The sequence below is a fragment of the Nycticebus coucang genome, chromosome 3, assembly GCF_027406575.1.
Source record: "Nycticebus coucang isolate mNycCou1 chromosome 3, mNycCou1.pri, whole genome shotgun sequence".
NCBI classification, from domain to species: Eukaryota; Metazoa; Chordata; class Mammalia; order Primates; family Lorisidae; genus Nycticebus; species Nycticebus coucang.
Window position 1 is genome coordinate 64,347,949 of NC_069782.1, and position 278,821 is coordinate 64,626,769.

A 278,821-nucleotide genomic window follows, 5' to 3' on the forward strand; every position below is an offset into this window, starting at 1 on the left:
ACCACCTGTATTCCCAGCTTCCTGGTGGCTGAACCAGGAGGATTGCTTGAGCCCAGGAGTTTAAGGTTGCTGTGAGCTATGATGAAGCTACTGCACTCTATCCAAGGTGAGGCCACAGAGCTAGACTGTATCTCAAAAACAAAACAGAACAGGCTAGGAACAGTGACTCATGCCTGTAATCCTAGCACTCTGGGAGGCCTAGGTGGGTGGATCACTTGAGCTCAGGAGTTCAATACCAGCCTGAGCAAGAGAGACCCCATCTCTACTAAAAATAGAAAAATGGAGGCAAAAGGATCATTTAAGCCCAAGAACTTGAGGTTGCTGTGACCTATAATGTCACTCTAGTCAGCACTCTAGTCAGGTTGCCAGAGTGAGACTCTGTCTCCAAAAACAAAAACAAACAAAACAAAACAAAAATGACCAGGCATGGTGACTCTCTTCCCTATAATCTTAGCACTCTGGGGGGCTGAGGCGGGAGGATTGCTTGAGCTCAGGAATTCAAGACCAGCCTGAGCAAAAGTGAGACCCCCATCTCTACTAAAAATGGAAAAACTAGAATGGGTACCATGCCTCACACTAGTAATCCTAGCACTCTGGGAAGCCAAGATGGATAGATCATCTGAGCTTAGGAATTCAAAACCAGCCTGAGCAAAGTGAATCCCTGTCTCTACCAAAAATTGAATAACTAGCCAGGCATTGTGGCAAGCACCTATAGTCCCAGCTACTCAGGAGTTTGAGGCAAGAGGATTGCTTGAGTCAAAGAGTTTGAGGTTGCAGTGAGCTATGAGGCCCAAGCACTCAACTCCAGGGTGACTGAGTCTCTGTCTCAAAAAAAAAAGAAAAACTAGTCAATCATAATGGTAAGCTACTCAGGGCAACAGAGTGAGACTCTACCTCCAAAAAACAAAACAAAACAAACAAAAAAAAAAAAAACAACTCAACTTAGATCATGTCCCTGCCCAGCTCCAAACTCTCTCATGGCTCCCTATGCGAGTAAGCACTCGAGTATTCAGCTTGGCCAGAAGGCCCTGCACATCTGTCTCTTTTCCTTACTTACACTTACCTTGGTGCTCTCCCCCACTCCCATTCTGCTCTAGCCTCACAGGGCTGGTCCCTGTTCAGTATGCATTTGACCTTTAAACTTGCCAGGAACTCTTTTCCCCACTCCCCAGCCAGTCACCTCCTCAGAGAGGTCTTCCCTGATCTGTCCTCTTCCCTAATCTCTCTTTTTTTTTTTGCACAGGAAGTGAGTGTATTTATTGGAGGGTAACAGTCGAATAGGAATATACATTGTATGTTCGTCAAGGAGTAATTCCTTCCTCCTTCCCAATCTCAAATGGTATTTGGCATTGTCTGAAATCAGATTATTTGTTCATTCATCTGGCCTATCATATGTCTTCTGTCTCTCCCTCTGCCCAGATATGTAAAAGTTAAGGGCTCAGAATCTAGAGCCAGGCTCACTCACTTTATGGTCTAGGACTCTGGGCTACTACTAATGCCCCCTCTGAGACTTAATGGCCTCATCTGTAAAATGGAAATAATAACCACACCCACTCCCAGGGCTGTTGCTGAGGGTGAAAGGAGTGGTTTAGAAGAGGCAGGGCATACAGTGAGAGCTCAATAAATGTTAGTGCAGATACTAGTTGTCTACCACTCTATCCCTGAAAGGAATTAGGAGGACATCCAGGTCAGGCTGCATTACCACCACCCTGAACCTGGCACCACCTTGAGCACTGCACCCCATGCCTACTCCCACCCAGCCCCCCCCCACAGGAAAATCCAGGCCTCTTTCCAGGTGCAGGGCACCCCTGGCCTCTGCACCCCTGCTGTAGCCTGCAGCAGCCTGCCCATCTGAGGCATGCCTGGACTGGCACACCTGCCCAGCTGGTTCTGCTGCTAGGGCCCTTGCCCACAGGGGCCACCCCACCCAGTGCCCATTCTCGCTGAGCCAGGTCTGTGCCTCCAAGAGAACAAAATGTCTCTGTGGTCCCCTCAGACCCCGATCCACTCAGAGTCAGAGGACTACTGCAGGGCTTCCCATTCCCACCCTCCCCACACCCTTCCCCACAGTCCTGAGACTTAAATATGGTCATAGGGAACTTGCCCACACTGGAGGCCAGAGCAGTCAGGATTTGGGGGGGTCTCAGACTGGAGGTCAGAGGGCCACCTCGAGTTTATACATACACACAAAGTTTGTTTGTCCAGGTCAGTTTTCTCCTTCCAACAGTTGTCTGAACTAGACAGAGACACATTACTCCAGACAGTAAATTTTTTTCTCATGGGAGTACAGGATAACAATTCTGAAAATAGTTCATGCTAGGGTTGAACAAATAAATACGCATGTTATAGATATTGACAGCCAAGGTTCATGCTGTTGGAGAAATAAATTACAAATAAGGCATGTAAGGGGATTATCAGTAAGCACTCATGTTTATCTTAACAGATAAGAAAATCAATATAGATATGAGTATATGCATGAGTTAGCACACACACACTTACCCTGTCTTCTGAGGGTACATAAGCAATAACACCCTCACAGTGATGAATGCCCTGAGCAACTAGATCTTGATTTCTTTCTCTTTTTCTTTTTTTTTTTTTTTTGAGACAGAGTCTCACTTTGTAGCCCTCAGTAGAGTGCCAAGGCGTCACAGCTCACAGCAACCTCCAACTCATGGGCTTAGGCGATTCTTTGCCTCAGCCTCTTGAGTAGCTGGGACTACAGGTGCCCGCCACAATACCTAGCTATGTTTTTGTTGTAGTTGTCATTATTGTTTGGCATGCCTGGGCTGGGTTCGAACCCACCATCCCTGGTGTATGTGGCCTACAGCCTAGCCTCTGAGCCTAGATCTTGCTATCTAACTACCATTTTCCAATATGAAGAACCAGGTCCCCTTGGAGAAATGACTGATTCCAAGGCTAGGGCATGTACAAAGAACTGGAGGCTGGAAAGAATGTGTGAATTGAAGAAACTTAAGTCAGTTCAATTGGCCTTTAACTTGGCTTAGGATAAGGGGTGGGGACAAGTTCCATACCTGAAAGGCCTTGAAAAAAAAAGAGGCTTGGTGCCTATAGCACAGTGGTTACAGTGCTGGCCACATGCACCAAGGCTGGCAAGTTCGAACCCGGCCTGGGCCAGCTAACCAATAATGACAACTGCAACAAAAAAATAGCCAGGTGTTGTGGAGGGCGCCTGTAGTTCCAGCTACTTGGAAGGCTGAGGCAGGAGAATCGCTTAAGCCCAAGAGTTTGAAGTTGCTGTGAGCTGTGATGCTACGGAACTCTACTGAGGGCAATATAGTGAGACTCTGTCTCAAAAAAAAGAAAAGAAAGGCCTTGAATGCCAGGCCTCTGGGGTCTACCCACCTCTTCAATGTGTGACCATGAACTTAACCTCATTCTCCTGATCTCATTCTCCCTACCTGCAAATGAAGATGTGAAAGTTCTTTTCTTTCTCACAGTGATTTTGTGGGTAGGACTGCAATCATTGGTATAAAAAGTGCAGCATGTTGCCTGGCCCAAAGTTAACCACTCGATAAATGTCAAACATTACTAATTTTTTAACAGCTTTATTGAGCTGTAATTCACATACCATAAAATTCACACATTCAAAGCTGAATTATAGCTTTCACATGAAGCCTATATAACCCAACTATAGCGCAAGACTATGAGGAAAGGGCCAAGGAAGGGGAGGGGAGGGGGGAGGTTAAGGTGGAGGGAGGGTAATGGGTGGGGCCACATCTACGGGTGCATCTTAGAATGGGTACAGGCAAAACTTACTAAAGGCAGAATACAAATGTCTACATACAATAACTAAGAAAATGCCATAAGGCTACGTTGAACAGTTTGATTAGAATATTTCAGATTGTATATGAAACCAGCACATTGTATCCCTTGATTGCACTGATGTACACAGCTATGATTTAACAATAGAAAAAAAAATCCACACATTCAAAGTACACAATTCTGTGGGTTTTAGTGTATTCACAGAATTGTACAACCATCACCACAATCTAATTTTAGAACATTTTAATCAGCCCCATATCATATCCCATACTAATTAGCAATCAGTCTTATTCTCCCTACTCCCAGCCCCTGGAACCACTAATTTGCTTTCTGTTTCTATGGATTTGCCAAGTGATCCTCTTGCCTCAGTTTTTCTATTTTTAGTAGAGACAGGTTCTTGCTTTTGCTCAGCCTGGTCTCAAACTCCTGAGCTCAAGAAATACCCCCCCTCCCCCCCAACCCGCCCCCGACCTCCCAGAGTGCTAGGATTACAGGCTTAAAAATAAATAAATAAATAAAACTCTTAGCCTCAAGCAATCCTCCTATTTCTGCCTCTCAAAGCTCTGGGATTACACCTCACTCATCCTTCTTTCATGTTTTGAAATGTCTTTACTTGCTCCTTACAGTTGATCAATAGTTTAGCTGGAAATAGTGCTCTGGGTTGAAAATTCCTTTCTGGCAGAATTTTGAACTCCACGGACCCTATTTTCTCTTTGCTTCCAGTGTCTTTGAGCATGCTATTTGTTCTGACAGGAATACATTGACTTCCTTTTTTTTTTCTGGCTAATCCCCACTCATCCCTTAAATTCCATTTCTAGTGTAGACCACTATCCATTGAATGAAAAACAATCCTTTGCTGTTAGATATTCCTTGACTAATTTTTGCCATTGCAATAGTAATAGAGATGACATATATCACTCTGTATATTAGTTGCTTTTGAGCACAAGCATTAAAAAACCCATACATGGGCTCAGCGCTTGTGCACAGTGGTTAGGGCGCCAGCCAAATACACCCAGGCTAGCAGCCTAGTGTGAACCCAGCCTGGGCCTGCTAAACAACAATGACAACTGCAACAAAAAAATAGCCAGGAGTGTGGTGGGCGACTCTAGTCCCAGCTACTTGGGAGCTGAGGCAAGAGACAACCTTGTCTTTAACAACCTCACTTAAACCCAAGAGTTTGAGGTTGTTGTGAGTTATGATGGTATGATACACTACTGAGGGTGACATAGTGAGACTCTGTCTTAAAAACAACAACAAAAAATAAATAAATTTTTAATTAAATTAAAAACCCATATATGTTTCTGCAGTCTCCCTCTTCTTCCTCTGTGGCAACTAAGATATCGAGTTCCAGATAGTGCAGCCACGTGATGGTAGAAACCTCATTAGCCTGGGCTCCTGCATGACCGTGTGGAACTGAGCTCCTGCCAGTGCATGTAGGATGAGTAACATGAGGGAGAAATAATCTTTTTTTTTTTTTAATATTTATTTATTTAGAGACAGAGTCTCATTTTGTCACAGTGCCATAGCATCACAGTTCACAGCAACCTCCAACTCCTGGGCTTAGGCAACTCTCTTGCCTCAGCCTCCCGAGTAGCTGGGACTACAGGTGCCCACCACAACACCGGCTATTTTTTTTGCCAGGTTTGAACCTGCCACCCTTGGTACCCACTGAGCCACAGGCGCCACCCAAGAAATAATCTTTGGTTGTGTTAAACCACTGAGCTTTGAACTTGTTTATTCCTGCAGCAAACCTTGACCTATTCTGATGAATACAGAAACTAACTCAAATGTGGCTTCTGCAGGGAAGTCTTCCTGGATCACAGCTCCCTAAACTAGATTATATCCTCCTATTGTAAGCTTTTATTTTCCTACATGATCATTATTATAATTCTTACTGTGTACATATTTGTGTAATAAGTTCATTACCTATCTTCTCCAATCCACTCCAAAAACCCCCAAGAGGAGGCAACAGTATCTGTATTTGGCATCAAGCATAGTATCTAGTACGTACATAATATACATACTCAGGATACATTGTTTGATTGAAAGAAGAGTTTTGTATCTTTTTGTCAAAAAGGCAACAATAAGCAGAGCTCATTTCTAGAGCTTTCTTTCCAACAAACCAGGCTGTAACGGATGTGTGAGAAACAAGACAGGATGGAACAAGGAAGCAGAGGAAGTTTGACAAGAAAAGTGATCTATCATGAGAAAGCGCCTATCAGTGTATTTACTTATGTGTTCATCAAGACTGTAATTTATTCTACCAACTGCTTGGCCTGGGTGGGATTGATTTCCAGAGCGTGATTTATTTCACTAAGGGGCATGGGAGCTGGGTGGAGACACACGGAAATATTTTTGGAATTCTTGAGAGGGCAATGAAAAAATTTATGTGCAGACACCATAATACAGTCACCAGGAGAAAATCCCAACACTGAATTTTGTAACGTCTCATATGTTGATCTGGGTGATCTTATTTTTCACACACTGTCCAAAACAGTAGCCACTGGCCACATGTGGTTTTTGATCACTTTAAACATGTTTAGTCGGGTGGTGCCTGTGGCTCAAGGAGTAGGGCACCAGTCCCATATATCGGAGGTGGCAGGTTCAAACCTAGACCCGGCCAAAAAACAAAAATAAATAAATAAATAAATAAACATGTCTAGTCCAAATTAATATGCGTGTGAGCTGGGCGAAGTGGTATGAGCCTGCAGATCAGCCGTTAGGGAGGGCAGTGGAAGCCAGAGGTATCATGTGAGCCCAGGAATTCATGTCCAAGTACAATTTTGGCTTGGTGCCCTAATGTCCTCACTTATTTGGTTTTTCCAACTTTACTGAGGCATATGTGGTATACAAAAAGCTGTACTTACTAGAAGTTCCAGTTTATGTATGTCTTTGATAATTCTTAGTAAAGTCAGCCTTTTTCATGCTATTGGTTCTAGAAGATTTGTAGGGTTATCTGGTGTTATTTTTGCAGTGTCTTGATGGCTAATGACATTGAGAATGCTTTCTGGTGCTTACTTGGCATCTATTTACCTTCTGTGGTGAACGGTCTGTTTAAATCCTTTATTTATTTACTTATTTTGAGACAAAATCTCACTCTGTCATCCTGGGTAGAGTGCTGTGTTGTCATAGCTCACAGCAACCTCAAACTCCTGGGCTCAAGTGATCCCCCAGCCTCAGCCTCACAGAGAAGCTGGGACTACAGGTGCCTGCCACAACAACCGGCTAGTTTTTCTATTTAGAGTAGAGACAGGGTCTTGCTCTTCCTGAGGCTGGTCTTGAACTCCTGAGCTCAAGCGAATCACCTGCCTTGACCTCCTGAAGTGTTAGGATTACAGGTGTGAGCCACCGCATCTGGCTTGTTCAAATCTTTGGTCCATTATTATTATTATTACTATTATTTTAGATAGAATCTCACTATGTCGCCCTCGGTAGAGTATTGTGGCATCAGCAACCTCCAACTCTTGGGCTTAAGTGATTCTCTTGCCTCAGCCTCCCAAGTAGCTGGGACTACAGGCACCCGCCACAATGGGTTGCAGTTGTCATTGCCTATTAGCTGCCCTGGGCCAGGTTTGAACCAGCCAACCTTGGCTGGTGCCGAGCCATTGTCCGTGGGTTTTTTTTGTAGAGACAGAGTCTCACTTTATGGCCCTTGGTAGAGTGCCGTGGCCTCACACAGCTCACAGCAACCTCCAACTCCTGGGCTTAAGCTATTCTCTTGCCTCAGCCTCCTGAGTAGCTGGGACTACAGGCGCCCGCCACAACGCCGGGCTAGTTTTTTTTGGTTGCAGTTTGGCCGGGGCCGGTTTGAACCCGCCACCCTCGTTATATGGGGCCGGCGCCTTACTGACTGAGCCACAGGCGCCGCCCCATTGTCCGTGTTTTTTATCAGGTGCTTGTCTGAGTCTCTCTCTCTTTCTCTCTCTTTTTTTTGAGACAGAGTGTGGTTACCATAGCTCAAGGCAACCTCAAACTCCTGGGTTCAAGTGATCCTCTTGCCTCAGTTTCTCAAGTACCTGGGACTATAGGTGTGCAATACCTGGCTAGAAAAATTATTCTATTTTTTTCTAGAAATGTAGTCTTGCTCTTTCTGAGGCTGGTCGCCAACTCCTGAGCTCAAGCAATCATCCAACCTCAGCCTTACAGAATGGTAGGATTATAGGCACTACACCCAGCCCAGTTTTCTGAGTTCTGTTTTATTTTGTATTTATTTATTCACTTTGAGACAGTCTCAAGCTGTCACCCTTGATAAAGTGCGTGGCATCATAGCTCACAGCAACTTCCAACTCTTGCGCTTAAGCGATTCTCTTGCCTCAACCTTCCAAGTGGCTGGGACTACAGGCTCCCACCACAACTTCTGGCTATTTTTTTGTTGCAGTTGTCATTGTTGTTTTAGCTAGCCTGGGCTGGGTTGGAAACCGCCAGCCTTGGTGTATATGGCTGGCGCCCCACCCACTGAGCTATGGATGCTGCCCAGTTTTCTGAGTTTTTAATGCATGGGGAAACATGCTAGAGAGGTGAGGTCACTTTTCCAAGCCACCTGGCCACAAAGTCAGCCTGGGTGGCCACAACTATGATATTGCTTTGAGGATATACGGATAATTAGTGTAGAGACTATTAGTTGGTGGAGAGTGGAGTTGCCAGGCTGGCCTCTTGAGGGCCAAGGGCACAGGATGAAAAGCAGTATGGTTAATTGCAAGATCAATTTGGGACCCATCAAGCCTGGGGAGTCTGGGGATGTGCCAGGGAGAAACACAGGTGGTGGGTAGAACATGGGTTGGGGATGGAGTCCAAGGTAAAGCACTGACGTTGCAACTGTACTAATGGGGAAAGATAGAAGGTGAGGGATCCAGACCCATCCCTGGAGGGAGGAATCAGCTGTGGCCACTGTGTGGGTCAGACACCAGATCTAACTTAAGGGGGTCACTTGAGGCCTCCACAGCCCAGCTGTCCCTGGCCCCATCTCACTGTTCCATGAGCCCTGAAACTAGCCTCTAAGTCCCCAGATTTTGTCCTCTTATGCTCTGCCCCTTTGTGTCTTTTGCTTTGGCACCTTTTCTTCTTTTATGTGACCACAGAGGAACTTCTGACCCAATATGCCTTCTTCCCCCTTGAGATGTCCTAAGGATCCTCCTGTGCCTCTTCCTCCCCACATTCTAAAATTCTCTGTCCATTCCATAAGTTGGTTGTCACAACTGCTGTGGGGGTGAGCACTTACTGCGTGCCAGCCTACATGCTGAGTACTGGGGACACAGCAGTGATATCCATAGACAAATATACCCCTGACCTGTGTGTCCAACCCATGAGGTGATGAAAACACAGGTAATAAAGATATGTGTACATAGGATGGCACCTGTAGCTCAAACGGCTAAGGCGCCAGCCACATACACCAGAGCTGGCGGGTTTGAATTCAGCCCGGGCCTGCCAAACAATGACAACTACAACCAAAAACTAGCCAGGCATTGTGGTGGGTGCTTATAGTCCCAGCTACTTGGGAGGCTGAGGCAAGAGAATCACTTAAGCCCAGGAGTTGGAGGTTGCTGTGAGCTGTGACGCCATAGCACTCTAACCAGGGAGATAGCTTGAGCCTCTGTCTCAAAAAGAAAAAAAGAGAGATATGTGTACATATTAAAAAATATATATATACATATATATTTGTTTGTTTGTTTGGATTCAGGTGATCCTCCTGCCTCAGCCTACTGAGTATGAGTACAAGATTAGCAGGGACTATAGGAGCCCTCCACAACACCTGGATACTTTTTCTATATTTAATAGAGCCAGGGTCTCACTCTTGCTCAGGCTGCTCTCAATCTCCTGAGCCCAAGCAACCCTCCTGCCTTCACCTACCTAAGTGCTAGGATTATAGGCATGAGTCATGTTGCCTGGCCTCATATAAATTTTGTATATCAGATTATCTTTTTTTTTTTTTTTTGCAGAGACAGAGTTTTACTCCATGGCCCTAGGTAGAGGGCCATGGCATCACACAGCTCACAGCAACCTCCAACTCCTGGGCCTAAGCGATTCTCTTGCCTCAGCCTCCCAAGTAGCTGGGACTACAGGCGCCGGCCACAACACCCGGCTATTTTTTTTGTTGCAGTTCGGCCGGGGCAGGGTCTGATCCCGCCACCCTCTGTATATGGGGCCAGTGCCCCACTGACTGAGCCACAGGTGCGGCCAGATTATCTTTTTTTTTTTTTTAATTTTTTTGTAGAGACAGAATCTCACTTTATCACCCTCTGTAGTGTGCCATGGCATCACAGCTCACAGCAACCTCCAACTCCTGGGTTTAGGCGATTCTCTTGCCTCAGCCGCCCGAGTAGCTGGGACTACAGGCACCTGCCACAATGCCCGGCTATTTTTTTGTTGCAATTTGGCCAGAGCTGGGTTTGGACCCACCATCCTCCGTATATGGGGTCGGCACCCTACTCACTGAGCCACAGGCCCCACCACATACACCAAGGCTGACGGGTTCAAAACTGGCCCAGGCCAACTAAACAACATTGGCAACTGCAACAAAATAGCCAGGCGTGGCTCAAGCAGTTAAGGCGCCAGCCACATACACCTGAGCTGGCAGGTTCGAATCCAGCCTGGGTCCCCCAAACAACAATGATGGCTGCAACCAAAAAAAAAAAAAAAAAAAATAGCCGGGCGTTGTGGCAGGCGCCTGTAATCCCAGCTACTTGGGAGGTGGAGGCAGAAGAATTGCTTGAGCCCAGGAGTTGGCGGTTGCTGTGAGCTGATATGCCACGGCACTCTACCCAGGGTGACAGCTTGAGGCTCTGTCTCAAAAAAATAAAAATAAAAAGATATTATTAAAAGTATGAAGAGACCTTTCTTTTTGAAACTGCTTTCGTTTGTGCTTGTGTATTTACTGTGTAGCCCAAGACAACTCATAGTCTTCCAATGCAGAACAGGGAAAAGGAAGATTGGACAGCCCTGCCCTAACTGTTCTTCAAATGCCATTCTAAGGACTTTATACAGAAGAAGTCAGCTCATCCTCCTACATCTTTATAAGTTAGACACATTAATTTTTTTCTTTTTTTTAGGCAGAGTCTCACTTGGTTGCCCCTGATAAAGAGACGTGGGGTCACAGCTGATAGCAACCTCAAACTCTTGGGCCTAAGCGATTCTTTTGCCTCAGCTTCCTAAGTAGCTGGGACTACAGGCACCCTCCACAACGCCCAGCTAGTTTTAGAGACGAGGTCTCGCTCTGGCTCAGGCTGGTCTCGAACTCGCGAGCTCAGGCAATCCACCCTGCTCTGCCTCCCAGAGTGCTACTAGGATTACTGGCGTGAGTCACCGCGTCCTGCCACTAATTATTTTTTTTTTCTGTAGTCCCGGCTACTCAAGGATCTGAGGCAGGAGAACTGCTTAGGCCAGGAGTTTCAGGCTGCAGTAAACTATAATGACAACCGCTGCACTTCAGCCTAAGCAACAAAGCTAAACTCTATTTCTTTTTTTTTTGTTTGTTTGTTTTGGATTCTTTCTCTGGGTATAGGTGATATGAAATGTCATCTAAGAGCGGCTCTTGTGGCTCAAAGGGGTAGGGCGCTAGCCCCATGTTCCGGAGATGGTGGGTTCAAACCCAGCCCTGGCCAAAATCTGCAAAAAAACCCAAAACAATTGAAATGTCATCTATATCATTGGGTGTATTGGAGCTCTGTTTTACACAAGAGATAATTGAGGCGTATTTTGCCCCTGGTGGAGGTCACACTCAGCTAATTAGGCCCCAAGACAAGGCGGATTATTGGTCGGCAACTCTTGGAGGGACGTGGGCAGGTAGGTACACATTCAACCTGAGCACACGCCAGGCAGGCAGTCCGTCCCAGGACCTTGGAGGGGGCGTTTCCGGGACGTTGCTTCTCGGCTGTGGCGCTTGCGATTCGGATCTGCATGCTTTCTCAACGCTCCTGGCGGTGAGATAAGGAGGGCGTGGGGACCCGCGAGGAGGCGGAGGGAGTAGAGATTCCACGCAGCGACCGGGGATCTGGGCACTGGACTTCTGGGAGCGGGGCATGGGCGGGGCGTCCGTCAAGGCCACGCCCCCTGCTTCACTGTGGGGCCTGGGCCGCTAAGATGGCGGCAGCCTCTTCGCCTGCGGCTGCAGCCTGCGCAGGGCGCAGGACACCGGGGCCGGGGTCCGAGTAGCGCCTTCTTAGAGCCCTTAGTGTCCCAGTCGCGGGGCGCCTTGGGCCGCGGCGGTCGCAGCCCCCGGGGTCCTCGTTGTGCCCCCCCGGCGCGCCCATGAACTCGGTGTCGCCCGCCGCCGCGCAGTACGGGAGCGGGAGCCCCGAGGACTCACGCCGGCCCGAGGCCCGCAGGCCGCGGGGCCCCCGGGTTCCGGATCCCAACGGCCTCGGACCCTCCGGAGACAGTGTCCCGGCTCTTGGCTCGTCTGGGGCCTCTCCCGGTGAGCCGGACGAAGTGGACAAGTTCAAGGCCAAGTTCCTGACTGCCTGGAACAATGTGAAGTACGGTGAGAAGGGGGCTTAGAAGTCACTGGGAGGAAAAGGGTTTAAGGGGAATCAGACCCTGTAACTGCTGGTTTTTTCACCATGTTCCCTTCCTGTGAGTCACCAGTGGGTCCCCCGCCCTACCCGACCCAGAGTGGACCTGTGGCAGGTTGAACAGGGTGTGTTTTCAAGCCCCGCCCATCTCCCCGGTAACCTTGGGCAAGATCCTTTGCTTTCCAGACACCTCCATTTTTTTTTGTTTGTTTGTTTTGCAGTTTCTGGCTGGGGCTGGGTTTGAACCACTACCTCCGGCATATGGGACCAGTGCCCTACTCCTTTGAGCCATAGGCGCCGCCCAGACCCCTCCATTTTTTACTCTCTCTGTAATATGGGTACAATAATTAGAATGGCCTTAATTCATCTTGAATGCATGGTAGACACTCGGTATCTGTCCAGAGACCCCACCTCCCTAGTTAGAGGGATATCGCACAGATGCCCCAGGGCTACCCTTAAGATAGGAAGCAGGATCATGCCCTTTCACAGAAGCAAGTGCTTCATCCCCTGGGTACGTCTCCTCAGGTTGGACAGTTAAAAGCCGGACCAGCTTTAGCAAGATCTCCAGCATTCACCTCTGTGGCCGCCGCTACCGTTTCCAGGGCGAGGGTGAGCTGGTGGTGGTGGTGGTGGGGGGGGTTTGGGGAGTGTCCCTGTTGACAGCTGATAGGCCGCTTTTGTAGGTGACATCCAGCGTTTCCAGCGGGACTTTGTGTCTCGCCTATGGTTCACATATCGCAGAGACTTCCCACCCCTACCTGGGGGCTGCCTGACCTCAGACTGTGGCTGGGGGTGCATGTTACGCAGTGGTCAGATGATGCTGGCTCAGGGCCTGTTACTGCATTTCCTGCCCAGAGGTGAGTGATACTGGGGAGTAGAAGGGGTGCATTAGGAGCACAGGGCTGACCAGGTGTCAGCAGTTTGAATTGTTTGTAAACAGGCAGGGATGGAGGCTCATGCCTGTAATCCTAGCACTCTGGGAGGCCTAGGCAGGTGGATTGCTTGAGTTTAGGAGTTCAAGACCAGCTTGAGCAAGAGTGAGACCCCATCTCTAAGAATAGCCGGGCTTTGTGGAGGGCATGTCTTAGCCACTTGGAAGGCTGAGGGAAGAAGATTTCTCAAGCCCAAGAGTGAGCTCAAGAGGCATTCTACCAGGGGCAAGAAAGTGAGATTCTGTCTCAAAAAAAAAACAAAAAAAAATTTTTTTAAACAAAGTTCAAAGTCATGTTGGAATTGTGTGTTGAGTAATTGGGGTAGGGGAGTGAGAGTTTATAAAATAAGAGTTTCAGGAATGTGCAAATTATAGTTAATCTTGGGGTTCTAGAACATTAGAATTGTGTACAATGGAGACATAAATGAGAACTGTGCCCCACACACATACTAGCACTGTTTGACTTTGTACTTCATCCCTACCAGACTGGACATGGGCTGAGGGCAGAGGCCTGGGTCCCCCTGAGCTGTCAGGGTCGGCCTCTCCCAGCCAATACCATGGGCCTGCCCACTGGATGCCACCACGGTGGGCCCAGGGCACTCCTGAACTGGAGCAGGAACACCAGCACCGGCAGATTGTGTCCTGGTTTGCTGACCACCCCCAGGCTCCCTTCAGCCTACACCGGCTTGTGGAGCTTGGGCAGAGCTCAGGCAAGAAGGCTGGTGACTGGTATGGGCCATCAGTAGTGGCACACATCCTCAGGTGAGGGCTGCTACAGGGAACATGGGAGCTGCCAGGTACTCCCAGGAACTCAGGCTTTCCTCTCATCCCCAGGAAAGCTGTGGAGAGCTGCTCTGAGGTCACCCACTTGGTGGTATATGTTTCTCAGGACTGCACAGGTAAGGGTCTGGGAACCATGAGGGTCTCACTCTGAGCCAATCACTGCCTCAGAAATACTTCTAACATGAATGAAAGTCTGGTCTTTGCCTCATAGAGTGGTTGTGTTGATTAAATGAATCAATAATACAAGTTAAAGCCTACAGCAGCACTTGCCACATAGTAGGTGTTCACTAAATATTAGCTATTATTATTATTCCCAACTACCCATAAGTTCCCATTTGTAAAGGGTCTTTGTTGTTTGTTTTTGTTTTTGAGGCAGAGTTTCACTCTGTCACCCTGGGTAGAGTGCTGTGGACTCTTGGGCTTGAGCAATCCTCTTGCCTCACCTCCCTGAGTAGTTGGGACTACAGGTACCCACCACAACGCCCAGCTAGTTTTCCTATTTTTAGTAGTGATGGGGTCTTGCTCTCGCTCAGGCTCATCTCTAGAAAGGGTCTTAATCAATGGGAATTTCCATGGATTACTGTCAGGAAATCTATAACACCTCTGAATTTTTTTTTTTTTTTTTTTGTAGAAACAGAGTCTCACTTTATGGCCCTCGGTAGAGTGCCGTGGCCTCACACAGCTCCACAGCAACCTCCAACTTCTGGGCTTAAGCGAGTCTCTTGCCTCAGCCTCCCGAGTAGCTGGGACTACAGGCGCCCACCACAATGCCCGGCTATTTTTTTTTGGTTGCAGTTTGGCCGGGGCCGGGTTTGAACCCGTCACCCTTGGTATATGGGGCCGGCGCCTTACCGACTGAGCCACAGGTGCCACTCACACCTCTGAATTTTTACACAAAATTGTAGATATTTGGGGACGAAGTTCAATATTCAGAGAATTGTGTCTCCAGAAATGGTTGAGGCCACTTCTCTGGGAGCAGGAAATGGGCTCAGCTGAAGGGCGCAGTGCTCAGTGCTCACATTTCCATAGTGGTAAACCAAGGCTCCAAGTCCCTGAGGGTCATCCTGGCCTGGCAGTGGGGAGGAGCTGTGGAGAAGGGTCTCCACTGTTCCTGTCTCTTGCTCTTGGTCTAAATCTAAGGTTGTTCTCCCTGTAAAATGGGGATGTCTACACCTGCCCAGAGGTTCTAGGATCATCTAGGGGAATTTGAGGAACAGTGGAAAGACCTTCTTTGATGACAATGACAGTGGTCAATGCCAAGATGTTGCAAGTGCAAGATTGGGCTTCTGGGGTATACAGGATCACACTCTGGGGCTTGAAGGGTAGGCAGGTAGGTGACCTGATGCCACCCTGTCGTTCCAGTGTACAAGGCAGATGTGGCCCGCTTGGTGGCCAGGCCAGATCCCACAGCTGAGTGGAAGTCTGTAGTCATCCTGGTGCCTGTGCGACTGGGTGGTGAGACTCTCAATCCTGTGTACGTGCCCTGTGTGAAGGTAGGTTCAGCCACATTCAATGGCATGTCTACTTGGGAGCCCTCCAGACATTCTCTTTTTTCTCTTTTGAGACAGAGTCTCCTTCTGTTGCCCAGGCTAGAGTGCTGTGGCATAAGCCTAGCTCACAGCAACCTCAACTCCTGGGTTTAAGCCATCCTCCTGCCTCAGCCTCCCACATAGCTGGGGCTACATGTGCCTGCCACAACCCCTGGGTAATTTTTCTATTTTTTTTTTTTTTTTTTTGTAGAGACAGAGTCTCACTTATGGCCCTGGGTAGAGTGCTGTGGCATCACACAGCTCACAGCAACCTCCAACTCCTGGGCTTAAGTGATTCTCTTGCCTCAGTCTCCCGAGTAGCTGGAACTACAGGCGCCTGCCACAACGCCCAGCTATTTTTTTGGTTGCAATTCAGTCGTGGCCGGGTTTGAACCCGCCACCCTCGGTATATGGGGCCGGCGCCTTACCAACTGAGCCACAGGTGCCGCCCAGTTTTTCTATTTTTAATGGAGATGGTGTCTTGCTCTTTCTCAGGCTGGTCCTGAACTCTTCAGCTCAAGCAGTCTACCCACCTCAGTCTTCTAGAGTGCTAGGAGTACAGGTGTAAGTCAGCACCCGGCCAGCCCTTCAGACTTTTAAAACTTGGCTTAGAGCTGTGTTTATGTGTCCTTCCTCCCTTCACCATTTTATTCAATAGTTAGGGAATGGCTCCTCTGTGCCACTTCCTGTCCCAGTTTCTGGGGAGTCAGAGGTGAAATGTACCCACTAGAAGCAGACATTCTAATGGGAGAATGCTAGGCAGTGCATCTGTAACCAAATTGGCATTACAGCTTGAATGGTAAAGGGAAAAATCTTATACAATGAAAGGCAGATGGGGGTGGCAGCAGAGCTTAGGAAAGCCCCACTTGGGCCAAGATGCAAATGAAGAGCCAGAGCAAAGTACACCAGGCAAACAGCAGCGAGACAGAGCCCCGAGACGCCCAAGTTCTCTCATGGTCCACAAGGTTGTGTGGCATTTGTCCTCCTACCCCCTTTACTTCATCTCCTCACTCATTCTGCTTTAGCTAAGTGGACCTCCTGACTATTTTGAGAACACTCTGCCTTAGGGCCTTTGCACTGGCCATTCCCACTACTTTCACCAGAGACACAGTGGCTCTTTTAGGTTCTTTTAAAAAACTAAGAGTAGGGTGGCACCCGTAGCTCAGCTACTGGGGTGCTGACCACATACACCTGGCCCAGGCCAGCTATAACAATGACAATTGCGACAACAACAACAAATAGCCACGTGTTGTGGCAGGTGCCTGTAGTCCTAGCTACTTGAGAGGCTGAGGCAAGAGAATCACTTAAGGGCAGTGGCAATGGCCCATTGAGTAGGGTGCCGGTCCCATATACCGAGGGTGGTAGGTCCGAACCTGGCCCCAGCCAAACTGCAACAAAAAATAGCTGGGCATTGTGGCAGGTGCCTGTAGTCCCAGCCACTTGGGAGGCTGAGGCAAGAGAATCGCCTAAGCCCAAGACCTGGAGGTTGCTGTGAGCTGTGACACTACGGCACTCTACTGAGGGCAACAAAATGAGACCGTCCCTAAAAAAAAGAGAGAATCACTTAAGCCCAAGAGTTTGTGGTTGCTGTGAGCTATGACGCTACAGCGCTCTACAGAGGGTGACAGCTTGAGACTCTGTCTCAAAAAAAAAAAAAACCTAAGAATAATCAAAAGAAATCTTTCAGGTTATTTTTTATTTTTATTTTTTTGCAGTTTTTGGCCAGGGCTGGGTTTGAACCCACCACCTCTGGCATATGGGGCCGGCACCCTACTCCTTTGAGCCACAGGCACCACCCTCAGGTCATCTCTTAACAGAGTCCTCTTCTGACACCCCTATTTGAAATTGCAAAGTCCCTTCCTTCCTTTATTCTTTTCCATAATGTCATCTCTCCCAAGCTAGAATGTTAGTTTCATCTAAGCCCAGGAACTGGAGTATGAGCTGTGATGCCACAGCAGTACTCTACCGAGGGTGACAGAATAAGACTATGTCTCTAAAAAAAAACGAAACAAAAAACACAGGGTTGGGCCAGGCGGTGGCTCATGCCTCTAATCCTAGCACTCTGGGAAGCTGAGGCCAGTGGATTGCCTGAAGTCACGTGTTCAAGACCATCCTGAGCAAGAGTGAGACCCTGTCTCTAAAAATAGCCAGGCATTATGTCGGGCACCTATAGTTCCAGCTACTTGGATGTCACAGCACTCTACCAGGGGTAGCAAAATGAGACTGTCTCAAAAAAAAAAAAAGAAAACACAGGGTTAATAACAGCCACTATTGGCTTGGCACCCATAGCTTAGTGAGTAGGGCACTAGTCACATACACCAAAGCTGGTGGGTTTGAGCCTGGCCTGGGCCTACTAAACAATAATGACAACTGCAACCAAAAAAATAGCCGGGCGTTGTGGCAGGCACCTGTAGTCCCACCTACTTGGGAGGCTAAGGCAAGAGACTCACTTAAGCCCAAGAGTTTGAGGTTGCTCTGAACTGTGATGCTATGGCACTCTACTGAGGTGACATAGTGAGACTCTTATCTATAAATAAATAACAGCCACTATTTACTTAGTACTTTTTTTTTTTCTGGAGACAGATCCTCAAGCTGTCACCCTGGGTAGAGTGCCCTGGCATCACAGCTCACAGCAACCTCCAACTCTTAGTCTCAAGCAATTCTCTTGCCTCCGCCTCCAAAGTAGCTGGGACTATAGGCACCCACCACAACGCCCGGCTATTTTTTGGTTGCAGCCGTCATTGTTGTTTGGTGGCCTGGGCTGGATTCAAACCTGCCAGCTCAGGTGTATGTGGCTGGCACCTTAGCCGTTTAAGCCACAGGCACCGAGCCTACTTAGCACTTTTTATATGCAATGTTGTGATAGTCATGGCAAACAGAATTCATGCCCATTTTATTCCAGGAAAAAAACCTGAAGCTCTAACAGAGCTTTGTTGAAGCTGGAAATCTAATTCTAGGCTATTGACTCCAAAGTCTGCTCTGAACCATCATACGTGGATTATACTATCCCTCAAATATATCTTTTCAAATCCTAGTTTGCCAAAACTATGTCACCCTCAGAAAAGTGCTGTGGTGTCACTGCTCACAGCAACCTCAGACTCTTGGGCTTAAGCAACTCTCTTGCCCCAGCCTCCCAAGTAGCTGGGACTACAGGTACTGGCCACAACACCCAGATATGTTTTTGTTGTAGTAATCATTGTTGTTTGGCAGGCCTGGGCTGGGTTTGAATCCACCAGCCCCAGTGTATGTGACTGGCACCCTAGCTGCTGAGCTACAAGTGCCAAGCCATAACTACTTCAACTATTTGTAAGAAATTACTGCTCACTGCGGTGCCCATAGCTCAGTGGGTAGGGCGCCAGCTACATTCACTGAGGCTGGCAGGTTCAAACCCAGCCCAGGCCAGCTTAAAAAACACTGACGACTGTAACAACAATAACAACAAAATAAGCAGGTGTTTGATGGGTGCCTGTAGTCCCAGCTACTTGGGAGGCTAAGGCAAGAGAATCGCTTAAGCCCAAGAGTTTGAGGTTGTTGTGAGCTTTGATGCCACAGCACTCTACCCAGGGTGACAGCTTGAGACTCTGTCTCGAAAAAAAAGAAATTACTGCTCACATATGGGTATTTTCTTTTCTTTTTTCTTTTTTGAGGCAGAGTCTCACTTTGTCATCCTCTGTAGAGTGCTATTGTGTCATAGCTCACAGCAACCTCATACTCTTGGGCTCAAGCGATTCTTTTGCCTCAGCCTCCTGATTAGCTGGGATTACAGGCACCTGCCACAACACCCAGCTATTTTTTGTTTGTTTAGCAGGCCCAGGCCAGGTTCAAACCCACCAGCCCTGGAGCATGTGGCCGGTGCCCTAACCACTGAGCCATGGGTGCCGAGCCACATGTGAGTGTTTATCTTGATCACTGCTGCCCCACTGGATCTGGGTTCCCACATAGTAGGTGTTTGCTATGCATTTGTTGAGTGGCTCCTGAGAGCACCTGCCTCAGATTCCACGCACTCTATCCCTTTCAGGAGCTCCTGCGTTCGGAACTATGTCTGGGCATCATGGGTGGGAAACCGAGGCACTCACTGTACTTCATTGGCTACCAAGGTAGGCAGAGTGTCTCAAACTCCTCCCCACCTCCCCATCTCCTCCTCTTTCCCCACCCCTACTCATATCTATCTCCACCCTCAGATGACTTCCTGCTGTACTTGGACCCCCACTACTGCCAGCCCACTGTGGACATCAGCCAGGCTGACTTCCCTCTGGAGGTGAGCTGGGATACCAGGGAGGGGGACAGCTGGGGACATGAGAAAGGGGCCAGAGCCTTTGAGCCACCTTTGTCTGCCCCAGTCCTTCCACTGCACCATACCCCGCAAGATGGCCTTCACCAAGATGGACCCGAGCTGTACTGTGGGCTTCTATGCTGGAGGCAGGAAGGAGTTTGAGACACTCTGCTCAGAGTTGACCAGGGTGAGCAAGAGGAATGGAGGGTTGGGGGACAAAGGCAAGATTTGGGGCAAGAGAAACATGGGCCTAAAGTTCATCAGACCTGGGATGCTGCTTCCAGGCTAAGTATCAATATTCACCTCTCAGAACATGAGTGAATGCCAAGGCCAACTACTAGGTCAATATTATCCTACATGCAGGCTACAAAAGCCCAGCTCTGATTAGACTCCAAAAGGGAGTAGGGTACCTTGGGGACAGTTGCATCCAGCGGCTCAAATTTTGGGCCCCGTTTCTGTCTTGGCTTTGCTCTCTGACCAAAGCTTTACCCTTGTGGTGGCAGGAGATGGCCTCCAGCACTTCCAGGCATCCACCTTTCTAGTTCATTGTAAAGGAAACTACATTTTTATAGTAATCGCAGCAAAACTCCTAGAGCTGTCATTCATTGGCTGGGTTGGCCCACGTGCTCACCACTGAGTCAATCACAGTGGCCAGGGGATAGAAGGTGCTAATTGGCTGACCTACCCTGGAGTAGTAAATGTGCATGGGGCTGAGCATTGCCCTCCCTCCCACCAGGTCCTCGGCTCCTCCTCGGCCATGGAACGTTATCCCATGTTCACCCTGGCTGAAGGCCATGCTCAAGACCATAGCCTGGATGACCTCTGCTCTCAGTTCTCCCAGCCAGCGCTGCGGATCCCTCGCTCTGGGTGGCTCCTCAAGGCTAAACGCCCAAGCTCAGAAGACTTTGTGTTTTTATAAAAGGAAGAAATGGAGGAAAAGATTCATTACTATTTATTTTTTTATTTATGTCATGCCAGGTGTGGGAGCTTGAACTCTGGCAGTGATGGGATTTCCTGTTCTCAGCCCCAAACAGGCCCATCTGCAACCAGTCTAGGAGACCAGGGATCATTCAGCCAAGGACAGAGCCCGTACACCTGCCTCCCACCAGCCAGGCCCTCCTGGCAAGGCATTAAGGGAGGGGGTAGACCCTCAGGCACTGACTGAAGTACTGTAGTTTGCACTGGACTGCTTGGGCCCCTTTCTGGTCCTGAAGTCCCTGTCCTAGGGGAACTATGACCACCGGGGATGCGAATAAAGCTGTTTGACTTGAATGTGGCTATGGCTTGGCTCAGCATTCTGAGGGAATATGGGGTCTAGGAGGTGTTTCAAGGTGAAGTTTTCAAGCCATGTAGGTAAGTTTGTCAAGTGGACCTGTTCCCTTGTCTGTAGGATGGGCAGAGTGGTCTGCCCATATGGTAGTTGTGAGGGTGCATGTGGCAGATAGATAGTATTGGTCAGAAAGAAGGGGATACATTCATCCAGGGGTCTTTGCCTATTCCCTGTTGTTTAGGAGCCACTCTTGGGCCTCTACTGCTTCCTCCGCTGCCGGCCCAGCTGTCGAAAGTGCAGTCGTTTGGGGTTGAGCCCAAATGCCTGCAGTCTCTGGCAGCTGAACTCATGCCCACCAAGTGTCACTGTAGAGCCCAGCAGCCTTGCCCTCTTGCCCCTCTTCTGTTTCTTGGGGGCTGGCTCCTGGGTGAGTGACACAGGGGCGTCCTCTTCCTGTGCTGGGGGGCTCTTGGGCTGGGGCTGCTTCCCATATGACACATCAGGCACTGGTAGCTGCTCCTGAGGGACAGCTTTGTTTCTCTGTGGCTTCCTTGTGGCTTCTGTGGGTATCTCTGTCCTAGGGGGGAGAAAAGTCAGGGCTCAGCCCAGGCCCATTTCTAAGCAAAAGTGGTGAGGTGGCAACAGACATTAAGAGGCCTGCGTGGGTTTCAAACTGAGTCTAATGCTAAAGCCAGGGTTTTTCTTTCTTTCTTTTTTTTTTTTGTAGAGACAGTCTCACTTTATCGCCCTCTGTAGAGTGCCATGGAGTCACACAACTCACAGCAACCTCCAACTCCTGGGCTTGGGTGATACTTTTGCCTCAGCCTCCCAAGTAGCTGGGACTATAGGTGCCCACCACAATGCCCGGCTAGGGTTCTTCTTTTTTCTTTTCTTTGGAAGACAGGTCTTGGGGTCTCACTCTGCTGCTCAGGCTGGAGGGCAGTGGCACAAGCATAGCTCACTGCAGCCTCGAACTCCTGGGCTCAAATAATGCAGCCTCCCACGTAGCTGGGAATACAGGCATGCACCACCATAGCCTACTCATTTCCTTATTTTTTTGTAGAGATAGTGTCTCAATATGTTTCCTAGGCTGGTCTCAAACTTCTGGGCTCAAGCAATACTCTTGCCTTGGCCTCCCAAAGTGCTGGGATTGCAGGCGTGAGCCACCACACCTGCCCAAAGCCAAGATTTTTTCTACTGAACTCAAAGGCTGGATTGTGATACTGATAATTCTAGTATTTGTGTTTGAGCCTACACTAAGCTATTTACATAAATTAATTCAATTTAGCTTTAAATAAACTTAATAAGCTATCACCCTTGCCTTATAGAGTGGGAAATAACAATCATAATCATGATAACAGCTAATGCCTATAGGGTATTTACTGTACCTTAATCACTTTATAGGCGTTAACTCAATCCCCAACAACCTGATGAGATAGAACCATCTTTAACTTTATCTTACAGATGAAAAATAGACCCAGAGGGGGGCAGCGACTTGCCCAAGGTCACACAGCTATGGCCCAGCCAGGATTTAAACCCATGTCTCAGAGGAAACTCCATTCCCAAAGTCAACTAACAAGGGCCTGCCAGAGCAAATTTGGCTCTGGCAGGCTCCTGGCCCACCTTCACCCCCCACCCCCACCCTGGTCAGTGCTGCTTACTCTGAACAGAGAGACTTGAAGATCTGCTGCTTTTTCCAGGAGTTCTGAGCCTTCCGTCTGTAAGTTCTCTTGTCCTGCAGCTCCTCCTGCTCTGACCTGTAGGCACCCAAGAGACACACCTGTTACTGGCTGCTCTGGGAGGTGGCTGTGCTTGCCTACCCCTCCTCCCAGGGCACCTGACCCAGCCCTGTCACCTGTACATGCAGGTCTTCTTCAGAGAGCACCACCGGTTCAGCTCTTTGTCATTGGCAGCAAGGATCTGTGTGGGAAAGGATGGTAATTCCCTGGCAGCCCTGCCACTGAGCCTTTGTCACCTCATTGGTCAAAACAGGATGGATGCCAGCACCACCCAGCAGAGCTCACCAGATGAAGAAACTAAGACTCCAGAAGGGATCCTTATCCTAGGTCACATGGCCAAGAAGCCAGTGGACTTCAGATTATGCTTAAAGACCCAAGACCCTGGGCGGCGCCTGTGGCTCAGTGAGTAGGGCGCTGGCCCCATATGCCGAGGGTGGCGGGTTCAAACCCAGCCCCGGCCAAACTGCAACAAAAAAATAGCCGGGCGTTGTGGCGGGCGCCTGTAGTCCCAGCTGCTCGGGAGGCTGAGGCAAGAGAATCGCGTAAGCCCAAGAGTTAGAGGTTGCTGTGAGCCGTGTGATGCCACGGCACTCTACCGAGGGCGGTACAGTGAGACTCTGTCTCTACAAAAAAAAAAAATTAAAAAAAAAAAAAAAAAAAAAAAGACCCAAGACCCTTGACTCCTCACTTGTACACTGCTGTTCCCCAAAGCCTCAGAACAGAGCAGGAATCTGCCAAGCACCAGGTTGACTAATCTCCAGATAAAGCTCATGTTGCCAACCTATAGGCCTCAATTTCCTCATTTATGAGGTGGGCATCCCCACAGAACCTACTGGAAAGTTGTTAGGACTGAGTGAATGAGGATGGTGTTAGTTCAATAAATGTTACTGGATGTTATTGTTACTGACCATTAAAACAGTCAAGCTGTCATTGCTGAGGGACAGTGGGTGCTCATGACTGAATAGGCACCATGCAAAGAGGCATGCATGTTTGATTTTGCTTCTGCTCTACAGCCATGAGGTAGGAGTTGTTCTTTAAGAGATGGAGTTTCACTATTGCCATGCTGGAGTGCAGTAGCACGATTATAGCTCACTGCAGCCTCAAAATCCTGGGCTCAAAAATCCCCCTGCCTTAGCCTCTAGACTCAAGCAGGGGTCCTCAAACTGCGGCCCATGGGCCACATGAGGCGGTGTGATTGTATTTGTTCCTGTTTTGTTTTTTTACTTCAAAATAAGATATGTGCAGTGTGCATAGGAATTTGTTCATAGTTTTTCTTTTTAAACTATAATCCAGCCCTCCAACAGTCTGAGGGACAGTGAATTGGCCCCCTGTTTAAAAAGTTTGAGGATCCCTGCTACCTGGCACTACAGGTGTGCCACAATGCTCAGGTAATTTTTTAAATTTTCTGTAGAGAAGGGGGTCTCGTTATGTTGTCCAGGCTGGTCCTGAACTCCTGATCTGAAGCAATTCTCCTGCCTTAACCTACTGTTAGGATTATAGGCATGAGCCACTGCACTCCGCCCTCTTACTACCATTTTCTGAAGTTTGTTTTTTTGAGGCAGAGTGTCACTATGATGCCCTCAGTAGAATGCCGTGGCATCACAGCTCACAGCAACCTCAAATTCTTGGGCTTAAGTAATTCTCTTGCCTCAGTCTCCGGAGTAGCTGGGACTACAGATGCCTGCCACAACGCCTGCCTATTTTTTGGTTATAGTTGTCATTGTTGTTTGGCTGGATTGAAACTCACCAGCTCTAGTTTATGTGGCTGGCACCCTAGCCACTGAGCTGCAGACGCTGAGCCTGTTTTTGTTTTTGTTTTTCTACCCTATGCCCTGAGCAGAGTGCAATGATGTCGTAGCTCACTGCAACCTCAGACTCTGGCTATGGGCATCCTGCTGCCTCAGCCTCCAAAGCAGCTGGGATTACAGGTGCTTGCCATGGAGCCTGGCTGGGTTTTTCCATTTTTTTCATGAGTCAGGGTCTCACTCTTGCTCAGATAAGCCTTGAACTCCTGAGCTCAAGCAATCCTCCTGCCTCAGCCTCCCACAGTACTGGGAGTCTGGCTTTTTTTTTTTAATTGAGACAGTCTTACTTTGTTGCCCTCTGTAGAGTGCTGTACCATCACAGCTCACAATGACCTCAAACTCTTGGGCTCGAGTGATTTGCTTGCCCCAGCCTCCCTAGTAACTGGGACTACAGGCCCCTGCCACAATGCCCGGCGATTTTTTGTTTGTTTAGCAGGCCCAGGCCAAGTTCAAACCCACCAGTCCCAGAGCATGTGGCTGACACCCTAACCTCTGAGCTATGGGCACCTAGCCTATTACTACCATTTTTGAGATAATAAAACAGGTTGTCATTTTATGGCATCTCTGAGAAGGCAAACAGCTCTCTGCCTCCTCTTATATATAAGGCACCCCTAGTGTCCTCTGCCACCCAGGGCCCCACCTCTTCAGTGCTGAGCCCAAAGTCACAGGGCACCACGTTGCGGTACTTGAAGCGACAGGGCAGGTCATCGATGATGTCCTCGTAGTCCAGCCGGTAATAGTCATTCAGGTACTCCTCAAACGTCTTGTCCCCTGCATAGGACAGAACCAGGCTGCCAGGGCATGCCAGGTCCTGCAAAGACCCCAGCTCACCTGCAGCCCACCCACACAGGCCTCACCAGGGTCGAACATAGGCTTTTCCTGCCCCACTACCGCAGCGAAGGGGGACTTGCGCTTCTTCTTGCCCATCAAGGGCGCCTCATGCTTCTGCTGGCTGAGGTCGTAGTCAGCGTCCATCTGCCAGGATGCACAGGACAGATCCAGCAGCCTTTGGGACCTTCTGTGGTACCCTGGGATCCCTCCCAACCCATGGCACCTACATTGAAGTCGGGGTCCTCACAGTGAGGCTCCTGCTGACTCCATGTTCCATCTTGCTCTGGTCCATCCCATGTGTCCCAGTTCCAGTCATCTGGTTCCAGAGAGGAGAGAGAGCTGGGGTCTGGGCAAGACCTCAGGCAGCCCCAGCCCCCACCTGCAGCCTGGTGCCTGGCAGACCTCACCTTCAATCCCTTCCTCCTCCTCAAATTGTGGCTTCTCCTCCTCTGCAGTGCCATAGTACTCATCACCAAAGCATTTCTGCAGAGTAAAAGCTGGGAGCTCAGCACCTGTGATGCCAACGACTCCCCTCCTTTTTTTTTTTTTTTTGAGACAGAGTCTCACTTTGTCACCCTTGGTAGAGTACCATGTCATCATAGCTCACAGCAACCTCAAACTCTTGGGCTCAAGCGATTCTCTTGCCTCAGCCTCCCAAGTAGCTGGAAGCGCAGGCACCTGCCACAATGCCCAGCTATTTTTAGAGACAAGGTCTTGCTCTTGTTCAGGCAATCCACCAGCCTTAGCCTCCCAGAGTGCCAGGATTACAGGTGTGAGCCACCATGACCAGCCCCGCCCACCATTTTTTTTTTAAGGGACAGTGTCTCACACTGTCACTAGTTAGAATGCAGTGGTGTCATCATACTCATTGCAGCCTCAAACTCCTGGCCTCAAGTGATCCTCTTGCCTCAGCCTACCAAATAGCGAAGGCACCACCACCACATCTGGCTAAATTTTAAATTCTTTGCATAAGATGGGTCTTGTTATGTTGCCCAGGCTGATCTTGAAATCCTGGCCTCAAGTGATCTTCCGACCCTGGCTTCCCAAAGCCTGAGCCTCAACTAAACTTTCAAGTGGAAATCAGATAGATCCTATCTTTCCTGGCCACAGTCCTGAGATAGAGCCTAGAGTTAGGTTCACTATATAGACAAAGAGGCTCAGAGAAGCCAAGTTACTTCTCTGAGGCCACACAGTCAGGAAACAATCCCCGATTCCAGAACCATATTTCTGAGGACTTGGTGTTGAGGCTACGCGAGGCCAAGAGGATGCACCTGCATGAGCTGGTCGTGCTGAGCAGGGTCAAAGTCATCCTCAAGGTCTCCCTCCTCAAAGCCCAGTGTTGAGTTGCCTGTGACCTTGCGCAGTTTCTCCAACTTGGCTAGAATCTCCTTCCTCTTCAGGTTCTTCAGTTGTTTGAGCTCCTCTTGCTTCTTTGCTTTCTCCTGTGAGTGGTAGGGCCAGGATGCAGGAAGTGTGGGCTTTCATGGCAGGCTGGGGGACCTGTCCTGGCTGGCCACCCCACACTCACCCTCCTCTTCCGCTCCTGAGTCTCTTCCCTCTTCTCCTTCCTGCGTTCATCCTTGCGCCGAACAGAGGATGTGATGCTACGTGGGTAGGTCTTGACCTGAGGGCAGCAAAGGAGCCCAGGAAGGCAGCATGAGATAACATGGGGCTCTCCACTAGGCCTGGATCCCAGGGCCTGAGTACTCCCCAGCCCTGGCCACACACCGAGGCTGAGTCAGGCTCTTGGAAGCGGAAGTTGTACTTGTGCTCAAAGTCTTCCTGCTTTTTCAGAAACAGCTCCCCTTCATCAGAGGAATCATCCACAGATAGCTGGACTGGGGGTCCAGTGACTCTGGGGACAAGATAGGGTAAAGCTAGGTGGGGCACCCCACTCCTGCATGCCTAGGCACAGCTGTGTGAACTCATATAATGGCCTGAAGAACGCTGCAAGGTACATACTGCCATTCTCCTCATGTACAGATAGGGAAACTGAGGCATGAAGTCTAACAGCAGGGCAAGGATTTGAAGTGGTCCTATCTGGCTCCACAGGTTACAGTCTGCAATCTGTGGCTCTCTGTGGTCACAGAAGACTAACTTTGCAACCATCTGTGCAACAACAACAAAAAACCCCACAATGTCTTTTGCCTCCTGGCTGGCATTGGCTGAGCATGTGTCAGGAAGGGGGCACCAGGCCCAGGCCCTGGGGAGACTGAGCTCACCCTTTCTCCTCCTTCTCTTCCTCTTCTTTTTCATTCTCATCTCCCTCCTCCTCATAGCGTTTGTTGAGGATATAATCCCTCAGGAATTGCTCCCCTTCCTCCAGCTCTGGGTCATTCCAATATTCCTTAAGATGGGTCTGGAGGATTAAGGAAGTGACAGGAGCCAGGTCATAGATTGGGAGACAGGGAAGAAGGGTGAGCATGGGCACCAAGTGGACATGACAGCAAGCCTCTGAAGCGGATAACATTATCCTCATTTTAGAGATGTGGAAACTGAGGTACAGAGATGGGCATACCCCATCTTCAGAGCATGTGCTCTTGGCTACCTGCTCAAAGGTCGCTTTTTGGAAAAAGCCTGGACAGAACAGGCAGCTCAGTTCATCAGTGATGATGTAGGAGAACTCACCAGTTCCTTCAAGGATTTAGGGTTCTGAATCCCTTTCTGTCCCTTCAGCCACTTGATATAGTCGGCCTCTTCCTGGGCCTAAGGAAAGGCCAGTGCTGAAGGTTTGAGGGACTCCCAGGCTCCCCCCAACCATCTGCCCCATCAGTCTGGCTAGGCCCCAGCACCTACCTTCTCTTCACTATTTTTAGCATGTTTCTGAAGCAACACAGAGCTACCTTCCCCAGCACTATCCTCATCCTCACTGTCCTCCACAAATGCCCGGAAGCTGTCCACAAGAGAAAACAAGACTCAGGACAGGTAAGCTGGGCTCTGCCCTCTACCCTAAGATTAACACAGTTTATTAAGCCCTGAGTGCTCCTCTTGACAAGCTCAGAGCAATGCTATGATGTTACTAAGCCCATTTAACAGATGAGGAAACTGAGTCATGTATATAGCAAGTGACAGCTCAATCTGAATCCAGGCCCATCCCATGGGCCATTCACCACAGCCCAGCCTTACCTTTCCTTGAGCTGTTTCTGTTCTTCCACGTAACTTTGTGATGAGGTTTCCTGCAGAAAAGAGAATGATGTGGGCCTCAGGCCAATATGGGACCCCTCATCTTACTACCCAGCTTCTACTCCACCTACCTGCAATCTCTGATCAGAAGCTTCCCCATCTGAATTGTCCTCATCAATGTATTTGCTGTGCAGGGAAGGAAGAAATCTTTAGAATATACTTTCCATGGCCCACCTATTTCCATAGGGTTAGGGGATTGTGGGTTCACTGAGGCTCCTACTCTCAAGGATTCCCTCAGCGGGGCACAGGAGCTCACTTCTATAATTCCAGCACTCTGGGAGGCTGAAGCAGGAGGATTGCTTGAGTCCAAGAGTTTGAGACCAGCCTAGGCAATAGACCTTGTTTCTATAAAAATATTTTAAAATTAGTGGTGATACCCCCATAGTCCCAGCTGCTTGGGAGACTGAGGTAGGAGGATCACCTAAGACCAGGAATTTGAGGTTACAGTGAGCTACTCCAGCCTGGGTAGTGCAGGAGTACAGAATAAATAAATAAGGGTTCCTTCAAATTCTGTTAGGTCACTGACTTTTTTCCACCTCTGACTCTAAACTCTTGTCCTGGGCTGGGGACCAGAGGATGGGTGTGTGGACTCTCTCCTTACCCTTCTTTCTCCAGAATAACCTTCCTCTTGTAGTCCTTCAAGTACATGGGCCGAACTTTCTTCTGTTTCTCTGAGGCTTCTGGCTCTTCCTGGCTCTCTGAAGATGACGCTGTAAGGCCACCAGGAGACACTTGCCATTATGCACAAGCCCCCTCGCTGCCTAGGCAAAGAAACTCATAGGGTAGGGCCTGGTTCAAACCCCAAATCCACCAATTCCTAGGTACTAAGAGGTATCACACTTTGCCACCACCTGGTGGATTTGGGATCATTCAGGAAGCAATTCTGGCTCTTAACAGTGCCAAGGACCCTATACTTTTCTTTCTTTTTTTTTTTTTTTTTTGAGACAGAGTTTCACTTTGTTGCCCTGGGAAGAGTGCCATGGCATCATGTAGCTCACAGCAAACTCAAACTCTTGGACTCAAGCAATTCCCTTGCCTCAGGCTCCCAAGTAGCTGGGACTAAAAGCAACTGCCATAATAGCTGGCTATTTTCTTTTTCACTTTTAGTAGAGATGGGGTCTCACTCTTGCTCAGGGTGGTCTCCAACTCCTAAGCTCAAGCAAATCCACCCACCTTGGCCACCTACACTGCTTTGTTTTTCTTTCTTTCTTTTTCCTTTTTTTTTTTTTTTTTTAGAGACAGAGTCTCACTTTATCCTTTATTGCCCTGGGTAGAGTGCCATGGCGTTACAGCTCACAGCAACCTCCAGCTCTTGGGTTTAAGCGATTCTCTTGCCTCAGCATCCTCCATAGCTGGGACCACAGGCACCCATCACAAGGCCCAGCTCTTTTTTTGTTGCAGTTTGGCTGGGGCCGGCTTAGAACCTGCCACCCTCAGTATATGGGGCCGACACCCTACCCACTGAGCCACAGGCGCTGCCCCTAATTTTTTTTCTTTTTTGAGACAGGGTCTTGCTCTGTCACCCAAGCCAGAGCGCAGTGGCACAATCACAGATCACTGCAGCCTCCAACTCCTGGGCTTAAGAGATCCTCTCATCTCAGCTTCTCAACATGCTAGGACTAAAGGAAGAACCCAACCACACAGTTCTTATTAACCCTGTTGCCAGGCAGCGCCTGTGGCTTCGTAAGTAGGGTGCTGGATCTATATACCTGCCAAACTGCAACAAAAAAATAGCCAGACATCGTGGGGGGCACCTATAGTCTCAGCTACTCCAGAGGATGAGGCAAGAGAATCGCCTAAACCCAAGAGCTGGAGGTTGCTGTGAGCTGTGATGCCACAGCACTCTACCGAGGGTGACAAAGTGAGACTCTGTTTCTAAAAAAAAAAAAAACAAACCCTGTTGCCTACCCCATCCCACAGTTTTTGTATTTTTTTTTTTTTTTTGAGACAGAGCCTCAAGCTGTTGCCCTGGGTAGAGTGCCGTGGCATCACAGGTCACAGGAACCTCCAACTCCTGGGCTCAAGCGATTGCCCGCCACAACGCCCAGCTATTTTTTTTTTTTTGGTTGGAGCCGTCATTATTCTTTTTTTTTTTTTTTTTTGAGACAGAGCCTCAAGCTGTCGCCCTGGTTAGAGTGCCATGGCATCATAGCTCACGGCAACCTCAAACTCCTCGGCTCAAGCGAGTCTCCTGTCTCCGCCTCCCAAGTAGCTGGGACTATAGGCGCCTGCCACAAGGCCTGGCTATGTTTTTTTTGTAGAGACAGAGTCTCACTTTATAGCCCTTGGTAGAGTGCCATGGCATCACACAGCTCACAGCAACCTCCAACTCCTGGGCTTAAGCGATTCTCTTGCCTCAGCCACCGGAGTAGCTGGGACTACAGGCGCCCGCCACAACGCCCAGCTATTTTTTGGTTGCAGTTCAGCCTGGGCTAGGTTTGAACCTGCCACCCTCGGTATATGGGACCGGCGCCTTACCGACTGAGCTACAGGCACAGCCCACGCCTGGCTATTTTTTGGTTGTAGCCATCATTGTTGTTTGGCGGCCCGGGCTGGATTCGAACCCGCCAGCTCAGGTGTATGTGGCTGGCGCCTTAGCCGCTTGAGCCACAGGCGCCGAGCCTGGAGCCGTCATTGTTGTTTGGCGGGCCCAGGCTGGATTCGAACCCACCAGCACAGGTATATGTGGCTGGCACCTTAACCACTTAAGCCACAGGCGCTGAGCCATCCCACGGTTCTTATTAACCCAACCTAAGACCCTCTGCTAAGCCCCTGTGTTGTTCCTTCAATAGTCATGCCAATGATAAGGCACTGAGGAAGGTGAGGCTCAGGCAGAAGTAGCCCCAGACCAGACCTGGTCTCTGATAAAAGGTGGCATCTTCCTGATAAATACGGGGGTCCTTCTTCTTCAACAAGGAGAGTGTCCTGTAAAAGTCATGCTCCTCCTGGGGGTCAAATTCCTAGAGCAGGAAAAGGGGTGGGGACAGATTTCAGAAGCAAGGCAGTAAGAGCCCTGGTGGGCACTGGTGACTCAGGCAGGTGGGCTGAGAGGGTGCAGTAATCAGGAATCCCTCTGCAGAAAGGCAGGTAGGAGGATGGTCTGCCCGTTTGTGGGTAGGTAGAGGCGGGCCACAGGTATGGGCAGAGGAAAGAAGGGGGCAAGAGAGTGCACTTCCCTGAGAAGACAAGGGACTGTCATGGGCAGGTGGGCGGGACTGCACAGTAGGGCTGGGCAGAACCTAAGGGCCGACGTGGGCAAAAGTTAGGCACCTCTCGTGGCTCAAGGAGCAATATAATGAAACATGGTTAGATTTTTAGGAGTGAAGTGGGGAAGAACCGAGACTCCTGGGGTACTGAGGTGTCTTCCAATACATCAGGGTGGGCGGGTGAATCCGTGGCAGGGGAGGGAACAGAGTGTTTAGGACATCCCTAAGGAGGCAGAGGGTGATGTCAGTCCCCAAGAGATGGGGGCGGGGCTTGGACTCTGCCAAGGAAGGCGCCGGATCCCGGTTAGCCGCTCCTTGTACGTCGGGGTCGGGGTTTGTGAGGCTTGGACACCTCGGTACATTCAAGAAGGGCACGGGGTCTGGAAAGCGCACCACACGGTCGTCACTGGAGTCAGACTCAGAGCTGGAGTCTCCACCGCTGTCCCGGTCCCCGTAGCGATCCTTCACTGTAGGGCACAGACCGGACCCCCCCACCCCAGCCGATTAGCCTGGTGGACCAGATCAATCCCCACTTCCTGAGGGCCCTGCACATGTCGACGCCCTTGGGCATGCTCCCCGCACTCACACTGCTGCAGTTCCTCGCGCTCGCGGTAGCGGCTGTACCGCGCGGCGAACGCCGAGTTCACCCGCAGCGGCGACGCAGCCCTCGGCTCCCGCATGGCGACTCTGCAGCCCACTGCGCAAGCGTTTGGAGACCGCCCCTGCAAGGGGCGCGACTACTCTCGGTCCCGCCCCGGCGAACTATACAGGAGGCGGAGCCAGCAATAACTTGGTCCTCGACTCTTCCCGGATAAGGCAGGCCTTGCCCCAGTATTGTCCTTGCCCACGCGCCACCGCCCGCCGGCCCCACCTCCGGAGCTCCGGGCACCCCGCTGACATGTGGGGGCCCTTTCTTCACTGGCGGTTTCCTGCCTCCTTTCCGTTCCGACGGCGTAAACCGCTGCCCCACCCAGCTCACTCACCCCCGCGCCCTAGGAATAGCCACTCTCTCCTCCCCTCCTCCACAGCAACTACGATCCGCAACCCCTCATTCCACCCCCGTGCTCATTCCCACCAACATCCTAGATGTGTGACTTCCCATCCCAGACTCAAAAATCGACAGCCACCGTACTATGATCAGGCACAAGTCTTAATTTAATGAGTACAAACATTAAATTATCCCATGCAAAAATTTTTCCATAAAGCATAATAAATAGAATCTATTTCCTTGAAAACACTGTACAAGAGACTGGAGAAAAAGCTTCCAACATAATATGAATGAACTTATGCTACTCTCCTATGGATCTGGACCCACTCCCCACTCCCCCCACAATGCCCCAAGCAGTGTGTATACTTTGGGTCTCCCAGAACACAGCTGGCCCAGGTCACCAGGTTCTCAGAGCCCTGGAGGCAATGACCTTATCTGGGGCTAGAGCTTTAAAAGTTCTGCCCTAGGGTCTTGTCTGCAGCCTGTGGCAAAGAGGAAACTGAACCGTTTGGGTGGCTGTTGCCTGCAGGAGCCCTTCTCTGTCCAACACACCAAAAGGGGTGAGAAAAACAAATGAGAAACTTCCTCCAAACACAGGCACCCCAGAAATCAACACCAATAAAGCCAGAAACTGGTGCTCCTCCCCACTTCCACAGGAGGAGCAGAAGAGAAAGTGTTTCTTCCCTCCCCTTCTGATTTTTTAACCCAGCAGAGTTCTCTTGCTGGAAAGAGCAGCCCCCATCACAGAGGGGCCACCATGTGCCCCTGCAGGATGTCCATGAGGTCCTGAGCCCCCCTCTGCCGTGCCAGCTCAAGGGGGGTAAGCCCCCTGGCATCCCTATGATGAAGATCAGATTCAGCAGCCAGAAAGCTGACCACAACGGTATGACCCTCTTGCACTGCCAGATGGATGGGGAGTGCCCCGGTGCCATCAGGCAGGTTGACATCAGCACCATGCTCCACTAGGACCTTCAGCGTATCCAAGAATCCAGTACGGGCTGCATCATGAACTGGACTGGTACCAGACACGTCCTGGATGTTGGGGCTGGCACCTTGTTTCAGCAGCTCCAAGGCAACAGTGGTGCTGCCAAACATCATGACCTGTGTGAGAGAAAGAAGGTCGAGAAGACCGAGGTGTCAACAAAAAAAGGGCTCACTGGTCAGCAAAGAGGGAGGGGTCTTCCAGGAAGAGAGGACACTGGAAAAGGGGTCCTTGAAGAGACTGGAGAAGCCCCAGGGAAAAGAAACTCATAATGAGCTGTTTGAGATCCCAGAGAACAAGTTCTCCTGAGAATAGGGACCTAAGAAACTGGTCACTCTCTTAAGAATAAGAGGGGACCCCAACCCAGAGAACAGTACCCATGAATATTTTGAAGGAAGGCAAGTCTCTCATATGAAACCCTCTCCAGGAAATAGACCCCCATACACTGAGAACTACCCACAAAGAACTTGGTAGTTTTCTCAAGGGAAAGGATATGCCCAGGGAATTTGAAAGCCCCTTCTGCAGGGAATAGCCAATGTTTCCTTGCAGTACCTGAGTCACTCTCATGAGGTTCACATGTAAAATGCCCCCCAGGGAATAGGGAACTCATTGAACTGTGACAATATTCTTCCACTAGAGACCCCACAACATACTAAAAATCTGCACAACCCTCAGGAGGGAAGAGCCCCCCAAGTAACCAGAAATCACTCTGAGAACCTCATAGAAAATGGAGACCCCCAGGGAGACATGAACTCCACCTTCCAGAGATTGGATCTTCCCGGCTCAGTTCCCATGGAAACGGGATCCAAAGAAGCTAACTAAATTCAACCCTTTAAATAAGAAGCTCCCCAAGGAAAGTGAATGCCCAGAACGCAGAGAACAAGGAATCCTCCAGAAAGGATGAAAAGTTCCCTCCTCCTCCCTCAACCTCACCTCGCCCACCACCCACCTATAAAAGGAGACCTTGGGAAACATCAACTGACAGAATGAGGACTTGCCCCTAGAGGGTCCCCACCGGAGACAGGGAAGGTCTGGGGTCTCCACACGCGCCCCGTTCACCCGCCCACTCTTGTCCCGGGCCAGCCGGGTGTCACCTGTAGTGCCGTCTTGCCGAAGCGGTTCAGGACGTCTGGGTGCACCAGCTCGCGGTACAAAAGGCGGCGCACCTCCTGCACATCGCCCCGGGCCGCCGCCCCACTCAGCCGGTCGCCGGCGCAGAGCTCCTCCACAAGCATGTTGACACTGGCGGTCTGCGAAGCCCCCCGCCCCACCCCGGCCGGGTCAGCACGGAGGAGCCAGCCAGCGCGGGCCCAGACAGCCCTTTCGGGGCTCAGCCGCGGTGTGTCCAGCGCACGCTACACTCCGGGCCGGGCTAGTGAGTCCGGAGTTCCAACGCGACCCCCGCCCTCGCAGCCGACTCCTCCCCTTGTCAGGCGGCCCCGCCGGGGGCCAAGAGCCCAGCCCAACCCTCATCCGCCCGCTGGGCCCTGCCCGGCGCCCGCCCCTTGGGGGCCGGGTCTCTCCCCAACTCACCCTCCCTCCTCGGCGGGCGGAGTCTGCTCTGAGCTTGCGTCGCAAGGGCTGCAGAGTCAGACGCCAGTGGGCGGAGCCAGCGCGCCCTCTGCGGCTTCCCAGAACGCCTAGGATTTGTTTTCTTACAAACTCGCTACAGAGTAACAGAGCTGCTTTGCCCCGCGCCCGACCTTGCGGCGCCCCGCCCGCACAACCTGCGCAACCAATGAGCGCGCGTCGCTGGGGAGGTTGGCAAGCCGGCATTTGATGTGCAGCTCCTGATTGGCCAGGACGCGGCGACCGGTGGACCGTCAACTATGGCGGGGTTTTTGGTTTTCAAACGCGCCGGGAGGGCGGGAAAGAGGGCCGGTTTAACTGACTCGAGGAAGAAAGGTCAGGAGCGGGGTAGCGTGGGCTGTTCTGAGACTTTGGCGCCTCCTAGAGGGAAGGGAGCGAGACCTGGGCCGCCCAGGCCCGGGTTCCACCATTAAGACGCGCGATGAACATTGATTAGCTCTTACTATACACCGGGTAAAGTGTTTTATTCATTCACTCACCGTGCACGGGGATAGTATGGGGACTAGGGAGTGCACATTGAAGCCACTAAATTATTCTATTTTTATCTATTTTTTTTTGAGACAAAGTCTCACTTTGTCGTCCTTAATAAAGTGGCGTGGCGTCATAGCTCACAGCAACCTCAAACTCCTGGGCTTAAGAGATTCTCTTGCCTCAGCCTTCCGACTAGCTGGCACTTCAGGTGCCTGCCACAACGTCCAGCTATTTTTAGAGACGAGGTCTCGCTCTTGCTCAGGCTGGTCTCCACCTCCTGAGCTCAGGCTATCCACGCACCTGGGCCTCCCAGAGTGCTAGGATTACAGGCGTGAGCCACAGCACCCGGGCCCCACTGAATAATTTTAGATAGAACTAAGCACCATGAAGAAACGTAAAGGGGGAACTGGATGGATAAGGAAGGAATCATCCTTCCTGACTCAGACTGAAACAGCCCTTGTGAGGAGGAAGGTTGACCCTGCAGCTGCCACGTGGGCGAGATGGAGGGGAGAGGCCGGCCTCAGAGATCTATGTTCAAAGATTTCCTGAGCACCTCATGGAGGTGTTCAACTGAAAAGCAGGCCAGGCAGCCCTTGCTGCTGGACACCTGCAGTCGAGGGCAGGAGAAAATAAATCTTTTCAGAGTGGCAAACACTACTGAGCTGATAAAACATGATAACTTAACTTAGTCTCTTGTGAAAGGAAAGCTACTGAAATAGGTCAGAGAAGGCCTCTCCGGGGAGGTGACATTGACTGGGGACCTAAAGAGGAGGGACAGAGCCTTGCAGATATCTGGGGCAAAGCAAGCCAGGTGGAAGCTACCGCATATGCAAAGTCCCTGAGGAGGGCGGGTCCTGTGGCTCAACGGAGTAGGGCACCGTCCCCATGTGCTGGAGGTGGTGGGTTTAAACCCAGCCCTGGCCAAAAACTGCAACGTCCCTGAGGTGACATTGTACATGAAAGGGGAAGGTGAAAGAAGGGGTGGCCACTGTGCAGATAGGCCCAGATTTGGCTTTAACAAAATGGGAAGCCCTGAAATGTTCTGAGGTGCCTTCTGCTATGGAGGGAGTAGGGGACCGGGGTGGCAGCAGCTGCCCTGGCCCACCTAAGCAATAACTTGGGCTGAGGACTGGACATGTGTTCCCCATTCCCAACCAGCACTGCAGGGCCCAGTCCCCAGCCAAAAAGCATATACATAGCAGCTAGATTCATCTTTTTAATAACATCCTAAAACTCAGAGGAGTGGGTTTTAATTCAGCAGCTATAAAGGAGGGAGGGACCCCCAACAACCATTAAGGCGGGTCATTGCAAGAAGGCACTCATGAGGGGGACTTCAAGCCCCTCTTTGATTTCTTCACATGAAATTGAGAGGGAGGAAAGCCCCAAGAGTAAGGAAGGCGGAGAGACCATCCCTCCCAGGCTGTGGAAAAAGGAAGAGGCAAGAAGGGGGACAAGTACTGGGAGCGAGAAACTGCTAAGTCAGGGACCTGCCAGACTTAACAGACACCAGACTCAAGACACATACACACCCCATCTTCTCTCCCTCTGTACAATCTGCTGCAGGGCCTTAGTAGAGAGAGAAGCCCCACATTTAAGCTCCAATCGCTTCTCACTTCTAGCTGGTGCGAAGTTGATAATCTGCAAGGAAACAATGATGGGGCAGGATCTCAGAAGGCAGGGGAGGGACAGACTGCTTCAAAAATCCATCCCCTGCCACAATACTCTTGACTGACCTTGGAAGAAAACAGGTACTGAAACCACAGCAACAAGCGGGTTTCCAGGCTGCAGATGGCAGGCAGTGCTGTGTTCAGCTCTTGTCTAAACCTCCCAACCACCCTAGAGTTGGCAACTACCCTCATTATATAAATATATATATATATATACACACACACACGTATTACATATATATATATATTTTTAGAGACAGAGTCTCACTTTGTCGCCGTTGGTAGAGTGCTGTAGTGTCACAGCTCACAGCAACCTCCAGCTCTCGGGCTTAGGTGATTCTCTTGCCTCAGCCTCCCAAGTAGCTGTGACTATAGGCGCCTGCCACAAAGTCTGGCTATTTTTTTGTTGCAGTTTGGCTGGGGCCGGGATCAAACTCACCACCCTTGGTATATGGGGCCAGCGCCCTACTCACTGAGTCACAGGCACCACCCATTTTTTTTTTTTTTGTAGAGACAGTCTCACTTTATGGCCCTCAGTAGAGTGCCGTGGCCTCACACAGCTCACAGCAACCTCCAACTCCTAGGCTTAAGCGATTCTCTTGCCTCAGCCTCCTGAGTAGCTGGGACTACAGGTGCCCACCACAACGCCCAGCTATTTTTTGGTTGCAGTTTGGCCGGGGCCGGGTTTGAACCTGTCACCCTCGGTATATGGGGCCAGCGCCCTACCGACTGAGCCACAGGCGCCGCCCTTTTTTTTTTTTTTGAGACAGAGTCTCACTCTGTTGCCCTGAGTAGAGTGCCAGGCTGTCATAGCTTACAGCAACCTCCAATTCCTGGGCTCAAGCCATACTCTTGTATCACCCTCCTGAGTAGCTGGGACAACAGGTTCTCACTAAGGGCACCTGGTGGGTTCAAACCCAGCCCTGGCCTGCTAAATAACAATGACAACTGCAACAAAAAAAAAAAACAGTGGGGCGGGCTCCTGTAGTCCCAGCTACTTGGGAGGATGAGGCAAGAGAATGGCTTAAGCCTAAGAGTTTGAGGTTGCTGTGAGCTGTGATGTCACAGCACTCTACTGAGTGTGACATTGTGAGACACTATCTCAAAAAAATAAAATAGGGTGGTGCCATATACCGCGTTGTGGCGGGTGCCTGCAGTCCCAGCTACTTGGGAGGTGGAGGCAAGAGAATTGCCTAAGCCCAGGAGTTGGAGGTTGCTGTGAGCTGTGACGCCACTGCATTCTACCAAGGGCAATAAAGTAAGACCCTGTCTCTACAAAAAAAATTTTAAAAATTTTTATTTATTTATTTATTTTGAGACAGAGTCTCACTCAGTCACCCTGGGTAGAGAGCTGTGGTGTCATAGCTCACAGCAACCTTAAACTGTTGGGCTCAAGAGATCCTCTTGCCTCAGGCTCTCAAGTAGCTGGAACTACAGGCATGTGCCACCATTCCTGCCTAGTTTTTCTATTTTTAGAAACAGGGTCTCACTGTTGCTCAGACTGGTCTTGAACTCCTGAAGTGAAGCAATCCACCTGCCTTGGCTTCCCAGAATACAGGGATTATAGGCATGAGCCACCACACCTGAGCTATGCCCCCATTTTAAAGATGTACAAACCAAGGCTCAGGATGACATGACAAGGAGGAACAAACATGGGCTAGGGCTATTGAATTTCTGAGCCAGAATGTGGTCAAAGCCCCAAGTGTCCACCTCCTTCTGTCTCCTGACCTTGTCATCCCAGGGAGGTGGGCTACCTTACCTCCACTCTGGGTGATGTAACGAACCCAGGGCAGAGCCTGGTAACCACTTTTCTCAATGATCTTCATGTATCGAACCTGGAAAGGGATAAGATGAGGTGGTCTAGGCTTGTGGGAGTGAGGTGGCCAGGGACAAAGAGGTAGCTTAGGCCAAGGTAATATATATAGCACAACTTGGAAGAATATGACAGCACATGCTGGGAGTAATGAGGTGACATGGCATGAATGGGGGAGGGGAGATGGTCAAGGACAGTGGGGAAGAAGGTGGCATGGTGTAAGAGAAGCAACCTGATATGGTTTGAGGAGGGACAAGGTAGCACAGACCAAAGGAAAGGTGAATAGCTTACAGATGGGAGATGAAGAAAAAGTGAACAATGTACTGGGGGACAAGATAGCACAGACCAGGGAGGAGACCTGCTGCAAGCAAAAGAAGCAACATTGAAGGGAGACTTGCAAGTGGTGGTGACATAGGAAATGGAGGTGAGCCAAAGGATAAGAGAGAGGAGCCTGTGGAGGTCAAGGATACTTTGCCCATTTCCCTCACCTGGATCCCAGAGACAGTGAAGTAGGGGATCTCGAATTTAACTCCAATGGGAGGCCGGCCCTCCACCTCCTCCTTCTCCACGCTGGGGAGCCCAAAGTGGGCTCGCATCAGGTATTCCTTGCCCCCCTGAGGGCACATGGGGCATCAGACACACCACAGGGCCTCCTACCCGGCCCAGACCACCTTCACAGCAGACCCCACAGCCAGCTCTCCTCTCACCCCATTTCATAGACAAGAAAGTAAAGGCTCTTGGCTAAGTTTCTCAGCAGAAGCTTCTGACTGCAAAACCCAATCAGTGGTAGAGTGGGGGGCTTCTAATTTTCACCTCCTGTTTCTCAAGCTCTAAGTATCACTACCCACAACCCTACCAGATGACAAGGACAAACCAAATCCTCCTGGGTCCCAAGGATATGGATAAAATGACTTTGCCTATTTCACAGATGGTCAAATTGACCATCTCAGCTCAGAAAGGCAAGGAAACCCAGCGCTGGTTTTCTTAAGGCCTTGATGAGGGAGCACTTAAACTCACTTCCCCTTATGGAGTCTCACTTTCTACATCTGTGAAACAGACCAGTCTGATCCCACCTATATCACTCACAAAGAAAAACCATGTACACATGTGTGTGGGTCCTTGATTTATTCTCCACCTCCACATAGCTTGGGCATCTCCACACTGTTCCAGCCCCAACTCCCAGGTTGCCCACCTGTCTCCAGTGCTCACCGGGAAGGATTTAATACTCCAAATAACGATATTCTTCTCCGGCACGTACTTGGCATTGCCCACGCTAGTCTTAAAGCGTGGGGAGTCAGCATCACTGGGTACCGGAACAGAGATCTCCACACTGTTGGCCACTGACTGCTTCTTAAACTGCCCCTTAGCCTGTCAGGGGAGAGAACAAAGGACAGGAAGAATTCACTTACACTGGCTGGCATAGTGGTTCACATCTATAATCCCAGCACTTTGGGAGACCAAGTCAAGAGGAATGTGTGAGCCCAGGAACTTGAGATTGTGGTGAGCTATGATGATGCCACCAGGCCAACAGAGTGAGACCCTGATAAATAACAAAACAAAACAACAATAAATAAATTAATAAGAGCAACCAGAGAAAGCCTCCCTGAAAAGGTGTCAAAACTGAAAGAGGTGAAGGATAGAGCCATGTAGATATCTGGGTGTATGGGGGCAGGGTGATCCAGGCAGAGGGTGATCCAGAGGTAGCAAACTGAGAGGAGGCTGGTGTGGCTGAGAGCAAGGGAGAAAGTAAGAGGAAACGAGGACAGAGAGGTGAATAGACAGACCACACAGGGACTTCTGGTCCTCAAGAAGGACTTTGGCTTTTATCTCAAGAGAGGTGGGAGCCAAAGAGGGTTCCAAGTATAGGGTCATGACCTGATTCCAGTACTTATTGCCACCTGGGAACCAAACTGTGTAGGACAAGAGGGGGAGACAAGGAACCAGAAATCAGGAGACCAAAGGTGGAGCTAAACCATGGCAGAGGGAGTCACAAGAGGGTGGATAAGGGATTTTTTTTTTTAAGTGTTTGGACTGCAGTGATATTGTCATAGCTCTCTGTACCCTCAAACTCCTGGGCTCAAGCAATCCCATTACCTACCTCAGCCTCCCCAGTAGCTGGGACTATAGGCGTGACCACCACACCTGACCAAACTCATGCATTGTCAATAAGTGTCCCTCCTGGGGGTGGTGCCTGTGGCTCAGTGGGTAGGGTAGGGCACTGGCCCCATATATCAGGGATGGCAAGTTCAAACCCAGTCCTGGCCAAACTGCAACCAAAAAATAGCCGGGCGTTTTGGCGGCGCCTGTAGTCCCAGCTGCTCGGGAGGCTGAGGCAAGAGAATTGCCTAAGCCCAGGAATTGGAGGTTGCTGTGAGCTGTGTGATGTCACAGCACTCTACCAAGGGTGATAAAATAAGACTCTGTCTCTACAAAAAAGAAAAAAAAGTGTCCCTTCTTCTGGGCCCACCTTGACCATGATTTCCACACGGCTGTGAGAGAACTTTTCAATGATAGACTCAATCCAGATCAGTGGTTTAACCTGCAGACAGAGGAAGGCGAGCTCGTGGAGACTCTGGCCCCCAGCCTGTGCCACCTGATGGAGCTTGACGCTACCTCACCTGCGTGCTGAGGCGGTAAGACATGAGTTCAAAGTCACCATCAGGAGGGATAAAGGAGATGGTGCGGTCGTTGTCAAAGCGCGAGAGCCGCACACACTGGTGGAATTTGACATCTTCCAGCTCCACAGACTTGTTCTTGCTGCCTGAAACTCAAAAGTGAGAGTGCAGAGTGACACTGCAACCTTCCCTGCCTACGCTTACCATTACCCCTATTTTACAGATGAGGAAACTGAGGCCTAGAGAAGATGAACAATAGCAGGGCAGAGATGGATGTAAACCCAGGGAGCTTAGCTCTTGCTATCAGCTCTATTACGGCAGTGATTTATCTTTTTCTTCACTGCTGTGTCCTCAGAGCCTAAATCTGCGCCTGGCATAAAGCAAGTGCTTGCTTAATCATGAACCAGCATTTGTGCAGTGAACAAGAAGCTGCAGCACCAGCCTTGACCAGCAGAGGACGTGCGAGCACTTAGTTCAAAATGGGCAACTCTCTGGGTCTTCAGAGGGGGCAGGATGTCTGGATCCCCTGAGGGCTCCAAGGCGAAGGGGTCCCCCCAGATTGCTTACGGCCAGTGAGCTCAAAGAGCACACGGTCATTGAGGCCAAGTCGCAGCTCTGGCATTCCGGATAGAAAGACCTTGAGCTTGATGGTGCCCACGATCTCGCTTAGCAGGACGCTGCCATTGGCATTGACCTGTAGGGTACATATGATAGGTCACCATGTACAAAGCCCCCTCTCCAGCTCCCAGGCATGGCAGGGATGGGGCAGAGATGTGGGGGCTCACCAGCAGGTTGACAGACTCTATGACATCAATAAAGACCTCATTCTTCTTGTACTTAATGCCCTCAGAGCGCCAAGACACAGCATTTGTGACAGTTGGTGGCACCCGTGACTTGCCTGTCTCCAGCTTATTTCCCTGCTGTGTGATGTACCTGGCAGGAGGGTAGCAGGGGACAAGTGGCTGGACCCATGAAGGACACCTCCTTGGCCCTCCTTAAGTTGCTTCCACCCCCACTCAGCCTGTGATTGCCCCGTGGTTAACTCACTCCTGCAAGATCTTGCTGTCGGTGGTCTGGGGAAAGCCGAAGTCCATGAGCTCATCCAACAGCTCATAGACAATGACAAAGTTATCTCTGATGCTCTCTTCCTCCAGTTCCTTGAAGTATTCACAGAATACCTTGTTGGGGTGGAAGGGGGAGACAGATACTCACACAAGTGTGGTTGGTATGATGATAACCACGGGCTGGGTATCCACTCATTCAGCCAGCCCATCCAACAAGTAATTATTACATACGTACTGTATGCTTATGCTGAAACATTATTAGTGAACAAAGCAGACAGGGTCCCTTCCCTCATTATATAGTCTAAAGGAGGGAATGGGTAATGGGTAATGGGACCAATCTAATCCAATATGTTGGGTGCAGTAACAAACACAAACTGCAGCAAGAGCGTGAAGACGGAGAGGTCTGGGGAAATTTCTGGAAGGGGAAATTTAAAGAAATTTTAATTATTTGGGGGGGAGGCATGGATCCCTGTGTATCTGGTGATGTTTACAAACCCACCTCTGACTAAGGTCTGAAAGTGCATAAAATAAAACAGGATGGCAAAGGAACCTCGTTATATCAAAACACATCAAGTTCCTGGGTGTCCTGAATTCTCTCCACTGGCATCTGGCAGTCTGCAGACCCCAGATTATGAGCCCCTAGGAATGAGTATGGGCTCATTCCTCAACAGAGCAACTATTGCTCATTCATTACTTTTCCCCCAGCTAACCTCACAGCAAGTTCCTTGTCATTCAAGCCTCAGCTCAAATGTTCCCTCTTGGATGCAGCCCTTCCCCTCCAGGGAGAATAGTATACAAGTCAATGGTTATCACAATGTTCTCTTTGATCTTCTTAATGCCCTTTAATTCTGCAGTACATTGTCTCATTCCCTCCATTACATCAGTGAACCAAGAGGGCCAGGATTTTGCCAGTCACATGTCCACAGCCATGTACCCTGCTCTTGTCTGGCAGAGAGGTGGTGAATCAATAAATATTTCTTTCTTTTTTTTTTTGACATAGAATCTCACTCTGTCACCCTGGGTAGAATGCTATGGTGTCATAGCTCACAGCAACCTCAAACTCTTGCGCTCAAGGAGTCCTCTTGCCTCAGCTGTCAGAGTAGCTGGGACTATAGGCACCCGCCACAACACCCGGCTAGTTTTTCTGATTTTAGTAGAGATGGGGGTCTCACTCTTACTCAGGCTGGTCTTAAGTGCCTAAGCCTAACTCCTAAACTAGGTGATCCACTCACCTCAGCCTCCCAGCGTGCTAGGATTACAGGCATGAGCCACTGCACCCAGCCAAATATTTCTTTTTTTTTTTGAGACAGAGCCTCAAGCTGTCACCCTGGGTAGAGTGCCATGGCATCACAGCTCACATCAACCTCCAACTCCTGGGCTCAAGCGATTCTCTTGCCTCAGCCTCCCGAGTAGCTGGGACTACAGGTGCCCACCATAACGCCCAGCTATTTTTTTGTTGCAGTTTGGCCAGGGCCAGGTTCAAACCTGCCACCCTCAGTATACGGGGCCGGCGCCCTACCCACTGAGCCACAGGCACCGTCCAGTTTTTCTATTTTTAGTAGAGATGGGTTCTCACTTTTGCTCAGGCTGGTCTTGAACTCATGAACTTAAGCAATCCACCTGCCTCGACCTCCCAGAGTCCTAGGATTACAGGTGTGAGCCACTGCACACCGCAAATATTTCTTGATTGTTACAAACTATTTACTGATGGGCACTTGGCCCCAGTTAAAGGCAGAGAGAGAAGTAACATACTCAAGATCATACAATGAGGAAGTAGAAGAGCTGGCATTAAATCACTAGCCCTCTGGCTCAACTGAGCCATATCTTTCTCAGAGACCTCATTGGTCTCTGCCATGTAGGGAGAGATCATGTTCTAAGCAGCTAATGAGATACAGAGTGATGGGGTTTAGATGGGGGAAGGGCAGGGACCCAGGGAAGGAAACAAGGAGGTCAGGTGAGTCTTCCTGACAAAGATGGGTCCTGAAAGAGGTGGGCGAAATAGGTGGACAGACATACCAGCCGGCCAATGGCAGTGGCCAGTACCTACCTCCACAGCCTTGTAGAGGAAGGAGTACACCATGGAGGCATTGGCATTCTTCAGTGTGGTGGCCACCACTGGAGGGTGTGAGGTTAAGGAAAAGGTGCAATTTTCGGGGATTTAAGTGGGGTACAGACCCTGAAGCTCCACCCTGTCCCCTGCCACTACCCCCTTCTCTACCTGTCTCCCCAGTCTAAGTCATCACAGATGTGCTGTGCAACTCCTATCCTCAGCCCACCCTCTCTGGGCCTGAGCTGCCATCATTCTGTATCTCCAGAGTCCCTGCCTGGGGTGGATACAGTAGAGGTTGCTGTGTTTGATCCACAGGAAGTGAACTTTGCCACGACTCAGCAGAGGGGCTAGGGCACCTTCCTCTTCCCGCTGCACAAGCAGAGGCATAAAGTGTTCGATTTCACTCATTGCCACATCGCCCTTGTAGTTGCGGCTGATCAAGGCCTGAGTTTGAGTAGAGAAAACCTTGTCACCAACAGCATCCAGAAACCTACCATACTGGGGCATCAGAGTGCCCAGTTCTGAACACTTCTTCCTAGCTGAGGGGCCTGACGAAGGCTTTGTCACTCTGTACATCAGTGTCCTCCTCTGTAAAATGGACAAGTTACAACAATGTGGTTAGACCCTCCCTGAGTGTCTGGCTGTGTTCTACTTAAAATTGGATCTTTTCTAAATTATTAGTTCTCACCACAATCCTGTGAGGTAAGCGTTATCACATCCATTTACAGACAGGAAAGTTGAGGCTATAAACCACATCCATAGTAAACAAGAAAACCAAGAATTCAACCATGACACGTTGGCTCCAGAATTCCTGCTCTTGCCTCAGGCTTCATAGGCACCAAACTGGTGTTGGGATAATTATTATTTTCTTTTTTTTTTTTTTGTTTTTGGTGGGGGCTAGGTTTGAACCTGCCACCTCCGGCATATGGGACTGGTGCCCTACTCCTTGAGCCACAGGCGCCGCCCTATTATTTTCTTTTTTTGAGACAAAGTCTCAAGCCGTGGCCCTGGATAGTGCCATAGCGTCATCATAGCTCCTAGCCACCTCTGACTCTTGGGCTCAAGTGACCCTCTTGACTCAGTTTTTCTATCTTTTTTTTTTTTTTTTTGTAGAGACAGGGTCTCACTCTTGCTCAGGCTGACTCAACTCGTGACTCAAACAATCCACTCGCCTCAGCCTCCCAAAGTGCTAGGATTATAGGCGTGAGCCATCATGCTTGGCCTGTAGTTGGGATAATTAAAAAAAAGAAAAAGAAAAAGAAATATATATGGCTTGGCGCCTGTGGCTCAAGCTGCTAAAATGCCAGCCACGAACACATGAGCTGGCAGGTTCAAATCCAGCCTGGGCCTGCCAAACAACAATGACTGCTGCAACCAAAAAATAGCTGGGTGGGGCAGCACCTGTGACTCAAAGGAGTAGGGCATCTTCCCCATATGCCAGAGGTGGTGGGTTCAAACCCAGCCCTGGCCAAAAACTGCAAAAAAAAAGAAAGAAATTAAACTGCAGATTTTTAGGGGCGGTGCCTGTGGCTCAAAGGGGTAGGGCGCCAGCCCCATATGCTGGAGGTGGCAGGTTCAAACCCAGCCCTGGCCATAAACAACAACAACAAAAATATATATATATATAGCCGGACATTGTGGTGGGTGCCTGTAGTCCCAGCTACTTGGGAGGTGGAGGCAGGAGACTCGCTTGGGCCCAGGAGTTGGAGGTTGCTGTGAGCTATGATGCCACAGCACTCTACCCAGGGTGACAGCTTGAGGCTCTGTCTCAAAAAAAAAAAAAAAGAAAAGAAAAGAAAAAGATATATATATATATATGTATATATATATGTAATTTTTGAGACAAGAGTCTTGGTCTGTTGCCCAGGTGTGAGTAGCTGTGGCATCAGCCTACCTCACAGCAACCTCAAACTCCTGGGTTCAAAGGATCGTCCTGCCTCAGCCTCCAATTATTTGGGACTATAGGCACCTGCCAAACGCCCAGCCAATTTTTTTATTATTTTTTTTTTTTGTAGAGACAGAGTTTCACTTTATTGCCCTCAGTAGAATGCTGTGGCGTCACACAGCTCACAGCAACCTCCAACTCCTGGGCTTAGGCGATTCTTCCGCCTCAGCCTCCCGAGTAGCTGGGACTACAGGCGCCCGCCACAACGCCCGGCTATTTTTTTGTTGTAGTTTGGCTGGGGCTAGGTTTGAACCCACCACCCTCGGCATATGGGGTCGGTGCCCTACTCACTGAGCCACAGGCGCCGCCCTTTACATTTATTTTTTTCAAGTAGTTTTTAGATGGGATCTTGCTATGTTGCCCTGGTGTCTCAAACTCCTGGCTTTAAGTGATCCTCCTAACTCATCTCCCAAAGTGCTGGGATTATAGGCATGCCATTGCAGCCAGACCCATAAATTTCTTATGGCTCATATATCTCTGCCTGCAGGCAGTTATAGTCAGTAACAATAGTACCCACTTCATAAGCTTGTTTAGTTCACTGTTTGAATAGGGAGGGCACAGAGCATGTCTTCAAATATTTTACCTCTTACCATTATTGTCAGCAGGAATATTATTTTCACCACTAATTATCATTGCTATTAAATGACAAGATGAATGAAGGAGGCTTGAGGAAGGCAGCGCCAGAGAGGAGTTAGGGCCTCCTGGCCCAGTTGCCTTCCTGGGATATTAAAGCTTTAGAAGCTGACTAAGAGCCTGTAGCTCAGTGGTTAGGGCCCTGGCCACATACACCGGGGCTGGCGGATTCGAACCTGGCCCAGGCCTGCTAAACAACAATGACAACAACAACAAAAAAAAATAGTTGGGCATTGTGGCGGGCGCCTGTAGTCCCAGCTACTTGGGAGACTGAGGTAAGCCCAAGAGTTTGAGGTTGCTGTGAGCTGTAATGCCACAATACTCTACTGAAGGCGACATAGTGAAACTCTGGCTCAAAAAAAGAAAAAAATACTGTGACTCTTACCGTGAATGAAATAATTTCAATTTACTACTGAATTCCTAATGTTTGCAGCGGGGCTATTGTGCTGAGTGGTTTACACGCATTGAGTTGTATTAATTCTTTTGAGTGGAGATCTCTCTGTTACTCCCATTTTTACAAAAGGGAAAACTGAGGCTCAGAGAGGTGAACTCCCCGCCCCAGGCACACGCTAGTAGACAAAGGAGTCGGGATGAGATTCAGGACCCCCAAGGATTGCAGGGATGGGGGAGAAAGGGGTGTTCCCACGCCGCTTTCTGGGGCCTCCCTGGCCTGAGCGGAGGGGCCACCCCTGAAGTCCCCGGAGCGCTACCTCACCTGTTAGGCCCCTAACCCCTCACGCCCAGTCTCACCTTGCCCTTGACGTCTAGAATGAAGACGGCCGAAGCGGACATGGTGACAGCCGGCGGATTTAGGAGGTGGGGAGGGAGTGCCGGGAGGAGACTGCAGCACCGCTTCCTTCTTCCTGCGGAAGCGCCCGCGCCCAGGTGAGTGCCCAGGTGTGTGCGTCTTAAAGGGGAGGCTGACAGGTGAGTAGCGATGTCGGCGGACGCCAAGACCCTTGCCAGTGCGTTGGGAGGATAGCAACCTCAGATGAGACCGCAGACCTGCCTAACTCTCAGGAGAGCTGAGACCCCCAAACCAATTGCCTATGTATTTATTCCTTCATTCATCTATTCACTCGTTCACGCATTTATCTATCAAGTCATTCATTCATCCATCTATCTCTCAATTCCTCCATCCATTCATTCAGACATCGTCATTTCATCCATCAGTCTATCCACATTCATCTTATTTCTCCTCTTTTTCCCACACTCACTTCAGTCCCAATAGGAGGGGACTTTCTCCTGTTTATGTTGCCAGTGCTCAATAATGAGTGCTCAATATTGACATAATTCATTAATTCATTCATTCGTGCAACAAATTGTACTAATTAATTTATTCTTTCAGGCTAGGCACGGTGGCTCACGCCTATAATAGCACTCTGGGAGGCCGAGATGAGTGGATTCCCTGAGCTCACAGGTTCTAGACCATTCTGAGCAAGAACAAGACCTCATCTTTAAAAATAGCTGGGCGTTGTAGGGGGCTCCTTGTAGTCCCAGATACTTGAAAGGCTGAGGCAGGAGAATTGCTTGAGCCCAAGAGTTTGAGGTTGCTGTGAGCTATGACGCTACAGTACTCTACTGAGGCCTACAAAGTGAGACTCTGTCTCAAACAAAAAAGAAAATTATCCTTTCACTTAAATATATATATATACATATTTTTTTTTTTTGTAGAGACAGAGTCTCACTGTACCGCCCTCAGGTAGAGTGCTATGACGTCACACGGCTCACAGCAACCTCCAGCTCTTGGGCTTAGGCGATTCTCTTGCCTCAGCCTCCCAAGCAGTTGGGACTACAGGCGCCCTCCACAACGCCCGGCTATTTTTTTGTTGCAGTTTGGCGGGGACTGGGTTTGAACCCACCACCCTCGGCATATGGGGTCCACGCCCTGCTCACTGAGCCATAGGCACCGCCTGCACTTAAATATTCTTTAACTAAGTGTCAAGGACTGTGGATAGCACCCCAAGCAAGACACATGTAGTTACTTTGATTACTATTCTTTTTTCTTTTCTTTCCCCCCACCACCCCCCAAGACTGAGTCTCACTTTGTTGCCCTCAGTAGAGTGCCATAGTGGCGCAGCTCACAGCAACCTCCAACTCTTGGGCTCAAGTGATTCTCTTGCCTCAGTTTCCCAAGTAGCTGGGACTACTGGTGCCCACCACAACACCTGGCTATGTTTTTGCTTTTTAACAGGACCAGGCTGGGTTCAAACCCACCATCCCTGACTCTGCCTTTATTACTATTCTTAAAGTTACTCTTATTCATTCCTTTTTTTTTTTTTTTTTTTGAGACAGAGTCTCAAGCTCTCTACCCACTCCCTGGGTAGAGTGCTGTGGCATCACAGCTAACAGCAACCTCAAACTCTTGGGCTTACGCGATTCTCTTGCCTCAGTCTCCCCAGAGGCTGGGACTACAGCCACCTGCCACAATGCCTGGGAGTTTTTTTTATTATTATTATTGTTGTTGTATTTGTCATTGTTGTTTTAGCTGGCCTGGGTCAGGTTAGAACCTGCCAGGCTTGGTGTATGTGGCCAACACCCTACCCACTGACCTACCACGGCACTGCCCTACTCTTATTTATTCTTTCCAAAAAATATTCATTATGGCTCAGTACCTATAGTTCAGCAGCTGGGGCGCCAGCCACATACACCAGAGCTGGAGGGTCCTGGCCTGCCAAACAATAACTACAACCAAAAACTAGCTGGGCATTGTTGCCAAACAACAATGACAACTTCAACCAAAAAATAGCCGGGCATTGTGGTGGGCGCCTGTAGTCCCAGCTACTTGGGAGGCTGAGGCAGAATTGCTTAAGCCCAAGAGTTGGAGGTTGCTGTGAATTGTAATGCCACAGCACTCTACCCAGGGTGACACAGTGAGCTCTGGCTCAAAAAAATAAAAAAATTCATTAATCCCCTATTATGTGACACCTAAATGTTGGTAGAATTTTGAAAAGAAAAATGGTCATCATCATTGTTATTATAACTAATGACACCTACTATGTGCTAAATCAGACAAATAGATGCTGCTTCATTATGGTTATAATAATTTATTCATTCAGAGAGTGAATATTTGCTGAATGTCTCCTCTGTGGCTATATGAGTGGTGAAGTAAAGATTTCACCTCTGTCTCCCAGACTAGAGTGCAATGGAGTCATCATACCTCACTGCAGCCTCCAATTCCTGGGCTCAAAAAATCCTGCTGCCTCAGCCTCCTGAGTAGCTGGGACTATAGACCCAAGCCACCCCATGCCCAACATCACTGCTACACTTGTTCTACCTTGTCAGAGGCTGAAAAACACAATATAAAACCCAAAACGCAGGTGGCACCTATGGCTCAAGTGGCTAAGGCACCAGGCACACACACTAGAGCTGGCGGGTTCAAATCTGGCCCAGGCCTGCCAAACAATGACAACTACAACCAAAAAATAGCTGGGTGTTGTGTGGGATGCCTATAGCCCCAGCTACTTGGGAGGCTGAGGCAATCGCTTGAGCCCAGGAGTTTGAGGTTGCTGTGAGCTGTGACGCCATGGCACTCTACCCAGGGCTATAGATTGAGGCTCTGTCTCAAAAAAAAAAAAAAAATATCCAAACGCCAGCCTGACCTTGTCTCTATGAAAAATAGAAAAATTAGCTGGGTGTAGTGGCACATGCCTGTAGTCTTTACTACCTGGGAGGCTGAAGCCAAAGAATAATTTGGGCCAAGAGTTTGAGGGTGAAGTGGGCTGTGATGATACCACTGTCCTCCAGCATGGGTGACAGAACAAGACTCTACTATAAACAAAAAACAAAACCCAAATGAAGATGATCCCCCATGGGGGGTCAAGGGTTGGGAACTCTGACAGCAGTGATGGAAAGAGAGGCCTCTAATGGGACACAGTAGGGACAGACTACAAAGCTGGTCCTCCCATTGTTTCGTTGTGCGGTTTTGTTTGTTTTATTTTGTTTTAGAGACAGAGCCTCACTTTGTCACCCTGGGTAGAGTGCTGTGGCATCACAGCTCACAGCAACCTCCAGCTCTTGGGCATAGGCCATTCTCTTGCCTTAGCCTCCCAAGTAGCTGGGACTACAGGCGTCCACCACAATGCCCAGCTATTTGTTTTTTGTTTTTTGTTTTTTTGTTTTTGAGACAGAGTCTCAAGCTGTCACCCTGGGTAATGTACTGTGGTGGAACAGTTCACTCTTGGGCTTAAGCAATTCTCTTGCCTCATCCTTCCAAGTAGCTGAGACTACAGGTGTCTGCCACAAAGCCCAGCTATTTTTATATTGTAGTTGTCATTGTTGTTTGGAGGGCATGGGTTGGATTCGAACCTGCCAGCTCTAGTGTATGTGGCTGGCGCCCTAGCTGCTTGAGCTACAGGGACAGATCCTGTTTGTTAGTTTTGAGACAAAGGAGTCTCACTTTGTTGCCCTCGGTAGAGTGACCATGACATCATAGTTCATAGGAACCTCAAACTCTTGGGCTCAAGAGATTCTCTCGCCTCAGGCTCCTAAGTAGCTGGGACTACCGATGCCCACCACAAAGCCTGCTATTTTTAGAGACGAGGTCTCACTCTTGCTGAATCTGTGAGCTCAGGTGATCTACCCATCTCTGCCTCCCAGGTTGTTAGGATTATAGGTGTCAGCTACCAAGCCAAACCTTATTTTGTTGTTTAAACACATCACGACTGGCTCCGTGCCTGTAGCTCAGCGGCTAGGGCAGCAGCCACATACACCAGAGCTGGTGGGTTCGAACCCAGCCCAGGCCTGCCAAACAACAATTACAACTACAACCAAACAATAGCTGGGTGTTATGGTGGGTGCCTGTAGTCCCAACTACTTGGGAGGCTGAAGAAAGAGAGTCACTTAACCCAGGAGTTTGAGGTTGCTGTGAGTTGTGACATCACGGCACTCTACCAAGGGTAACATAGTGAGACTCTTTCTCAAAATAATAATAATAATAAAGAAAAATAGAAAAACTAGCCAGGTGTCTTAGCAAGAGCATGTAGTCCCAGCTAACCCGGAGGCTGAGGCAAGAGGCACTCTCAAGCCCAGGAATTTGAGATTGCAGGGAGCTATGATGATGCCATGGCCCTCTACTTGGAACAACAGAGCTAGACTGTCTCAAAATAAATAAGTAAATAAAAAATTAGGCTCAGCGCCCGTTGCTCAGTGGTTAGAGCGATAACCACATACACCGGGCATGGCGCGTTTGAAACTGGCCTGGGCCTACCAAACAACAATGACAACAACAACAACAACCAAAAAAAAAAGCAGGGTGTTGGGGTGGGCACCTGTAGTCCCAGCTACTTGGGAGGCTGAGGCAAGAGAATCCCTTAACCCCAAGAGTTTGAGGTTGTTGTGAGCTGTGACGACATGGCAGTCTACCAAGGGCGACATAGTGAGATTCAGTCTCAAAAAAAAAAAAAAAAAATTCGCAAGGTGTAGTGGTGTGCATCTGTAGTCCCAGCAACTCAGGAGGCCAAGGCATGAGGATCTCTCCAGCCCAGGAATTTGAGAGCCTGTGGAACACAGTGAGACACTGTCTCTTTAAAAAAATGTAAATGAAGGGCGGTGCCTGTGGCTCAAGGAGTAGGGTGCAGGCTCCATATACCAGAGATGGTGAGTTCAAACCCGGCCCTGGCCAAAAACTGCAAAAAAAAAAAAAAAAAAAAAAAAAATGTAAATGAGTTACTGTACACAACATAGTGTTGGAACAGAGCCTGGATCCTTGATGTAGCTGACACTTAATCTTGTTGATAAAGACGATGACCCTGATGATAATGCTGATACGGCAATTGACAATACAGGTGCCAGATTTGGCTCCTGACTCTGCCAGATTCTGGCTGGGATGTGTGATCTAGTGAACACATCTCGTGTGCCTCAGTTTCTGTAAAACAAGTATAAAAGAGGTGTGACCCCTTTTGAGGTTGCCTGAAACAATGGCTGGCTGAGTGTCTGTGCTCCACATACACTGCATGTACGCCAGCTCCTGTGGACCTAGGATTCGACCCCATGATTTTCTGTGGTCTTATCTGCAAGGCAGTTTGGGGGAGTATGAAGAGGGAAACTCCAACTTGGCCTGGTTCCAACCTACTACTGTAGGGCCTCCAGGGGGCGACACTCATCCTGTCGGCACCTCATATTTCTTGCCAACCCAGTCCTAGACCTCTAACAGCCAATGGGTGGAGACTTCTGGAGGAAGGTGAGAGGACCTAGTTCATCAGAACCACCCACTCACCTCTCCACTTGGACAGAAGGAAAGCAGCAGTGCATATTTATTAGAACTTATCATGTGACACAGTGTTCCTTCGTGTTGTATTAAAGGAAGAAATAGAAGCACAGAGAGGTGAAGACATTTGCTTAAGACCACATAGCAAGGAGGCAGTCGAGCCAGAATTCAAATCTGAGTCAGTATTCTAGAACCTTGTTCCAGCAAGCTGCTTCTAATTGCTTTGTGGTAGAGAGACAATAATTACTATTAGTAACAGTGGTTCAAGCTTATGTCGTGCTTACTGTAGGGAGGCATAGCACCAAATGTCTCCCATGCATGAATTGCAAGGCAAGATGCCTATAATCTCAGCACTTTAGGAGGCCAAAGTGGGAGAATCACCTGAGCCTAGGACTACAAGACCAGCCTGGGCAACATAGTGACAACCCATCTCTACAAAAAATAAGAAAAATTAGCCAGATGTGATAGAGAGCATGCCTGTAGCTACTCGGGAGGTTCAGGGAGGAGGATCAATTAAACCCAGGAGTCTGAGGTATCAGTGAGCTGTGATTGTTGCACTGTGTCCCAGCCTGGGTAAAAGAACAAGACATTGTCTCTCTCTCTTTTTTTTTTTTTGAGATAAAGTCTCACTTTGTTGCCCTTGGTAGAGTGCTGTGGCATCATAGCTCACAGCAACTTCAAATTCCTGGGCTCAAGTGATTCTCTTGCCTCAGCCTCCCAAGTAGCTGGGACTATAGGTGCCTGCCATGACGCCCAGCTATTTTTAGAGTCAGGGTCTCACTCTTGCTCTGGCTGGTCTTTTTTTGTTGTTGTTGCAGTTTGGCTGAGGCTGGGTTTGAACCCGCCACCCTCGGCATATGGGGCCGGTGCCCTACTCACTGAGCCACAGGCGCTGCCCCAGACTCTGGCTGGTCTTAAACCCATGCGCTCAGGCAATCCACTCACCTCAGCCTCCCAGAGTGCTAGGATTACAGACACGAGCCACTGAGCTCTTGGCGGCACCTGTGGCTCAGCGGGTATGGCACCAACCCTGGCCAAACTGCAACAAAAAAATAGCCGGGCAGTTGTAGTCCCAGCTACTTGGGAGGCTGAGGGAAGACAATTGCCTAAGCCCAGGAGTTGGAGGTTGCTGTGAGCTGTGACACCAGGGCGATAAAGTTAGACTCTGTCTCTAAAAAAACAAAAACAAAAACATGAAACATGGACAGCGCCTATGGCTTAGTGGGTAGGGTGCCAGCCCCATATACCAAGGGCAGTGGGTTCAAACCCTGGCCCAGCCACCTGAAACAGCAGTGGCAACTGCAACAAAAATAGCTGGGCATTGTGGCGGGCACCTGTAGTCCCAGCTACTCTGGAGGCTGAGGCCAGAGAATTGCTTAAGCCCCAGAGTTGGAGGTTGCTGTGAGCTGTGACACCACTACGTTCTACCAAGGGAGACAGAGTGAGACTCCGTTTCAAAATAAATAAATAAATAAATAAACAAAACAGCCTCGGCTCCTGTAGCTCAGTGAGCAAGGCGCCAGCCATGTAAATGGAAGGCCTGGGCCTGCTAAATAACAATGACAACTGCAACCAAAAAGTAGCCAGATGTTGTGGTGGGTGCCTGTAGTCCCAGTTACTTGGGAGGCTGAGGCAAGAGAATCGCTTAAGCCCAGGAGTTTGAGGTTTCTGTGAGGTGTGATGCCACAGAACTCTACCCAGGGTGACATGAGACTCTGTCTCAAAAAAAAAAAAAAAAAAAGAGAGAGAGAGACAATACTTTGACTAAGGAAGGCTATTGTCTTCATTTCCCATGTAGGGAAACTGAGACTTGGAGAGGGTAGGTGACTTGCACAAATGTATCCAACTAGAATTGGCAAAACTGGGGTTCAAGCCCTGCAAAGGCACCTCTTTACCAGAGGAGGGGGAAGGTCCTCTATGCTCCTGCCAGCCCCCCTGTTCAGAAGATGACCCAAGGGAACACAGACATTACCAGGCATTGCTGAACCTCACAAGAACTCCTCTATTACAGTCCCTGAGATGTTTTTCAGGCAGAAAATAGAACCCAAAAGCCTGGGCCCGGTGCCCTGGAATCTGAAACTCAAGGCCTGTTTGGCTGAAAAATTCATGAGCCCAAAGCTTCAGTAGAGTTAGAGAACAGAGTGCTCTGTGTGTCCCAGCTCTGCCCAGCCTACACCGCCTCAACTGCAACCTCCCTGTTCCCAGAGGCGGTGGTAGCCTTGTCCCAGTTCCTTCTAGCAGGCTCCCCCAGCGTCCCTCTGGGACCCAGCTTTTAGGCCCCCATTATCTATCTATCTATTTACCTACCTATTTGTTTTTGTTAGAGACAAGTCTCACTCTGTGGCCGAGGCTGGAGTCCAGAACCATGACCAAATCTTACTGCAACCTCAAACCCCTGCCCTCAAGTGATCCTCCTACCTCATCCTCCCCAAGTGCAGGAATTATAGGCATGAGCCACTCTGCTAGACCTATACTTGCTATTTTTACTCACCAATATAACTTGGATATCTAGGTGGGCCACCTTGGAAGGTGTATGACTGAGGGGCTACAGTGTATGTGTCAGCTGTGAAGTCAGACTTCATAGGTTCAAGTCCTTGTATGGCCCATAGTCAGTGTGTGACTGTGGTTAAATGATTTAACCCCTCTGTATTACTTTTTCCAACTGGAAAATTATTATAAAAATTCAATATAAAGTACTTAATACTCCCTTCCTTCTCCTTTCTTCCTGCTGGCCGCGTGAGTACTCATGCTTTCATTGCACACCTTGTCTCCATGCCTCAGAAAATTGAGGAAATCAGGGCGGCACCTGTAGCTCAGTGGGTATGGCGCTGGCCCCATATACAGAGGGTGATGGGTTCAAACCCAGCCCTGGCCAGACTGCAACAAAAAAATAGCCTGGGATGGGGAGGTGCCTGTGGCTCAAAGGAGTAGGGTGCGGGCCCCATATACTGGAGGTGGCAGGTTCAAACCCATCCCCGACCAAAAACTGCAAAAAAAAAAAAAAAAAAATAGCCGGTGAAAACGTGAAACTTACTAAATGTAGAATATAAATGTCTTAACACAATAACTAATAAAATGCCATGAAGGCTATGTTAACCAGTTTGATGAAAATATTTCAAATTGTATATAAAACCAACACATTGTACGCCATGACTGCATTAATGAACACAGCTATGATTTAATAAAAAGAAAAAATATATATATATATATAAATAGCCGGGCGTTGGGCGGGTGCCTATAGTACCAGTGACTCAGGAGGCTGAGGCAAGAGAATCGCCTAAGTCCAGGAGATAGAGGTTGCTGTGAGCAGTGTGATGCCATGGCACTCTACCCAGGGCGATAAAAAAGGAAAAGAAAAGAAAAGAAAAAAAATTTGAGGAAATCAAGGACTTCCTGCTAACAGCCTGGTGAAAGGATCCCAAGCCTGTCAAGATCAAAAAAAATAAGAATAAGGCCAGGCACAGTGGCTCACACCTGTCTGTAATCCTAGTACTCTGAGAGGCCAAGGAGGGTGGATTGCCTGAGCTCAGGAGTTCCAGACTAGCCTGAGCAAGATCAAGACCCTATCTCTAAATATAGCTGGGCATTGTGGCACGTGCCTGTAGTCCCAGCTACTCAGGAGGCTGAGGCGAGAGAGTCGCTTGAGCCCAAGAGTTTGAGGTTGCTGTGAGCTATGAGGCCACACTACTCTACCAAGGGTGACTGCCGGGAGCCAAAACATATCACAAAAATGCCCCTTGCTATCTTGATTTTACGAGCAAACTATTCTCAGGAATTCAACTGTAAACAGCAACGGTACTTTCCCCTTGCATATCTCCTCAAAAATGCACCCCCCGCCTTAGGGTCCTTCTCCTAGTAATTTTCCAAAAACTAGCCCCCTCCCCGCCCTGTTAGGAATAGTCCTTAGTTACTTCCTCGTTTGTGTGCTTATAAGCCCAGCTGAAAAATAAACTCGACGGAGCTTGATCAGACTCTTGACTTGCTCTCATTCTTTCGTGTCTCTTGTCCCCTCATTCGACTGACCCCTTTGTTTCCCAGGTCCCCGTTGAATTCCCCGCGGGCCAGGGCAGGTGACAAAGTGAAATTCTGTCTCAAAAAAAAAAAAAAAAAAAGGTTCAGTGCAACAGATACCTTTATACCTTTGTCATTACAAAGAGGAGGCAGAGAAACTGAAGCAAACTCTGCCCCCTGGTTCAGCAGTGAAGGAGCTGAAATGAACCAGACATACTGATTTGAATTGTATTAAATGACATACTGATTTGAATTGTATTAATTTTTTTTTTTTGTAGAGACAGTCTCACTGTACCGCCCTCGGGTAGAGTGCCGTGGTGTCACACGGCTCACAGCAACCTCTAACTCTTGGGCTTGAGCAACCCTCTTGCCTCAGCCTCCTGAGTAGCTGGAACTATAGGCACCTGCCACAATATCTGAATAATTTTTCAGCCCGTTATGGACATTTACAGTTTTTTGGCCATGATGAATAAACTTACTATAAAGTTGTTCTGCACATTCATATAAGAGTCTGTGCTGGGGCTGTGCCTGTGGCTCAAAGGAGTAGGGTGCCAGCCCCATATGCTGGAGGTGGCAGGTTCAAACCCAGCCCCGGCCAAAAACTGCAAAAAAAAAAAAAAAAAAAGAGTCTGTACAAATTTTCCTTTTCTTTGTTTATGCCTTTCTTGGGTAAATATCTAGGAATGGAATGTCTTTGTTAACTTTATGAGAGACTGTATGACTTTTCCCCCAAATGGTTTTGCTATTTTACATTCCCAGACACAGTATAGGAGAGTCACACTTACTCCAGATCCTGACCAATGCTTGGTATGGCCAGTCTTTTTAATTTTAGGTATTTGAGTGTGGTCTCTCAAATAATGGTTTCTCATTGAAGGTTTTGTTTGTTTGTTTGTTTCTTTTGTTTTGAGACAGAGTTTCACCTTGTAGCCCTCCATAGAGTGCCTTGAAGTCATAGCTCACAGCAACCTCAAACAGTTGGGCTCAAGCTATCTTGACTCAGCCTCCCAAGAAGCTGGGACTTATAGGCACCTGCCACAAGGCCCAGTTCTTTTTAGAGATGGGTCTCGCTCTTGTTCAAACTGGTCTCCAATTTTTGAGCTCAGGCAATCTACCTGCCTCACTTCCCAGAGTGCTAGGATTACAGGCATGAGTCACCGTGCCTGGCCCTGTTTTGTTTTGTTTTCTTTCTTTATTTATTTTTTTGTTTTGTTTTGTTTTCTTTTAGAGACAGAGTCTCACTTTGTTGCCCTGGGTGGAGTGCTGTGGAGTAGCAGCTCATAGCAACCTCCAGCTCATGGGCTTAGGTGATTCTCTTGCCTCAGCCTCCCGAGTAGTGGGGACTATAGGCGCCCACCACAATGCCCAGGTATTTTTTGTTACAGTTTGGCAGGGGCCAGACTTGAACCCGCCACCCTCGGTATGTGGGGCTGGCGCCCTACTCACTGAGCCACAGGCACTGTCCTGTTTTGTTTTGTTTGAGATGGAATCTCACTCTGTTGCCCAGGCTAAAGAGCCATGGTGCCAGCCTACCTAACACTAACCTCAGTCTCCTGGGTTTAAGCCATCTTCCTTCCTCAGGCTTCCAAGTAGCTGGGACTACTGACGCTTGCCAAAACACCTACCCAATTTTTCTATTTTAGTAGAGATGGGGTCTTTCTCTTGCTCAGGCTGTTAGCGAACTCCTAAGCTCAAGCAATCTGCAGGCCTCTGTCTTCCAGAGTGCTAGGATTACAGGTGTGAAGGCACCACACCCAGACTCTCACTGAAGTTTTTTATTTTTGTTTTTGTTTTCAAATCGAGTCTTACTTTATTGCCCCCGGCAGAGTGCCATGGCGTCACAGATCACAACAACCTCAAATTTTTGGGCTTAACATTTATTAACATTTATTCAGTCAAGATTCTCTTGACTCAGCCTCCCAAGTAGCTTGGACTACAGGCGCCCACCACAACTCCCAGCAATTTTTACAAATGAATCTTGCTCTGACTCAGTTTGATCTCCAACTTGTGAGTTTAGGCGATCCATCCACCTCGGCCTCCTGGAGTGCTAGGATTACAGGCATGAGCCATGGCGCCTAGCCTCTCATCGAAGTTTTAATTTGCATTTCCCTGCTGAGTTCATACTTTTTATCTACTGCACTGTATTCCCTCCTGTGACTATTATAATTAGTTGTATCCACTCCCCTGTTGAAGGATACGTATATTTTTGCCCATTTTCCACAATAATTCTCCAGGCTGCAGGCAATACACCTTGTTGCATACATACCATGCACACAAATCTTTGATGACTTCTCCAGGGTCAATGCCAGAAATAATTGCACAGGGTGAACATAGTTTAAATTTACTCTTTCTGGGCGGCGCCTGTGGCTCAGTCGGTAAGGCGCCGGCCCCATATACCGAGGGTGGCGGGTTCAAACCCAGCCCCGGCCAAACTGCAACCAAAAAATAGCCGGGCGTTGTGGCGGGCGCTTGTAGTCCCAGCTACTCGGGAGGCTGAGGCAAGAGAATCGCTTAAGCCCAGGAGTTGGAGGTTGCTGTGAGCTGTGTGAGGCCACGGCACTCTACCGAGGGCCATAAAGTGAGACTCTGTCTCTACAAAAAAAAAAATAAAATAAAAAAGATTTACTCTTTCTGCCAGAAAATGTTCTGTCTGAAATCATTTGCTCAAGCCATTTGATGTTACGAAACTCTTAAAATTCTTGCTAATCTGGTGAATGGAAAATGGCATCTTCTTGTCTATTCTGTGGCACACGATCGGCCCTCAGCGTCTATTTGATGAATAAATGAAGGGACGAATGAATGAAGGAATGACAAACCGCCCCCTCCTTGACAGCTGCGCACACCAAGAAGGCCAATGCTGGAAACAAAGGTTGGGATCCCACTCCTCCCTGGCTAGGACACGCCCCCGGTCCGCTCGGGCTCCCATTGGTGGCGGTGCGCGGAGGCGGGCCCGGAGTGCAGGGCGGGGCCGCGGCCCGGGGCGGGGCGCTGCAGCCCGCAGAGCCGCCCGCCCGCCCGGGCTGGGGTCGCGCTGGCTCGGACTCCCCTTCCTGCCCCCAGCGGCCATGGAGGACGAGAGGAAGGACGGAGCCTACGGTAGGAGTCACCTCCAGCCTGGGGCGCCTCTGCTGAGTCGTGGGGGAGGGGGATTTGAGGCAGATCTTGAGCGAGGGGGGACATCTGATACTTTACACACCCGCGCTGCCATCGGAGGTCCCCTCTGTCCTCCGGCCTCTGCATTCTACGCGGTTCAAATCCAAATCCTCCTGCTCCAGCCAGATCACTCCACGTCTCCTCTCGAGAGCCCCAGCTCCCAGTATGGCTGATGGGCCAGGGAGCACAGCGCATGCTCTGCCTGGGGAGGTCCCGTTATCTGGGCGGCTCAGATGGCGGGCGGGGGAAGGGAGGCGCGGCGACAGGCTCTCAGAAAAGGGACAGGACTCCGACCTCCCCAAAGCCCCCTCCTCTTCCAATCCCCTTTATCCACTTCTTCCTGCCCACATCTCTCCCAGAAGTAGCCATTTCCTGCTTTGGGCCCAATGGGGAAACTGAGGCAAGCCTTGACAGACCGAATATCTGAGTGGGAGCCCACCAGTTCTGGCCGGCATTCTGGAAAAGGTGGAAACAAGGGCGTCTCTGGTGAGGGGACAGTTTGGAAGCTGGAAACAATTGAAAAACTTTCCCCACCCTGTGCTAGGGGTGCTGGCCACCCATTTCGTTGCCCACCCCCTGAAACTGGGACCCCTATTCAGCCAACCTCTGAGAGCAGCACCCTTAGCTACTTGACCTAGGGTACAGGGCCAAGATACGGCCCTCTCCTCCTCTGCGCCCTACGGGTGGCTCTGCCTGGGGTTCTCACCGTGGGGGGAAGGTTTGGTCCTTTCTCTTCTTTATTTTGGGTTACCAGGACCCAACTTGGTCCACATGGCATTGCCCTGGGGCTAAGGGGACTTGTCACTCCCCCCTTGTGTGACAGGACTTCCTGGAAACTGTGAGACCCAAGAACCTTGGGGAGAGGGCCGGAAACTGCTCAAAAATAATCAAGAAAAACAAGTATAGCCAGGCGTTGTGGCAGGCGCCTGTAGTCCCAGCTACTTGGGAGGCTGAGGCAAGAGAATCTCTTAAGCCCAGGAGTTGGAGGTTGCTGTGAGCTGTATGATGCCATGGCACTCTACCAAGGGCCATAAAGTGAGACTCTGTCTCTACAAAAAAAAAAAAAAAGAAAAAAGAAAAACAAGTAGGTAGAGCTGTGCCTGCCTCCCATCAAGGACTGTGGGCTCAGAAGACTGCAGGGAGAGATAGATTAGACAGTCTGGGACCTGCCCAGCCCAGTCAAGAAGGAGACACTGAGACCTTGCCACCTCCTTGCCACCTCTCTTCCTGCTTCAAACTACCACCCAGACCTTTTTTTTTTTTCTTTTTGAGACAGAGCCTCAAGCTGTCGCCCTGGGTAGAATGCCATGGCATCACAGCTCACAGCAACCTCCAACTTCTGGGCTCAAGCGATTCTCTTGCCTCTGCCTCCCAAGTAGCCAGGACTACAGGCGCCCGCCACAACACCTGGCTATCTTTCGGTTACAGCCATCATTGTTGTTTGGCGGCCTGAGCTGGATTTGAACCTGCCAGCTCAGGTGTATGTGGCTGGCACCTTAGCTGCTTGAGCCACAGGCTACCACCCAGACCTGTAGAGGGGCCTTCTTGGTCTTAGTTTTCACTCATGCCCCAGACCCTGGGGCTGCCTGTACTGTGTGTCCCTTGGATTTGTCTGGCTGTCTCTGTCCTGAAAATCTCAGCCTGGGGTCCTGGCCAGGCCCTGCTGGCTGTGGGATCTTTCTTCTCCCTGAGATCCAGCTGGCTTGAGGGTTGGAAGCAGAGTGGACAATATTATTAACCCAGCCTTGAATCTGCCATAGGAAGGGACTGAGCCATGGATGGGACTAAGCAAATCCTCCCAGGCCCAGCCAGGTCCACACACAAGACTGGGGACCTCCACCTGACAGATCTTGTGCATTCAGTCAACAAGTATTAATTGAACAATAAGTATTAATTGAATACTAAACAGGCAGAGATTGAGATACTGTGAACACAGCAGCAAGCAAAGGAGAAAAAAATCTAGAACTGCAGGGAGGGGCCAAAGAAATATATATGTAATTTCAGGTTATTTTAAGTTGTGAAGCAAAAATGAAGACACTGTATGTCTGTGTGTGGAAGAAACATCAGGGATTATTTTAGCTTACTAAAGGCTGGAGGTTGAGCCAGCTGTGGGAAGATTTGGGGGAAGTGTATTCCTTATAACAAGAACAGCAAACAAACCACATAATTGCTTAATTTGCTTTTGCTATGAAGGCAGAGGAAATGAAGTGGCTTGACTGCTCTTATTAGGGCAGTAATAAGTAATTCATTCTTACTAAAACAAAAATCCTAGGGACTTTGGGCTTCCCAGGAAATTCCTGCCGGATTAGAGGAGCTTCTCTAATCTGGAATTGTGTTCAAGAGTGTCTCATATGTGCTTTCCTCCTTCCCTGATGGCTTCCTGTCAGTTATTCTGAATTCAAGAGGTGACATCAAAGGGACCCAGGCTCAAATCCTAACTCTGACACTTAAGAGCTGTGTGGCCTTGAGTGAGTCAGTGACTTCTCTAAAACTATTTATCCTGTCTGTAGGGCTGGGTGAAGCATGATAACTGGTAAGAAGTATTTTGCATGGTCCCTGGCAAGCTCTATATGCTTAGGGACCTCTGAGGCTGGTGATACTAGGGACACAAATTTCCCATGTGCTGAAGGAGAAACAGTCCTCTCAGTCAAGACATAGATTGAACTGGACCAGACGACAGGAAGCTCCCTCTCCATCAGAGACCATATCTAAAGGAAACCAGCATCTCCAAAGGAAATGGGGAAATCGCTCTGGCGGATGTCAGCAATGGGCACTGCCATTCTTCCCACAACCCCTTGAGAATAGTGTACAAAAGGATTCCAGAATCTAAAACCATAGACTCTGACCAGGAAGGGAAAAAGGTAGTGGTGTTGGTTTAAAAAGCAAGTTCCTTGGCTGCATGCACTAGAATTGATTTCAACTTGCAGTGGAACCCTGGAATCTGATTTAAAAAAAAAAAAGCCAGACACAGTGGCTCACACCTGTAAGTAATCCTAGCACTCTGGGAGGCCTATGGGAGGCTGAAGTGTATGGCATGCTTGAGCTTTAGGTGTTCCAGATGAGCCTAACCAAGTGTGAGACTCTGTCTCTAAAACTAGCTGGGCATTGCAGCAGGTACCTGTAGTCCCATCTGCTTGGGAGCCTAAGGCAAAAGGATAGCTTGAGCCCAGGAGTTTGAGGTTGCTGTGAGCTGATGCCAATGCATTCTACCAAGGGTGACAAAACGAGCCTCTGTTTCAAAAAAAAAAGGAAAAGAAAAGTTGGAAAAAGATACTTGTTTGTTAACATTTGTTAATTGCATCTGTTTTCTTCTTTTTCTCACTTTGTCGCCCTCGGTAGTATGCTGTGGCATCACAGCTTATAGCAAAGCAACCTCAAACTCTTAGGCTTGAGCAATTCTATTGCTTCAGCCTACCAAGTAGCTGGACTACAGGCGCCCACCACAATGCCCAGCTGTTTTTATTTATTTATTTATTGTTGTTGCAGTTTTTGGCCAGGGCTGGGCTCAAACCGTCACCCTTGGCATATGGGGCTGGTGCCCTACTCCTTGAGCCACAGGTACCGCCCAGCCCGGCTGTTTTTAAAGATGAGGTCTCGCTCTGGTTCAGGCTGGTCTCAAACCTGTGAGCTCAAGCAATCCACCCACCTTGGCCTCCCAGGCTGCTAGGGTACAGGTGTCAGCCACCACACCCTGCTCTGCAACTTTTTTTTTTTTTTTGCAGTTTTTGACTGAGGCTGGGTTTGAACCTGCCACCTCCAGCATATGGGATCAGCGCCCTACCCCTTTGAGCCACAGGCGCTGCCCCAACTTTTTTTTTTTTTTAAGAGACAGAGTCTTAGTTTGTCGCCCTCAGTAGAGTGCTATGGCTTCACAGCTCACAGCAACTTCCAGCTCTTGAGCTTAGGTGATTCTCTTGCCTCAGCCTCCTGAGTAGCTGGATCTACAGGCACCCATCACAACACCCAGCTATTTTTAGAAATGGGATCTTGCTCTTGCTAGGTTGGTCTCGAACCTGTGAGCTCCCACAGTCCACCCACCTTGGCCTCCCAGAGTGCTAGGATTACCACCATGCAGGCCTATATAAATTTTTTTTGGGGGGGGGGATGAGCAAGAAATTTTAAAAAAAGGTCCATGCATAATTTTTGCTATATCTGACACCTCAGATAAACAAAACAGGCCTCAAATAATCCACATGGCCCACAGGCCCCGGCTGGACACCCGCGACAGTAGTAGATTTTCAGATGGCCCAGCACCACCTGCCCCTTTCTTTCCCCCATCATGACACTTTACTGAGATCTGGGGATTTCTCCTCAGACCACGGGGTCTTTGCTAAGGGGAGGGCAGCCTTGTCTTTCACAGATGAGCCTGAGCTACAGGCCAGTACACTCTCCACAGACTGATCTGAGCACTAGGAGGACCCAGTTCTCTCTATAAATTTTTAATTGAAGTGTAATTTACATACCAAAACACTGCACAGATTTTAGGAACACAGGTAGATGAGTTTTATCAGAACCACGAGACCTCTAACTTCCCAAAAGGTATGGACCCAAAATTCTCAAACTACATCCTAAAGGTGACATGTGGCTTGGTTTTGTTTTTTTCTTTTTCTGAGACAGAATCTCACTATGTTGCCCCCAGTAGAGTACCATGGTTTCACAGCTCACAACAACCTCAAACTCTTGGGCTTAAGCGATTTGTTTGCCTCAGCCTCCCAAGTAGCTAGGACTATAGGTACCTGCTACAACGCTGGGCTATATTTTTTATAGCAGTTCTCATTGTTGCTTAGCTGGCCCGGGCTGTGTTCAAACCGCCAGCCTGTGTGTATGTGACTGGTGCCATAACCACTGTGCTACAGGTGCCAAGTTGGTTTTGGTTTTTTCTTTCTTAAATTTCTTATTGTGGTAAAAAACACTGACACAAAATTTACCATCTTAACTATTTTTATTCTATTTTTTTGTTTTGTTTTGTTATTTATTTTATTTTATTTATTTTTAAGGCTAGTCAAGCGAAGCAGTGGGAGTGAAGAAGGAACAAAGGAGGGCGGCGCCTGTGGCTCAAGGAGTAGGGCTCCGGTCCCATATGCTGGAGGTGGTGGGTTCAAACCCAGCCCCAGCCAAAAAAAAAAAAAAGAAGGAACAAAGGAATCTGTAACTGGTTGTGATCAATTAGTTGTAAACACCACTGTACTGGGACCAGACTTATTATCTTTTTTTGGTAGAGACAAGGTCTTGTTCTGTCACCCAGGCTGGAATGCAGTGGGATCATCATAGCTCACCACAGCCTTGAACTCCTAGCCTGAAACAATCCTCTCACCTCAGCTTCCCGAGTAAATGGGACAACTGACTCACACGATCATACCAGGCTGATTTTTAATGTTTTTTAAAGATAGAGCCTTACGTTGTCCAAGCTGATCATGAACTGCTGGGCTCAAGAGCTCCTCCAGGCTTGGCACTGTAGTTCAGTGGTTAGGGCACCGGCCACATAGACCAGGGCTGGTGGGTTTGAACCCGGCCTGGGCCAGCTAAACAACAGTGACAACTACAACAAAAAAAAACCTGGGCGTTGTGGCGAGTGCCTGTAGTCCCAGCTACTCGGGAGGCTGAGGCAAGAGAATCGCTTAAGCCCAGGAGTTGGAGGTTGCTGTGAGCTGTGTGATGCCATGGCACTCTACCGAGGGTGATAAAGTGAGACTCTGTCTCTACAAAAAAAAAAAAGAAAGCTGGGCAGAATGTTTCAGGCACAGGGTGTGTGCAAGGTACCTGAGGTATGAACGTGTATGGTATGATTGAGCAGCAAGGAGTTTCCTGTGACTGCAGAAGGTGAGGCCAGAGTAGGAGTGAATAGAGTGTGCAGGGTCTTGTGTGCCAGGGAGAGGACTTGGGCTTTTGTTCTGAGAGAGATGGGAGCCATAGAGATTTCTGAGCAGAGGAGGAGTGTGGCCTGTCTCAGGTGTTCACATGCTTCTACAGGATCCAGTGACAGAAGCCAAAAGATAGGAGAGAGGCAAATAGTAGTAGTCTAGGGGCATGAATCACCTAATGTTAAAGTGCTTAATACATGAACACATCTATATGTGCCCATGGCTTGGCTGAGCATGGTGGGACACACCATTAGTCTCAGAGGTAGGAGGATCACTGGAGCCCAGGATTTTAAGGCTGCAGGGAGCTACGATTAGGCCACTGCCCTCCAGCCTGGGTAACAGACCAAGACCCTGTCTCTATTTTAAAAAATAATAATAAAAACAAACAAACAAGGTGCCCATGGGATTCCAGCTCTCAGGTAAGTCCCAGCTCCATCCTATCTATCTCTGTACCATGTGCTACCTTTCATAACCCTGAGCTTCAGTTTTTCTGTCTCTAAAATGGAATCAATTTAATAGCATCAGGTGCCTCTTAGGGCTACTGTGAGAATTCAGTGAAGTGATGTGGGTGCAGCACTTACCTGAGAGCTAAGTACATGCTGAATGCTCAGTCATTGAGGGTTATTCACATAACATAGAGTTGGGTAACAGGGTTCTAATGCAAGCTCCCATTGGCTGTGTGACCTTGGGCAAGTCATGAACCACCCTGTTGCTAAACCGTCTACACTCAGGGCCTCATTGTGAGGATTACATGCAGAAGTAAATGTGTGATTTGGTGTCTAGCATAGTCTTCATATACAGTAGATGCTCTATCTTGTGCTCTTCTAGGCTTCCCCACCCAGAGGCTGTTTGTTCTCAAGCCCTTTGTTGAAAAGACTTGTCTCGGCAGCTGGAATACCCATTTATGAGGCACATACTTCTGGAAAGGTGGAGAGCAGCCAGGTTGCCTGCCTGGGTGAAGCCTCAGGCTGCTGCAGCCCTTGGGGACTTGGCCAGGATCTGGATGCTCTGGGGGCTGGGTGGCATTTGCAGTGTGACTGAGCAGCCTGTAGCAGTTCCTTATCTCCCACACCCAGTGCAGCGGGGTGGGGCAGCTGTCATGGCCAGCAAAACCAGGACCCAAGGGCTACCTCTTCCACCCCCTAGGCCCCTAATTGGACCTCATTTAACAGCCCAATTTCCACACCATTGCTGCATTTCTTTGCTCTGCTCATCCCAGCATCTACCAAAGAAAGGCCTTCATTTGCTTTGAAGCTCTGTCCCTCCCCAGCCATGTGGGCTGAGCAAACAGTCTCAGTTTGCTACTCTGCCAAAGGGGCTCACATTAATGGTTAGCATGTGTTGAAGCTGGGTACCCCAGACCCTTGTAAGTGTTGCTAAGTACTTTTTGCACATCAAGTCGTAGGAAACACCTACAAAGGAAGTGCAAGTATTTGTTTCATTCTCCAGATAGGAAGATAGCAGCGGAGAGGGAAAAGCTTTGTTCAACTATACCCAAGACGGACATAAGCCCCTCCATGATCTGACTCCCCCACTTCCACGCTGTGAATCCACTGGAACAATTACATTTCCAGTGTAATTTTCCAGTGCCTCAATTTCCCCAATATTTATGGGGAGTAAATTACATAACTTTTCATTCCTCCTCCACTCTGTCATCGCACCCTGAAAGCAACCCTTCCCAATATGAAAGTGAGCATTTATGTGTGCCAATAAAACTTTACTTATGGACCCTGACATTTCTCTCTTACAGCATTTTTTTTTTTTTTTTTTGCGGTTTTTGGCCAGGGCTGGGTTTGAACCTCTGACATATGGGGCAGTTGCCCTACTCCTTTGAGCCACAGGTGCCGCCCTTTTTTTTTCTTTTTGAGACAGTCTCACTATGTCACAGCAACCTCAAACCTCAAACAGCAACCTCAAACCCTTGGGCTTAAGCAATTCTCTTGCCTCAGCCTCCGTACCTCAGAGGACTACAGGTGCCCACCACAACGCCTGGCTATTGGGCAGCGCCTGTGGCTCAAAGGGGTAGAGCGCCAGTCCCTGTATGCTGAAGGTGGCGGGTTCAAACCTAGCCCTGGCCAAAAAAAAATGCACAACGCCTGACTGTTTTTTTGTTGCAGATGTCATTGTTGTTTAGCCGGCCTGGGCTGGGTTTAAACCCACTAGTCTTGGTACATGTGGCCAGTGGTGCCATACCTGCTGTGCTACGGTCACCGGAGTCTACCTTACAGCATTTTTTTTTTTTTTTTTTTTTTGCAGTTTTATTTTTGGCTGGGGCCAGGTTTGAACCCTCCACCTCTGGTATATGGGGCTGGTATATGGGGCCAGCGCCCTACTCCTTTGATCCACAGGTGCCACCCTCTTACGACATTTTTTTTTTTTTTTTTTTGTAGAGACAGAGTCTCACTGTACCGCCCTCTGGTAGAGTGCCATGACATCACAAGGCTCACAGCAACCTCCAACTCTTGGGCTTACGCGACTCTCTTGCCTCAGAATCCAGAGCAGCCGGGATTACAAGTGCCCGCCACAACGCCCGGCTATTTTGTTGTTGCAGTTTGGCCGGGGCTGGGTTTGAACCCGCCACCCTCGGCATATGGGGCCAGTGCCCTACTCATTGAGCCACAGGCGCCGCCCCTCTTACAGCATTTTTAACATCACAAAATTGGATGTTAAAGCGCCGCCCCTCTTACAGCATTTTAACATCACAAAGTTGGATTCTTTGGATATTTTTCAACCACTTAAAATGTAAACACCGATCTTAGCTCTGAGCCATGTGACAACAGGTGGTTGGGCTGGATGTGACCAGAAGGGTGGTTTGTCAACCCCTGGCCAGGATGGTTAAGATGCTATGGTAAACAAACTAATGCCTCCACCTGCCACAATGTCCTAAAACCTGGAAATATGGCAGGTTAGCTTATGTGGCAAAAATGGGACTTTTCAGATGTGATTATGTTTTTTTTTTTTTTTGTAGAGACAGAGTCTCACTTTATGGCCCTCGTAGAGTGCCGTGGCCTCACACAGCTCACAGCAACCTCCAACTCCTGGGCTTAAGCAATTCTCTTGCCTCAGCCTCCCGAGAAGCTGGGACTACAGGCGCCCGCCACAACGCCCGGCTATTTTTTGGTTGCAGTTTGGCCGGGGCCGGGTTTGAACCCGCCACCCTCGGTATATGGGGCCGGCGCCTTACCGACTGAGCCACAGGCGCCGCCCCAGATGTGATTATGTTAAGGATTTTGAGTTGGGAGATTATTCTGGATTATCCACAGATAAGCATTCCTACAAATGGAAGAGGAAGGGAAAGGAGTCAGTGAGGACATGAAACAATAGGAGTAGGGATGGGCTTGATGTGATTGTTGGCATTAAAGATGCATTTCTCTTTTTTTTTAAGGCAGAGTCTCACTTTATCGCCCTGGTAGAGTACTGTAGAGTCATAGCTCTCAGCAACTTCCAACTCCTGGGCTTAGGTGATTCTCTTGCCTCAGCCTCCCCAGTAGCTGGGACTACAGCCGCTCGCCAAAACGCCTGGCTATTTTTTTTTGTTGCAGTTTGGCTGGGGCTGGGTTCGAACCTGCTACCCTTGGTATATGGGGCTGGTGCCCTACCCACTGAGCCACAGGCACTGCCCTAAAGATGCATTTCTTTTTTTTTTTTTTTTTTTTGTAGAGACAGAGTCTCACTTTATGGCCCTCGGTAGAGTGCTGTGGCCTCCCACAGCTCACAGCAACCTCCAACTCCTGGGCTTAAGCGATTCTCTTGCCTCAGCCTCCCGAGCAGCTGGGACTACAGGCACCCGCCACAGCGCCCGGCTATTTTTTGGTTGGAGTTTGGCCGGGGCCGGGTTTGAACCCGCCACCCTCGGTATATGGGGCCGGCGCCTTACTGACTGAGCCACAGGCGCCGCCCTAAAGATGCATTTCTAATTCTATGTCACTTAGGGATAACTAAAGTTCACATGACAAAGCCATGGCTCAATGTCCCACTCATGACACCAAACCCTCAGACTCAGCAATCTTTTCTTGAGACAACTGAGGTTTCCCCCATGTGTCCTCCCCTCCCCAAGCCCAGCCATATCATGCTCTGGCTTGAACACCATCAGTGGCTCCTACTTAGCTATAAGCCAAGGAATGCAGGTGGCCTCTAGAAACTACAACAGGCAAGGGAACACATTCTCCCCCTGGAACCTCCAGAAGAAACAGCCCTACCAACAACTCAACTGTAGGCTAGTGAGATGCATTTTGGACTTCTGACCTCCAGAAATGTAAGAAAATACATTTTTGATGTTTTAAGCTACCAAGTCATCGATAGTCTGTTATAGCAGCCATAGAAAACAAAAATCACTTGACCCTTGAACAATATGAGTGTTAATGGTGCTAATACCCCATGCAGTTCAAAATCCACATATGACTTTTTTTTTTTTTTTTTAATTTTGAGACAGAATCTCACTCTATTGCCTGGGCTAGAGTGCTATGGCTTCAGCCTAGCTCATGGCAACCTCAGACTCCTGGGCTCAAGCCATTCTCCTGCCTCAGCCTTACAAGTAGCTGGGACTATAGAAGCGGGCCACCACAGCAGGCTAATTTTTTTCTCTTTCTTTCTTTTTTTTTTTGTAGAGACAGAGTCTCGCTGTACCGCCCTTGGGTAGAGTGCCGTGGCGTCACACGGCTCACAGCAACCTCTAACTCTTGGGCTTACATGATTCTCCTGCCTCAGCCTCCCGAGCAGCTGGGACTACAGGCGCCCGCCACAACGCCCGGCTATTTTTTCTCTTTCTTTCTTTCATTTTTGAAACAGTTTGCCTCTGTCACCCTGGGTAGAGTGCTATGGCATCATACCTCACAGCAACCTAAAACTCCTGGGCTCAAGCCATCCTACCTTCTTGGCCTCCCAAGTAGCTGGGACTACTGGTGCCTGCCACAGTGCCCTGCTAGTTTTTCCAGTTTTAGTAGGGATAGGGTCTCCCTCTTGCTGGAGCAGGTCTCCAACTCTTGATCTCAAGTGATCCTCCTATTTTGGCCTCCCAGAGTGCTAGGAGGCCAGGAGTGAAGCACCAGGCCCAGAACCATGTATAACTTTTGACTCCCCTAAAACTTAACTGCTAATAATCTACTGTTGACCATAATTACCAATGACTAAAAGTTTATTTACACATAATTTGTATGTTATTTGTATTATTATATATACTGCATTTTTACGATAAGGTAAAATAGAGAAAAAAGAATGTTTTAAGAAAATTAAGGAGGTGGCACCTGTGGCTCAGTGAGTAGGGCGCCGGCCCCATATACCGAGGGTGGCGGGTTCAAACCCAGCCCCGGCTGAACTGCAACCAAAAAATAGCCACGTGTTGTGGTGGGCGCCTGTAGTCCCAGCTGCTCGGGAGGCTGAGGCAGGAGAATCGCGGAAGCCCAAGAGCTGGAGGTTGCTGTGAGTGCTGTGACATCATGGCACTCTACCGAGGGTGGTTAAGTGAGACTCTGTCTCTACAAAAAAGAAAAAAAGAAAATTAAGGGCCGCACCTGTGGCTCAAAGGAGTAGGGTGCCAACCCCATATACTGGAGGTGGCGGATTCAAACCTGGCCCTGGACAAAAACTGCAAAAAAAAAGAAAATTAAAAAGAAAATAAAATCATAAGGGGCCAGGTGTGGTGGTTCAAGAAAAAGAAAAAAGAACATCAGAGGAAAAAGAAAATACATTTATTACTCATTAAGTGAATGTGGATCATCAGAAAGGTCTTCATGGAGCAGGCTGAGAAGAGGAGGAAAGGAGGGGTTGCTCTTGCTGTCTCAGGGGTAGCAGATATAGAAGAAAATCTTTGTGTAAGTGAACACTAACTTAAGATCTGGCTCTGCGGCGGGCGGCGTCTGTGGCTCAAGGAGTAGGGCGCCGGTCCCATATGCCAGAGGTGGCAGGTTCAAACCACAGTCTTTCTCTCCATGGACACATTATCTCTCTATAGGCCTCAGGGCTACATCTGTGGAATGGGGCTGATGATGGGATCAATCTCACAAAGCTGCTGTAAGGATGAGATGAGGTGAGCTAGCTAACATTTAGAAGAGTCCCCAGGGATGGGCACGTGACTCACACCTATAATCCTAGCACTCTGGGTGGGCAAGGCCAGTAGGAATTCATGACCAATATCAGTAAGAACAAGACCCTGGCGGCGCCTGTGGCTCAAGGAGTAGGGCGCTGGTCCCATATGCTGGAGGTGGTGGGTTCAAACCCAGCCCCGGCCAAAAAAAAAAAAAAAAAGAACAAGACCCTGTCACTAGTAAAAATAGAAAAAAAAAATGATCTGGGTGTAATGGCAGGAGTCTGTAGTCCCAGCTACTCGGGAGGCTAAGTTAGGAGAATCACTTGAGCCCAGGAGTTTGAGGTTGCTGTAAGCTAGGCTGATGCCATGACACTCTAGCCTGGACAACAAAAACTCTGCCCCCCCACCAAAAAAAGAAGAGTGCCCAGGTTGGGTATAGTACTCATGCCTAGTAGGAGGTCAAAGTGGGAGGAACACATAAGGTCAGGAGTTCAAGACTAGTCTGGGAAAAATAGTGAGACCCCATATCTACAAAAAATATTTAAAGGGGTGGTGCCTGTGGCTCAGTGGGTAAGGCACCAGCACCATATACTTGGGGGGGCGAGTTCGAACCCGGCCCTGGCCAAACTGCAATAAAAAAATAGCCAGGCGTTGTGATGGGTGCCTGTAGTTCCAACTACTCGGGAGGCTGAAGCAAGAGAATTGCCTAGGCACAGGAGTTGGAGGTTGCTATGAGCTGTGACTACCATACTCTACCAAGGGCAATAAAATGAGACTGTCTCTAAAAAAAAACCAAAAAACCAGCCAGGGCCTGCTAAAAAAAAAAAAAATATATATATATATATATTTAATGTATATTATATATATATTTAAAATTGGTGGCTCCTGTGGCTCCAAAGGTGGCAGGTTCAAACTGGCCCTGGCTAAACTGCAACAAAAGATAACCAGGCATTGTGGTGGGTGCCTGTAGTCCCAGCTACTTCGGAGGCTGAGGCAAAAGAATCGCTTAAGCCCAAGAGTTGGAGATTGCTGTGAGCTGTGATGTCATAGCGAGAGCAATAAAGTGAGACTGTCTCTAAAAAAAAATTTTTTTTTAATTAGCTGGGCAAGGCTGGGGCATGGTGCCTCATGCCTGTAATCCTAGCACTGTGGGAGGCTGAGGCGGGTGGATTACCTGAGCTCACAGGTTCAAGACCAGGCTGAGCCAGAGCAAGACCTCGTGTCTAAAAATAGGCTCAGTGCCTCTAGCTCAGCGGCTAGGGCACATACACCAGGGCTGGTGGGTTTGAAACCAGCCAGGGCCTGCTAAAAACAATGATGACAACAATAACAAAAAATGGCAGGGCATTGTGGCAGGCACTTGTAGTCCCAGGTACTGGGAGGCTGAGGCAAGAGAATTGCTTAAGCCTAAAAAGTTTGAGGTCGCTGTGAACTGTGATGCCACGGTACTCTTCGGAGGGCAACTTAGTGAGACTCTATCTCCCCCCAAAAAATATAGGCGGGTGTTGTGGTGGGCGTGCCTGTAGTCCCACCTACTTGGGAGGCTGACACAGAGTATCACTTGAGTCCAAGAGTTTGAGGTTGCTGTGAGCTATGACGCCACAGCACTCTATCAAGGGGGACAAAGTGAGATTCTATCTCAAATAAATAAATAGAAATAAAATTAGCTGGGCCTGGGCGGCGCCTGTGGCTCAAAGAAGTAGGGTGCCGGCCCCATATGCCAGAGGTGGAGGGTTCAAATCCAGCCCCGGCCAAAAACTGAAAAAAAAACAAAACATTTAGCTGAGGGTGGCACCTGTGGCTCATTGAGTAGGGCGCGGGCCCCATATACCGAGAGTGGTGGGTTCAAACCCAGCCCTGCCCAAACTGCAACCAAAAAATAGCTGGGCACTGTGGCAGGTGCCTGTAGTCCCAGCTACTCACAAGACTGAGGCAAGAGAATCGCCTAAACCCAGGAGTTGGAGGTTGCCGTAAGCTGTGATGCCACGGCACTCTACCAAGGGTGGTAAAGTGAGACTCTGTCTCTAAAAAAAGAAAAAACAAATTTAGCTGGGCCTGGCAGTGTGTGCCTGTAATCCCAGGTACTCGGGAGGCTGAGACAAGAGGAAGATCACTTGAGCCCAAGGATTCAAGTTGGCCTTGAGCTATGATGACACCACTGCATTCTAGCCTGAGCAACAGAGCAAGACCCTGTCTTTAAGAATAAAACAAATAGAAAAAACCAAAACAGGGCGGCGCCTGTGGCTCAGTGAGTAGGGCGCCGGCCCCATATGCCGAGGGTGGCGGGTTCAGGCCCAGCCCCGGCCAAACTGCAACAAAAAATAGCCGGGCGTTGTGGCGGGCGCCTGTAGTCCCAGCTGCTTGGGAGGCTGAGGCAAGAGAATCTCGTAAGCCCAAGAGTTAGAGGTTGCTGTGAGCCGTGTGACGCCACGGCACTCTACCCGAGGGCGGTACAGTGAGACTCTGTCTCTACAAAAAAAAAAAAAAAAAAGAAAAAACCAAAACAAAACAAGAAGGAAGTGTGTGGCCAGTACATGGCAAATGGTCAGTAACTTGGGGGCATTGGCACTATTTTCATTGTTACCTTGCAGCGACTTTAGAAAGATTCAGCAGGTTCCCCTTCTGTAGGGCTTAGATCTGTCTCAATTATCAGAAACCATTAGTATTTACTGTTCCTCTCCCTTCATCCCATTCAGCAAATGTTAATGAGAGCTAATGGAACCCATCAGATGATAATACCAAAGTTCTCTCTTTCCTGAGAGCCCACAAGGCCAGGCCTTGAGCCAAGACTATGCCCTGTGCCCCTCTCTGCAGTTTTGTTTTCTTTTGTTTTGTTTGAGATAGAGTCCCTCATTTTGTCACCCTTTGTAGAGTGCTGTGGTGTCATAGTTCACAGCAACCTCAGACTCCTGGGCTTAAGCAATTCTCTTGCCTGAGGCCCCCAAGTAGCTGGGACTACAGGTGCCCACCACAATGCCCAGCTATTTTTAGAGACAAGGTCTTGCTCTTGCTCAAACTGGTCTCGAACCTGTGAGCTCAGGCAATCCACCCACCTCAGCCTCCCAAGTCCTGGGATTATAGGCGTGAGCCACCATGCCCAGCCTCCTCACTGCAGTTTTAATTTCATGTCACACAGGGGCAAATCAAGTTCATAAACCAAGGTCATGGGTCAGCTGTCCCACTCAACACCAAACCCTCAGACTCGGCAATCTTTTCCTGTGACAGCTGAGACTTCCCCATATACCCTCTGCTCCCTAACCTGGCCCTATCATGCTCCTGCCCAAACACTGTCAGTGGCTCCTACTTACCCAACAAACCTGTTTTGGAGATGGTGATCCATCTTGGGCAACTTTAAAACTGCTTCGCATCTCTGAGTCTTGGTTTCCTTTACTATAAAATGGGTTGATGACATGGCCTTGAGTACTGTAGACAGGGTCTGAAAGGTGGCAAGTTTTCTTCAGCACTGGCTACTTTTTTTTTTTTTTTTGTGGTTTTTTGCCGGGGCTGGGTTTGAACCCGCCACCTCCAGCATATGGGACCAGCGCCCTACTCCTTGAGCCACAGGTGCGGCCCTGGCTACTTTTTTTTATTTTTTTTTTTATTTTTGAGACAGAGTTTCACTTTGTGCAATTTATTTATTTATTTATTTATTTTGCTTAGCAGGCCCGGGCAGGGTTCGAATCCACCACCGCCAATGCACAGGGCCAGCACTCTAACCACTCAGCTATGGGCACCCAGCCTTAGACTTTCACTTTGTTGCCCCCAGTGGAGTGCTCTCGCATCATAGCTCACAGCAACCTCTAACTCTTGGGCTCAAGTTATTCTCCAGCCTCAGCCTTCCAAGTAATTGGGACTATAGGCACCCGCCACACGCCTGGCTATTTTTAGAAATGGGGGTCTCGCTTTAGCTAAGGCTGGTCTGGAACTCGTGAGTTCAGGCAATCCACCCACCTCGGCCTCCTAAAGTGCTGGAATTATAGGCGTGAGCCACCTTGTGCTGGCCTACCACTGGCTATTTGTATGTGGCTACTCCCAGGCTGGCTGTCATGCCAGCTGATATCAGAAACTTTCAGTATCCTTTTTTTTTTTTTTTTTTTTTTTTTGTGGTTTTTGGCCGGGGCTGGGTTTGAACCCACCACCTCCAGCATATGGGACCGGCGCCCTACCCGCTGAGCCACAGGCGCCGCCCCGGAGGTAATATTTCAATAGAGGCCTGAAGGAGGTGCAGCCAGGTGGGTATCTGAAAGAAGAACTTTCAAAGAAGAACAATTAAGGCAAAGGCCCTGAGGTGGGACTCTGCATAATGAGTTTGCAATGTAGCCAGGAGGCTAGTGAAGCTGGAACAGAGTAAGACAAGGGGAGAGAGGGAGGAGGTGGGGGCTAGAAGGTGAGAGGGCAGATCATGCAGGGCCTTGTGGGCCATGCTGAAGAGTTGAACTTTTTCTTTCAAGTAACATGGGAGCCATGGAGGGCTCTGGACAGAGGAAAGACATACTGTCATAAGTGTGCTCAGGTACCTCTGGCCACTGTTAAATGTTTCCTGCACTATGTCCAGACATATGACAAGACTGTATGAAAAGAATGTGGGCTGGCTCCGCACCTGTGGCTCAAGCAGCTAAGGCGCCAGCCACATACACCTGAGCTGGCGGGTTCGAATCCAGCCTGGGCCCACCAAACAACAATAATGGCTGCAACCAAAAAAAAAAAAAAAAATAGCCAGACGATGTGGCGGGCGTCTGTAGTCCCAGCTACTTGGGAGGCAGAGGCAGGAGAATCACTTGAGCCCAGGAGTTGGACGTTGCTGTGAGCTGTGATGCCACCGCACTCTACCCAGGGCGACAGCTTGAGGCTCTGTCTCAAAAAAAAAAAAAAAGAAAGAAAAGAATTGGGGCTGAGGAAAGGTTGGATTCTGGATAGATCCAAAGGCAGATGGGAAGAAGCAAGTCATCCCTGGTTCCTGACCCAAGCATCTGGAAAAACAGAGCTGCCATTATTGAGTCATGGGGACATTCAGGACCTTGGATGTAGCCATACTGAGTATGAGGTTCACGTGGGACAGGGGTCAGGAGAGGAAGCAAGTGTCACACAGGTGTATGCAGCTCAGGGGCAAGGCCCTCATGAGCATGGTCAGAGTAGAGCTGGTTGTTAAAGTCCCAAGTCTGCACAAGTGTCCCCAGAAGACCCCTGTAGCCAGGAAAAGAAGAGGCTCACGGCCTATGCCCAGACTCACTCTCTCTATCCACTGTTTGGATTGGGTGGGGTGGAACCAGCCAGCCTTTGGGCTGGCAGAAACTGCAAGAACCACAGGCTTACTTGGGAGTCCTAGTCACCCAAGGGCATGGCTTGGAGCTTCAGGCCTTGCCTATTTGCTGAAGTCTGTGGCCCAGGTGGGGCCTTCTCAGCGGAAGGCCATTCTGGGGGAAAGGGCATTTCTCTTTTTTTTAAAAAATTGAGACAGAGTCTCACTTTATCGCCCCGGGTAGAGTGCTGTGGTGTCACAGTTCACAGCAACCTCAAACTCTTAGGCTCAGATGACTCTCTTGCCTCAGCCTCCCTATTAGCTGGGACTACAGGTGCCCGCCAGAAAACCCAGATATTTTTGTTTTGTTTTGTTTTGTTTTAACAGGCGTGGGCTGGGTTTGAAGCCACTAGCCAGTCCCAGTGCTTATGGCCGGTGACCTAACCACTGAGCTATGGGCACCCAGCCAAGGGGAAGGGCGTTTCTCTAGGGACAAGCTGAGTTAGTGAGCAGAATCCTGCCTGTGGGATGCAGGACTCTGAGGCAGCAGGTACGATTATTAAATTCCAACTATATATGATGACACTGACTATATAACCCCATGCTGGCTGTATATCTGCCATGCCTCCAACTGTATAATGCCATGTTAGCCATATAGTTGGCATTGTATAGTATGCAGCTGGCCTCCAAGTTGGGAGTTGCAGGCTTAGTTTGCAAGCAAGTATACCGTCAGCATGTGGGTGAATGGTTAGTGTTGGAGTATAAAGCCAGTCGTATGTACCATGTGTTTATATACTCCTGTGGTATACTTCCACAATGGATGCACACCACATGTGAGTGATATACTCTCACCTCTACTTAACACACCCATGCACATTAAACACCAGCCATACCTCCCTGTTGACTGCGCCTCCACATTGACTATATGCCCCACACCTACTGTGTCCCCCCACGTGTACTGAATACCCAGGCACTGACCTCACAGTACATTCATGGCTGACTGAAACCTGCAGTGCCAGCTGTATACACCCTCATATCCTGTGTTGGGTGTTTAAGGCCAGTTTTGTTTTTATACATTAGCCCCACTTTATAGTTGAGGAAACAGAGGCTCAGGGAAGTTAAGTATTGGGAAGTGTTTTTTGGGTTAGAGGGGACAGAAGGAACGTTGGAACACAGGGCCACTCAGTAGGATGTGGGCTCTTCACTGTACCTGGGTCCCAACCCCATATCTGCACCAGTATGGGTTAAATAAATACTTGTTCTACTAAACAATGATTTCGGGATTAGCAAAATTGTGAGAGTGTATAGGAACAGCAGCTCTGGTGTCCTGGGGCCACAAAGGTAGTAGACTGGCAGTTCCAGGCACAAGAGTTGCCAGCCTTATTTTTTTAAAGTTTTCAAGAGGTTGAAGATGTGGATATTTTGGTGGACTCTAGCACTATTGAACTGTTGACAATTATTATTATTTTAAATGCAATAGAGTGCCAGGGACCATGCCTCATGGCTATAATCCCAGCACTCTGGGAGACCCAGGCTGGTGGATCATTTAAGGCCAGGAGTTGCAGACCAGCCTGAGCAGGAGTGAGACCCTGTCTCTACTAAAAATAGAAAAGCTAGCCTGCGCTTTTGTGGCTCAGTGAGTAGGGCGCCCGCCACACGTGCCGAGAGTGGTGGGTTCAGGCCCCACCCCGGGCAAACTGCAAAAAAAAAAAAAGTAGAACTAGCTGGGTTTTGTGGCAGATGCCTGTAGTCCGAGCTACTGAGGAGGCTTGATGCAAGAGAATCACTTGAGTCCAGCAGGAGTTTGAGGTTGCTGTGAGCTAGAGGCGAACAGGGCACTCAACCCAGGGTGACAGAGTTAGACAGTGTCAAAAAAAGGAAGGGAGGGAGGGAGGAAAAGGAAGAAAAGCAAGCAACAGACCAAAATAAAACTCCACAGCATGGTTTTGGTAGTTTTCAGCCCAAATACCCCATAGCTTCGTCTTCTGCTGTTTCTTTACCCTCCCAGTGCCTCAGGTTCCCCACCCGAGGAATGGGGCTATAGAGGCGCCCTTTCATGGTTGGGAGGTGTTCCAGGCGGTGTCCCTGCGCGGGGTGGATAGCCCAGGTCACAGGGAGAAGCCGCTGGTGGGTTCCTCGGGTCGGGGCGGGGCGGGCTAAATCCGGGTGGCCAGTGAGTGGCAGGAGCAGCTGCCGCCGGGCCGGGCGCCCTCCGCAGTCCCTTAGTGGAGCTCCCCAGCTCGGGCCGGTCTGACCGGTTTGGGCCGCCCCGCCTAGCTCTGGGCTGGGAGGAGCCGCCGCCAGCCCGGCGGTCCGTGTATCCCTCGGGGTCTCCGTGAATCTAAACCTCGGAACCAGACCCGGGACGCAGAGGGCGCCCGCGGGGATGGGGGCCGAGCGGCAGCATTACTACGGGAAGCACGGTAAGTAGCCACGGCCCGGGGCTGGCCACTCAGAAGGGATGGCGCGAGGATCTGGGGCGTGGGAAACTGGGGCAAGGGAGCAGAGCGGAATCGCAGATCTCACCCCTGGACCCCCACTGTCACCTTCCGGCACCCTCACCCCAAAAGTCTCCCCCGGAACGGCCTGTCAGGCGCCCCTCTTATCCGAAGGATCTGCCCCTTTCCCCACTGAGCGGCGCTCCTGCGGGACCCCTCTGCCGCGTATCCCCACGTCCCACATCAGACCTTCCCCCTGATCCCACCTGATCCCTGTTGGCCGCCATTCCAGCCACTTTCCCAGTGGTGGCCGCCAGGTGATGAATTTGTTCACAATTAATGACTCCAGTACTGGCCTTCACCTACTGAGGGCTTGAGTGTGGTCATTTGGGGCTAGGTGTCACAGAAAGTCTGCAGGGTATCTGAATTTTATTCTTGCCATGGCAAGAAACCCCTAGGGGCTTCAGAGAAAGAGGGGAGAGGGTCTTCCTGCCCTGTCTTGTTTCAGCTCATCTGCCCAGGTTAATCTTACTGACTTTCAGGAACGCCACAGAAGTATGACCCCACCTTCAAAGGACCCATTTACAACAGGTAAGAGCTCTGCTTTTTTTTTTGTGTGGAGGGGCGTCTTCCCTGATAATACTGCCCCAACCCCTGTTTGTTCTCACACACACCCTCTTGTGTCCAATAGACAGACTAGTGATAAATATTTGCAAGTTGACAGTGAAAAAAAAACTGTAGGCCAGTCGCGGTGGCTGTCACCTGTAATCCTAGCACTCTGGGAGCCCTTGGTGGGCTGATCACCTGAATTCAGATGTTCCACCAGCCTGAGCAAAAGCAAGACCCCTATAATAGCTGGGGGTGGGGGTGGGGCTAAGGCGCCTGTGGCTCAGTGGGTAGGGTGCCAGCCCCATATACCAAGAGTGGTGGGTTAAAACCCCGGCCCTGGCCAAACTGCAACAACAACAACAAAAGTAGCCGGGCATTGTGGGGGGCGCCTGTAGTCCCAGCTACTCTGGAAGCTGAGGCAAGAGAATTGCCTAAGCCCAGGAGTTGGAGGGTTGCTGTGAGTTGTGATGCCACAGCACTCTACTGAGAGCGATAAAGTTACTCTCTAAAAACAAAACAAAACAAAACAAAATATATATATATAGATGGGGGTTGTAGCCGGTACCTGTAGTCATAGCTACTTGGGAGGCTGATACAAGAGGATCACTTGAACCCAAGTTTGAGGTTGCTGTGAGCTAAGACACTACAGCATTCTACTGAGGGCGACAAAGTGAGACTGTCTCCAAAAAAATAATTAATTTCCTTAATATACCAAGAGTTCTTACAAATGAATTTTTTTTTTTTTTTTGGCAGTTTGTGGCCAGGACTGGGTTTGAACCCGTCACCTCTGGCATATGGGGCCGGCGCCCTACTCCTTTGAGCCACAGGTGCCACCCACAAATGAATTTTTTTAAATGGGCAGAAGACTGGAACAGAACTTTATAGAACAAGAAATTCTGTGAATAATGAACTTATGAAAAGATGTTTAACCTTAATAAAAAGTAAAGGAATATAATTGAAAACAAGAACCAACAAGGCCGGTGGATTGCCTGAGCTCACTGGTTCAAGACCAGCTTGAGCAAGAGTGAGACCCTGTCTCTAAAAATAGCCAGGTGTTAGGTGGCTCCTGTGGCTCACTGGGTAGGGCGCCCGCCCCAAATACCAAGGGTGGTGGGTTCAAACCCAGCCTCAGCCAAACTGTGGGGGGGCGCCTGTAGTCCCAGCTACTTGGGAGGCTGAGGCAAGAAAATCGCCTGGGGGTGTCTGTAGCTCAAAGGAGTAGGGCGCTGGCCCCATATGCAGGAGGTGGTGGGTTCAAACCCAGCCCCTGCCAAAAAAGGCAAAAAAAAAAAAAAAAGAGTCAAGAAAATCGCCTAAGCCCAAGGAGTTGGAAGTTGCTGTGAGCTGTGACGCCATGGTACTCTACTGAGGGTTAATAAGTGAGACTCTGTCTCAAAAAGAAAAAAAATAAATAAATAAATGGGGCGGCGCCTGTGGCTCAGTCCATAAGGCGCCGGCCCCATATACCAAGGGTGGCGGGTTCAAACCTGGCCCCGGCCAAACTGCAACCAAAAAATAGCCGGGCGTTGTGGCGGGCGCCTGTAGTCCCAGCTACTCAGGAGGCTGAAGCAAGAGAATCGCTTAAGCCCAGGAGTTGGAGGTTGCTGTGAGCTGTGTGAGGCCACGGCACTCCCATAAAGTGAGACTCCGTCTCTACAAAAAATAAATAAATAAATAAATAATAAAAATAGCCAGGTGTGTCAATTGCCTATAGTCCCAGCTACCTGGGAGGCTGAGGCAAGAGGATTACTTGAGCCCAAGAGTTTGAGGTTGCTGTGAATTATGATACCTTGGCACTCTACCAAGAGTGACAAACTGAGACTCTGTCTTAAAAAAAAAAAAAAAAGAAAAGAAAAGACATCGCTTCTCGGCCTTTTGGCTAAGATCAAGTGTAAAAAAAAAAAAAGAAAACAAAACAAAAACCAGGGCGGCGCCTGTGGCTCAGTGAGTAGGGCGCCGGCCAAGGGTGGCGGGTTCAAACCCAGCCCCAGCCAAACTGCAACAAAAAAATAGCCGGGCGTTGTGGTGGGCGCCTGTAGTCCCAGCTGCTCGGGAGGCTGAGGCAAGAGAATCGCGTAAGCCCAAGAGTTAGAGGTTGCTGTGAGCCGTGTGACACCATGGCACTCTACCCGAGGGCGGTACAGTGAGACTCTGTCTCTACAAAAAAAAAAAGAAAGAAAACAAAAACCAAATAAAATTTCCCCATGGCAGCTTCTCAAAGATTTTAAAAGATATTCTGCTCTGAAACAAATCTTTTTTGGGAGGGAATTTGGAAATGTGAAATATATTTTATGTGCATCTATTTGTTCCAAGAAAAATGTTCTTGTTTGTTCAAAACATTTTAATTCTAGGGAAAATTTTTCCCAATAAACCTTGTACACATGGACAAAGATGTATGACATTGCAGCCTTTGTTTCCCCTGAGATAGAGTCTCACTCTGTTGCCTAGCCTAGAATGCTGTGGCATCAGCCTACCTCACAGCATCCTCAAACTCCTGTGTTCAAACAGGGATGACAGGTGAGCACAACAACACCAGCTAATTTTTCTTTCTTTCTTTTCTTCTTCTTCTTCTTCTTCTTCTTTTTTTTTTAATTAAGATGGGGTCTCCCTCTTGCTCAGGCTGGTCTCAAACTCCTGAGCTCAAGTACCCTTCCATCTTGGCCTCCCAGAGTGCTAGCATTACAGATGATAGTTATTGCACCTGGCCAATTGATGCCATTTTTTTTTTTTTTGTAGAGACAGAGTCTCACTTTACTGCCCTTGGTAGAGTGTCGTGGCGTCACACAGCTCACAGCAACCCCCAGCTCTTGGGCTTACGTGATTCTCTTGCCTCAGCCTCCAGAGCAGCTGGGACTATAGGCGCCCACCACAATGCCCAGCTATTTTTTTTGTTGTTGCAGTTTGGCCGGGGCTGGGTTTGAACCTGCCACCCTCTGTATATGGGGCCGGCGCCCTACTCACTGAGCCAAGGAGCCGCCCCTCATGCCATTTTTTCAAATTGACAAAAGATTGCCAGGAACAGTGGCCCACCTCTGTAATCCCTGGCACCTTGGGAGGCCGAGGTAGGAGGATTGTTTGAGGCCAGGAGTTTGAGACCAGCCTGGTCAAGATAGAGAGACCCTGTCACCACAAAAATAAATAAATAATAAATTTAAATGGTAAAAACTAACAATCTGAATGTCCATACATGGGACACACGAGCTCTAAAGAGGTTCAAGAACCCTCCTAAATAGCAATGTGGATCCTTCTCAAGATACTAAGTCAGCAAGAAACAGAACAATAGGTGTATCATAACACTTGAGTTAACTGGAAAAAAAAATTTTTTTTTTTGAAACAGAGAGTCTCAAGCTGTTACCCTGGGTGGTTAGAGTGCATCCTGGCTCACACCAACCTCCAAATATTGGGCTCAAGTGATCCTCTTGCCTCAGTTTTTCTTTTCTTTCTTTCTTTTTTTTTTTTTTTTTTTTTTTTTGTAGAAACAGAGTCTCACTTTATGGCCCTCGGTAGAGTGCCGTGGCCTCACACAGCTCACAGCAACCTCCAACTCCTGGGCTTAAGCGATTCTCTTGCCTCAGCCTCCCGAGTAGCTGGGACTACAGGCACCCGCCACAACGCCCGGCTATTTTTTGGTTGCAGTTTGGCCGGGGCCGGGTTTGAACCCGCCACCCTCGGTATATGGGGCCGGCGCCTTACCGACTGAGCCACAGGCGCCGCCCTCTTTCTTTTTTTTTTTTTGTAGAGACAGAGTCTCACTTTATCACCCTCCATAGAGTGCTGTGGCATCACACAGCTCACAGCAACCTCCAATTCTTGGGCTTAGGCGATTCTCTTGCCTCAGCCTCCCTAGTAGCTGGGACTACAGGCACCTGCCACAATGCCCGGCTAGTTTGTATTACAGTTTGGCCAGGGTGGGGTTTGAACCCACCACCCTCAGCATATGGGGCTGGTGCCTTATCCACTGAGCCACAGGCGCCGCCCCAGTTTTTGTATTTTTAGTAGAGATGGTGGTCTCGATTTTTGCTCAGGCTGGTCTCAAACTCGTGAGCTCAAGCAATCCACCCACCTTGGCCTCCCAGAGTGCTTGGATTATAGGCATGAGCCATTGCACCCTATCTAAAGAAAAATTTTTTTAATGATTTTTAGAGACAGAGTCTCACTTTGTCATCCTTGGTAGAGTGCTGTGGCGTCTTAGCTCACAGCAATCTCAAACTCTTGGTTTCAAATGATCCTCTTGCCTCAGCCTCCCAAGTAGCTATGACTACAGGCACCCACCACAACGCCCGGCTATTTTTTAGAGACTGGGTCTTGCTCTGGCTCAGGCTGGTTTCGAACCTCTGAGCTCAGGTAATCCACCTGCCTCAGCCTCCCAAGTGCTGGGATTACAGGCACGAGCCACTGCTCTTGGCAAAAGAAAAAATTTTTGAAAACATTTGTACGTGGGCAGCGCCTGTGGCTCAGTGAGTAGGGCGCCAACCCCATATACCGAGGGTGGTGGGTTCAAACCCGGCCCCGGCCAAACTGCAACAAAAAAATAGCTGGGCATTGTGGTGGGCGCCTGTAGTCCCAGTTACTCCGGAGGCTGAGGCAAGAGAATCATCTAAGCCCAAGAGCTGGAGGTTATTGTGAGCTGTGACGCCATGGCACTCTACCGAGGGTGACAAAGTGAGACTCTGTCTCTAAAAAAAAAAAAAAAAGAAAAAGAAAAGAAAACACTTGTACCTAATAAATAACTCACAAAAAAATTAATAGGCCAGGGCGGCGCCTGTGGCTCAGTGAGTAGGGCGCCGGCCCCATATGACGAGGGTGGCGGGTTCAGACCCAGCCCCGGCCAAACTGCAACAGAAAAATAGCCGGGCATTGTGGCGTGCGCCGTAGTCCCAGCTGCTCGGAGGCTGAGGCAAGAGAATCGTGTAAGCCCAAGAGTTAGAGGTTGCTGTGAGCCGTGTGACACCACGGCACTCTACCCGAGGGCGGTACAGTGAGACTCTGTCTCTACAAAAAAAAAAAAAAAAAAAAATTAATAGGCCAGGTGTGGTGGCTCACACCTGTAATCCTAGCACTCTGGGAAATCAAGGTGGTGGATTGTCTGAGCTCACGGGTTCAAAACCAGCGAGAGCCAGAGCCAGACCCCGTCTCTACTAAAAATACAAAAAAGCTGAGCGGCGCCTGTGGCTCAGTGGGTAGGGCACCGGCCCCATATACCAAGGGTGGCGTGTTCAAACCCGGCCCCAGCCAAACTGCAACAAGAAAAAATAGCCGGGCGTTGTGGCGGGCACCTGTAGTCCCAGCTACTCGGGAGGCTGAGGCAAGAGAATCGCCTAAGCCCAGGAGCTGGAGGTTGCTGTGAGCTGTGTGATGCCACGGCACTCTACTGAGGGTGATAAGGTGAGACTCTGTCTCTAAAAAAAAAAAAAACTGAGGCAAGAGGACACTTGAGACCAAGAGTTGGAGGTTGCTATGAGCTATGATGTTGCCATGGCACTGTACCCAGCGTGACAGCTTGAGGCTCTGTCTCCCAAAAAAAAAGAAAAAGAAAAGAAAAGAAAGAAAGAAAAAGGCCAGGCATGGTGGCTCACGCCTGTAGTCCCAGTGCTGTGGGAGGCAGAGACGGGTGGATTGCCTGAGCTCAGAGGTTCAAGACCCATATGAGCAGCAGTGAGCAGTAAGACCCTGTCTCTACTAACAACATCAAAAACAGCCAGCACCGCCAGAGGAAGAAGAAAATCAACAAAAAAGGAGTACTTCAAACAAAGAATGAACAAGCACACTGAAATTAAAAATTTAAAAAAAAAAAAAAAGAAAGAAAGAAAAAGAAGAGGCTCGGGGCTTGTAGCTCTGTGGCTAGGGCGCCAGCCACATACACTGAGGCTGGCAGGTTTGAACCTGACCCAGGCCTGCCAAACAACAATGACAACTACAAAGAAAGAAAGAAAGAAAGAAAGAAAGGAAGGAAGGAAGGAAGGAAAAGGGGAAGGGGAAGGGGAAGGGGAAGGGAAGGGAGGGAAAGGAAGGAAAGGAAAGGAAGGAAGGGAAAGGAAAGGAAGGAAGGAAAAGGAAGGAAAGGAAAGGAAAGGAAGGAAGGAAAAGGAAGGAAAGGAAAGGAAAGGAAGGAAAAGGAAGGAAAGGAAAGGAAGGAAAGGAAAGGAAGGAAAGGAAAGGAAGGAAAGGAAAGGAAAGGAAGGAAAGGAAAGGAAGGAAAGGAAAGGAAAGGAAAGGAAGGAAGGGAAAGGAAGGAAAGGAAAGGAAAGGAAGGAAAGGAAAGGAAAGGAAGGAAAGGAAAGGAAGGAAAGGAAAGGAAAGGAAAGGAAGGAAGGGAAAGGAAGGAAAGGAAAGGAAAGGAAGGAAAGGAAAGGAAAGGAAGGAAAGGAAAGGAAGGAAAGGAAAGGAAAGGAAAGGAAGGAAAGGAAAGGAAGGAAAGGAAAGGAAAGGAAGGAAAGGAAAGGAAGGAAAGGAAAGGAAGGAAAGGAAAGGAAAGGAAGGAAAGGAAAGGAAGGAAGGGAAAGGAAAGGAAAGGAAGGAAGGGAAAGGAAGGAAAGGAAAGGAAAGGAAGGAAAGGAAAGGAAGGAAAGGAAAGGAAGGAAAGGAAAGGAAAGGAAGGAAAGGAAAGGAAGGAAAGGAAAGGAAGGAAAGGAAAGGAAGGGAAAGGAAGGAAGGGAAAGGAAAGGAAAGGAAGGAAAGGAAAGGAAAGGAAAGGAAGGAAAGGAAAGGAAGGAAAGGAAAGGAAGGAAGAAAAGGAAAGAAAGAAAGAAAGAAAGAAACAAAGAATAGCCAGGAGTTGTGGTGGGCGCCTGTAGTCCCAGCTACTTGGGAGACCGAGGCCAGAGAATCACTTAAGCCTGGGAATTTGAGGTTGCTGTGAGCTGTGATGCCATGGCACTCTACCGAGGGCAACATAGTGAGACTGTATCTCAAAAATAAAAAATAAGAAAAGAAAATTAATAGTGGTCATTTATGAGGCCATTTGTGGTGACTCATGCCTGTAATCCTACCACTTTGGGAGGCCAAGGTGGGTGGATTGCTTGAGCTCAGGAGTAGAGTCCAGCCTGAGCAAGAGTAAGACCCTGTCTCAACTAAAAATACAAAAAATAGCCAGGTGTTGTGGCAGGTGTCTGTATTCCCAGCTACTCAGGTGGCTGAGACAGGAGGATTGCTTGGGCCCAAGGATTTGAGGCTCAGTGAGCTATACTGACACCACTGTGCTTTAGCCTGGGGGCACAAAGAAGAACATGGCTCTTTTTTTTTTTTTTTTTGTAGAGACAGAGTCTCACTTTATGGCCCTCTGTAGAGTGCCGTGGCCTCACACAGCTCACAGCAACCTCCAACTCCTGGGCTTAAGCGATTCTCTTGCCTCAGCCTCCCGAGCAGCTGGGACTACAGGCGCCCGCCACAACGCCTGGCTATTTTTTGGTTGCAGTTTGGCCGGGGCTGGGTTTGAACCCTCCAGCCTCAGTATATGGGGCCGGCGCTTTACTGACTGAGTCACAGACGCCGCCCGAACATGGCTCTTAAAAACAAAAACAAAACACAACTCCTCAGGAAAATGAGTCCAAATAATACAAAGATGTGAATATGTTTGGAGGGGGACAATATGGGGTATGATAACTGCAGGAACAAGGCAGTCACCCTGACTCTGCCCCTCTGTTCCCCAGGGGTTGTACGGACGTCATTTGCTGTGTGTTCCTTCTCCTGGCCATTGTGGGCTATGTGGCTGTGGGCATCATAGGTGAGTGGAAGACTGGGTAAGACTTGAAGTTCCAGGGTAGGCGGTGGCAGCCATGGACTTGGTGGCAGGGGTGGGGCTGGTGCTGAGGAGTGTCAGTGCCTTAGCAGCCCTGGATTCCTCCACAGCCTGGACCTATGGAGACCCTCGGAAAGTGATCTATCCCACTGACAGCCGGGGCGAGTTCTGTGGGCAAAAGGGCACGAAAAACACGTGAGTCCAACTCCTTGAGGCCGGGTGGGGCTGGAGAAGGTTCTAGGTTTCCCCATCTCTATCCATCTAAGAGTCTAGCCAAAAATGTACTTCTAAAATTCCCACCACTTGCCAGCCTCTATTCTAGACCTTGGGAACACAGCACAAAAAGAGACATTAAGCATCCTGTCTCTGGCAGCTCACATTTTAAGAGAGACACAGAGAGGAGACAGATCGAATGTCAGGTGGTGATAGACAGAGTTCAATCTGGGTGGTGTCACTACCTGCCTGTGTGACGTAGGGTAAGTGTCTCAACTTCTGAGCCTCATTTTCTTCATCTATAATATGAGGATTGCCTGTCGTGGTAACTCATGCCTATACTCTCAACACTTCAGGAGGCCAAAGTGATCCTTCAGGAGGATCCTTTTGAGTCCAGGAGTTTAAGACCAGCCTAGGAAACATAGGGAGACCCTATCTCAACAAAAGAAATTAAAAATCAAAAAATTAGCTGGGTGGGGTAGTGTATAGCTGTTATCATAGCTACTCAGGGGGCTGAGATGAAAGGATTGCTTGAGCCCAAGAATTATTGGTTAAGGTGAGTGATGATAATGCCACTGGAATCCAGCCTGGATGACAGAGCAAAATACTGTACCAAAAAGAAAAAGAGAGGCTTGGGGCCTGTGGCTCAAGTGGCTAAGGCACCAGCCACATACACCTGATCTGGAGGGTTCGAATCCAGCCCAGGCTGCCAAACAACAGTGACGGCTGCAACCAAAAAATAGCTGGGTGTTGTGGCGGATACCTGTGGTCCCAGCTACTTGGGAGGCAGAGGCAGGAGAATCACTTGAGCCCAGGAGTTGGAAGTTGCTGTGAGCTATGATGAGTGCCAGGGGAGGGTCTGCACGGCACTCTACCAAGGGCGACAGCTTGAGGTTCTGTCTCAAAAAAAAAAGAAAAGAAAAAGAGAGCTGGGTGTTGTGGCGGGCACCTGTAGCCTCAGCTACTTGGAAGACTAAGGCAAGAGAATTGCTTAAACCCAAGAGTTTAAGGTTAAGCGGTCAGCTCTGATGCCACAGCACTCTACCAAGGGTGACAAAGTGAGACTCTGTCTCAAAAAACAAACAAACAAAAACAGCTGAGGGTAATAACAGTCCTACTCTCATGGTGGTTAGATGAGCCAATACATGTAGAGAGCTTAGAATGGGGCCTGGCATGGAGTGGCTGATGCTACAGTTATTGTTATTGTTGTTGTTATTGTTTTCCTGAAGATTTTTATACAGGGTAGTTAAGAAGTCTTTTGACAATTTCCTTTCTTCCTTCTCCAAACCCAGGAACAAACCCTACTTGTTTTATTTCAACATTGTGAAGTGTGCCAGCCCACTGGTCCTGTTGGAATTTCAGTGTCCCACCCCGCAGGTAACTTGTCCTCCCCTTCCCTTTCCCCTTGTGAGTGAGGGCAGGCCTGACCCACCATTCCCTTCCTCTTGCCCTCCCAGATCTGCGTAGAGAAATGTCCCGATCGCTACCTCACCTATCTGAATGCTCGCAACTCCCGGGACTTTGAGTACTATAAGCAGTTCTGTGTTCCTGGCTTCCAGAACAATAAAGTGAGCAATAGACTACCCCGGGAGCCCAGGCCAGGGTTGTGGGTAGGTGTTGACCTGGGGGACTCACCTCTTTCTTGGCAGGGTGTGGCCGAGGTGCTTCGAGATGGTGACTGCCCTGCTGTCCTCACCCCCAGCAAACCCTGTGAGTCAGGGGTCCCATGGTGCTCAGGTGTGGGGAGGGGAGGGTCTGCAGGGGCTCAGCCTGACTGATACCATCCCCTGCTCTATGCAGTGGCCCAGCGATGCTTCCCAGCCATCCATGCCCACAAGGGGGTCCTCATGGTGGGCAACGAGACAACATATGAAGATGGACATGGCTCTCGGAAAAACATCACAGACTTGGTAGAAGGTGCCAAGTAAGGACCTCAGCCTACCACACCAGTGCTGTGGCTTCTGGGTGGGACAGGGCATCCCCTGGAAGGGGGCCTTATTAGGGAGGGAATCTGATCTGGGCCTTGTTCCCTATCCTCCAGGAAAGCTAATGGGGTCCTGGAGGCCCGGCAGCTGGCCATGAGGATATTTGAAGATTACACCGTCTCTTGGTACTGGATTGTCATGTAAGTGGGAGGAAAAGGGGCTCTCCTTTGCTGTCTCCTCTGAAGCTGGTTAGGGGTAGAGTCTGCTCACATCTATTTTGTCCCCCAGAGGACTGGTCATCGCCATGGTGATGAGCCTCCTATTCATCATCCTGCTCCGCTTCCTGGCTGGCATTATGGTTTGGGTGATGATTGTCATGGTGATTCTGGTGCTGGGCTATGGTGAGTCCCCACCTCCTTGTGACCTCCCCTTCCCAGGGATAGCAAACTGCCAGCCCTTCAAGAATTTTTTTTTTTTTTTTTTGGTTTTTGGCCAGGGCTAGGTTTGAACCCGCCACCTCTGGCATATGGGACCGGCACCCTACTCCTTGAGCCACAGGTGCCGCCCAGCCCTTCAAGAATTTTATCCTAAGCAACCAGGTGTAGTGGCTCACACCTGTAATCCTAGCACTCTGGGAGGCCGAGGTGGGTGGATTGCTTGAGCTTATGAGTTCAAGACCAGACTGAGCAAAAGCAAGAACCTGTCTCTACTAAAACTAGAAAAACTGAGGCAAGAGGATCACTTGAGCCCGAGTTGGAGGTTGCTATGAGCTATGATGCCGCGGCACTCTACCCAGGGTGACAGCTTAAGACTCCGCCTCAAAAAAAAAAAAAAAAAAAACAACGAAAACCGAAAAAGCCCACAGAATTTTATCCTAAACCATCAGATATTTCCCATCTTTTACTTGGCATATTTGTGAAGCTGTTCATCTTAGTGTCTATAAGAGTAAATTTGCTCGGAAGCAAATTTAGTGCCCATCAGTGGGGAACGGGCTAAGTCAGGCTCTATGTAACCTTCCCAGTCAGGCTATAATGCCATATTTTGGGAGGCCAAGGCAGGAGGTTCCCTGAGGCCAGGAGCTTAAGACCAGCCTGGGCAAAATAGCAAGACCCCTTGGCTTGACACCTGTAGCTCAGTGAGTAGGGTGCCGGCCACATACCCCAAGGCTGGTGGATTCCAGCCTGGCCTGGGCCTGCTAAACAACGACAATAGCGGCTCGGCGCCTGTGGCTCAAGCTGCTAAGGCGCCAGCCACATTCACCTGAGCTGGTGGTTCGAATCCAACCCAGGCCCGCCAAAACAACAATGAAGGCTGCAACCAAAAAATAGCTGGGCATTGTGGCGGGTGCCTATAGTCCCAACTACTTGGGAGGCAGAGGCAGGAGAATCACTTGAGCCCAGGAATTGGAGGTTGCTGTGAGCTGTGATGCCACAGCACTCTACCCAGGTTGAGAGCTTGAGGCTCTGTCTCAAAAAAAAATAGCCGGGTGTTGTTGTGGCCGCCTGTAGTTCCAGCTACTTGGAAGGCTGAGGCAAGATAATCGCTTAAGCCCAAGAGTTTAAGGTTGCTGTGAGCTGTGACACCACACCATGCTACCCGGGGCAACATAGTGAGACTTTGTCTCAAAAAAACAAAACAAAAAAACAATGACAATAGCAACCAAAAATAGCTGGGTGTTGTGGTGGGCGTCTGTAGTCCCAACTACTTGGGAGGCTAAGGCAAGAGAATCACTTAAGCCTAAGAGTTTGAGGTTGCTGTGAGCTGTGACGCCACGGCACTCTCCCCAGGGCGACAAAGTGAGACTGTCTCAAAAAAAAAAAAAGAATGCCAGGGGTTTAAGTCCTGCCTCTGTGATGATGTCACTGCATTTTATCTAGCCTGGACAACAGAATGAGACTCTGTCTCAAAAAATGAAGGCTACTTGGCACAGTAGTTAAGGATGCATACTCTGGCATCAGAATGCCAGGGGTTTGGCTTGGTGCCTGTAGCTCAGTGAGTAGGGCTCCAGCCACATATATTGAGGCTGGCAGGTTCAAGCCCAGCCCTGGCCTGCTAAAACGACAATGACAACTGCAACCAAAAAATATCTGGGCATTGTGGTGGGTGCCTGTAGTCAAAGCTACTTGGGAGGCTGAGGCAAGAGAATTGCTTAAGCCCGAGAGTTGGAGGTTTCTGTGAGCGGTTATGCCACGGCACACTACCCAGGGTGACAGCTTGAGACTCTGTCTCAAAAAAAAAAAAAAAAAAAGAATGCCAGGGGTTTAAGTCTTGCCTCTGCTAAGTTCTTGCTTTGTGTTCTTTGGCAATGACTAAATCTCACTGAGCCCAATTTCTTCCTTTAAAACATGGGGATAATTATTATTTACCAGTTGATGAGCTTAATGAAAAGAAGAGACAGGCGGCGCCTGTGGCTCAGTCGGTAAGGCGCCGGCCCCATATACCAAGGGTGGCGGGTTCAAACCCCGCCCAGCCGAACTGCAACAACAAAAAAAAATATCTGGGTGTTGTGGCGGGCGCCTGTAGTCCCAGCTACTCGGGAGGCTGAGGCAAGAGAATCGCTTAAGCCCAGGAGTTGGAGGTTGCTGTGAGCTGTGTGAGGCCACGGCACTCTACCGAGGGCCATAAAGTGAGACTCTGTCTCTACAAAAAAAAAAAAAAAAGAAAAGAAGAGGGTGGTGCCTGTGGCTCAGTGGGTGAGGTGCCGGCCCCATATATCAAGGGTGGCGGGTTCGAGCCCAGCCCCGGCCAAACTGCAACAGAAAAATAGCTGGGCATTGTGGCAGGCACCTGTAGTCCCAGCTACTTGGGAGGCTGAGACAAGAGAATTGCCTAAGCCCAGGAGTTGGAGGTTGCTGTGAGCTGTGACGTCACGGCACTCTGCCAAGGGCGACAAAGTGAGACTCTGTCTCTAACAAAAAAAAAAAAAAAAGATAATGTGAAGATAAAATCAGGGTAAGGGCCTATTTAGCTCACACCTGTGGAATTCTGAGGTACAATGCTCAAAAACCAGCGCTTTATATCTTGATTATTCATTTAAACTTTCTAGGAAGGAGAAAAATGCTTGGCAACCCAATCTGAGGACATAGGTAATCAAAATATTCATGTGAATAATTCTTAGGTGGGTGTGCTTCCATTTTAGGTTACTTGATTTTTTTTTTTTTTTTTACTTTACCTGTTTTTTACAGTTTTATTTTGTGAGCTAAGAGGAATGCTGAAAATCCCTAATGCTATTCCACTGCTTGTTGACTCTCAGGCTGCCCCTGTGAATCATTCTAGCAAGGCAGACTTAAGATCCCACATTATCCTGACACCTGCTCATTCATTCAGTCATCAAACATATATGGAGTACCATCTGAGTTCATTGCAATTTTCTCAGCTCTAGGATTATAGCAATAAAAACAAGACAAATTCTTTTTCCTGTGAGCTTATACACATATTCTTAGGGGCATAAGGAAATGAGAAAGCAAGAAATTAAGCAGCAAAACCTCTAGGATGTCAAAACAAGAAAGAGAGATAAGTTGGAGCATGGCAGGGTGTGGTTCTAAGTGGAGCTAAGGAATTCTGGAAGGTTTTGTGAAAAGATAACATTGACGTGAGGAGGCATTCAGCCATGGGGGAGAATGTGCTAGGCAGCAGGTAGCAGGAACCGCAAGTAGAAGGCTCCGTTTTTCTGTTTCTTTTTTGTTGGAGACAGAGTCTTGCTGTGTTGCCCAGGATGGAGTGCAGTGGTGCTATCATATCTCTCTGCAGCTTTGAACTCCTGGGCTCAAGTGATCCTCCCAACTCAGCCTGGTTGAGTAGCTGGAGGCTACTCCACTATGCTCAACTAATTTTTTTTTTTTTTTTGTAGGGACAAAGTCTCACTTTATGGCCCTCGGTAGAGTGCCATGGCCTCACACAGCTCACAGCAACCTCCAACTCCTGGGCTTAAGCGATTCTCTTGCCTCAGCCTCCCGAGTAGCTGGGACTACAGGCACCCGCCACGACGCCCGGCTATTTTTTGGTTGCAGTTTGGCTGGGGCTGGGTTTGAACCCGCTACCCTCGGCATATGGGGCCGGCACCCTATGGACTGAGCCACAGGCGCCGCCCAATTTTTTTTTTTTTTGTAGAGACAGAGTCTTACTTTATGGCCCTCGGTAGAGTGCCATGGCATCACACAGCTCACAGCAACCTCCAACTCCTGGGCTTAAGCGATTCTCTTGCCTCATTCTCCCGAGTAGCTGGGAATACAGGCCCCCGCCACAACGCCCAGCTATTTTTTGGTTGCAGTTCAGCCGGGGCTGGGTTTGAACCCGCCACCCTCGGTATATGGGGCCAGCGCCCTACCGACTGAGCCACAGGCGCCACCCAACTAATTTTTTTTTTTTAATATTTTTTGTAGGCAGGGGGTCTTGCTATGTTGCCTAGGCTGATCTTGAATCCTGGCCTCAAGCGATCCTCTCTCCTTTCCCAAAATGCTGAGATTACAGGCATGAGCTACCACACCCCACATAGTCTCAGTTTTTCCTTCTGTTATGTGCAGGCAGTTGTACTTGTTTTGCAAGGTTAGGGGAGGCATTGGAGGGCTAAGCTTGTGGTTCCCTGTGCAGGAATATTTCACTGCTACATGGAGTATTCCCGACTGCGAGGTGAGGCTGGCTCTGATGTCTCCCTGGTGGACCTTGGCTTTCAGACAGATCTCCGGGTGTACTTGCACTTACGGCAGACATGGATGGCCTTCAGTGAGTCACAGCGCCCCAGTCCTGCCCCACTTTTGGGAGCAGAGAGCACAAGTGGCTCACCCTCTGCCCTTTTCAGTGATCATTCTGAGTATCCTCGAAGTTATTATCATCTTGTTGCTCATCTTTCTTCGGAAGAGAATTCTCATCGCTATTGCACTTATCAAAGAAGCCAGCAGGTAGGGCCAGGAGCCAGGGGCCCAGGGGCGCCAGGCTGGGGACATCCCTTGAGTACTTGAGTCCTGACTCAGGCCTATGTATCTACTCCCTAGGGCTGTGGGATATGTCATGTGCTCCATGCTGTACCCGCTGGTCACCTTCTTCCTGTTGTGCCTCTGCATTGCGTACTGGGCCAGCACTGCCGTGTATCCACTGCCAGACCTCAGTCTCTGACCCCATGGATGGCTAAAGGCCAAATTTGCCCGGAAGTGACCTCCAGACCTCTATCTTGGAGGCAGGGCTCTTTTCCCATTAGTCCTGGGGGTCCCGAATCCCAGACCATGGTCTCCTTAACAATCTTTCAGTTTCCTGTCCACTTCCAATGAAGCAGTCTATAAGATTTTTGATGATGTGTCCTGCCCACTGACTGGGAAAACCTGCAAACCTGAGGTGGGTGTCCCCCAGGTTGGGTGGGCAGGTATTTACCCCAGTAGGCTGTAGATGATTTGAAACCTCTTATCTCTACTTGGAGATCATTCAACATACATTGGCCACCGGCTGTATATCCTGTGCTGAGTGTGGGGGCTACAGTGGGGAAGAGACCCCATCACCCTTGGGGTCCAGCAACTACCCAGAGCTTCCTCTTTCCAACTGGTCTCCCACCGTGGGTGCTAAACCACCCATCCACCCATCTTTGACTTCATTTCCTATCTCCATACCCTTTTCTTAACTTCCATGATGGCTAGCTCTTATTTCCAGAATCCCTTCATTTTTCATAAACCCCTATCCTGACCCTCACCCACAGTTTTTTCACTTAACTCTGATCCTATGATTCCTGTTCTACCCCATGACCTACCAACCCTGGACGTGATGCTCAGAGCCCACTCTGAACTCCTGGTCTCTATATGTTTTTACTTATCTCTATGTCTCTGCTGTCACAGACCTTCCCCTTCGTCAATGAATCCCACCTGTGCCCCAACGCTCGCTGCCAGTTTGCCTTCTACGGGGGTGAATCGGGCTACCACCAGGCACTGCTGGGCCTGCAAATCTTCAACGCCTTCATGTTCTTCTGGCTGGCCAACTTTGTGCTGGCCCTGGGCCAGGTCACACTGGCTGGGGCCTTCGCCTCCTACTACTGGGCCCTGCGCAAGCCGGACGACTTGCCAGCCTTCCCGCTCTTCTCTGCCTTTGGCCGGGCGCTCAGGTGGGCTGGAGTACGGGGTATTCGGGTGGAGTGGTCCTGGCCCAAACACTGACCACTCCTTTGGCCCACAGGTACCACACAGGCTCCCTGGCTTTCGGCGCCCTCATTCTGGCCATTGTGCAGATCATACGAGTGATTCTCGAGTATCTGGATCAGCGCCTAAAAGGTGCATCTTAACCCCATTAGGCATAAACCGCAACTGGTTCTTGGATGGCAGGGTGGGGCTAAGCTAGTGTGGCGTGAGTGGTTTATACTTACATGGGCTGAGGGGCTTTTTTTTTTTTTTTTTCGGTTTTTGGCCGGGGCTAGGTTTGAACCCGCCACCTCTGGCATATGGGACCCGCGCCCTACTCCTTGAGCCACAGGCGCCGCCCCTGAGGGGCTTATGATTGTGGTGATTAGTTGCTGTGATGGAGGAGCATCTGAGAGAGCCCACTAGGTGGAATTCTTACTGATGCAAGTCGGGTCCAAGAGGCCTGCCCCACCATTATTAGTTTCTGCTAGAGACAGACATGCTGGGGTTTGTTTTCACTGAAGAGGACAGGAATAGTATTAGTCTCTTATTGTGGCTCTGGAATTGGTTGCATTTGGGGAGTGGGGTCAAGAAACTGAAAAGGATTGGCTTCTACCTGGGAGGCGGAGCCATAGCAGTCATTTTTGTTCCCCCTCAGGAGTCTGGCTGGAGATTTCTGGGTTATGTGGGTTCCTTGCCTCTCTGAGGGCCTGGACTGTAGGTCCTACCAAACTAAGGCCTCTTCTCTGCATCCCTTCCCTTCTCTTCCAGCTGCGGAGAATAAGTTTGCCAAGTTTCTCATGACCTGTCTCAAATGCTGCTTCTGGTGCCTGGAGAAATTTATTAAATTCCTGAACAGGAATGCCTACATCATGGTGAGTGGGCCTGGGACCCTATGCCAATCTATCAGCTCCTGTGGATGGGAAGTGGCTTCATACCCACCCAGGGGGCCTGATCACTCCCTCCCGCCCCTTTCCAGATTGCCATCTATGGCACCAACTTCTGCACTTCGGCCAGGAATGCCTTCTTCCTGCTCATGAGAAATATTATCAGGTTAGGGAAGACACTGTCCTCCCACCATCTTCCTCTTCCCCTCCTCCCTGATCTAGCATTCACACCTGCCCCTCACTGTCCCCTGCAGAGTAGCCGTCCTGGACAAAGTTACCGACTTCCTCTTCCTGTTGGGCAAACTTCTGATCATGGGTAGTGTGGGTGAGTGCCACCCACCCAGCCTGTTGGGGGCCCTGTGATGAGTGTCATTTTCTTGGGCGGGGGCATTTCCTTTAGCCAGAACCCTCCACCATCTCTATTTCCTCTTTCCAGGGATCCTGGCTTTCTTCTTCTTTACACATCGTATCAGGATTGTGCAGGATACAGCACCACCTCTCAATTATTACTGGGTCCCTATACTGGTATGAACTTCTAGAGACAGGGGTCTGGGGAGAAGGAAGTGTCGGAATTTGCTTGGTCTCCTTTGACTAGACAGATGTGGATGGAGGTCAGAGGTGCAGGATTATTCAGTTGATAAACTTCTTGAAACCTACTGTGTGTGTGTGTGGGTGCTTTTCTCTAGAGGCCTTACAATTTTTAGGGGTAAAGGGACATTCATCAACGATGATATTGATGAATGTGTGATTTCAAACTGGGACAAGGGCTCAGCACCGGTAGCTCAAGTGGCTAGGGCTCCAGCCACATACACCAGAGTTGGTGGGTTCAAATCCAGCCCGGGCCCACCAAACAACAATGACAACTACAACCCAAAAAAAAAAAAAAAAAAGAAAAAGAAAAAATAGCCAGGCATTGAGGCGAGTGCAAGAGAATCACTTAAGCCCAAGCGTTGGAGGTTGCTGTGAGCTGTGATGCGACAGCACTCTACCCAGGGCGACAGCTTGAGACTGTCTCAAAAACAAACAAACAAACAAACAGAGACATGCTGCCGGTGTATTTAAACAGTATGGAGAACTGTTAGAACCTATGTTTGAGGATCTGGGCATATGGAGATCCAGGTGGCATGACCTTGCAAGTGATGCAGAGTTAGATCTGAAGACATAGGGAGTATCAAGGCAGAGGGAACAGTAAGGACACCAGTGACACTGATATGAAGGTTAAGATTAAGGAGGTTAGAGGACTATAGAAGAGTTGGGTTTTCTTTTTTTTTTAATTTTTATTTTTTTTGTAGAGACAGAGTCTCACTTTATGGCCCTCAGTAGAGTGCCGTGGCCTCACACAGCTCACAGCAACCTCCAACTCCTGGGCTTAAGCAATTCTCTTGCCTCAGCCTCCCGAGTAGCTGGGACTACAGGCGCCCGCCACAACGCCTGGCTTTTTGGTTGCAGTTTGGCCGGGGCCGGGTTTGAACCTGTCACCCTCGGTATATGGGGCCGGCGCCCTACCGACTGAGCCACAGGCGCCACCCAAGAGTTGGGTTTTCATCACAAGGATAGACCTTGGAGCCTAGTGGCCTAGATTCTTTTCTTTTAATTTTTTTTAAAAAAATTTTAATTTCAGCTTGCTTGTTTATTCTTCTTCATTTAAAGTACTTTTTTTTTGTTGTTCATTTTCTTCTTCTTTTTTTTTAATGTTCTTCCTCTGGCGATTCTTTTTTTTTTTTTTTTTGTAGAGACAGAGTCTCACTTTACGGCACTCGGTAGAGTGCCATGGCATCACACAGCTCACAGCAACCTCCAACTCCTGGGCTTAAGCGATTCTCTTGCCTCAGGTTTCCGAGTAGCTGGGACTACAGGCGCCCGCCACAACACCCAGCTATTTTTTGGTTGCAGATCAGCCGGGGCTGGGTTTGAACCCGCCACCCTCGGTATATGGGGCCGGCGCCTTACCAACTAAGCCACAGGCGCCGCCCTCCTCTGGCAATTCTTTTTCCCATTGCCTCCCTAGTAGCTGGGATTACAGACGCCCACCACAACGTCTGGCTGTTTTTTTTTGATGTTAGAAGAGATGGGGTCTTACTCTGGCTCACCGCTGCTCATACTGGTCTCAAACCTCTGAGTTCAGGCAATGCATCCACCTCCCACAGCGCTGGGACTACAGGCGTGAGCCACCACACCTGGCCTAGATTCTTATATTAGTTCCTTAGTTCCTCTATTTGCTAATTCTGAGTGACTTTGGGCAAGCTGTTTAATCTAACAGCCAACAAATGTTTATTAAGCAGCTGCCAAGGCCCTAAGAATCTCCATATTGCTAGGGATATAGCAGTAACTTGGACAGATGCAGTCTAGAGGGGATGTGAGCACTGAGTCTATAAAGCCCTGAATATATATGAAGTTGCTACTGAATGAAGACCTTGGGAGAGGTGTGCAGTTCTAGGACACAAAATAGGGTCTAGGTGTCACAGGTGGCTTCCTGGAGGAGGTGGGATCTGAGGACTTGCTATTTGAGCTAACAGCAGATGAGGTGTAAACCAGACTTGAGTCAGGGCAGCACACATGCAAAGGCCCTGAGGTTGAAGAAAGCAGGAGGTGCTGTGTGGATGGTGGGGCCCTACCAGCAGGTATGAGGAGTTAGGATATGGTTATTCCAAAGCAGGCTTCACAGCAGGGAAGGGACATGATCCCAAGAGTGAAAGGGACTTAGTGGGTAGATGCTGGTCTTGGCAGGAATAAGACAAGAACAGATCATTTCCTGTCATCCAGACAGTGATCATCGGCTCCTATATGATTGCCCATGGCTTCTTCAGCGTCTATGGCATGTGCGTGGACACCCTGTTCCTCTGCTTCTGTGAGTGAACCCTCACCCCAACCCTTGCAAGGCCCTGAGTCCCTTCTCCCCACTGGGCATACCATCTCCCCTCACTGGGGCCACGTGGTCACCTGCCCAGTGTCCCCAGCTTCCCTGGGGACTGACTATCCCTTGTCTTGGGGCCCCAGCATGCCTTATTGGCTTCTTCCCTGCACTTGGAGCAGCTCCCTCCTCCCAGGCTGTATCTAGAACACTCTGCCTGTGGGCCCTTGGCTTTGGAGTTTCTAGCTTTGTTGGGGGGAATCTGTGGCTGCCACTAACTCTGGTCTCTCCATCTGTTTCTTTGTTTTGTTTCTTCTCATCTCTTCCTCTCCTCCATGCCTGCTGGCTTCCCTGTTCCTCCCCTGCCTCCTTCTTCCCCTCCCTTCCTGATCACCCCAATTTTCCCCCTGCCGGTTCCTGGGGGGAGCCCAGGTGAGGACCTGGAAAGGAATGACGGTTCTCAGGAGCGACCCTACTTCATGTCGCCTGAGCTAAGAGACATCCTGTTGAAGGGGAGTGCGGAGGAGGGGAAGCGGGAGGAAGTTGAGGAGTGATGGGGGCTGGCTTGGGATTAGGTTTCCTCCCTGTAGACTGGGGGTACATGCAAGGGGGCCTTCTTGCCTGGGAGTGTGGGGCTCATGTGTGTCCCTTGGAGCCCACTGCAGTCTGGCCCTCTCTGGTCCTAGTGTATCTTGCTTCCTAACCCTCTGAGGCTTCTCTGTGGCCCTTGTTCCCCAACCCCACCCCTGGAGGCTTCTGCCCATGGACTCTGCTCATGTCTACCACTCTGGGACCTCTCTCCGCAGTGGAGGATCTGGAGAGGAATGATGGCTCGGCCGAGAGGCCTTACTTCATGTCTTCCACTCTCAAGAAGCTCTTGAACAAGACCAACAAGAAGCCTGCGGAGTCCTAACAGCCCATCTTCTACTTCTCGGGGATCCTCACACCAGGTGCTCTGCAGCTGGGTCAATTCCCCCAGCCCCTGGGATTTACCTGAAGTCCTGTCACTGCCCCTAGGCCCCCTTCTTCATTAATCAGTTTTCTAGGGACCTGGAAAATTGGGGGCATCTCCTCCCTGTGCCAAGGGGCCCCAATAAGACTGCAAAGTGAGTCTCTCTTGCCCTCACTGGCCTGAATGGAGAGAAATCCAGTGGGGTCTCTTGATGTCCAAGAGGCAATGTGGTCTGACCTCTGCAAGCTCCCTTATGCTTCCTGTCCCTCTCTTCATGACAATGGGACAGACTACAGGAAGGACAGCATTTGTGTCTGAGTGAACTCTGGCTCCAAACTCTTCTGTTTGCCACTGCCCGCCCTTGCCAGGACTGAACCCCTTCTCCATGGCTGAACAGTTAACTCAAGGGCCACCAGAAGCATTTCTTTTTTCTTATTATTTTTTTTAACCTGGGCGTGCACTAAATGGTCTATTAGCTTTTTTCCATCTGTCTCAACAGCTGAGATGGGGCCACCAAGGAGTGCCTTCCTTTGACCCCTCCCTGCCAGGCGTGGCTGGGGTGAAATCTTGTGTGCCCAGGTGGGGGTATCTTCTGGTTGGGGATGGGGTCTTGATGGGAGAGGGAGGGAAGGAGACTGTTAGGACCATGGGGAGCACACCTGGGTGGCCAGGCTGGAGGAGACCACTAATAGCTGCTTAATGGAAACCTCCTGGCTGCCTGACTAGGTTGGACTGGATTTCCCCCCTTCCTCCACCAGTTAGGACACAGCTCTCTTTGTAAGAGAGGAAAGAAACTGAATCCACCCAAGGGATGGTTTCAGGGGGAGAGCTGGGAGGCTGGATGCCCTAGGCAAACCAGGCCCCTCTACCCCCATATCTCGCCTTGAGGACCCTTTTGCCAAACTTGTTGAACTCTGGGAACCTGGTTTCCTGGTTCCTCCTTTGCCATATTCCAAATGCCCTTCCCCCACCGACTTCATGTCTCTGCTCATCAGCACTGTCCCAGGATCCTGGAGAGGAAGTATCCCCAGCCTAGGGTCTCCTGTATCCTGTGCCTGCCTTGCCTGCCATCCTGTCTGCACAACCCTGCGTGTAACTGCATTCCAACCATGAATAAAGTGCCTATTGTACAGGTCCATGTCTGGCGTGTTTGTAGCAGGGAGTGAGCAGCAGAGGGGGAACCCCAGCTTCCAGTGCCCTGCTAGTGAGCTGCAGTGGATTCTCCTCAAAGGAAGAAGACAGCAGGGAAACATTCCCTCCACCCACCCCCAACTCATCTGCTGGCTGCAGTCTCCATCTAAATTCCAGCATTCAGGCAGCTCGTTTTTCTCCTGAAGATTTCTGGTGAACAAATACTTCTGATTAGGCTCTGATGCTTGGAATCCAGAAGAATGGTCCACAAGCCCCCAGACCTGCACTCCTCCCAGAGCCTGGGCATCTGAGGCCCTGCCTCTTCAGGGCTGGCCCAAGGCCTGGCAGCTCGCTGCTGCCCCCTGGTGCCAACTGTCTCTAACTGCCTTTCTTCGCCCACCCAACTGCTCTTGGAATTTTTTCTTAAATTAAAGCCACCATTTGGGGCTGGGTGTAGAGGTGGTTGACCCCTGTAAGCACTCTGGGAAGCCAAGGCGGGTTGATTGCCTGAGCTCAGGAGTTCTAGACCAGCCTAAGCAAAAGTGAGATTCCCATCTCTAAAAAAAAAAAAACAAAACAAAACAACCCAGGCGTTATGGTGGGTGCCTGCAGTCCCAGCTACTTGGGATTCTGAGGCAAGAGAATCGCTTCAGCCCAAGAGTTTGGAGTTACTGTGAGCTTATGATGCCACCATACTCAACCCCAGGGCGACTAAGGTTTTGAGACTCTACCTCAAAAATAAATTAATTAAAAGAAAAAAAAAAAAAAGAGGGACGGGCACAGGGGCTCACGCCCGTGATACCCTGTTTCCCCGAAAATAAGACATCCTCCGAAAATAAGACCTACTTATAGGAAAGATAAGATGTCCCCTGAAAATAAGATCTAGCACATCTTTGGGAGCACACCTTAAAATAAGACACTGTCTTATTTTCGGGGAAACAGGGTACTAGCACTCTGGGGGCTGACACAGGTGAAATGCCTGAGCTCACAGGTGTGAGACCTGCCTGAGCCAGAGTGAGACCTCATTTCTAAAAATAGCTGGGTGTTCTGGCAGGTGCCTGTAGTCCCAGCTTCATGGGAGGCTGAGGCAAGAGAATCACTTAAGCCCAGGAGTTTGAGGTTGCTGTGAGTTATGATGCCACTATGCTCTACCAAGGGTGACAAAGTGAGACTCTGTTTAAAAAAAAGGGAGAGGGCCAGTGCACTCTACTGTGGGCAACAGAGTGAGATCCTATGTCAAAAAGTAAAGTCACCATTTCTCGAGTACTTTCTCTTTGTTGTGAAGAATCCCCCACTTCGGCAGGGTGCCCATGCACAGTGGTTACAGTGCCAGCCACATACACCGGAGGCTGGCGGTTCGACTCCGGCCTGGGCCAGCTAAACAACGATATTTGCAACAAAAAATAGCCAGGCGTTGTGGCAGGCGCCTGTAGGCTCAGCTACTTGGGAGGCCGAGGCAAGAGAATCGCTTAAGCCCAAGAGTCTGAGGTTACTGTGAGCTGTGATGCCACAGCATTCAACTTAGAGCAACATAATGAGACTTTGTCTCGAAAAAAAAAAAAAAAACAAGGGGCGGCGCCGGTGGCTCAGTTGGTAAGGTGCCGGCCCCACATACGGAGGGTGGCGGGTTCAAACCCGGCCCCGGCTGAACTGCAACCAAAAATAGCTGGGCATGGTGGCGGGCTCCTGTCGTCCCAGCTACTCGGGAGGCTGAGGCAAGAGAATCGCTTAAGCCCAGGAGTTGGAAGTTGCTGTGAGCTGTGTCATGCCATGGCACTCTACCCGAAGGGCATAAAGTGACACTCTGTCTCTACAAAAAAAAAAAAACACTAAAAAAACAAACAAAACTTTTTTATTTTTTTGTATAGAGGATCTTGCTCTGTTACCCAGGCTACAGTGCAGTAGCACCATCACAGCTCACTGTGCCTCCAGCTCCTACAATCAAGTGATGTGCCTGCCTCTGCCTCATTCTTCCAAAGTGCTGGCATTACAGGCACATGCTACCCACCTGGCTAACTTTTTTTTCATTCTTTTTTAAATTTAAGATTAATATAAAGGTAGAAACAATTCAGTTACATAATTTACACATGACAAATAAAAATCTGAGTTGTAGCTGCATCCTATACCCAGAAAACTTTTCTATTTTTTTTTACAGACAGGGTCTCCCTATATTTCCCAGGCTGGTCTTAAACTCCTGGCTTTTTTTTTTTTTTTTCTAATTGAGACAGAGTCTCAAGCTGTCACCCTGGGTAGAGTGCTATGGAATCACAGCTCACAGCAACCTGAAACTCTTGGGCTTAAGTGATTCTCTTGCCTCAGCCTCCCAAGTAGCTGGGACTATAGGCACTGCCACAATGCCCAGCTATTTTTTTTTTGTTGTTGTTGCAGTTTGGCCGGGGCTGGGTTTGAACCCGCCACCCTCGGTGTATGGGGCAGGCCCCTGCTCACTGAGCCACAGGTGCCGCCAGCTATTTTTTTTTTTTAATTGCAGTTGTCATTGTTGTTTTAGCTGGCCTGGACTGGGTTCAAACCCGCGAGCCTCACTGTATGTGGCCAGCGCCCTACCCACTGAGTATCCACTGGGCACCGCTGATCTCAGGAGTTTGAGACCAGCCGGAGCAAGAGTGAGACTCTGTCTTCACCACTACAAATAGAATACTTAGCTGAATGCGGCGGCCCAGGCCTGTAGTCTCAGCTATTCAGACTCCTTGACCAAGGAGTCTGAGGTTGCTGTGAGCTATCATGCCATGGCACTCTACCTAGGGTGATAGAGTGAGACTCTGTCTAAACAAAAAAAAAGAAGGCCCAGGAGGGGTAGAGCTCCAGAAAAGCTGTTGCAAAGATAAGGAGCAAGAGGCTCGGCAGCACCCAAGGTTAAGATGCCAGCCACATGCACCAAGGCTGGCGGGTTCAAACCTTGCCCGGACCAGCTAAACGATGACAACTGCAACAACAACAAAAATAGCCGGGTGTTGTGGCGGGTGCCTGTAGTCCCAGCTACTTGGGAGGCTGAGGCAAGAGAATCGCTTAAGCTCAAAGAGTTTGAGGTTGCTGTGAGCTATGAAGTCACAGCCCTCTACTGAGGATGACATAGTGAGACTCTGCCTCAAAAAAAAAAAAAAAAAAAGCCTGTTTACTTATGTATCTTCTAGCCTAGATTTAAACTCCTTGAGAAAAGGGGATGTAAGGGAATGTCTTTTTCACCCTTGCAACATGACACAGTCTCAGCCTAATGCCTGACATAGTCACAGTTCATTGTAACTTTAAACTCTTAGGCCCAAGTGATTCTCCTGCCTCAGCCTCCCAAGTAGCTGTGACTACAGCACCAGCCACAATGCCCGCTATTTTTAGAGATGGGGGTCTGGCTTTGGTTCAGGCTGGTCTCGAACCTGTGAGTTCAGGCAATCCACCTGCCTCAGCCTCCCACAGTGCTAGGGTTACAAACGTGAGCCACTGCGCCTGAATGGAGTCCCTTTGATAGAACTGCCAGAACCTTGGGCCCTCTTTTGGACTTGAGAAACAGAAACTAGAAACCACCTTTGTTTTGCCACTTGGCAGCGCTGTTAGCTTAGACAAGTCATTCCGCCACAGTCCATTCCCTTTAGTGTCAAATAGACATTGTTGGTCTCTACCTGGGGGCTTAAAATAAGGTTATGTATATTGAAGCCAGTTAGTCTGTTATCACCATTCACTACCATCATAGTGACTCTGAATAGCGTAAACTTGCTTTAATCAGTTTTGTCCCCATTACATGCTCCCTTCATTTTACACTTTTCTTGAATCTCAAGCTTTACTTCTGTGAGACAGATTTCCGAGGCATAGAAAGTGAAAAAAAGCCAGTTGTAGAAAACACTTATTTATGTGAAAAATAGTAATAAAAATACAATTATATATATATTTTGTTTGTTTGTTTTTTGAGACAGAGTCTCAAGCTGTTGCCCTGGGTAGAGCGCTGTGGCATCATAGTTCACAGCAATCTTCAACTCCCGGCTCAAGCGATCCTTTTGCCTCAGTTTTTCTATTTTTTAGTAGAGACAGGTTCTCAATTTTGCTCAGGCTAGTCTCGAACTTGCCACCTCAAGCAATCCACCCGCTTTGGTATCCCAGAGTAATAAGGATTACAGGTATGAGCCACCTCGCCCAGCCCAATTATACATCTTGATACATAATAAAAAATTTTACCATGTCTGCCAAGTAGAAGGGGAACTAGGTGTCCAAAGGAGATTGACTTTACTCTGGGATATCCTTTTTCGAGTTTGACATTTTATATCATGTGCCATAGCACTCTACCCAGGGCAACAGAATGAGAGTCTGTGTCAAAAAGAAAAAAAAAAAACTTAAATAAAAGATAAAAAAAAATAGCTTTTTTTTCTGGGCTCGGGCCTGGTTCGTGGAGACATGGCTAAACGCACCAAGAAGGTTGGGATCGTGGGTAAATACGGGACCCGCTATGGTGCCTCCCTCCTGAAAATGGTGAAGAAGATAGGTATCAGCCAGCACGCCAAGTACACTTGCTCCTTCTGTGGCAAAACCAAGATGAAGAGACGAACTGTGGGGATCTGGCACTGTGGTTCCTGCATGAAAACAGTAGCTGGTGGTGCCTGGACCTACACCACCACTTCTGCTGTTACAGTAAAGTCTGCGATTAGAAGACTGAAGGAACTGAAAGACCAATAGAAGCTCTAACCTTTTCAGACAACACAAGCTACTAAAAAATGGGTTAATTTATGTAAAAAAATAGAACAGCAGAAGGTGTGCTATATAATCATACTTTCTTTAGAATAGCTATGAATTTGGAGGAATGTGTCCTGCAAATATACATTGTTGGTCTCTGCCTTGGGGAGAGACTGGGAGAGGTGGCTTACGCATGCAATCCTAGCACTCTTGTAACATCAAGGCAGGTGGATTGCTTGAGCTCAGGAAGAGACCAGCTTGAGCAAGAGCCAGACCCCATCTTTACTAAAAATAGAAAAAACTAGCCGGGCTTTGCAGCAGGTGCCTATAGTCCCAGTTACTCTGGAGGCTGAGGCAGGATCACTTGTACAGAGGAATTTCAGGATGCTGCGAGCTAGGTTGATTATAGGGCACTCCAGCCATGGCAACAGTGAGACTCTATTTCAAAATAAAAATAAAAATAAAAAATCAATTATCCCGGCGGCGCCTGTGGCTCAGTCGGTAAGGCGCCGGCCCCATATACGGAGGGTGGCGGGTTTAAACCCGGCCCCGGCCAAACTCCAACCAAAAAATAGCCGGGCGTTAGGGCGGGCGCCTGTAGTCCCAGCTACTCGGGAGGCTGAGGCAAGAGAATTGCTTAAGCCCAGGAGTTGGAGGTTGCTGTGAGCTGTGTGAGGCCATGGCACTCTACCGAGGGCTATAAAGTGAGACTCTGTCTCTACAAAAAAAAAAAAATCAATTATCCCTATTTCCTAGATGAGAAAACGGAGGCTCAGGCAAGTGCCTCACACAGGAGTCAAACCCAGGGCAGACACTGGTTCCTGCATCTTTTTTTTTTTGAGACAAAGTCTCACTATGTCACCCTCTGTAGAGTGCTGTTGCGTCACAGCTCACAGTGACCTCAAACTCTTAGGCTTAAGCGATTCTCTTGCCTCAGCCTCCCACGCAGCTGGGACTACAGGCGCCCGCCCGTTTTTTCTTTCTTTTTTTTGAGACAGAGTCTCAGTCGCCCTAGGGTTGAGTGCCGTAGCACCATAGCTCACTAAAACTTCAAACTCTTGGGCTCAAGCTATTCTCCCCAGTAGCTGGGACTACAAGCATCCGCCACAACGCCCGGCTATGTTTTTTTTTTTCTAAGAGACGGCGTCTCGCTCTTTCTCAGGCTGCTCTTCAACTCCTGAGCTCAGGCTATCCACCCCCCTTGGCCTCCCAGAGTGCTGGGATTACAGGAATGAGCCACCGCGCCAGGCCTAAAGATTCTGCATCCTTTAATTTGCGACTCTGTACGTTTTTGCACAGAAGACCCATTATTTATTTTTTATTTTAGCAGTTTCTGGCCAGGGCTGGGTTTGAACCTGCCACCTCCGGCATATGGGGCCGGCGTCCTACCTCTTTGGGCCACAGGCGCCACCAGAAGACCCATTATTAACCTGTAAGTTTTTAACGACTTCTCTCCATTTTCAACACCTTGCTCCTCTTGCTCCATATTCTTGTAACGCGGGTATCTATCAACCTTCCTGTCAAATACTACGCCTGTTGAGCGCCAACCGGACCCAGGAATTTAGCTTAATCACAGATGGTACAGCAGGGACCTCACGTGTGGCCTGGGAGGATTCGACGACGCTAAGCTCCTAAGAAGTCACCCGGTCGTCGGCGTCCTTACTCACGACCTCCAGGGCTGTCTGTGGCTGAGCGCCGTTAAGTCCCACCCCTGGATTTCCCACGAACTGTTCTGACTCCAGGTGGAGGCCGAACATCCCTGATGATGCTCGGGTCTCTAAGAAACACATGCTAGCCTTAGAGGCGTTTCCGTTAACGTACTCAGTGACTAGCTTAAAGTAGCTGCTGCGCAGGCGTGCAACACCGCATGACGTCGTAAGGGCGGCTCAAAACCCGCCATTGCCGAACCCGAGCAATGACCTTATCACGTGACATAGATCTACCAATACAATCCTGGAAAAGTGAGAGTAGCCCTTGTCACGTGGAGGAGGGTCGGACAGCGCCAGTATCACGCGACAGAGCAAAGCTCTGGAAAGCGGAGGAAAGTGATTGAAGCCACGTGACCGACCCCCAGCAACGCCCACGCTTATGTTCACGTGACAACGGCCCTCCTTATCTCTTTTCGTCTCTCCCTCCCACTCAGGCTGGGCCTGCGTCCTGCCGCAAAGCGACGGCGAGGGGGCGGGACTCCGGTCGGTCACGTGCTCCCGCACCCCCCTGGCGCGCGCCTGCTCGCTCGCCCCCGGCTCCGGCTCCTCCTCCTCTTCTCGCCATTGCTGTTGGACTCAGCAGCCCGGCGCGCACCGCGTGGCTTTTGGGGGTAGACCCCGGCGGGCTGTGGCAGAAGGGTGGCGTCGGCAGCTGTGGTACGGGAAGTGGACGCCGACAAGGTAAGTGTCAATGTGGCGGCTGGGCTCCCTCCTGCCTCTCCCCCTCCCCCCGCCCTCCTTCTCAACTCTGTCCCTACTGAAGAGTCGCGGTGATCATGCTGAAAGGTCCTTACATCCTCCGCTTTCGCCTGGTTCTCTTGCCCCTGCTCCTGGCTCGTTCCTCTCGCGCCGGCCTCGCTCCCGCCCTCAGCCGTTACTCTGCCCCCATTGTGCGAGGAAACAAAATGGCGGCGGTGGCGGCGAAAGCCCGGTGCGCGCGCATCTGCTCCCCCCCTTCGCGGCCCCTCGCCCCGCGGCGGCGCCACGCGCGGGAAGGACGCGCGCACCGAGCCCAGACTTCCACCTCCTCGGGGCAGGGATTTGTCGTGGCTTCCAGGCTACGCGCGCACGTGCCTGGAGCACACACCCCCTGGAGCCCGGAGTATCCCGCCCGGGGTTACCCATTTTTCGTACCCCTCCTCCTTTTTTGTCTCTGTCCCGCCATGGGTTCCTGGAGGGTCCCAGGTTTCCGAGGCGGGAAACGTGGCCTCCTTTTGTCTCCATAGGGTAGGGAGAGTCGGACCTCATCCTTGAAAATCCCTTTCTCACAAGGGTTGCAGAGGAAGCCTTTGTGGGTTCTCCAGATTCCCAAATGTCTGGTCAGGCAGACCTTCCTCAGATCAGTATTCAAACTCGAGAGGGTTTATAGGTTTCCTGTTCTTTAGTTCAGGTGTTTTCAGTGAAATTGAGTGTTTTTCGGATCGCTTAGAATTTGTAGCGTCCCACAAACTGATCTACTGTGATGTTTAGGTGCATCGTAATCTGTGAGATTGCAGCCCGAACGTGGGTGCTGAAAACCTTTTTTACATTTATTTTGTCAAGTAGTTGATTGAGATTCATTCCTGTGTTACTAATGGGTTTTCACTTCAGGGTGAATTATGTGAGGTGTGCGCTGATCTGCATTCTGGCCTCCAGCTCAGCGACCAGATTGCGGGAGAGTAAGTGATCTCAATATTTCAGATTGCAGCAGGATGGATCAGCAAGGAAGCATGAATTTTAGTGACAAGCCTTCATTGTCTGGATTTAAGTATTCAGTCCTTTTGAGTTTGCCATTCTGGTTGTTCAAGGTTCCACTCTTTAAAATGAGTGGTGTAATGGCATATTTGGGGTCTTGGGTAGAACACGAATGCCTTCTGAAGTTAGGATTCAAATTTAGGACTTTTAAGTTCTGTTTTCCTCAGGTGTTTGTGGTTGGGAATCTCCAAGGATTGCTGACAGTACTGCCACTAAGCTTTGAGTGTGATGCTTTGTGTGTGGTCTTGTGGGATGTAGTAGCTATTGCACCCGCTCAGACTGAATGCATTAAGTGTGGGAACCAGGGCTTCATTCACAGCTGGAAAGGAAGGAGGAAAACCCTAGGACGCTGGGAGGTGCTGCTGTCCCTGTCTAGTAGTGTTGGAGTCTTTGCCCCAGAGCTGTCTCTTCCTTACGTGGGTATCTTTTGATCCTACATAGGCAAGAGATCTGTGAATGGAATCTATACAGGCCTGAGTGTTGTCTGGAGTATTTTTTAGTTTTGGTTGCTGGCTGGGGATGACGGTCATACTTATTCCTGCCAGCACTGGGCACTTATGTATCAGAGTCTCCCTATCTAACTGGATCTTGGATAGCTTCTTTCTGTAGCTGACAGGTACTAAATTGTTGGCAATTTTTCTTGCTACCACCCCCCCCTGACCCCCCACCCCCCGAACATGTCTCCTGCCTGTAGGCAAAAATTCCATTAGCTTCTTTTAGTATTAATAGTTTTGGAGGTTCATGTTCCTGAGAGTGAGAAATCTAAAGCTGTTTTTTACTTACCTTCTTCCTGTCAAATACCACACTTACAAAAGAGCAGCTGCTAATTTTGATCACACAAATATGATGCTCCTGATTAAAGACCTACAGCAGTGGTTATCAACCTTCCTGATGCCATGACCCTTTTAATACAATTCTTCAGTTGTGGTGATCCCCAAACATAAAATTATTTTCATTGCTACTTTATAACTGTAATTTTGCTACTGTTAATGAATCGTAATGTGTTTCCTGATGGTCTTAGGTGACCCCTGTGAAAAGGTCATGGGTGGCGACCCACAGATTGAGAACCACTGGCCTATAGGAAGGAACATGTGGAGCTGTTAATGGGGAAGAAGCCTTTTATATGACAGTCTCTTTTGGTAGACAGCAGACAGCATCTCATCTGTCTTTAGCCTTTAGCAAGATGTGGGAGATAGAAGTGTTCTTTTTTTTTTTGGAGATCAAGTTGTGTGCTGTCACGTTACAGCTCACAGCAACCTCAAACTCTTGGGCTTAAGCGATTCTTTTGCCTCAGCCTCCCAAGTAGCTGGGACTACAGGTACCCCCACAACGTTCAGCTATTTGTTATTGTTGTTGTTGCAGTTGTTTGTTTATTTTTTGAGACAGAGTCTCACTTTCACCCTCAACAGAGTGCTGTGGCAACATAGCTCACAGAAACCTTAAATTCTTGGGGTCAAGCAATCCTCTTGCCTCAGCCTACCGAGTAGCTGGGACTACAGGTGCTGCCAGAATGCCCAGCTGTTTTTTCTAGAGATGAGGTCTTGCTCTGGCTCAGGCTGGTCTCGAACCTGTGAGCTCAAGCAGTTCATCCATCTTGGCCTCCCAAGTGCTGGGATTATAGGCGTGAGCCACTTGGCTTGGCCCGTCAATTGTCTTTTAGGCTGGCCCAGACTGGGTTCAAACCCGCCAGCCTCGGTATATGTGGCCAGTGACCTACTCACTGATCTACGAGCGCCGCCTTTTTTCTTTTTCTTTTTTTTTGGAGACAGTCTCAGTTTGTCTCCCCCAGTAGAGTGCTCTTGTGTCATATCTCACAGCAACCGCTAATTCTTGGGCTCAAGCGATTCTCTTCCCTCAACGTCCCAAGTAGCTGAGACTATAGGCACCTGCACAACGACCGGTTATTTTTGTTGGTGTTGGTGTTGGTGTTGCAGTTATCATTTTTTTTCTTTTTTTAGAGACAGAGTCTCACTTTATCGCCCTTTGTAGAGTGCTATGGCGTCACAGCTCACAGCAATCTCAGACTCTTGGGCTTAAGCGATTCTCTTGCCTCAGCCTCCCAAGTGGCTGGGACTACAGGTGCCTGCCACAACACCCGGCTAGTTATGATTGTTTTTTATTTATTTTATTTTATTTCTTTGAAACAGTCTGACTTTCTCACCCTCAGCAGAGTGCTGTACCATCATAGCTCACAGCAACCTCAAATTCTTGGGCTCAAGCGATTCTCTTGCCTCAGCCTCCTGAGTAGCTGGGACTACGGGTGCCCACCACAACGCCTGGCTATTTTCAGAGACAGTGATCTTTATCTTGCTCAGGTTAGTCTCGAACTTGTGAGTTCAGGCGATCCACCCACCTTGGCCTCCCCAGGTGGAGTGCTCTTAACTTTTGTAAAAGGCTTTAGAAAATTTCTTTGGGCTAGGGTGGCTCCACGCCTCTTTCTTTCACCCACCTTCCCAGTTTCTTAATACTTTTCATGGCCCCAGACGGTGATTACTTGGATTCGCCATCCTGCTATATTTTATCAGCAAGTTAATTGACCTTGTGCAATTTTTTTTTAACAATTTTGTCCCCATCTGTAGGGTGCAATGACATCATAGCTCACAGCAACCTTAAACTCTTGGGCTCAAGGAATCCTTTTGCCTCAGCCTCCCAAGTGGCTGGAACTATAGGCGCCAGCCTCAATGCCTAGCTATTTTTAGAGGCAGGGTCTTCCTCTGGCTCAGTCTGGTGTTGAATCTGTGAGCTCAGGCAATCCATCCACCTTGGCTTCCTAGAGTCTGGGGTTACAGGCTTGACCCACCACGTCTGGCCCTCAAACTTGCTTTAATTGAACATTTGTAGTAATTAGGCTTTTCTGGGTTCTGTTTATTGAATATTTCTTTTTTTCTTTTTAGAGACAGTCTCACTTTGTCACCCTCCATAGAGTGCTGTGGTGTCACAGCGCACAGCAACCTCCAGCTCTTGCTTAGGTGATTCTCTTGCTTAGAGCAGCTGGGACTACAGGTGCCTGCCACAATGCCTGACTTTTCTTGTTGCAGTTTGGCCGGGGCCGGGTTTGAACCTACCACCCTCGGTATACGGGGTGCTCTCTGAGCCACAGACGCTACCTTCTTTTTTGTTTTTTTCTTAGTAAGATCCTGGGAGAGGAAGATTTGATTTCTGTTTCTATTGGAATGGTTTGGAATTAGTGGTAGATAGTGGTTTGATGGGACACTATGCACCAGGGGTCCTCAAACTTTTTAAACAGGGGGCCAGTTCACTGTCCCTCAGACCCTTGGAGGGCCGGACTATAGTTTAAAAAAAAAAAAAACTATGAACAAATTCCTATGCACACTGCACATATCTTATTTTGAAGTAAAAAAACAAAAAGGGAACAAATACAATCACACCACCTCATGTGGCCCACGGGTTGTAGTTTGAGGACCCCTGCTATACACAGTCAGTGAAGAGGGGTGAGGTCCTGAAGGAATGAAGTGGACTTTCAGTTCCCTGTTCTAGCATTTGGCAGTTTTCTTTGAAACATGTAGGTGACCTCTAAGCGTTTTATATAGGGGAAGTTGGTGCTGAAAAGACCATAAAAACAGGGTAGCCAGGTGTGTGTGAAGGGAGCCTGCTCCATGTACTAATTTTTATTTATTTATTTTGAGACAGAGATCATTTTGTCATCCTCAGTAGAGTGCAGTGGCATCATATCTTTCCGCAACCTCCAACTCTGGGATTCAAGTGATTATCTTGCGTCAGTGTCCTAGTAGCTGGGACAATAGGTGCCCACCACAACACCTGGCTGTTTTCCCTTTTTTGTTGTTGCAGTTGTCATTGTTGTTTAGCAGGCCCGGGCCAGGTTTGAACTACGAGCCTTGGTGTATGTGGCTTGTGCCGTAACAATGTGCAATGGGCACCGAGCTGATTTTTTTTCCTTAAAAATAGGTTGGGGTCTGGTTTGAACCCATCAGCCCTGGAGCATGTGACTGGCGGCCTAACTACTGAGCTATGGGCACCCAGCCAGTGTACTGATTTTTTTTGTTGTTTTTGAGACAGCCTCAAACTGTTGCCCTGGGTAGAGTGCTATGGTGTCACAGCTCACAGCAATCTCCAACTCCTGGGCTTAAGCAGTTCTCTTGCCTCAGCCTCCCAAGTAGCTGGGACTACAGGTGCCTGCCACAATGCCTGGCTATTTTTTGGTTGTAGTTGTCGTTTGGCAGGCCCAGGCTGGATTCGAATCTGCCAGCTCTGGCGTATGTGACTGGTGCCTTAGCCGCTTGAGCTATAGGTGCCAAGCCCAGTGTACTAATTTTTTTTTTTTTTTTTTTTTTTTTTTGTCGAGACACAGTTCTACCCTATGCCCTGAGCAGAGGGCAGTGGCGTCGTAGCTCACTGCAACCTCAGACTCCGGCTGTGGGCATCCTGCTGCCTCAGCCTCCAAAGCTGCTGGGATTACAGAGGCTTGCCCCAGCACCTGGCTGGGTTTTTCCATTTTTTTCATGAGTTGGGGTCTCACTCTCGCTCAGACAAGCCTCGAACTCCTGAGCTCAAGCAATCCTCCCACCTCAGCCTCCCTCAGTGCTGGGATTACAGGCGTGAGCCACTGCGCCTGCCGACAGTGTACTAATTTTTTCATTTTTTTTTTTTTGAGACAGAGTCTCACATAAACGCTCTCAATAGAGAGCTGTGTTGTCACAGCTCACAGCAACCTCCAACTCCTGGGCTTAGGTGATTGTCTTGCCTCAGCCTCCCAAGTAACTGGGAGTACAGGCACCTGCCACAACGCCCAGCTATTTTTTGTTGCAGTTTGGCAGGGCTGGGTTTGAACCCACTACCTTAGGTATTTGGGGCCGGCGCCCTACCCACTGAACCCCTAATTTTTTAAATTTTAATTTAATTTAATATTTTTGAGATACTCTGACTTTGTTGCCCTTGGTACGTGGCATCATAGCTCACTGCAACCTCAAACTCTTGGGCTCAAGCGATTCTCTTGCTTCAGCCTTCTGAGTAGCTGGGACTACAGGTGCCCACCACAACACCCTGCTGTTTTTAGAGACAAGGTCTGGTTCTTGCTCAGGCTGCCCTTGAACCTGTGAGCTCAAGTAATTTCACCCGCCTAGGCCTTCCAGAGTGCTGCAATTACAGGTGTGAGCCACCACTTTTGGCCCTATTTTTATTTGTTTTTGAGGTAGGGTTGCTTTGTTCCTTAGGTGAGCATGCAGTAATGTCATTCATTATAGCTCATTACACCTTCAAACTTAGGGGCTCAAGTGATTTTCCTCAGCTTTCTGTGTAGCTGGAAGTATAGGCAAGCGCCATCATGCCCAGCTAACTTTTCTATTTTTTTTTTTTTTTTTTGTAGAGACAGAGTCTCACTGTACCGCCCTCGGGTAGAGTGCCGTGGCAGCACACGGCTCACAGCAACCTCTTAACTCTTGGGCTTACGCGATTCTCTTGCCTCAGCCTCCCGAGCAGCTGGGACTACAGGCGCCCGCCACAACGCCCGGCTATTTTTTGGTTGCAGTTTGGCCGGGGCTGGGTTTGAACCCGCCACCCTCGGCATATGGGGCCGGCGCCCTACTCACTGAGCCACAGGAGCCGCCCAACTTTTCTATTTTTTGTAGAGATAGAGACAGGTGTGGGGTGTGTGTCAGGAATCTCACTCTTGCTCAGGCTGTTCTTGAACTCCTGGCCTCAAGCTGTCCTGCCTCAGCCTTTCAGAGTGCTAGGATTATAGTTGTGAGCTACAGTACCCAGCCTGGTTTTTTATGTTTATTTAATTTTGAGAGAGTCAAAAAAAAAAAAAAACTGAGGCAAGAGGATCCCTTGAGCCCAAATTGGACGTTGCTGTGAGCTATGATGTCACCCTGGCACTCTGCCCAGGGCGACAGCTTGAGACTGTGTCTCGAGAAAGGAAAAAAAAAAAACAATTGTGGCTACTAGTGTTTGTTTTGAGACAGTGTCTCCCTGTGTTGCCTTTGGTAGAGTGCCCTGGTGTCACAGCTCACAGCAACCTCAAACTCTTGGGCTCAAGCGATTCTCTTGCCTCAGCCTCCCACCTAGCTGGGACTACAGGTGCCCGCCACAATGCACGGCTATATTTTGTTGCCATTATCAGTTGTTTAGCTGGCTTAGGCCAGGTTCAAACCTGCCAGTGTTGGTGTACGGAAACGATCTTAACTATCTAAGGATCATTTTCTCGTAGACCATGCAAGTCACCAAGCAACATTTAGTCACCATATTGAATGTGTATTCCTTTATTCAAGTGTGTAAATTTGCTGTTATGTTATTTTTATGATCATAGGTGATCTGTGAGAAGTGATTTTACTGGCAATTTATAGAAAAAAAGAAAAATTAGTGGGACCTGGTGGCTGGTGCCTGTAGTCCCAGCTACTTGGGAGGCTGAAGCAAGAGAAACGCAGGAGCCCAAGAGTTTGAGGTTGTTGTAAACTGTGATGCCACGGCATTCTACCGAGGGCGGACACACTGAGACTCTGTCTCAAAAATAAATAAATAAAAATAAATAGTTTTTCTCCAACATGCGAAACAGCTGTTCTTATTTTCATAAGGATGGGGTTCAAGCTCAACGTTAAGGCCTTATTTGGAGATAAATCACAATCTTCAGGCCACTTACATTTATTTATTTATTTATTTTTGAGATAGAGTGTCACTTTATCACCCTCCGTAGAGTGCCATGGTGTCATAGTTCACAGCAACCTCAAACTCTTGGGCTCCTGTGTTTCTCTTGCTTCAGCCGCCCAAGTAGCTGGGACTACAGGCACCAGCCACCAGGTCCCACTAATTTTTCTTTCTTTTTTTTTTTTTTTAATTTGAGACAGTGTGCTGTGGCGTCATTGCTTACAGCAACTTTAGACTCTTGGGCTTAAGCGATTCTCTTGTCTCAGCCTCCCAAGTAGCTGGGACTACAGGCGCCTGCTACAGTGCCCAGTTATTTTCTTGTTGCAGTTGTCATTGTTGTTCAGCAGGCCTGGACTGGGCTGGAACCCAGCCAGCCTCAGTGCACGTGGCTGGTGCCATAACCACTGTATTACGGTCGCCGACCCTAATTTTTCTGCTTTGGAAATGGCGGTCTTACTTTACTCAGGGTGATCTTGAACTCCTGAGCAGAAGGGTTCCTCCTGCCTTGACATCCCAGATGGTAGGACTAAACATGTGAGCCACTGATTGGAAGTAGTTTTAAAGAATGAGATGTTGCAGGTTATGTTTGTTTCTCAATAATACACGTAGATTTTGGCAGGTTAATAATTGCTGTATATTCATAGTTTTTATTTGTTTATTTATTTATTTTGGCACAGAGCCTCAAGCTGTCGCCCTGGGTAGAGTGCTATGGCATCACAGCTCACAGCAACCTCCAACTCCTGGGCTTAAGCGATTCTCTTGCCTCAGCCTCCCGAGTAGCTGGGACTACAGGCGCCCGCCATAACACCGGCTGTATCTTGGTTGCAGCCGTCATTGTTGTATGTTGGGCCTGGGCTGGGTTCCAACCCGCCAGCTCAGGTGTATGTGGCTGGCGCCTTAGCCTCTTGAGCCACAGGCACCGAGCCTATTCAGAGTTTTTATTTTTATTTTTTTTATTTTTTATCATTATTATTATTTTTTATTTTTTATTTTTTTGTAGAGACAGAGTCTCACCTTATCGCCCTCAGTAGAGTGCCATGGCGTCACACAGCTCACAGCAACCTCCAAATCCTTGGGCTTAGGTGATTCTCTTGCCTCAGCCTCCCAAGTTGCTGGGACTACAGGCGCCCACCACAACGCCCCGCTATTTTTTTTGTTGCAGTTTGGCTGGGGCTGGGTTTGAACCCCCCACCCTCGGCATGTGGGGCCGCCGCCCTACCCGCTGAGCCACAGGCGCCGCCCTATTATTATTATTATTATTATTTTTTTTTTGTAGAGACAGTCTCACTTTACCACCCTTGGTAGAGTGCCATGATGTCACAGGACTCACAGCAACCTCCAGCTCTTGGGCTTTCACGATTCTCCTGCCTCAGCCTCCCGAGCAGCTGGGACCACAGGCGCCCGCCACAACACCCGGCTATTTTTTGGTTGCAGTTCAGCCGGGGCTGGGTTTGAACCCGCCACCCTCGATATATGGGGCCGGCGCCCTACTCAACTGAGCCACAGGCACCACCCTATTCAGATTTTTTAAAAACCCTAAATATCAACAACATACAAATAAGCAGCCCAGCCCAATGGTTTAGATCTGCACTTAATAAATATTTGTCATGTGGGTTACCTGTGCAGAATCCTTATTGGAGGAAATAATGGCTGGCTAGTGGGCTGCCTGGTAGGAGCTTCCTGAGAATCACTGCTTTGTAGAGTGGGTGTGCAAACTGTTAGAAGAGGAGAGGAGGTGAATTGAATTACTTGTGAACCTGGCACAGTGCCTGTAGCTCAGCAGATAGGGCACTGGCCACATACACTGGGGCTGCTGGGTTTGAATCTGGCCCCGGCCTGCCAAACAACAGTGACAAGTACAATAAAAAAAATAGCCGTGCGTTGTGGCGTGTACCTGTACTACCGGCTACTTGGAAGGCTGAGGCAAGAGAATTGCTTAAGCCTAAGAATTTGAGGTTTCTGTGAGCTGTGATGCCAGGGCACTCGACCGAGGATGACATAGTGAGACTCTTGTCTCAAAAAAAAAAAAAAAAAAAAAAAATTACTTCTGAAGCTGAGTTTGTTTTTAAAACCCAAAACTTGGCTCAGCGCCTGTAGTTCACGCTGCTAAGGCGCATACACCAGAGCTGGTGGGTTCAAATTCAGCCCGGGTCAAATAAGCCCAAGAGTTGGAGGTTGCTGTGAGCTGTGATGCAATGGCACTCTACCCAGGGCAACAGCTTGAGGCTCTGTCTCAAAAGATAAAAAATAAAATCCAAGGCTTTAACTCTGGAAAACAGTTTAACAGTTTCTTAAAAAACTAAACTGGCACCCATCATATGACTTACCATTTATAATTTGAGCATTTATGTATTGCAGAGAATTAGGGAATTTAGAATTTTTGTGTGACAATTTGTGTATTCACACAAAAACTTACCCACAAATAAATGTCCATAGCAGTTTTATTAGACTCAAGAACTGGAAACAGTCACTGATGTCCTTCAGTGAGGAATGATTAGTTAAATTGTGATACTTTCACCTCACAGATTACTAAATAGCCATAAAAAAGAGCCACCCAGGCGGCGCCTATGGCTCAAGGAATAAGGCGCCAGTCCCATATGCTGGAGGTGGCGGGTTCAAATCCAGCCACAGCCAAAAACTGCAACAACAACAAAAAAAGCCACCTAATGGTGCATTTGAGTCTTGGGTGAAACTTGAGGCAGTTGTGCAGAGTGAAACAAGCCGTCCTGAGTCTGGGCACGCTGGCTCACGCCTGTAATCCTAGCACTTTGGGAGGCCGAGGCGGGTGGATTGCCTGAGCTCACAGGTTCGAGACAAGCCTAAGCCAGAGTGAGAACTCATCTCTAAAAATAGCCAGGTGTTGGTCAGGTGCCTTATAGTCCCAGCTACTTGGGAGGCTGAGGCAAGAGAATTGCTTGAGCCCAAGAATTTGAGGTTTCTGTGAGCTATGACACCATGGCACTATGCTAAGGGGGACAAAGTGAGACTGTTTTAAAACAAACAGATAAAAAACCAAGCCATTTATGGAAGGTTACGTAGTCTGCAGTTCCATTCTAGGAGATTCTGGAAATGACCAAACTACAGCAATGGTAAATGGATGAGTGGCTGCCAGGTATTAGGGATGGGGGGAGGGTAGAAAGTTGACTTGACTCCACACGGGCAACTAGGAATCCTTGTGCCCTGGGAATGTTTTGTGCTTTGTCTGAATCACTGTCAATGTGGTTAGTATATTGTGCTATAGTTTTGCAAAATGTTATTTGTGAGACACTGGGTGTACCAGACGGATCTGTTATTTCTTTCTTTCCTTTTTTTTTTTTTTTTTGAGACAGGGTCTCAAGTTGTCGCCCTGGGTAGAGTGCTGTGGCATCGCAGCTCACAGCAACCTCATACTCTAGGGCTTAGGCGATTCTTTTGCCTCAGCCTCTCAAGTAGCTGGGACCATAGATGCCCAACACAATGCCCGGCCATTTTTTTTTTTTTTTTTTGGTTGTAGTTGTCATTGTTGTTTGGCGGGCTCGGGCTGGATTCGAACCCAGCAGCTCTGGTATATGTGGCTGGTGCCCTAGCTGCTTGACCTACAGACTTGGAGCCAGATCTGTTATTTCTTTTTTTTTTTTTTTGTAGAGACAGAGTCTCACTTTATGGCCCTCGGTAGAGTGCCGTGGCCTCACACAGCTCACAGCAACCTCCAACTCCTGGGCTTAAGCGATTCTCTTGCCTCAGCCTCCCGAGTAGCTGGGACCACAGGCGCCCGCCACAACGCCCGGCTATTTTTTGGTTGCAGTTTGGCCGGGGCTGGGTTTGAACCCGCCACCCTCGGTATATGGGGCCGGCGCCCTACCAACTGAGCCACAGGCGCCGCCCAGATCTGTTATTTCTTACAACTGCTTGTGATGCTGCAGTTGTTTCAAAGTAAAAAAGTTTCCCTTAAGAAGGGTACCCTTAATTACTGTAATAATTCACATGTTACTGTATACATCCTTTGAGAGTTTTTTAATTAAAAAAAAAAAGAAAAGTAATAAACTTTAAATTACACACTAGGTTTTGGGAAGGGTTGCCTCTGCCTCCAACCAGGTGTGGGAACACTTTAGGGTTGCTTCCATCGCCCCCTTGGTACCTGAAGAGCGTGCTGGAAAGGTTTGGTAATTCCCACATGGAGTCATGTTCAACATTTTTTTGTGATACTGTGTCCTCTCACAGGCAGATAAAGTGTTTCTATTGGTTTTCCAAGAACACTATTTTTTTTTTCTTTTTTTTTCTTTTTGTAGAGACAGAGTCTCACTTTATGGCCCTCAGTAGAGTGCTATGGCATCACACAGCTCACAGCAACCTCCAACTCCTGGCCTTAAGAGATTCTCTTGCCTCAGCCTCCCGAGTAGTTGGGACTACAGGCGCCCGCCACAACGCCCGGCTATTTTTTGGTTGCAGTTCATCCGAGGACGGGTTTGAACCCGCCACCCTCGGTATATGGGGCCAGCGCCTTACCGACTGAGCCACAGGCGCCACCCTTTTTTTTTTTTTTTTTTATGTATTTTTTATGAGACAGAGTCTTACTTATTAACCCTCGGTAGAGTGCTGTGGCATCACAGCTCACAGCAACCTCCAAATCCTTGGGCTTAGTCGATTCTCTCTTTTTTTTTTTTCTCTGTACATATACATGTGTTTCTTGGTTTCCACTTTTTTTTTTTTGGTAGAGACAGAGTCTCACTTTATGGCCCTCGGTAGAGTGCCGTGGCCTCACACAGCTCACAGCAACCTCCAACTCCTGGGCTTAAGCGATTCTCTTGCCTCAGCCTCCCGAGTAGCTGGGGGTTTCCACTTTTTGCCTTCACAAAATTAAAAAGGTTTAAAATTTAATAATAAGTGTTTAAGGTAAGGATTAGAAACAAAAAAACCTCGTAAAGAATGCATGAAGATAAATACATTCAGAAAAGAAATCAGACGATTGCTGCAATGAAATATTGAGCAATAATAATAATGCAAAAAAGTGCATTTGACAATAATTCACATTATCAGATAGGAGTATGTCTATCATAGAATGCTTTGACTCTAAGGTTCAGTATGGAGTCATCAGTTAACCTCTTCTTAATTTTTTTTCCAAAATCTCAAACAATAGACAACTAATATTGATAAATAAAAATATAAATTTACCACCCTTAATCTTTATGTCACAATACCCAAGCTGTATGCTCCAACCTAAGGTGAAGAACTTCTAGGGTAGATGACATTTTCTGATTTGCATATGACCCATGAACGCTATAGGTTCAACCCCTTTCCATAACTCAGGCTTAAACATACTGAAGATATACTGAGTGAGTGGTAGGATGGCCAACACAGAAGCCAGGTAACAGAGAGGGTCAAGGTCTCTCTGTAAGAAAATCCCCTTAAATCAAGAAGTCCGGCATGCTGGGCTGGAGTATGACAGAGTTCTGCATAAAGCAGGTGAATGAACCTGAACCCAACCCAGCCCCCGGGGAATATCTCTGTATCCAGCAAGGAAAGGGCCATGTGGTTCAAATCAAACACAAGCCAACCAACCCAGAGTCATTGTGTCGCTGAGGTCCCCAGCCTCTGCGCTGCTGGCCTTCTCACTGGGTAGTGCTGCAGGAAGGGGATGGAAGAAATTTAAGGAACAGAAGAGTAGATGCTCCTTGAGGAATTGGATGTCAACACATGTCAGTGCCACTTGGGGTGCCCAGGCAGACCTTCCACCTGAGACATCTTTCAGAATTTAGTCCCGCCATTGCTAATAGCAGCATCTCTGGGTCCCTTCTCTTCAAGTTCTTCAAATGGCTCGGTTGAGACATATTGGGAACACGTCTATGCGTTGTTTTTGCCGTGTTCAGAGTTCTTAGTCAAGGAGCATGAAAGGTTACACTCGCGACTCGCCTGTCTGTGGAGATCACACTATTGACATAAAGGAGTGAGGCAGGCTGATCACAGGACGACAGGGGCAGGTGGACACTGCAGCCTCAGCCTCCTCTCAGGGGGAGGCCTCTGCTCAGGTCCAAGCCCAGGGTGCTACATTTTCAGGGTCTTTTTTTTGAAAAATCCGGACATCAGAATTTTGTGTAAACTCCCCTGATGTTTTTCCTACAACTTTTTATTTTGGAAAAAAAAATCAAAATATATAGACATGGAAAGAAAAGTACAACGAATACCTGCATGTCCTTAGCTCTGTCCATTCATTGGCGGTTACACTGTCTCTGGGCCTCTTTTCTTTCTCTCAATTGTACACCCACTTTTAGGCTGAGCCATCTCCCTAAATATTTAGCATACATCTTCTAGAACAAAGACATTCGTCTACATAAACCACATTTATGATTTGCACACTCACAAAATTTATCATCATCTCAATACCATGATCTTATATATGGTCTGTGCTCAAATTGCTCATATTGTCCCAATAATATGATAACATTTTAATGATATAAGAATATATAGTTATCTTAGGCGATTCTCTTGCCTCAGCCTCCCGAGTAGCTAGGACTATAGGCGCCCGCCACAACACCCGGCTATTTTTTTGTTGCAGTTTGGCTAGAGCTGGGTTTGAACTCACCACCCTCAGTATATGGGGCCGGAGCCTTAACCCACTGAGCCACAGGCACCGCCCTATTTTTTTTTTTTTTTTTTAAAGATGTAGTTTCACTATGTTGCCAAGGTTGGTCTTCAGCTCCTGAGCTCACTTGGTCCTCCATCCTCAGCCTCTTGGGTGACTACGGGCATACGCTACCTCGCCCAGCTTAATCCGTTTATCTCATTTCCTTTGTAGTTTTACAGTCCTTAACGTTGTTATCCCACACTGTCACCTGTAATTCCTTACTATCTGCATCTTTGAGGCAGGTGATATTTTCATTCTTATTTTTGACCTAGCTTCCAAAAGAGTGCAGGAACAAACCCAGGGTTTTTGTCTCTTGCACTCCCAGATGCTCCTCCAATAAAAGCAGATCTGGCACATTGTGAGTATCCAAAAATATTTTGGGGAACAACCTGCATCAGCCAACTTTTTATTTTGTCTAGGAAAAGAAATCTTTTTAATTAGTGATTATACACCATCTTCATTTTTCTTTTTCTTTTCTTTTTTTTTCTAATGAGACCAAAGAGTCACTGTGTCACTCTTGGTAGAGTGCCGTGGTGTCACAGCTCATAGCAACCTCAAACTCTTGGGCTCAAGTGATTCTCTTGCCTCAGCCTCCCATGTAACTGGGACTACAGGCGCCCACCACAACACCTGGCTATTTTTTTGTTCCAGTTGTCATTGTTGGTTAACTAACCCAGGTCAGGTTCAAAGCCACCAACTTTGGTGTATGTGGCTGGTACCGTAACCACTGTGGCATCCATCCAGAAAGTTGACTTGACTCTACAGAGGCAACTAGGGATTCTTGTGCTCTGGTAGCCATTCATTTCCATTTTTCATAAGATAAAAGGTAGTCTTTTGTTGTTGTTGTTGTTGAGACAGTCTCACTGTGTTGCCCTCAGTAGAGAGCTGTGGTGTCACAGCTCACAGCAACCTAAAACTCTTGGGCTTAAGCGATTCTCTTGCCTCAGCCTCCCAAGTAGCAGGGACTACAGGCACCCGCCAGAAAGCCTGGCTATTTTTTGGTTGTTATTGTCAATTGTTTGGCAGGCCCTGACTGGATTAGAACATGCCAGTTCCAGTGTATGTGGCTGGCGCCCTAGCTGCTGAGCTACCAGCACCAAGCCAGAAAGGTGGTCTTAATACTGAAAATACTATTAGAAGTAGTGTAACTAGGGTGGCACTTGTGGCTCAGTCGGTAAGGCACCGGCCCCATATACCGAGGGTGGCGGGTTCAAACCTGGCCCTGGCCGAGCTGCAACCAAAAAATAGCTGGACGTTGTGGTGGGCGCCTGTAGTCCCAGCTGCTTGGGAGGCTGAGGCAAGAGAATTGCTTAAGCCCAGGAGTTGGAGGTTGCTGTGAGCTGTGTGATGCCATGGCACTCTACCGAGGGCCATAAAGTAAGACTCTGTCTCTACAAAAAAAAAAAAAAAAAGAAGTAGTGTAACTAAAAATAGACTTAGTGACGATTGAAAACATTTAAGACGTTTTTACTTTGGTTTGCTACGTCTCCCTCTTCTCTCTCTTCCCTCCCCCAGTCTTCCTTTCTCTCCCTGCTTTTCTCACTCTTCTCTCTCTCTAATATAATTTATATTCTAAAAATAAAAGTATATTTTTGACATCTCCCTTTGAACCTTTTTATTTTTTTAAATTTCAGCTTGCTTGTTCGTTCTTCTTCGTTTGAAGTACTTTTTTTTGTTGTTCATTTTCTTTTTTTAAATGTTCTTCCTCTGCCGATGCTCTGTCCCGTTGCCTCCCCAATAGCTGGGATTAACAGACGCCCACCATAACATCTGGCTGTTCTTTTTTTTTTTTTTTTTTTTTGTGGTCCCTGGCCGGGGATAGGTTTGAACCCGCCACCTCCGGCACATGGGACTGGCGCCCTACTCCTTGAGCCACAGGCGCCGCCTTTTTTTTTTTTTTTTGTAGAGACAGAGTCTCACTGTACCGCCCTCGGGTAGAGTGCCATGGCGTCACACGGCTCACAGCAACCTCTAACTCTTGGGCTTAAGCAATTCTCTTGCCTCAGCCTCCCGAGTGGCGCCCGCCACAACGCCCGGCTATTTTTTGATTGCAGTTTGACTGGGGCTGGGTTTGAACCCGCCACCCTCGGCATATGGGGCCGGCACCCCTCTCACTGAGCCACAGGCACCGCACCATCTGGCTGTTCTTAATGTTAGTAGAGACGGGGTCGTACTCTGGTTCACTGCTGCTCATACTGGTCTCAAACCATACTGCTCAGGTAATCCACCCGCCTCGGCCTCCCACAGCGTTGGGACTACAGGCGTGAGACACTACGCCCAGCCACCCTTTGGACCTCTTTTTTTTTTTTTTTTTTCTCGTAGAGACAGAGTCTCACATTATGGCCCTCGGTAGAGCGCTGTGGCCTCACACAGCTCACAGCAACCTCCAACTCCTGGGCTTAAGCGATTCTCTTGCCTCAGCCTCCCGAGTAGCTGGGACTACAGGCACCCACCACAACGCCCGGCTATTTTTTGGTTGCCGTTTGGCCGGAGCCGGGTTTGAACCTGCCACCCTCGGTATATGGGGCCGGCGCCATACCGACTCAGCCACAGGCGCCGTCCTGTACCTCTTAAAAAAAATTGTTGCAGACCAACAATGACTAGGAACCATTGTGCTAGACTTTACATTTGGGTTGAATTTTATTTTATCTTATTTCTCTCTCTCTCTTTTTTTTTTTTTTTTTTTTTGTAGAGACAGAGTCTCACTTTATGGCCCTCGGTAGAGTGCCGTGGCATCACACAGCTCACAGCAACCTCCAACTCCTGGGCTTAAGCGATTCTCTTGCCTCAGCCTCCTGAGTAGCTGGGACTACAGGCGCCTGCCACAACGCCCAGCTATTTTTCGGTTGCAGTTCAGCCGGGGCGGGTTTGAACCCGCCACCCTCGGTATATGGGGCCGGTGCCTCACCGACTGAGCCACAGGCGCCGCCCCCTCTTTTTTTTTTTTTTTTTTTTTTTTTTGAGACAGAGTCCCACTATGTTGCCTTCAGTAGAGTAGGGTGATGTTACAGCTTACAGCAATCTCAAACTCTTGGCCTCAAGCTATTGGCCTCAAGCTATTCTCTTTCCTCAGCCTCCTGTGTAGCTGGGACTACAGGCCCAGGCTGGGTTCAAACCCCCCAGCCTGGGTGTATGTGACCCGCTTACAGGTGCCAAGCCTGAGTTGAATTTTAAATTTCTAAAGCGGTACTAATAACCACGTTTTGTTTTATATTACTTTAATTAATTCATCCTTTTTTGGAAAGCTAAGCTGGAAGGTAGTGGCGCTATTATAGCTCTCTGTAAGCTTGAACTCCTGGGCTCACCTGAACCTTCTGCCTCAGCCTTCTGAGTAGCTAGGACTGCAAGTACAAATGACCATGTCCAGCTTTTTCTTATTTTTTGTAGAGATAGTATCTCTACAAAAGTTGGTCTTGCCCAAATTGTTCCCAAACTCCTGGCTTCAGGTGATCTTCCCAGCTTGGCCTCCCAGAATGCTAGGATTACAGTTATGAGTCACTGTACCCAGCTGATAACCAGATCTTAGATTGGCATCACCTAGGTAGGTTGATTTGTTAATTTTTTGTTTTGCTTTGTTTTGTTTTGAGACAGTCTCACTACGTCAGCCTTGGTAGAGTGCTGCGGCGTCACAGCTCACAGCAACCTCAAACTCGTGGGCTTAAGTGATTCTCTTGACTCAGCCTCCCAAGTAGCTGGGATTACAGGCGCCTGCCACAATGTCCGGTTATTTTTTGGTTGTAGTTGTTGTTTGGCAGGCCTGGGCTGGATTGGAACCCGCCAGAGCTGGCTGGTGCCGTAGCCGCTGAGCTACAGGCGCCAAGCCATATTTTGTTTCTTGGGACAGTCTCTCTCTGTCGCCCTGGGTAGAGTGGGGTTGTGTCACAGCTCACAGCAACCTCCAACTCCTGGGCTTAAGCGATTCTCTTGCCTCAGGCCTAGCTAATTTTTGTTTGCATTTTTACAGAGATGGTGTCTGGCTCTTGCTCAGGCTGGTGTCCCAACTCCTTAGGCAAACCACCTGCATTGGCCTCTCTGATTGTTAGGTTTACAGGCGCGAGCCACCAGCACCTGCCTGTGTGCATTGTTTCAATTCACAGCCCAAGATAGGCAGGCCATAGCTCAAAAAACCAGAAGTTGATTAGGATAAACATCCATTTTAGGACCATTCATTCCCCAGGGTCGATGGAAAGGCTGTAAGATTTTGTGAAATAACCTTGGAAGACAAGTGCGACCATACATACCTATTACAGTGTTGCTACTACACCTGTTTTTTCTATAAGCATTTGTTGATCGTGCATGCTAAACTAACTTGGGTATGTTTGTTTTCTAACAGCAAGTCCCATGCACCTCATATTGTAATTAGTAAGAGGTTAGGAAGATGGCCATCACTGCACAAGCATAATGTTTGTGGTTTAAGGTTCTGTAACTGTGCATACTGTGGGTGGGTTGGTTTCAGGAACAAAAGAAAGATACCCGATCCCTGCATGTTAGAACATCCCAGACCACAGACAGGTCAGGTTTAAAATCCTGATACTTTACTTACCACTTGTTCTGGGTCATGTTTCTTCTCAGCGAATCAAGCTTTGCTGCTGTCCAGGTTTGAATCATAATGTGGCTGTGCCTCCTAGAGCAGCATTCTTTGGCATTTCACAGCTTTCATTTAAAGTTAGATTGGTAGGGGCAGTGGAGTGTTGAGGGTGGGTGGGTGCTGTAGGCTTCTCTTCAGCAGTTTTCCTCACAAAAAAGCCTTTCAAAAAGATTTCTGCTCACTCTGAAAGGTCCTGGATCAGTTAATGAGGTGGATTCTCTGAGGTTTGCTTGTATGACAGATCTGGGCTTACATAGAGACCAAATGAGGTCAGTTTTTTAGCCCTGCAAAGGAGTGATACCAGTTTTTTGTTTTTTTTATTTATTTTTTTTTTTGTAGAGACATAGTTTCACTTTATCGCCCTTGGTAGAGTGCTGTGGCGACACACAGCTCACAGCAACCTCCAACTCCTGGGATTAGGCGATTCTCTTGTCTCAGTCTCCCGAGCAGCTGGGACTACAGGTGCCTGCCACAACACCCAGCTAGATAATTCCAGTTTTTAATCATTTGTTTTAGTCCAAATAATTAGCACTCTCACATTTGTTCACATGAACAAGGAGGCATTGCCATTATGGCCTGGTCTAAGGAACAGGGCCAAAGATGAATGGACAACACATAAGTGTGGTGGTCAGAGCCAGGCTGGGCCCATCAATGTCCTCCAGGGGTCCCTTCATGGGCCTGCTTCTCAGGGTAGAGAAAGATAAAGTTAGCATGCCCCTTGTAGCAAAGGGATGCCTGCGTTTCTCATTTATAATTGTGAAAACAGCAGATGGACCACCTTTATGTGAAGACAGGTGTATTGGGGGCATATGCATGTCCTTGAGGCATTTTGGACGTGGTGGGTTTTTTTCTCTGTCACCCTAGAGTTGAGTGCAGTGGCATCGTCATAGCAACCTCAAAACTCTTGGGCTTAAGAGACTCTCAAGCGTCAGCTTCCCAAGCAGCTGAGACTACAGGTACCTGCCACAATGCCCAGTTAATTTTTCTATGTTTAGTAGAGATGGGGGTTGCTCAGGCTGCTCTCAGACTCCAGAGCTAAAGTGATCTGCCCACCTCAGCCTCCCAGAGTGCTAGGATTACAGGTTTGAGCCAGTACACCTGGCCTTGCATATGGTGATTTTTAGAGGTCTTGCTCTGTTTACCCAGGCAGGAATACCGTGGCAAGATCATCGCTCACTGTAACCTCAATTCCTGGGCTCCATGTGTTCCTCCTGCATCAGCTTCTGGCGTAGCTGGGACTACCAGTGTGAGCCACTGTGCATGCCAAGGAGTGATGTTTTGACCCAGTGAAATCTCGTTCCCCTGGGGTTGAAGGATGGTTTTCTACTCTTCAAGCCATCTAATCTGTCAGGTGGTGTTTTTATTAGAACTTCCCAGCACTAGCTGGGGAGGGGAGTGAACTTTAAATCCCTTAACAATTTTATTTATTTATTTTTTTGTAGAGACAGTATCTCACTTTATCGCCTTTGGTAGAGTGCTGTGGCATCACAGCTTACAGCAACCTCCAACTCCTAGACTTAGGTGATTCTCTTGCCTCAGTCTCCCAAGTACCTGGGACTACAGGTGCCCACCACAACGCCCAGCTATTTTTTTGTTGCAGTTTGACTGGAGCCAAGTTTGAACCCTTCCACCCTTGGTGTATGGAACTGGCGCCCTACCCACTGACCCACAGGCGCCACCCAATCCCTTAACAATTTTCAGAGTGGGCTCAGAAAATAAGAAAATCCCTTAACAAAATATGAAAATAGCGGGTGTTGTCTCGGGCTCCTGTAGTCCCAGCTACTGGGAGGCTTGAGGTGAGAGAATCACTTAAGCCCAAGAGTTTGAGATTGCTGTGAGCTGTGACACCATGGCACTGTACTGAGGGGGACACAGTGAGACACTCAAAAAAACAAAACAATTTCAGAGTATAAAGCTGGGATATTGGGTGGCGCCTATGGCTCAGTGAGTAGGGCACTGGCCCCGTATACTGAGGGTGGCGGGTTCGAACCTGGCCTCAGTCAAATTGCAACAAAAAATAGCTGGGTGTTGTTTGTTTTGTTTCTTTTTTTTTGTTAAATCATAGCTGTGTACATTAGTGCAATCAACGGGTACAATGTGCTGGTTTCGTATGCAATCTGAAATATTCTCATTAAACTGTTCAACGTAGCCTTCATGGTGTTTTCTTAGTTATTGTATGTAGACATTTGTATTCTGCCTTTAGTAAGTTTTGCTGTACCCATTCTAAGATGCACGGTAGGTGTGGCCCCACCCATTACCCTCCCTCCACCCGAACCCCCCTACCTTCCCCTTCCTTGGCCCTTTCCTCATAGTCTTGTGCTATAGTTGGGTTATAGCCTTCATGCGAAAGCTATAATTTAGCTTCATAGTAGGACTGAGTACATTGGATACTTTTTCTTCCATTCCTGAGATACTTTGCTAAGCAGAATATATTCCAGCTCCATCCATGTAAACATGAAAGAGGTAAAGTCTCCATCTTTCTTTAAGGCTGCATTATATTCCATGGTGTACATGTACCACAATTTGCTAGTCCGTTTGTGGGTCGATGGGCTCTTGGGCATCTTCCATGACTTACCAATTATGAATTGGGCTGCAATGAACATTCTGGTACAGATGTCTTTGTTATATTGTAATTTTTGGTCTCCAGGGTATAAACCTAGTAAAGGAATTATAGGATCAAACGACAGGTCTGTTTTTAGGTCTCTAAGTATTCTCCAAACATCCTTCCAGAAAGAACGTGTTAGTGTGCATTCCCGTCAGCAGTGTAGAAGATGGCTTTTTTGTTTTTTAGGTATCTATGGACTCATTAATTTGTATTAATTAATTATTATTATTATTATTTTTTGCAGTTTTTGGCTGGGGCTGGGCTTGAACCCACCACCTCCGGCATATGGGGCCAGTGCCCTACTCCTTTGAGCCACAGGCACTGCCCAATTTGTATTATTTTAGTGTGTTGCAGCACTTTAAGTTGTTTTTTTGGCATCTTATGAAAATGTTCAAACATTCAAAAAAAGGTACACAAATGTACATTGAACAGCTATCTGTAGCCCCAGCCTAAGAGTGTGTCACTGACATTCGACTATACTGTGTTTCACATACTGTCCACCTCTGTTCTGTTCCATTCTTCATCCCTTTAGTTTGACATCAATCATAAAAATAAGTAGCAGAGGCTCGGTGCCAGTAGCACAGTGATTATGGCGCCAGCCACATGCACGGAGGGTAGAGGCTGGAACCCCGTCCAGGCCTGCTAAAATAATGACAACTGCAACAAAAAATAGCCAGACATTGTAGAGTGTACCTGTGGTCCCTGCTACTTGGGAGGCTGAGGGAAGAGACTCGCTTAAGCCTAAGAGTTTGAGATGGCTATGAGCTGTGATTTCATGGCACTCTGTGAGGGCAACGTAGCAAAACTCTGTCTTAAAAAAAAAAGTGTGGGGCGGCTCCTGTGGGTCAGTGAGTAGGGCGCCTGCCCCATATACCGAGGGTGGTGGGTTCAAACCCAGCCCCTGCCAAAAACTGCAACAAAAAAATAGCCGGGCGTTGTGGCAGGTGCCTGTAGTCCCAGCTGCTCGGGAGGCTGAGGCAAGAGAATCACGTAAGCCCAGGAGCTGGAGGTTGCTGTGAGCCGTGTGACCCCACGGCACTCTACCAAGGGCAGTAAAGTGAGACTCTGTCTCTACCAAAAAAAAAAGTTTGTTTTCCCTCTACGTAACTAGAGTTCAGTATTTGTAATTCTTTTTTCTTTTGAGGCAATGTAGAGATTTTGAGTACTGAACAATAGTTTAGTAAATTTTGACCACGGCATATACTCAACCTCTACTAAGGGATAGACTGTGACCATCACCCCAGAAAGTTCCCATGGACCACTTGCCACATGATCCCTGCCACCATCCTCTAGAGGAGAATGTTGTTGGGCCTTTTTCCCCATTGTCGATTAGTTTTGCCTGTTCCTGAAGTTTACATAGGTGGAAGCATTAGTCCTCTCTTTTCTTCTCTTTTCAAGACAGTCTCATTTTGTTGCCCTCAGTAGAGTGCTATGACATCATAGCTCACAGCAACCTGAAACTCTGGGGCTGAAATGATTCTCTTGCCTCAGCCTCTCAAGTAGCTGGGACTATAAGAGCCTGCCGCAGCACCCGGCTATTTTTTTGGTTGCAGTTGTCATTGTTGTTTTAGCTGGCCTTGCCTAGGTTAGAACCCGCCAATCTCAGTGTATGTGGCCGGGGCTCTACCCACTGAGCTATGAGCGCTGTCACACCTGACTATTTTTTAGAGATGGGGTCTCCCTCTTCTCAGGCTGGTCTCAAACACGTGAGCTCAAGTGATCCACCACCTCAGCTTCCCAGATTGCTGGCAGTATGAGCTACTGCACCCAGCCCAAGCAATTAATCTTTTGATTTTTGAGCCCAAGTGATACACCACCTCTGCCTCCCAGAGTGCTGGGATTACAGGTGTGAGCTACTGCGCCCAGCTGAAGCATTAATCTTTTGATTCTTGTATCCAGTGGGAGCCCGCACAAGTCAGCTCTCATGTTCTCTGGACAAGCTTGCTTCGTCTCTAGCTTAGTAGGACCCTGGCACACTTGCTGTGTTGCCTCTTACAAGCAAGGAATCAACCACTTCTCAAGGAGCTCTTTTTTTTTTTTTGGAGACAGAGTCTCATGGTGTCACCCTGCGTAGAGTACTATGGCATCAAAGCTCACAGCAACCTCCATTTCTTGGGCTTAAGCGATTCTCTTGCCTCGGCCTCCCAAGTAGCTGGGACTACAGGCACCCGCCACAACGCCCGGCTGTTTTTTGGTTGTAGTTGTCATTGTTGTCCTGGATCAGATTCTAACCTGCCAGCTCCGGTGTATGTGGCCGGCGCCCTAGCCCCTGAGCTACAATGTGCCAAGCCAAGATTATTTTTTTTTTTTTAGAGAGAGTCTCATTTTGTCACCCTCAGTAGAGTACCTTGGCATCACAGCTCACAGCAACCTCCAGCTCTTGGGCTTAGTTGATTCTCTTGCCTCAGCCTCCCGAGTAGCTGGCTGGGACTATAGGCACCCACCACAACGCCTGGCTGTTTTTGTTGTTGCTGCAGTTTGGCCGGGGCCGGGTTTGAACCCACCACCTTTGGTATATGGGGCCGCCGCCCTATTCACTAAGCCATAGGTGCCACCCGATATATTTTTTTTTTCCAAACACAACCACAATATCATTCTCCTGAATGACCAATAATTCCTTCATAAGGGTACACTTTGGCATGTAGATAACTCAGTTCTCTTTTTTTTTTTTTTTTTGTAGAGACAGAGTCCCACTTTATGGCCCTCGGTAGAGTGCCGTGGCCTCACACAGCTCACAGCAACCTCCAACTCCTGGGCTTAAGCGATTCTCTTGCCTCAGCCTCCCGAGTAGCTGGGACTACAGGCGCCCGCCACAACGCCGGGCTATTTTTGGTTGCAGTTTGGCCGGGGCTGGGTTTGAACCCGCCACCCTCGGTATATGGGGCCGGCGCCTTACCGACTGAGCCACAGGCGCCCCCTGATAACTCAGTTCTCTTTTACAGCCGCCTGGGGGTATATGTCCTTTTGGTAGTAGAAGCTGCTGTGGGTTTTGAGTGTTTCAGGTTTGTGTTTGTTTAATTTTTACAGTCTCCCTGAAAAAGGTATAGGGGCCACTTCCATAAGTAGGAAGCTCATGGAAACTTTTCAAAACCACATGGCTAGTGGCTGGGCAAACAGGGAGGGTTTAAGGCCCAGATCTGTGAGGAAGCTCCCAGTTGGTGATCCCAGGCTCAGTGAACACCTGAGAACGAGACTGGTCTTCCCATCTTCCCATCCCATTCTTCTAGTCCTCTTCACATTCCTCCTTTATCCTCCCTCCCCTACGCCCCTAAATCATGGAGCTTTTGACCCTGCCACGTCCTGTTGCCTGGCTCTGCAGGTGTATCTCCTATGGTTTAATCCTTGGGTATTAAAGCTTAACTTTGGAAACTTTAAATTTGTGTTTAGGATTGCTAAGTAGTCCTGAAGCATTGTGGGAAATCCTTATTTTGATCAGTCCTGTCAGTTTATCCACCAGGCTTGTGCCTTTTCAGGATTGAGCCTGCTGTGCTGGCTGGTAACCAGTTTAGGTAGAAGAGTGGATTCATCTGAGCTTATTATGCTGAAGGTTTTTTATTATTGTTGTTCCCTCATTTGGAAGATTTCAGTATGGACCGAACTGTTAGTACAGATTGGAAATTGAGTAGGTTGTAGTAGGCATGTTAATTTAGAGATCTCAATGGCAATTATAGCTCCATTTGTCCTGAAGCCTTCTGTTGTACACTTAAGTTGTCTCAGCCTCTCCAAAGTTAAACCCACTATAGTTGTTGTTGTCTACCTGACATTTCAGATAGTTTATTATTTTCCTGTTTCACAATGATTTGTGGGTCCTCTCTCATGCCTGCCTTCCATTTCTTGCTCTGGAGGCCCAGAGCTCCTTTTCTCTTTTCCTTCTCCACGCATTAAGGTTTTAACAAACATGTTCTACTGTTTCTTAGAAACTTCCTGTAAAAACTTCCTGTAGAGGCTCAGCACCCGTTGCACAGTGGTTATGGCTCCAGCTGTTTGCACCAAGGCTAGCATGTTCGACCCCAGCCTGGGCCTACTAAACAACAGTGACAACTGCAACAAAAAAAATAGCTGGGTGTTATGGAGGGCACCTGTAGTCCCAGCTACTTGGGAGACTGAGGCAAGAGAATCGCTTAAGCTTAAGAGTTTGAGGTGGCTGTGAGCTCTGACACCATAGCACTCTACCTAGGGTGACATAGACTCTGTCTCAAAAAAAACCAAAAAAACTTCCCGTAGAGTTTTTTGGATACTTGTTAACTTTTTTTTTGAGACAGAGCCTCAAGCTGTCACCCTGAGTAGAGTGCCATGGCATCACAGCTCACAGCAACCTCCAACTCCTGGGCTCAAGCGATTATCTTGTTTCCACCTTCCAAGTAGCTGGGACTATAGGCGCCTGCCACAACGCCTGGCTATTTTTTGGTTGCAGCTGTCATTGTTGTTTGGCGGGCCCAGGCTGGATTCTAACCTGCCAGCTCAGGTTTATGTGGCTGACGCCTTAGCCGCTTGAGCCACAGGCGCCAAGCCACTTGTTAACATTTTTAGGCATTTATAGTCTTGCTCTGTGTCCGGTGTAGAGTGCCTTGGCATCATAGCCCATAGTATCTTCAAACCCAGGCTAATCTTGAACTCCTGAGCTCAGGCAGTCCATCCGCCTTGGCCTCCCAGAGTGCTAGGATTACAGTTCTTTTTTTTTTTTTTGGTTGCAATTTGGCCGGGGCCGGGTTTGAACCCGCCACCCTCGGTATATGGGGCGGCGCCTTACCGACTGAGCCACAGGCGCCGCCCAGGATTACAGTTCTAAAGCCACTATGCCTGGCCTTATTTTTATGTTTTATATTGTAAAAATTGGCATACTTTATGTCAAGAAATGATGAAGGAAGATAAAAAAGAAATCGCCATTGGAAGGATCATGAGTCTGATGGTCAGACCTGGCTTTTAGAAATCAGCTGTATTCGTTGTAAGTTTTTTTTTTTTTTTTTTTTTTGCCGGGGCTGGGTTTGAAGTCACCACCTCTGGTATATGGGGGCAGCGCCCTACTCTTTGAGCCACAGGAGTTGCCCCTCGTTGTAAGTTTTTTTTTTTTTTGTAGAGGCAGAGTCTCACTTTATGGCCCTTGGTAAAGTGCTGTGTCATCACAGCTCACAGCAACCTCCAACTCCTGGGCTTAAGCGATTCTCTTGCCTCAGCCTCCCGAGTAGCTGGGACTACAGGCACCCGCCACAACGCCCGGCTATTTTTTTGTTGCAGTTTGGCCGGGGATGGGTTTGAACCCGCCACCCTCGGCATATGGGGCTGGTGCCCTACTCACTGAGCCACAGGCACCGCCCTCGTTGTAAGTTTTTATTTGTTGTTGTTGAGACAAGAGTCAGTATGTTGCCCTCGATAGAATGCCATGTTTTTCACAGCTCACAGCAAGCTCAAACTCTTGGGCTTAAGCAATTCTCTTGCCTCAGCCTTCCAAGCGGCTGGGACTACAGGTGCCCGCCACAATGCCTGGCTTTTTTGTTGTTGTTGTTGCAGTTGTCATTGTTGTTTAGCTGGAATGGGCCAGGTTCGAACCCCTAGCCTTGGTGCATGTAGCCAGTGCCATAACCCCTGTGCTATAGGCGCTAAGCATAGAATTTATTTTTCTTTTTTTTGAGACAGTCTTTCTCTGTGGTCCTGTATAGAGTGTCATGATGTCATATGTCAGAGCAACCTCAAACTCCAGGGCTCAAGCGATCCTCTAGCCTCACTCTTCCCACTAGCTGGGACTACAAGTGTGGACCACCACACCTGGATTTTTCTATTTTTAGTACAGATAGGGTTTTGCTTTTGATCAAGTTAATCTCCAACTCCAGAACTCAAATGATCCACTTGCTTGGCCTCCCTGTAACTAAGATTACAGGTGTGAGCCACTGTGCCTGGCCCCTTTTAAAGCAATATTATAATTATAAACATACAAACTAAGTTATTTAATGTCTTGGCTTAGCGGTGGTTACTTGGAAATAAAGATGTGTCCTGCTGTGTTAACAGGTGTTTGGAGGCAGCATGCACACTATTCTTGCTGCCGAAATTGATCTATCTCTGAATTATTTGTAACTAAAAAGATTTTCTGATTTTATAGATAGTTGACGTATTGATAACACCAAGGAAATCTGTCGCAGTTTTAAAAGATAAGCAAAGTTTGATTTCCAGACACTACAAAAAAAGAAGTAAAAATGGTAAGTGAGATTTTTTAAATCTCAGATACCGTTCTTTTTTTTTTTTTTTGTAGAGACAGAGTCTCACTTTATGGCCCTTGGTAAAGTGCTGTGTCATCACAGCTCACAGCAACCTCCAACTCCTGGGCTTAAGCAATTCTCTTGCCTCAGCCTCCCGAGTAGCTGGGACTACAGGCGCCTGCCACAACGCCCGGCTATTTTTTTTTTTTTTTGGTTGCAGTTCAGCCAGGGCCGGGTTTCAACCCACCACCCTCGGTATATGGGGCCGGCGCCTAACCGATTGAGCCATAGGTGCCGCCCTCAGATGCTGTTCTTTATAAAGGTTTAGCATTTCCCCCAATCATTTGGATTCTGTTAGCATTTTCTTGATACTTTCTGAGTTACAGAGTAAGATGTTTCATATGATAACATCACAGTTCAGTTAGTGTAGAAACATACAAACTAAGTGCCCCACTGTTCCCTTTGCCCAGAAAAGAGCTGTTGAATTAGCTTGTCCTCCTCAGTCCTTCATTTGTGTTTGTACAGTCTTATTTTCACATGAAACATACAGCGTAATTTTGAGGTATGCCCCTTAAAAGATTAACTTTGGGTTGCCTATTTCTCTTTTTGTCATTTTTAACTCAATTTTCATACAGCGTCCAATGCGAATTTTTGTGAATGATGATCGCCACGTGATGGCAAAGCATTCTTCCGTTTATCCAACGCAAGAGGAACTGGAGGCAGTCCAGAACATGGTGTCCCACACTGAGCGGGCACTCAAAGCTGTGTCTGATTGGATAGATGAGCAGGAAAAAGGCAGTGGCGAACATGCTGAGTCTGACAGTATGGATGTGCCCCCTGAGGATGAGAGTAAAGAAGGGGCTGGGTAAGTTTGAGGTGTTGTAATGGTGCTTTCTTTCTAGGGAGGCTAGCCCGTGCCAGGGGCAGCATCTCTCTAAGAAAAATCCCAGAGCCTCTGGGTTCTGGCCAGAATGAATTTTCTCTGAGTTGCACTTTGGACTGTCCCTCAGGGAACAGAAGACTGAGCACATGACAAGAACCCTGCGAGGCGTGATGCGTGTGGGCCTGGTGGCAAAGGGTCTTCTGCTCAAGGGGGATTTGGATCTGGAGCTGGTACTGCTATGTAAAGAGAAGCCCACAACTGCCCTCTTGGACAAGGTGGCTGACAACCTGGCCATCCAGCTTGCTGTAAGTGTTACCACTACTAAAGGGCTGTGTGGGGCTGGGAGTGTGCTTGTCAAGGATATAGGACAGATAAAAGAGATGCCCAATTTGTGCCATGCACCAGGAAGCACCTGCCAAACTCTCCCTTGCCCTGTGTGCTTAGACCTTTGTGTAGGTGACAGCAGGACACCACAGAGCTGCTGAGGTTCTATGGAAAGTAGCTGACAAACTGCAGTGGCACCCAACACACTGCCAACCAGTGGGGACCTAGTACCTACCACCTACCAGGCTGCATACCAAAGTCATCATTGGGTGTGAACTTTATATCCAGACTCTTTTGGTTGGATGGATGGCTAGACAGATTTTATAGTTACTAACTTTTCCTCCCTGATCCAAACTTGGATATGAACCAGATTTGTTTTTATCTTTTATTTATTTATATATTTTTTCAAGTATCACAATGTTTATTGATAGATACAAGTATATAAAATTAGGGCATGAACATGACTTGATAAGTAGACTTCATTTCAATGGTATAATAAGATGGACCAATTCAAATTCTTACCATTTGTTTCACACCCACCAAAACCACTTCAAGGGCATTAATGATCTTCCACAACTGATCAGTTTTGTGCAAGTAAACCATGTTTCTTTTTTAAAAAGTCTTGTGCACTTGCCGAGGCTCAAGGATATTAAGACCTGTTTTTATTTATTTTTTTTTGTAGAGACAGAGTCTCACTTTATGGCCCTCGGTAGAGTGCCATGGCATCACATAGCTCACAGCAACCTCCAACTCCTGGGCCTCAGCAATTCTCTTGCCTCAACCTCCCGAGTAGCTGGGACTACAGGTGCCCGCCACAATGCCCAGCTATTTTTTGGTTGCAGTTCAGCCGGGGCCGGGTTTGAACCCGCCACCCTCGGTGTATGGGGCCGGCGCCTTACCGACTGAGCCACAGGCGCCACCCAAGACCTGTTTTTAATAACTCATATCTAGGCACTGTGGCTCACACCTGTAATTCCAGCATTTTGGGAGGCTGAAGTAGATTACTCGAGATTAGGATTTCAAGGTTGCAGTGATCTATGGTAACAATCACTGAACCCCAGCCTGGATGACAGAGCAAGGCCCTATATCAGAAAACAAATAAAAAACCCCACTTGTTTTCATTACAAAAGTAATTCATAGGCTCGGCACCCATAGCACAGTGGTTACGGTGCCAGCTATATACACCGAGGATGGCAGGTTCAAACCTGCCCTGGGCCAGCTAAACAGCAATGACAACTGGCAACAAAAAAATGGCCAGGCGTTGTAGCAGGTGCCGATAGTCCCAGCTACTTGGAAGGCTGAGGCAAGAGAACCGCTTGAGCCCGAGAGTTTGTTGCTATGAGTTGTTACGGCTCAGCACTCTATTTAGGGTAACATGGTAAGACTGTCTCAAGAAAAAAAAAACACATACACCCAAAAGTAATGCATAAATAGCGGCCTGTGACATTTATTGAGCATTTACTATGCCAGCTAGTCCCTAATCCAGACATGCAGTTGGCCTGTATTATTTCATACTCATCTAAGTAATACCATAGATGTGACTAAGGTGCAGAGCATCTGAGGGATGAACCCCAGAACTCCCAGATGGAGCATTGGAAGGCATTGGAACTTCTGCCAGACATTACCTCTTCAGTACACAGTCACCTGGATTTAACTCTACAGGATAATTAAAAAAGAAAGTAAAATGACCCTTGAAGCTCATGCCTTAGAAACAAAAACCTGATTTATCTTTGTATGTGAACAGAGATTTAGTGACGTGACAATTTGGGGCTCAAGGCAAAGATCAGACTCTAACATTTTTTTTCTTTTTTGCTGTTAATTATTAATTTTTTTTTTTTTTTTTTTTTTTAGAGACAGAGTCTTACTTTATTGCCCTAGGTAGAGTGCTATAGCATCATAGCTCACAGCAACCTCCAACTCCTGGGCTTAGGTGATTCTCTTGCCTCAGCCTCCCGAGTAGCTGGGACTACAGGTGCCCGCCACAACACCCAGCTATTTTTTTTGTTGCAGTTTGGCTGGGGCCGGGTTTGAACCCACTCTCTGTATATGGGGGCTGGTGCCCTACCCACTGAGCCACAGGCACCGCCCCCTTTTTTTTTTTTTGAGACAGTCTCTTGCTATGTTGCCCTCAGTAGAGTGCGGTGGCGTCATAGCTGACAGCCACCTCAAACTCTTAAGGGCTTAAATTCTCTTGCCTCAGCCTCCCAAGTAGCTGAGATTACAGGGGCCCGCCACAATGCCTGGCTTTTGCCTTTTTCTTTTTTTTTTCGTAGCTGTTATTATTACTGTTGTTTGGCAGGCCCTGGCTTGGTTCGAACCCCCCAGCCCCAGTGTATGTGGCTAGTGTCCTAGGTGCCGAGCCAAATTAATTTTTTTTAATTATTAATTTACTTTATCCTATCTATGGCAAGTATATTGAATAAAGGTAATTGGCATAAATATTTCTAAAAGAAACTCTTCTCCCCCTCCCTTCCCCTCCTCTCCTCTCCCCGCCTCTCCTCTCCCCTCCTCTCTTCCTCTCCCTGGACAGAGTCACCCTCCATAGAGCATCATGACATCACAGGTCACAGCAACCTTCAATTCTTGGGCTTAAGTGATTCTCTTGCCTCAATCTCCCAAGTAGCTGGGACTACAGGCATGTGCCACAATGCCCGGCTATTTTTTTTATTTGTTTGTTTTAGTTGTCATTGTTTAGCAGGCCAGGGCTGGGTTCAAAATGCCAGCCCTGGTGTATGTGGCTGGCACCCTAAACACTGAGCTATAGGTGCCGAGCCCAGAAAAACAACTTTTGTAAAGAATCCTTCCCTAGGGCGGTACCTGTGGCTCAGTGGGTAGGATGTTGGCCCCATATACTGAGGGTGGCGGGTTTGAATCTGGCCCCGGCCAAACTGCAACAACTACAAAAAAAAAATAAATAAAATTCTATAATAATACTTAAAAAAGAAAAAGAATCCTTCCCTAAAAATAAAAAGAATGGGTATATAATTTTCCATTAATGGTTTTTAATGTGATTTCTTCCCCCTCCATGGGACATTCAGCAGTGTCTGTAATCATGTTACTGGTACCTGGTGGGTGGAGGCCAGGGACGTCACTAAACACCCTTTAGTCGGGCGTAGTGGTATAGGCTTGGAGTCCCAACTATTTGGGAGGATCTCTTAAAAGAATTTAAGGGTGGCTCAGCGCTTATATCTGAAGCGGCTAAGGTGCCAGGCACATATGCCAGAGCTGGCAGTTTCAAATCCAGCCCTGGTCTGCCAAACAACAATGACAACTACAACCAAAAAGCCAGGTGTTGTGGTGGGTGCCTATAGTCCCAGCTACTTGGGAGGCTGAGGCAGGGGAATCACTTAAGCCCATGAACTGGTTGCTGTGAGCTGTGGTGCCACAGCAGTCTACCTAGGGCAACAGCTTGAGGCTGTGTCTCAAAAAAAAATAAATAAAAAGAATGTAAGACTGTAGTTCACTATGATGGTGTCTGTGAATTGGTAACTGCACTCCATCCTGGGCAACAGAGTTAGACTCTGTCTATCTCCAGAAAAACCAAAACACCTATAATGCACAGAGCAGTCCTATTCCCAAACCCAAAATAATCCAACTGAGGTGATTAATTCTGCTGAGGCTAAAGAATTCTAATTTAAACTTTCCAATACATTTTTCATCCCCACCCCTTATATTAACTTTGTTACCTTTAGCAAAAATAACAAAAAGTTGATTTTTTTTTTTTTCTTTTTTTGTAGAGACAGAGTCTCACTTTATTGCCCTAGGTAGAGTGCTATAGCATCACAGCTCACAGCAACCTCCAACTCCTGGGCTTAGGCAATTATCTTGCCTCAGCCTCTTGAGTAGCTGGGACAACAGGCACCCGCTGAGACACCCGGCTATTTTTTTTGTTGCAGTTCTACCGGGGCCAGGTTTGAACCCGCCACCCTCGGTATATGGGGCTGGTGCTCTACCCACTGAGCCACAGGCACCACCCCCAGAAAATTGAATTCTGTTTGGCAAGTCACACTGTTGTGGGCCTCCTTGTAGACAAACATCTGCAGCAAGTATGGATTTCTGCGTGCATCATAGGATACAGACTATTTTGCTGTGGTTTTTATTCTATATCCTGGCATGGAAATAGTAATGACTGGATGTCCACTCTGCAGTGGACACTGTGCTTGCAATGCAGTGTCCACTTGAAGCTTTACAAAGCCAGATGGTGTAAATCACTCTGTTAAATTCATTTTACAAATTAGAAGCCTCAGTCTTTTTTTATTTTTTTTTTTTGACAGAGTCTTACTTTATTGCCCACGGTACAGTGCTATGGGCATCACAGCTTAAGCAACTTCCAGCGCTTGGGCTTAGGTGATTCTTTTGTGTTAGCCTCCCAAGTAGCTGGGACTACAGGCGCCCACCACAACACTCGGCTTTTTTTGTTGTTGTTGCTGCAGTTTGGCTGGGGCCAGGTTTGAACCCACCACCCTCGGTATATGGGGCCGGCGCCCTACTCACTGAGCCACAGGCACCGCCCAGAAGCCTCAATCTTTATTATTACTGGTTATTATGAGAGTGTAAGGAATTAGGTTATGATGTTTGCATTTGTGAGATACAGTCCCTGTTAGCATCAGGAACCTCAATCCTTTTTTTCTTTTTTTTTTTTTTTTTTTTTGTAGAGACAGAGTCTCACTGTACCGCCCTCGGTAGAGTGCCGTGGCGTCACACGGCTCACAGCAACCTCCAACTCCTGGGCTTACGCGATTCTCTTGCCTCAGCCTCCCGAGTAGCTGGGACTACAGGCGCCCGCCACAACGCCCGGCTCTTTTTTTTTTTTTTTTGTCAGAGACTGTCTCGCTTTTTTGCCATCGGTAGAGTACTGTGGCGTCACAGCTCATAGCAACCTTCAGCTCTTGGGCTTAGGCGATTGATTCTCTTGCCTCAGCTTCCTGAGTAGCTGAGACTACAGGCACCCGCCACAACGCCCTGGCTATTTTTTGTTGCAGTTTGGCCGTGGCTGGGTTTGAACCCACCACCTCGGTATATGGGGCTGGCGCCCTACCCACTGAGCCCATAGGTGCTGCCCAGTTTTTCTATTTTTAGTAGAGATGTTGCCGCCCAAGAAGCCTCAGTCTTAATGAGATTGATTTATGCAAAGCTATCTACTAAATGGCAAAAAGGATGATCCCTTCCTCCTGGATACTAACCTCTTCCCCATTACATTATAAAGCTCCTATGGAAATTACTTTTTTCACTGCAGTAAGTCACCCCCTCTCTGGAGTACCCAGAACATGGCCCATAACCTGGCCAGCTAGAGGAAAGTCCACATTGTCCAAAGGAAGGCACTCCTGGGATATCATACACAAATAATTGACCTTTCTGCTGCAAGATCTGGTGGGGCTGATTGCCTTAAGAAAGTGTATTGAAAGTTGCATTTTCATTTTTAGGCTGTAACAGAAGACAAGTACGAAATACTGCAATCTGTCGATGATGCCGCAATTGTGATAAAAAACACAAAAGAGCCTCTGTTGTCTCTAACCATCCACCTGACATCCCCTGTTGTCAGAGAAGAAATGGAAAAAGTATTAGCTGGAGGTAGGGAGGCTAAGACAAGCCGGCAGGACTTTGAAAGCATGGTGTTCCCTTACTATTCAAATGTGCTATTCAGTTTTAGACTGCTTTGGTAAAAAGCTGTTGGTGTAGATTTGACCACTTTTTACTATGAGATACATCTCCCGTTGGCTTTGAATACTTGGGAGTTTGACAAAAAATGGTCACACTAAAAGTGAGTAGCACTTTTCATAGGGGATTGCACCATTTTTATCTAAATTCTTGAATGTTCTCACACGTAATGAAATTTGTTTTTCTGTTGAGCCATTCTCTGGCCTTTCAAAAGTGTGTCCCGAGTGTGCCCCTGGCAATTTTGTGGTTTTTAAATGATTGACAGCAACCAGCTGGTTTCTGCATGATGTCATGTTGAAGTTGTCCAGATAGCTTGTGCTACAGCAGAACTGAGGTCCTTGTTTTTCCTTTTCACTTGATGCTTTTATCAACCAGAGCGACTGAGATGCTCAGAGCTGATACAGAGTTTTGGATAAAGTTTTACATTGTAGTACAATATTTTCTTGGAAACCATGTTTTTGGACCTAAGATGCTGATAATGCGTTCACCATTCATAGTCTATCCAGGGCACCTCACGTGCCTCTTTTCAGGCCTTATCCAAATCCCTGATACACAGTGAAAAGACAAACACTCCAGTTCTGCAGCAGCATATGCTGGTTTAGTGTCCTTCCTGCTGTTCTGTTGATTACCTTTGGTTTTCACTCATATCTGATTCCAACTACCGAAGCCCTTCTAGTTTTATCAATTTAGGGACGCTGGACCTTTGACCAACAGGACTGTCTCTGTCACGGGCTGGGGCTAGGGCAGTCCCGCCTGGTGGGCGGAGGTGGTCCCCTTTGCCACAGTTGCCTGGGGATGGCTATTGTGGCAAGCAGAGTGGGAGTTCATTTCTACTCTCCCCGCCTTTTTTTTTTTCTTACCCAAATTTTAGCATAGCTAATTTATTGGGAGAACGTGGGGAGGAGGCATGGAACAGTCTATAAGAAGATAGGATCCACCTATCTTTCCCCCTCCCCCATGAGATTATCCTTTTCAAAATAATTTCCCACTTTTGGTTTTTTTCTGTTTGTTTTTGGGTTTTTTTGTTGTTTATTTGTGGGTTTTTTTGTTTTTTGGGGGGGGTTTGTTTTTTTGGGGGGGCTTGTTTTTTGGAGGGGGCCTCTGATTTTTGTGATTTCCTCTCAGGGCAGAGTTCATTGCACTTTAGTTTCTCCTTCCCTGGTCTAGGGTGGAGATGAATTCAGCTTCTGGGAAATTCAGCTGCCCTTTATTTAGGTCACTGCCACATCCCCTTTCCACCTGACAGAAACCCCTTGGTCAAACTGTGCCTTGTCTTCTTATTCCATCCATGAATAGAAACGCTATCAGTCAACGATCCCCCGGACGTTCTGGACAGGCAGAAATGCCTTGCTGCCTTGGCGTCCCTCCGACACGCCAAGTGGTTCCAGGTTTGCATTTTGTTCTTCTATTTGTCTTTTGGTAGAGCATTCCTAAGTTTTAACTTGGCTAACTTTTACCATAAAGATTCTTAAACATTGATGATAGCCGCGCCAAACTTAGTGCCTGCAGACATGCAGCGACTAAAGGAGCGCACACCCACAAATTTGACACCCAGAGGAGGCTGTGACTGACTTGGTGGGCTGCTGCTGCTTTGTGTTAGGAGTAACATTCTTGTATATACAGTGAAATTGCCACTGGCCACACACTTGGTGGTCATGAATGTTGATTATTTACCCTTAACAAAGCAGCACTTTGAGATTTGTGTTTTTCATGTTGGCCTGCATGCAGGGAGGTGCCTTAGTCTAAAGAGTCTGTTTTCTTCCCCCTAGGCCAGAGCTAATGGGCTGAAGTCCTGTGTCATTGTCATTCGGGTCCTGAGGGACCTATGCACCCGTGTGCCCACCTGGGGTCCCCTCCGAGGCTGGGTAAGCTACCTTGTCACCATGACTACATGCTCTGTAGTGGTGTGTACAGAGACACTCTCCTCTATGCCAGGAACATGAGTGGCCTTTCTCAGTATGGTTGATGTGTACCCTTCAGAGCTGCTTATCAGGCAGCAAGTACTGTATTCCACACCTTGAGGGGAGATCAGGGTGAGATGGGCCCTTGTGTGGAGAACATGCAGGCAGTCTGATGTGATCCCCCCAATGAGAAAGCATTTATAGATGCTCTTTTAAATGGGAAGCAGACTAGGGCCTGTGGACCAGTTCTGATCAGCTGCTTGTTTTCTTCCAACTCACATTTATTAATGGTTTTTATATTTAAATTTTATTTTATTTTATTTTACTACTACTATTATTATTTGCAGTTTTTGCCCAGGGCTGGGTTTGAACCCCCTACCTCCGGTATATGGGGCCAGTGCACTACTCTTTTGAGCCACAGGTGCTACCCTATATTTAAATTTTTTTTTTTTTGTAGAGACAGAGTCTCACTTTATGGCCCTGGGTAGAGTGCCGTGGCATCACACAGCTCACAGCAACCTCCAGCTCCTGGGCTTAAGCGATTCTTTTGCCTCAGCCTCCTGAGCAGCTGGGACTACAGGTGCCCGACACAACGCCCGGCTATTTTTTTTGGTTGCAGTTTGGCCGGGGCCGGGTTTGAACCTGCCACCCTCGGTATATGGGGCCGGCGCCCTACCGACTGAGCCACAGGCGCCGCCCCCTATATTTAAATTTTAAATATAAATACCTATATTATAGGTTCAACATGGCCTCTCGGCTCACACAATGTAAAAAGATTTCATGTTTCTATCCCCCCTCCTTTTTTTTCTTTTTTCGGTAGAGACAGAATTCCACTTTGTTGCCCTTGATAGAGTGCCATGACGTCACACAGCTCACAGCAACCTCCAACTCCTGTGCTTAGGCGATTCTCTTGCCTCAAACTCCGGAGTAGCTGGGATTCCAGGCACCTGCTGCAATGCCCAGCTATTTTCTTTTTGTTGCAGTTTGGCAGGAGCTGGGTTTGAACCCAACACCCTTGGCATATGGGGCTAGCACCGTACCCACTGAGCCATAGGCGCTGTGCTCTCCCTTTTTTTTTTTTTGAGACAGAGTCTCACTATGTCGCCCTAAGTAGTGCAAAGAATTACAGCTCACAGCAACCTCAAACTCTTGGGACTAAGCTATTCTCTTGCCTCCCAAGTAGCTGGGACTATAGGCGCCCACCACAATGCCCAGGTATTTTGTTGTCGTTGTTTAGCAGGCCAGGGCTGGGTTTGAACCCGCCAGCCCTGGTGTATGTGGCTGGTGCTCTAAACACTGAGCTATAGGTACTGAGCCTGCTTTTTTTTTTTTTTTTTTTTGGTTAGAGACAGAGTCTTACTATGTCACCCTAAGTAGAGCATGTGGCGTCACAGCTCACAGCAACCTCAAACTCTTGGGCTCAAGTGATTCTCTTGTCCCAGCCTCCCGAGTAGCTGGGACTACAGGCACCCGTCACAATGCCTGGCTATTTTTTGTTGTAGTTGTCATTGTTGGTTAGCTGGCCTGGGCTGGGTTTGAACCCGTCACGTTTAGTATATGTGGCCAGCGCTGTAATCACTGTACTACGGGAGCCAAGCCTCATGTCTAGCTCTTTAAGAAAATTGATGGACATTGCCCCTGGTGCTGTGGCTTTGGCTTAGCCCTGGGCTTTGGCTTTGACAAGAGTGGATGATTGTGACTCCCAGGCTTTCCTTTTTTTTTTTTTTTTTTTTTTCTTTTTGAGACAGTCTCACTATGTCGCCCTGGTTAGAGTGCTATGGCATCACAGCTCACAGCAACCTCAAACTCTGGGGCTTTAGCAATCCTCCTGCCACAGCCTCCCAAGTAGCTGGGACTGTAGTTACCCCCCACAACGCCTAGCTATTTTTTGTTGCAGTTGTCACTGTTGCTTAGCTGCCCTGGGCTGGGTTCAAACCTGCCAGCTTTGGTGTATGTGGCTGGCACTGTAATCACTGTGCTACGGGTGCCAAGCCCCAGGCTTTCCTCTGCACATATACAGTAGTTCCTTAGCACCAGCTGACCCTGTCCCTCAGACTGTGGTTCCTTGTCCCCTTTTCTCTTACAGCCTCTCGAGCTTCTGTGTGAGAAATCCATCGGCACAGCCAACAGACCGATGGGGGCTGGTGAGGCCCTCCGGAGAGTCCTGGAGTGCCTGGCTTCGGGCATCGTGATGCCAGGTTGGGGCCTTGTGCTTTGTAGGCGGCAGGGCAAGAACAGTAACTGAGGCCCTGAGGCCACTTCCATGCTTGTCCAGTAACTGGGTTAGGGCAGCAGCAGCTCCGTGTCCACCCCCTGTAGGGCTAAAGCATGTGACTACCCTCTTGCACCATCATATCCAGCCCTGTGCCGAGTCTGCAGCCGTGATTCGGTGGGCGGATCGGGGGCAGTGGTGACCCACTCCCACGTGACTTTCTCTCTCTGAGACACATGTGGATTATTTCTGTCAAGGGCTGGACGCCGAGTGGGTCACCGAGCTCGGCATGTTTTCCAGAGCTGGGTGTGGATGGGGCGTGGGGAGTAATGCACCTGGTTCCCTCAGCCAGCACAGCTCTTCCAAGATGCTAAAAGATAATCCTCTGCATATCTTCCTTGTTTCCTGCCTTCAGATGGTTCTGGCATTTATGACCCTTGTGAAAAAGAAGCCACTGATGCTATTGGGCATCTAGACAGACAGCAACGGGAAGATATCACACAGAGTGCGCAGGTATAGTCATCGCCATTGCCAACGTGAGCCCTTACCCAGTCTGTACTCACTGGCTTCCAGTTCCATTACTGGGTATTGTCAGAGCAGCCCCTGGACTTGAAGGCTCAGGTTGGGGATTGAGGTGAAGGGTTTACATGTCTGATACAGGGTGCCCCAATCTGGGCTGCTTCTTTCCCCTGGCGCCATGTGTGGTTGTCGTCTGCCCCCTTGTCTTGCTCGAGTGCTGTTTTCAGACACCGAGTTCAGCGGGGAGATGTGTTTGCTGTGGGAACTGTTCTGGGGTTTCTTCCCCTACAAGCCCACCACGTGGCTCCGTGTGGCAATCAATCCCCAGGTTGGGGTCTCCTGTATTCCTCTCAAAGGGAGGTGGCCACAGACTGACCTTCCCCTACAGCAAGGTTGGGTCCAAGCAGCCAGGTTCTCCCCTGGCTGTTAGGAGACCCCTTGCTATTGTAGGGGAGACCATTAGCAGCCCCTCAGCTCCTGCCCGTCCTCAGAAGGCATTAGTAAACACACACATTTGGCCATCAGCACAGGGCAGCTGAGTCAGACTCTTCTTCCCCTTCTTCAGCATGCATTGCGGCTTGCTGCTTTTGGCCAGCTTCACAAAGTCCTGGGTATGGACCCTCTGCCTTCCAAGATGCCCAAGAAACCAAAGAATGAAAACCCAGTGGACTACACTGGTAAGCCTGTGGCAGGTGCCTGGTGGCAGTAGCTCTAATGAGCAGCCACTTGCATTCCTCAGTGGCTTCTGTCCTGCTCTCTTCTTGCAGTTCAAATCCCCCCTAGCACCACGTATGCCATTACGCCCATGAAACGCCCAATGGAAGAAGATGGGGAGGAGAAGTCTCCCAGCAAAAAGAAAAAGAAGATTCAAAAGAAAGGTACAGATGTCTGTTAGCATTATGACCCTTTATCCTCCCAGAAAGTTTCATCCTAACTGGTGTGATGCACACTTTTGTTTTATTTTTTTTGGACACGATTTTTAAGTCTATCCAACAATTATTAAACGTGGGTGAAGGGTGGCACCTGTGGCTCAGTGGGTAAGGCGCTGGCCCCATATACCGAGGGTGGCGGGTTCAAACTCAGCCCCTGCCGTACTGCAACAAAAGAATAGTCAGGCGTTGTGGCGGGTGCCGGTAGTCCCAGTTACTTGGGGGGCTGAGGCAAGAGAATTGCCTAAGCCCAAGGAGTTGGAGGTTGCTGTGAGCTGTGATGGCACGGCACTCTACCGAGGGTTAGTTAATAAATGAAACTCTGTCTCAAAAAAAAAATATATGTGGGTGTAGAACACAAGCAGAGAATGTTGGTACCTCAGCTGGGAAGTCGGGAGGAGCTCAGGCCAGGCATTGATACATGTGGCCACATAACCCACTATGTCAGGCTACAGAGACTTTGTCTTTAGAATTTTTTCTCTGGTGGAGACATGCTGAAGTCCTGATCTAGAACCATCTTGCTGTTCTGTGTTTAGAGGAGAAGGCAGAACCTCCCCAAGCAATGAATGCCCTGATGAGGCTGAATCAGCTGAAGCCAGGCCTGCAGTACAAACTGGTTTCCCAAACTGGGCCTGTCCATGCCCCCATCTTCACTATGTCAGTGGAGGTTGATGGCAATTCATTTGAGGCCTCTGGACCGTCCAAAAAGACTGCCAAGCTGCATGTGGCCGTTAAAGTAAGTGTGGCCAGTGTCACTGTCTTCTGAACAGCAGAACCATTATCTTCATCTTGGTCTCCTGGTGAGCCATCACCCCTCAGGGATGCCCTTATAGTAGTAGTGTGGAGACTGAGTCTTCTGGCAGGGCATGCAAACCCTGAAAAAACAAACAGCCACGTGGAAATCTGCCAAGTCAGTTGGCGATAAAAATGCCATCCTACTTGTGCCTATGGTTCAGTGGGTAGGGTGCCAGCCCCATATACCAAGGGTGGCAGGTTCAAACCCAGCCCCGGCCATACTGCAACAAAAAATAGCCGGGCATAGTGGCGGGCTCCTGTAGTCCCAGCTACTCAGGAGGCTGAGGCAAGAGAATCACCTAAGCCCAGGAGTTGGAGGTTGCTGTGAGCTATGATGCAACACCACTCTACCGAGGGCTATAAAGTGAAACTCTGTCTCAAAAATAAAAAAACTGCCATCCTAGGCTGAGCACTTTGGCTCACCACTATAATCCTACCACTGGGAGGCTAAGGCAGGTGGAATGCCTGAGCTCAGAAGTTTAAGACCAGCCAGAGCAAGAGTGAGACCCTGTCTCTAAAAATAGCTGGGCATTGTGACGGACACCTATGTACGGTCCCAGCTACTTTGGAAGCTGAGGCAAGAGGATGGCTTAGAGTCCAAGAGTTTGAGGATGCTGTAAACTGATGCCATGGCACTCTGCCAAGGGTGACAGTGAAATTCTGTCTCTAAAGAAAGAAAAAGAAAAAACCATCCTCACAGGGTCTGTCTGGTAGAGGTTCTCCAATCAGGGACTCCTAGGGTCTTAAAAGAACCCTTTTCAGATGGCTGGATTCCACCTTGCAAACTTTTGGTTTAGGGGACTCGGGGAGGCTTGTCTGCATGGGGAGAACTTGCTCAGTAACCCCATGCCAAGCCCTCCCTCACAGAGCCTGGGGGCTTGCTGCGTATGCAGGTGTTACAGGACATGGGCTTGCCAACGGGTGCTGAGGGCAGGGACTCGAGCAAGGGGGAAGACTCTGCTGAGGAGACAGAAGCGAAGCCCGCGGTTGTGGCCCCTACTCCCGTGGTGGAAGCTGTCTCAACCCCCAGTGCTGCTTTTCCCTCAGATGCCACTACCGAGGTGAGTCCATGATGGTCCCTGGCAGTAGCCACCAGGAGAAGGGCAGGCAGGCCTGTGTTCATGAGCAGAGCAGTTGTTGTGTCTTTGGTTTCCACAACAAGTAGACCTTCCAGGCCAGGATCCTGCACAGGAAACTGGGGGATGCCCTTGGCAGAGGGCCTTGCTGATATCCAAAGTGGGGGCAGGAGAGGAAGTTGTGTTACTGGGAGCCTCCCACATAAGTCAGCAGCCAGGGAGTGGCAAATGCTTGGGGGGTGTGAGGCTGGGAATCCCTAACTGAGGTGGTTGGTTTTTTTGCTGTTTTCCCTGAGAACGTGAAACAGCAGGGGCCGATCCTGACAAAGCATGGCAAGAACCCAGTTATGGAGCTGAACGAGAAGAGGCGTGGCCTCAAGTACGAGCTCATCTCAGAGACGGGCGGCAGTCATGACAAGCGGTTTGTCATGGAGGTGAGCACTAGGCCACTTTGCTTAGCTTCCTAGGAGGGGCAATCCCTGTAGACACTGGGAGCTCAGGAGGACAGGCGTCCAGTCATCCCTGACCCAAGTCTGTTCTTCCCAGGTTGAGGTGGATGGACAAAAGTTTCAAGGTGCTGGTTCTAACAAAAAGGTGGCAAAGGCATATGCTGCCCTTGCAGCACTAGAGAAGCTTTTCCCTGACACCCCTCTTGCGCTTGATGCTAACAAAAAGAAGAGAGCCCCAGTACCTGTCAGAGGTGGACCGAAATTTGCTGCTAAGGTGAGCAGTTCCCAGAGAACCTTTGGCCTACGAGTTCTCCTACAATCACTGAGTGAGGTGAATGTAACTTGTACATGTTCTCTCCTATCCAGCCGCATAACCCTGGCTTTGGCATGGGAGGCCCCATGCACAATGAAGTCCCCCCACCCCCTAACCTTCGAGGGCGTGGACGAGGAGGGAATATCCGTGGGCGAGGACGAGGACGAGGATTTGGTGGCGCCAACCACGGAGGCTACATGAATGCTGGTGAGGGCCCTTGTCTTGTGCTGTCCTGTGTACCCCCATTGCATGGGGGTTGTCCCTGCTCCCTTGAGCTAGGCAGGTGGACTTTGTACTTCTAATCCTGTCTGTCACCTTCCAGGTGCTGGGTATGGCAGCTACGGGTACGGAGGCAACTCAGCAACAGCAGGCTACAGTAAGTGTGTGTTTCTCTCTCTCTGACTTGGGAAGTAGCTGTAGTGTAGCTCCAGGGCCCAGTTAGTGGAGGGCAGCCAGACGCAGCTTCACAGAGGCCTCAAAGTGTGGTGTGAACCTTTTTGTGTTGATTAGGTCAGAAAGCCCGCAAGACCCTGTCCCACAGAGTGGGATTGATTCTTTAAGTGTTAGCACATGAACTCATGTGAATGCACGGTTCCTGAAAAGTCAGAATTTTAAATTTCTCTGCTTTAAACCAAGTGAAGCACCAGCTTTATCAGTACGTTCTTGTGATAGTACACAGCTCTGGTCTTGAGAAGGAGCCTTCATTGGGGGGTACAGGAGCAGAGAAATCTGAAACATGAATTTCAAATGTGGCGCTCTATGCCCTTTTTCAAAAGAATTCTAATTTCTTCTCTCTGCTCTGTCTCCCCCTTTTGTAGGTGACTTTTTCACAGACTGCTACGGCTATCATGATTTTGGGTCTTCCTAGAGCGTCTAAAAGTATTGCACACAAAATCAACTTTTTACTCCAATTTCCTCCAACTCCAAAACCCAAAGTGTCCGTGCTGTGTCCCTGTGTGTGCTTCACTGGGTTTCTCAACCGTGGCTTTTCACCGCAGCTTGTCTGAAACTCTTAGCCTGCAGAATTTAAGACAATGGCAGTTTTTATCGTGATTTGCCTTTGAACTTGGTCATACTGAAGTTCACAATATGTGGAAAATAATTTTTCAGAGAATGTATTTTTGTGCAGAATTGCACAGAATTCTAGAGCCAGCGTTGTTCAGCATCAAGGCAAAAGCCCCACCTTTGCTTTTTATGGAAAGCATTACTTTATTCAAAGAGACAATGATGCATTTTAATCTACCTTTGTCTTAATTTACAGCAGGTTTTGTATGAATTTTTAACCTTTTAACAAATTCCCAAATTTGGTTGATGCCTTTGACAGTAATGAAATGATTTCATCACATCTGAATCCAGAGCAACTGGCTTTGTTTTTCTTCTGAGCATGTAAATTGTAGGGATTGTGGGGAACTGTGTATTGCGCTGAGTTAACTTCTCCCATCTTTTGTAAATGCTCTGGTGGGTTCTTGTTTGGGGATACAATATTTCATGGTGTGTTTAGCTAGAGAGTGAACTCTCAAAGGTATCAAAATTGTGCTTCCATTATAAGTGCAAGAAGTAGACAGGCTTTAAAGGGTAGGTAACGGGAAATTTTGCAAGTCCTTATTACAATTGCAAACACATGAGATTCTGGATTTTGGTGTCTTTTCCCCCCTCCTCCCCAAAATGAGGTTTTAAAAGCAAGGAGAAAGAGCCACATACATCCCCTGCTTTGCCAGTGAGCTTTGGCTTCAGCAGAGCTGTAGCCGCCACAGACTCCAGAGGTCTAGAAGCTTCTGCTTGATTGCAAAGTAGATATGGGGTTATTTTGGCTCTTTACTGAGGTCCCTGTTTTCTGACAGGGCCGTCCTTGGAAACTGGTTTTTGGCTCTGGTTAGCAGGGTTTTTTTGCAGCAAAGTCTGCCTTTGTGTTGACTTGCAAGATTTTGCGTTATTCAGGCAAAAACTGGTCAAAATGGTTACTACATGATTTGTTCCCAGAGGTTTGAAACATTCAGTGAAACTTTTTAAAACTTTGATTGCATGATGTATTTTTTTTTTTTTTAGAAAGTTATTGTTTGAGAATAATGTCTTTTTATACCAGGGAATAGTTATCCTTAATGACATTGCAAACTTCCCCATCCCCTTTATTTTTTTTTAATCAATACATGTTAAAGTAACAAGGCCTCGGTACTTGCGTCTTCATTCATTCCTGGCTTCAGGCGGGGCAAGGTGGTGTGCTCAGTATAGGACACTGGGGATCTTCTTGAGAGGGATTCTGAAGATTCCGTCACCCCAGCCTCCTCACTGAGCCACCACATATTTGCTTTCTTGCATTGTGGGATGTGTCCTTAGTGCGTTGGCTTTGTTGCGGGGCGGCAGGGTTGGGGGCAAGGCACAGACTGCAGTCTGGGGGTCAGGTCTGTATAGACTACTATGCAAGCAGCCCACACACACATCTCTAGTGGGTGAAAGCACTTGAGGACTTCCAAGATGGCCCCACCTGGAATGCATGGGACCCTTGGTGCTGAGGCTGGGAGGGAAGGACAGGCTAAGTGGGAGCATCCTCTCTCCCTCCCACCCACTCTGGGCCTAGCTGGACAGACCCCCTGGCTGTCTGGGTCAAGGCAGCGACGTGCTTAGCCCTGCCTGCTCTTAGGAGCCCAAGGGCCCCCTACCCTGCTGAGCACTCGGTATTGCTCCGCAGGGCTGGGACACCACCTGGCCGCAAACTGTGCTCACTCTTTAAGCTGTTCAATACCTGCTACTACAACTCTTGGCATGGGGCTCCCTTGTGCGAAATTCCTCTAGTCAGTGCCACCTTTCACTCCTCCTGAGTCCTTGATGGAGCTGCCTATTAACACAGTGACCACAGCAGGAATTGCACTGCCACATTCTCAACTTCAGGCCTGAGAATGTGGTGGCCACACTGTACACTTGTTGGTCTTACTGCTTAGTCACACCTGTGCCCAGCAGCTGTGCTGAGAATGCGGAACGGGCATTGGGTCACCAGAGCCATAGCTTGAGACCCCTCCTGGGTGTCTTGATCCCAGCTTGGCGAGTCTCTCTCCACCAAACTGGGGCTTGCTCTGCTGCTTCAGCCACATGTTAGCACAGATAACACCAGAAAGGTGCCCTGTATCTTTGGCCACGTCTCAATTTCTTTTCCAAGAACCATCTCAGACTAGTTGATCTTCTAAGAATGATGAGGGTCTTAGGGGTCATGTTAGAAAGCATCTCGTGGGGTCCTAGGCCTATGCCTTCTGAGCCTGTTCCCAGCACAGTGGGAAGCAGGGGTGGTGGCCCATTGCTTCTCTGGGGCTTTGCTTTTCTTGCCACTGTTGGGGACGTCTGGGTAGCCAGCAGCTCATCTGCGCTCAGAACCCATCTCATTGTAATGTTGACGTCTGCAAAGGCTGCTGTCGTGCACTGCTTGGCAAAGATCCATTGTTGTCATCAGCTGATGGGTGAGTGGAACTGAAGGCTGGGCTGCTCCAGCAGGGCTGCGTTAATGACTGGGGCCACTGTTCCTCTCTCCTTCCTCTTCTCTGCCTCTGGGCAGCAGGCTTGCTGATCAGCCTTCAGGGCCCACAGCTATGACTTCCCTTCCCTCCCCTCTTCCTGCCCTTTCCCGATGCTACGCCTGACCCGCTGCCTCCCTGTTTAGGTCAGTTCTACAGCAACGGAGGGCATTCTGGGAATGCTGGTGGCGGTGGAGGCGGGGGCGGTGGAGGCTCCTCTGGCTACGGCTCCTACTACCAAGGTGACAACTACAACTCACCAGTGCCCCCAAAACACGCCGGGAAGAAACAGCTGCATGGGGGCCAGCAGAAGCCCTCCTACGGCTCAGGCTACCAGTCCCACCAGGGCCAGCAGCAGTCCTACAGCCAGAGCCAGTATGGCAGCTACGGTCCCCCGCAGGGCAAGCAGAAGGGCTACAACCACGGCCAAGGCAACTACTCCTACTCAAACTCCTACAACTCTCCTGGGGGAGGGGGCGGATCTGACTACAACTACGAGAGCAAATTCAGTGAGTTGGCGTCCTGCACCCCTCAGCCTAGCCAGGGTCTGGGGCCCTGCAGTGCAGCCCATGGAGTACCAGAATTTGGGCACTGCTGGGAGACCAAGAGGCAGACAGGTGGTTGTGTTGGCTGTGGGCAGGTATTAGGGAAGATCCAAGAGGCAGGACTCCCACAGCACCTTCTCTAATAGCCCTTGTTGCTGAGGCGCAGAGGTGTAGGCCATGCGGAGACCTGGTACCTGCTCTAGAGACGGCATTGTAAGTGCTGCATCTGGTCGAGGAGTGAGTCTGACTCACTTTCTCTGCTGTTCCCTCTCCCTCACACACAAGCCTGGTAGGCTGCAGTAGTACACTGAGCAGAGTGGGAGGGCGGTCATCCTCATAGCAGCAGGCTGGAGGCCTTGCAGAACCTCTTGCAGCAGGTAGGAGGACAAGACAGGGCTGCCTTCAGAGCTCAGCAACCAGCCTAGCATGTCTCTGTTGGGCTGACGTGTGCCATGTCTAAACAGGGGAATCCACACAAGCCCAGCATCTGGCCCAAGGGCCTGTCACATTCAGGGGTACACCATGCAGCCTTGAGCCTCCCCATCTGTATCTTTCCCAAGGCCTCTTAACTGCCCTGTGCTCTCTCCCACAGACTACAGTGGTGGTGGAGGCCGGAGTGGTGGCAACAGCTATGGCTCAGGCGGGGCATCCTACAACCCAGGCTCACACGGGGGCTATGGCGGAGGTTCTGGGGGCGGCTCCTCATACCAAGGCAAACAAGGTGGGCCTAGAGTCAAGGTGGCACAACATGGGGGTCCCAGCTGATGCAAGGAGGAGAGATGTGGTCCTGGTGGGAGGAGAGAGCACCATGGGCAAGGCCACAGTGGTAGTTGCACCGTGGCTTCTGTGTGGGACCCCATAGGAACACAACTCAGGGCCCCGGGCAGTGGCTCACACTTAAAATCCTAGGACTTTGGGAGGTCATGATGGGGAAGGGTCCTTGAGGTCAAGGGGTTCAAGATCAGACTGAGCAATAGTGAGACCCTGTCTCTACTAAATACAGAAAAATGGGCTCAACGCCCTTAGCTCAGTGATTAGGGTGCCGGCCACATACACCAGGGTTGGTGGGTTCACCAGGGTTGGCCCCAGCCTGCTAAACAACAATAACAACAAAAAAAAATAGCAGGGCGTTGTGGTGGCGCCTGTAGTCCCAGCTTCACTCTAGGGAGGCTGAAGCAAGGGTAAGAGAATTGCTTAAGCCCGAGAGTTTTAGGATGGCTCGTGCCTGTAGCACTGGTTACGGTGTCAGCCACAGGCACCGAGTCTGGCAGGTTCGAACCCAGCCCGGGCTAGCAATAACAATGACAACTGCAACAAAAAATAGCCGGGCATTTTTGTGAGTGCCTGTAGGCCCAGCTGCTTGGGAGGCTGAGGCAAGAAAATCGCTGAAGCCCAAGATTCTGAGGTTTCTGTGAGCTGACACCACACAGTGAGACTCCCATCTCAAAAAAAAAAAAAAACTTGGAGCATGCTATGAGCTGTGACACCATGGAACTGCCATGGAACTCTACTGAGGGCGACATAGATTCTGCTTCAAAATAAATAGAGGCTTGGCACATGTAGCACATTGTTTAAGGTGCCCAGCCACATACACCGAGCCTGGCAGGTTTGAACACAGTCTGAGCCAGCTAAATAACAATGACAATTGCAACAACAACAACAAAAAAGCCAGGCATTGTGATGGGCACCTGTAGTCCCAGCCAATTGAGAGGCTGAGGCAAGAGAATCTCTTAAGCCCACGATTTTGAGGTTGCTGTGATCTATGACACTAGGGCACTCTACCAAGGGCGACATAATGAGACTCTGTCTCGGGCGGCGCCTGGGGCTCAGTCGGTAAGGCGCCAGCCCCATATACCGAGGGTGGCGGGTTCAAACCCTGCCCCGGCTGAACTGCAACCAAAAAATAGCTGGGCGTTGTGGCGGGCGCCTGTAGTCCCAACTACTTGGGAGGCTGAAGCAAGAGAATCGCTTAAGCCCAGGAGTTGGAGGTTGCTGTGAGCTGTGTGATGCCATGGCACTCTACCGAGGGCCATAAAGTGAAACTCTGTCTCTACAAAAAAAAATAATAATAATGAGACTCTGTCTTAAAAAATAAATAAATTAGATCGATAGACTGGTGGAGTGGCAGGTATCTGTAAGTCCCAGTTACTTGGGAGGCTGAGGCAGGAGGATCACTTAGACCCAGGAGTTTGAGGTTGCTGTGAGCTATGATGACGCCATGGTACTCTAGCCTGGGCAACAGAGTGTGGCTCTCAAAAAGAAAAAAAAGGACATGTGTTTGAGACCAACCTGAGCAAGAGTGAGACCCTGTCTCTAAAAATATCTGGGCATTGTGGCAGGCATCTGTAGTCCCAGCTACTTGGGAGGCTGAGGCAAGAGAATCGCTTGAGCCCAAGAGTTTGAGATTGCTGTCAGCTGTGATGCCACAGCACTCTACTGAGGGCAACATAGTAAAACTGTCTCAAGAAAGAAAAAGAAACAAAAAATAGCTGGGCATTGTGGCAGGCGCCTGTAGTCCAGCTACTTGGGAGGCTGAGGCAAGAGAATCACTGAAGCCCAAGAGTTTTTTTTGTTTTGTTTTAAGATACTCCCACTTATTTGCCCTCGGTAGAATGCCATGGCATCACAGCTCACAGCAACCTCCAGTTCTTGGGTTTAGGCAATTCTCTTGCCTCAGCCTCCCGAGTAGCTGGGATTACAGGCACCCACCACAACACCTGGGTATTTTTTTGTTGTTGTTGCAGTTTGGCTGGGGTTGGGTTCCAACCCTCCACCCTCGGTATATGGGGCCAGTGCCCTACTCATTGAGCCACAGGCGCCGCCCTAAAGCCCAAGAGTTTGGGGTTGCTGTGAAGCTGACGCAGTGGCCCTCTACTGAGGGCAGCATAGTGAGATTCTGTCTCAAGAAAAAAAAAAAAATGTAAAGGGTGGTGCCTGTGGCTCAAAGGGGTAGGGCGCTGACCCCATATGCCAGAGGTGGGTTCAAACCCAGCCCTAGCCCAAAAAAAAAAAAAAAAAAATGCAAAAAAGAAATAAAATGTAAAAAGAATAAATAGGGCGGCGCCTGTGGCTCAAGGACTAGGGTGCCGGTGCCATATGCCAGAGGTGGCAGGTTCAAACCCAGCCCCGGCCAATAACCAAAAAAAAAAAAAAAGAATAAATATAGCTTATGTCCATGAGCACTATTAGGCTTATTATGATACTAAAAAAAAGAAAAATAACTGGGTTCAGGCATACCAACTGCACAGACTTTTTAGGAGAGCTGATGGTGTCCCCACTCTTTTTTTTTTTTTTTCAGTTTTTGCCCGGGGCTGGGTTTGAACCCACCACCTCCAGCATATGGGGCTGGCACCCTACCCTTTTGAGCCACAGGTGCCGCCCAGTGTCCCCACTCTTAAAATGTTGGCACTTGTTTGAAATATAGGTGACATTGGCGTGGTGCCGGTAGCTCAGTGGGTAGGGCGCCAGTCACATGGCCCAGGGCTGGTGGGTTTGAACCCAGCCCCAGCCTGCTAAAAAAAAAAGAAGAAGAAAGGAAGAAATAATGGGTGACACTGAGGCCAAACTGGATTGTGCACTGAGGTTCAAGCCAGCAGCTAGGCTCTGCTCAGGCAATCCAAGGTACAGTTCATTCTAGAAGCCAGGGTTATGAGGGTCGCACCTCTAAGGTTGTTGGTGATCTTTCTGTTTTTTTTTTTTTGAGACAGTGTCTCATTATGTCACCCTCAGTATAATGCCGTGGAGACACAGCTCACTGCAATCTCAAACTCTTAGGCTTAAGCGATTCTCTTTCCTCAGCCTTCTAAGTGGCTGGGACTACAGGTGCCTGCCACAACGCCCGGCTATTTTTTTTTTGTTCTAGTTGTCATCATTTAGCAGACCCAGGCCGGGTTCAAACCCTCCAGCCCCTGTGTACGTGGCCAGTGCACAGTGCCACGTACATGGGGTTATAGATCTGATAGTGTTTGACAGCCACTTAACACAGGGTTATAGATCTGATAGTGTTTGACAGCCACTTAACACAGAGCCTGCAGGTCTGCCCACTTGTGTCCTTAGGTTTGGGCTGAGATCCTGAGCTTTGGTGACTGGGTGGGTCCAGGTCCCTCAGCTCTAACCACCTCATCTCTCTCCTAGGAGGCTACTCATCACAGTCAAACTACAACTCCCCAGGGTCTGGCCAGAATTATAGCGGCCCCCCCAGCTCCTACCAGTCGTCACAGGGTGGCTATGGCAGAAACGCAGACCACAGCATGAACTACCAGTACAGATAAGCCCCCGCGGGGCGGAGATTTGTACCTTCTGCACTTACTCCCCATTGGAAGATCCAGTTTTATGCATCACAGTTAACATGTCAACCAGCCCCTCTAGGCCCTACCCTCACCCCGTCCACGTTGCTGTGTCGTGAGGTGCAGCGGGTCACTTCCATGACCCGTCCTGTGATCCATTATTTAGCCGTGTTTGGGACTCCATGTCTTCAATGGTTTGTTAGTTGCCATGACATCTTTGTCTGGATAGAGTTTTTGCGTTATTGGCAGTTCAGTATCCCTCTGTCTATTTACAATTGGTATTTGTGTTAACTCAGTTTGTCTTTAAATAGTTACAGAAGGGATACATCATTTGTTAATGCTTTTGTGAAGTGAGTTAAACGAGCTTTCTGTATTTTAATGCTTTAGTGTTTCAGTTTTATAAGTGAAGATTTATTTTAAAAACCAGTGGGAAAGAGTGGGGGAATTTTTGTATGTCTGGGTCGTTCAGGCAGTACATCTGAATTAAGATGAATGTAGACAAATAAAGAAAAAGAAAACTGTGCCTGTCTTAGGCCTGGGTGTCTGACCCACCAGCAGTGGATGGACTGGTTCTCCCGCTCTGTTCCCACTCCGAGGAAAGTGGGGTGGGCTGGTGGGATAGTCCCTGGTCACCGGGGAGGGTCCACCTCCAGGCCTCTAGACACCTTTACTCTGTGCTTAGCGAAAACAAGCTGCCTGGTTACCTGGGATCCTGTGGATACACCCACCAGCCATCTGCAGAATTGTAGACAGTGGCCTGCTCTGGTCTTTGACGTCTGATTTGTTTTCTGCTCCCTGATTCTGGTGTAGTTTTAAGTGCAGAGTCTTGCATTGTGGAGTAAAATGTCCCCATAGCATCCATACCTCAACCCAATCTCAAAAGGGCAGTTGTAACCCTGGGTAAGCCCCAGCTGAGGACTATCTGTGCTAGGATGGAGCTTTGTGTCTTTGTTGCAGCCTTGACCCCCAGAGCTGTGCCACTCAAGAGATTTACAGAAAGGAGAGCTGAAGGTATTTTCTGTTGCCTGGACTTATTTCAGCAGTTTTCCAAAGAGCAGTGGTTCTCAGTCTGGGTCAGTGTTGTCTCACAGGGAAGTTTTGCAGTGTTTAGAGGACATTTGTTAATGTTAGGTGATGCTCTTGGCATCCAGTGGATAGAAATCAAGGATGCTGCTAAAGACGGTATACTGCACGGGGCAGCGCACAAAACATGGAACTGTCTGTGTTAAAATGTGGTCCACAGAGGTGGAGAAACCCTCCCCTACAGCAGCTCCTTCTCAGCTCTTCCCTCTGCCTAGGGAGGGATGGGGCCACTGTTAACAGAGGCAGCACTTATATTCAGGCACTACTTCTGCTTCAGCCTGTCTGGAAGAGCACCGCTTGCCAGGCCTAGGATATCACCTATCTGTGGGAACCCTTCACTGCTTGCCAGCTGACTGCAATGACAGGAAGCTACCTCTCCGCTTTAAGACCAGGTGCTGTTGCTTGGCCTCCCATGCTTGGGGAACCATGGCTACCGGCGGAAGTGAGAACCTTTCTCAGAATTGTTGAGAAGATGCTTTCAAGGAATAAAGATCTGCCCTCATACAGAGGTGAAAAAAAGGGCTTATGCACTAGAAAAGGAAACACTGGAGTAATTCATTCTGCTAGTGCAGAGGAGGTCTCATATACCAGTGGCCCAGCCCAGGGAGAGGGAAAACAGAGTCGACCCGTGATGCAAAAATTTGAGTTGTCCGGAACTGCCCTGGGATTTCATCAGCCCAGCAATGGATAGGTAAGAGGACAGACCTGAGGGATGGTCCTACCCTGACTGAGGGGAGGTGTTCTTGTCCTGTCTGCTTTCTCAGAAATGTCTAGTGCCTGGGATAAGAAGAGACTTGTACCAGATCAGCGAACCTTGTGTTTGAGGTGAGAGTATATAGCTTACATTACTCAGACAGCCAGGGAGGAGGAGGAATTTACCCTTGTCCCACCTACAAAGTTCCTCCAACCTCCAAACAAGCAGCTGTATTCTCTGGCACACACTTTTCCTTCCATTCACTTTCTGATCACATGGACCACCACTGCCATGAGTTTTGAATCCTGACACAATACAGGAAAAGGATTCACTCCCTGTTGAAAATCTGCAGCCCATCAGGCACCTGTCCAAAGGGGACAGCTCGGGAGCATATTGTGCCATTTGTGCCCTCACTATACTCAGGGGCAGGAACTTCACTGGTGGCAGTGATGCCAGGATGGCCTATGCCAGTGTCCCAGCCCTCACAACCTGCCACTTCAGGAAGCTGTGTTCAGATATGGCTGTTACCTTGAGCAATGATAAAGGACTTCTAGGCCAGGTCCCTTCAAAAGCTTGGAAGGTAACCTGGAGAGCTTTCTCAGCGTAGCAATGTGTTTTGGGTGTATGGTGTCCAGACATCCACTTCTCACTACCAGCAGAGGATACAAGGTGCATCATCAGGAAAGGCAGGGTGCCCACGCTTACCTGGCAAGAATGGGGTACTTTGTGGCTAGTCCATGGGTTCAGGGACTGGGGACACATGCCCAGAGGCTGGGATGGCAGAGGAAAGGGCAGGGCCTTGCTGGGAATCTGGACTGATTCTGGGGGATAAATGGGGATTATCCAGAATTGGTAACCCTGGAACTAAAGGAGACTTCTGAACCGTAATGAGGGGCACAGACCCAGGATTTCTGCTGCCTTGCATTTAGCAGTCACGGGAGCCCTGGTTGTCTCTCTGGGCTAGGATCTAGTCTGACCTGGGGGTTACCATCCAGCTACATGATGGCCCCTGCCCCTGGCAGGGAAACTCCCCTCTAACCCTTCTAATGCCGTCAGGGGCTCTTCCTGGAAGGACTGTTGAGTACCTGGTCCCCCAACCCCCTTGCCTTCCCTCTGCAACAGGGGTGCTGGCCTGTGGACTCCAGTGTGTACCGTACATGGGCCATGCACTGCACAAACCTGAGACCTCTGACGTGATGTTAGGCAGTGGCCCAGTAAACCTTACCAGAAGCCATAGGCTCACTTTAACCCATAAGAATAAATGAGACTCCTTGTGTTTGCGTTTCATTACTCAGCATGTGTTTATTGGGTGGTAGTTAACGTGCCAGGTTGTGTGGTGGGTCACTGTCCAGGGAGTGTCCAGGAAGACCTCCCATGTCTGGAGGAGGGGGGGAAGGAGGAGACACCAGGGAAAGGTGACAGCACGGGTGAAGAAGATTCAGGTGTAGGTGAGATGGGTCTCAAGAAGCTGAAAGTGGGGTGTGGGGGGGTGCATGAAACCATCTTGGACAAAAAGGGAGTGGTGAGTACGTGGCGGGCAGCCTATGGGGTAATGAGGGGCATCAAATGCACAGACAGGGCTTTGGAGCCTTTATTCTGGGGACAATGGAGAGCCATGGAAGGATTCTGAGCTGGGAAAACCCCAGGCCAACTTTAAAGCAGCTGTTCTGTGGACTGTCAGTAGGTGTATAGAAAAAAGGGAGAGTGGGGGCCACAGACCAGCAGAAGGGCTTGAGGTCTGGATCCCCCAGTGAGGCTTACATTGAGCAGGTGGCAAGATCCTGGATTAGGTAAGGCCACAGCTTCTAGACCTGAGAGGATTAAAAAGCGCAAGAGCTGGAGGTTGCTGTGAGCTGTGACACCATGGCACTCTACCAAGGGTGACAAAGTGAGTCTCTGTCTCTAAAAAAGTAAAGAAAAGCTGCATAGCCAGGCCAGGCACTGTGGGAGGCTGAGGAAGGCAGATTGACTGAGCTTATGGGTTTGAGACCAGCCAGAGCAAGAACTCATCTCTGAAAATAGCAGGCCGGGTGTTGTGGGCACTTGTAAGCCCCGCTACTTGGGAGGCTGAGGTAAGAGGATCACGAGAGCCCAAAATTTTGAGGTTATTGTGAGCTATGATGCCAGGGTGACAAAGTGAAACTCAAACCAGGCTTGGTGACTAGCTCAGCTGCTGGAGCGCCAGCTGCATGCACCTGAGCTGGTGGGTTAGAATCTGGCCTGGGCCTGCCAAACAATGACAACTGCAACCAAAAAATAGTCGGGTGTTGTGGTGGCCTGTAGTCCCAGCTGCTTGGGACGCTGAGGCAAGAGAATGGCTTAAGCCCAAGCATTTGAGATTGCTGTGAGCTGTAACGCCATTGGCACTCTACTGAGAGTGACAAAGTGAAAGTATGTCTCAAAAAAGAAAAAAAAATGCATATCCTACACTGAGTCCCTGAGAGGGACATAGACTTGCCAAGGAGAGAGGGCTTCCCCTCTGCTGTGGGAAGACCAGCAGGACTGTACAGGGAGTGACCATGGAGGTCACAAGCCTTTCCTGCAAGAGCAGGCGTCTAAGCTCAGTCTGCATGGCCCCCAGGCTATGGCAGATAAAGAATATCAGAAGGTCAGTCCCAACCCTGCTCGGGTGAACAAACTGGAGAAAAATAACCTTCAGGTTCTTGGGACCTCTATGTCCCACACATAAAGGGACCCACACAACATCCACCTGATCTTTAATTCTCAGAACGTTAGAGCCTGCCTGTGTAGAGACTTCAACACCCTGAGCTCACTGGTTTGAGACCAGCCTGAGTAAGAGCAAAACCCCGTCTCTAAAACTACTATTGTGGCTCCAAGAAGTAGGGCGCTGGCCCCATATACCAGAGGTGGTAGGTTCAAACCCAGTCCTGGCCGAAAACTGCAAAAAAAACCCCAAAAAATCTAGCTGGGTGTTGTGGTGGGATCCTGAGGCAAGAGAATCACTTAAGCCAATAGTTTGAGGTTGCTGTGAGCTGTGACATCACGGCATTCTACCCAGGGCCACATAGTGAGACTGTTTCACTGTGACAGAGACTCTTAGCCACAGGCGATCACAGAGGAGGCAAGTTGATCTGATAGCACCCTGTCCTGGTCCTGCCGTGGGGGTGATTCCCAAACTTCCCAGGCCCAGCTTTTGCAACCGCCTTCCCTTCCCAGGAGGCCCCCTGGCCACTGACAAGTAGATTTCACAGACTCCGCCCTGTGAATTCCACCCGCTTGGTAGGTTCTCTGTCATTTTCTCCCAGCAACACTGTTGATGTAGGATGCACCCAATGCAGGGACCGCAGAGTTAAAAGGCTGTCCACATGTGAGACCCTGGGACGCCACTTCTGTGGTCTTCAGGCAACTGAACGCTGAACTGTCAGCTGTGCTGAATCCACGTCCTTAGTACCATCTCCAGTGATCAGCCCAGAAACCCCTAGGCCTCCCAGGGGAGGGGCGCCATCATTCTTGAGTAGGTGCCTCTGAACCTTTGCTGTGCACTACCCTTAGGTTCCCTCCATGCTCACCTAAGAAAGCCCTACCTTCCAACTAGGCTCGGGAAAATACAAGTCCTTTCCAGGATCCGGCATCACACGCTGTCACCTCCCCATCTTCATCTGCTTCCCTGCTGAATTCTTCCAGCCACACCGATCTCCCTGCCCAGCAAGGAATCTAGAAACATTCCAACCTCAAGGATTTTGCTGTAGGATGCTTCCTTAGATCTGAGTATGGCCTCTTCCTCATCCTTTCAAGCCACCTCCCAACTATTCCACTCTGTTCTCTTGTTACCAGCACCCACCACCCTCTGCCTGACACATTATGTTTTATATATGTGCATTCTTCAAAGGCAAGCTTTTTTTGTTTATTAAATCATAACTTTGTACATTGATGCATTTATGGGGTTCACGGTACTGCTTCAATATACAATGTGAAATGCTTACATTGAACTAACACATCCATCACAATTATACTCATTTCTTTTTTTTTTGTGGTTTTTGGCTGGGGCTGGGTGTGAACCCGCCACCTCCAGCATACGGGACCGGCGCCCTACTCCTTGAGCCACAGGTGCCACCCTATACTCATTTCTTAATAGTTTTGAAAGGTACTATTGCATCATGCACATTAGGTGAGGTCCCTCCGAATACCCTCCCTCCTCTCATTTCCCCCCTCCCCTCCCCACACTCTCCTCTTCCCTTCTACTTTCTGGACTATAGTTATGTTTTGCCATTCATATGAGTAAAGGCATGCCTTTTTGTCTGCTAATTAGCTGCTGTGTTGCCATAGTAGGAATAATGCCTGGTACGGTATATTCATAAACTTTTCTTGAATCTCTTTGGGCATTAGTGCCAGGCTCTGGTCATCTTCATAATATCTTTCAGCCCAATTCTATTTTTTCTTTTTTTGAGACAGAGTCTCACCAGGTCACCCTGGGTAGCGTGCTGTGGCATCACAGCTCACAGCAACCTCAAACTCTTGGGCTTAAGTGATTCTCTTGCCTCAGGCTCCCAAGTAGCTGGGACTACAGGCACCTGCCACAATGGCCAGCTAGTTTTAGAGATGGGGTCTTGCTCTTGCTCAGGCTGGTCTCAAACCAGTGAGCTCAGGCAATCCATCCACCTCAGCCTCCCAGAGTGCTAGGATTAGAGGTGTGAGCCACTGCGTCCAGCCTTGCACCAATGATTTTTTTTTCTCACTTTGTTGCCCTTGGTAGAGTGCCATGGCGTCTCAGCTCACAGCAACCTCCAGCTCTTGGGCTTAGGCAATTCTCTTGCCTCAGCCTCCCAATTAGCTGGGACTAAAGGCGCCCGCCACAACATCCAGCTATTTTTTGTTGCAGTTTGATCTGTCTGGGTTCGAACCCACCACCCTTGGTATATGGGGCTGGCACCCTATTCATTGAGCCACAGGCACCACCCTCAAGTGATTCTTCTGCCTTGCCTACTTAATAGCTGAGACTACAGGCATATGCCACCATTTCTTTTTTTTTTTATTTTTAGAGATAGAGTCTCACTTTGTCCTCCTTGGTAGACTTCCACGGCCTCACAGCTCACAGCAACCTCCAGCTCTTGGGCTTAGGATTCACTTGCCTCAGCCTCCCAAGTAGCTGGGACTACAGGCGCCTGCCACAACACCCGGTTATTTTTTTTTCGTAGAGACTGAGTCTCACTTTATAGCCCTCGGTAGAGTGCCGTGGCATCACACAGCTCACAGCAACCTCCAACTCCTGGGCTTCAGTGATTCTCTTGCCTCAGCCTCCCGAGTAGCTGGCGCCCGCCACAACACCGGGCTATTTTTTGGTTGCAGTTCAGCCGGGGCCGGGTTTGAACCCGCCACCCTCGGTATATGGGGCCAGCCCCTTACCGACTGAGCCACAGGCACTGCCCGGTGCTGGCTGTTTTTGATGTTGTTAGTAGAGACGGGGCTTACTCTGGCTCACTGCCGCTCATACTGGTCTTGAACCTCTGAGCTCAGACAATCCACCTGCCTCGGCCTCCCACAGTACTGGGACTACAGGCGTGAGCTACCATGCCTGGCCTTTTTTTTTTTTTTTGCTTTTTGAGACAGTCCTAGGTTGTTACCCTGGTAGAGTGCTGTGACGTTACAGCTCACAGCAACCTCAAAATCTTGGGTTTATATGATCTTCTTGCCTCAGCATCCCAAGTAGCTGAGACTATAGGCACCCACCACAATGCCTGGCCATTTATTAGTTAGTTGTCGTCGTTTGGTGGGCCCAAGCTGGATTCAAACCCGCCAGCTCCAGTGTATGTGGCTGGTGCCTAGCTGCTTGAGCTACAGGTGCTGAGCCAATGTTTCAATTTTTCAAACTGGCCACAAGTGATCCTCCCTCCTTGGCCTCCCAAAGTGCTAGAATTACAGGTGTGAGCCACTGTGCTTAGCTGCATCTTGTAAATTTTGACATGCAGTGTTCTTAGATTCATCAATCTCTGTAGTCTAGATGTAGCTGCCTCCAGCTCTTATGGGTTCTAGCCTAGGGGCCTGTTTCTTCTTCTCCATTGGCTTTTGAGCCAACTTGTGATTGGAGCCTTGTACTTCTTGCTGTAGAGGAGTCTTGGAAAATATCTGGCAATGGCACTCTCTACCAAAAAGTAGCCTTGGCCTTAGTAGATACGGTATTCTCTAGACTCAGGGGCTGGCCTGGGTCATCAAGTGTTAGCCAAAAAACCACTAATGACCTAATCATCCTCCTGAAATTTTGTCCTAAAAATACGCTTGCTGCCTCATGAAATGATTTACATCCAAGGTTTTTTTTTATTTTTATTTTTTATTGTTAAATCATAGCTGTGTACATTCGTGCAATCAAGGGGTACAATGTGCTGGTTTCATATACAATCTGAAATATTCTCATCAAACTGTTCAACGTAGCCTTCATGGCATTTTCTTAGTTACTGTATGCAGACATTTGTATTCTGCCTTTAGTGAGTTTCGCCTGTACCCATTCTAAGATGCAAAGATGCACTGTAGGTGTGGCCCCACCCATTACCCTCACTCCACCCTAACCTCCCCACTCCCTTCCCCTTCCTTGGCCCTTTCCTCATAGTCTTGTGCATCCAAGGTTTTCATTGCAGCATTGTTTGTAGAAACAAAAAATTACAACTCAAGTGAAAATCAAATCAATGGTGGATTCCATATATGATTACGGTGCACTCATATTTTGGGATAATAGGCAACTGTTAAAAAGAACAAAGAGAGGGCGGTGCCTGTGGCTCAAAGGGCCAGGACACTGGCCCCATTATGCCGGAGATAGCGGGTTCAAACCCAGCCCTGACCAAAAAAAAAAACTGCCAAAAAAAAAAAACTAAGAGACTCATGTGTTGGTATGATATTCCTGGTAAGCAGGTTTGTGCAAATCTACCCCCAAAGGCCTAGGAAGGTGGGAAGCAGAATAATGATGCTGATATATGCAATTTCTCATGAAGAATTTAATGGGGATTTATGAAGAGAAGCCATTTCCAGGGCTCATACACGATAGGGAAGCAATGTGCTGGGCAATTGATGAGGATGCTATGTGAGTCTGCCTGAGAGCAGGATTTACAGTCAAGGTTGTTCTGATCTAACAGTGGGATTTACAGTATTAGTAGATAAAGTAGAAATCTAGGGACTTAATCTGAAGTCCTGACTTGATGGCTGGGCACAGTGGCTCATCTGTAATCCCAGCACTTTGGGAGGACAAGTAGAGAAGATCACTGAGCCCAGGAGTTCAAGACCAGCTTTGGTTATATAATGAGACTCCGTTCTCTATCAAAAACTTAAAAAAAGGGCAGCACCTGTGGCTCAGTGAGTAAGGCACCGGCTTCATAACCTAGGGCGGTGGCATGTTCAAACCCGGCCCTAGCCAAACTGCAACAAAAAAATAGCCAGGTGTTGTGGTGTGCGCCTGTGGTCCCAACTACTCAAGAGGCTGAGGCAAGAGAACCGCCTACACCCAGGAGTTGGAGGTTGCTGTGAGCTGTGATGCCACGACACTTGGTACCGAAGGTGACAAAATAAGACTCTGTCTCTAAAAGAAAAAAGGGCAGTGCCTGTGGCTCAAAGGAGTAGGGTGCCGGCCCCATATGCTGAAGGTGGTAGGTTCAAACCCAGCCCTGGCCAAAAACTGCAAAAAATAAATAAATAATAAATAAATAAAAAGAAAGAAAAAATTAAAAATAATTTTCAAGGGCGGCGCCTGTGGCTCAAAGGGGTAGAGCGCTGGTCCAGTATGCCGAAGGTGGCGAGTTCAAACCCAGCCCCAGCCAAAAAAAAAATAATTTTCAAAACAAGAAATCAACAAGATGGACTAGTATACAAGATGGATTTGCTTTAGCCTAGACCCATGGGATGATCTCCAAGGTGTAGACAAAAAGCTAGGTGCAGCCCACCAGTGTAAGATGAGGCCTCCTTTTGTATAAAAGGACTACATATATGTATGTTTTTAGCTTTGTGCTTGTTTTTGTTTGCATGAAGAAATACTGGAAGGACACAAAAATGTAATAAAATATGTTACAAGAAAGTCTGAAGGGGCAGCTGGGTTGATGGGGTGAGAGTGAGGTTGCCTTTTATACTTTCTGAATGTGCTAGTACTCATTAAAATGTGAAATTCTAAAAATACAGAGAAGTGCATAAAACAAACATATAGTGCAGTTGGTCCACATGAAAATTTTTAAAAAATTCAAAACAGGCTCGGCACCTGTGGCTCACGTGGCTAAGGAGCCAGCCACATACACCTGAGCTGGCGGGTTCCAATCCAGCCCAGGTGCCAAACAACAATGATGTCTGCAACCAAAAAATAGCCTGGCATTGTGGTGGGTGCCTGTAGTCCCAGCTACTTGGGTGGCAAAGGGCAAGAGAATCGCTAAAGAAAGAACATGAAAGAAAAAAAAGAATAAGAAAAAAAAACCTTCAAACCAAGAAGAGTGAACAGCCAGCTGAAATTGAAAGCAAAAAAAAATAAAAATAAATCAAAACGATGAAGTGCCTGGGAACTCAAATCATATAGATTTTTTTTTTTTTTTTGAGACCAAGCCTCAAGCTGTCCCCCTGGGTAGAGCGCTGTAGCATCACAGCTCACAGCAACCTCCAACTCCTTCCTGGGCTCAAGCGATTCTCCTGTCTCCGCCTCCCAAGTAGCTGGGACTACAGGCACCCGCCACAACGCCCGGCCATTTTTTTTTTTGTTTGAGCCATCAATGTTGTTTGTTGGGCCTGGACTGGATTGCAACCCACCAGCTTTGGTGTGTGTGGCTGGCGCCTTAACCCCTTGAGTCACAGGACCGACCCTAGCCTAAAATTTTTCTTTAAAGGAAACATCATGTTCCACCTTAAGGAGTGTTTTTTTTTTTTTTTTGTGGTTTTTGGCCGGGGCTGGGTTTGAACCCACCACCTCCAGCATATGGGACCGGTGCCCTACTCCTTGAGCCATAGGCACCGCCCGAGGAGTGTTGTTTTTTTTAGAGACAGTCTCACTGTGTCACCGTGGCGTCGCAGCTTATGGCAACCCCAAACTCTTGGGCTTAAGCAATTCTCTTACCTCAGCCTCCCAAGTAGCTGGGACAATAGGCGCCACCACAACGCCGCTATTTTTTTGTTGTTGCAGTTGTCATTGCTGTTCAGCTGGCCCAGGCTGGGTTCGAAGCTGCCAGCCGGGGTGTATGTGGCCGGCGCCCTACCCACTGAGCTACGGATGCCACTAAGAAGCAGTGTTCTTGACATTGGGGAAGGGGGCCAAAATTTTTTGAGGTACGGCAAAAGCAGTGAAAAATATGAGTCATACATGGGGAATTCAGAAATAATTAATGTTGCAAAGGAAAGAGCAAATGGAAAGGCCCTGATGTGGGTCCCTTTGGGGGGCATCTTCTGGTTGCCGCTTCACAGAGGATGAACCACCAGCCTGAGAAACTGGTATCATTAGATTTCTTTTTTTTTTTGTTGTAGAGACAGAGTCTCACTTTATGGCCCTCGGTAGAGTGCTGTGGCCTCACACAGCTCACAGCAACCTCCAACTCCTGGGCTTAAGCGATTCTCTTGCCTCAGCCTCCCTAGTAGCTGGGACTACAGGCGCCCACCACAACGCCCGGCTATTTTTTGGTTGCAGTTTGGCCGGGGCCGGGTTTGAACCCGTTACTCTCGGTATATGGGGCCAGCGCCTTACCGACTGAGCCACAGGCGCCGCCCGATTTCTTACAGGAGAAGAGAGAGGCTGAGCCTCCCAGATCTGGTCTTTGCCCAGAGTAGCTGCATTTGAGATAGTTGTCATCTGAGAGGAAATGTTCTGGGTCAATGGCGCCCTCTGCTGATCAGGATAGACATCATTCTTATATCTAACAATAACGATTATTATATATGTATGTATATATGTGTGTGTGTATATTTATATTATATATATATATTTTTTTCTTTTTGTAGAGACAGAGTTCACTTTATCGCCCTCGGTAGAGTGCCGTGGGGTCACAGTTCACAGCAACCTCCAACTCCTGGGCTTAGGCAATTCTTTTGCCTCAGCCTCCCGAGTAGCTGGGACTACAGGCGCCCGCCACAACGCCCGGCTATTGTTTTGTTGCAGTTTGGCCGGTGCCAGGTTTGAACCCGCCACCCTCTGTATATGGGGCTAGCGCCCTACCCACTAGGCCGCAGATGCCGCCCACAATTATTATATATTACATACTGTTATTATAGATAGAACACAAACAGCGCTGAATAAATCCTTGACTCCCACCTACTCCTGTAGGCATGGAGTCTGAGGTAAGTGGGGGATATATAATATATATATATAATAGGCCCACGATTATTATATATTACATACTGTTATTATAGATAGAACACAAACAGCGCTGGATAAATCCTTGACTCCCACCTCCCCTGTGTGGCATGGAGTCTGGGGTTAGTGGGGCATATATATAGGTGAAAACTGAAACTTAACTATGTGGGTGGCGCCTGTGGCTCAGTCGGTAAGGCGCTGGCCCCATATACCGAGGGTGACGGGTTCAAACCCGGCCCCGGCCAAACTGCAACCAAAAAGTAGCCGGGCGTTGTGGCGGGCACCTGTAGTCCCAGCTACTCGGGAGGCTGAGGCAAGAGAATCGCTTAAGCCCAGGAGTTGGAGGTTGCTGTGAGCTGTGATGCCACAGCACTCTTACTGAGGGCCATAAAGTGAGACTCTGTCTCTACAAAAAAAAAAAAAAAAAAAAAAAGAAACTTAACTATGTGGTAAGTCCTGGTCTAAGCTCTTGTAACAAAGCAATGAGAGGGCGGCTCCTGTGGCTCAGTCGGTAAGGCGCCGGCCCCATATACCGAGGGTGGCGGGTTCAAACCCGGCCCCGGCCAAACTGCAACCAAAAAGTAGCCGGGCATTGTGGCGGGTGCCTGTAGTCCCAGCTACTCAGGAGGCTGAGGCAAGAGAATTGCTTAAGCCCAGGAGTTGGAGGTTGCTGTGAGCTGTGTGAGGCCACGGCACTCTACCGAGGGCCATAAAGTGAGACTCTGTCTGCAAAAAAAAAAAAACAAAGCAATGAGATAGGACTAAAGTGTGTGCCGGGCACTTTGTAGAGCTCATCCGCCTTAATCAATCTTTAACAGCGTCCTTATGCTGAGATGGTGCTCATATAACAAATCTTCATATTTCATGCAGGATAAAATTGTTGCTCTGAGGCAGCGACCCGTAGCTCAGTGGTTAGGGTACCAGCCACATACAACGAGGCTAGAGGGTTCGAACCCTGCCTGGGCTGCTAAACAATAATGACAACTACGAAAAAAAAAATAGTCAGGTGCTGTGGTGGGCGCCTATAGTTCCAGCTACTTGGGAGGCTGACGCAAGATAATCACTTTATTTTATTTAAAAATAAAATAAAATAAAAATTGTTGCTCAGAAGCCAGGCGCGGTGGCTCACAGTGCACTGGGAGGCCGAGGTGGATGGATTACTTGAGCTCACGGGTTCGAGACCAGCCTGAGCAAGTGGGAGATCCCAGTCTTTTTTTTTTTTTTGTAGGGACAGAGTCTCTTCCTATGGCCCTCGGTAGAGTGCCGTGGCCTCACACAGCTCACAGCAACCTCCAACTCCTGGGCTTAGGCGATTCTCCTGCCTCAGCCTCCCGAGTAGCTGGGACTACCGGCGCCCGCCACAACGCCCAGCTACTTTTTGGTTGCAGTTTGGCCGGGGCTGGGTTTGAACCCGCCACCCTCGGTATATGGGGCCGGCGCCCCACCGACTGAGCCACAGGCGCCGCCCGGGAGATCCCAGTCTTTAAAAATAGTTGGATGTTGTGGCGGGCACCTGTAGTCCCAGCTACTTGCAAGACTGAGGCAAGAGGATGGCTTGAGCCCAAGAGTTTGAGGTTGCTGTGAGTTATGACGCCTTGAGGTTGCTATGAGGTATAACGCCACAGCAGTCTACTGAGGGCTACAAAGTAGGACCCAGTCTCAAATAAAAAAAATTGTTGCTCAGAGAGGCTTTAATTGTAAGGCAAAGAGTGGCAGGAAGGGATTCAAACCCAGAACAATTTAATTCTTCCGGTTAGCGCGCTGTAAGCTGGAGTCAAGTAGGCTCCAAGCTGAGGTAAACTGGGTCAGCGTCCGTTGCCATGGATCCGTGATGCTCTCCCAGATGGCAAGAGTCACGTGATCACAACCAATATGGTGCCTCCCACAGTGTTTCGTAGCCCACGTGGTTATGGCAGTCAAGATGGCGGCGGCGGCTACTCCGGCTACCCTGGATTCGGCTCCGCGGATCATGCGGCTGGTGGCCGAATGCAGCCGCTCCAGGGCTCGGGCGGGCGTGCTACGGCTGCCGCACGGGCCAGTGGCCACTCCGGTGTTCATGCCAGTGGGCACGCAAGCCACCATGAAGGGCATCACGGCCGAGCAGCTGGACGCTTTGGGCTGCCGCATTTGCCTGGGCAACACCTACCATCTGGGTTTGAGGCCGGTGGGTGGGGACCCCTCTACCCTGGGGTGGGCAGGGCGGTGGCGGAGCTTGGGGAATCAGGGGGTATCCCCTAGGTTCCCGCATACCTCCAAAAGTCAGTCAGCAAACCGTATTGTGCGCCTCTGTGGTACAGGCCCTGTGCTGGGCGTGAGAGAGCAGCGGGGAGAAAAGCCGTTCATCTCCGTCCTCCCACACGGGCGGCCAGTGTCTTGCGCACTCCTAAACGGACATTCTTCTCCCAACCCAGGGCCCGGAGCTAATCCAGAAAGCCCACGGTCTCCACGGCTTCATGAATTGGCCCCATAATCTGCTGACGGTGAGGTGGGGTTAGGGCCGGGATCCGAGGATACTTCTGTAGAGTGAGGGGTCCCCCATCTCCAACCCGTGACAGCCCTGCGGTGGGGTTTCCCCCAGGACAGCGGCGGCTTCCAGATGGTGTCCTTGGTGTCTCTGTCCGAGGTGACTGAGGAGGGCGTCCGCTTTCGCTCCCCCTACGACGGTGATGAGACCCTTTTGAGCCCAGAGAAGTCGGTGCAGATCCAGAACGCCCTAGGTGAGCGGACTCCCGGGGAACCGCCCTTTCCCTTGTATATCCGGAGTGGATGTGAGGTGGGCGCTGATGCTTGGGTGCTGTGTGATTTTGAGCAATAACGCTTTTCCTCCTTAGTTCCAATGCAGCCAGGTCAATGGGGGAAAACCTAATAAGTACATCCTTAGTAAGACTGCTGACAAGAATAAATGAGGTAGGCTGGACATGGTGGCTCACGCCTGTAATCCTAGCACTTGGGAGGGTGAGGCAGGTGGATCTGAGAACTCACGAGTTCCAGACCACCCTGAACAAGAGCCATACCCTGTCCCTAAAAATCAGCTGGTGTTGGGGCGGCGCCTGTGGCTCAGTCGGTAAGGCGCCCGCCCCATATACCGAGGGTGGCGGGTTCAAATCCGGCCCCAGCTTAACTGCAACCAAAAAATAGCTGGGCGTTGTGGCGGGCGCCTGTAGTCCTAGCTACTTGGGAGGCTGAGGCAAGAGAATCTCTTAAGGCCAGGAGTTGGAGGTTGCTGTGAGCTGTGTGATGCCATGGCACTCTACCGAGGGCCATAAAGTGAGACTCTGTCTCTACAAAAAAAAGAAAAATCAGCTGGTGTTGTGGCTGGCGCCTGTAGTTCCAGCTACTCCCAAGGCTATGGCAAGAGAATCACTTGAGCCCAAGAGTTTGAGGTTGCTGTGAGCTATGATGCAACAGAACTCTATGCAGGGTGACCAAGTGAGACTCTGTCTCAAAAAAAAAAAAAAAAGAATAAATAAGGTAATATCACTAAATCTCTTATCACATTGCCTGGCTGTAGTAGTTTGTTTTTTTTTTTTTTTTTGTAGAGACAGAGTCTCACTGTACCGCCCTCCAGTAGAGTGCCGTGGCGTCACATGGCTCACAGCAACCTCTAACTCTTGGGCTTACGCGATTCTCTTGCCTCAGCCTCCCGAGCAGCTGGGACTACAGGCGCCCGCCACAGGGCCCATCTATTTTCTTGCTGCAGTTTGGCTGGGGCCGGGTTTGAACCCGCCACCCTCGGTATATGGGGCCGGCACCCTACTCACTGAGCCACAGGCGCCGCCCTAGAAGTTTTTATTATTATCGTTATTCTTATCCATTTTTTCCCCATATATATATATATATAAGGGAATTCATAGGCTCGGGTGCAGTGGCCCACAACCATAATCCTAACACTCTGGGAGGTCAAGGCTGGAGGACACCTGGAGCTCAAGAGTTGGAGACCAGACTCAGCAAAAGTGAGACCCTGTCTCTACTAAAAATAGAAAAAGGAGCTGGACTAGAGGCAGGCGCCTGTGGTCCCAGCTACTCAAGAAGCTGAAGCAGAAAGTTCACTTTAACCCAGAAGTTTGAGGTTGCTGTGAGCAAAGACAGAGTTTCACTTTGTCCCCCTCTGTAGAGTGCTGTGAGCTATGATGCCATAGCTCCTGGGCTTAGGCGATTCTCTTGCCTCAGCCGCCCAAGTAGCTGGGACCACAGGCACCTGCCACAACGCCCGGCTGTTTTTTGTTGCAGTTTGGCCAGGGCCGGGTTTGAATCTGCCACCCTCGCTATATGGGGCCACCACTCTACTCACTGAGGCACAGGCGCTGCCCAAAATTCTCTTAATATTAACTGAACAAATAAACTGTTGAAATAATGGTGGCAATAAGGGAATTGGGGGAGGCTGTAGGCCTTGCCTGTCTCTAATAATATCCTCAGTTCTTCGAAAATGATGATTAACATTTTCTCAATCTTGTAAAGTACTGGCCAGGTGCTGTGGCTAGCACTTTGGGATGTCGAGGCAGGTAGATTGCCTGAGCTCTGGAGTTCAGACCAGCCTGAGTAAAAGCGAGACCCCATCTCTACTACAAACAGAAAAATTAGCCAGGTGTTGTGACAGGAGCCTGCAGATACTCAGGAGGCTGGCCAAGAGGATCACTCAGACCCAGGAGTTTGAGGCAGCTGTGAGCTATGACACCATGGCACTCTACCCAGGGCCACTGAGTGAGACTATCTGAACAAAAAAAGTCCTGTGAAGTACTAAGGAAACTGGACTAGATAGATTAACAGGAGAAAAGCATTCAAATTTTGTTAATATGACACAGTATGACACAAGAATGTAAAGAAGTGAAGATCCAAAGAATCAGGAAACCTGTATATTTTTATAAGTTTAGTGAAAAAGTGGATAAGTGGATAGTTGTGAAGAAGTTTTTTTGTTTGTTTGTTTGTTTGTTTTGTTTTTAGAGACAGGGTCTCACTTTGTCACCTTCCGTAGAGTGCCATGGCATCATAGCTTACAGCAACCTCCAGCTCTTGGGCTTAGGCGATTCTCTTGCCTCAGCTTCCAGAGTAGCTGGGACTACAGGCACCTGCCACAATGCCTGGCTATATATTTTTTTTTTACTGCAGTTTGTCTGGGGCCGGGTTCAAACCCACCACCCTCAGTATATGGGACTGGTGCCCTACTCACTGAGCCATAGGCACTGCCCCAGTGAAGAAGTATTATTTGACAAAGGGGATATGATTTAGGCTTAGGTCGTTGCCCTTGCCCATAATCCAAGCACTTTGGGAAGCTGATGCAGGAGGATCACTTGAGGCCAGGAGTTTGAGACCAGCCTGAACATGAGTGAGACACACCTCTTCAACAAAATAGAAATATTAGCCCTGTATTGTGCCATTGCCTGTAGGCTCATCTCCTTGGGAGGCTGAGATAGAGAGAGCACAGGAGTTTGAGGTTTCAGTGTAGCATAGGGTATGGATGTACAAATACATGTTTCAGTCCTTGTTTTCTTTTTTATTTATTTTATTTATTTATTTTTTTTTTGTAGAGACAGAGTTTCACTTTATTGCCCTCCGTAGGGTGCTGTGGCATCATACAGCTCACAGCAACCTCCAACTCCTGGGCTTAGGCAATTCTCCTGCCTCAGCCTCCCGAGTAGCTGGGACTACAGGCGCCCGCCACAACGCCCGGCTATTTTTTTGTTGCAGTTTGGCCGGGGCTGGGTTTGAACCCGCCACCCTCGGTATATGGGGCCGGCGCCCTGCTCACTGAAGCACAGGGACCGCCCATCAGTCCTTGTTTTCAATTCTTTTGGGTATCTACCCACAAGTGGAATCTCTGGATCATAGGGTATATATACTTCACTTTTATTACATCAATGCTTATGAATCCCCATACTAAACTGTACTTTTCTTTCTTTTTTTTTTTTGTAAAGACAGAGTTTTCAGTTTATTGCCCACGGTAGAGTGCCGTGGTGTCACACAGCTCACAGCAACCTCCAAGTCTTGGGCTTAGGTGATTCCCTTGCGTCAAGTTCTTTTTTTTTTTTTTTTTTTTACAGTTTTGGCCAGGCCAGGTTTGGACCCGCCACCTCTGGTATATGGGGTCGGCACCCTACTCCTTGAGCCATAGGTGCTGCCCCTAAACTGCATTTTTCTTTTTTTGGCTGAGGCTGGGTTTGAACCCACCACCTCCAGCATATGGGACTGGTGCCCTATCCCTTTGAGCCACAGGCACCACCCCTAAACTGTATTTTTCTTCGAGCCTTTTCTATGGTAAGAAACTAAATTGGAGACAGATTCTCACTATGTGACCTGGGTAGAGTGCCATGGCATAATCATAGCTCACTGCAACCTTAAACTCCTGAGCTCAAGCAATCCTACTGCCTCAGCCTCCAAAGTAGCTGGGACTACAGGCACCCGCCACCATGTCCGACTATTTTTTTTTATTGTTGTTGTTGCAATTGTCATTGTTGTTTTAGCGGGCACGGGTTGGGTTTGAACCCTCCAGCCTTTGTGTATGTGGCCAGTGCCCTATCCATTGAGCTATGGGTGCCACCACTATATTGGATTTTAAGAAAGATTTTAACTATCTCAAATTTTGCTGCCAAATGAGTGTGCCATACTATACAAAAAATGCACCCCTCCTTCAATTGGTTTTTCTGCATGTAAAGAAAAAAAAAGCACCCCTCTTTCTTTTTATTTAATGGACTTTATTTTCTAGAGCAGGCCCCTGCCAGAATGGTACATTTACTATCATTGATGAACCTACATTGATAGATCATTGTCCCCAATGTCCCAGGTTTACATTCAGGGTCACTCTTGATTTTTTTTTTTTTATTGTTGGGGATTCATTGAGGGTACGATAAGCCAGGTTACACTCTTTTTTTTTTTTTTTTTTTTTGTAGAGACAGAGTCTCACGGTACCGCCCTCGGGTACAGTGCCGTGGCGTCACACGGCTCACAGCAACCTCCAACTCTTGGGCCTACGCGATTCTCCTGCCTCAGCCTCCCGAGCAGCTGGGACTACAGGTGCCCGCCACAACACCCGGCTATTTTTCTGTTGCAGTTTGGCCAGGGCTAGGGTTTGAACCCACCACCCTCGGCATATGGGGCCGGCACCCTACTCACTGAGCCACAGGCGCCGCCCCCAGGTTACACTCTTGATTTTGTAAATTCTAGAGGTTTGGACAACTGTATAATGACGTGATTCATCATTGTAGTATCATATAGTTTCATTACCTGAAATTTTGTCTCTCTTTTTTTTTCTTTTGCAGTTTTTGGCTGGGGCTGGGTTTGAACCCACCACCTCTGGTATATGGGGCTGGTGCCCTACTCCTTTGAGTCACAGGTGCCGCCCAAATTTTGTCTCTTTTAATCTTAAAAAAACAAGAAATGGAGGCTTAATTCCTTCTTTTTGAAGTAGGAAAAGTTTCCCCCTTTTTGAAGTAAGGATTTTATGTATTTCTTGACAGGTCAATGAAAAATCATTTGAAATTCCACTATCATAAAGTGCTTTTCTCCTCTAGTTTGCTTGTATGTATGAAGGTTGCTTCTGCATTTACTTGTTGAAGGCCTTGGACTATGTGGGGCTAGTTGTGTCCTTATGGTGTTATGTTGTCAGTTTACCTTATACTCAGTTCCTTGAATTTTGGGGAGCAATTCATTCTTTTTTTTTTTTTTTTTGTAGAGACAGAGTTTCACTTTATGGCCCTGGGTAGAGTGCCGTGGCATCACACAGCTCACAGCAACCTCCAACTCCTGGGCTTAAGCAATTCTCTTGCCTCAGCCTCCCAAGCAGCTGGGACTACAGGCGCCCACCACAATGCCCGGCTATTTTATTTTGTTGCAGTTCGGCCAGGGCCGGGTTTGAACCCGCCATCCTCGGTATACGGGGCTGGCTTCTTACCGACTGAGCCACAGGTGCCGCCCGGGAGCAATTCATTTGATCCAGTCCATAGTTCACATTAGGGTTCAATTCTAGTGTCCTACATTCCATGGGTTTGGACAAACACATAATGACATGTATTCACTATTATAGTATCATGCAGAATACTAAAAATCCCCTTTGTTCTGTGAAAGCTTTTTATTTAGAAAACTCTCTGGGTCAGGCAGGGTGGCTCAAACCTGTATTCCCAGCACGCTAGGAGGCCGAGGCAAGTGGATTTCCTGAGCTCAGAAGTTGAAGACCAGCCTACGCAAAGTGAGACTCTGTCTCTACAAATAGAAAAACTACCCAGGTGTTGTGGTGGGCGCCTGTAGTCCCAACTACTTGAGAGGCTAAGGCAAGAGAATTGCTTGAGCCCAAGAATTTGAGATTCCTGTGAGCTATGCTGCCACAGCACTCAACCCCAGGGTGACTGAGTGAGACTATCTCAAAAAAAAAAAAAAAAGATAAAAGTCTCTGGGCTGCGCCTGTGGCTCAAATGGGTAGGGCGCTGGCCCCAGGTTCAAGCTCAGCCCCAGCCAAAAACTGCGGGGAAAAAAAAAAAGAAAAGAAAAGTCTCTGGAGTGGCACCTGTGGTTCAGTGGATAAGTCACCGGTCCCATATACCAAGGGTGGTGGGTTTAAACCCTGCCCATGCCAAACTGAAACAAAAAAATAGCCGGGGCTCAGCACCTGTGGTTCAAGCAGCTAAGGCACCAGCCACATACACCTGAGCTAACAGGTTGGAATCCAGCCCAGACCTGCCAAACAACGATGGCTGCAACCAAAAAATAGCCAGGTGTTGTGTCAGGCACCTGTAATCCCAGCTACTTGGGAGGTGGAGGTAGGAGAATCGCTTGAACTCAGGAGTTGGAGGTTGCTGTGAGTTGTGTGATGTCATGGCACTCTACTGAGGGTGATAAAGTGAAACTCTGTCTCAGCTCAGTGCCTGTGGCTCAAGTGGCTAAGGCGCCAGCCACACACACCTGAGCTGGCGGGTTCATCCAACCCAGGCCCACTAAACAACAATGACGGCTGCAACCAAAAAATAGCCAGGCGTTGTGGCAGGTGCCTGTAGTCCCACCTACTTGGGAGGCAGAGGCAGGAGACTCACTTGAGCCCAGGAGTTGGAGGTTGCTGTGAGCTGTGATGCCATGGCACTCTACCCAGGGCTACAGCTTGAGGCTTTGTCTCAAAAAAAAAGTGAAACTCTGTCTCTATGTCAAAAAAAAAAAAAAGTCAAGTCTCTGGATGTTGGAATTATGGGAAAAGAACTTTTTTTAGTCTCACTTTGTCACTGTTGGTAGAGTACTGTGGAGTCACTGCTCACAGCTCACGCCAACCTCCAACTCTTGGGCTTAAGCAATTCTCTTGCCTCAGCCTTCCAAGTAGCTGGGACTACAGGTGCTGGCTACAATGCCTATTTTTAGAAATGAGGTCTCGTTCTGCCTCAGGCTGGTCTCAAACCTGTGAGTTCAGTTAATCCACCCTCCTCGGCCTCCCAGAGTGCTAGGATTACAGGTTTGAGCCACCGCGCTGGCTGGATTACAGGAACTTTTGTTCAGGGCTGTACCATGGTTTATTTAACCACAGCTCTACTGATAGGTGCTTGGTTGGCTTCCCTGTCTTCTGATGCTGGACCTTGTAGTGAGGAATCACTTTGTCTATTTTGGGATTTTAGGTTGGGGGAGGCAACATCCGATCCACATTCGGAAAACCTTCCTCTTTCCACTGTATAAACAGATTGGGAGAACCAACTAGGAGTCAGCAAAACCCTAGAAGGGTTCTTAGAGGGGTCCAACCTGTTCCCAAGGAGAGGTGGGGCCTTCCCAGTGATGGTGCTCCTATTCACCCTCAGGCTCAGATATCATCATGCAGCTGGACGACGTTGTGAGCAGCACCGTGACAGGGCCACGAGTGGAGGAGGCCATGTACAGGTGTGTGTGTTTGTGTATGTGTGTGTACGTGTTAGGGTAGGGGATCCTTCTCCTATGGCCTTGTGACCGGGCCCCTGTTACAGGTCAATCCGGTGGTTGGACCGGTGCATTGCAGCCCATCAACGGCCAGACAAGCAAAACCTCTTCGCCATCATCCAGGGTGGCCTGGACGAAGATCTCCGTGCCACCTGCTTAGAAGGTGTCCTTGTTAAAATCCCATTTTGTCCTCAAACCTTTCCTAACCGTCTTTACCATTCCAGTAAGTCTTTTTTTTTTTTTTTTTGAGGCAGTCTCACTCTGTCGTCCTTGGTAGAATGCCGTGATGTCACATCTCACAGCAACCTCAAACTCCTGGGCTTAAGCGATTCTCTTACCTCAGCCTCCCAAGTAGCTGGGACTAAAGGTGCCTGCCACAACGCCTGGCTATTTTTTGGTTGGAGTTGTCATTGTTGTTTAGTAGGCCCCAGCTGGGCTCGAACCCGCCAGCTTTGGTGTATGTGGCTGGAGCCCTACTCACTGAGCTACAGGTGTCAATCCCAGTAAGTCTTTTTAAAAGAAACCTACTGGCTTGGTGCTCATAGCACAGTGGTTATGGCGCTGGCCACATTCACCGAGGCTGGCAAGTTTGAACCCAGCCTGGACCAGCTAAATAACAATGACAACTGCAACAAAAAATAACCAGGCGTTGTGGTGGACGCCTGTAGTCCCAGCTACTTGGAAGGCTGAGGCAAGAGAATGGCTTAAGCTCAAGAGTTTGAGGTTGCTATGAGCTATGATGTCACAGCACTCTACCAATGGTGATATGGTGAGACTCTGTCTCAAAAAAAAAAAAAAAGAGACCCACTGTCTGCACTTCAGTTCATGTCACAATTCAGTGTGCATGGATATATATGAAAGTGGAAGCCAGGCTGGGTGTGGTGGCAGGCTCCTGTAGTCACAGCTAATCAGCAGTCTGAGGCAGGAGGATCACTTGAATCCAAGAGTTTGAGGTTGCTGTGAGCTGTGATGCCATGGTACTCTACCCAAGGTGACAAAGTGAGACTTTGTCTAAAAATAAAATGTGGAAACCAAGTCTTCATGAAGAGCTATCTTTTTTTTTATTTTTTAAATTAAGGCTAATGGCTCGGAGCCCATTGCTCAGTAGCTAGGGTGCTGGTCACATCACGAGGCAGGCAGATTCAAACCCAGCCCAGGCCTGCTAAACAACAATGACAACTGCAACAAAAAAATAGCCGGGCATTGTGGCAGGCGCCTGTAGTCCCAGCTACTCTGGAGGCTGAGGCAAGAGAATCATTTAAGCGTAAGAGTTTGAGGTTGCTGTGAGCTATGATGCCACAGCATTCTACTGAGGGTGTCATAGTGAGACTCTGTCTCAAAAAAAAAAAAAGACATGGTTTTACTCTTTTTTTTTTTTTTTTTTTGGAGACAGATTCTCACAGCAACCTCAAACTTTTGGGCTCAAGCAATTCTCTTGCTTCAGCCTCCCAAGTAACTAGGACCACAGGCACCTGCCACCCTCTTTGGCCTCCCAAGTGCTAAGATTACAGGAGTGAGCCACCATGCCTGGCTCATAGTCTCACTCTTTTGTGCCAAGGGTAGAGTGCCATGGCATCTTCATAACTCACTGTAGCCTCAAACTCCTGGGCTCCAGTGATCCTCCTTCCTTAGCCTTCCAAGTAGCTGAGACTACAGCTGTGTGCCATCACGCCTGGACTATAAATTTTTTTTTTTTTGAGACAGAGTCTTATTCTATTGCTCTGGGTAGAGTGCCATGCAGTCATCAAAGCTCACATCCTCAAACTCTTGGGCTCAAACGATCTTGCTTCAGCCTCCCCTATACCTGGGACTATAGGCGTGTGCCACCATACCCTGCTAGTTTTTCTATTTTTTTTAAATTTAATTTATAAATATATATATATATTTTTTATTTTATTTATTTATTTTTTTTGAGACAGAGTCTCAAGCTGTCGCCCTGGGTAGAGTGCTGTAGCATCACAGCTCACAGCAACCTCAAACTCCTGGGCCCAAGCAATTCTATTGTCTCAGCCTCCCAAGTAGCTCGGACTACAGACACCCGCCACAACACCCAGGTATTTTTTGGCCCCGGCTGGTTTCGAACTGCCAGCTCTGATGTATGTGGCTGGCGCCCTAGCCACCTAAGCTACAGGTGCCGAGCCAGATTTTCTATTTTTTAGTAGAAGATGGTCTCACTCTTGCTCAGGCTGGTCTCAACTCCTGAACTCAAGCAATCCACCTGCCTCAGCCTCCCAGAGTACTAAGATTACAGGCCTGGCCTGTAAATTAAAAAAAAACATTTTTTTTACAGAGTGCTATATTGCCCAGTCTGGCCTCAAGTGATCCTCCTGTCTTGGTTCCCTAAGCAGAGGCATGAGCCACAGTGCCTGAGAAGCCTCACATATTTTGTTGCAGAAATGTTAGTGTTTAATGACCAGCTATTATCAGTATATGAGATGTTCTTTATTCTCAAATCAGGAAAATTCTGAAACTCATCTGGCTTCAAAGGTTTCAGCTAAAGGAGTACCTCTGCTGACGGTTCATGGGGAGAGTCTTGCATACATTAGTCACTCAATAACTGGAAGCTCATATCACGAGGAGACCTTCTCCTAGACAGACCATCTGTCTTTGTGTCTCTCTTTCTGTATCTCTCCCTGAGGGACTGTGGCCCTGGGATGAGGACAAGGTACATTTCCTCTTGTCTGGTCATCCCTCACCTTACTTGTATCCCCAGAGATGACCAAGAGGGATGTGCCTGGCTTTGCCATTGGTGGCCTGAGTGGGGGCGAGAGCAAAGCCCAGTTTTGGAAGATGGTGGCTCTGAGTACCTCCCACCTGCCTAAGGACAAGCCCCGATACCTAATGGGGGTGGGGTAAGTCAAGAGGGAGGCAGAGCACTTCCTGTGGAATGTGGAATGTAGTTTTGTGGGAATGTCCTGGTTGGAGACTGAGGAGACTGAGGAGCAGGTGGCTGTCTCATGGGGGTGGTTCTGTGAAAATAAGGTGCAGTCCAGGGGAGTTAGTTTTGGGAGGGGGCCTAGGAAGACCAGTCTCAAGGCTAGAGGCTCTCTGTTCCTCTCCCCAGCTATGCCACTGATCTGGTGGTTTGTGTTGCTCTCGGATGCGACATGTTTGACTGTGTCTTCCCCACACGGACGGCGGTGAGGCTCTGGGCACTGGTAGACAGTGGGATAGGGTAGGGGGTTGGGGCTAAGGTGGTGGTAGGACAGGGAGGGTAGAGACCTGTATGACCAGCCTTTCCCCATCTTCTTCCCTTAGCGCTTTGGCTCTGCTCTGGTGCCCACTGGGAACCTACAGTTGAAGAAGAAGCTGTTCGAGAAGGACTTTGGTCCCATAGACCCACAGTGCACCTGCCCAACCTGCCAGAAGTAGGCCAGGTGGTGGTTTGGGAGGGCTGGGGAGAGGGGGCAGGGCTGGCTGTGCTGAACCACGCCCCCTGCTAAGCTGCACCCTCCATCCTTGTCCGTAGGCACAGCCGGGCATTCCTACACGCGCTGCTGCACAGTGACAACACAGCTGCCCTGCACCACCTCACTGTGCACAACATTGCCTACCAGGTGGGCCAGTGTCCCTGGGACAGGAAAGGGTTGGGGCGGGCACTGGCCTCCTGAGCACCAGTTGCTGACCCTGACTCCCCTATCCCTGCAGTTGCGCCTGATGAGCGACATGCGCACCAGCATTGTGGAGAAGCGCTTCCCTGAGTTTGTGCGTGACTTCATGGGTACAATGTATGGGGACCCTTCCCTTTGTCCCACCTGGGCCACTGAAGCCCTGGCTTCTGTAGGAATCACACTGGACTGAGTTGGCATCAGGGAAGGGAGGAAGGGGCTGGAAGTTGTTAAAGGATTTTTTTTGGAAAGTTTTTTAATTCTAACTTAAAGAGTGTGTCTGTGTCTTCTTGGGGAGGTGGCCTGTTTTGGTCCCCTACCTGTCCTGAGCATCCCTGCAGTTGAGAACACTGATAACAAGTAAGCATGGCAGGAGTTGGTGACAAGAAACCACTAGGGACAGCCCAGCATGTGCCCCCCCGAGTGGGAGTTACTTTCCTTTTCCTGTGGCCCAGGTCCCCCAGTGATTCTGGAAGTTGTCACAGCTGTCTTTCCCATTTTTGCAAATGAGGAATCAGGTCTAGGGTGGGGAAGTCCTCACCAAAGGTCTTTAACATCAAGAGGTAGTGGCTTGGTTTTATCACTTAGTAAACAGTGATGACAATAGGTGTGATCTAGTTGGTGTGGCACCGTTCTAAATGGCTCTCATGTATTTAATTTTTTATTTTTTCTTATAGAGACTGAGTCTTACTCTGTCACCCTGGATAGAGTGCCATGATAGAGCTCACAGCAACCTCAAACTCTTGGGCTCAAGCAATCCTCTTGCCTCAGCCTCCTGAGTAGATGGGACTACTGGCGACCACCACAGTGCCTGGATATATATATTTTTTTCCTATTTTTAGTAGACACGGGTCTCGATCTTGCTCAGGCTGGTCTCAAACTCCTAAGCTCAAGCAATCCACCTGCTTAGGCCTGACAGAGTGCTAGGATTACAGTCATGAGACACCATGCCTGGCAGTTTCTTGCAGTTTTTTGTTTTTTATTAAATCATAGCTGTGTACATTAATGCGATCATGAGGCACCATGCACTGGTATATATATACAATTTGAAATATTTTCATCGAACTGGTTAAATTAGCCTTCATGGCATTTTCTTAGTTATTGTGTTAAGACATTTATAGTCTACTTTTTTTTTTGAGACAGAGCCTCAAGCTGTCACCCTGAGTAGAGTGTCATGGCATCACAGATCACAGCACAGCAACCTCCAACTCCTGGATTCAAGCGATTCTCCTGCCTCCACCTCCCAAGTAGCTGGGACTACAGGCACCTGTCACAACACCTGGCTATTTTTTTTGGTTGCAGCCGTCATTGTTGTTTAGCAGCCTGGGCTGGGTTCAAATCCACCAGCTCTGGTGTATGTGGCTGGCGCCTTAGCCGCTTGAGCCACAGGCGCTGAGCCAATTCTTGCAGTTTTATGATGCATGTATAGTTATGTTCCCACTTTACAGAGAAGGACACTAAGGGTCAAATAAATGAAATTATTTGGTCGTTGTCACAACTTTAGTCCATTTGGCTATTCTCAAAAAAGGTCATAAACTAGGGGGCTTATAAATAACAAATTGGCTGGGTGTGGTGGCTCACTCCTATAATCCCAGGACTGTGGCTGACTGAGGTGGGAGGACTGCTTCACGCTAGGTGTTCCGGACCACCTTGGGCAATACAGTGAAACATCTCTACAGAAATACTAAAAATAAATTAGTTGTGTGTGGTAACAGCTCTATAGTCCCAGCTACTCAGGAGCCTGAGGCAGGAGGATCTCTTGAGTCCAGAAGTGCAAGGCTGAAGTGAGCTGTGCTTTTGCCACTGCACTCCAGCCTGGGCAACAAAAACCCTGTCTCTAGGCTTGGCGCCCGTAGCACAGTGGTTAAGCGCCAGCCACATACACCAAGGCTGGCGCATTTGAACGCAGTCCAGGCCAGCTAAACAATGATAATTGCAATAAAAAATAGCCAGGCATTGTGGTAGGTGCCTATAGTCCCAGCTACTTGGGAGGCTGAGGCAAGAGAATCACTTAAGCCCAAGTGTTCGAGGTTGCTGTGAGCTGTGACACATGGCACTTTATTGAGGGTGACTGTCTCAAAAAAAAAGAAACAAAAACAAGAAACAACAAAACCCGTCTCTAAAAAAGTAAAAGAAAAGGATAGGCTGGGAATGCTGGCTCAGGCCTATAATCCTCGCATTCCGAGAGGGTGAGGTGGGTGGATTACTTGAGCTCAGGAGTTCAAGACTAGCCTGAGGTAGAGCAAGACCCAGGCGGTGCCTGTGGCTCAGTGAGTAGGGCGCTGGCCCCATATACCAAGGGTGGCGGGTTCGAACCCGGCTACTGCCAAACTGCAACAAAAAATAGCTGGGCGTTGTGGCAGGTGCCTGTAGTCCCAGGTACTCGGGAGGCTGAGGCAAGTGAATCACCTAAGCCCAAGAGCTGGAGGTTGCTGTGAGCTGTGATGCCACAGCATTCTACTAAGGGCGAGAAAGAAAGACTCTGTCTCTAAAAAAATAAAAAAAGAGCTAGACCCCATCTCTACTAAAGTAGATAGTTGGGAAGCTGAGGTAAAAGGATTGCTTGAGTCCAGGAGTTTGAGGTTGCTGTGAGCTAGGCTGGTACCATTACACTCTAGCCTGGGCAACAGAGTGACTCTGTTCCAAATGAAACAAACAAAAAAATGTAAAATATAAAATAAACAACAGAAATTTATTTCTCTCAGTTCTGGAGCCTGGGAAATTCAAATCTAGGTACCAGCAGATTCAGTCTCTTGTTAGGACCTGCTTCATGTTTACATCTCCCTCTCCCCACCTCCCTTAACCTAAAAGTGTCAAAGGTGCAACTCAGCTTTCTGGCCAGGGTCTCTTTTATAAGAGCCTGAATCACATTTATTAGGTCTCTGGTCTTATGCCTTAATTACCTGTCAAAGGTCCCACCTCCAAATAACATGGCCTTAAGAGTTGGGTTTCAGGGCGGCACCTGTGGGTCAGTGGGTAGGGCGCCGGCCCCATATACCGAGGGTGGTGAGTTCAAGCCCAGTCTCAGCCAAACTGCAACAAGAAAATAGCCGGGTGCAGGCGCCTGTAGTCCCAGCTATTTGGGAGGCTGAGGCAAAAGAATTGCCTAAGTCCAGGAGTTGGAGGTTACTGTGAGCTGTGTGATGCCACAGCACTCTACCCAGGGCGATAAAAGTGAAACCCAGTCTCTTAAAAAAAAAAAAATGGGTTTCGGCATAGGAGTCTTGGGAGGGGAGGGGAATCACAAGCATTAAGTGTATAGCAATTGGCTCAGTGCCTGTGGCTCAAGCGGCTAAGGCGCCAACCACATACACCAGAGATGGCAGGTTCAAATCCAACCCGGGCTGCCAAATAACAATGGCTGCAACCAAAAGCGTTGTGGCGGGTGCCTGTAGTCCCAGCTACTTGGGAGGTGGAGGCAGGAGAATCGCTTGAGGCGAGGGCCTGGAGGTTGCTGTGAGCTGTGATGCTACAGCACTCTACCCAGGGCTACAGCTTGAGGCTCTGTCTTAAAAAAAAAAAAAAAAAAAAAAAGACTATAGCAATCACCCAGTAAATGAATAGGCCCAGTAAATAACTAAGATAACTTTTTCTATTAATGCCAGCATTTTAGGTGATTGAAGAGGAAGAATCATTTGAGCCCAGGAATTTCAGATTAGCCTGGGTAATACAGTGAGACTTTCTACCTGCAAAAAGTAAGAAAAACTGGTAGAGTGTGTTGGCTTGGGTCGGTAATTCCACCTGTTCCACCTAGTCTGAGAACAGTAGGATCATTTGAGCCCAGGGGTTTGAGAGGTAGTGAGGTATGAGGGTGCTACAGCACTCCCGCCTAAAGCACTAGGGACTGAGCGGGATGCCTTTTTTTTTTTTTTTTTTTTGAGACAGAGTCTGATACTGTCTTTAAAAAAAAAAAAAATTGGCTCTGGGCCCGTAGCTCAGTGAATAGGAGGCCGGCTACATACACCAAAGCTGGCGAGTTTGAGCCCCCCCGCTGGCCTGCTAAACAACTGACAACTGCAACCAAAAAATTACCGGGCATTGTGGCAGGAGCCTATAGTCTCAGGTACTCGGGAGCCTGAGGCAAGAGAATCGCTTAAACCCAAGAGTTGGAGGTTGCTGTGAGCTGTGACGCTACAGCACTCTACCGAGGGTGACAGAGTAAGACTCTGCCTCAAAAATAAGTAAATAAAATAAATTCGTGGTGCGCTAAAGTTGAAGAGGCAGGGGAACAATGTTGGAGAGTTACTTGAGCAAAATGGGTAAACATTTGCACCACGTGTAGGTGTGACGGTAAGGAATACCAGTATGGGCCGGGCCCTCATGCCTGTAATCCTATTACTCTGGGAGGCCGAGGCGGGTGGATTGCTTGAGCTCACAGGTTTGAGACCATCCTGATCCAGAGCGAGACCTCGCCTCCAAAAATAGCCGGGCTTGTGGCAGGTGCCTGTAATCCCAGCTACTCGGGAGGCTGAAGCAGGAGGATTGCTTGAGCCCTAGAGTTTGAGGTTGCTGTGAGCTATGACGCACTCTACCGAGGGCGACAAAGTGTAACTCTGTATCAAAAAAAAAGAGAAAAATAAACACCAGCATCTCCCCTCCTCAAAGTGCGTTGCGCCCACGCTCCTACAGCTGGTTTGCAGGCCGGAAGCAGAGATGCATTCTGGGGCTTGCAGTTTCCTCCAGAGCCGGAAAACTCAGAGGTGACAATCACCATGATCCACCACGAGGTGTCGCCCTTCGGCCAGTATGGTGAGCCTCATCCTGCACTTCAGAAGACTGTTTTATATATCCAACCATCACAAGGAAGAACGGGACTTTCTCTGATCGACAGATACAGTTCTCCTTCAGAGTCAAGATTCTGACCTGATTTTAACCAGAGTTAAAATCTGACCTCTTTGCCTTGTTGCCTGGAAAAACGAAGTGATACTTATATAAACCAATGGGAAATTCTTAGGAAACTAGTGTCAAGCGACAAATCAATTTGTAAGGATTAGTTCCTAACACTATTGGCCAACGTTTTCGACTGGCGTGTCTTTCTGCCAATAAGACATGGATATCCGCCAATGTGCGGAACCAACATTTCTTTTCTCGAAACACCGCCTACTGGCGTTGACAAATAGATATCCGCTGCTATTGGTTTTTGCACGATAGAGACAGTTCTCCGGTCCAAAGAGTCCATGAGACCGACCCCAGTGGGAAGGCTTACTTAGCCATGGGACAGTACCTCTGTTTGATTGGTTCTTGTATCTGAGTGACAGCACCATCGGCTAATCGAAGGCAACGTGAGGTCTTCTGGTGCAGCCCCAGGCCCGGGGCGGGAGGTTGCTCAAGTCGGGTGTAGCCAGAGAACCGGATGAGGCGGCGACTGTGAGGCCGAGCCGGGACCGGGCGTCGCGCCGAGGCCCAGGCGGGCGGGCAACAACGGCCGTAGTCGCCGCGGGGCCGGGTCGTTGGGGTTCTGGGTCGGGGTCCGGGGCAGCGAGGAGTGCCGGGAACCGCTGGCGTCATGGGCAACCGCGGGATGGAAGAGTTGATCCCGCTGGTGAACAAGCTTCAGGACGCCTTCAGCTCCATCGGCCAGAGCTGCCATTTGGACCTACCGCAGATCGCGGTGGTGGGCGGCCAGAGCGCCGGCAAGAGCTCGGTGCTGGAGAACTTCGTGGGACGGTAAGTGAGCGCAGCAGGGACTGTGGGCGGGCGGGCGGCCTAGGGCGCGGAGGACGAAGTGGGAATGGCGCGCCCTGCGCCGCCGGCGTAATTGCGACGCTTGCGTGGCCGCGACAGGGACGGAGACAGCTGGAGGGCCCTGTGTGTCGCCCTAGATGGAAGTCTTCCTTCAGGAGCCGGGGAGCCAGCTCAGGCCCCCGAGGCGGTCTCACGGCCCCAGGTCCGTGAGACGAGGTGCAACGGACTCTAGCCATTTGTCTTGTTTTTGTGGGTGAAATGTGCCATCTGGTTGCCTTTGGGTCAGAGTTTGATCCCTCTTCTCCTCTGTTTGGCTGTCTGACGGCGTGAAACCTGCCACCTAGATATCTATCAGGGTGACCCTTGTCGTCTGGCTGGATATTCATTAATCTGGAAGCAGCCTCTGCTGTCTGGTTTGTTATGGTTGTGTCCTGGGCTGGTACCCCCCCTACCATCACCATTTGGCCGTCCATCTGTCCAGGCCCACCTGGCGGTCCCCTGTTTTGTGACTAGTCACCTGGGGTGACCTCCGCTGTCTGGGCGTCCATCCTTGCCTTTCACAGACTTAAGCAGTTAGTAGTCTCACCATCCGGTGGTCCCTATTGGCCTCCACTATTAGAGTGGCTGGCTGACTGAACCCTAGGGGACTCTGTTGTAGGGTTCTCTCGGATTGACGTTTCTGCTTGGTCCCTGGTTAATGGTGGATCCTCTATTCCAAGTGAATCCTTCTGTCTGTCTCTCTGCTTTAGTGTTCGTCCATTCCTAGTCTGTCCATCACTGCCCCGCCTAGCCCAGCCTTCCTGGCAGGGGGTGGGGAGAAAGTGGAGGAGAGTATGGAGTTAAAAGATAAAGCTTGAATCCCCACTTTCCTTGTCCAGTTGGAAGTAGAAACTTGAGGGGCGTTTTCTCCAGGATTCCTTCCTGGTCCATGTCAGTGTTGCAGTCTATGAATCAGAGGCTTTCCTGCAGCCTGGGAAGGGGCTTCTTGCCCGATCGGGCCTCAATGGGAAGAGCTGGGATGTAGCCTTCCCTGGGCAGCCCTGAGAATCTTCAGTGTGCCCATCTGTCCAGTGCACAAATTCCACTCTCTAAGCTGTTTCCAGGATTCAGGAAGCAAATGAACCAGAAGTCTTATCCTCCCCTTTGCCCTGCCTCTTGCCTCTCCATCTCTTGGATGGGTGGCCACTTCTCCATTCCAGGAAGTACTCCATTTGTGAAGGTGTGGCTGCCAAATGATGGCCTCCTCTTCCTTGTTCTCATTGTTATTGTTATTACTGTGCTGATCAGTGCTAAGGGGTCATGTTCATACAGCACGCCCTAGACTGCATCTTTATTGGCTGGGCATCTAGAATCCCACAATGAATGAGTAGGGAGAACGAGTTCTGTTATCATCCCTACCTTGGAGATGAGCCAGAAGGAAGGAGCTCTGAAAGGACTTGGTGTTCACTCAAGGTCACCAGGCTGGTGCAAGGCAGAGACTGACTGGGTGTCCAGCCTGCCTGGTTGTCTAGCCCTGTTCTTGCCATCCAGAGTCATGAGGGTTGTGCTCTCAGCAGTGTGAATTTCCTTCTTTGCATGTTTGGCTCTGGCTCTTCGCCCTCAAACTACTCTGGTGGAAAGGTGTGGACTTGGGGTCAGCAGCACCTGGCCTGATCTCAGGCTGGGCTGTGAGCCCCTCTGAGTGGCAGTCATCCTTTCTGGACAGGCTTCTTGTGGGGGCATCTGCAAAGATCTGTTATATTGGCCTTGTGACTTTGCACAGGTTGTTTGACCTCTCAAAGCTCAGCTTCCCCTCCTAAAAACGGGGCAATGGATGGCCCATTGCAAGACTGTTGGAAGGATGCAGTAACATGGTGCCTTGCAAGTGCTTACTGGGCGGCGCCTGTGGCTCAGTGAGTAGGGCGCCGGCCCCATATGCCGAGGGTGGCGGGTTCAAACCCAGCCCCTGCCAAACTGCAACAAAAAAATAGCCGGGCGTTGTGGCGGGCACCTGTAGTCCCAGCTAGTCGGGAGGCTGAGGCAAGAAAATCATGTAAGCCCAAGACCTGGAGGTTGCTGTGAGCCATGTGACGCCACGGCACTCTACCGAGGGCAGTAAAGTGAGACTCTGTCTCTACAAAAAAAAAAAAAGAAAAGAAAGTGCTTACTTAGCACGGGACCTGGCATACAGTAGGCTATGTGGACTGGACTCTTATTCACCCAGCTTATTCCTTTCATATTGGTGACCAAGCTAGCCACAGTTAAAGTACTTTCACTTAAGCCTATAAGGGTAGCATTGCTATAACACCCATTTTACAGACCAGGAAACTGAGGTTCAGAGTGCTGAGCAAAGCACTTTTGGTCAAGGCTGGTCAGTGAGGAATTGGGGGTCCGGTTTGGGGATATAGGCATCTCCTTTCCCCACCTCTTATCATTTCCTCTAACCATTGCTCTTCTCTCCTGCCCACCCTGGCATCTGACAGCTATCAGCTACTACTGTGCCAACCTTGTACAACCATATAGTGCAGAAGTTGCTTGTTAAGAGCATCAATTCAGTGCCTCACTTTGAATCCAACTCCCTACTTCCTTTTGTGAATTTGGCCAAACCAAATGGAGAACAGGTTTACTCCCTGGCACTGGAGATGTGTACAGTGGGCATCCTCGCTGACTTTAAGGTGTGAACCTGAGAGCATGTCAGGGGCCCATGGTACCCAGGGCTTCAACATGGGGTGCTTCAACACATTCTTAGAAAATCCCCTCCTTAGGGTGGTGCCTGTGGCTCAAAGGAGTAGGGCGCTGGCCCCATATGCTGGTGGTGGTGGGTTCAAACCCAGCCCTGGTCAAAAACTCAAAAAAAAAAAAAAGAAAAAGAAAGAAAATCCCCTCCTTGTGGATTTTTTCTAAGAATGTGGTCAGGGGCCGAGTGTGGTGGCTCTTAACACTCTGGGAGGCCGAGGTGGGTGAATTGCTTTTTTTTTGAGGCGGTCTTTTTTTATTTTAATAAATTTATTCAATTTATTTATTTATTTTTATTTTTTTGTTTGCAGTTTTTTTGGCTGGGGCTGGGTTTGAACCCACCACCTCCAGCATATGGGGCCAGCGCCTTACCCCGTTGAGCCATAGGCGCTGCCCGAGGCAGTCTTACTTGGTCACTCGTGGTAGAATGCCATGGCATCTTAGCTTACAGCAACCTCAAACTCTTGGGTTCAAGTGATTCTCTTGCCTCAGCCTTCCAGGTAGCTGGGACTATAGGAGCCCACCACAACACCTGACTATTTTTTAGAGACAGGGGCTCGTTCTTGCTTAGTCTTGAACTCATGAGCTCAGGCAATCCACCTGCCTCAGGCCTCCCAAGTGCTGGGATTAAAGGCGTGAGCCACTGCGCTCAGTTATGGTGAATTGCTTGAGCTCAGGAATAGGAGGCCTGTCTGAGACAGAGCAAGACCCCATCTCATGGCAAGCAGCATGAAACTGTGTCAAAAAAAAAAAAAAAGAATGTTTTCTCTGCCCTGTTTGCTTGTGAGCAGAATGGGGTTTGTAGATTGGTGGCCTTGGGGGTTGAGGACTGTTTGCTGGGTCTTTTATTTCACCTGCTAGGCATTTAGAAAATTTTGTGTTTATTGAGCTGCCAACGTTTAAAAGTTAGATTTCACATCAAAATCCGGATTTCCATGGTACTGGAATACACATTGGTCTTTAGAATTTAGTGGTGGAGCCCACAGGCTCTGGGCCCATAGCCTGGCTCCACCATATTTCACTGTGTGATTTCAGCCAGGTGGAGTTAGCTTTCTGGGCCTCAGATTCCATTCCTATAAGATGGAGGTGGTAACTGGACCCTTTCCCGGGAAATGATGAGTGATTGATTGTGCCCAGAGTGCATGGACCCTGTACCCATGGTGGCTGCTGTTAGAATTATCTGGCCTTGGGCGGCGCTTGTGGCTCAGTGAGCAGGGCGCCGGCCCCATATACTGAGGGTGGCGGGTTCAAACCCAGCCCCGGCCAAACTGCAACAAAAAAATAGCCGGGCGTTGTGGTGGGCGCCTGTAGTCCCAGCTACTCTAGGCTGAGGCAGGAGAATCGCCTAGGCCCAAGAGTTGGAGGTTGATGTGAGCTGTGTGACGCCATGGCACTCTACTGAGGGCGATAAAGTGAAACTCTGTCTCTACAAAAAAAAAAAAGAATTATCTGGCCTTGCTGGGTCTATGTCCCTTGTGGCACCAACTGCTTGGATTTCAGAAGCACCAGCCATTGCCCTGCCAGACTAGAAGTTGCCATTGGAGCTGCCATAGTCCCCACTACTTCCTAGCACCCATCCGGGTCCAATTTACATTTGCTTAGAGCCTCCTGGCTCTGGAACCTTTGAGTTTGAGATCTTTGGCTTATCTGCCCTGTCATAGCAGACAGACTTATGGCCCTAAGGAGAAAGATGTGGCATTCCTCTTGATACTTGTCATTCAGCCTCAGGAGGTGGCACCAGGGAGGAGCTTGGGAAGTGGCTGGGTAAGTCCCCTACCACACCTGGGGAAGAGCAGGAAGAGGCTGAGGCAGGAAGCTTAGATTGCCTAAGCTGTCTTTGGTCCTGTGAGGGTCACTTCTTGGAGTTACATTTCCTCAGTTAGGAAATGGGACTGTTAGCAGACCAGATAGGATCTGTTTCAACTCCTAGCGCCGATGAAGTTGCCTGGTGCCTTCTCATTGCAATACTTGGAAGAATACTGAACAAGGGACTAAATCCCTCCTCTTTTTTTTTTTTTTTTTTTGTAGAGACAGAGTCTCACTGTACAGCCGTCGGGTAGAGTGCCTTGGCGTCACACAGCTCACAGCAACCTCTAACTCTTGGGCTTACGTGATTCTCTTGCCTCAGCCTCCTGAGCAGCTGGGACTACAGGCGCCCGCCACAACGCCCGGCTATTTTTCTGGGGCAGTTTGGCTGGGGCTGGGTCCGAACCTGCCACCCTCGGCGTATGGGGCCGGCGCCCTACTCACTGAGCCACAGGCACTGCCCTAAATCCCTCCTCTTTAAAACGGGAATTATTAAGGCTGGGCGAGGTGTCTCATGCCTGTAATCCCTGCACTCTGGGAGGCCGAGATGGGTGGATTGCTTGAGCTCAAGAGTTTGAGACCAGCCTAAGCAAAAATGAGACCCTGCTTATTTAAAATAATAATAATAATAGGCTCGGCACCCATAGCACAGTGGTTACGGCACCAGCCATATAAACCGAGGGTGGCGGGTTCAAACCCAGCCCCAGCCAGCTAAACAACTGCAACAAAAAAGAGCCAGGTATTATTACTGGTACCTGTAGTCCCAGCTACTTGGGAGGCTGAGGCAAGAGAATTGCCTAAGCCCAAGAGTTGGAGGTTGCTGTGAGATGTGACGCCACAGTATTCTACCAAGGGCGATGTAGTGAGTCTCTATCTCAAAAAAAAAAAGAAAAGTAGCCAGACACTGTGGAGAGTGCACGTAGTCCCAGCTACTGGGATTACTGGCGCCAGCCACATATCTGAGGGTGGTGGGTTTGAATCCGGCCCAGGCCAGCTAAACAACTGCATCCAAAAAAGAGCCAGGCGTTGTGGCAGGCGCCTGTAGTCTCAGCTACTTGGGAGGCTGAGGCAAGAGGATGGCTTGAGCCCAAGAGTTTGAGGTTGCTGTGAGCCATGATACCATGGCACTCTACCCAGGGCAACTGAGTGCGACTCTGTCTTAAAATATAAAAAAAATTTGGCAGCGCCCATAGCTCAGTAGGTAGGGCGCCAGCCACATACACCGAGGATGGTGGGTTCAAACCTGGCCTGGACCAGCTAAAACACAATGGCAACTGCAAAGAAAAAAAAATAGCCAAATATTGTGGCGGGCGCATGTAGTCCCAGGTGCTCGGGAGGCTAAGGTAAAAGAGTTTAAGCCCAAGAGTTTGAAGTTGCTGTGAGCTGTGGCGCTACGGCACTCCACTGAGGGTACATCTTGAGACTGTGTCTCAAAAAAGAAAAAATTATTTTTTAAAGTGGGAATTATTAGCTGGATGGTGGCTGACATCTGTAATCCTAGCACTTTGGGAGGCTGAGGTGGGAGGATCACTTGAGCTCAAGAGTTCAAAACCAGCTTGAGCAAGAGCAAGAACCCCATCTCTACTAAAAAAAAAAAAAATTAGCTGGATACTATGGCAAGCCCCTGTAATCTTAGCTACTTGGGAAGCTGAGGCAGGAAGATATGAACCGAGGAGGTTGCTGTGATCTGTGAGCTAGGTGAAGCCACGGTACTCTAGACTGGGTGACAGAGTAAAACTCTGTCTCAAAATAAAGTGGGGGGGGATTATCTTAGCTCAGCACCTATAGCTCACTGGCTAGGGTGCTGGCCACATGCACCAGGGCTGGTGGGTTCAAACCCAGCCCAGGCCTGTCAAACAACAATGACAACTACAGCAACAACAACAATAAAAAATAGCCAGGGTTGGTACCCATAGCTCAGGGGGTAGGGCACCGGCCATATACACTGAGGCCGGTGGGTTCCAACCCAGCCTGGGCCAGCTAAAAACAACAATGACAACTGCAACAACAATGAAAAAATAGCTGGGCATTGTGGCAGGTGCCTGTAGTCCCAGCTACATGGGAGGCTGAGGCAAGAGAATTGCTTAAGCCCAAGAGTTTGAGGTAGCTGTGAGCTATGACACCATGGCACTCTACCCAGGGTGACAAAGTGAGACTGTCTCAAAAAAGGAAAAAAAAAGTCTTCAAAACATTAGGTATTGTTCATTTGTTCATTGAAAAAATGTTTTCTGATCACTTTTAGGCCCTTTTACTGTGTGTTTAGGGACATAGCCTTGTGCAAGTTACCAAAATCCCTGCTCTGGGTGACTTGGCCTTTTAGCAGGGGATAGGTAAAGGAGAAACATGGCAGAAGGTGGTAAATACAGTGTGGGGGAAGGAGGGGGAGGATAAAGGAATGGGATAAGGGAGTGCTCTCAGTGAGGGGGTTACATTTTAAATAGTGGAGTCAGGTGACATTTGAGCAGGGACTTAAAGGAGGTAAGAAAGAAGCCCCTGGAGGCAGCAGGAAGAGCATCCTAGGCTTCGGGTACAGCCAATGCAAAGGCTGTGGAGTGGGAGCCACCTGAAGACCAGTGGAGCAGGTGGGTAGAGGAAGTGAGATCCAGAGGTAGGAGGGGAACAGGTGCAGGGTGTAGGCAACCTTGGAAGCAGGGAGGACTCTGAGCAGACAGACCACCAGTGGCACTGTTCTTCTCACCCTGGGCCAACTTCTGGGTGAGTTTTGAGATTTCTCCTTTGATTTCCAGCTTGACCTTAGTATTCTCAGTGAGAAGACTCCAAAAGCATGTAGGCGTCCTGTGCCATTTTGCTTTTATTTATATTTATTTATTTATTTATATTTTTTATTTTATTTTTTTTGTAGAGACAGAGTCTCACTTTATGGCCCTCGGTAGAGTGCCGTGGCCTCACACAGCTCACAGCAACCTCCAACTCCTGGGCTTAAGCGATTCTCTTGCCTCAGCCTCCCGAGTAGCTGGGACTACAGGCGCCTGCCACAACGCCCGGCTATTATTTATTTATTTATTTTGAGACAGAGTTTTACTTTGTCGCCCTCAGTGGAGTGCCATGGTGTCATAGTTCACAGCACTCTCGAACTACTGGGTTCAAGTGATTCTCTTGCCTCAGCCTCCCAAGTAGCTGGGACTACAGGCGTCTGCCACAATACTCAGCTGTTTTTAGAGACAAGGTCTCATCTGGCTCAGGCTGTTCTCAAACATGTAAGCTCAGGCAATCCACCCATCTCGGCCTCTCAAGTGCTGGGATTACAGGTGTGAACCACCGTGCCTGGACCATTTTGCTTTTAGCAAGAAGCCCCTGCCAGTTGGACTGTGCCATCTCCAGCTGCATTTCCATTTCGCCTTTGGTGATGAATCCCTCCAGGGAAATATGGATCACCCACAGGGCTGCTCCCTATTCTTTTTTTATTTTTATTTTTTAATTTTTTTTGAGACAGTCTCACTATGTCACCCTTGGTAGAGTGCGATGGTGTCTCAGCTCACGACAACCTCAAACTCCTGGGCTTAAGCGATTCTCATGCCTCGGCCTTCCAGTAGCCAGGATTATAGGCGCCTGGCTATTTTTTGTTGCAGTTGTCATTGTTGTTTTAGCAGGCCCAGGCTGGGTTTGAACCCGCCTGCCTCATTGTACGTGTCTGGCACCATACCACTGCAACACCAAACTCTTGGGCTTTTAAGCAATTCTCTTGCCTCAGCCTCCCAAGTAGCTGGGACTATAGGCGCTTGCCACAATGCCCAGCTATTTTGTTGTTGCAGTTGTCATTTTTGTTTTAGCTTGCCTGGGCTGGGTTTGAAAACGCCACACTTGGTGTATGTGGCTGGCGCCCTACCCACAGAGCCACAGGCCCCACCCCTCATAATTCTTGCTTTGTTTTTTGCTCATTTAGGGATTATGTTTATAACTAGGAAGATAGCCTGGGAGGAAGGGGGGGGCTGGCCACCAAGCAGAACCCTTTCTGCCTCCCACTGTTTACATTTGGCTCAGAGTCACATCTGCCAAACTTGTGCTGATTTGAATGAAGATGCTGAAATTACAGGCTCCTCAACTGCTGAAGAAAATGGGAACAGGATCTAAACTTTAATTTACTATGGTTGCCAACCACATGCTGTAATTAAGCCCTTATTGTGTCAAACCTTTGAAAAAACCATGCCAATAATGAGATATTTATAGGGCTTTAGCTACCATCTGAATAAAGGAAAAAGAATAGCCCTGCCTTCTATGCAAGATGGCATGTGAGAGGAAAGACCACTGCTTCTGGTTGTATTTGGGGGTTTCTGTTAATATAGGGAACTTAGTCCCAGCAGGGAGATTAGGAATTTTCCCCCATTGAATCACCCTTAGCTTAAACCTGAAGTGGGGTGACTGTTTCATTTTTCATCTGCTTCTGGGGGTTTATAACATATTAAGAGCTGATGTTGGGGGCCAGGTGCAATGGTTTATGCCTGTAATCCTAGCAGTGGGTGGATTGGTTGAGCTCAGGAGTTCAAGACCAGCCTGAGTAGGAGCAAGACCCTGTCTACTAAAAATAGAAAAAAAAAACAAACAAAAAAACTAGTCAGGCAAGGTGGCTGGTGCCTGTAGTTCCAGCTACTTGGGAGGCTAAGGCAAGAGAATGGCTTGAGCCCAAGAGTTGGAGGTTGCTGTGAGCTCTGATAATGCCATGGCACTCTATCAAGGGCAACAGAGTGAGACCTGTCTCAAAAAAAAAAAAAAAAAAAAGGCTCAGTGAGTAGGGTGCCAGCCACGTACGCTGAGGCTGGTGGGCTCGAGTTTGGCCCAGACTTTTTAAACAACAGTGACAACTGCAACCAAAAATAGCTGGGTGTTGTGGCAGGGGCCTGTAGTCCCAAATACTTGGTTGGGAGGTTGAGGCAGGAGAATCGCTTAAGCCCAAGAGTTGGAGGTTGCTGTGAGCTGTGACACCACCGCACTCTACCCAGGGCAACAGCTAGAGGCTCTGTCTCAAAAAAATAAAAGCCAGGCATGGTGGCTCAGGCCTGTAATCCTAGCTATCTGGGAACTGAGGTAGGTGGATCACTTGAGCTCAGGGGTTTGAAATCATCCTGAGCAAGATCAAGATCCATCTCTACTAAAAAAAAAATAGAAAAACTAAGGCGGTGCCTGTGCCTCAGGGAGTAGGGCACCAGTCCCATGTACCGAAGGTGGCGGGTTCAAACCTGGCGCTGGCCAAAACTACAACAACAATAACAACAACAAAAAAAGGTAAAATGTTTGGGCAGTGTCTGTGACTCAGTAGGGTGCTGGCCCCACATACCGAGGGTGGCAGATTCAAACCCAGCCCCGGCCAAACTGCAACAAAAAAATAGCCGGGCATTGTAGCTAGCACCTGTAGTCCCACCTACTGTGGAGGCTGAGGCAAGAGAATCACCTAAGCCTAGGAGTTGGAAGTTGCTGTAAGCTGTGATGCCACAGCACTCTTACTGAGGGTGATAAAGTGAGACTCTGTCTCTACAAAAAAAAAGAAAAGAAAAAATAGCCGAGTGTGGTGGGGGTCTATAATTCCAGCTACTTGGGAGGCTGAGGCAAGATTGTTTGAGCCCTGAGGTTTGAGGTTGCTATGAGCTATGATGCCATGGCCTTTTACCCAGGGTGACAGAGACTCTCTCAAAAAAACAAAAGACTGGTTCGGTGCCTGTAGCTCAGCAGCTAGGGTGCCAGCCACATACTCCAGAGCTGTTGTGTTCGAATCCAGCCCAGGCGTGCCAAACAACAATGACAACTACAGCCAGAAAATAGCTATGCGTTGTGGCGGGTGCCTGGGGTCCCAACTGTGTGGAAGGCTGAGGCAAAAAAATTGCTTAAGCCCAGGACTTTGAGGTTGTTGTGAGCTGTGATGCCATGGCACTCTACCCAGGGTGACATACTGAGACTCTGTCTCAAAAAACAAAAACAAAAACAAAAAGGTTGGGCGCCCATAGCTCAGTGGTTATGGCGCCAGCCACATGCTTCGGGGCTGGTGTGTTCACCCTGGCCCAAGCCTGCTAAACAACAACAACAAAATATCCAGCATTGTGGCAGGCACCTGTAGTCCTAGCTACTAGAGAGGCTGAGGCAAGAGAATCACTTGAGCCCAAGAGTTGGAGGTTGCTGTGAGCCATGACGCCTTGGCACTCCACCGAGGGTGACAAAGTAAGATTCTGTTTCAATGTAAAAAAACAAAAGACAAAGCTAGGCTAGGTGGCTCACGCCTATAATCCTAGGACTCTGGGAGGCTGAGACAGGTGGTTTGCTTAAGCTCAGGTGTTCAAGATCAGCCTGAGCAAGAGCGAGACCCTGTCTTTAAAAAATATAGTGGGGTGTTGTGGTGAGTGCCTGTAATGTTTGGGCAGTGCCTGTGCCCTCGGGAAGCTGAGACAAGTGAATTGCTTGAGACTAGGAGTTTGAGGTTGCTGTGAGCTCTGATGCTACAGCACTCTGCCCAGGGCAACAAAGTGAAACTCTGTCTCACAAACAAAAAACAGGCTCGATGCCTGTTGCTCAGCAGCTAGGGCACTAGCCACATACACTGGAGCTGGTAGGTTCAAACCCAACCCGGGCCTGCCATACGATAATGAAAACTACAACCAAAAAATAGTGGGCATTGTGGCAGGTGTCTGTAATCCCAGCTACTTGGGAGGCTTAGGCAAGAGAATTGCTTAAGCCCAAGAGTTGAGGTTGCTGTAAGCTGTGACGCCATGTCACTCTACCCAGGTTGACATAGTGACGCTGTCTCAAAAAAAAAAGAAACAACAAACAAATTGATGTTGGGCGGTGCCTGTGGCTCAAGGAGTAGGGTGCCGGTCCCGTATGCTGGAGGTGGCAGGTTCAAACCCAGCCCCGGCCAAAAATCACCCCCAAAAAAATTGATGTTGGTGGACACTGACCCTGCACCATGCATAGGGAGTTATGTATAAAATCTGACCACCTGATCCTAGAATCTCTGGGGGTGGAGGCTTCTGCTCTTAGCATCTCTCGTTTACAGGTGGGGAAACTGATGCCAGAGATAGGAGGACTGGCCTGAAGCCAGGCAGGGAGAAATACAGGAGCTGGAACTTGGACTGGGCCTGTGTCCTCTGGAGCTGTATATCTGAGAACACAGGATATGGGATGGTGTGGGGCTGGATTTTGGGTGTGATACCATTTGTACCAAGGATGGGGCCTAGATTATGGATAGAAAGACTTTTGGCATTTTGGATGCTTTGAGTTGGTGGTATGTCTGACTGGCATCCCTGATGCTGGGGATCCAGAGGGGACTGAGCTGGACAGAGAAGAGGTAAAGAATTAAATAAGCAAGAGCATTCTAGAAAAGATAAGTGGTTTTCTCTGCACTGCACTGGGGCAGTGGGGAGGTGGCTAGGTGGTTGCTGGCCCTGCTTCAGATGGGGCTACCGAGGAGGTGGTTGCTTTGCAGTTGAACCAGTCCTGCAAAGACGGAACAGCAGATTTGGAGGCCCCTTCACACACCCTGCCTGCTTGGTTTCTGCCGCATACGGGGAAAGAACCAGGAGGCACATGAGAGGCAGGAAACTGTCCATCAGATGCCTACTTTTTTCTAAATTTTAAGTACGCAAGCAGGGCCTGAAGACAACATTCTAGGAAAAAAGGAAACCATTACAGATGAGGAAGAACACCCCGCCCACCTTTTCCTCTTGTGTTCCCCGGCCCCTCCTTTTTTTTTTTTTTGTAGAGTCTCACTTTATTGACCTCACTAGAGTGCTGTGGCGTCACACAACTCACAGCAACCTCCAACTCCTGGGCTTAGGCGATTCTTTTGCCTCAGCCTCCCGAGTAGCTGGGACTATAGGCGCCCACCACAATGCCTGGGTATTTTTTTGTTACAGTTTGCCTGGGGCCGGGTTTGAACCTGCCACCCTCGGTGTATGGGGCTGGCGCCTTACCCACTGAGCCACAGGCACCACCCCACCTCCTGTGTTTTTTGTACATATGTACATGCCAGATGTGTTGTCACCTTAGAGAGTATATGGCACTGACTGTTATGGTTGCTTCATTTTGGCTGGATTTCCTACCAAAACTGGAATCACCCTATTCATGTCAATCAGCAAATGATTTACCAAGCATTTGGCACACCTTCGAGGTCTTTCATTGTTGGTATATTTGTAGTTGCCAAATGGAGAGCCCTGACTACCCATGAGGGGTAAGGAATGGAGGTTGGGGAGGGGGGTGGCATCCAGGAGTCATTGTGACTGTCCCCATGATAAATGTCAGCACCTTCTGTGTTCTGTGATCCTTGCTGGGGTCTTGGCACAAGGCACTTCATTCACTTGGAGGCCAGTGCTTAAAAATGCTTATCGATGAGGAGACTGAGGCACAGTGTTTGCCCATGATGCTGGGGTTTTGAGTGGTTAGACTAGAACCCAGAGCTGAGGACTCGAGACTGTTGGCCTATACCTTACCCCTGCCTTGGTCATAGTGTCCAACCTCCTGTTTCCCCTTGGCCTGATGTCAGTGTCTTTGGTATCGTCCCTGTGTGCCAGGTGCTGAGTACTGTCAGCGTATCCTCTGGGGCAACCCTCATGTATGTACAAGGCAGCTGGGTGTCTCCAGGCCCCCTCTGCACCCACTTGTTCACTCAGGAATTTGTCCTCAGTGGAGAGTGATGCTGCCCTGGCAGGGGCTGAGGTGGAGTTGGAGTGGAGATGTCACAGGGAGGGAGACCAGAAGCATCTGGCTTCCAGGGGCACATTCTAATGGGAGGGGTGGGAGAGTATGCAAACTGGATATCCACACTGGGAGCCTTGTGGGAATGGTAGTCAGAGAATTCTTCTTGAAGGAGGTGGTGGCTAGTCTTCCTACTGAGGTGAGAAGGATGGGCAGAAACAGAGAGATGATCTCCTGAGCTCCTTGTACCTTCGTGCCCATTCCAGGAGGCAGGGGGAGAGATGAGACCTCACCTTTGGGGGCTCACAGCCTGCTTAAGGGTGTGTTGGACCTGAAGCCAAGGGAATTCTCCTTTCTGGAGGGCTGGGATTGGCCTCTGTTGGTAGATAGGGGAGTGACAATTATAGGCTAAAACTCTGAGGTCAGGCAGCGTGAGTGTCTCTCTGGGCTGGCTTCCTGGGCTGTTAGATGGACAAGCTGGGTCCCCTTCCCAGGCTGTGGGACAATACCTTCACAGCTGCTCGTGGGATACCCCTTCTGACTCTTGCTTCCTGTCTGGGTGCCAGATGGCCCTGGCAGGAGTGGGCGTCACTGCTGTCTTCATTAAGGGAGATCTCTTGGGTAAAAACTGAATCCACTCTGACCACACAAATATGGGGCTGTGAACAAGAGGTCCGTAGAACTGCCCGGGGCCTTGGTGACACTCCCATGCCCAAACAAAGGAGGAAAAGCCCTGGAGACTGCCCTATGACACATTTTCCCAGTGATAAGAGCCTTTCAGGGCTGCTAGCCTAGTGGGCCAGCCTAGTGGGAAGAAACAGTCCCAGCTGGGGTGACCCTGCCTGCTGACTGCCCTGATATGCCCTGGTACGAGCAGGCCAGCCCAGAGGAAGCCCCTAGAGTGAGTCAGGACACAGCCTCATCTGTCCTGGCCATGCAGCCTCTGTCTTCTGTGCTGACAGACAGGGTCCTTCTAGGGAGTGGCAACCTCCTCGCCTGGGAGACCTGCCAGATATGACAACAGTGCCTTTGGAAATTGGCTTTTTCTACCTGGTGGGTCAAGTGAGAGCTGGGGACCCACAAATCAAGGTCAGGGGCTGTGACTGGAGGCCACAAGCCACTGGCTCAGCTTGAGGGACTCTTCCTGTGATTTGGGTTGGTGTGTGTTATTGTCTTGCAGTGTTGAGTTTCCGGTGTCTGGGCAGAAGTTGGTCAGACGGAAACCTGGCTTCTGCAGTGTATACCCCAGTGTTACTGTCTGGCACAGTTTGTCAGAGAGCTCAGGGCATAGTGCTTCTTGAGGTGGGCAGGCCTTACCTGGAATATACTCCTCTAGCACTGGGTGAAAAATGATGCTCTGGCCTGATCTTCAACTCTTTTCTAATTACAAGAATTATTCACCTGTTTACTCATTGAAAAAAAAAAAGGGTAGAAGTGGAAATGGACAGAGTAATGAGATTTGTATTGTCCTTTGCATGGGAACCACCTCTAATGTGTATGACTCTCTCTCTCTCTTTTTTTTTTTTTTTTTTTTGGCGTTTTTTGACCGGGGCTGGGTTTGAACCCACACCTCCGGCACATGGGGCCGGCGCCCTACTCCTTTGAGCCACAGGTGCCGCCCTCTCTTTTTTTTTCTTAGAGATAGAGTCTCACTTTGTTGCCCTTGGTAGAATGCCGAGGTGTCACAGCTCACAGCAACCTCCAGCTCTTGGGCTTAGGCGTTTCTCTTGTCCCAACCTCCCAAGTACCTGGGACTACAGACACCTGCCACAAGGCCCAGCTATCTTTTGTTGCAGTTTGCCAGGGTCCAGGTTTGAACCCGCCACCCTCGGTATATGGGGCCAGTGCCCTATTCACCGAGCCACAGGCACTGCCAGGGTCTCACTCTTCCTCAGGCTAGTCTTGAACTCCTGAGCTCAAGTACTCCACCCACCTCACCCTCTCAGAGTGCTAGGATTACAGGCCTGAGCCAGTACTCCTGGCCTTTCCTTTTCTTTTACTTTTTGTTCTTTTGTTGTTGTTATTGCAGTTTTTGGCCCAGGCTGGGTTTGAACCCACCACCTCCAGCATATGGGGCTGCTGCCCTACTCCTTTGAGCCACAGGTGCTGCTCTCTTTTACTTTTTTAGAGACAGGGTTTTTTTGTTTTTTGAGACAGAGTCTCACTATGTCACCTTCAGTAGAGTGCCATGCGTCACAGCTCACAGCAACCTCAAACACTTGGGCTTAAGTGATTCTCTTGCCTTAGCCTCCCAAGTAGCTAGGACTACAGGCACCTGCCACAATGCCCTGCTATTTTTTATTGCAATTTCATTGTTTAGCTGGCCTGGGCCACGTTCAAATGCTGCCCTGGGTAGAGTGCTGTGGTGTCATAATTCACAGCAACTTCAAACTGCAGGGCTTAAGTGATTCCCTTGCCTCAGCCTCCCAAGTAGTTGAGACTACAGGTGCCTGCCACAACTCCCAGCTATTTTTTGGTTGTTGTTTGGCAGGCCTAGACTGGATTCGAACCTGCCAGGTCCAGCGTTTGTGGCTGGCGCCATAGCTGCTGAGCTACAGGTTCTGTGCCGAATTTTTTTTTTTTTTTTTTTTTTCTTTTGAGACAGAGTCTCACTTTGTCACTCCATGTAGATTGCCATGGCATTATAGCTCACAGCAACCTCCAACTCTTAGGCTGAGGTGATTCTCTTGCCTCAGCCTCCCGAGTAGCTGTGACTACAGGTGCTCACCATAACGCCTGGCTAGAGACAAGTTCTCCCTCTACTCAGGTTGATCTCTGAACTCCAGAGCTCAGGTGATCTGCCCACCTTAGCCTCCCACAGTGTTGGGATTACAGGCGTGAGCCACCATGCCCAGCTGTTTTTATTTTTGAGACAGAATCTTGCTCATTCACTATGAGTGGAATGCTGTGGTGTCGTAGCTCACAGCAATCTCAAACTCTTGGGCTCAAGCGACCCTCTTGCCTCAGCCTCCCAAGTAACTGGGACTACAGGCACCCACCATGACACCTGGCTAGTTTTTCTATCTTTAGTGGAGACAGAGTCTCTGTCTTGCTAAGGCTGGTCTCAAACTCCTGAGCTGGCTCAGTGAGTAGGGCACCAGCCCCATATAATGAGGGTGGTGGGTTTGAGCCTGGCCCTGGCCAAACTGCAATAAAAAATAGCTGGGTATTGTGACGGGCGCCTGTAGTCCCAGCTATTCGGGAGGCTGAGGTAAGAGAGTCACCTAAGCCCAAGAGCTGGAGGTTGCTGTGAGCTGTGACGCTATGGCACTCTACCGAGGGCGACAAAGTGAGACTCTGTCTAAAAAAATAAATAAATAAATAACTCCTGAGCTCAAGCAATCCTCCCAGAGTGCTAGGATTACAGGAATGAGCCACCATACCCACCCTAATAAACTTTTTGTTTTGGAGTAATTTTAGATTAAATAAGCTTTAAATTGATGGAAAAGTTACCAAGATAGTACAGGAAGCCTCCTTTTATCCTTCATTCAGATTGCCTTATTGTACATTTCTTACTACAGAAAATTACCCTTGGTACATTACCAGTAAGAATGTCAGGCTATGCAGGTTTCTGTCTCAGGATCCACATTGCATTGAGTTGTCATGTCTCCTTAAATCTTTCCCTAGTCTAGGACAGTACTTCATTCTTAAGTTGTTTTTCATGACCTTGATATTTCACATAATGTCCCTCGAATTGGGCTTATCTGGTATTTTCTCATGGTTAGCCTGGGGAGATTTTTGTGAGTTTTGGAGACTGTATTGGTGAGATATCCTTCTCCTTGAATCCTATTGGGGGGTACGTGATATATACAAGAGTTACCCGTTATTGCTAGTGATGTTGACCTTGATCTCTTGGCTAAGGTGGGGTTGCCAGGTTTTTCCAGGGGAAAGTTACTATTTTTCTACGTTTTATTATATCCTTTGGAAGCACTGAGGTTTTTCCCTTCTTTTTCTCTATTTTTGGAGACAGTCTTGCTCTGTCACCCAGGCTAAAGTACAGTGGTGTCATCATAGTTCACTGCACACCTCAAACTTCTGGGTTTAAGCGATCCTCCTGCCTTAGCCTCCCTAGTAATTGAGATGACAGATGTATGCCACTATCCCTGGTAATTTTTTCCTTCCTCCCTTCCTCCCTTCCTCCCCTCCTCCCCTCCCTCCCTCCCTTCCAAGATGGATGGGGATCTCACGTGGAGGATGAGCTCAGGCTCATGTTGAACTTCTGAGCTCAAGTGATCCTCTTTGGTCTCCGAGACTGCTAGGATTAAAGGCTTGAACTACTCTGCCTGGCTTTTTTTCAAGCATGGTCTCGCTCTGATACCCAGGCTGGATTATCAGTGGTCCTCCCACCTTAGCCTTCCAAAGCACTGGGATTATTGGTGTTAGTCACCATGAGGGGCTAAATTTTTTATTTTTTGTAGGGATGTGGTCTTGTTTCAATGTGATGGTTTGAATGAGTAATACATTTACATAACACCAAGATTTTCAAATGTCATAAAAAATGAACGGAGAAAACCTTGGCTTCCTAGGTTCCTCAGTCTCTCCCTGCATACTGAAGCAAATACAATGTGTCTTATTCTGTCCTTCTGCCCTCCCTGTACACTGATTTATATCCTCTTCTGCAAGGTGAGATTGTTATTTAATAGTATTTTTTTTTTTTTTTTTTTTCAGTTTTTGACCGGGGCTGGGTTTGAACCCGCCACCTCTGGTATATGGGGCCGGTGCCCTACTCCTTGAGCCACAGGCACCACCCTTTTTTTTTTTTTTTTTTTTTTTGAGACAGAGTCTTACTTTGTTGCCATTGGTCGAGAACTCTGATGTCATAGCTCACAGCAACTTCCAACTTTTGGGCTCAAGCGATTCTCTTACCTCAGGCTCCTAAGTAGCTGGCACTACAGGCACTCGGCCCAAGGCTATTTTTAGAGACATGGGAGGGTGTCTCAATCTTGCTCAGGCTTGTCATGAACTCCTGAGGTCAGGCAATCCACCTGCCTTGGCATCCCTGAGTGCTAGTATTATAGGCATGAGCTACCGTAGTGCCTGGCCCTAAAGGTCAAATTTTTTTCTTCTTTCTTTGAGACAGAGTCTCACCAGGTCGCCCTTGGTAGAGTGCCAAGGTGTCACAGCTCACAGCAACCTCAAACTCTTGGGCTTAAGTGATTCTCTTGCCTCAGCCTCCCGAGTAGCTGGGACTACAGGTGCTGGCCACAACGCCTGGCTATTTTTGTTGCAGTTGTAATTGTTATTTAGCTGGCCCAGGCTGGGATTGAACTCTCCACCCTCAGTGTGTGTTGCTGGCACCGTAACCACAGTGCTACGGGCACCGAGCCTGAAGGTCTAATTTTTTTTTTTTTTTTGTAGAGACAGAGTCTCAATGTACCGCCCTCCGGTAGAGTGCCATGAGGTCACACGGCTCACAGCAACCTCTAACTCTTGGGCTTACGCGATTCTCTTGTCTCAGCCTCCCAAGCAGCTGGGACTACAGGCGCCCGCCACAACGCCTGGCTATTTTTTTGTTGCAGTTTGTTTGACCGGGGCTGGATTTGAACCCACCACCCTCGGCATATAGGGCCAGCACCCTACTCACTGAGCCACAGGCGCCGCCCCTGAAGGTCTAATTTTTAAAGTACCATTTATTTAAAAGACCACCTTTGTTTAATTGCCTTTGTCAGAAATTAATCAGCAGAGGTGGCTCTGGGAGGCCAAGGCTGGTGGATTGCCTGAGCTCACAAGTTTGGGACCAGCCTGAGCTAGAGCGAGACGCTGTCTCTAAAAAATAGCCAGGTTTTGTGGTGGGCGCTTATGGTCCCAGCTACTTGGGAGGCTGAGGCAAGAAGATCACTTTAACCCAAAAGTTTGAGGTTGCTGTGAGCTAAGATGCCACGGCATTCTACCAAGGGTGACCAACTGTGACTCTTGTCTCAAAAAAAAAAAAATAAAAAAAGAAAAAGAAATCAATCAGCCATATTTGTGCAGTTCCTATTTATTTATTTATTTAGAGAACTTCAGGCACCCACCACAAGGCCCAGCTATTTTTTTGTTGCATTTGTCATTGTTGTTTAGCAGGCCCTGACCAGTTTCGAACCTACCAGCCTCCGCATATGTGGCCGGCACCCTAACCACTGAGCTATGGGCATTGAACCAAGACTATAAAAGCCACCAAAGTGACATTTGTGTCCTTTTGCAGAAGGAATAGCATCTCTGCTGGATCCCTAGTGTTCCCCTGTCTTTACCACCCAAGTAATTCCAGTGCATTTTAGTGAGCACTGGGCTGGTTTAAGAGAGTTGCTCTTGGGCGGCGCCTGTGGCTCAAGGAGTAGGGCACTGGTCCCATATGCCGGAGGTGGCGGGTTCAAACCTAGCCCCGGCCAAAAAAAAAAAAGAGAGTTGCTCTTATGCAAAAGAATTTTTATTTTGGGCGGCGCCTGTGGCTCAGTCGGTAAGGCGCCGGCCCCATATGCCAAGGGTGGCGGGTTCAAGCCCTGCCCCGGCCAAACTGCAACCAAAAAAATAACCGGGCGTTGTGGCGGGCGCCTGTAGTCCCAGCTACTCGGGAGGCTGAGGCAAGAGGATCGCTTAAGCCCCAGGAGTTGGAGGTTGCTGTGAGCTGTGTGAAGCCACGGCACTCTACCGAAGGCCATAAAGTGAGACTCTGTCTCTACAAAAAAAAAAAAAAAAAAGAATTTTTATTTTATTTCATTTTATTTTTATTTTTTTTGAGACAGTCTCACTTTATCGCCCCCGGTAGAGTGATGTGGTGTCATAGCTCACAGCAACCTCTAACTCTTCGGCTCAAGTAATTCTCTTGAGTGCTGAGATTACAGGTGTGAGCCACCGTGCCCGGCCTCTTTCAAATTTATTGAATATTTTTTTATGCCTTGTCCTCAAACATTGTCTATCCTGGAGAGATTTCCAGGTACACTTGATAAGAATGTATATTTTACTGTTGGGTGGAATATTCCATATATATCTGGTCTTACTCATTTATGGCAGCGGTTCTCAACTTTCCTAATGCTGCATGCAACCCTTTAATACAGATCCTATGGGTCGCGACCCACAGGTTGAGAACCTCTGGTTTATAGTATTGTTCATATTTTCTGTTTCTTTATCTTTTGTTAGGTTGTTCCATCCATTATTAAAAGGGAGATAGTGAGGTTTCCAACTATTATAGTTTGATTGCCCATTTTTCCCTTACTTTGCTTTTTATAGCTGCATGGTATTCCTAGGCCTGGCCTGGTCCTACTAAGCCAGTTGCTCTCATAAGGTCCATTTTTAGTTTGATTCTAGTTTCTGCCTCCTGTCAGAGCCTTGGGGTTTGGCAGCCTTGTGCTTCTGCTATCTATGTTTAGGGGGGATCCCCTGAAGTAGGCTACTGTATTGGAGAGGAAACAGATTTAGCATAAGATTGTCAGGTGCCCCAGGAAAGGCTGTTTGAAGGAGGATTTGTGTTTGGCTAGGTCAGTGGTTCTCAACCTTCCTAATGCTGCGAGCCTTTAATACAGTTCCTGTGGGTCCCAGTCCACAGGTTGAGAACCTCTGGTCTAGGTGTTAATAGGAGCTGATGTCATGCTCCCTTCTGTCACTTTCAGGAACCAGTCTTATGGAATGGGATTCTATATATGCCAGGCCCTGGGCTTCCTGTGACTCATCCTTCCTACTAGCCTGTGGGTCATCACTGTTATTAGCCCCACTTTATAGACAAAGAAACTGAGTTCCAGAAAAGTGTTGATCCTTGCAGTGGTCACACAGTGAGGCTGTGGGCTGCAGACTCTTCGCCCAAAGATCTGCTTGCCAAATTGTCCCTGTAAGGAACTTGAGACTCGCCTTCCTCTCTTCAGAGCCAGCATCTGAAGGAAGAATGGAGGGCACCATTTGGGCATCTGGTGGCAGAGCTGTCCAGGTGGAGGTGTCGGCCATGGGGCAGGAATGTGCCTACTGAGTTGTTGCACATTGAGGGGCTGAGGGTGAATGGAGCCACAGGAAGGAACTGGGAATGTCAGGGAGGTGCTTGAGGGTCACTGGGAGGAAACAGGGATTCAGGACTTTGTTCCAAGGGCAGTGGAAGGCATGGGTGGGATTTAAGCACACTGCAAGGTGTGACCCGACTTTGTTTGAAAAGCCCACAGGGCAGGGGCAGAGGTGGGAATAAGAGACTGGGGGAGGCCCCTGCCCCATGGGATCTCACCTCAGGACATAGGGTAGAGCCAAGAGGAGGGAAGGGAGCTTCTGGGTGTGTTGGAGGCATCTGCTGAGAGGGTAGCTTTTGGGGTGGGGTAGGGAGGGAGGAAAGTGTGCGACACTGTGATCTAGGTGGTCCTGGGCTGTTTTCTGTGGCATGGCTTCCTCATGCTGGGAGGGGCTCTGACACGGAGGGAAGGAGAGATGTTTGGGAGAGGGTACTACCCACTCTCCTGGAAGGGAAGGGCCCCGCTCAGAGGCTCGCTCTGGAACACTAGGATTCCTCAGTGGTGCCTCACTGGTTTACTTGGGCCCTCAGGGTGGGGACAAATGCTGAGCTGGGAATTCACATGTGGGGCATAAGTAAAGTCTGCAGAGGTGGTGAAAATTCACTTTGCACAGGGTACTCATCTTCACTCCTTAACCCCTAACACCACCACCCTGTTTTACAGAGCAGGGCCTAGATAGGAGAAATTTTGCTGTCACACAGCATGGCCAGTAGCAGGACCAGGCAGGGAATGGCTAAGTCGGGACCACTTTGTAGGCAGCCTTGTAGGGTAAAGTTGGGAGTTCTGGGTTTCCAAATTGGAGTATTTCTCTTCACCCTCTAAAATGCTCCAACTTGGAAACCCAGAACTCCTAACTCTACCCTACAAGGCTGCCTTCAGATGGTTACTTTGGGGTTTCCAGTACAACTGAGAAGTTACAAGGTAAATATTTGCCTGTGATCAAAGTTGTCAAAGTTATAAAAAATGCTATAAAAGACTGAAATTCAAATCACGTTGGAAACTATAAAGTGAAGTTTCCTGTTGCCCCTCCTCACATGGCCTCTACCAAGCCTGATATTCATACACAGGCAAGAAATGTGAACATGTGTAGAATAATCCTAGATTAGGCCGGGTGTGATGGCTCATGCCTGTGAATCTGGCATTGTGGGAGGCTGAGGTGGGAGGAACATTATTTTGCCTGGGCAACATAGTGAGATTCCTTGCCTGGACAAAAAAATTAGACAATTGGCTGGGCATGGTAGCTCATGCCTCTGGGAGGCTGAGGTGGGTGGACTGGTTGAGCTCAAAAATTCAATACCAGCCTGAGATAAAAGCAAGACCCCATCTCTACTAAAAATGGAAAAACTGAGGCAAGAGGATTGCCTGAGCCCATAAGTTGGAGGTTGCTGTGAGCTATGGTGCCATAGCATTCTACCCAGGGCGACACCTTGAGACTGTTTCAAAAAAAAAAAACAAATTTGAAAATAGCCCAGTGTGGTGGCACATGCCTGTGGTAGCACAACCGCTTAGAGGGGTAGGGGGAGGCTCGTTTGGGACTGGGAGTTCCAGGCTATATTGAGCTATGACTGTGCCACTGCACTCCAGCTCAGGTTGGGTGATAAAGAGTCAGACTCTTGTCTATAGAAAACAAATACCAGACCCTATCTCAAAAAAATAGCCAAGTGTTGTGGCAGGCTCCTGTAGTCCCAGCTACTTGGGAGGCTGAGGGAAGAGGATCACTTACGCCCAAGAGTTTGAGGTTGCTGTGAGCTGTGACACCAAATTGGAGGATATCATCTTCCAGGTATACTCTAGTGTGCTCATTGCACTTGGCTTTTTAGCACTACAGCCTAGATTGCTTCCCAGACTAGTTCCTAAGATTGATTTAGCCAATTCCCTGGTAATGGGCATTTAGGTCATGATGGGTTGCTGCAGGGAGCTGTCAAATGTGGGATATCTTCTGTGTACCTGCAGTCTGGGTACTGGGGAGAGAGCTATCACCTCTGTCTTTTTGTTGCCCTGGGAGTGGGGATAAGCAGGAGACAGGCCTCTCTCTAAGGAGGTGGCTTCTGAGCTGAGGCCTGGATAACCACAGGGAGCAAGGATTATTGAAATGCTTAGAGCAGAAGGTCACTCCAGGCATGTGACTGGCACATGCAAAGGCCCCAGGAGGAGCATGTTTTGTCTCTTCTCTGGAGGGAGGGAGGGGGCAGGAGGGTAACAGGACTATGGGAGCCCTTTGGAGCCCTCAAGATTATGAGTAGAGGAACGTTGTGATCCTAGTCTCATGTATTTTTATTTTTATTGGATGGGAGGGTACTCTTTCTGCAAACCCTTCCAACTCCCATCTGGGACAGGTGGCATCACATCTCTACTTTTTTTTTTTTTGTAGAGACAGAGTCTCACTTTATGGCCCTTGGTAGAGTGCCGTGGCATCACACAGCTCACAGCAACCTCCAGCTCCTGGGCTTAAGCAATTCTCTTGCCTCAGCCTCCCAAGTAGCTAGGACTACAGGTGCCCGCCACAGCACCCGGCTATTTTTTTGTTGCAGTTTGGCCGGGGCTGAGTTTGAACCTGCCACCCTCAGCATATGGGGCCGGCGCCCTACTCACTGAGCCACAGGCGCCGCCCCATCACATCTCTACTTAACAAATGAAGAAATTGAGGCACCAAAAGTTGACCTGACCTGTCCAGAAAGGAAATGATGGTATCTGTATTGCAATAGGGTTTGGAGAGTCCCAGAGCCACCACAAATTGCCACAGGCCACTTCCTGCTTTTGGTGCCAGTCTGGTCTGTCCCTCAGATGAAACTAGGGAGTAGGTAACATTAATGCTAAGTGTCTGGGCTCGCTCTGGGAGGGAGGGAGCTCTAGGAGGGACAGGTGTGAGCTCGCTCTGGGAGGGATAGCATTCCTAGGGAGGGAGGAGCTGCTGGCTGGGAATGTTGTGAAAAGCTGGAGTGGGTGAGATATAACCCTGCAGGCACTGTCAAAGCCTCAGTCTCCCGTCTGCAAAATGGCAGATTTGGTTCTTCATTTTACCAGATTTGGTTACCTGCCTCATGCCCGGCTCTGTAGTGGGTGCTGGGGAGAGAGCCACCAACATGCTAGACTCAAGCCCCTGTTTCCCTGAGGCTGACGATCTAATGGGTTGTAAGGTGGGAGCAGGGACACAGCTCTCTGAATGAATCAGGAAACTGGGAAGTGTCAGTTATGAGTGGCATTGAGAATTGAACAGGGTGTTGAGTGAGAGAGGGAGGTGTTTCATGGGAGGAGGCTGTCCGCTATGTGAAAGTTCCAGGCCCACAGGGCAGCCTGTGTAAAGGCCCTGAGGCAGGGCTGTGCCCAGTGTGTTTGGGAAACACTGAGGATGGTGTGGCTGGAGCAGACTGAGCCAAGGGATAAGTGCGGGGAGGTGATGGGCGTGGGGGCAGGAGATCATGCAGGGCCTGGTGGGGTGCAGAGAGGACTTGAACTTTGGCCCTGAATAAGGTGGGAGCCCTGGGAGGGCTCGTAACAAAAGAGGAAAATGTGCTGACTTGGTGTACAACAGGTGCTCTGTGCCCTGTCAGGAGGGACAGACTCTGGGGGAGGCGTGCAACTACATTGGTCTAGGCAGGTGATAATGGACCTGCTGACACCCTTGGGTGTAGGGGGAAGTGGGTGGATTCAGGTTCCATTTGGAGGCGAAGCCACCAGTGCTTATTGCTGGACAGCATGGGAGAAACCCCAGGTGTGCAGCCTGAGTTAGGGACATGCTCCCCTGCTTGCCCCTTGGTGTTACCACAAGGATGCACAGCACCTGCTTGAGGTCACTGAGTATGGGCTGTGTGTCCATGCCAGGTGACCAATGGACATTGTGGGAAGGAGCCAATAGGCATTTGGGGAGAGGCAGGACCTGGGTAGGGTCTTGGGGGTGGTGTGTGTCTCACGTGGAGGCTCCATGGCTGAGTATGGAGCTATATTTCTGCTCTAGCAAGACCATAAAGGAGGCCCCTGGGTGGATGAGGGTGACTGGGGAATATGCCTCTGTAGTGTTCCTGTCTGGACTCTGCTCCTCCCTCACTGAAGAGCCTGGACAAATTCTGAAATTCTGAGCCCTAGTCTTCCCATCTGTGAAATGGGGCTATTAGGCCCTGGTACCATCCCTTTGGGGTGGATTTGCTGAGATGTCCCCTAAGATGGGGTTAGAACCGGCCTGAGAGAAGGCCTATAAGAGCCCTGGGAGGAGGGGCTGGGTGCCCACAGGGTCCTGGAGTGTATGAATCCTGTTGAGGGCTATTCCTATGGCCACTGCTAGCACCATGCTCAAGTCTGCCCATGGTATTTTATGAGTCCACCCAGCCACATTCAGGCTTTGAGAAACTGCCTGAATGGACCCATCACATATGGTGATGAGGAAGAGATCCCTCCTCGGGGCTTTTGGCCGCCCTCCACCATCTCTAGATTGCTCAAGTGTAGTATGGCCTGGCCCCTGGGCACCAGCTTGGGGTCATCTGCTAAGTCACCTTCTGCTCACTTATCTGTTTGTTCTCCCTTCCCTGGGAAGGCCTGGGGGATTGGGGCCTGGTTTGTCCCTGCACGTAGCCATGACTGTCCCCACCCTTATGGGAGTGAAATTTACAGAGCTCCCGCTGGGGCCTTTTACTCTATCCCAAAGATAGAAAATAAATATTCCAGGCTTCCGATCTATCTGGAAACTATCCTATGTCTCTCCCAGTACGATGGGGTGCCACCTCCTAGCTATACTTCTCCCTCCCTGTTGCCTGTCACCCTCTTGGAGCCCTCCTTCTCTTCCAGGGAGAGGTGGCCTATTTTAGAGTTCAGCAATGGAGGCTCTGGCAGGGTGAAATGACTTGAGCCAGGCCACACAGATGCCTGGACCCTGCACAAAGTATGTGTAGCATCCTTGCATCCTACAGATGGCGGAGCCAATGCCCAGAGAGGGGCAGAAACCTGTGCAGGGTCACACACCTGTCCAGCACAGAGCTAGGCTTGGCCCCAGTGTCCATATTCCTGCTGTCCATTCAACAAGCATTTAATGAGCACCTGTTTTCCAGGCACTGCTCTAGGAGCTCGAGATTTCAGCAGTGAACCAGCCAGGTGTGGATGTCCTGGCGTGTCACTAACTAGACTGCCTCCACCCCAGAGGCTATGTTAGTGGGAGTGGGAAGGGGCTTGCATTTGCGAGGAGGGACACAAGCCACAGCATCTACCCACGGTGAAGTGGACAAGACCTGTGAGGAAGGGTTTCCTGGTGGAGGAAACAGACCTTGCAAGGGGTGAAAAGTCAGAAAAGTTCCAGAGAGATCCCAAAGGAGACTGAGGGTTCTCCCAGGCTGGCATGCAGTGTTGTGATCGTAGCTCATTATAACCTGGAATTCTGGCCTCAAGCACTTCTCCTGCATTGGCCTCTGGAGTAGCTGGGACTACTACACTACACAGGTGTGTGCCACCATGCCTGGCTAATTTAAAAAAACATTTTTTATTTTTTATTAAATCATAGCTGTGTACATTAATGCAATCATAGGGTACAATGTGCTGGTTTTATATACAATTTGAAATATTTTCATCAAACTTGTTAACTTAGCCTTCATGGCATTTTCTTAGTTATTCTGTTAAGGCATTTATATTCTACATTTAGTAAGTTTTGCATGTACCCTTGTAAGATGCACTGTGTGGTCCCACCAATTATCCTCCCTCTACCCATCCTCCTCTCCTCTCCCTTTCCTCTTTCCAGATAGTCTTGGGCTATAATTGGGTTATAGCTTTAATATGAAAGCTATAATAAATTAGTTTCATAGTAGGGCTGAGTACATTGGATACTTTTTCTTCCATTCTTTTTTTTTTTTTTTTTTTGTAGAGACAGAGTCTCACTTTATGGCCCTCGGTAGAGTGCCATGGCATCACACAGCTCACAGCAACCTCCAACTCCTGGGCTTAAGCAGTTCTCTTGCCTCAGCCTCCCGAGTAGCTGGGACTACAGGCGCCCGCCACAATGCCCAGCTATTTTTTGGTTGCAATTCAGCCAGGGCTGGGTTTGAACCTGCCACCCTCCGTATATGGGGCCGGCGCCTTACCGACTGAGCCACAGGCGCCGCCCTTTTTTCTTCCATTCTTGAGATACTTTGCTAAGAAGAAAATGTGCCAGCTCCATCCATGTAAACATGAAAGAGCAAAAGAAACATCTTTCTTTAAGGCTGCATAATATTCCATGGTGTACATATACCACAATATATTAATCCATTCGTGGGTCCATGGGCCCTTGGGCTTCTTCCATGACTTAGCAATTATGATTTGGGCTGCAATAAACATTCTGGTACAAATATCTTTGTTATAATGTGATTTTTGGTCTTCTGGATATATACCTAGTAGAGGAATTGTAGGGTCGAATGGCAAGTCTATTTTTGATCTCTAAGTGTTCTCCAAACATCTTTGCAAAAGGAATGTATTAGTTTGCATTCCCACCAGCAGTGTAGAAGTGTTCCCTTTTCTCCACATCCACGCCAAGATCTCTGTTTGGTCTTGGGATTTTGTGATAATGGGCTAATCTTACTGGAGTTAGATGATATTTCAAAGTAGTTTTGATTTGCATTTCTCTGATGATTAAGGATGATGAGCATTTTTTCATATGTCTATAGGCCGTGTGCCTGTCTTCTTCAGAGAAATTTCTCTTCAAGTTCCTTGCCCACACTGAGATGGGATCATTTGTTCTTTTCTTGCTAATACGTTTGAGTTCTGTGGATTCTGGTTATTAAATCTTTGTTGGAGACATAATGCAAATATCTTCTCCCATTCTGAGGGCTGTCTGCTTGCTTTATTTACTGTGTTCTTGGCTGTGCAGAAGGTTTTTAGTTTGATCAGGTCGCAGTCATGTATTTTTGAAGCTGCTTCAATTGCCCGGGGGGTCCTCCTCATAAAATATTTGCCCAGGCCGATTTCTTCAAGGGTTTTCCCTACACTCTCTTCTAGTATTTTTATAGTTTCACGTCTTAAGTTTAAATCTAAGATAGACTCTCACTTTAATCCAGTGAGAGTCCAACTTCGTTAATGGTGAAAGGTGTGGGTCCAGTTTCAGTCTTCTACAGGTTGCCAGCCTGTTCACCCAGCACCATTTGTTAAATAGGGACTCTTTTCCCCACCAAATGTTTTTTTTTTTGTTTTTTGGCCAGGGCTGGGTTTGAACCCACCACCTCTGGCATCTGGGACCGGCGCCCTACTCCTTGAGCCACAGGCGCTGCCCCCCACCGAATGTTTTTAATTGACTTGTCAAAGATCAAATAACGGTAAGTAGCTGGGTTCATCTCTTGGTTCTCTATTCTGTTCCATACATCTACCTCTCTGTTTTTGTGCCAGGACCATGCTGGGTTTTTTTGGCCGGGGTCAGGTTTGAACCCGCCACCTCCGATATATGGGGCCAGCGCCTTACTCCTCCAGCCACAGGCACCACCCCAGGACCATGCTGTTTTGATCACTATTGATTTATAGTATAGTCTGAGGTCTGGTAGCATGATTCCTCCTGCTCTGTTTTTATTTGTGAGTAATATCTTGGCTATTCGAGGTTTTTCTGATTCCATATAAAACAGAGTATTATTTTTTCGAGATCTTTTAAGTATAAAAAATTTTTTAGAGAAGGGATCTCACTATGTTGCCCAGACTAGTCTCAAACAATCCTCCTGTCTCAGCCTCTAATAACAGAAAGGCAGGGAAACCAACCCACAGTCACCATGAAGGTAGCTGAGCTGACTTTGGAAGTCAGGCCATCCTAAGCACAGGGTGACAGCAGGGAAGAGAGTGGAGGAGGGGAGGTGGCTTTCTGTACTCACTGAGTGCATCTGGGATTGGGGAGGAGGAAGCCGAGAACTGAGGCTTAGTCACTTCCAGAAAGGTGGACAGCGTTCTGGGCAGAGCTGTTTGGGAGGTGGTTTTGGAAAGGCCTGAGGCCTGTGTTCTAGCAGGACCTGTGGGCCAGGCCCTCCTCACTGAGCTCTGGCGGGCTGTCCAGTCTGAGGGTGAGTGCTGCTGCCCTGTGCCCCCAGGAGTCCAGGAGCTCCTGGGAATGTAGTTGGATGAATCCCAGGTTGCTGTTTGGGGCCCCACACACCTGCCCAACTCTGACCTCAGAGTCTCTGCCTCCTTGGCCTTGGTTGTGCCCTCTCTTCATCATTCTGACTCGCTGCTGTAGCCTCAGCCCCAGAACAAGGCACTCTTCTGCCTGAGCCTGGAGCTCTCAGTATTCCATTAGGCATCATACTCGCCTCATGTTCTTCTGAGGCTCTGAATGTCCCTTGTCTATACTGGATGCTGCTGGCTTCTGGGCTATCACCATTGTCCTCATGGTGCCTGGCACCTCAGACAAGACACGCCCAAAGCAGAGTCATAGTATAGCACATACTAACACCAGTAGTTTAAAGCCTGGCCCTGGCTGAGAGTGTTGCCGGAGGTATCTGCTTTAGTCACGCCCATCTAGGTAGCTTGGTGGTCAGGGAGTTCAGCTGCCATGGGTTTGAATCTGTGTTCCTACCTCTCCCAGATGCTGATGACCTTGGGTAGTGTCCAACCTCTGGGCCTCTGTCACATCTGTAAAGTGGAGCTGATAGACCTATCTTGTTGGATCTTGTCGTATTTAAATGGCTTAATCCATGGAAAGTTCATGTAGTGAGCGCCTAACAGCTATGAGTTACTCTGTTGTTTTTTGTTGTAGTGGTTAATCAGGCCCAGACGAGGTTCGAACCCACCGTCCTGGTGTGTGGTGCTGGTACACTAACCACTGAGCTATGGCACCCAATTAGTTACTCTTTCTCTCTCTCCCCCTCTCTCTCTCCCCCCCCCCCCCCTCTCTCTCTCTCGACAGAGTCTCACTTTGTTACCTTCGGTAGAGTGCCAGGGCATCACACAGCTCACAGCAACCTCCAACTATTGGGCTTAGGCGATTCTCTTGCCTCAGCCTCCTGAGTAGCTGGGACTACAGGCGCTCGCTGCAACGCCTGGGTATTGTTGTTGTTGTTGTTGTTGTTGTTGCAGTTTGGCCGGGGCCAGGTTTGAGCCTGCCACCCTTGGTATATGGGGCTGGCGCCCTACTCACTGAGCCACAGGCGCCGCCCTGGTAAGTGTTCTTTCTTTCTTTATTTTTTTTTTATTAAGTCAAATACACATAGATCATGGATATATTTATGCATATATGGGGTACAATGTGTTGGTTTTTTTTTATACAATCTGATTTTTTGGAATTGGAAACACAATGTGTATGATAGAAAACTCAAGAGATTTTCTAGAACATGCAGTGACTCCCTTCCAGTCAGGCCCCATTCAGGGTTCTATTTTGTTTCTTTTTGGTTTTCTTAGTAGCAAAACACAGCCATTCTTGTTAACCTTTTCTTTCTTTTTTTCTTTGTTCTTAAAATAGTAAAACTAAACAGTACAAACCTTTCCTTTTTTTCTCACTTAGAATACCCAGAAGGAAGTTCCCAATCCAGAAATGACAGGCCCTTTTTCGCGTGTATAGGTAGGTAGACGATGGCATGGATGGTCCATAATTTATATTTATCTACTCCCCCTTTGCTGGACATTAAAATTCTTTAAGATCTGAATTTTGCTTCTCATTAGAAAGCCAACAAGGTTCTAATTTTTCCATGGGCAAATTTTTAGTATTACCAGAGATGGGAACTCACTCTGTTGCCCAGGTTGGAGTGCAGTGGTGTAATCACAGCTCACTACAACCCTGAACTCCTGGGCTCAAGCGATTCTCCTGCCTCATCCTCCTGAGTAGCTGGGACCACAGGTGAATGCCATCCAGCTTAGCTAATTTTTCAAATTTTTTTGTAGAGATGAGATCTTGCTATTGCTCAGGTCAGTCTGGAACTCCTGGCCTCAAGTGATCCTCCCACTTCGACCTTCCAAGTATCTGGACTTACTGGTGTGAGCCACTGCGCCCAGCTTTGTTGGGCAAGTTTTATTAGAATGGCTAGTCTGTACTCTTGTGTCTAAATCTTTACGAGCATGTCCTCCTGGACTTATTTATACTGGTGACCTTTTCCTGAGGTTTTTAGATATTGTAAATTGCATAAATCTGAAGTATATACCTTGATTTCTCATAAACGCTTATGCCCTAGTAGCCACTGGTCAGATCAAGATAAAAGATGTTGTGTTTATCTCAGAAAGTTACTTCCTGGTCTTTTCAGTTTCCAAAAAGAGAACCACTGCTCTGATTTCTATCACCAGAAACTAGTTCTGTTGGTTCAAGTTCAAGTCTACACTGTGACTCAGCAAGAGAAACAAGGACATATGTCTATGAATGGCATGTATGGGAATGTTTAGATCAGCATTATTTATTTATTTATTTATTTTTGTATTTCTATAATGGCCCCAAGCAGGAAATACCCCAGATGTCCATGAAATGGGAATGGATGAACAGACTGTGGGCTGTCCATGCAATGGCACTTAACTGAGTCAACCATGAAAATTAATGAACTTCTTTTTTTTTTTTTTAGTTTCAGTATTAAGGTTTATTTTTTTCTTCCAGAGTGAGATTAAGTAACAATTTAAATAATTATTGGGAGGTATAAATGAATATCCATTCCGATAAAACATTACTGCTTAAAAGTGACTAAGAAATATTTTGCATGTAATAAATATACTTTACGTTTAGGTTAACAGGCACCATCTTGAGAGCAGAAAAATTTTCTTTTAACCAATAAGTTATATTCAAGAAAAAACAAGGTGTTTATATCTGAAGTATGATATATCCTTAAATGTTTTTCTTCAAATAGCACCCAAAACTCTAAACTGTCTAGAAAGTTACCTCCTAAAATATAACTCATACCTTAAGTCATAAAAATAAAGGCCAAGAAAAAAACCAATTTAGATAAAATTTACAATTTATATTCTTAATTCCCCATTCAATAAAACATTAATTGCCAATTTACTAAAAGTAAATGAACTATATATATGCAATCTGTTGGGCTGAAAAGCTGAAATACATATTTTTAAAAAGTCTTTGACAGTTATTTAAAATATTGCATCTCTGGTGGCAAAGCTGAAAAGCATCAAGCATTTTATTTTTCCTAGTTTTCACACCTCTGCCCCCACCCTTAACCTTTTTTATCCTTTAATATCCAGTCAGCTTTTTCTTCGTAAATATACTTGCTTTTATATCCCAAACACAAAACACTGACAATACTCCTTGGTAAACAAGGAAATCCCAGAAGAGTCCACCAAGCCCACAGCTTTGCTCTCCAAGTGTGACACAGGTTAAATGACAGGGAAAAAGATGATCAATGGCCTTTCTTATGCAGCCAGATGCTCCTCAGAATCTATCCTGTTTAAGAACTCACTGATGCAATCCTGAAGAAAGTTTCAACACGTGTTGCAGACAAGTATCAGAGGATAAGTCTTTGATTGATAATTTTTTTATTTATTTCTGCCAAGGCGACTGAAAACACAAAAGCCTTTTCATCAGAGAGGTTAGCGTAGATATCAACTTCCTTTTCTTGTTTCTCTCTTTCTTCTTCATGTTTTTTAGCAGATGCACTTTTAGGTCTTCCTCTTCCTCAACTGATATGATCTGAATGGCTGTTACTTGGAGATCTCTTTCTGTTTTCTAAATCTTTATTTACTGTAGAATTTATCTTCTCTCTTCTAACTCTCTCTGTTCGCCTCCTCTTGGCCTCATGCTTGTTTTCTGCAGTGAAGTAAAGGAGCTAAGCGTTAAACATCAACAGCTGCCAACATTGCTCCATGAAAGGCAAGCAGACTTGAAGTGCCTCCTGCAGAAGTACTCATCACTGCCTATTAAGTGGTTCTGTAGAAGGTGGTAACTTCTCTGAGTGTTTTGCATTTAAAAGTTTTCTGCTAATAAATATGTAACCACAGGGACATGATTTACATGCAACGGGAACCTGTTGGTCGCACTTGGTGCACGATTTGGTGGCCATCTTCACTTTCTTTGCTTGAGTTGTGGGCATGCTCCTCGCTGCCGCCGCCACCCCCTCTTTTTTTTTTTTTTTTTTTGAGATAGAATCTCACTTTGTCTCTCTCAGTAGAGTACTATGGCGTCACAGGTCACAGCAACATCAAACTCTGAACCCCTTGCCTCAGCCTCTGGAGCAGCAGATGAGGTCTCACTGTAGATCAGGCTGGTCTTGAAACCTATGAGCTCTGGCAATCCACCCACCTCAGCCTCCCAGAGTGTTAGGATTATAGGCCTGAAAAGTAATGAACTTCAGACACACTCAACAAACATGGAGGTCCCATGCAGGTAGGATACTCATGATTCTGTTTACCTGCTGCTCCTGTATTATTTGGTCACTGATGTGTTTCACTTGCACACTTCAAAAATAGTCATTGAGATTCAGGCTGGATGCAATGGTTCATGCCTGTAGTTCCAGCTACTTGGGAGGTTGAGACAGGAGGATCGTTTAAGCTTGGAAGTTTGAGGTTACAGTGAGTTGTGATTGTGCCACTGCACTCTAGCTGGGGCAACCAAGTAAGACCCTGTCCCTTCCGAATAAAGAAGTCTCTACAGGGTGGAGTGGTGGTATTCTTGCAAAGGGCATGTGCTGTCACATTGCTGGAGAATCTGTGTCAGGGCTGGTGCTCATGGGTTCTGAAACACTGCATCCCTGGCAGTGCCAGATGCCTCTGTTGCTGCCTCTCAGGTACCTGCTGTCAGCCAGATGGCCTGGGGCTCTGGGTGGGGCCAGGGCCAGGGCTTGGTGTGGTGCTTGCAAGGTTAAGAGCCTCTGGAGAGCATGGTGTCAATAGTGTCCTCTGTGAAGAGGAGAAACAGGGATGCCCCCTTTGCTGAGGGCTATGGCGACAAGCCAACTTTGAGGTTGGTGACCCCATGTGGCCTCCTTGGTCTTTCCCTCATTCTGCCTCATGATTGCATGTCTTGCTGCCCCATCCCCTCTTCTTAGGGAACCCTGCTCGACCACTCTCAGCACCCCACCTTCTTCCTTCCATAGTATGTGTTCTTTGCATCCACATCCTCTGTGTTTCCAAACCTCCCAGGTGCTGAGGAGGTAGGGATAAATGTGTGTCTTCTCTTGGGGGAACCTGGAGTGTATGGCTTGGCTACATCATATGGTCTCCCCATGGCTCCATCTCCTCATTGGCCATACAGGAGGCTGCCAGGAGGAAAGCACAGCTCAGGAGGTTGAAGTGGCGCATGTGGTATGACATGTTCGATGTAGGGCAGGCAGTGCCTTCCGCTCTTTGTCATTCTTGGGAACACATTTTGAGGACATCAGGACTGGAGAGGCCAGGGCTTTACCCCGTAAAGGTTCTCTTCAGGGCTTCTCCCTCATCTCGGGTCCTCCCATCCTAGCCTGTTCTCCATCCAGCCTGTTCTTAGGTCATTGCTGTGCACCTCCTGAGCCACCCCAGATCTATCCAGGGTTAGTCCTCTGCCTTCCATATCCGTACCTGCCATCCCTTGATCTGGCCCCTGTCATTATTCCCCTGAGTCAGTGCAGTCACCCCTGGCTGTCCCTAAATCCCACTTAATGGCCTTGCTCTAGGAATGATGACCAGGTTACCTGATTATAATCCCCAGCCCTGCCATCCCCATCTCCCCATCATGTTTACTCTAGGCTGCTCCTGTGGGGGCCCTCAGAGCCCTGTCACCCATCAAGATCCCCTTATTGCACAGGTGGGGCCTCAAGCCCCTTGAGACTTTGGGTGGTCATCCATGCACCCAGCCAGAGGAAGTGCTATAGAAGCAGCTTATGAGATGGGAACCCCATGATGCAATGTGTGTGGCAAGAGTGCATCTGTGCCCCTGTCCCATACTTACTACTCTCCCAGGGAACCATCTCCCAAGACCCTCCAGGGCCCTCATCAAAGATTCCCAACACTGGTAGGGCTACCCTCCTGCTCAGGAGGGACAGTACTGCCAGTGGCACTTGGTGGGGGACCTGGAACACTGTCTTGCTATGTGGGGGGGGTGACATATCTGCCCAATACTCATTTGTCCTCCAAACATCCATCTAGGTACAAATACTGTTTGAAATTTCTTGAGCCTAGAAACTTTTGCCTTTTTTTTTTTTTGAGACAAGAGTCTTGTTGCTCAGGCTAGAGTGTTGTGGGGTCAGCCTAGCTCACAGCCACCTCAAACTCCTGGGCTTATTTGATCCTCTTGCCTCAGCCTCTGGAGTAGCTGGGACTACAGACACCTGCCACAATGCCTGGCTATTTTTTTTGTTGCAGTTGTCATTTTGCTGGCCTGGACCGGGTTCAAACCTGCCAGCCTGGGTGTATGTGGCTGGCACTCTACCAACTGAGCTACGGGCACCGCCCACCTTTTGCCATTTCATATGAAACAACAGTGTCCCTTGTGAGGTTTCAAGGTATTCTGATAACACAGATCCTATTTCAGTGTCTGGCTGGACACTTTCATTTTCCTTCTCATGACATGGAATGGCTATTGTTCTTCCTGCTTGCCAGAATACAGGCGTTTTCACCACTAAGTTGGTGCAGGCCTGTTTCCTGTCTTCTAGGGTGTCTGTGCCTGGTAGCATTTCCATTGTGAAATATGTGGTACATAGGATTTTAAAAATGGGATTGAGGGCGGCGCCTGTGGCTCAGTCGGTAAGGCACCAGCCCCATATACCGAGGGTGGCGGGTTCAAACCCGGCCCCGGCCAAACTGCAACCAAAAAATAGCTGGGCATTGTGGCGGGCACCTGTAGTCCCAGCTACTCGGGAGGCTGAGGCAAGAGAATCGCTTAAGCCCAGGAGTTGGAGGTTGCTGTGAGCTGTGTGAGGCCACGGGACTCTACCGAGGGCCATAAAGTAAGACTCTGTCTCTACAAAAAAAAAAAAAATGGGATTGAGGTTTTGCTATGTTGCCCAGGGTAGACTTGAACTCCTGGGCCTAAGTGATCCTCCTTCCTGAGTATTGGGAACTACAAGCACACACCACTGCACCAAACCTTGCACGGGATATATTTTTCCTAAACAGCTCTATTAAGGGGTTATTTACATAGTATGAAATTCGCCCATTTAAAAAAAGTGATTTTTAATATATTTGCCACAAATTTTAGAAAACATCACCACGGTCCAGTTTTAGAACATTTTCATCACCCCAGAAAGCTCTCTGCCCTCTGTCTGCCATTGGTTCCTGTTCTGATTTGCCTTCTGACTCTTATAATGTATCATTTTTGGACATAGACATCATATGTTGCCATTAACTAGTTTTATTTCACTTTTATGTCATACATACGACATTATATTGATTTTATGCATGTATGAAAGGGATTTATCTCTTGAATGTGGGCGAGATTGTCCAGATCCTTCTGAAGTAAAATGGCCCTGAGAGTACTGGGGTACTGAGGGAAGTAGTTCCATTGGCTGTGACCTTTAACCCAGACCTTCCAAGACCAGAGAGCTCCCCAGGGCCCAGCTAGGGTTGGTGTTATTGTTGAGGTCATCCAAATTGCAAGACTGAGTTGCTGCACCATGTGTGGTCACACTTCCTGTCCCCTGCTCAGGACTTGTGAGTAATTTCTGTCCCTTTCCCCCTTCACAGGGACTTCCTTCCCCGTGGTTCAGGAATTGTCACCCGGCGGCCTCTTGTTCTACAGCTCATCTTCTCAAAAACAGGTATGGTGGCGCAGCCCACGGCTACAGTTGGAAACGAACGTGGTGGACTTTGTGCCCCAGACGATCCAGGCCTGAGGGTGGAACTTGGATTTTGGGCAGTAGTTTGGGTTTGAATTCATGTTTCACCTGCCTGGGGAAGTTGAAAAACAGCTCAGTGAACACCTCCCCACACACACCCCACAGGCCCTCAACTGTGGCCAGGATGCCAGGTGCTGTAATTATTTTTCCATATCCCATAGATGACACATTTTTGCTGAACCCTTTCAAATTCAGGAGCAGACATGGTGATATGTCCATTCTGAGTGCTTAAGTGTACCTCCTTGTGCAATAAGGACACTATCCTATATTGTCAGAGCCACATGTCAAAGAACAGGAGTCATTCCTGTATGTTTTCTGAGTCCCAGTGTCTACTCAATATGCTCTCAGTTGTCTTCAGAAATCTGGCTAGTCTTATAGCTCCTCTGCACTACACTCATTGGTCATTCACTTTCTTTTTTCATAAGAGCAACCTTCCCACCATCTCTGATTAATAGGCATTGACTGTTGGGAGAGACCCAGCCCACTCAACACAAAGTGACCCATATATGGGCTTTTTCCTACTCTCTCCTCAGCCTCAGTTTATTTGTATTCTTACACAAGGCTGACTTGAGGTGGCCATGTGTCCCAGCCCAAAACTCACTTGGGCCTCCTCAGAAAGCATCTGGGGCCAGAAGCTGGGAGTGGCAGGTGGGGGGCATGGCTTCTTTTCTCCAGAGTCAGGAGGGTCTCCCTACACTTCCCCACTGCCCTGGAATATCAGCACTCATTGTGTGCCAATCTGTCCTTTAAGCGCTGATAAATAATTGCCAGAGGCACCTGGCACACCCCTGTTTTGCACATGGGGAAACTGAGGCTTAGCTAGGTTACCCAAGTTTCCACAGGGGCCACAGATCTGGGATCTCTACCCAGACAGATCTGGCCTCAGTCATGCCCTGCCCAGTCTTCCCACCTTGGTCCTTCGTGGGTGGGCGTGGCCTCAGGGAGAGCCAGCACTGATAGGTGCCTCTTCCTTGTGAGCTGTGCTGTGTCATAGGCCAGGGCCCAGCCAGGGTGGCTGCTTCCCCTGAGGGCAGTTGTCCAGTCCTTTTTGATAGAAAGGGGTAGGGCAGAGCAGGGGATTTCAGATGCTTTGGAGCTCGGCCCACATGGGTTTCTGTTTCTCATTCAGCTGGTTGGGGAATGATCTTGAGAATCTACATTTTTAATGAGTTCCACTGTGACGCTGCCAAGGCTGCTGGTCCTTAGCCACCCTGAGAAAGCTTGCCCTTGCTGGGGGCAGGGAAGTGGGAGAGCTAAGACTGCTCGGGTTCCAATCCTGGCTTCAAGGGAGAGACTGCTGCTGGTGACAGTGAGGATAATGGTGCCTGCCTTGCCCTGAAGACCATGTTATTTAAAACAAGGAGACAAGGGCAGCGCCTGTGGCTCAGGCGGTAAGGCGCCGGCCCCATATACCGAGGGTGGCGGGTTCAAACCCTGCCCCGGCTGAATTGCAACCAAAAAAAAAACAAGGAGACACGGGGAGAGAATCTTGTGAAGAGCCTCTGCTGGCTGGGCACCAAGGGTAGGAGCACCTGCTAGGTACCAGAGGAGTAAATCTCTATTCCTCACATTCCCACCTTTGAGGGAGTTGGGGCTTCCTTGACACTTGCCTGAGGGCACATGGGAGTGTTGTCTTTAAAGCCCTGCCTTGAGCCCACTCTAGAGACACATGGCCTTGGGCTCAGGTGTATCTTGACTAGATCCCTATGGCTGCTAGTGGAGAATAACCTTGGGGGCCAATGCCAAGGCCAGGCACCTTAGAGGTGGCAGGAGTAGTTACTAAAGTTGTGGGGGCCATTGGGGATGGGGTGGAACCCCGGTGGAGGTGAACACATAGTTGGATCCTGTTGGGTCGTGTAGGGGGTGTAGGGAGAGTTCCACATGTGTGTGACACCCCCCCGCCCTATATGGCTCCTAGCTCACAGCTCCCCACATCAAGTCCCTCTCAGGGAGAGACCAGCTCAGCCCTCTGGCTGCTGTGTTCAGGAGAGACGGTTGGGGAAAGGAACAGAGGCAGGGTGGATAGGGGTAAGGAGAGGTAGAGAGATTGGTGTGGCACCAGGCAAGAGGTGATTGGGCCTGGCCCAGGCAGTATCAGGAATGTTTGTATGTGTGTGTGAGAGTGTGAGTGTGTGAAGGGCAGTCTAGGGTTACCTCTAGACCAGGCACTAAACAGCAGAGGCACTTGAGCAGGGGCAGGTGGGTGGGTGGTCCTACTAATAGGAGGGGGGAATGATGGGTACATAGTGGAACTCTGACTGCTGGGCTTACGGGGCCCTAGGGTTACATGGGGCTGTGTTATTCCTAGAGATTGAAAATTCATTAAGCTGGCTCTTGGTGACTGAACTTGGAGCCAGGCTGCCACCCTTTGCTGGCCAGAGACCTGGGCAAGTAACTTCTATCACTGTGCCTTGGTTTCCTTCACCCCTGTAAAATGGGTGTGATCACAGTGCCTTCTTTTTTTTTTTTTTTTTTTTGTAGAGACAGAGTCTCACTGTACCGCCCTCGGGTAGAGTGCCGTGGCGTCACACGGCTCACAGCAACCTCTAACTCTTGGGCTTACGCGATTCTCTTGCCTCAGCCTCCCGAGCAGCTGGGACTACAGGCGCCCGCCACAACGCCCGGCTATTTTTTGGTTGCAGTTTGGCCGGGGCTGGGTTTGAACCCGCCACCCTCGGCATATGGGGCTGGCGCCCTACTCACTGAGCCACAGGCGCCGCCCACACAGTGCCTTCTTTATGGGCATGGAACCCTATTTGGCTGTGGTGTGCCTGCTTCCTCCTGTGAGGTTGGAGTCCAAAGACCACGCCCTAGAGGCAAGGCCTGGGTGCACCTTTCTGACTCCTGTGACATCCGGTGATTCCTGACTCCACTTGTTCAGAGTGGTCTCAGTGAACCATTACACATAATCAGCTTAGTTTATTTTTATTTTTGTAGACAGAATCTCACTTTATCGCCCTTGGTAGAGTGCTGTGGTGTCACAGCTCACAGCAACCTCCAACTCCTGGGCTTAGGCAATTCTCTTGCCTCAGCCTCCTGACTAGCTGGGACTATAGGCGCCCACCACAACACTCAGCTATTTTTTTGTTGCAGTTTGGCTGGGGCCCGGTTTGAACCTGCCACCTTCGGTATATGTGGCTGGCGCCCTACGCACTGAGCTGTAGGCGCCGCCCCATAACCAGCTTAGTTTAAAAATTACCTAAAAACCTCAGCTAACCACAACCTCTAGGATGTTTGGTGGCCTGTAGATGAACTCTGAGCTTCTTAAGCCCTGGGTACTAGTCAGTATTCTATGTGGAATGTGGATGAGGGGGCCTCATGAGTACCCCACCCACTGCCTTAACCTTGACTTTGCTCACCCAACCAGCGAAGAAATGTCAGGATTGACTTCTAGACTTCCCACTGGATTCACAATTTGATCCCGGCTGCTTCTCATGGTTTTATGGCCCTGACTGGGCTTTTCTGATCCCTGGGACCTCGCCTCCTCCGGGTCCCTAGCTGCAGCCACCATCTCCATCCTGATGCTCTGGCCCAGCTTGTCTGTCTCCATCTCAGGTTTTTGTGGTCACTGTGCTCCCTACCTGGAACACTCTGGCCCAGTCTTCCTCCTTCTCTACTAGGTGACGCCCATCTGCACCACAACCAGGTCACTCTGCTTTTGTTCCCCTGTAGCACATGTCATGTGACATCATCCTGCTCTTGTGGTTTATTAATGGTCTCTCCCAAGTGTCAGGGATGCCTACCTTTTTTTGCCTGCACAGGGCCTTGCACCAGTAAGTGCCACCTGAGGAGCCGCTAAGGGCTGCTATGTCACCTCTCACCTAGTGGACAGGAAGTGGGCAGAGTTACCTTATTCAGCACCTTCCCTCAGTGAGTCTGTGAGCCTGGCTCTGGCAGAGCTCTTCTAGAATCCTGACAGACTCTATCCACAGCCCTATTCCTGGAAGAGGAAACCAAGCTGCTGTGTGTCAGGCTGGGGGATGGCTGTGATGCCAGCCAAGGGGCTGTCACCTTCCCAAATGCAATGTGGCCTAGACTAGGAGATGTTCATGATTTATCTCAGATCAGAGAGAGCTTGAAGGCCAAACAAACATAGAAAGTGCTGTGTGTTGCGCCCCATGCTTGATTGGCTGCAGGTTCTGAAAAGTACTGCATGAGCAATTGGATATTGTGGCCCTTGGGGTGTCCCTGCTGCGTCTGAGCTGTTCCTCCTGGGTACACCTACCAGTGCCAGGTTTGGGGAAGACAGATACTGTCTCCCTACCATCAGTGGTTATCATTCTGCTTTTGCTGGGGTGGGAGTGAGGGAGGATGATCCAAGACATAGCCCCTCTGTGGAAAGTGCTAGAACCCCCAGGGTAGCCTCTTGAATTTCCTCAAGATGGACAGCTAAGCTGCTTGTGGGCAACCTGTGGAATTTCACTGTATTCTTAGGGGAGCCCTGGCACTGGGGTCTGTATTGTCTCCTTTCATCATGGGGAAAGTGAGTGTTGCTAGGTCAGTGAGCCACGAGGCACCCTACTACGCACTCCTTCCCTCTCCTTTTTTTTTACATTGGGATTTTTTTTTTTTTTTTTTTGTAGAGACAGAGTCTCACTTTATGGCCTTTGGTAGAGTGCCGTGGCCTCACGCAGCTCACAGCAACCTCCAACTCCTGGGCTTAAGCGATTCTCTTGCCTCAGCCTCCCGAGTAGCTGGGACTACAGGCACCCGCCACAACGCCCGGCTATTTTTTGGTTGCCGTTTGGCCGGGGCCGGGTTTGAACCCGCTACCCTCGGTATACGGGGCCAGCGCCTTACCTACTGAGCCACAGGTGCCGCCCCTTCCCTCTCTTCTTATGTGGGTACCAGGACTTCTGCAGGCAAAAAAGGTGGACATCCTTGCCCTCCTGGTGCTGACACTTGGGAGAAACCTCCCTGACTAATGCTGTGTGCCAGATGGGCAGGAGTCAGGTATTCCCAGCAGAACATGAGCATTTTGAAATTCTTAAGAAATGCCAGCAGGCGCCTGACAGGTCTGCCTTTAGGGAAGGGAGGGCCATCTTCTGACCAAGTTGGTCTCTGTAAGTACCTTCAAAATGGGAGAGTCCCAGGCTTGAAAGTGCCCCACATGGCCTGACCCCAAGAAGGTGGCAACATGTACTTTTGACTCTCTTCTCTAAGGGCCCTGCATGGAGGATCAGCTGTTTAGCACAGTGGGGACCCACTTGGGGATCACAGGGGTAATATCTTTCTAGGCTAGAGCACATAATGCTTGTTGTTTGTTTGTTTTGAGACAGACTCTCACTTTGTCACCCTGAGTTGAGTGCTGTGGCATCATAGCTCACAGCAACCTCAAACTCTTGGGCTCAAATGATCCTCCTGCCTCAGGCTCCCAAGTAGCTGGGACTATAGGCACCACCACAATGCCTGGGTACTTTTTCCATTTTTAACTAGAGACAGGGTCTCACTTTTGCTCAGGCTGGTCTCAGATTCTTAAGTTCAATCAGTTCACCCACCTCAGCCTCCCAGAGTGCTTGCTAGGATTATAGGTGTGAGCCACTTCACCCTACCAGCACATAATGCTTTGCGTTTTCTTTATTTTTTTTTCCTTTGCAATAGAGTCTCACTTTGTCGCCTCTGTAGAGTGCAATGATGTCATAGCTCACAGCAACCTCAAACTCTTGGGCTCAGGTGATCCTCTTGCCTCAGCCTCCCGAATAGCTGGGACTACAGATGCCTGCCACAATGTTTGGCTTTTTTTGTTGTTGTTCTTTTTTTTGTAGAGACAGAGTTTCACTTTATGGCCCTTGGCAGAGTGCCATGGCATCATACAGCTCACAGCAACCTCCAACTCCTGGGCTTAAGCGATTCTCTTGCCTCAGCCTCCCGAGTAGCTGGGACTATAGGCACCTGCCACAACGCCCGGCTATTTTTTGGTTGCAGTTCAGCCGGGGCCGGGTTTGAACCCGCCACCCTGTTCTTTTTTTTTTTTTAGAGACAGAGTCTCACTTTATGGCCCTTGGTAGAGTGCCATGGCCTCACACAGCTCACAGCAACCTCCAACTCCTGGGCTTAGGCGATTCTCTTGCCTCAGCCTCCCGAGTAGCTGGGACTACAGGTTTTTTTTTTTTTGTTTGTTTTTTTGATACAGAGCCTCAAGCTGTTGCCCTGGGTAGAATGCTGTCGTTTCACAGCTCACAGCAACCTCCAACTCCTGGGCTCAAGTGATTCTCCTGCCTCCGCCTCCCAAGTAACTGGGACTACAGGTGCCTGCCACAACACTGGGCTATTTTTTTTGTTGTTGTTGTTGCAGCTGTCATTGTTGTTTGGCAGGCCCAGGCTGGATTTGAACCCACCAGCTCAGGTGTATGTGGCTGGTGCCTTGGCCGCTTGAGCCATAAGCACCGAGCCTCTCTTTTTTTTTGCTTGAGACAGTCTTAAGCTGTCGCCCTGAGTAGAGTGCCCTGGCATCACAGCTCACAACCTCAAACTCTTGGGCTTAAGCAATTCTCTTGCCTCAGCCTCCCAAATATCTGGGACTACAGGTGCCCGCCACAACGCCCGGCTATTTTTTGGTTGTAGTTTACATTGTTGTTTGGCAGGTCCAGGCTGGGTTTGAACCTCCCAGCTCCTGTGTATATGGCTGGCGCCCTAGCTGCCAGGCACCGAGCCTGTTGTTCTTTTTATAGTCAGGTGTTGTCTTACTCTTGCTCAATCTGGTCTTGACTCCTGAGCTCCAGCATCCACCTGCCTAGACCTCCCAGAGTGCTGGGATTATAGACGTGAGCCACTGCACCTGGCCAGCACGTAATGCTTTGTACTAGGTTGTTTCATAAACTTGTATCACGTACCTACTGTGTATGGGGAGAACGGCAATTTTTTCTTTTTTTTTTTTTTTGTAGAGACAAGAGTCTTACTTTATGGGCCCTGGGTAGAGTGCCGTGGCATCACACAGCTCACAGCAACCTCCAACTCCTGGGCTTAAGTGAGTCTCTTGCCTCAGTCTCCCGAGTAGCTGGTACTATAGGTGCCCGCCACAACGCCCGGCTATTTTTTTGGTTGCAATTTAACCGGGGCCGGGTTTGAACCCGCCACCCTCGGGTATATGGGGCAGGCGCCTTACCGACTGAGCCACAGGCGCCGCCGCCAGGAGAACGGTAATTTAAACCAAGTCCCTGACCTCTGGCAGTGGCAACTCTGGCTTTAGTAGAGGGACACTGGCTTGGAGGGAGGACAGAACCTTTCTCTAGCAAAAGGCACAAGTGCAGACACTGAATCCACAGTTAGGATGAGTTGGGAACCCCTATGGTGAGTAAGGGTGTCTGGCTCCCCCAGCTTGGCCGTGCAGCTGCTGGCCAAGTGCCCAGTTTATTCCTTTATTCCTGCTGCATACCCTGGGCTGGGTCCCACGGAGTCCCCAGGGCCTGATTACATGTTGGCTGAGAGCCTCCCAGAGGGGACCCGGACTGATCCTTTCCCCAGGGAGCCTTCCTGGCTTGGAGTGCAGAGTGGCAGTGAGGGCAGGGTGTGTCGCTGTCAGACTGCTTTGGTGTTGTCCCAGGGACCAGAGGAGTTGGCTTTGTTATCTGCAAATGCTGCAGCTAGGGAGATTGGCAGGGAGGGAGGGGGCAGCTTGGCAGTAGGGACCAGGACAAGCAGAACTTGTGGTGACTCTGGCTGAGTGGCTTGACTATGCCTGTTGGGGACAAGGGAGCTCATCCTTAAGGCTTCTGACTTATTCTTGGAGCCAGTGGATTGTTAACAAAAGTCACCTCTAGCATTTGAGCCCTAGGCTAGGACTTACAGCCATTCTCATGTTTTTATTCTCCTCCCACAGAAAGTAAGGCATAGGCCGGGCACAGTGGCTCACACCTGTAATCCTAGCACTGGGAGGCTAAGGCAGGTGGATTGCCTGATCTCAGGAGTTCGAGACCACCTTGAGCAAGACCAATACCCTTTCTCTATTAAAAACAGAAGATCTAAACATTGTGATGGCTGCCTGTAGTCCCAGCTACTCAGGAAGCTGAAGAAGGAGGATCACTTGATCCCAGGATTTTAAAGCTCCTGTGAGCTGTGATACCATAGCACTCTAGCCTGGGCAAAAAAAGGGAACTTGGCCAGTGGGCAACCCCTGCCCCTGCCATGGATTTCTTGGACCCAGAGTATCCCTGGGACATGAGAAAAGTTTGCCACTTCTGAGAGGGGTTGCGAGCTGAGAAGGGTAGAGTGAAATGAACTCAGAAGTTGGGGAGGAGGGAATTTTACAGTCTGTGGCACATGTTGAAGATTTTGTCTTTTACTCTGGTTGAAGTGGGAGCCATGGAGGGTGCCAAGTGGAGAAGGGGCGAGGTCTGGCATTAAGGGAGTCAGCAGCCTTTTAAACCTCGGACTTGACCCTGGAATCCAGGATACACTTTCACAGTGCTAAGGAGCCCAGTAAAGAAAGGCAGGCAGTTGGGGGACAGGCTTGGTCAGCTCTTGGGCTTTCTTGGGCACATTAGGGTATGGTTCTGTTGCCCACTGACATGCTAGGGAAGAAGCTGTGGCTTTCTGGCACCTTCTCAGAGTCTCACTTTATGGCCCTCGGTAGAGTGCCGTGGCCTCACACAGCTCACAGCAACCTCCAGCTCCTGGGCTTAAGCGATTCTCTTGCCTCAGCCTCCCGAGTAGCTGGGACTACAGGCGCCCACCACAACGCCCGGCTATTTTTTGGTTGCAGTTTGGCCAGGGCCGGGTTTGAACCCGCCACCCTCGGTACATGGGAACGGCGCCTTACCGACTGAGCCACAGGCGCCGCCCACCTTCTCCTATTTTTTTAACCTTTTCCTCTTTATCATTTACCCATGTACAAAGGTTGGCAAGCAGGAAGAGGAGGATCTAGGAGGGGAGATGATGAACAGGTCACCTGCCTTTCCTGCTTTCTACCCATTCCTGGCCTGCATGCGGTACATGGAGAGGGTACAGGGTCCACAGCCCAGCTGTGGGTTTGACTGCCTGGTTCTGGCACTGCATGTCCTCCCTGGACCAGCATGTGGTTTGAGGCTAGGCAAATGGTTCTCTCCATTCCCAGTCTCTGCCTCAGAGAATGGTGTGAACATCTTTGAGGCTCTTTTCCAGACCAGACAGTAATATCCGGCTCATAGGGCAGGGGTTATAAATGCTTCCCCAAAGCCTATAGCCACTAGGCAGGCCACATCTCCATTTGGCCACTTAATTGTGCCTCTGGGGACACAGCAGTGAACAAGGCGGACCAGCATCTCTGACTGGTGGCACTGACCTTCAGGGGTGTGGGTAGTTTGCACCGACAAAAAATATATACGTTGGTAACACTCACCCTCTATCAGATGGTAATATGTGTTGTGGGGGGAAGAAGAGCCAGGTGGAGCAGTTGCTGTGGGAAGGGGGACTTTTAGGTCAAGACCTACAGCATGTGGTAGGCATGCTATGTGCCTTGCAAGAGTGGTTTTCCCTGTCTGGGTTCCCTCCTGTGTGAGTTTGGGTAATGATAGTGCCCTTGGAGTCTTGTGCCTGCTCAGATGGTGGCAGTGCAGGCTTCTACTCTTCCTGGGCAGGTGTCGACTCATTAAGTTCTCACTCAGGCACTGTTGTGATGCCCATTTTATACATCATAGGCAGAGACTTAGGTGGGCTCTCCGGCTGTGAACTGAATTCATAACTTCCTCAGTATTGCTGCAAGCACACGCAGGGCTCTGGGATTCTGTAGCACACAGGTTCTGGCCCCATCAGTATGATCTGCAGTGACCCAGCTCTGATGGAGATAGAGGCCAAGATGCAGGTAGGGAAAGCTGCCCTGGAAGAGGAGGCGGTTAGGAGGTGGAGAAGGTAGAGCCAGGCCTTCCACATACCAGGCCTGGTAGGGCACCATCCTGTGGGGGAGAAGGTCTATGTCCCAGCCACAGTCCCTATGTCCCCCTGCTCTCCTTGAAGGGGTTGGTCTCGTGGGGGCTGGACCTAGGGCCTAGAGCCAGGAGAGAACTGAGGTTTGCTGTGGGGGTTGGGGAGATGTTCCATTTTTAGTGGCTGCTACAGGAAGAGCAGCTGAGTGTTTCCTCTTGTCCGGATGAAGGGCTGGAAAGTGACTGTCCTTGGGAACTGGGTCAGCTGATAGCAGGGCTAGCTATACGGTGGAGATCCTGGTGTCCCTGTTGCCTCTGCCCTACGTGGCCCTTCCCATGCTGGACATGGACCTCAGTGAGCTGAGCTGCGACTCCCTGACCCTACAGCAGAATTTCAGTGAGGCGGAGACCCTTTCTGTGGCCTCACAGGAGTTGTCTGGCTTGAAAGCCCCTACTCAGAACCAGAACATCTGACTTGTTACAGCTTCATCACTGAACTCAGACCATGTAACTTTACCTTTTTGGGACTCAGTTTCCTCATCATTGAAAAGGGGATGACAGAGAAGCTTACCTGCTAGGGAGGGACACATGGGACTCTGCAGGGCCTGGCCAGAGTGAGAAAGGCCTCAACATTGGCCACAGTTAGGTTATTGAGTTAGTTAGTGATGAGGTGGGGAACCTCTATGTGTAACAAGGGATTTTTTTTGTCTCCTTACACCTTTGGGTAGATTCTAGACCTGGCAGGTTCCTGCATATCAGGAGTCCATCTCCCACTTTGCCTATGGGGCGGCTTTGGGTATAGCTGTGCTGTTCATATCACTTTGTCTCCTCCTGGTGGACATTAAGGCTATTTCCAGTGTTTTACTCTTGGAAATGACAGCAAGGCACATCTTTGCATCTCCGCAGCAGCCAGTTCTCTGGCTTCTTTGCCAGCAGGACTTACTTCCCTCTTCTTCCTAGCATCACTGTGAGAACTGTGACCTCTGAGCCTTTAGGACCCTTTACCCTACTCCCCCAGTATTTTGCTGTGAAAAAATGAGCCATCTGGACAAGTTGAGGCATTGCACAGTGAATACCGTGACATGCGGCACCTCTGCCCGCAGTGTCTGGTGTCTACATCACCCTGCAGTAGTGTTCCGGGACTAGGTTTCTTGGGGTTGCTGATGGAACCCACACTGCCTTGTCAGTTACTTTATCTCAGACTTCGTTGGCTTTCAGACACCCCCAGGCTCTTAGATCCACTTGAACTCTATCTAGAAAGCATTTCACCTGAGAGGTTATATCTAGGTGGGAGGTCCTCTTGAACAGCCAAAAGGGGAAGGAGGAACTCCAGGCATCTGGATGGGCTGTGGTGAGGCCGGCAGGGGTGCCCCCTTCCCTTTGCTCCATGGACGTGCTGCTGGGTGTCTTGTTGAGCTGGAACAGTCCCACTAGGACTACAACTTCTGTCTCCTATCACTAGGACCCACTGTAAAGGAGGTTCATTTCACCGCGCAGTACATAAATATCACCATGGCTGCATGTAAACACCGAGGCAGAAGCTGTATCAAATGTACTTATTCTCTCTCTGGGTAATACATCCAATATTTACTTGGGTATTCTTTTCATCAAAGAAAAGAATAGATGAAAAAAGAAGAATAAATATTTCTCACACGTACCCATTGTTTTTCTTTTCCTGACTTAAAATAATATGCCGTAGTTTGCAAAATGGTGCATAAGAGTACCTGTTCTGTGAAAACTGAGTCTTTGCAGTATGAGGTGAGTCTGGGAGACCACCCTCAAATATTTGTCATGAAAGTGAATCTCTTGCTCTGCAAGTTCCTAGAGTGACTGACTGATTGTTGGCTTTTTCTGCTTGTCACAGCATTGCTCTCAGAAGTCCACATACTTGCCTCCCCACGTGCAATAAGACCACTTCTCTTACCACAAGTGTCTCTCTTCCCTTTTCAGAATATGCCGAGTTTTTGCACTGCAAGTCCAAAAAGTTTACAGACTTTGATGAAGTCCGGCAGGAGATTGAGGCGGAGACTGACAGAGTCACGGGGACCAACAAAGGCATCTCCCCCGTACCCATCAACTTACGGGTCTACTCACCACATGGTAGGGAGTGCAGGCTGGAGGCTATCACTTACTCTTTGCCAGCCATGGGTAGCCTCTGCCCACCCACTAACAATAGGCCACCTTCCATTGTCCTTCACTGCTTCATACACACACGACATCCATATGTGCCCACGTGTGATAGGTGCGTAGTACACTAAGACTCTGTCGTGGTTCTGTGAAGCTGCAGCATGCCAGAGAGACCGTTGGGAGTGGTGAGGACTGGGGCAGAGTGCAGCTATATTCACTCCTTTTCATTTTTATTTATTTACTTATTTTTTGAGGCAGAGTCTTACTCTGTCACCCTGGGTAGAGTGCCGTGGCATCATAGCTTAAGCAACCTCTAACTCTTGGGCTCACGTGATCCTCCTGCCTCAGTCTCCTGAGTAGCTGGGAATATAAGAGCCCGGCTAGTTTGTAGTAGAGACGGGGACTTATTATTATTTTTTTTTTTTTTTTTTCAGTTTTTGGCTGGGGCTGGGGTTTGAACTTGCCACCTCCAGCATATGGGGCTGGCGCCCTACTCGTTTAAGCCACAGGTGCTGCCCCTTACTCTTATTTTTATTTTTTTTTTTGAGACAGTATCTCAGTATGTTGCCCTCAATAGAGTGCTATAGTGTCACAGCTCACAGCAACCGAAAATTCTTAGGCTTACGCGATTCTCTTGCCTTGGCCTCCCGAGTAGCTGGGACCACAGGCACCCACCACAACATCCGGCCATTTTTTGGTTTGTTTGTTTGCAGTAGCCATTGTTGTTTAGCAGGTCCGGGCCAGGCTCGAACCCGCCACCTTCAGTGTATGTGGCTGGTGCCCTACTCACTGAGTAACAGGTGCTGAACCCAGGGTTTCACCCTTGCTCAGGCTGGTCTTGAACTCCTGAGCTCAAGAAATCCTCCTGTCTTGGCCTCCTAAAGTGCTGGGATTTCAGGTGGGAGCCACTGAGCCTGTCTCTTGTGATAAATTTTAAAATTGATTTTGGAATAAGTAATGCCAGCACATAGCTCAAAGTTCAAAATGTCCAGGAGAGTACAGACAGTCCTCAGGTTATAAATGAGATAGGTTCCTAGAATTTTTTTTGTTTGCTTTTTAATTGAGACAGAGTCTCACTTTATCACCCTCTGTAGAGTGCTGAGTGTCATAGCTCACAGCATCCTCAAACTCTTGGGCTTAAGCGAGTCTCTTCCCTCAGCTTCCCAAGTAGCTGGGATTGCATGAGCCTGCCACAGTGCCCAGCTATTTTTTTGTTGCAGTTGTCGTTTTTAGCCGGCTGGGGCTGAACCCGCCAGCCTTGGTGTATGTGGCTAGAACCCTAATCACCGTGCTACAGGCACTGAGCCAGTTCCATAGGTTTGTTCTTAAGTTGAATTTGTATTTAAGTTGAAATAGGTACATATACTTACTGACTGAAATAGCCTCTATTTTTATGTGTGAGTCGTCAGTTGGATGTTTGTAACTCATAGACTAACTGTAATAGCCTCTGTTAGTAAGTGTGAGTTGTATGTAACTTGGATGTTTGTAACTCAGGAACTCCCTGTATACAGCAACAACCCATTCTGCCACACACACACACACATTTTTTTTTTCGGGGGGGATCGGGGGAAACAGAGTCTCAAGCTGTCACCCTGGGTAGAGTGCCATGGCATCATAGCTCACAGCAACCTCAAACTCTTGGGCTTAAGTGATTCTCTTGCTTCAGTCTCCCAAGTAGCTGGGACTACAGGCGCCTGTCACAATGCCCAGCTATTTTTTGGTCGTAGTTGTCGTTTGGCAGGCCCGGGCTGTATTTACACCCACCAGCTTTGGTGTAGGTGGCTGGTGCCCTAGCCGCTGAGCCTGCCACTTCTATTTTTGTTGCATAATATTTCTTTTTTTTTTTCTTTGAGACAGAGTCTCACTATGTTGCCCTCAGTAGAATGCTGTGGTATCACAGCTCACAGCAACCTCGAATTCTTGCCTCAGCCTCCCAAGTAGCTGGGACTACAGGAACCCGCCATCCTCTGTGTATGTCGCTGGCGCTGTAACCACTGTGCTACGGGTGCTGAGCCTATTGCATATTATTTCATGTTCATCTGATGATGATGCATATATACATGTATATTGTATATGTATTTATCATCACTTTTACTCAAATTGTGGCATAACATAAAAATTACATATGTCTCCTTTTTATGTGAGTATAGTTCAGAATGTTTCTTACCATACTGTCATCTCTTTGTTTCCAATGGTTCCTTGGTTTTGGCTAAATTGAAAGATGGCAATTTATTAAGTCATTTAGGTCGATTCCAGTGTGCATATGTCCTGATTTAAAACTATATTACTGGCCAGGCACAGTGGCTCACACCTGTAATCTCAGCAACTAGGGAAGCTGAGGCAGGAGGATTCCTTGAGGCCAGGAGCTCAGGACCAACCTGGGCAACACAGCAAAACCCCATCTCTAACAAAAAATTGAAAAATTAGGCAGGCATGGTGGTGCACACCTATAGTCCCAGCTACTCGAGAGGTTGAGGTAGGAGAATCACGTGAGCCCAGGAGTTGGAGGTTGCAGCGAACTATGATGATGCTACTATACTCCAGCCTGAGTGACAGAATGAGGCCTCATCTCTTAAAAACAAACAACTAAAAACTATCACTGGATTAGATTTGGTACAGGGTGTCTGTAAGGTGAAGTTCCAGAAAGGGAGATAATAGATTAAAGGTATACTCCAGGCAGAGTGCTGGGCCCCATCCTGAGATCTGATGCTCAAGGAACATGAGTGAGGAAATGAATTGCTGCAAGGCTGTATGCCCCTCCCTTCCCCCAGCTCTGATAACCTTTTCCTCTGGTTGCCTTCCCAGTGTTGAACTTGACCCTCATTGACCTCCCGGGCATCACCAAGGTGCCCGTGGGGGACCAGCCCCCAGACATCGAGTACCAGATCAAGGACATGATCCTGCAGTTCATCAGCCGAGAGAACACCCTGATCCTGGCTGTCACGCCTGCCAACATGGACTTGGCCAATTCAGATGCCCTCAAACTAGCCAAGGAGGTCGATCCACAAGGTAACTACCGAGCCCCAGCGCCCTCTTCCAGGGACCTCTGAGCACAGGACTTGCCTAGAATCCTTGATTCCAAGTCACTGGCGTTCTCTTTGTGCATGGCCACTTTAAGAATAGCCTCATTCCCTTGGGAGCCAGTGAACAGGCATGTAGTTATCATAGAGGCTGGCGCTTAGCCCTGAGGAGTGGATGAGCCACAGGCATGAGGCTTCTCGTATGAGGATATCCTTAACTCTGGATGACTAAGGATGAAGGAGAGTTGGATAGTGTGATTTCCAGTAGAATTTTAGCCATTTGGGTGAGTGGTAGCCCTGGAAACAGTCACCCCCAGTTCAAATATTGCATTGGGACATTGCACAAAACTCGGAGAGTACACCATCAAAGCTGCCTCAGAATTTGTGTTTCCAAGACATTGCTCCTGACAATATCAGATGTTTCTACTGGTAATAACAAATGACAATGATGACAATAGTGGCCAATGTTCATTACTGAGCACTTGCCACGGACCAAGTTCATCCTCACAGACAACTCTCTGATGCACGTTATCATTCTTGTCACTGTCTTCATTTGACATGTAGGAAATTGAGGGCCAAGCAGGTGACACTGTGGTGTGGTCCAGGTTGCACAGCCTAGAAGTAGCAGGGCAATTGGAGCCTGAATGGCCTGTGCTCTTGGGCTCATGGCACCCTCTGACCTCTGGGCTCTTTCAGGTTTGCGGACCATCGGTGTCATTACCAAGCTTGACCTGATGGATGAAGGCACTGATGCCAGGGACATCCTGGAGAACAAGTTGCTCCCCTTGAGAAGAGGTGTGGCTTTGGGCACATGGGGGTGTGCTTGGGAGGCAGGAAGGACAGGCTGGGGTCCAGCAGCATGTTATTATTGTTTCTGAAACCTTGGCGGATGCTGGGAGTCACACACAGGCATGTTTCCATCACCTGTTCCCCAGCTGCTGAGAAATGACTGCTTCTACATATCATTGTAAACCCTTCTACCTCGTTTTTCCCTTTTAACACATGCATCTTTTTTCTGATTTGTATATATTTGTTCTGCAGGTACAGTTAACACCTGCTGATTTCTGGAATAATAAAAACATGTATATAAAAAGAGGAAACTAAATTCGACCTGCAACCATACTTCCTCCAGATAGCTACCAGTTAATCCTTTGTGACTGTCCTTTCATAACAGCTCCCTGGGATTTGTAACATTTATTCATATTTTTATTACTTCCTATTATGAACACTTGCAAACTTTCCCCAATGTAAAGAGAATAAATATGCAGCTTCAGTGGTTATTAACATGAAGCTAATATTGAAGGTGCTGAATATATTCACCTGTGGTTGTTATTTCTTCCTGAGGCATAGCATATCCTAGGCACTGTTATCATTTTACACATAATTGGCTTTGTTTCTTTTCAGATGCTTGTCCTTCCTGTCCCCTTTGTTTTGTCTATATCATTTATTTATGGGAAAAACTGGATCTCGTTCCACATTAAGGATTTGGCCAATTCTCATTCCCTGTAAACCAGTAATCGGATCGAGACAGAGGCCTAATTAGATTCAGGTTCCCTAACTGGCATACCCTAAGTGTTCTTTTTTTTTTTTTTAATATAGAGACAGAGTCTCACTTTGTCACTCTGGGTAGAGTGCTGTGACGTCACAGCTCACAGCAACCTCCAGCTCTTGGGCTTCGGTGATTCTCTTGCCTCAGCTTCCCGAGTAGCTGGGACTATAGGTGCCCACCACAACACCTGGCTATTTTTTTGTTGCAGTTTGGCCAGGGTCGAGTTTGAACCCGCCACCCTCGGTATATGGGGCCGGTGCCCTACTCACTGAGCCACAGGCGCTACCTTTTTTTTTTTTTTTTTTTTTGTAGTTTTTGGCCAGGGCTGGGTTTGAACCCACCACCTCTGGCATATGGGGCTGGTGCCGTACTCCTTTGAGCCACAGGCGCTGCTCTCTCTCTTTTTTTTTTTTTTTAAGAGACAGAGTCTTACTTTATCACCCTCGGTAGAGTGCTGTGGCATCACAGCTCACAGCAACCTCCAACTCCTGCGCTTATGCCAGGGTTTCTCAAACTTTTTAAACAGGGGGCCAGTTCACTGTCCCTCAGACAGTTGGAGGGCTGGACTATAGTTTTAAAAAAAAACTATGAACACATTCCTATGCACACTGCACATATCTTATTTTGAAGTAAAAGAACAAAACGGAAACAAATACAATCTCACTGCCTTGTGTGGCCCGTGGCCCGTAGTTTGAGGAACCTGGTAGGCAATCCTCTTGCCTCAGCCTCCCAAGTAGCTGGGACTATAGGCACCTGTCAGAATGTCTGGCTATTTTTGTTGTTGTTGCAGTTTGGCAGAGGCCAGGTCGAATCTGGTATATGGGGCCAGCGCCCTACCCAGTGAGCCACAGGTGCCACCCATCCTAAGTGTTCTTATTTAGTTTATTTCTAAAATACTTAAATATTTTAGCTGCGCGTGGTGGCTCACACACAGTGGCTCCTCACTCTGGTAGGCTGAGGCTGGTGCATTGCTTGAGCTCAGGAGTTCAAGACCAGCCTGAGCAAGAGTGAGACCCCTGTCTCTACTAAAAGTAGAAAAAAACTAACCAAGTGCTGTGACAGGTACCTGTAGTTCCAGCTCCTCAGGAAGCTGAATCAAGTGGATCCCTTGAGGCTCGACACCTATTGTTCAGTGGTTAGGGCACTGGCCACGTACATCAAGGCGGGCAGATTTGAACCCATCCCAGGCCTGCTAAACACAAAGACAAGTGCAATAGTGGGTTTTGATGTAGCTTTTGGCAAATTCAGCTGTTCACCATTGCTTTTGTTTTTGAGATTTTTTTTCTTACTTGTCTTTGAAGCTCAGCTTGTAGACTTCCATCTTCTATAAAGATTTTCTCATTGCATAGGCTGGTTATGACCTCTTTTTCCTCTAGGCACATACCTTGGTTTTTGGGGACTGCTTTTGCTGTATTTGTATCCACTGCATTCTTCCTGTATAACACATTATGACCCAATCTATGAGTGACTCTTTCCTATGAGGATTGTTTCCTACAACTGTATTTATCCAGTCCCGTGCCAGTGTACTTGGTCCACATGGCATTGCCCTTTCCCTGACTCCCCTTCCCCCACAGGCTACATTGGTGTGGTGAACCGCAGCCAGAAGGACATTGAGGGCAAGAAGGATATCCGTGCAGCACTGGGGGCTGAGAGAAAATTCTTCCTCTCCCATCCGGCCTACCGGCACATAGCCGACCGCATGGGTACCCCACATTTGCAGAAGTCCCTCAATCAGGTATGGCAAAGGTTTTGGGCTGCCATGTGCAGTGGCACAGACTGTGCAGTGCTGAAGAGCTATGATTCAAATTGGCATTTGCCTGAGGCTAGTATAGCATTTTAGCAAAATGGGTTCAGTACATGTTTATTTCTGCTGTAATAAATGCATTTGATTCAGGGCCTGGTGACAAATGGATGGTTCAGTACATTGGTCCTGCTAATATTAATAATCATCACTGTTACTATTACTGTGATTTTGTTTTACTTTTATTTTTTTTGTAGAGACAGCGTCTCACTTTATGGCCCACGGTAGAGTGCCGTGGCATCACACAGCTCACAGCAACCTCCAACTCCTGGGCTTAAGCAATTCTCTTGCCTCAGCCTCCTGAGTAGCTGGGACTACAGGCACCCGCCACAACGCCCAGCTATTTTTTGGTTGCAGTTCAGCCGGGAGCCGGGTTTGAACCCGCCACCCTCGGTATATGGGGCCGGCACCCTACCGACTGAGCCACAGGTGCCACCCTGTTTTACTTTTTAAATACATATTCTCACCCTATTGCCCAGGATAGAGTCCAAAGAGTGCAGTGGCACGATCATAGCTCACTACAACCTCGATCTCCTGGGCTTATGTGATCTGTCTGCCTCAGTCTCCCAAGTACCTGGGACTATAGGTGTACACCACCATGCCCAGCTAAGTTTTCCCTATTTTCTTTAGAGAAGAGGTCTTGTTATTTTGCCTAGCTTTGTCTCTAACTCCTGGCATCATTGTATCTTCCCATCTCAGCCACCCAAGTTGCTGGGATTATAGGTGTGAGCCACTCTGCCTGGTTTATTATTATGATTTTATTTATTATTCCCATTACTTAGTCACTTACTCAGACGCATGTATGGAATTCCAGCAGTTGGTGACCCAAGGGACGAACATCTGGGTTGAACCAAGGCGGGCATCACCAGATAGTAGCTATGTGGGAGGACCCTGAGCCCAGCCTGACCTCTTATCCATCAATGGAGAATTATCACTGTCCTTCCCTTAGGGCTGGTGCCTTTTCAGTGCCCAGCACATATTCTGTGTGAGTTAATAGGGGTTGTGTTCATTCTAAACAGATGTACAGTGATGCGCCCCTTACGCTCCCCACCCAGTTCCCCACCAGTAGGCACTACTGTCATTACTGTCCTTATCTTGCCCGAGACCTATACACGTATTTCCCCCCTTTTTACCATAAATGATGACATAGTCGTGGACACCTCTACCTCTTTTTCTTTCCTTTTTTTTGAGACAGAGTCTCACTAAGTCGCCCTTGGTAGAGTGCCGTGGTGTCAAAGCTGACAGCAACCTCAAGCTCTTGGGCTTAAGGGATTCTCTTGCCTTAGCTTCCCAAGTAGCTGGGACTATAGGCAGCCACCACAATGCCCAGCTATTTTTTTGTTGCAGATGTCATTGTTGTTAACTGGCCCAGGCCAGGTTTGAACCCACCAGCCCCAGTGTATGTTGCCAGCGTCTAGCTGCTGAGTTATAGGTACCGAGCTGCCTCCACCTCTTTTTTTTTTTTTTTTGCTCAGAACATCTTCTGAAACACAGTCTCTGCAGCACAGGGTCCTTTCTCACTGTCTTCTGTAGCTGCATAGCAGTCCCTGAACACATGGACCCTGGACTGCTCAACCCATCTCTTTTGAAGGCAGATTTCTTTCTTTCTTTTCCTTTCTTTCTTTCTTTTTTTTTGAGACAGAGTCTCACTCTATTGCAGTCAGTAGAGTGCTGTGGCATCACAGCTCACAGAAACCTCCAGCTCTTGGGTTTAGGCTATTCTCTTGCCTCAGCCTCCCGAGTAGCTGGGACTACAGGCACCCACCACAATGCCTGGCTATTTTTTGTTGCAGTTTGGCCGGGGCCGGGTTTAAACTCGCCACCCTCAGTTTATGGGGCTGGCGCCCTACTCACTGAGCCACAGGCACCGCCCCCAGATTTCTTTCTCTTTTTTTGTTTCCTTTAGGATAGAGTCTCACTTTGTCACCGTGGGTAGAGTGCTGTGGCATCATCATAGCTCATAGCAACTTCAAACTCTTAGGTTCAAGTGATCCTCTTGCCTTAGCCTCCCAACTAGCTGTGACTATAGGTGCTTGCCACAATGTCTGGCTATTTTTAAAGACGGGGTCCAACATTCGGCTATTTTTAGAGACAGGGTCTCGCTCTTGCTCAGACTGGTCTCGAACACCTAAGGTGAAGCAATTCACCTGCCCCAGCCTCCCAGAGTGCTAGGATTACAGGCATGCGCCCCCACACACGGCCTTGCAGGCAGGTTTCTAATTTTCCTTGTCAACAAAAGGCTGAAGTTCGTGGTATCACTGTGTTGCACATGTACAGATTCCTCTGTTTGATCCCTGTGAAATCCCTGCTACAGGCTTAGGTAGCAGTATACCTCACAGGTATATCCATCCTTAGCCGCCATCCTGGCTTCCCCAGCCTGAGTTGCCCTTCCAAGTAGCAATACTAGGGTTGAGATATTCCTCTTCTTTGCTTTCTGATGGCTTCTGGATTGGCTGGAGGGCCTTAGTGACATTCCTAGAGTCATTGCTTCATTCACGGGCTGGGGAGAAATTAGTGGCATCAAAGCAGGGCCCTCTGCTTTTGGAAGGCATATTTTTAGTGAGAGGATAGGTTCAAAACTAGCCACAGTCAGGTAATGAGTAGAAGTGGAGGCTGTGAAGAGAGCTGACACAGAACAGGAAACACCTAAAAGAGGCCACCCAGGGGTGTAAAGAGGGAAGTCAGTGTCTCTGGGAAGGACCTCCAGAAGAGGAACCTGAGGCTTCTAGAAACAGGGGTGGGGAAGGAAGTAAAACCTGCCTGCAGGTGGTGGGTGCCTCTTGTGGGGTTGTAGGCAAGAAGTCAAGCTGACCTCTTGGGAGCCTGGCTGGGGTTGGCTTCTTCAAACTCAGTCACATCCTAGGCCAGCCATGGCCTGTCCCCTTCATTGCCGATGAGTTGAACGCTCTTGGATGCTGTAGCAGACTAGAGGCACATTGGCACAAGCCCCTACCCTTTAAAACCTGTGCCCCCACCAAGAGGGGTGCCTACACCCAAAGGTGACCCCAACAGCCCCATGCCACTGATGCTTACTTCATGTCTATTTTCTAGCTCAATGGACATTTTGTAAATACCTTTCTGTGTGGGACAGATAGCTACCAAACTTTTTCATTTTTCATGCATCAGCTGATTTTATGCCTTTTGTTTTCATTCATTTTTTTCTCTTTTTTCTGTAATAATGAAAAAAACACAAGCCAAAATCTAGTGAATGTCCCCTTTGCCCACTTTCCATGATGGGGACTCCCTTGCCCAGAGGTGGCATTGTACCACTTCTCTGGGTTTTCTCCTAGTGACACTCAGGGCCTGGAGAGGCAGACATGTCTGTATAGCCCTCTTGCTACCATGTCTCCCTCCATCTCTTTTTTTCTTCTTTAATTCTTTTCTCTTCCTTTTGGTCTTTTTTTCCTTTCTTTTTCTTCATTTCCTTTTTCCTTCCCTGTTCTGTTCCTCCCTCTGTCTTTCCCTTTCTCCCTCCCTTCCTTCTCCCTTCCTTAGCAATAACATCTTGCCACCTGTCCCATATCTGATTTCTTCTCTAGCAATGTGATCCCTTTTTTTTTTTTTTTGAGACAGTGTCTCTGTTGCTGCAGCTAGAGTGCAGTGTCATCATCTTATGTCTCCACAACCTCAAACTACTGAATTTGAGTCTTTTTTTTTTTTTTTTTGAGATAGTGTCTTACTATGTAGCCCTAGGTAGAGTGTCGGGGTGTCACAGCTCACAGCAACCTCAAACTCTTGGGCGTAAGTGATTCTTTTGCCTCAGCCTCCCAAGTAGCTGGGACTACAGGCACCCACCACAATGCCCGGCTATTTTTTCTTTTTTTTTGCAGTTTTTGGCCAGGGCTGGGTTTGAACCTGCCAGCTCCAGCATATGGGGCTGATGCCCTACCCCTTTGAGCCACAGGCACCACACCCGGCTATTTTTTGTTGCAATTGTCATTGTTGTTTAGCTGGCCTGGGCCAGGTTTGAACCCACCAGCCTTGGTGTATGTGGCTGGTGCCATACCCACTGTACTACAGGTGCCGAGCCATGAGCCATCTTCTTGCCTCACCCTCCCAAGTATCTGGGACTACAGGTGCCTGCCACAATGCCTGACTAATGTTTTCTATTTTTAAAAGACACAGGGTCTCACTGTTACTCACGTTGGTTTCAAACTCCTGACCACAAGAAATCTTCCTGCCATGGCCTCCCAGAGTGCTGGGATTGCAGGGTGAACTACTGCACTTGGCCTCTAGCAGTATATCTTGGGGATCATTCTCTATCTTTTCGTTCTTTCCTGACTCCTTTTAAAATTAGTCGTCAACAGGCGAGTACTCTTTCTTTAGAATGACATGCCATTCACTCATTCTTGTTCTCTTTCCCACCATTTTCCCTTCTCTCACTCCCTGCTCTCTGGGCGTTTTTAAAAAAACAGTGAATAAATGTTTTTTTTTGTTTTGTTTTGTTTTGTTTTTTCTGTTTTGTTTTTTTTTATTAAATCATAACTGTATACATTGATATGATCATGGGGCATCATATACTCACTTTATAGACCATTTGACACATTTTCATCACAATGGTTAACATAGCCTTCCTGGCATTATCTCACTTACTGTGCCAAAACATTTACATTCTACATTTACCAAGTTTCGCAAATACCCCTGTAAGATGCACCACAGGTTAGATCCCACCAATCCCCCTCCCTCTACTCACCACCCCCCTCCCTCCCCTCCCTTTCCTACTTCCCCCTATTGTTAGGTTGTAACTGGGTTATAGCTTTCATGTGAGAGCCCCAAATTAGTTTCATAGTAGGGCTGAGTACACTGGGTTCTTTTTCTTCCATTCTTGAGATACTTTACTAAGAAGAATATGTTCCAGCTCCATCCATGTAAACATGAAAGAGGTAAAGTCTCCATCTTTCTTTAAGGTTGCATAATATTCCATGGTATACATATACCACAATTTATTAATCCATTCGTGGATCAATGGGACAGGCGCACGGCCTTCAGACATATGAAAAAATGCTCATCATCTTTAATCATCAGAGAAATGCAAATCAAAACTACTTTGAGATATCGTCTAACTCCAGTGAGACTAGCCTATATCACAAAATCTCAAGACTAGAGATGTTGGCGTAGATGTGGAGAAAAGGGATCACTTCTGCACTGCTGGTGGGAATGCAAATTAATACATTCCTTTTGGAAAGATATATGGAGAACACTCAGAGATCTAAAAATAGATCTGCCATTCAATCCTGTAATTCCTCTGCTGGGCATATACCCAGAAGACCAAAAATCACAACATAACAAAGATATTTGTACCAGAATGTTTATTGCAGCCCAATTCATAATTGCTAAGTCATGGAAAAAGCCCAAGTGCCCATCGATCCACGAATGTTTTGTTTTTTTTTTTTTGCATTTTTTGGCTGGGGCCAATTTTGAACCTACCACCTCCCGTATGTGGGACCGGTGCCCTACTCCTTTGAGCCACAGGTGCTGCTCATGAATAAATTTTTTTTTTTTTTTTTTTTTTTTTTTGTGAGACAAAGTCACACTTTGTCACCCTCAGTAAAATGCCATGGCATCATAGCTTACAGTAACCTCAACTCTCGGGCTCAAGAGATCCTCTTGCCTTAGCCTCCCACATAGCTGAGACTACAGGTGCCTGCCATGACACCTGGCTAATTTTTAGAGGAGAGGTCTTGCGCTTGCTCAGGCTGGTCTCCAATTTCTGAGCTCCTGTAATCCACCTACCTCGAGTGCTGGGATTACAGGTGTGAGCCACTGTGCCTGGTTGTGAACAAAATTTTTAGAAAGAACAAAAAATTGAAATAAAAAAATCTAATCTGTTCCAGGATTAGGAAGGAAAAGCAAATAAATAAAATGTGTGAACAATGACCAGATTCTCATTGTGCAAAAGTAGAGCAATTGAGCAATAAGCGAGTAGGGTGCAGTCTTCTTTCAGACTGTCTGCTGCATGAAGCTGTTCACATTAGTTTCCTTTGAATTTCTCAACTCTGTGTTGTTGCAAATGCAGCCACTATGGAAATATATTCTTACTCTCTCCTTTCCTTGTACAGAAGAGAGCCCATCCTCTGTGCATTTTGCACCTTCTCAGGGAGATCTTTCCATCGTGGGTGTCTAGGGCCTGTCCCTGTGTGTTCATGTGGGTCCAGTGTCCCATGGTCTAGATAGACCTGAACCAACCCCTGTCCATCAGTTCTTCCATCTATGAACCCTACAATGGCTTCCTGGGCTTTTTTCTGAGTGCTGCTTAATGAGTACTGTTCTAGATTACCAGATGTGTCTGGCTGCCTGGTCCTTGCTAGGAGCAGCACATCCTGCATTGTGTGATCACACTGTCTGATTTGCCCAGTGCCCAACATGGCCCCCTGTGCTCTTTGTGGTGTCTCACTCTTGAGGCCAGCACCATGCCACCTCACCCTGTCCCTGGTGCATGTGTATCTGTAGCTGGCTGTTCCATTGCTTTCTCCAGGATGTGTGTTGGGCTCTGGGTGGCATTGTTTCTGCAGGAGTGGGCCTGGCCTTTTGTGGCCTCCTGCCCATGGCACACTCTCATCTCTGGCCTCTCTCCCGCAGCAACTGACCAACCACATCCGGGAGTCGCTGCCAGCCCTGCGCAGCAAGCTGCAGAGCCAGCTGCTGTCCCTGGAGAAGGAGGTAGAGGAGTACAAGAACTTCCGGCCTGATGACCCCACCCGCAAAACCAAAGCCCTGTTGCAGTACGTGTGCCTCTTCCCTTCCCCCCAAGCCTGGGGTCCAGGCCTCCTCTTTGCTTCCACCCAGCCACTGGTTTCCCTAGCCTGGGCCACAGTCGTCACTCACCCATTCATTCAATAAACATTTGTCTGGAGCCTCTTGTGGACCAGGCCTTGTGCTAAGTGCTGGACCAGGCAGGACCAGCCAGGAAACACCCTCAAAAGAAGATGGTCCTGCAGTGGCTGTCCTCACAGAGTGCTCAGGGAGTAGGGAGAAAAGGGACAGAAAATAAGTAAGGAAATATGTAGGTATTCAGTGGCTAAATACTATCCCAGGGAAAGGGCTTGATCGAGAGCAGCTTATATGTTCAATGGCTCCTTGCGTGAGATTCTTCCCATGGGCACTGCCCCATTGTGGCTATCATTGCCCTGCCATTGGCCTGCTCTGTCCACACAGCAGTGCTTGCTAGTGGGCTTGCTGATGAGAATGCCTGTGTGCCCAGAAAAACCTGCATTTTTTTTTTTTTAGGATGGAGTCTTACTTTGTGGCTCTGGGTAGAGTACTGTGGCATCATAGCTCACAGAACCTCAACTCTTGGGCTCAAGCAATCCTCTTGCCTCAGTTTTTCATTTTTAATAGAGACTGAGATTCTCTCTTGCTCAGGCTGGTCTCGAACTTGTGAGCTCAATCAATCCACCTGCCTTGGCCTCCCAAAGTGCTGGGATTAAAGGTGTGAACCACTGTGCTTGGCCCCTCCAGTGCATTCTGAAAAGCTTCCTACCAAGCAGATGCTGGCCTTTTGCAAGGGGAGTCAGTCTGCTGGCCAGGAAGAAGTGTTGCTGAACTCAGACCTACTCGAGGATTTTGGGCCAGTAACCACACCTCTTGGAGCCTTACTTTCTGCATCCATGAATTGAGGGTGGCAATAGCTATTATCTTATAAGGCCATTGGGAAAAACTGAAATAAAAATGCTGCTCATGAACTCTCAGGCAGGACCAGCCGGGAAACACTCTCAAGAGAATATGGTCCTCAGTTCTACAGTGTAGGACATTACATGAGCAGTGCTGTGCACAGTACTGCCTAGGGAGTTTTGACATCACAGTGGAGATAACATTGCCATTCTCTGCAGTCCCTGGTGAGGGCTGGGCCTTCCTGCTTTAGAATTGCCTTCTACCCCACTAGCCCTCCCCCCCATTTTATAGAGGGAGGGTCTTGCTCTTTTACCTGGGCTACAGTGGAGCAGTCTGATCATAGTTCACTGTAGCCTTAAACTCCTGGGCTAAAGTGATCCTCTTGCATCAGCCTCCCAAGGAGCTGGGGCTACAGGCACCCACCACAACCCCCAGCTAATTTTTAGAATGTTTCATTACCTACAAACTCTATCCTATGAATAGGACCCAGTCATTTAAAAGACTAGCAGAATCTTTCCTCAGGCAGAGGTGATTGGGCGCTTTTTTCTGACTACCTCTTCTCCCCTGGCTTTTTGTTTTACTCCTTGGGACTCTATGCTTCTAGAATTTGGAGCAGGAATCTTAAGTTCCCCAGTCATGCAGCTGCAGCTATACATTCCACAACTATGTGTCTCTAATGACTGCATGTCATTCATGTCTGTCTTGTCTGCCCTGTTTATTAGCATGTGAGTTTGCTAGGGCTGCCATAATCAAGTATCACAGACTGGGCAGCTTGAACAAATACATTATAGTCTTCCATTTCTGGAAGCTAAAAGTCCAACATGGAGGTGTTGCCAGGTTCATTCCTTCTGAGAGCTTCCGGAGATTGGCCTGCAGTCATTGGCGTTCCCAGTCTCTGCCTTCATCTTCATAGGGTGCTTTGACTTAGGCGTGTCCCAATGAGGACATTAGTCATAGTGGAGTAAGGACCCACCCTATTCCCATGTGACCTCCTCTGGATAAATTACATCTGCCTTGGCCTTGGTTTCCAAATAAGGTCACATTTACTAGTCAGCTCACTGCACTTGTACTGAATGCTCTGTGAGTGCAGCTTAGGCTGGACTCCAGAGTCACATTCAGGACCCCAGGAGACTGGCACATTTATGTGCTTTGTGTGTTATCTCCTTGGTCCTGTAGATGTTGGCAAGTGGCCAAAGTCTCCATCCTTGTTCGAACCACTTGTCTATCTGTCATATGTCATTTGTTCAGTGGTTTGCCTTTTACAACTTTGGCCATGGTTGGCCCACGATTCGAGGTCCCTGATCAGGGTGCAACATTAACATTGGCCTTTGTGTCTCTCCCTCCCAGAAATAAAGCATGTTTGCACACTCTCTGCTTCCTATGTGCAAAAAAGCTGCTGTGGGTCCAGGCAGCTTGCAACTGCTCCTGTAGGGTATGGAGGGACAGTCCCTTTCTTTACCAGTATGCTGTCATTCCCCATGTCTGTCCATCAGAGCTAAAGTGTTCTCTTCTAAGAACTGCAGACCAGAAGTTATAGGCCCAGCTAGGAGCAGTTGTTTTGTAGCAACTCCTCACTAGGAAAAATGCCCCAGAATACTTAAGTAGATCACGAATTTGGGAATGATTAAGGCCGGCACTTTAGGCCAGGAGTTCAAGACCACCCTACGTAACATAGCAAGACCCTATCTCTCTTAAAAAAAAAAAAAAATTAAAATTTTGGCTGGGCATGGGCCAGGCACCTGTAGTCCCAGGTACTCAGAAGGCTGAGGCAGTAGGATTTTTTCGAACTTAGGAGTGAGAGAGTATTATGCCACTGCATTCTAGCTAGGGTCACAGAGGGAGACCCTGTGTCTTAAAAAATAAAAAGTAAGCCATGGTTTAAATTGGAGTGTTACTCCAGACTATGTCAAATCTTCAGCTTTGGTCTTCTTCTTCCTCATAGGATGGTCCAGCAGTTTGGGGTGGACTTTGAGAAGAGGATTGAGGGGTCAGGAGACCAAGTGGACACACTGGAGCTCTCCGGGGGTGCCCGGATCAATCGCATCTTCCATGAGCGCTTTCCCTTTGAGCTGGTGAAGGTATAATTCCTAGGGCCTTCCCTCTGTAGTCAGGCACTCTTCTGCTGGCCTCCAGCTGAGCCTCCTCCCAGCCACAATGTCTTGAGTTCCTGCCTCTCGGCCCAAGCCTGCTATGGGCAGGTTAAGTCCTACAGAAGCTTTCCCTTTGGGCTTTTTTCTCAGGGCAGGCAGATGAGACATTCTGTGCAGAACAGTATGTCAGTTCCTGTTTTCTCCTTTGACAAATACCAATATGCAATCTTTGTAGAATACATAGAAAATATAGGTAAACTCACACGGGAAAATCTCCCTAGCATGTTGTTGAAGGAGTAAAATGTAGCAGAATATGGGGCCAGTGCATGCAACATAGCATAAAGCTGGTCTTTGTGTGTGAAATCGTCCATATGTATCTAGGCTTTTTTTTCTTTGTTTGAGACAAAGTCTTACTTTGTCACTCTTGGTAGAGAGCTGTGGCATTGTATCTCACAGTAACCTCAAACACTTTGGCTTAAGCATTTCTCTTGCCTCAGCCTCCCAAATAGCTTGGAATAAAGGCACCTACACAACACCCAGCTATTTTTAGAGACAAGGTCTCACTCTGGCTCAGGCTGGTCTCAAACCTGTAAGGTCAGGCAGTCCACCTGCCTTCATTTCCCAAGTGCTGGGATTACAGGTGTGAGCCACCGTGCCGAGCTATTTTTAGAAATGAGGTCTCGCTCTGGCTTAGACTGATCTTGAACTTGTGAGCTCAGGCAATCCACTCGCCTCGACCTCCCAGAGTTCTAGGATTACAGGTGTGAGCCACTACACTCGGCCTAGGATCTCATTCTGGACTAGGCTGGAGTGCTGTTTTTCCAACGATCATAACTTACTGTAGCCTCAAACTCCTGGCCTCTGGAGATCTCTAACCTTAGCCTCCCAGGGCTGTAGGATTACAGGTATGAGCCACCACACCTGACCCTGTATTCACATTGTTTTGGTTTTTTTTTTTAACATTTATATGTAGTTCTGGTCTTGTAGCTAGATCAATGTCTCCACGATAAATTTCTAGAGCATTTGAACTACTACATGACAGTGTAGCTGTGATTTTTGAAGTCCTTGATACATGCTTCCAAGTAGCGCATAAGAAAGTTTATGTGAATTCATGTTCCCACCAACACAGTGAGCTTGTTGGTTTTACAGAATCCTTGCTGATACTGGGTTTTATTAAATATATATATTTTTAATTTTGGTGAGTTAAATATTATGTCTTATGGATACAATTGCTTATAGGAGGTAACATTTTCCATGTGCACACTCTGATGGGGGCTCCCCAGGTATCTCCTTGTATGGATTTTGTTTGTCTCTTTACAGATGGAATTCGATGAGAAGGACTTGAGGCGGGAGATTAGCTATGCAATTAAGAATATCCACGGAGTCAGGCAAGTTCCACAGGGAGAGGTGCCATGTTGCCTTCCCCTCTGTAGTACCACCCCCAGCCAGTTGGTCCTCTAAACCTCTGTTTGCCCTAAGCTGAGGCCTTTAGAGGAACCTTGGGTGGTTTTCAGTACCTGTAAGCCCCTCCCTACGAGTCTCCGAGGGCACTTGAGGGCAGATGTGTTTTAGTCTTGTGTGGGTCTGTCACCAGTCACCCGGCTATCCATTGACTTCTGGTTAAACATGGCTTGGTTCCTACTGAGCCATAGGTCCATGGTCAACTATGAAAGCTCACTATAGATTTGCCTTGCAGTGGGGGAAGTGGGTGTGCAGAACTAAGTTAGATGGTAGGAAGCATTTGTTATCATGGGTCCCCTGTGAGCCTGTTGGTCCCCTATATAATCTAATAAAGGTAGTCACTCCAGTTGCCTAGACCTTCACTGCCATGGGGTCCTTGGGTCACAGTGGGGGCTTCCCAGCAGAAGACTTCAGCATCCAACTCCCAGATGTGGTATGATCTTCGTTCTTCATCGGGGACCTGGCCAGTGTCCAGGAAATTGCTGACCGTGATTTGTTTCTCTCTGACTTATCTCCCCTGCCCCCGGGTATGGACGGTTTCAGGACCGGGCTCTTCACCCCGGACTTGGCATTCGAGGCCATTGTGAAAAAGCAGGTCGTCAAGCTGAAAGAGCCCTGCCTGAAATGTGTTGACCTGGTAATCCAGGAGCTAATCAGTACAGTTAGGCAGTGTACCAGTAAGGTATTGCACTCTTGGCAGGGTGACTCCTGGCCTTGTGGAAATGGGGGTATGGGGGTTTGGTATCAGGTTCCCTGTGTTGCATCCATCCCACTAGTGCCATTTGCCACACACACCGCCCCCTGTCCCCAAGATCGCTTCTGTGTCCATGAATGTGGCCTCTAGCCAGAGGCTGTGATAGGAGCTTAGCAGTCTGGGCCCAACCATGGTTTTCCATGCCTCCAAGACTGGCCATGCTGGTGGACAAGTCTCCCTGGGACCCTGATACCAAGCCTAGCATGTGTCTGATCGAATTGGGGTTCACTGGGCTGTTGCTTTGCTGCCTTCTGGGAAGCAGAAAGGGATTCCATGTCAGCTGCTGAAGGCCAAGCTCCCTAAACTTCCCTGGCCATCTCCCTTTCTTGACAAACGCCCAGCCTCCTCCAGGCTTCCCCAGAGCCAGCGACTTCTGTGTTCTGTGGTGCTAGGAAAGTCTCAAACATGAACAGCATAATGAGTGCTCCAGTGCCTACTTGACAAGGCTGGCTGGCTCTATGTGCCCACACCAGCTCCCTGCACCCTGTGCTGTCCCCTGGGACAGCCCATCCTGGGTTGAGCACAGTGCCTCAGTGACCCCTCAGTGAGCAACCGCTTCCACTCAGCAGGACACCCCATGCTCCCCGCATACCAGGGCTCCCCGGGCATGTTTTCTAGGGCATCATGCTTTGGCTAAGCAGCTGAAGTGCCTCCCAGTGGGCAATCTGTGCTTGCGTGGCCATTGTCCCCAGCGTTCTGGGTGCCAGGGGAATCTCCGCTTGATCCCTCTCTTCTCAGTCTGAAAAAGCCCACATTTGCTTCTTAAGCTTCTTCAATTGGAAGAGGGAGGGAGGGAAAATGCCCAGATAGGTTAGAGTTTGTCATCCCAGACCCCACTGTCACAGACACGCAAATCCATGTATCCATGTGTATCCACACCTTGGCTATGCATATAATGGCAACCATGCCTAGTGCTTCTATGATTAAACCCTGGTCTAAACCCACCCCCAGTCCCCAGATCTCTTTGATCCGAAGTAGCTTCTGGGGCAAATGCGGGCACAGGTTCCTCTGTGCATGGACTAACAGCTGACTCTTGTTTCTTCTCTCTCTGTCTCCTGTCCTGTGTGTGTGGCCTGCACTGTCTCTGGGTGTCTTTCTGCCTCGTCTCACCCTCCGCATGACCCAGGACGGGGCTCTTCACCCCCGACATGGCCTTTGAAGCCATTGTGAAAAAACAGATTGTAAAACTCAAAGAGCCAAGTTTGAAGTGTGTTGACCTCGTGGTCTCAGAACTGGCCACGGTCATTAAAAAGTGTGCCGAGAAGGTAACAGGTTTCATTATTATCATCTCTGCATCTGTCCCCGTCTTCCCCTTTCCATTTGTTAGTCTCAACCCAAACATCTGGAAAGTTCTGCCTCGGCAGGAACCCCCTACAGACCACCTATGGCCCGAACATGGGGAGTTGCATTGCATGCATGTCCCATTTTTGCGGTTGTCATTGTTCATAGGGGTACCCGGTCTGCAACATAGCCACATAATTCACATTTACTAAGCAGCGTCCATTCCTAGAACTCTATTTTTTTTATTTTTTATGGAGATGGGGTTTTACTGTTGCTCAGACAAGTCTTGAACTCCTGAGCTCAAGGGATCTTCCAGTCCTAGCCTCCCAAGTGCTATGATCACAGGCATGAGCCACCATGAGCGACACCATTCCTGGAACTCTTAGAGAAAGTGATTTTCTAACCAGCACCACAGCAGTGGAAACATGTCACCATGTAAGCCTGCATGTTCTCATGTTATGGGGTGCAGAAGACCATCCATTTTCCCCATATTGTGGGCTTAACTCACACTGTGGGAGATGCAACTCCACCATGAGTATGGCTTGGTTAGGTCACTGCAAAAAGGAAGGGGTGGTGGAGTTTTGGGGGGTTGGGGGGGCCACATCTGCAGCCATCAGGAATGGTTTTCTGCTGGGGGGGTCCCTCCGAGGCTAATGGCCCAGATGTGACCTCACTATCCTAGAGTAGGAGCTCTGTGTTCACAAGCTTGGCATAGGCCACTGATGATCTTACTGTTACCCAGTGTTGGGTGGGAGGGAGATGCCTGGAACCCCCAGTTGGCCAACACAAGGTACCCACTTTCTCTGCCACCTCCCACTCGCTGGCTTGAAAAGCAACTGCTCTTGCATGGGTGCCCTGATGTCCTCTCCAGCCCATGGTGCCCCCACTGTTCTCCTATCTCCCAGCTGGAGCAGGGAGACAGGAGTAGAGTGGGGGCTCAGTGGGCCCCTGTATCCCTTTCCCTCCTCCCACATGTTCCAATTGTATGCTATATGTCGAGTCCTTTGCCATGTAGACCCAGCCAGTGATCCCTCTCTGCTCGTCTCCACAGCTCAGCTCCTACCCCCGGTTGCGAGAGGAGACGGAGCGAATCGTCACCACTTACATCCGTGAACGGGAGGGGAGAACCAAGGACCAGGTATTGGCTTTTGTCTTAATTTTCAGGTACAATTTATATATAGTAAATTTGGGGTGTACTGTTTCATGCGCGTTGACAAATGCACACAGCAGTGTATAACACACTGTAGTCTAGATCCAGAGTGGTTCTGTCAACCCCCCAAATTCCCATCCCTGTGCTCCTTTCTAGTTGACCCTCCCAAACCCCCAGGCACTGGCCACTTCAGTCTGCTCTCTGTCACTACGATGTTTTGAGTGGACTCCTATAATATGTGGCCTTTGACTCTTGGCTTCCATCACTTGGCATAATGCTTTGGGATCTATCCGTGTTGTATGTCAAGTACATCAGTCCTCTGCTGCTGTGATTCCCATGTAGTGCTCCACAGAGTAGTCAGAGCAGACCTGTGTATTTGTTTGCCCACCAGAGGACATTTAGGGTGCTTTTTGTGTTTCAACATTTTCTTTTACAGCCATGCAAGCACACATAAAACGTGGGATACACGTTCACAAGTCCACTTGCTGAGCCTTAGGCCATCATTTCACCTACATATGGCCCAACACCTGCTTTAAGTCCCTTTCCCTCATTGTCTTTTCTGGCCCCTGTGCGACTGTTTGCGCAAATCAGAATGGAGTGGAGCCTGTGTGGGCTGTTTACATAGCTCTGTGCAGGATGGTCCCACTCTTCTCTCCATGGGGGAGATGAAACCAGCTCATTTATCCTTCAGAGGGTCCCCTAGTTTTTATTTATTTGGCCAGTTAGCCCCTTGTGCCACGGGTCCACTTGTGCCTGTTTCCTCTCAGCACCTGCAGCCTACAAGCTCTGTCAACAGCTGGCAAGAATCTGATTCATGTAGTTGTTATTGTTGGCAAGAATGCTGTTGCCCCCCTCCAAACCCATCACAGCCCCTGGTGCCCCATAGGTGACACCTCCAGGGATGATCTAAGAGTCTTGGGTTGGTGAGACTCAGGCCTTAATCTGACGGTGACTCCCACACCTGGAGCACTCTGGCGTGGTTCCACAACCCTACCACGCTACTGCTTTGTCCTGTTTTGTATTTGTGGACTTGGAGGCACATTGAGGGATGAGGACTAGCCCAGAGTCAGTTGGGGTCACCTGAGCCAGCTTGGCTCATTCTGTAAGAACCAAGCCAAGCAGTTGTCTGGGTCTGTGGTTCCATACACAGACCTCTTTCTGGCAGAGTAGGACACAAAGGATTAGAGAGGTTTTCAGCAAGTGTAGTGTCATCACAATCACCTTATCTGAGAGTGAATCCTTTCCAAATTGTGTATGTGTGCATATGTGTACACTTGTGCATGGGTGCTTGTGTGTGGTTGTGTGTGTTGTGTTTTAATGTTCTCACTTGGCCAAAATAGGCTTTGCAGTTTTAATGTGGAACTTAGAGAACTCCAGGCACTAGGATGGAAGTTATTGAATGCTTTGTGGTTAGGCCACCTATCACCCCATTCCATGAGGGCCAAACTCCCATTGGCCAGTGAGTGGCCAAGCTGAGACTCTGGCCCTCAGTGGTTAGCCCTTAGAGGTCAACCCATGTCCACCTTGCCTGAGCAGTCTGGCTCTGCTTTGTCAACTCAGACTGAGTTGCCTGGGAGGCCCTGACTCTGGAAACCACCACCCTTCCTCCCTGACGCAGGTCTTTCCTTGAGGTGTGTAGTGCCCAGATGCTAGGAAGCTGCCTGGTTCTGGGGCGCCCCCTGCTGGCCAGTGTGGGATGTGCTCAAGCCACTGCTGTTCCCACTATTCTGGGCTCTGTACTCACAGGGTTACCCCCACTTTCTTGCAGATTCTTCTGCTGATCGACATTGAGCAGTCCTACATAAACACGAACCATGAAGACTTCATTGGATTTGCCAAGTATGTACTTTTGGGGACAATAGCTGGCAGGCTGGCACAAATTCAGAGCCTGGGAGGCAATGCAGTTGGGATTCCCTCTGTGGGTCTCTGCCAGGGGTCCTGGGGTAAAGGTAGAGCAATTTCAGAATACCTGGAAGTTTCCTGGGCTAATAGTGGCTCCTGTCCCAACAGTCTCTGACCAAAATGCCTTCCATGAGCCCTCCCAGTGACCAGACCCTAGGGCAAAGGGCCAAGCTTGCCTGCTTCAGTGCTACCGCCCTCGTAGGACTTGTCAGAGCCTTCATAGATCAGTGTGTCCTTCTCCCAGACTCAGCCCTTTCACAGATATCATCTCACAGTCTCAGACATCCAGAGGCTGCTCTTTGGGAAGTGCTGCTTGGGTTCTTTCTGTCTTCTAGGTGTACACTATAGATTTAACACCAGAATCTTCCATAGCACCTATATGAAGGGGCCTGATCTCAACTTTTGACAGGATGTAGATGCAAATGTTTGTATTCTCGGGTGTCACCCATCAGCCTCTGGACCCCTTTGGCAAGGCTTAGCCAACACTCAGTTTGTTCTGGAGGCTCATGAAAGCCTTCTCCCAGAGGCTGGGAGAATAGCAGCGCTGCTCACTAGCCAGCTTCCCTGCAGTCACTCTGCAGATGCCACCAGTGTGCCTGCCCTTACCAGCTCTGCAACAAGGCAGGGATAATCACAGACATAGGCCCTACTCTCTGAGGAAGGCCCTGGGACAGTGGACAAACTGGCCCCCTGGCAGTTAAGACACTGTGCACTTAGTGCCAGTGGGGGCTCTGCCCATCGGAGCCCAGAGGGTAATCTTCTGCCCTGGCCTTGAGGATCCAGGCAAGCTTCCTTGGGGAGGACCTCTAGAACCATATCTTGAGCTAGGTAGTCACCTGGGTGAGACATTTGCTGATGCACCTGAGGAAGTTGCATGAGGATCTGTTCTGTACTGGACACAAGGAAGGTGAGTGGAAAGAAGGAAGGAAGAAAGGAACAAGATTGTCATCAGGCGGTCTTCCCTGAGCTCAAGCAAGCTGAGGGCCTTGACTGAGCTGTCCCGCAGGAGGCAGGCAGGCTGGGACGCTCTATACCTGGGCTGCACCTCAGCCCTAGGGAAGGTAACCTATCCTGTCCCTGCTCTCCCAGCCTCCTGGTAGATGAGGGCAGAAGCCACTGGTTCCCCCTCCCTGGTTTCACTGCTATTGTCTTTTCCTCACCTTGATGTTTCTGCTTCTTACACTTCATCCACAGTTCCTTCTCACAATCTCTCCTGTTTTTCCTTTGACCACTCTTTCCTCTGGATTCCTGGGCCTTCCCACTTCCCCCAGCTGTTACTATACTGAGCAGCTGGTCACTGGGTGGGTATTGCCTGCTGTGTGCCTTTCACCTAGTGTGTGAATGGGAATGCTCTGGTGGGTGACCCCAAGCCTGGGTGGGACATCCCAGGGGCCCATTGAAGAATTATAGGAGCCAGTACCAGGCCACTGGGCTAGTACAGGGGATAAGCCAGCTATAGCTCTGCCTTTTCAGAGCCTATAGGATGGGGAGATGGCATTGTCACACCAAGTGTTACAAGCACAGTGAGTATAGGAAAATGGGGTAGGGGATAGGTACAGTGACTCACATCTGTAGTCCCAGCACCTAGGGAGGCCAAGGTGTGAAGGAGGATTGCTTGAGCCCAGGAGTTGGAGGTTGCTGTGAGATGTGATGATGATCAGTCTGGCCAACATGATGGGACCCTGTTTCTACAAAAAATTAGTCAGATGTGATGGTTCGTTCTTGTAGTCCCAGCTGCTATGGAGGCGGAGGCAAGAAGATCACTTCAATCTAAGAGTTTGAGGCTGCAGTGAGCTGTGATCATGCCACTTACAGAGTAAGATGCTATCTCAACTAAACAAAAAAAAAAAGGCTCTGCACCTGTAGCTTAAATGGCTAAGGCGCCAGCCACACACACCTGAGCTGGCAGGTTCAAATCCAGCCTGGGCCTGCCGAACAACAATGACGGCTGCAACCAAAAAACAAAACAAAACTAACCGGGCATTGTGGCGGGCACCTATAGTCACAGCTACTTGGGAGGTAGAGGCAGGAGAATTGCTTGAGCCCAGGAGTTGGAGGTTGCTGTGAGCTGTGATGCCACAGCACTCTACCCAGGGCGACAGCTTGAGGCTCTGTCTGAAAAGAAAAAAAAACAGGAAAAAGAAATAGAAGAAGGGAATCAGGGATATGACCCTGAGAGTGTTTTTTTGTTTGTTTGTTTGTTTTGTTTTTGAGACAGAGTCTCACTATGTCACCCTCTGTAGAGTGCTATGCCATCACAGCTCATAGCAACCTCAACCTCTTGGGCTTAATCGATCCTCTTGCCTCAGCCTCCCAAGTAACTGAGACTACAGGCGCCTGCCACACCCAGCTATTTTTTTGTTATGTTGTTTAGCTGACCCTGGCTGGAGTCGAACCCACCAGCCCTGGTGCATGTGGCTGGCGCTCTAACCACTGAACTACGGGCGCCAAGCCCCTGAGAGATCTTTCTAAGGAAGTTGTGACAGCGACTTGACAGGCAGGGACCTTAGAGAATTGGGAGCAGGGAAGTCAGGCAGCAAGAAAAAGCAGGGTCAGTAGACCAAGGCAAGGTGGAGGTGAGAGAGAGGCCAGACCTTATCCAGGAGGGAAGGATTTTGGATAATTCCTCAAGGCACATGAAAAATGCCAGGCAAGGTAGAGGGGCTACCCACCATGTTGGCTGTTGTTTGAGGGAACTGTAGCAAGCAAGGGAGCCAGAAAGTCCCTAAAAAACAACACAGTAGGGTCGGCACCCGTAATGGGCCTGCTAAAACAACAATGACAACTACAACAACAACAAAAAGTATCTGGGCATGTGGCAGGTGCCTGTAGTTCCAGCTACTGGGGAGGCTGATGCAAGAGAATCATCTAAGCCCAAGAGTTTGAGGTTGCTGTGAGCTGTGATGCCACGGGCATTCTACTGAGGGCAACAGCTTGAGACTGTCTCAAAAAAACCCAAACAAACCAAAAAACACAGTAGGGATCTCCCCATCTCCCAGATGCAAAGGCTGACTTAGCATGGCTCCACCTGCATTGATCAGACTCCTTTCTGTGCTAGGAAGTTGAGCTTCTTGGGACACAACTACAATAAGGATCTTAACTAACAAACACAAATATTGTAACCTAATCATTTGTATCCTATTCTTACATTAATCTGAAATTAAAAAGGAAAAAACCCAGAAGTTGGGCTTCTCACTGCCTTCTCAAAACACTACAAGCAGGGCCCATAGAAAAGTCCTACAATAAACTCATTGAATCTTACAGAAATTGTTGGATAAAATTCTACCCCCCCGGGCAGTGCCTGTGACTCAGTGAGTAGGGCACCAGTCCCATATACCGAAGGTGGCGGGTTCAAACCCAGCCCCGGCTGAACTACAACCAAAAAATAGCTGGGCGTTGTGGCTGGCGCCTGTAGTCTCAGCTGCTCAGGAGGCTGAGGCAGGAGAATCGTGGAAGCCCAAGAGCTGGAGGTTGCTGTGAGTCCTGTGACATCATGGCACTCTACCGAGGGCAGTAAAGTAAGACTCTGTCTCTACAAAAAAAAAAGAAAAAGTAGCACTGTGGCGGGCGCCTGTAGTCCCAGCTGCTCAGGAGGCTGAGGCAAGAGAATCGTGCAAGCCCAAGAGCTAGAGGTTGCTGTGAGTCCTGTGACGTCATGGCACTTTACCCAGGGCGGTAAAGTGAGACTGTCTCTACAAAAAAAAAAAAAATTCTACCCCCATTCTTAGTTTTCCAGACTTCACTGAACTTGAAACAGAATCCTACTTTCTGCATTATCCAAAAGCCAACTTGAACTTTAAAGCCAAACCCCACAAGCAGTCAGGAAAGGATTGTGACCAAGCTGATTTGCTTTTTCATGTTTTTCAAGTTTCAGCTAAAGGAATAAGAAAAGAAAATGTAGGGCTCAGCACCCGTGGCTCAGTGGTTAGGGCACCCGTCACATACATTGGGGCTGGTGGGTTCAAACCCAGCCCAGGCCTGCTAAACAATGATGAAACGATGATAACTGTAACAAAAAAATAGCTGGGCATTGTGGCGGATGAGTAGGAAAATGAGGTAGAGGACGGGTACAGTGACTCACATCTGTAATCCCAGCACCTAGGGAGGCCATTTTCTACTTGTGAGGCAGAAGCAAGAAAATAGCTTGAGCCCAAGAGTTTGAAGTTGCTGTGAGCTGTGATGGCACAGCACTCTACCAAGGGTGACACATTGAGACTCTGTCTCAGAAAAAAAAAAAATTTATATATATATATACACTTATGTATGTGTGTGTGTATATATATATATGATAAGGAACAGTAGATATAAATTGTTTGCAAGTGGTCATGTGATTGTTGGAGTAGCACATATAATGGAACCAACGAGGGATGGAGCAGATACCCACTTAAAGAAAATGCAGTGGCCTTCACAGACTAGCCAGGAAGTAGGGTGATAAGAACAGAGACCTGGGCCTATAGACAAATAACCTTACAGAAACACACCCTGTTGACCTTGAAAGTCCTCTGAATTAATTGGGCTTAGGAGTCATGCAAAATGAGTGGCATTTCATGGTACATGGATGTTGCCTGCTCACATCTCCCAGGCTGGTTGCCCTGTAGTTAGAGCCACTTGCAACTATATGTTGGGATATGTTGGGATCAAAGTTGGGGAAAATGTTTGACCTCCCAACCAGCCTGCTGCTCAGGTGGCCCTGGAGCCATCACATCTACCTCCTGGCCACCTGGGGCTCCAGCTTCTCATACTCCCTCTTGGAAGCTCCAGAATTTATTGACTTTCTGAGGTGATCTGAGATGAGGGCCTAGAAGCCACAATTTAACCGGATACATTTTCTTGTTCCCTGTGCCCGAGCTGGTTCCCTCAGGCAGCCCTTTGTATGCTGGGGGCTTCTCTCCACAACCACCTATAGCTATTCATTTGGCCCCTCAAGGGACAAAACCCCCATTTGGGCCACCAGGGCTTCTTCTTCCTTATTCCTTCCTGCGTCTCCTCCACATGAACCTTCCCTATGCTTTGGTTCCAGTGCCCAGCAGAGGAGCACACAGCTGAACAAGAAGAGGGCCATCCCCAATCAGGTAGCCCACCCCTCCTCTGCCTGCTGCACCCTGGATAGTGGGAGGGAGCTAAAGGGTGCTGACGTCCCAGCGATGGCATATGGCCCACTCTCTGGACCTCAGTTGTCTACTTAAGGATTGGAAAACAATCTAAGAGACGACACTCTGGCAGGGTTGAGGGGGCAAATTTCATCCACTCAGAAGGGCCTATCTGACATCCAAGGCCAGGCTTAGACCATGGCCCTCAGGAGCAAGGTCTCTGCCTTAATGGGGCTTTCCCAGGGATTGGGAGCCTACAATTGGGAACTAGTAGGAACCTGCATTGTCACTGCAGCTCAGTGGTTTGATGCTGCAGTGGTTTGAACCCCACACTTGAAGAAACCCAGAGCCACATGCAGGGTTTTCTGTCTTGCCATTTTGCCACAGTGAGGTACCATGGCCAATATGAACAGCTTTGTAAATGCCAGTATCCAGAGTCTTTTTTGTTGTTGTTGTTAAGAAAACCTATCATCTTTGCAAAATTTCTATCATCCTCTCCCCTTCCCCACATCGGGTGGGGGTGGGGACCCAGCTATTTACTTTGCACGATTCTAGAGCCACTTGGAAGGATGAACATAACCACTGCATGAATTTTTTTTTTGCACTTTCTGTAGGTAATATATATGTTGCTTTTTTGTTTCGGGAAATGATAATGAATTAAATATTAACACCATGAATATGATTAATAGCATGTAATTTTTTTTTTCTTTTGCTGTTTTTTTCCCCCTGCTATTCTCTTCTATTTTTATGGTATTCCTGCTTTTTCTTTGTCCCCTTCACGTCCTTTTGTCTCTTTTCCTCTGCCTGCTCTTCCTTGATTTACCCACAATCCTAACTTTGCATTTTCAAAGGGGGAGATCCTGGTAAGTACCTGCTTAGTGTGGTAGCAAACGCTAGAGAATCTAGTAGTGATGGAGACCCTGCCCACCCTGTAACATTCCTTCCCCTTCCCTCCAAAATAACAAAAATACCAAAAATCAAGCTAACCTGGAAAGCCCACTCTGTGGCTGACGCTGGACTTTGTTCGTGTTGCCCTAAGTGTAAATTGACTCACACAGATACTAACCTGATCAACACCTGTGTCGGCCCCCACCCCTGCAGCTGATTCCTAACAGGTTTGCCTGATTTCCTATAAGTCAGGGATGGCAAATACTCAGCTGATATTCTGCCTCTGCCTCCACTCACCTCCCTGGCCATAAAAGATTTTGCTCAAGCCCTACTGACACTGGTTTTTGCTGCTGCTGCTCCTACCATCACCATCACCTGGCAGACTGTACTCATGGATCAGAGTATAGTTTTCCATATGCATTAATTTTCCCCTCCTGTGCCCATGGTAGGCATGACTAATATATCCAGCACTCTTTCCCTTGTGCCTCTCCATCTCATGCCTGCATCACACATTGCTAATCAATCCTGGTATTTTTTCCCCAATAAGCATGCCATCACTCCTGTTCCTGTGGCAGATACAACAATCTGATTATAACTGTCCTGAACCCAAGGCAGGCATGACTAATTGAGCAGGGGCCTCCTTCCTAGATGCTGCCACTGTCCTGCCTCCATGGCAAATATAATATGATCATTGGTGAGACTGTTCCACTCACCCCCTTCTCTTATCTTTTATCTGTGACAGGCATTACTAAGTGATCATAGCACCCTTTCTTGCCAGGCCTAGAGTTCTCTCCATAGTGCTGCAGGCAGGCAGCTCTCTTACCAATGATTGGCATGGCCTGTCATGGTAAATCGTATTTGCCATCCCTGTTGCAGGTAACATTTACTCCTTTTGTGCAGAGCTCTTGACAGGGCCCAGTGTGGGGCGTGAGGTGGGTTTGGGGCCCACCCAGTCTAGTGCGGGGGCAGGTGCCACTCACCTCTGAGTCTGCTCTCCTTTGAAGAGCAAAGACTGGGGGTCTCCAGCCTTAACAGAGTCTTCCTGCTCTGGCATATTCTTCCACTGCCACCCACCAAGGCATTGGGTAGGCTGTACTACTGCCCCCTGATAGAGACTTCCGGTGACCCCAGGATCTTTCCAGTAGCTGAGCTGATCTTGCACCCAAGCCTCACTGCTCCCAGGTCCTGGAAGATGCTATAGGGCCAAAGCAAAAACCTGGACGAGTAGCCATGATGGTGGGACAAATCAGTGGGCCTTGGCCTGTGGTTCTCACTTTCCTCATATATCCACCCCAGTCACCTTGGAACTTGAATAGTATCCTTACCCGCATAGGCCAGGCCAGATGCCTACTTTTCCTCACCACCCCAAGAGGTCCAGACCTTCTTTTCTTACCAGATTTCACACCCCCAGCCACACAGCTCAGCCCTGCCATGGGCCTGGCCATGACCTCTGGGTCTCCCAGCCTTGGATTCCATCCCTGCCTGGGTGCCTCAGGCCAAGATCATCACCCTGGGAGAAAGCTGGCCCAGGTTGCCTGTGGTCCACCCCTGCTGTGCCCCTCCTGCCTGCTGCCCAAGCCACCCCGGAGCGCCTGCATGCCTGTCTCTGTGCACCCTGGCTCACTGGACCTGCTTGCCTCTTCTGTCTCTCCCACACCCTCTTCTAATTCCAGTCCCTTTGGGATGTGTTTTTTGGGCACTAACCTGGCTTTCTGATGAGGAGGCCCAGCCCCTCCCTTTTCTTTAGACTTGGTAGTATTTGTGTCTGCTACCCACAGCTTATTGCTCCCCAGGGTGGGATTTTGTCGCTGAATTCCCTTGGAGAATTCCCTGGGGGCTTATATCAGGCCTGACCAGTAGCCCCTGCTCCCAAGGCTCTGCTATGCCCTTCCTAGGGTGCCCCCCTTCTCCCCATAACCATGCATCCCAAAGCATAGCCAGCACTCACACCAGCTCTAACCAGTATAAACCTTGGGCAGAGGCAAGCAAGCCAGGACACAGAAGGGTTGTTGGGTAGATCTGTCTCCTTGTGGAACTGTGCTGGGCCCAAGCTTGGTGGTGGGGACCTCACTATGTAATGATTTCTCCTCTGGGAAAGCCCTAACAGCCTGTCCCCTGTTCTCCCTCCCCTGGTTGTCATTCAGTAACTGAACCAATGTTTGCTGAGCGTTCATTTTGTGCCCAGTCCTGTTCTAACACCAGGCAAGGCAACCCCCCAACCCTTCCACCCCAGTTGAATGACGGTGTTCCCAGAACACAGAGCCTTCAGTGCTAAAACCAGGATGTCCTGGGTGAGCTGGGAAGAGCCAATTACTCTGTTAGCCCCACAGGATGCCGTGACCTTTCCAGGGCTCTCCCATCTTCCCCCTCACCTGCCAGGCACCCCATGCGTAGGCAGATCAGAGGTTACTGCCTGCCCTAGACAGCTGCAGATCAGAGGTTACTGCCTGCCCCAGACAGCTGCAGGAGTCCCAAGAGCTGTCTCATCATCCTAGGGAGGGAGAATCTGTGCCCTTAGCCTTGACAAGGGGTGCCATGTATCATTTCATTTCCCTCAGCCTAGGCAGGGACTTCTACTTAGCACAGGGGCCCCTGGGAGTTTGTAGCCACCTGTGTCTTCATGGCTTCTTGTGGACTGGAGCCCACACCCAGCCACTGAGGAGAGGCAGGAGGCTGGAGGCAGGCTGGGGGGTGGCAAGGTGAGGACCCTCCAGAGGGCTATGCATTAGGATAGGCCCCAGACACCAAGGGCCTCATTGTTGGTGCTTCTATTCTGACAGCCCTTCCCAGCTGTTCCTGGCCACACTCTGCTCTTTGCAGCCTGGAGCCTGGCCCAATCTGTCCCTGCCTCGGCCCCAAGCCCTGCTTGTGTAACCATGTGCTTCCCAGTGCCCCAAGGTCCTCAGTCCAAAATGGGCTGACTGCGGCGTGGGGTGGGGTGCTGGCCTACTCATGCCTCCATGGCTCAGGACGTAGGGATTGTGGACCCTCAGTCTGCCTGTGCTGTCAGGTGAGCCCCCTGCACAGACCTGGCTTCTGCCCCCCACTTAGATGACAACTATGGCCACAGGAGCCCCATTCTTCCCAGCGCAGAGCCCTGAAGTGTCTGTCAATCAGACAACAGTGCCACCACCAGGCTGGGCAGCAGCTTGGGGCATTATCTCTAGCCCTGACAGTCCTTATGGAGTCCCTTAGAAGGTCCCCTGGGTGGGACTGTCCTCCACAACTGGTGAACTGGGCGCTCGTGAGCCAACAGCAGGGGCAGCAGTGGAGGCTACGCATGGTGAGGTTCTGCAGGACGGCATCCAAGAAGAGAGCAGGAAAGAACCACAGCGTGGGCGAGTCCTCCTGTCCTGTGTGGCAACGGCCAGCTTCAAGTGTGCCACATTCCCAAACACAAGCCCGAGACCCTTCTGAATCCAGTACACCAGGCTCCTTTTGCCTCCCGTGTTAACCAAATGCAGACAGCACAGGGGTTGTCAGGGCAACCTGGTTCCCCAGTGATCCCCAGGCCCAGGGAGGCGGTATCTGTCTGCCCACCCAGCCAGGCGGTGCCACATTGGTTTTCGGCGTGGGGAAAGGTAGCATTGGCTTTCCTGGCTTCAGGCTGGAGGTGTCTTTGCCCCTTTCCTGGCTTTCTGCCTTGCTGTGCAGCAAGGGTGCTGGCGGCTACACTGGGGGTTGGGCTGGGGCTATGGGGCATTGTCCCCTGCTAAGCCACACGCTCCCCCCAGGTGATCCGCAGGGGATGGTTGACCATCAACAACATCAGCCTAATGAAGGGCGGCTCCAAGGAGTACTGGTTTGTGCTGACGGCAGAGTCACTGTCCTGGTACAAGGATGAAGAGGTGAGTGGCCAGCGAGGGTAGAGCAATTAGGCGAGAGTGGGTGGGTGCTCATTCATTCACTCTGTTACTGTGCCATCGTGCCCCAGAGCTCATCACTGGGACTATTACCTGGGGCTGGATGGGAGCTCTGGTGTATCAGACATCTGACATTGTTTCCCAGTCCTTATGGGGTTGGGCCTGGTGGCAGGTGGGTGCACAGAGGAGAGAAGGGAGGTCACAAGTGAGGGAGCAACCCAAGGGTGGAAAGAGGCTGCAACCTCTAGCATGCACTAAGAGCTGTGCTTTCTCAAGGGTGCTGCCGTGGGTGGAGTATTCCATCCCCAGTATAAGGTTTTCATCACCTACAGGGCCCGCCTGGCGCTTCATCTCTCTGAGTCTGTTTTCCTATCTTTGAAGTGAGATGGATTTGGGTCCCTGCCCACTGCATGGTGCTTGTCCATAGCGAGTATCATGATGACAAGGAAGTCTAAGGCCTCTGGGAGCAGGGGCAGTAATCTCTCTGGGGGCTGTGTGTGTTGCTTTGTTAGTCGTGTGAGGGGCTCGCACACTACAAACTATGGGGCAGACTGGGAACACCACCAACCCCAGCATGGCCAAGCACTTCCACCCAGGCCCTTTGTCCCCGCCCCTGACCCACCATCCCCTCCTGATTGGCCCCTTACTTACTTAGGTCTCAGCATAACCACTGCTTAGCTATTTCTTAAGCATTAAGTCCTTTTCCCATTTTGAACCAGATCAGGTTGGCTTATGGGTGTCCCCAGCAATGGGTGCCGGTTTCTTTGATTTTCTTAGGTTGCCCTGGGAGAAGCCCACAGGCTATTATCAGCCAAGGCTGTGTTAAGTAGGCTATCTATTTGGGTCTGTCACTGAGATGCAGAGGTGGGTACTTATGCCAATGGAACTGTGTTTCTTGCTTGTGTCTTGGTAGCTTTCCCAGGCCCAGTCCTGTTTCCCCTGTTGCCACCTTTCAACACAGAGCTCCCCATATGGTCTAATGTGGCTGCCCTGTGCCTGTGACCACCTAGTGGTCTCTAGTGGCCCGGAGAAAGGATAGAAGTGCTGCTGAATATGGCAATTGTGAGCTCAGCTAACAATCCTTACTTTTCTGGGAGGGCAGTGGGAATTTATAATTTCTTGAGCACTAGAATTAGGGCTTGGCGTCTGGGATTTCACCAGGATCGTGGGCAGATGGCTGTTTTTTGTTTTTAGACAGAGTCTTACTTTGTCACCCTCGGTAGAGTGCTGTAGCATCATAGCTCACAGCAACCTCAAACTCTTGGGCTCAAGCAATTCTCCTGCCTTAGCCTCCCAAGTAGCTGGGACTGTAGGTGCCTGCTACAATGCCCGGCTATTTTTTTGTTGTTGTTTAATAGGCCCGGACTGGTTCGAACTCCAGCCCCAGAGCACGTGGCTGGTGCCCTAACCACTGAGCTACAGGTGCCCCTTTGGGCAGGTGGCTTTAACCGTTAGTGTTTCGTTGTCTCTCCACCTGTAAAGTCAAAACTGTAGCTGCACCATGCCCATCACTGTCTGGCTCACAGCTTATATGTCTGGTGGACTATTCTGATGGTCACCTCCACTTAGTCCTATGCTCTGCAGGAGGGAACCATCCCACACCGACCCTAGTGTATACTATGGAGGGACTAGAGCCTCAGAGAGATATGCTTTTGCCACAGACGACACTGAGGGTTGTGTGACCTTGAGTCTCAGTTGACCACTTTGCTGCTGCATTGGGTGCAAGGCTGGCCCGCTGGCCAGTACATATGATCTCTGGGATGGTATAGCCCTTAACCCAGGCCAAAGGCCTTAGTGGAGACACCAGGCTTTTCTGGTTACCCCTAGAGACATCCCACCTAGCTCTCTTTTTAGGGTCTTGGGGAAGTGCCCCTTACTGGGGGCTTACAGGCAGCCAACCTGACCCCAGGAGAGGAAGGCCTTAGCCCCAAGCATGCACCTCCCTGGGTTTAGTGCACAGACAGGTCAGCGGCCCCTACTAGCCCCAGGGGGGTACAGGGTAAGGATAGCCCCATGTCTCTGGAGCCCCTGTCATGTGATAGGCTCACTGGGTGGGGAACCCACTGAGGCACCCTTCTTCCCCTCCTCAGTAAATCCTCACACCACCCTGAGGATAGCACTGTTGTCAGACAGGTGGGAAGCCTCACAGAGTAGGTTAAGATCTCCCATGTCTGTGGTCACACACTCTGAGGACATTTCGGCCCTGAGCCCAGGCCTGACGTGGGAGGGCTTGCAGGGTACATGTGATCATCCTCCTCCACAGAGGACCAGAGGCTCTGCCCTGGAGAGGCCTGGAGAGTATCTTTCTGGGGTAGTAGGTTCTCCAGGGCTCTAGAATCCCAGTTTCAGTGAACCTTACAAGGGTTTGGTGTTGAGGGAGGGTCTGCAGCCACCTCCCCACCATAGGTTCCTCAAGGGACACACACATCCAGATCCTATGTCTCATGCCTCAAAATGGCTGGGGTCAGATGGCAACAGGAGTGGCACATTCGCCCTTCTTCCCCTCTTCCTGCCTTGCCTCCTGAAACCCAGTCTGTGCCATGGTGTCTTTGCAGTCAAGCAAGCTGAGGGTTGGTCTCCTGCCCTTTGGCTCTGGGTGAGGGAGCCTTCTGGAGTCCCCCGGGTGAGAGCCATAGAGAGGTTTTTGGGCCCCTGAGCCTGTGCCTAGCAGCCTGCACTTTGAGTCCAGTTTGCAGAGACCCTCTCTGTCAACTGAAACATGACCCTTGGCGTTTTCCACAGATGGGGGTTGAAAGCCTGAGTCCCCAGCCCTCCCTAGGGCCCCAAGCCAGAGTCAGGGATGCTGTGCACAGCAGTAATGAAAGCCTGGAGGCTCAGAACCAAGGGACACATATAGCATCTGGCCCCCCACTGCCCAAGTTGGGATCCCCACTGAGACCCTCAGCAACTCCTCCCCTATGGCTGCCACTCCCAAGGACAGGCCATCTACTTGAGAGATGCCTTGGTGAGAGGCAGGACATCAGTCTTGATTTTAAAAATGCAAAGGAGGACGCCTGTAGTCCCAGCTACTCGGGAGGCTGAGGCAAGAGAATCGCTTAAGCCCAGGAGTTGGAGGTTGCTGTGAGCTGTGTGAGGCCACGGCACTCTACCGAGGGCCAGAAAGTGAGACTCTGTCTCTACAAAAAAAAAAAAATGCATAGGAGGAGATAGTACAGCCATGGGCTAGGAATAAAGGAACAATTCCTCCACAGCCAGCCACAGGGCTCCCTCTTTTTTCCAGAGCCCGCCCTCCTATTCAGGCCCCCTTTGGAATCTTCAGTCCCCACCCCAGTGGGTGCTGGAAGATGATACTTGCCACCAGCTCTGCCCCATTCTGGGGATGGCAGAAAGTTGGAGGGTCCAAAGGGGCTGTCCTGGTGTGCTGTTCACCCGGCTTGGCCCAACCAATGTTCAGACTACTGTGCTCTCAGAGGCTCCTGCACAGGTGGTGTGCACAGTGGGCTGGCGCAGCTGACTGTCCCTGGTCCCCCAGATGGCCGCTGGGCCACTGTGTGTAGCTGCACCTCAGCGTTTCCCAGCAGGCGAGAAGGCCACTGGTCCGCGCAAGATAGTCCGCACCAACTCTTGTACTCTTCTGAGAGCAATACTGGGGCCTGCTTGCACTGGAGAAAGTTCTGGGTCTTCCGGAAATCCTAAAGAGAAGTAGGGGGCAGGAGGGAAGGTTTGGGTCTGTGGCCTCTGTGCACTGGAGATCTGTTTTTTGGTGGTTGCGGCAGGGAAGAGGGTGCACACGTGCTTGTGTGTGTGTGTTCTGTGCACATGTGTGAGTGTGTGTGCATGTTCGAGCTGGCGGCACTAGAAAGGCCACCCCTGCATTCCAGGCAGAATCGCTCTAAACACTTCCAGATGGGACATCTCACTAGAAGCTGAAATAGACTGTGACTCAGTTACTTGGCCTGGTTGACTGACTGGAAGATTCTGGCCTCACAACAGGATAGGGTCAGGGCAGCAAAGACCCATGTGCAAACTTCTAGGCTCTTCCTACAGAGCCCCCTATCAGGCCCCTTCTAAAGCCCTCAAAACTCTTCCCAGAGAGTTTGGGGGACCCAGACCCAGGAATACGGGACAGCCTGGCTTTGCTGCTATAGCCTCCTTTGGGCTGCCGGTTTGCACCAGGAGTGGGGGCAGGGTGCCTTCCCTCTGTGGCCCTCCAGCTGTCCTGCTTCTTCCTGACCCAGAATCTTGCAGGTGGCCCTTAGAGCAACCAGAAAGAGCAACAAAAGAAAACCCCTGGTGGCACCTGTGGCTCAGTGGGTGGAGCGCCAGCCCTATATACTGGGGGTGGCCCGTTCGAACCTGGCTCTGGCCAAACTGCAACAAAAAAATAGCTGGGCATTGTGGCAGGTACCTGTAGTCCCAGCTACTCCGGAGGCTGAGGCAAGAGAATTGCCTATGCCCAAGAGCTGGAGGTTTCTGTGAGCTGTGTGATGCCACGGCACTCTACTGAGGGCCATAAAAGTGAGACTGTATCTCTAAAAAAGGAAAGAAAGAAAAAGAAAACCCCTGGTTCACTGAACACAACTCTGCGGTCAGCACCATGCTCAGCAGTTCACATGTTGCCTTAGTCCACAGCTCACCTGTCTCAACTGAGGCCCAGATGGGGAAGTGACAAGGCCAAGGACACGTGGCTAGGCACAGGTAGAGTTGGCATCAACCTCAGCCATGCTGAGCTTCTGACACCCATGTGTGCCAAGCCTGCTACTTGCTTCCCTTCACATCACTGGAGCTACTACTGAACTTGGGAGGTAGCAGCCTTTCTGGGGGCCACCCACAGTGATGGGACATGTGAGAATTCTCCCAGAGATGACCAGGCAGTAAAGAAGGTCCCTCGGTGTGTTGGACTAGAGGAACCTGGCTTCTGAAGTCCTGCTGTCACTTCAGCCACCAGCTGTGTGGACCCAGGCAGCCAGTTTCCCTCCACAGATTGGAGGGCAGGGCAGAGTTCCATGAGCTGATGGCCAAACAGTGTTTGGCGTTGGTCACTGAGAGCTGCTGCTGTGGATCACATAGGCGTGGAGGTCGGGTCTGCTTAGCCTCTATGAGTGGGTGAGCACAGGGCTCTGCGTGCTGGCACCAGTTTCGTGTCTCCTCAGCCTGTGGGGCTGCCATCCTGGCCCTTGGTCAGTGTTTGCTAAATGAGACTACTCTTAGAAAGTAAGTGACATTTCTGTAGCATTGGGCCCAGGCAGTACTTTCCTAGCTCTGGAATTATCTGAGGTGGCCAGGGTTTAAATCCCAGCCCTGTCCCTGACTCTGCCTGTCCCTCTCTGTGCCTTAGTCTCCCT

General features: G+C 49.0%; 11 protein-coding genes and 1 pseudogene across 44 annotated transcripts in view; 6 read left to right on the forward strand and 6 right to left on the reverse strand.

Annotated features, from left to right (window-relative positions):
* Positions 1–11,600: 11,600 nt before the first annotated feature.
* On the forward strand, positions 11,601–20,912 carry ATG4D (autophagy related 4D cysteine peptidase). 5 transcript variants are annotated; one of them, XM_053583293.1, is made up of 10 exons: positions 11,604–12,259; positions 12,816–12,899; positions 12,974–13,147; positions 13,707–13,983; positions 14,056–14,120; positions 15,367–15,497; positions 19,552–19,630; positions 19,715–19,791; positions 19,874–19,993; positions 20,785–20,912. In XM_053583293.1, the coding sequence occupies exons 1-10, from the start codon at positions 12,028–12,030 to the stop codon at positions 20,809–20,811; spliced, it is 1,266 nt and encodes a 421-aa protein (XP_053439268.1). In that variant the 5' UTR covers positions 11,604–12,027; the 3' UTR covers positions 20,812–20,912. The 5 variants fall into 5 exon arrangements, with proteins under 5 accessions (XP_053439269.1, XP_053439267.1, XP_053439268.1 ...); XM_053583291.1 differs by lacking the exon at positions 20,785–20,912 and adding an exon at positions 20,543–20,747 and having other exon boundaries at positions 11,614–12,259; XM_053583294.1 differs by lacking the exon at positions 19,874–19,993 and having other exon boundaries at positions 11,601–12,259; positions 20,785–20,895.
* A 422-nt stretch (positions 20,913–21,334) lies between these two features.
* KRI1 (KRI1 homolog) lies at positions 21,335–32,559 on the reverse strand. 3 transcript variants are annotated; one of them, XM_053583278.1, is made up of 19 exons: positions 32,427–32,559; positions 32,234–32,307; positions 31,489–31,594; positions 29,236–29,344; positions 28,706–28,760; positions 28,578–28,627; positions 28,248–28,344; positions 28,080–28,157; positions 27,674–27,810; positions 27,180–27,306; positions 26,980–27,075; positions 26,723–26,893; positions 25,859–25,934; positions 25,679–25,767; positions 25,478–25,595; positions 25,261–25,391; positions 22,932–22,996; positions 22,738–22,833; positions 21,335–21,653 (listed from the first exon to the last, which is right to left on the reverse strand). In XM_053583278.1, exons 1-19 carry the CDS (start codon positions 32,518–32,520, stop codon positions 21,335–21,337), a joined length of 2,088 nt encoding a protein of 695 aa, XP_053439253.1. In that variant the 5' UTR covers positions 32,521–32,559. The 3 variants fall into 3 exon arrangements, with proteins under 3 accessions (XP_053439253.1, XP_053439254.1, XP_053439255.1); XM_053583279.1 differs by lacking the exon at positions 25,859–25,934 and having other exon boundaries at positions 25,478–25,626; XM_053583280.1 differs by having other exon boundaries at positions 29,236–29,391; positions 31,489–32,307; positions 32,427–32,501.
* A 418-nt stretch (positions 32,560–32,977) lies between these two features.
* Positions 32,978–35,324, reverse strand: CDKN2D (cyclin dependent kinase inhibitor 2D). The gene is made up of 2 exons (XM_053583327.1): positions 34,905–35,324; positions 32,978–33,929 (listed from the first exon to the last, which is right to left on the reverse strand). Exons 1-2 carry the CDS (start codon positions 35,043–35,045, stop codon positions 33,570–33,572), a joined length of 501 nt encoding a protein of 166 aa, XP_053439302.1. The 5' UTR covers positions 35,046–35,324; the 3' UTR covers positions 32,978–33,569.
* A 1,756-nt stretch (positions 35,325–37,080) lies between these two features.
* On the reverse strand, positions 37,081–64,869 carry AP1M2 (adaptor related protein complex 1 subunit mu 2). 2 transcript variants are annotated; one of them, XM_053583302.1, is made up of 13 exons: positions 61,071–64,869; positions 48,409–48,521; positions 45,368–45,524; positions 45,078–45,145; positions 43,014–43,144; positions 42,752–42,899; positions 42,534–42,660; positions 41,970–42,118; positions 41,819–41,890; positions 40,561–40,719; positions 39,840–39,965; positions 39,298–39,373; positions 37,081–37,509 (listed from the first exon to the last, which is right to left on the reverse strand). In XM_053583302.1, the coding sequence occupies exons 2-13, from the start codon at positions 48,448–48,450 to the stop codon at positions 37,487–37,489; spliced, it is 1,278 nt and encodes a 425-aa protein (XP_053439277.1). In that variant the 5' UTR covers positions 48,451–48,521; positions 61,071–64,869; the 3' UTR covers positions 37,081–37,486. The 2 variants fall into 2 exon arrangements, with proteins under 2 accessions (XP_053439277.1, XP_053439278.1); XM_053583303.1 differs by having other exon boundaries at positions 41,970–42,112; positions 61,071–64,865.
* On the forward strand, positions 60,655–102,992 carry SLC44A2 (solute carrier family 44 member 2). 4 transcript variants are annotated; one of them, XM_053583267.1, is made up of 23 exons: positions 60,655–60,970; positions 81,133–81,181; positions 88,849–88,922; positions 89,048–89,132; positions 90,443–90,527; positions 90,608–90,718; positions 90,800–90,860; positions 90,951–91,074; positions 91,192–91,275; positions 91,364–91,476; positions 95,666–95,797; positions 95,874–95,973; positions 96,067–96,159; positions 96,319–96,403; positions 96,895–97,157; positions 97,229–97,323; positions 97,942–98,045; positions 98,150–98,223; positions 98,312–98,382; positions 98,494–98,582; positions 100,821–100,905; positions 101,715–101,858; positions 102,856–102,992. In XM_053583267.1, exons 1-22 carry the CDS (start codon positions 60,658–60,660, stop codon positions 101,819–101,821), a joined length of 2,397 nt encoding a protein of 798 aa, XP_053439242.1. In that variant the 5' UTR covers positions 60,655–60,657; the 3' UTR covers positions 101,822–101,858; positions 102,856–102,992. The 4 variants fall into 4 exon arrangements, with proteins under 4 accessions (XP_053439242.1, XP_053439241.1, XP_053439243.1 ...); XM_053583266.1 differs by lacking the exon at positions 102,856–102,992 and having other exon boundaries at positions 101,341–102,849; XM_053583268.1 differs by lacking the exons at positions 60,655–60,970; positions 102,856–102,992 and adding an exon at positions 79,900–80,575 and having other exon boundaries at positions 101,341–102,849.
* A 3,112-nt stretch (positions 102,993–106,104) lies between these two features.
* Positions 106,105–108,354, forward strand: LOC128580853 (60S ribosomal protein L37a-like). Its single transcript, XM_053583328.1, has one exon. It carries the CDS (start codon positions 107,390–107,392, stop codon positions 107,666–107,668), a length of 279 nt encoding a protein of 92 aa, XP_053439303.1. The 5' UTR covers positions 106,105–107,389; the 3' UTR covers positions 107,669–108,354.
* A 1,450-nt stretch (positions 108,355–109,804) lies between these two features.
* Positions 109,805–126,524, reverse strand: LOC128580986 (translation initiation factor IF-2-like). Its single transcript, XM_053583441.1, has 3 exons — positions 126,465–126,524; positions 110,169–110,432; positions 109,805–110,026 (listed from the first exon to the last, which is right to left on the reverse strand). Exons 1-3 carry the CDS (start codon positions 126,522–126,524, stop codon positions 109,805–109,807), a joined length of 546 nt encoding a protein of 181 aa, XP_053439416.1.
* On the forward strand, positions 109,914–161,625 carry ILF3 (interleukin enhancer binding factor 3). 10 transcript variants are annotated; one of them, XM_053583234.1, is made up of 20 exons: positions 109,916–110,055; positions 137,618–137,714; positions 138,350–138,579; positions 138,725–138,902; positions 144,345–144,492; positions 145,876–145,967; positions 146,349–146,444; positions 148,567–148,678; positions 149,108–149,205; positions 149,777–149,888; positions 149,979–150,089; positions 150,677–150,876; positions 151,829–151,996; positions 152,308–152,445; positions 152,558–152,734; positions 152,827–152,980; positions 153,096–153,149; positions 156,420–156,782; positions 157,411–157,539; positions 160,953–161,625. In XM_053583234.1, the coding sequence occupies exons 2-20, from the start codon at positions 137,712–137,714 to the stop codon at positions 161,087–161,089; spliced, it is 2,700 nt and encodes an 899-aa protein (XP_053439209.1). In that variant the 5' UTR covers positions 109,916–110,055; positions 137,618–137,711; the 3' UTR covers positions 161,090–161,625. The 10 variants fall into 10 exon arrangements, with proteins under 10 accessions (XP_053439210.1, XP_053439209.1, XP_053439214.1 ...); XM_053583239.1 differs by having other exon boundaries at positions 156,420–156,704; XM_053583236.1 differs by having other exon boundaries at positions 152,320–152,445.
* A 13,102-nt stretch (positions 161,626–174,727) lies between these two features.
* Positions 174,728–188,080, forward strand: QTRT1 (queuine tRNA-ribosyltransferase catalytic subunit 1). Of its 2 annotated transcripts, XM_053583305.1 has the most exons (11): positions 174,728–175,303; positions 175,551–175,619; positions 175,718–175,856; positions 182,901–182,979; positions 183,063–183,178; positions 185,729–185,867; positions 186,080–186,155; positions 186,274–186,383; positions 186,485–186,572; positions 186,664–186,743; positions 187,767–188,080. In XM_053583305.1, the coding sequence occupies exons 1-11, from the start codon at positions 175,049–175,051 to the stop codon at positions 187,789–187,791; spliced, it is 1,176 nt and encodes a 391-aa protein (XP_053439280.1). In that variant the 5' UTR covers positions 174,728–175,048; the 3' UTR covers positions 187,792–188,080. The 2 variants fall into 2 exon arrangements, with proteins under 2 accessions (XP_053439280.1, XP_053439279.1); XM_053583304.1 differs by lacking the exon at positions 187,767–188,080 and having other exon boundaries at positions 174,729–175,303; positions 186,664–186,895.
* A 3,760-nt stretch (positions 188,081–191,840) lies between these two features.
* The window catches only part of DNM2 (dynamin 2), a 95,462-nt gene continuing 8,481 nt past the window's right edge, over positions 191,841–278,821 (forward strand). For 2 of the 13 annotated variants that reach the window (XM_053583252.1, XM_053583247.1), the window contains exons 1-16: positions 191,841–192,290; positions 228,938–229,011; positions 240,879–241,028; positions 243,861–244,064; positions 244,772–244,870; positions 247,199–247,359; positions 254,005–254,147; positions 256,979–257,114; positions 258,447–258,514; positions 259,131–259,269; positions 261,674–261,760; positions 263,541–263,611; positions 264,946–264,975; positions 268,695–268,746; positions 269,616–269,627; positions 273,387–273,500. In XM_053583252.1, the coding sequence (XP_053439227.1) occupies positions 192,130–192,290; positions 228,938–229,011; positions 240,879–241,028; positions 243,861–244,064; positions 244,772–244,870; positions 247,199–247,359; positions 254,005–254,147; positions 256,979–257,114; positions 258,447–258,514; positions 259,131–259,269; positions 261,674–261,760; positions 263,541–263,611; positions 264,946–264,975; positions 268,695–268,746; positions 269,616–269,627; positions 273,387–273,500 (1,701 nt within the window). In that variant the 5' untranslated portion in view covers positions 191,841–192,129. Of the gene's footprint in view, positions 192,291–228,937; positions 229,012–240,878; positions 241,029–243,860; positions 244,065–244,771; positions 244,871–247,198; positions 247,360–254,004; positions 254,148–256,978; positions 257,115–258,446; positions 258,515–259,130; positions 259,270–260,467; positions 260,607–261,673; positions 261,761–263,540; positions 263,612–264,945; positions 264,976–268,694; positions 268,747–269,615; positions 269,628–273,386; positions 273,501–278,821 lie in introns of all 13 variants that reach the window. The other 11 variants (XM_053583258.1, XM_053583253.1, XM_053583246.1 and 8 more) reach the window with 10 other exon arrangements.
* Positions 223,896–225,105, reverse strand: LOC128582462 (UPF0547 protein C16orf87 homolog; annotated as a pseudogene). The gene has a single exon (XR_008379054.1). The product of XR_008379054.1 is annotated as a UPF0547 protein C16orf87 homolog (transcript).
* Positions 223,896–225,372, reverse strand: LOC128580854 (UPF0547 protein C16orf87-like). The gene has a single exon (XM_053583329.1). It carries the CDS (start codon positions 225,370–225,372, stop codon positions 225,190–225,192), a length of 183 nt encoding a protein of 60 aa, XP_053439304.1. The 3' UTR covers positions 223,896–225,189.

Excerpts from the sequence above, each read along its gene's own strand:
- ATG4D (XM_053583291.1), top strand. The coding sequence starts at position 12,028 with ATGAACTCGGTGTCGCCCGCCGCCGCGCAGTACGGGAGCGGGAGCCCC. Across the intron at positions 12,900-12,973 it reads CTACCGTTTCCAGGGCGAGG|GTGACATCCAGCGTTTCCAG; the intron begins GTGAGCTGGTGG and ends CCGCTTTTGTAG. Across the intron at positions 13,984-14,055 it reads GTAGTGGCACACATCCTCAG|GAAAGCTGTGGAGAGCTGCT; the intron begins GTGAGGGCTGCT and ends TCTCATCCCCAG.
- KRI1 (XM_053583278.1), bottom strand. The coding sequence starts at position 32,520 with ATGCGGGAGCCGAGGGCTGCGTCGCCGCTGCGGGTGAACTCGGCGTTC. Across the intron at positions 28,628-28,705 it reads CTTCTGATCAGAGATTGCAG|GAAACCTCATCACAAAGTTA; the intron begins GTAGGTGGAGTA and ends TCTTTTCTGCAG. Across the intron at positions 25,596-25,678 it reads GTGAGGACCCCGACTTCAAT|ATGGACGCTGACTACGACCT; the intron begins GTAGGTGCCATG and ends GCATCCTGGCAG.
- CDKN2D (XM_053583327.1), bottom strand. The coding sequence starts at position 35,045 with ATGCTTGTGGAGGAGCTCTGCGCCGGCGACCGGCTGAGTGGGGCGGCG. Across the intron at positions 33,930-34,904 it reads TCGGCAAGACGGCACTACAG|GTCATGATGTTTGGCAGCAC; the intron begins GTGACACCCGGC and ends TCTCTCACACAG.
- AP1M2 (XM_053583302.1), bottom strand. The coding sequence starts at position 48,450 with ATGTCCGCTTCGGCCGTCTTCATTCTAGACGTCAAGGGCAAG. Across the intron at positions 42,661-42,751 it reads TAGAGTCTGTCAACCTGCTG|GTCAATGCCAATGGCAGCGT; the intron begins GTGAGCCCCCAC and ends TGTACCCTACAG. Across the intron at positions 42,119-42,533 it reads GCTCTTTGAGCTCACTGGCC|TTTCAGGCAGCAAGAACAAG; the intron begins GTAAGCAATCTG and ends CTCACTTTTGAG.
- SLC44A2 (XM_053583266.1), top strand. The coding sequence starts at position 60,658 with ATGAAGGGACGAATGAATGAAGGAATGACAAACCGCCCCCTCCTTGAC. Across the intron at positions 89,133-90,442 it reads CAAAAGGGCACGAAAAACAC|GAACAAACCCTACTTGTTTT; the intron begins GTGAGTCCAACT and ends CTCCAAACCCAG. Across the intron at positions 90,719-90,799 it reads CTGGCTTCCAGAACAATAAA|GGTGTGGCCGAGGTGCTTCG; the intron begins GTGAGCAATAGA and ends CTTTCTTGGCAG.
- LOC128580853 (XM_053583328.1), top strand. The coding sequence starts at position 107,390 with ATGGCTAAACGCACCAAGAAGGTTGGGATCGTGGGTAAATACGGGACC.
- LOC128580986 (XM_053583441.1), bottom strand. The coding sequence starts at position 126,524 with ATGAGCAGCAGTGAACCAGAGTACGACCCCGTCTCTACTAACATTAAG. Across the intron at positions 110,433-126,464 it reads ACATTAAGAACAGCCAGATG|CCTGGAAGCCACGACAAATC; the intron begins GTGCGGTGCCTG and ends GTGCGCGCGTAG. Across the intron at positions 110,027-110,168 it reads ACCAGGCGAAAGCGGAGGAT|CTGCCGACGCCACCCTTCTG; the intron begins GTAAGGACCTTT and ends CCCGTACCACAG.
- ILF3 (XM_053583234.1), top strand. Across the intron at positions 149,206-149,776 it reads ATATCACACAGAGTGCGCAG|CATGCATTGCGGCTTGCTGC; the intron begins GTATAGTCATCG and ends CCCCTTCTTCAG. Across the intron at positions 153,150-156,419 it reads CTCAGCAACAGCAGGCTACA|GTCAGTTCTACAGCAACGGA; the intron begins GTAAGTGTGTGT and ends CTCCCTGTTTAG.
- QTRT1 (XM_053583304.1), top strand. The coding sequence starts at position 175,049 with ATGGCAGTCAAGATGGCGGCGGCGGCTACTCCGGCTACCCTGGATTCG. Across the intron at positions 186,156-186,273 it reads TCTTCCCCACACGGACGGCG|CGCTTTGGCTCTGCTCTGGT; the intron begins GTGAGGCTCTGG and ends TTCTTCCCTTAG. Across the intron at positions 186,384-186,484 it reads ACCTGCCCAACCTGCCAGAA|GCACAGCCGGGCATTCCTAC; the intron begins GTAGGCCAGGTG and ends CCTTGTCCGTAG.
- LOC128580854 (XM_053583329.1), bottom strand. The coding sequence starts at position 225,372 with ATGCCCACAACTCAAGCAAAGAAAGTGAAGATGGCCACCAAATCGTGC.